The sequence below is a fragment of the Anopheles gambiae genome, chromosome 3, assembly GCF_943734735.2.
Source record: "Anopheles gambiae chromosome 3, idAnoGambNW_F1_1, whole genome shotgun sequence".
NCBI classification, from domain to species: Eukaryota; Metazoa; Arthropoda; class Insecta; order Diptera; family Culicidae; genus Anopheles; species Anopheles gambiae.
Genome location: NC_064602.1, coordinates 46,803,123 through 47,042,068, shown reverse-complemented (window position 1 = coordinate 47,042,068; position 238,946 = coordinate 46,803,123). Strand labels below are relative to the sequence as shown.

Genomic DNA, 238,946 nt, shown 5'->3' with positions numbered 1-238,946 from the left:
GTTCCCAACAAAATCAATGACTAAATAGAGTTACAAGAGATGTTAAGCCTAATCAGCTAAACTGCTGAAGACCGTTCTTAATGAATTTGAAGAAGTTTAAACTGCCATGCGTGAACTGATTAAATCATGAAAAAGCCAAAACAAGAGAATGTTCGTAAGCAGAAACATTAAAAGACTTACAGCTTATTACTTTGAACACTGCACTCACATAAAATGCAAAACACAGTTTTCCTGACCAACATGGAATCCCAACGTACAGCACAAAAAGCTAAACTTTGTTAGCCTTTCTAAATGTGTTTACCCCAGCAGCATGTGCTTCTTCGGTTGTGCAATTTTGCATTTTCTGAAAAGTTTGAACCAGTTCAACCGTGCTGTACAAATAAAAACGCACAAGCCTCATCTGTGTTGTTTGCTTTGAAATGCCGAGATAGCCGGGAAAGAAAGACTATTCGGCGTGCAATTCTACCGTAATCTTGTTTCGCTACTAATCCCAATCCATTCTCCAAAGTTGGTCTACGTTTCTTTTGTTTGCTCCTACCACAACCATTCGCAGTGCGAAATAGTAGCAAGAAAACAAAATAATGTTTCGCCTTTCTGTTTCGTATGCGGCCAGCATAGTTTCTGCAAATTATTCCATTCGTTGCCACGTTGCTTTTTATTGCATCTCCGCCAACCATAAGTGCAGAGTTTGTTACGAACAAAAGGCTTCATTTTTTATGTGTGTGTGTGGGTGTCATTCGTTGGTGCATTTGTTTTTCGTAAGTCTTCATCTTTTAGTGCAAATGATAAGAAGCGTACAGATAGCCTCAGGGAAGCTACAACCGGAAATGCAAAAGTTTAATTGAACGCTTATCCATACTCAAAGCGAAGCAACATCATACTGCCTTTTGAAAAGTTTTGCAAGCCTTTTTAACCAACGTTAGTTGCAGTTTAGTAACATACAGTTGAATTCGTATAAGACATAATCAAAAATAGTGTTTTGGTAATTACAGGTTTTGCCTTGGATAGGAAATAGGAAAAATGTCGTTAGGTCCAAATCTCAAATGTCACCTCAAAGCTTACAGAGGTTTCTATTGTTCACACGACTTATTGGGCGTTTTCCAATAATTTTTGGCTCATTTGTACTCATTTGCAATAATTAATAAATCGTGAGACGAACCCAACAAATTACGGGAACCAACCATTAAATTGTGGGAAACGCTATATTATTCACTGACCACGATTGGCCATCGCAGTGGTCTAAGCAACTTAAACCAACTATCTTAACACTATGTGCTACTTAACTATCTGACTTTAATTAACCGTATCGATCCAAATATTATAGTCAAAGTATGAATAGGACGAGTTAAAACTGCATGAAATATACAACAAAGGCTCGTTATAGCTATACAGGGTTTTCCAGGAGTACTCATAGCTGTTGGACTCTTCATTGACTCTTTCATACGTGAGATGAACTTAATGTAATGGGAACTGGACTCTATAGCACCCTTGTTGGACAAATCCAATAGGAATTTTCAAGAAGCTTATCCAAAAAGGGTGCCATAGTGTCCAATTTCCAGCTTATGAAGTTCACTTCCAATACGAAAGAGTCAAGGAAGTGTCCCACAACAATGAGAACCCCTGGAAAACCCTGCAAAGTCGCCTCTTACGGTCGATACTTAAGTGTTCATAGTGTCTAAGAATCCTAGCTGGAGTATTTATACTTAATCGTACCAACAAATCTGGAGCGTCGATGTTGTGTGTTAGCATTTTTGCAACACATACACTCTGAGCAACCATACGGCGATGTTTGAGAGATTGAATACCTAATATCAAGCACCGTAAGGAGCATGCTGTAAGGAGCATCGTGCCATGATGTGTTAACTCAAAGATTCGACGAGTTTTTTTTACGGATTTTAGTTTCTTAATCCAGATCGACGAGTAGGGTAGACACTATAACACAGAATACTCCAGTACTGACCGGACAAATGGCAAGTACAGTGACAGTCACAGTTTAGAAGGCAATGAATATTCTTTATAATTTTAGAATGGCGATTAACAAAGCCGAACATTTTGTGCGCTTTAATAATAGTCTGGTAATGGATGTGGAAATCAAATTTAGTTGCAAGCATAACTCCTAGATCACGGATGATTAATGATAGACAGACTATTGTTTTCAAACCATTCACAAAACCTATATATTAGCTTCTGGAGCCCAATGCAGTCAGATGGCAGACAAATTAAATGAAAAATCCTTATATCGTCTGCATACATTAAACAATTATGACTAGGCAGTATGGACGTAACATCATTACTATAGATTATAAATAGCAACAGTCCTAAATTGCTCCTCTGTGGAACTCCTGAAGAGCTACTGAATGGTTTTGAGGTGACATCATTGATCCGAACAGGGTATTTACGGTTTTGAAATAAGAATTCAACCAAGCCAATAATAATTGCAAAAGCCTCGTGACACATAGCGCAGAATTCCAGTAGATTTCTGTTAACAGATCGTTTAGAGACGAAGCCGTGCCGTCGAGGAGAGATGATAGGACGGCAGTAAACCATTAATGTATCATAAACTAACATCTCTAAAACCTTGGCAGTAGTACACAGTGAAGTGATGCTACGATAGTTGTTTGTAGAAGATTTGTCGCTTTTTTATGCACTTGGTTCATCCAAGACAATTTCCACTGAACAGAGAGTTTTCCAGAATGTAACGAAACATAGTAAAGGTTCTGTAATGGATTCACGAGATCGTTTAGAGACGAAGCCGTGCCGTCGAGGAGAGATGATAGGACGGCAGTAAACCATTAATGTATCATAAACTAACATCTCTAAAACCTTGGCAGTAGTACACAGTGAAGTGATGCTACGATAGTTGTTTGTAGAAGATTTGTCGCTTTTTTATGCACTTGGTTCATCCAAGACAATTTCCACTGAACAGAGAGTTTTCCAGAATGTAACGAAACATAGTAAAGGTTCTGTAATGGATTCACGAGTATGTTACTACATCTCTTCAAAACATTAGATGGAATATCGTCAAGTCAAGGGTTGAATGCTGGTTTTAGTTTTTTTAGAGTCGTTGATATCTTCACAAGTGATATATCCACGTTAGAGACACAAATGGTGGAAGCATCTCTAGGTACCGTTTGAAGCGCAGCAGGAGTTCCGGCTTTTGCAAGCGGTGGCGGAGATGTGGAGATTATCATGGAGAAAAACTGATCCGGACTCGGTCGGAATCGCTTGGACTCTTCCGGGCTCGTCGAATCCGGACGAGTCCAGTGAGTTTGGACAAGTCCGGTCAAGCTAGTATTGTTAAAAAAGAAATAAATTTAGCGGTGATGGGGGGGGGGGGGGTTGCCTCGAACCAGATCCAGACTCGATCCAGATGTTGGATCCAGGTTCAGACTCGATCAGACTCGATCAGACTCATTCGGACACGTTAGGACTCGCAGGACTCGTTCAGACTTGTTCGAAATTCCGGAAGAAATTCGAGTCCGGAATTGAGGAGTCAAATCTGATATTAATCGGTATCAGTTTTTGCAGGAGAAAACAAAATCGAGAACAGTTACAGGACCGGTATGGGTGCAATATCAGTTCCTGAATCGTTATTGGTTCATGATCAGCTCGTGGAATGGTATGAATTAATGATCAGTTCCAGAACGGGTTTGAGTTAAGTAATCTGTGCCAGGATGAGTATGGGTTAATTTTGGTGTACACTTCGGATTAAAGGGGATCTTTGAAATCTCGTTGCATAGTTCTTTTAACCGGGGTAAATTAACTACTTTTACACAAAAATACGCACAAATGTTCCGATTGTCATCATCACCATCGCATTCAATTTCATCATTCTTATGCTGTGATTTTAAAACGAATGTTCATTAGTTCGATTCATAGTATGAATTTTATTGCATTATTGCTTGATTCCGTGAAGATTACAATTATTTTTGTGTATTGCGTTCAAAATTTGACGAGATAAAATTGTTAATACTACGAATGCCTTCTATAAAATACACACTCAAATCTCGCATATCAGTTAACCCTGCAGACGGTTCAGTTTCATCACCACCTTTTCGAAGACGCGATTCCTTCCATGCACAAAAATGTCTATCCATTCTTTCTATTTAGAAAAAAAACTACGATTATTGATATACTGCTTAGGAAACCTGACACTCCGAAATACAAATCCGTCATATTCCAATTCAGACCTTGCAACGCTGCAATTATGCGCTACAACCACAATCAACGATAAAAAAAGAGATGATACTACATTAACCATTCACAGAATAGTTGTATTCCCGTATTCCTGATCAAATCCGTTACAAATCTGAGACCTTTACCTTAATTACGTGTGTTTCTTGGTTGCAAGAGTGCAACTTATGTTTACTTTCGTTACTTACTATCATGGCTTCTTTCATTATCAAATCACTAACTTCAGCAAATGTGAGATAAAGTTGTGCATTAAGGTAAACACACACACATTTTGCAGATTTGCTTATCCTTCCCAACCTGCTACTAATTCATCTGTTGCAATGTTTGGATAATGAGGTTTCAGATAATCTAAGGTGATATTGTATCCAGCTCTTTAAACCCCTTTTCAAGGATCGAATGAATAAATTAGTTTAGTTTTGATAAATATTGTCATTTAACTCAATTCAACACTATTCAACGGAAATCGAATTACGGATCCATGAAATAGAGAACCCGTTTAAAATGTCAAAACCTATATACAATGCAAATTACCAACATAGTACAACCTATATTTCGTGTTTTTCTTTGCTAAACTGAACAAACTCCAATATTGTGCACAATGTGTTGCAGCAGATAAAAAAAGACTTCCCTATTGCCGTATCTTCTCTCTATGCACTCGTGCAGTCTAGATTCTCCAAATCTCATCATCAACCGTAGATAACCTTCCACTTGCGATGGACATCAAAGGATTTCGCCTAGAAGGTGAATCGACGGGTGATGGTGGATTATTATTGTCCGAATCTCATATACCATTTCCACCTACTGGTGACGACAGGGACGATGTAGAAGGGCTTGACTTCTGTACGCTGGAACTACTGCTACTGCTACTGCCGCTACTGCCGCTGTTGCCACTGCTGTTGAGATTATTCGCTAAAGCATACATACTGCGAGTTGGTGAACGAACGTTTGATGCCGGGTTATGAAACTTCAGCAGCTCCACCACTGTTATTGCAACCTGTACAATGCCTCGACCTTCAAGGACATCGGCTGCGCAGCACAGAAGATTCTACAATGATAATAATACGAAAAGGAATAATACATCTCTTTCCCTCTTTTAAGCACATTGTTTTTTATATTATTTTTTCATGATGAACAAAACAACAAACGAAAATCAACAAAATCGTTGTCGAGAAACGCATACACGTAAGATGTATTTTTATTGATTTTGTATAAACTCAAGCACAAACGACAGTCAAAAGAATGTCGTTTTATGGAAACAGCAATGCATGTATAAGCGTGATGATGCTTTTCTTTTGTTGATAAATTAATAGTCATGCTATTAGCATGAGCGGGACATGGTATTAGGGAAAGCTACAACATTTCTTCAATAAAATTATTCTTTCCTAGCAGTCTTAAACGGCGTGTGTTTGTAGCATAAGGAAAAGTGTCCGACCAAGAAAGCTATTGTATCTGTGTTTTTAATTTTAATGCAGATCGTTCCTGTGTAATGCAAATTAATAAAGACCCTTGTTAAGTGCACATTTACTATTTTGGATCTTGTGTTGTTTATGGATGCAACTCTTTGCCGAATAATATTATTTTCTTATTTTGAATCTAAACAGCGTATACGGTGAATTAAACGAGACAGATATTTCAGGAAATTGTTCAAATTCCTTGGAATGATGCAATTGATATAACTATTACAAAAATAAAGGCATTTTTTGCAATGCAGAATGTTATACACTTCTATAAACTCTATTCCTGAATCTTTGTGTTCTATAATCACCTGAGCACTACTTTTGCAATGTTGTATAGCAATAGGTTTTATGTTATATCAAAACTAGGGTGAAATATTACTTCACTAGGGGTTTCAATGCTTCATCTACATCGGTTGTCATTCAACAACTGTGAAGAGAACATTTATCTGCTATTGTTTTTTGTTATAAGTAACCAATAAAATTCTGCTCTGTTAATGTTTGGATATTGTCACTATCATAAATTATGTTACTCGGTCAGGATTGAAGTTTGAACCCTTTCAGCGTAATTCGGAAACCCTTTGGTTTGCTGTTTGTAAATAAGTAGATGTTGCCTCAGTCCAGACATAATTTTAAACTAATGCACTTAAACTTAACTTAAGAAGATACAGTCGTGAGATGTTCTGCCTTAAAAGATAAAAAATATTCCAAAAAAAAAATCGCACGGATACGAGAACATCAAAACGATTTTAAACTAAATAGCATTCAAAATAACCTAAAAAAATATTACTTTTGTTTGAACTTTTGTTTAATATTTGGTAAAGAGATTTTTGCGTTTGGAAATCTTGGTAATATAAAACATTACATTACATGGAATGAGTGCAACTTTTACTGGAATTTAATACTTCGTTATTAAACTTAGTTAAATAAAGTACGAGTTCTATTTTGCTTTATTTTCGAATAACGCTAGTAGCCATTAACTTTCATGCAGGTTACCGGTACCGTAATAATGTTTACATGTATTAACCAAATACATGTACTTACATTGCATGATTTAACGAAATAAACCTAATTCAATGTTGTTTTAATGTTTATAAGATTGGTTGGCTTCATTGGAAAATAATATTTGCCTTTCACTGTGACACTGATACACTCTTAGCTAAAGGCTAGCGTGCTTAACATTTTATTTGTTATAAGGCATCTCTCATGATTTCATTACTCCTCTTTTTTATGTGTATAATTTCCTGCTCAAATTGTTTCTTATTTCCTGTTCTATGTCTCATCTCTAACCATGCACGTTAAACATGCGTTGTAGCCACACATTTGCTTAAGTAATAGTAACTCTCCAACTTTTGATTATTGATTGTATTATCCTGGCACTAAAAAGCTAAGATCAAATTAGCCAACTAGGAGAAAATTATCTAATCTAATAGATATAGAAGTTATACGTTCATGGAACTGATTTTGGAACTAAAATTGGTAAATACTTGAATAAGTACTATGCCTCCACTTGGATTTCAAAAGCATTTCAAATACAAAACTATAAAAGTTATTCAAAATAAATATAGAAAAATACAGAAAATAAATAAATAAGCCTCTTTTAAATTAATTCAAAGCAAAATGAATTGTGTCACTAGCCACTTTGAATGATTCTTGAAGTGATGTTTTGTTACCTCAAAGAAAATGAAGTGATGATTTCGAAGCATTGTTTTATCATGACACTAAACATAATGTTTTAAGCAAAAAAAAGTAAATATTTTCAATGGAATTTCGTAACTGGTCAAATGATGTACTTCACGATATCACTTATTTAAGCACTTACCCCCTTGAATAATACTAAACATTAGCTCCCAACAAACTATTTGTTGTTGGTGGACAAAGAAGCTATCTTGCAATATATGTAAATATAAATAATTGTTATTGAAGATATTTTAGGATTTTTTTCCATCCAGATCTTAATGACCAAAGATAATTATCTTTGTAAATATAGATAATGCATTTCATACTAATTTTCGATAAAAACAAAGACGGTTTCAGAAAAAAATTAACCAAAAGAGATTTTGTTTTGTTATAAGAACACTTTGCCCATTCCATTTTGAAAACACAAAAAAAACATAATATTAAAAATTAACAAACTACGACAAAGGATACAAATATAAATAAATGACCGTAAACAAAAATGTTCCTAAACATAGAATTGTTGAAATCACTGGGTGATCGGATTCACGTCGATGAGAATCGTTTTTAGCACTGTAGGGCTCGTTTGCTATGGACATTTGCGGGGTTTCGACAATTTCCCCCTCATATTTGATTACCGCAGTATTTAAGATGGCAGACGTTTCGCAGTTCAGTATCTTCATACTACTATTTGCAGCATTTTCAAAAAATTCGATTCTCTTCGTAACCACTTTATGCTCATCAGTTTTTATCGAGTCGACGTCATATTGAACGATGTTAAAATTTTCGGTTCCACTGGTTTCGGTCTTTGAACTCAGTATTGGGGTGTCCAGATCGTTTGACGGTATATTCCGACGAACAATTGAATCGGCCATGGTGGGTTGAGCATTAGTCGGAGTGAAAGCTTCACCACCCACATCATCATCACATCCTACATCAACGTCATTCAGATCATCGTCGCAAGAAGTAACGCTTGTTTCCGAATCTTCGTAATCGCGAAGACCGTAACCCATTTCATCAGCATCGTCGGTGCGACAACGAAACTTTCCAATATCACTGTCATATTCACATTCTTCGATTATTTCATTCAAATTTGATTGTATGTCGGTTGAACCATGATTTCGACGGTTGGTTCGCGTAGAAGGAAACTTTCGTTTTCTAGCAGGTTTAACACTACTCTTGGGAAGATCCAATGTCACTGGAACATTCCGATGATCCTCACTGCCACGGTACGACCTTTGAGTAGGTTGGTCCGAATACTCGAACATCTTCTCACCGGTGGTTGCTAGGTCACCGACTATTTGCGAACCCTGCTGATCTAATATGCCTACAGTCGAAAAACCATACGATTCCATTATTTCACAATTTAAATTTGTCTCTGGCTCTGTTGAGCTGTTGGTGTTGGTTGCAGCAGCTGTTATGGCTGATACGGATTGCGTTGTTGGCGGTGGCGGTGGTGGTGGTGATCGAGGACGACGAAGAAACCCAAGTGGTGATGGTGAAGGTGGTGATACGCTCTGAGCCACCGGCAAACTCAGCAATGCTGCGATCGTACGATACATCGCTAACGGATTAGGAGGTCTTGGCGTAGGACTTGTTTCCTGTGATCCATGTCCATCATCATATCCCGCCTTCCGATCATTATCCTCCAACGGTGTTGACGAGGATTCGGCCACGGTTGGTGGAACGATGTCCTGGCAGGAGCAAATCAACTCCTGCAACCAACACCAATAGCAACAGGATAGAGAGAGAAGAAAGTTAGTGCGCGTTGACGCCTGTTCCGCATTTTAGCGAATAGAACAAAAATCTAACACTAAATGTTTTGTTCATCGGCTAATTGTGCCATGTGCCATAAGCAGCGTTTCTATTACGTTCATCTTCTTGTCCTTTAGCACCTTTTCAATCATTCATTTTCTTCATTTGTTACCGCTATGTACACACAACATATTTACAAATGTAACTCATACAATTAGCACTTGTTGGAAATATAAATAGATTAGGGACTCAGATTTTGTTTTCACTTGCTTTGCTGGCGCAACTGAATTTTACTTAGGCGCTCTAATGTTACTACTTGTGCAATACAAAACCTAAGATCAATTCAATTTTTTAATAAATTTTACTACACTGCTTTTATTTTTAAAGTTTTTCTTTTTAAATTCATAACTACAGTGAATACATAAAAATGAAATTGTCATTGTTGTGACCTGTATCGCAATAACTTAGTACAAAGTTTTGAAAGGATAATTAATGTGCTTTTCTTAGCATTAGTTAATGATATCAATGGGCATCCGACAACTATCCGACAACTATCGAAAGGTAGCTTATGATTGACTTAAACACAAACAACACAAGTGTCTAATATACTTCATAACTCAATTCGACTGGCTGAACAATTCAATTTACTGTTCATCTATCTCTTATTTCATTCGTATTTCGAAACGCAATTATAGTTATCAACTAAACCTTAGTATTTTTCTACCAAAGCGATTCGGACTGTCGATGTGAATTTGTGCAATGTAGACGTCTATTTTGTTTTAAATAATAAATGCAACATAAAGGTGGCAAACAAAGCAAGAGTAGAAGAAACAAATCTGAACACACATATAAATAGTCTTTTGGAAGAAGAGAAGGAGAAATCAGAGCTTGAAAACCATTCCCATAGATTAAAACCACCAAAAGACAAAGACCCACTACTTTCGCTTAGCAAAAGATTCCACCAAAGATTAAAGAAACATTTAAAGAATCTCAAAACTCACCTCATCTACGCCTATTTTTCGACAAGCATCCAGAAAATAATCCACGTTTCTTCGACATCGAGCCATGGTTAATTTTGGCTAAAAATGACAATGATACCAGTTATTTTTATTCTAACTTTAGCTTAAATTTCAAACATTGCTTACCACAGCTGAAGAAGGGACGTGAATGCTGCCAACAGATCTTGGTCGAACAAGATTCGCAAGATGGCATAGTACGACACCATCCATTAACGCAGGTGCAATGTCTTGCGGAAGCGACATTTTCAAGCGGGTTTCAATAATTTGCCGCAGTTGCTCAATGAGTTCAGTTTCTTCCTTCTGCTTATCGAACTCCCGACGCATGGTAAAGCTCAACTTTTCGGTAGGCACGTCACGATTCCACGAGACAGTCCTGCAAACAAGAATTATTTTTACAATTATTCGTGGCGGAAGATAATTATGAGTGGCTGAAGATAGGCCACTCTTTCATATTAACCACGTTTAAAAATAACATTTTTCACTTTAATATACTCACTTATTTGCTTTCTGTCCCGGTTTAGCATTATTTACGTAACCTACTGTCGCTGTTAACGGTTTTTGAGTAGCTCCCGGTGAGCCTAGTCCTCCACTATTTGGAGCCGTTGGCTTTGGTATCGACGAAGGAGGAATATTATTGTGCGCCAATACCCCACTTGTCGACTTGCATGGGCTATTTGGTTTCACATAAGCGTATTCGTTGTTGACACTTCCATTTGCTGAAGACAATGATCCTTTTCCAGCACCGTTTGAAAGAGCATTTTTACCATGGGATCCATTAGAAACACTAGTGGAAGCTGCTCCTGACGCATGATGATTGCCATTTAAATGCGTAGGTGATTGATTATGATGTAATGAGCCAATGTTGCGAGATGGTATGACTTTCTGCACCGGTCGCTTATTAGGAGTACCTCCAGTACTATCATCAACTGTTGTGCCTTGACTACCGTTTCGATTTGGCGAAAGCAGAGGACTTGAATGGGTGCCAGTTGCCCCAGACATGTGGTAGCTGCTATTCGGGTTTGCATTAATTTGGTTCATTTTTTGCACGCCTATTGTATGATGTGGCGATACTGGAGAGCTTTGGCTGCTGCTGCTATAAACCGAGGATGACGAGATAGATTTTGTGTACGGCGAAACATTGCTAACCGGTGAGTCCGTCGCCGATCCAGCACTATCTGGTGTCAGCGGATGATCTTTGGATCGGTAGACTGAGTCAAGATTACGCTGCTGACGCAATGCTTCCTTGTACTCGCGATACGTCTGATAATTGGATAGTGTACGGCCTTTGTCATCCGTCTTAGTGCCATCGGGTGTTATGTCTCCTTCAGGCGATATATCATTGCTAAACGAATACGGGTTTACATTATTAAATAATTCAACTGAGCCTCGTATATTAAGTGCACCAAAAATTTACCTATTGTTGTTCGATAACTGCTTGCGATCCGGATGATGTTCCTGAAACGTCGCATTCTTCCGAAATTCTTCTTCCCAACACACATCATTGCTACCCCCCGTTGTTCCAGCAACGGCAGTATCTACTGTAGATTCATGTGGTCCACCGTGGTTCGGATGAGTTGCCAGAGCGACATGTTGTCCACCTGAGGAAGGATTAGAAGCAATCTTATGGTTACTACCATTGGCTGGCATAACCGTGCAACCCGGGTGCAGTGGAGTGGGGGACCATTTTGACGATGAAATGGTGAAATTATGCGCATCTTCCTCATACTTCCAACGCTTACCATCGAACCCACCATCACTAGTACAGTATCCAGAGTCGACGTTTGCTCTCCGATTCCGCTGTTGGCTGTCCAGCAAACAACTGCTGGAATTCTTTGCCGAAAGAGCCGTACGTCGTAATGTTGCATGGCCATCGATACCCGTTTTAGATTTTTCCTCCCGCGACGCTACCGTTTCCAAATACTTGAAGACATGCACCAATCCGCGTACACATAGCTGTTTGAGTGAGCGTATTGAAACAAAAGCAAAAAAAACATTAGCTTATTGGTTTTACATTAGCATTAGGCAATGTTGTCATCTACATAGAAAACAAGCCATCGACTACTCACGCTAGCAGGTGGAGAGGTGAGTGGATTGTTCGAAAGTTCCAAATCCACAAGCGAGGTCATGTGACGGAGTTCTACCGGCAAGGTAGCGATCTTGTTGCTGCTGATATCCAAAAATGCCAACTCCAAGCAGGTGAGATCACGAGGCAGGTAGACTAACTGATTGCTGCGCAAATTTAGCGAACGCATGTTGCGAAGATCACCCATTCGCGCTGGAAGATGTGTTATCTGATTGCAAGCCGCATCGAGCTCCGTCAACTTCTCCATTCGACCGAGCTCGTCGGGCAATGTAGCAAGGCGATTGTTCGAGACGAGTAAAACCTGAAGAGGTAGAGCACAGATTTCGCGCGGCAAAACCGATAGTTGATTGTTTCTGAAAGCATAGAAAAACAAACCGTGTCAAACATGTTGTTTCGTTTAATGTTGCTCACGGCAACAGACCAGTTGATTATGTGCTTCGATGCAATGTTTCTCACGATCAATTAGTCGCTGGGAAACACAATCGATCTTTTCATTCCCATACTACGGATGATCTGTTTCTTACCTTAAATCTAAATAAGTTAGAGAATGCAGTCCACGTATCGTTTCCGGCACAGACCGGATCGTGTTGTGGTAGACCAACAGGCGCTCTAAAAACGCGAGACATGTGATGTCTTCTGGTAGTTCACAGAATCGATTTCTCGACAGATCTGAAAGAGATGGAATAAAATGAAACGTTGAAGTGCAAGAATTTTATAAGATAAACATCAACAATTTAAAATTGCCTTCATCTGACTAACATTAATTTACATGTTATTTCAATAAAATCATTTGATTTATAACATTCAATATTTTTCATACTTTACTATTTTACTTCAACAAATATTACTTCCTTTTCTACAATTATGCCAAATACGTTTAGCAAGATTGTACAATAGCAGCTTCAATTGCCTTAACTGCCATTGGTCACTTAACCATATTATAAACTTCTGGAACGAATCAATAGAAATCGGTTAACAAAGAAATCTTCATTTAACCGAATTCATGCCAATCAAATTTCATAAAGATACAATCTTCAATACTACTAACACATTGACCAATTACAAGCTTCATAAAGCTACAAGGACAAACACCAAATCATAGCATAAGAATATTGATATGACATCATAGATTCAGCAAGAATTGGACATGTCGTACATTACATTCCCCAAATCTATTGAATCGGAGTGGTTTTCATATTTTTTCATTATCACTTTCATCTGACATCACGTCACTGAAACAGATCAAACGATCATGCTGCTGATTCATAGAAAGAGAATACACGAGCCTTTTTCTTCTCTTTCACACGAGTCTGTGTGTCTGAAATCATTCACCTTTTCAGAAGATAAAGACAACAAGACCAAACATTGATACTCACACACCTGCAATCTAGCTCCATTTTCTTCTTTCTCTCAAGAAATGCATTCCCTTCAATTTCAGAACTTGCTGCCTCTCACTCTCGCATTCGGTGCACCCTTATGCTGCTGCTGCAGCACACCACACCGAGCATAAGTTCTTCTCTTCTGCCACATTTATAGCACTTTATAGCATCTCGTGGTAGTGTGTGTGAGCAATGAATGTGTGCCTTGTGCGTGCCGACCCGCAAGCCAACCGGAGCATGGTATGAGTGCGTTCGCGACATCATCATCCATCTCGAGCGGCTAGCATGCGTGTTTTTCCGTCGTGTGCCGAGTTTTGTCTTAAATTCTATCTAAAAAAACATCTATTCGACGCATTGCATCGTGTGCTAAAGAATGTGAATACTGTGAGGAACAATATTTGCTACGAGTGAACATTAGCCAGCATCAAATTTGTGTAGTGAAACACATTTATAATTGAGCGTTAACGAAACGCCGGATCCAAGTGAACACCAGGAGGTGACCCTGCTGCTGTTGCTGCTGCTAGAGGTTGCCTTTGCGAGACATACGACCACGAGCCAAACTCATCAAGCGTGTTGATATTGCTTGCGAACGTCGTTGCGAACTAAGCTGCGTCGATGTGGTGATCATTCTCGAGTGTGTGTACATCAATTATTTTATTTACGAACGTTCTTTGCATGCAAATGCTTCCGATAAAAACGCAAGCTAGATAAACTGTGAAGGGGCTGCTTCCCGTACAATACACTCTGTTCGTCAACGTTCGTCCTAATAAGGTTCGCATTATAGTGCTACAAACTGGCCCTTCGTTTCCTTACTTAGCAAACCTACCCGGGACGTGTGTGCATTTGTGTGTTGGGCTTGCTCAAAAGCCTGAAAGATCAACGTACATTTTGATCAGTGAGGCACTCTCAAGGAGAAATGTGTTAATCCATCATACTGATAGAAACATTTTTTTCTTCAAGACTAACTAATCGATTGAAAGTGTTTTAAGGAAGTACTGCAACTAACGAATATAAAACAACCAGAATCGATAAAAATGAATCTGCACCAAGCTCAGCAATCCACTGTTCTACTCTGTGCAAGTAAGTATGCCTATTTCATAACGATTGTGGTGCGCATGAACATCAAGCATGGTACGGCGTTTATCGGCGTTTGTTAGATTGTTCTCTTTCCTGCCATGCTACCTGCCCATAAGGGATTGTTTGTCCACCTCAGGCAAAGAATACAGTCTCACCCTTGTGTTAGGATCCTCAAACGCAGTGCACATGTATTGGTGATCGTCTTCTGGATAGCGATCATAAATACACTGTACGTTACAGCACACCTTCTCAACCACCTCTGTAGGAGAGAAACTGACGATTATGATCCTTTGTTTAGGGAAAAATATATTCAGAGAAGAACGCGAGAAGGTTACCAGAGCGCGCTGGAGCATACAACCTTTTTTCTGTAGCTTTAACACAACAAAACCTGTTTTTTTCTGTTGTCTTCAGTGACCCTGCTTCTCTGCACGCTTGGTGGTATTAGCGCCGCCAGTGGAGGGCTTGTTGGAGGAGGCGGTGTCGGAGGCGGCAGTGGTGGAAGTGGTGGGGCTCGAGGATCGGGTATGTACAACTATGGCACCTACGGCGCTATGGGAGGAACGGGTAGCGTCAGCGGTCTCGGGATGCGTCGAGGAGCCGGCGTGTACGGCCCGGCTGGCCTTGGAAACCCACACGAGACGCCGCGATATCTTCATCCTGGCCAGGGCGGAACGTCTGCTACGAAGAGTCCCATTTCAGCTAAATCTAGCAACCATCGTCTATCGGCCTGGGGAATCATTACGATCGTTACGTTTGTCATTCTGATCGGAGCCGGCGCGTACTGGGGCTTTATCTGCTACCCATTCTTCTGCAAGAAGGAGCGCAACTACAACATGATGATGAACATGTCGTCGGCCACCACCGCCACACCGTCGACGCGATCGACAGAGTTTGAAAAGCTCGATCACTGCTGCTCCAAATCAACTACCTCTACCCGGAGCAACGACACGGGCATTAGCAACATCTAATGCTTCATCCAACACGATCGCCATCATTCCCGCACACAACAACTGCTATTGCGGAAGCTAAATTAAAGAAAACTCAGTATACTCTTATGTTTAGGCCATTACACAACGCAAAGACGGGATAGCTACATTTGATCGAATGGGAAAATCTTTGTATACTTCTTCTAACTGCCACTTCTTATCAATTAGGGCATGAAACAACATACGAGTGTATTAAAAAACGGAACATTTCTTACAACTTCCCAAACAAATATTTCCAAACTTCAAAAGCAATTCTTTTGAGTGACTGATTTATACGTCTCTAGAATTTTTACTTCCTCTTTTTGACAGATTAGTGATGCATTTATCTACTTAGCTATAACGATATCGAAACATACACTTTTTACTACTAGTGATAGCAGCTTGCGTGACGGTAAAGTAGTACATTGAAAATATTAGCCGAATAGATAGACAAGTATTGAATGTGACAACATTGTAATAAGAATATGCAATAAATGTTTAAACAAACTAGAATTTGTTTCTTTTTAAAATGGGACTACTTGTGAAAGAAAGAAAATATCGAATACAATTTAAGAATATCAAAGTGTCTACATTTTCATGCGTGTTAGTGGCACCAATTAACATTGTACTTCATATTCATTAGAAGCTTTTCATTATTTTTTAAAACATCTTCCATACTTTAGGTTTGTTCATCCCAGCAGATTACTTCATTTCTGACACCATTTCTTTCCCCTCGCAATGATTGCCATAGCTGAGAGACAGGCCTGGAGAATGCGTAGACACAGGAAGTTGGCAAAACCCACATCGTTTGTCATTGAATGTAAATTGAATAGGTCACAAGAGATGTGATATGCAAACTCTGTCCCACATGAAATTGTACAACAATGGGGAGCAATTCATCACTGACTGCAGAAAGAGAGTGTTATACACCAACACGCCAAACGATAAAAAAACTGTAACGATCCGAAATTACTGAATCATATCAACCGATGTTATGATAATAAGCTAACTTTCTTTTTTCTTTTTTTATTCTGTGATCCTTTTAAACCTAATTGTTGTGTACCATAAATCTAGAGAATAATACCTTTATTTAAACTACTGCAAACCCATTTATTTATTTTTTAACTCTGAAGTCAATTAGACCATATGCACATGTTGTTTTTTTAAAGAATATTCCAATTGAAGATCACTCATTTAAGCGCGAATAATATATCTTTTTAGTACACTTTTTTCATATTTTGATTTATCCCAGCAAATTATCTTGCTTTATCAGCTCTGGGCAGAACAAAAAAATACGATGATTTTGTTCCTTGGTATATTATAATTATGATTTCATTCTCGATCTAACACCACCACAGATAACAAAGCAGAGTATTTCTATTCATCGCCATCACAACCACACTAACAAGCACCAATCATTTCTCCCTGTTCAGCTACATCATTTTCTTTCGCGCTTATCCCTCGGGCACGGGGATTAGGGTACAACAAATACGAGACTGTACTGCCGTGGGGTGGGTCAAGTTCAAGAAAATAATTTCTATAGCGATGGCAGAACGTGAACGGAATATCCTTTCCCTCGTGTTTGCTTTTTGAAGCGAGTGCCCCCACCATCAAGTCAGACGGAAGAACGAACCCTTCGCTCAAAAGGCACGAGGACAATTTGTGCGATTCCCATCCAAATCTAAAGGAACAGAGTAGTGGCACAGGTTCGCAGCGTAATGGGCCACATGGCAAAATACACACGATATTTAGTTTAGCAACGATGGTGTTTCTGTTCGCTTCATCTCACCCTAGCATAATTCGACGGTCGCAAACGATCATTTGGACAACAGCGTACCACGTATAGCACCACTGTTGTTAACGACGTTAGGGGGAATACTGTATATCGCTACCGTTATTCATTCTGAAATAATCAAGTGCAATGTGGTGACGGTTGTATGCTCGAAAAGGCAAAGTAAAGTTGTCTGCAACTGGCAGTGCATTTGTAAGTGAATTTATAGCAAAATGTATTTTTTTTTAGAAGCAAAGTCGCAGAAACGAGTCAAATAGCTAGAAATGGTAATATAAAACGTTATATTAAATAACAGAATAATTCAGTGGCGAACGGGTGGTCTAAAGGTAAACGCTTCGGTTCCTGTTGGCAGATATAGTTCAATTCTTATCCAGATCACCGTCCACAAATAGCTAACAAATCGGATTCGTACTACAATTAACTCTGAGCGTCTGTATAAAGTCCACATGACCATTTATAGATAGATTGTTACGCCAAGAAGAATTAGAAGATATATTACTACACTTAAGTATAGTTACTTCTTTACTTATTCCCATTCAATAATTACTCAAAGATTATTTTTTTCCAAAATTGATTTAGTATTTCATCTCTTCGATAAAATATTTTTACATCTGCAGCATTGATATTAGTATAAGTCATTATGTTAACATTATTTTTGCCCAACCATTGTATTATTATAAATAAAGCGCATGCACCGTACGCTTCATGTGCGAAGCCATCTTGCATCATTATGAAATCTGGTTATTACCTCTCACATTCCTCATCAAATTTACAAATTAGCCTTTTGAATTGTTAATTATACTTGATTGCATTACTGAAGCTCTGCTATCATCCCATATCACAAGGTATGATAGGTGACGATGATATGATATGCAACAACGAAGAGGACGTCTTTCACACGCATTCCTTTTAATATTTATGTTTTGTACTTTCAAGACACTTATGTCAAAATACTGTAAAACTCTGAATTTCCAATTCTTCGTTTTATGCTTTTAACTATATTGCATTTATTTCATTTCTTATTTTTACTTCATTATTTAATTATTTCATAATTGCCACAGTACTATCACAAAGGTCTGAAGTTCATGCCTTTCCATCTGCTTTCTAGTATACCTTTTTCTATATCAAGCGAGTTCATTTTGCAGTGTTTCTATAATAGAACCCAGCCAGATTCCTGCACGTATCTGACACATTTGGAGTAGTTTTCTTATTATTTTCTTGTTTATTTGCAGCAAACTGCCTGCCCTCTTATATGCCCTGCACAGCATATGAACCATCCATCACTTTTTATAGTTAATAGTTGGCCAATCAAGAGCTTATGATGATTACAAAGATCTATTAGGTGATTTTAAAAAGTGTCAATGAAACGATTAAAAACAAAATACACATACGACAAGTTTAAACTTCTAGAAATGGACAACAAGGGTTCAATATAATCTACAGTCAAAAATTGAGAATTCCTGACGTCTTCCAGATTACTGAGAATTTCCAAAAGCTGTATGAAGTGATCACAGAAAGTGATATCATCATGCCTCGTTGTTGTTTTTACACATTGTGGCACCACTTGTTAAGAAGCCCAGAAAATAAATAATAATAAATAATAAATAATAATAAATAATAAAATGTGCTCACAACATTCAAATTTTTCAATGAGTTGGGTTTTCAATTTGATCAACATCTCAATTTGGCAATACAACATACATACATAATACAACTACAAGGCGATTTACTTACATCGATATTGTAGTGAAGTGCTAAAATAATGCTATAACATGTTGTATTCGTTTCAATTTTAATTTAAAACATTTATGTTTTGCCAAACAGCAATTATAGATTTATTCATTGCAGTATAGTCACTTTTGCGTATGTAGGAACGTTAAAATTTAAATTGAAACTATAGAGGGCGCGTAGTTAAGCCATACTACATTTAACAGTTGCCACGGGTCAGACTGTATGTCAATCGCTTTGTTGGTCACTTAATTTCTAAACGTATGTGTATCCTAAAATTCTTCAATTAATGTCTGTCATAAAAATGATGCCTTATGCGCCACATTGAGCGGTAACGACAGTAACAAAACATTCTTCCGCGTTAATTGATTTTAGTCATATTAAAGCATTACGTTGATCAATATTTCAATGCTACGATTTATACACAGTTTATACTAACGTGATAATGAATTAAACGCAATGTTGCTAGCCATTTGTAGTTGTAGTGTATGAATCGATTGTCCCGTTTCCATGCATGCATGAAGCATCTGTATAAAATCTCAAAACTAGTACATCTCGCAATCCAATTAAGCACGATTGTTTACGGTCTCTTCGCAGCTCATGCTTAGTTAGCATTTCATCGTGGGAAAAGAACGCACCACATTGCTCTTCTTACCGCGCAAGTAATTCCAGCATCAATCCAAATGTGATGATCATGAAATATTGAGATTTTGAACGTTTTGCAGTGTGGGGTGCTAGTATTTATAGTATATGTTGATTGTTTGTTTACGCCATCACTTCAAGTTGTAGTAGATATGACCAACCGCTCAATATTTGACTGAACAATCAAGTTTGTTTTATTATTTAGTTGTGTTTATTCAAGCACATGTGTGATATTGAGAAACATGCGTAAGACATGTGAAATGTTCTGTAAAACAATCGACTTATTATTGTTTCTATTTTATCGAATATTCGGCCACGCGAACAGCATATTATGAACAATCAGTTACCAACTATCTTCCTTAAAGAATAACTACATCAATGTCAAGAACCTTTTTTACGATGTGAAGCAACACCTACAAAGCGCTTGTAACCAATTTCGGTACCACACCTGAAAACTATTCCCTCGAAACTAATGCTTTCATCGCTATTTCCTTTTGCACCTCGGGCGCGATACGAAAGTAAATACAATCTAATCTTCCGCCAACGCGACTAGCCAACGCCTAGAAAGCATGCTCCAGACGCTACACACTGGGTAAGGCTACAAATTGTGTTTTGATTACGACAACAGCCCTACTACACCGTTCGACCGACCAGGTTCCCCCACACTTAGCAAACGAAAAACTGGAACGTGTGTGTTTGTGTGTATCAGACCATTCGTACGGTATTTGACTTGGCAGTTCCAGGCCAATGCACTTACGCCTACAGCTGCGCATTAAAACATGCGTTCGGCCATGCTGCTGCCCAAAACAACACTCGCCAAGATACTGAGAGACTACGGCTACACAAAGATGCATTCACCCAATGTGGTAAGAAACTAACGCTGAGTGCAACGCAATGATGCTAACCGATATATGGGACCGGAAAGCATTTTCCTGCACGAAACGAAACAAGAGCTTTACCAAGCGATACAATGCTATAAATAAACCTTTTTTCCTCACTTCACTACGCCACTTTCGAGTGAACGCGACCATGTGCCGATGCATAGCGCGTACAGTGAAACCGCGACCATCATGCGGAGCGCCGCGGAACAGTTTCGGGACAACCTGCCCCAGCCGAGACAAGTGTCAAGGATTGGCTCTAGCAATCCGATTTATTTCACCAGTGTCACATTGTCAAATTCTCTCCCTCATTCCTTCAGTAGAAATGGAGGATTTTCAGCGTTCAAACCAATCATTCGCTGGCAGCTGAAGGTCAATGCAGCTATTGCATTACACACCTATGAAGCGTGTATTTCTGTTTTTTTATGTCCTCAAATACATTTTTCTTTACTGGGTTAGGTTTCACAAAAAAAAAGCAACAAAGGCATATATAATTCACAAAAAAGTGATTCTATTTATGCGTTTTTGGAAGGGTTTTTAGTAATAGAGAAATATCTAACTATACTAAGTTGTATTGAATATAAATCAAACATCTTTACTGATAGTGCAAGCGTTCTGGCAGCGTTGGAACATGGACAAACAAAAGACCCACACATTATTGCAATAGATCATATATTCCAAGCTCATAGGATTCCAAGCCATATAGGAAATTCAGGAAACGAACGAGATGATAAACTTGCAAACCTCATTTTGCAAGATGGTAGAACCTCTAATGATAAAAAATGCACACATAATATCCAGACAAGATACAATAAAAAGTGCAAAAACGATATTGAACACTCTTGGCACAAAAAAACTTGGCAAAAAAGAATTATCTAACAAATTACGTTTTATCAAATTAACCATCAAGCCATGTCCAGATCTTCATAACAATAAATATCAACAAGTAATATCAAGACTGCGAATTGGTCATACTAAACTAACTCACAGTCACATAATTACAAAATAATCCCCTGCACTCTGCAAATACTGCACATCTCAGTCCGACATTTAACTAACAGAGTGCAACGGATACAAAAAGTTAAGGGAATGCTGTAATCTGAACATTAATATTGATGAAATCCAAAGAATTTCAAAAAAAACTAATTTTAGAAAAATCCCATTTATACAACCTTATTTAACAATTATAAGAAACTAAAGTATAAGATAATCATGTTGTAGATTCGACTATTTTATAATAGTCGGACACAACATGATAAAACTCACCGCACAACTCACCACAGGCAGATTTGACTAACCAGTATAGTCTGACGCACCTGTGGTAGAAAGGTTTAGATAACCCTAAACAACTTAACAGATACAAAAGAGACCCAAGAGGTCCAAAACCTCTTTAAATATTAAAACAACAAACAAACAACTATACTAAGTTTGTTACAGCAATATGTCTTAAGCTAATTTTTACAAACTCCACTGTGGATGTGTCCGTCGTCTATGGAAATGAAACATAAAAACAGGAAGGAACATTTTTTATAATCGATTCACGTTATACCTCAACAGCGATTGCGTGTCTTTATGGACAATCTAACACACGTGCTTTCGTTTGCATATATCCCACCACGTTTTGTATGTTCAGTTACTTTGTACGACGAATGGAACTAATTTGGTGCATGCGCAACATCAAAATGGTACGTAGAAATCATATATTACGGTTTTTTGGTGGAAATTTTTGATATTTTACACCAACTACCTATTTAATTGCCTTACTATACATAAAACACGTGATAGAGCCCGACAAGGACGCACCTAATACAACTATAAAATTGTACCGATTCTCCTCTACGAACAATTAATTGCTGGCGGTTTACAGTTTATCCTGTTATTGAGTTGTTTTATCATAATGAAACTCGTGAATAAAACGGAATATGATTCATTACATGCCACCAACATTACCGTTTACCGGCGCCCATACTTTGCCGGCACAATAAGGGAATGCGAGACGTCACACAATAGAGCTGTACGGAGACGGTTTCACAGTGCTGCTGCTGCAGTGCATTGACAGCCATAGCCAGACGATGTCGCGCCGGTGCAGCTCCACGTGGAGCCGCACCCTTTTTTGACTGCAGTACCTAGTGTTAAAGATTTTACCGGAAATATTCATATCATCCCTGCTGCCGGTTCTCGCCATGCCAATGAACCGTATGCCAATGGCAGCTACGTTCTAGTTGTTGGCGAGACTGCTTTACACGCCAACCTACACTTCTCCATTTCCACCCAAGCCTGCAGCATAACGTTACATCCTTTTACGTACTTTTTTGTATTTTGTTGTACGGTTGTGACAATAGCACACCGCAAGGAAGGCAGAACAGAGATCCTCTCTCGATGGAGCCTTTATCTATCTTTATTTTTTACTTGTTATTTATGTTTCTGTAACCAACAACAAATGCTCCATGCATCAAATCATTTTACTATTTTATGCATGCTGCAAATTGATATCATGCACCGTAAAAAACATATTTTGCTCTGATCTATCTGAGCAAAACTTTATCAATGTCTGTGCATTCCATATACCACCCAACCAATGCACATCAAACGAAAGGCGATTAAACTCTACACAGGAAATAGTAAGCCCAAACCCATTCGCACTGGCTCCATTCGTGCACGCTCTGTGGATTATTGACTTTTAATTATTTTCCTTTTCCTTTGCTATGTCTAATCCAGTTCAGCAAACCATATTGTTTTCGTCTGATTCGCCTGCTATGCTATTAAGCCGTACAATAGAAAGTAATTACCCCATCATCCGACATAGGCACGACGGTGTGCGTTATCTTTGCATATTGTTATCTCCATACGTACTTTTCTCCTTTAGTCTTACGCGTTGTTCCGTTCCGTTCATCTGCTTTCGGCACGCTTTCGGTGGGTAATCCCGTTTACTTCCGACTAGGCATAGGCAGCATACTTTTTCCCCTCCATGCCAGCCAAATATCGATTAATTCAACCAAACCCAATCAAGACTAATTTCCGTTATGGATTTTCTTACCATAGAAATTAAAAAAGAGCAATAACACGATAGGTAACAATACTATAGAAAATGTTCACCGTGGTTAAAAGGAATTGCTGTTTTCAGCTACAAAACATAACAAAATTGTACGGAAATGTTACAGATTCATTAATTCACACTTTTAGATGGATTATTGAAAGCATTTCATTTTAAACCTGAATTGCCATTCTACATTTTTTCGCTATACTGCAGTACGTGACGAATATTGTACACTTTTTGTTGTTGTTAGTTCTAATGCTCGTTCGGCGAAACCCGTATGCAAACACTCATTCGCCACTGTTTCTTTTTGTACGAAACGGAAACACACTTCAACATACAGCAAAAGCTAATGGATGTCCTCTACGCGCCCATTCTGAAGTCAGGAAACGAAATATTATACGGACAATAGTGTAGCAGCGTGTGTGAAAAGACGAGGAGCAGACAAATATTTTGTATTCCAATGTTTTGAAACGTGCCATTCCAACGGAATAAAGGTTTATTGTGCATTCCACAGCAGTAAGCGAGATTTCATCTACACGCTTAGTTTGCAGAAATATCGCTTTAACCTTTGCCGATTTATTTTTTACTTGAATATTTATATCGCAACGCTGTATACAAAACAGAAATAGAAGGTATAATTTTTTACCTAATGGTATACTTTTTTAACGTAATGCAACAAAAAGATAGTATGTTAAGCTTTTACTCTGAGCATTAGCAAATTTACGCAAAAGAAATATTAGTCAACGATGGGTATGAATGAATCAATGCAACACAAATATTCAAACTAGATTCCAAAATTCCAAACTAGAAACTTCTGTGCATGGTTTTACAAAAATGCCCTATTTCCATCTAGTTTTTGTTATCATGTTAGATAACGGTATTCAATGTGAAAAATAGCGATAAGAACGATCGATAACATGGTAAACTGCCAGTTTTCCCAACCAGAAGCGTAATAGAAAAAAGTATGTATCGTATATATCGAATATTATTTATCGCACCACACGTGTTGATCGTCCGCCCGTTGGCAAAATCAATCACACATTTAATAAAAAGAAGAAAAGTATAAACAATATTTCAGGATCGTAGGTTCTTGTTTTCGTGAAAAAGAAAAGAAGCAATTCAAGCTATACACAAATTTCCTTTAACCAAAACCGGCTACTATTGCCACGATCCCTTTCGCGTGCGCTACTAACCATATTTAGACATACGATGAGATCATATGAAAATGTAACCTTCCTCGCATACGATGCCATTCCAAGTCTGTCTGTCATGCGGTGGAACCGCTCCCTTCAGTATGATGACGACAGTAAAGGGTCCCTGCTTCACTCTCCATTTATTCGTTGCACGATCACAATCAATGTCAAGTACGAGAGTGTTTGTTGGTGAGAAAACGGCAGTTATTAGTACGACCGTGTCCCAGCGCCGTACCGAAAATTAAATGCTCACAACAACTTTGACTAATGATGAAGCGATTATGGATAGGATTAGTATAGCATTGGAAAATATTTCAATTTTATGTTTCGTAAACCCTTTTAAGGGTCTACGGTAGAATATGAAAATATGTAACAGGTAAACTATTATGGGTAAAAATACATTTTGTTGAAAAATATGTTCAATAAAAACAATATAAAAATAGGTAACATGTTCTTAAACGATCGCTTTTACGAAAACTCGCACGATGTAAATATTTGAACAACGACTGGCGCCTGTTTTCCTTCCTTTTTACCACCCCGTAGAACAGCAGTTCGATCGGTTTCTCGTTACTCAGTACAAGCGTAAGCATACACTTACCAGCCCCACCACCTACTTCGCAGCCCTTACGATCATTCGACCGTTTGTGAATGGAACACGAAACTCAAACAACATTCATCCCTCGTGCTAAACCCGCCACACACAACAGACTGATGGTGGTGGCGGTAGGAGGGGCATTCACAATACGACACTTTGAGGCTTTTCTAACACATCCAAATGGACAGAAACACGCTTGTCGTCGTCTGTAAATAAAGCATATGCGAAATGCTGCCAACGGCGAACGCGTGATTTGTGGCCATGAAAAAAAACCATGCAAGCGATCAGTAAACACGGCCGATACGAAACGATGAGTCATCGTCCGATGAACACACGGCTGGAAGACGAAACATATGTGGCAAACGGCAGTGCTTCGCACACAGTGGCATTATTGCCTCAGCGCATGATTTAGTTTAGATAGAAATATAAATATTGATCTTGCTAATCACTTCCACATAGGAAACACTCGAGTCAATAAGTCTGCAGCCAAGGAAAATTGCCTGTCGCATGGTTATTGAGTATCGAAGAGCATGGTTCCAGCATATTTTCAGAAAACTTGTTCGAGCGTTCAGTGTTTACGCTTTATAATCATTCACGTTGCCTCTCATGAAAGAGCATAAAAACGGTTCAATGATAGTTTCCCCCCTTACTATGGATTTCTTCATCAATTGAACAAAACTGAAAGTAAACTAGAGAAAGAAAAAAACATAACTACAGTCCACCACCTCGCCAGCATGCGCAATCATGCGCATAACAACCATCAACCCAAAGGCCTTTGCCTTCTCCAACCACTTTTAACTAGGGCCGCGCAGTACGATCAACTGAACTGTAGCTTACCCCACACGCAACCCCTTTTTCCAACGGGAAAGAGGAGATCTATTTCTGATTTTAGCCGCTACAAACTACTCACTACGGGTTACACACTACTGGCTCATCGCACTACCGGGGGCACGGTTCGATGCAACTGAATAGGTTTTTATTGCTCAATTAATCGTAACAAATTTTGTGGTTAGCGAAAGAGAGTGAAAATGTTCGATACCGTTGAGCCGGACGTTTAGTCGGAGGATACGAGGCCTGACAAACGTTTGGGTAAGGTCGTCTTTTTTTTTTTGGAAAGTATGTGCTGCAAAAACGCACGATCGGAGATCGTTTGTAATGTTAAACATTTCAACAGAATTCGGCTTGCCTTTGCAATCAATGTTACACAACGGATAGGGAACGATTGAACGACGTCTGCTGCGTGCTCGTATATAGACAAGTGTTTCGTGAATCATTGCCGATATACATTTCCGAGATATAAAACATAAGTACGCGCCACTTGCGTGAGTTCGTTTGCACGCCCGAATTACGCCTGGAAACGCTGAGAGCTATTAATCTGCCATTATGGGATATTAGCGGGTTATAATACTTTTCATAATTGACCCGATTGAATTGCCACAATCTCAAGATATTCAACCTTGGCGAAGCGCCACAACTTAATTGAGCAATTTTTAGCTTCCTTCCTATCTTTCCATATCATATTGCCGTTTTCCCTTCCCATCGTAGGCAGGGAAACGTACACCAATCTTCATCTCTTTTTTGCAATATATTTCAAACCAGACGCACCCGGAAAGCGAACATCTTTTCTATTAATCAGTTTCAAGTGATCAGTTTTGGCAAAGAGGAAGTGAATATTACAACACCACAAAAAAACCCTCAAACGCCTTTCAAGATCATGGCTTACACTCAACACACGCAGTTAAAGTAGCAACAGCAAAGCTCATTTCATAGAATTATCGCCAGCAAACATTTTATTTACAAACTGTAACGCGTCGACACATGCACGCATTTGGCTGTTGCAGCACAACACGAGTGTACACATGAAGTGAGTGTGCGTGTGGCTGGCGGCTTATCAGAACAGAAATGTTGATTTGCTCAATGTAACGCCGAGAGAGAGAGGTTATAAAGCTGCACGTGTAACACGGCACCAGTGTGTCAGAGTTTTACTACCCTATATGCTTTCTTCGCACTAAAATGGAAATCTGTCTCAGATAGATTGATCATTTACCAGCTTTCTTTGAACGGTTACGGAGTTTCACCAATCCGATTTGCTCGTTTGTCTGTTTTTGTCCACTTTCTATTACTTTTTAGGGGGTTTTCTTTCGTATGTTCTGGAGACAACATAACTGGAACTACTTTAACAGAGTTTTATTTTTACTGCTTGCCATTCTAATTGCTGAAGTGTACGTACACTGTACAGTTTAATGATTTAACAAATGCAAAATAAAAATCATATTACATTCAATCATTGAACAACACACTTTTTGCAGCACTGTGTTAAACGTTGTCGTAAAATAAACCAAAAATACAATTCAGTAGGCATAATCCTAATATTATTCAGATCAGCCAAGGAACACTGATGCTTCTTTGCGATTAATCATTAGCTAGTGAACTTTTAATGAGTGGCACTATTATCAAGCGCAACATGCTTCTCGCCTTACCCGAGAGCCTTCCTCCATCGGATTGATGTCATTTGTAAATTTAACAGTACTTCTGTGTGCCAGCCATCAAACAGCATTGAGGTTAAAAGGAAACAGTTATGCCTCGCTTTCTTAAACCTCTCTTCTGTATAGATAGTGCCGCTACAGATGTCTGTATTATGTCCATCTGACGGTTTCGACATCTGGAACCGTACCGGCATCGTACCGAACTCATAACCAGCAATCGGAATGAAACAGTTTTTACCAGCGCTTTGTCTAAATGTTGCTATAAAAACGATTATTTTATGTAATAACACAATTGTTTTTTTATTGTGTTGCAAAAAAGTAACCCTTATAAAGTTGTTTCCCTATGAGCGACTTGTTTAATTCTATTATAAAAAGAAATGGTACAACCGACATTGCAACTAGCACCCGTTGTGCGATAAGCACGAACACTGATAGTGGTAAGAATTTACATATGGCCAAAGTGCTGGTACTGTGTGGCAAATGTATGTGTGGCATGAAAGTTGAAAGGGTCGTACGAGTGACCTTATTGAAGCCGTTGTGCAAAATGCGTTCAATTTAGAACTGTAGCTCGATCAATTGCATTAGAGTAATTTCAAAATCAAATAGCCACTATTCAGCTGTTTGTGTTTTATTTTTCTCGTTACAGTTATTTGAGGCAGGTCTTCATTGCCGTAGGAATCATGTTCGAAAGCATTTACATCTGGCGGAATGGCATGGACTACATTCATGGATTTTCAATAATTTGTGTACGGTTTCATTTTTTAATGAGCCTCTCTACAAAAGCCTAAACTACATTACTTTGGGGCCACCAGCACTGTCCCCACACCTATGCCCACGGTTCAAGGCACATTATTCGGCTGGTAGATTGAGCTTCTAGGTCAGCTCGTTCAGTGTCCGAAAAAATCACCACCCAAACCCCCCCCACCCGTTAGCAGCCCCACATGGGCCAGATGGTGGCGACCCTTTGCCACTCCGCGAGATGTGTAGCATAATTTTCGAGCGGCCGATGTGCGAGCGGCAAAATTATTATCCTCGAGCAATTTTTGCCGGTGGCACTCACCGCAAGGTTTCAGTGCAAGCGACATGGGCAAAACAAAAAGCAAATCCATATTTTTTTTCCTTTTCTTGTTTCATCCACCCAATCTCATGCCCCCACCCCAGTGCAGACGAGAAGAAACAGACAAGCGTACCAATGAGCAGAAGGGGAACCACTCTGCGAGCTCCTTGGTCTTGGCCTGCGAGCTGTTTACGTAAGCCTAGACTACCTCATTTCGTATGTCCTCATTTTTTGCGAAAAACCTGCTACGATGTGTCCATCGAAGGAAGCCGAGGAAAAGTCAATTTTTCACGTATTGATTTTACCTCTTTCGAACTCCGTTCCTTTTGGGTTTGATGGGGGTATGTAGGTTTTACCCGTCGTGATTTTACCGAAAAAACGAACGCATTTATTGCTTGGGTTTTGCATGCTTAGGGTTACATTTTTTTCGAAACAATTATAGGAAAAATACTCCATAGCTTTACTTGACAAATTGTTTGTGAAGATCTGTTGAAATAAATCGAACAGCATGTAAATCGACTCAAACTCGATTCACACGCCTCTTCAAACAGACCCGTTCGCCGATGGTTACGCTTTTCAAGTGCGCAGCATTATTCGATTAAAGATGCTGTATAAATAGAGTGGAACAAGTACTAAGCATTTTGATCGTATCCCGCAGGCTATCTTTTTCTATCCGTCTGTCTACTCCGTCCGACTTCTTATGCGGTTCAAGACCTCTCGTCCGCCAGATCGGCGACGCCAGTTGTGCATTGCGGCTGGCCGGTTTGCGGGAATAATTTATTTTTAACGATATTGTCGTCGCTTCTAATTGCAAATATACTGCTGTTTGTTTTGCTCCCGGTCTATCGAATGTTTTCGCTCGTTTTATTCCTAGATTATTGGCCAATGTATACAACCAAAGCATATCTGGCAATGGTTCGGATATTTCATTTCACTTAGCTTGTGGTGCTACGAACTATATAGTGTTGGCCAATAAATTGCCCTTAAAAATGCTATTTCTTGCAAAGTGTATGTGCTTACCTGCAATAACCGTGTCGCTGAGGTTGTACTTCCCCGCTGCCTTCGGAAAGTCCTTCAGCTTGCGTCCGCTCAGCTTCAGCTCCCCGCTGAGATGCGCATCCTCCAGGATGCGCTCCAGCGAGCGCGTCAGCTGACTTTGCAAGTGACCACCGGCGATGCCGACGTTGCCGACGCCGTTCATTCCTACCAGATGCAATGGTTGGTGCTGACCAGAATAGACGACGGTTGACTGGGTTGCTTTCAGGCAGGCGGCAACGGCCATATTTTTGTGGCACTCCGGTTAACAACAGGAAACACTCAAGATGCGTCTGTGTCCATCAGCGATTGACGTTTCCTCTCTCTCACCGGAATCGCGTCGCAGAAACCGAACGCCTCGTCCTCCCCGCCCGTGCGCCGTCCGGATACGCCAACTAGGTGCTCACGGAAATAACACTTTTATACACTTTGCACCCTCTGTGCATACCAAATCATCTTGCTGACAGCAAACGACAACCATTGAGAAATCTTCCCCTGCGTATTTTTCACCTTCTTCTTCTTCACGATGCGTCTACACAACCAACCGTTTTGCCGTGCACCTGGTACACTGCCGCGCTACGATGAAAATGAGAAAAGCGAGAACCGTGAACCGATCAATTCGCCGTTACTACGGCAACGCAGACACCGACATTTCGACACCTTTCGGCACCAGCATCTAGGAAAACTCGTCAGCCAAACCCGACACGCTCTCCACAGTCCTTTTTCCCTACACAAACACACACTCACACACACACATGCCTGCGCGGACGCACACTGCTCTAAACCCACCCAACCAGAATCAAATTTTCTGGGCCTTTTCACGCACTCCGGAAAAACGATCACAAAAAAGAATACGGGTAGAACGGTAGCGTATACGCGTAGCGAAGTTGCCGTTGGAAGAAGCTAAGAAGTTGGGAAGCGCTCATGCGTATTTTTGCTGCCGGCGGTGAACCAACTTTTCCCACAGTCGATGCCGATTGTCATCGATTAATTGCACTTGTTCTTTGTGGCCATGCTTAGCAAGAATGAATGGTGTAGTTGCACAAACCTGCGACCGACAACACGAGCTCGGTCGCTTCGACGCGAGATGAGAAAATGAGGAACGTATACATGCAGCAGAAAAGATATACAGACACCGTGGGCGTACACTTGCGAGCAGCGCAAATGCGACTCGATCACTGAATGTAAACGCTTTCGGGCAGGGCGTTTGACACAGCGCAGGCGGTGCTATCTGTATGACTAAACACCAACAACAAACAGTTATAGCTTCACACAGCTTTTGCGTCTCATTATCAGCAATATTGTGTCGATACAAATTGATTGACTATCCATAAAACTATTTTTCAAAATTTATTCTATTAAATGGCTTCAGTATGAACCATTCAGCAAACCAAACATCAACAATGGTAAACAAACGTTGATGCGTTTAGTCCTAATATCATCGCCTAAAAATATAGAAAATTTGTAATTTATTGTGCAAAATAGTAACATCCACCAAAAACCTGGAATTGGCCCATCTAGTTTGATTATCTTTTAGAAAACCATGTAATCGAACATAACAAACTGCTCGTCGAACATATCACACAGTGTCCAGCTTTCTGACAGAAAGAATATAGGAAAGCAGGGCAAAATGGGCATGTGGGGCAAAATGGGTACCTTCTATTTAAGCATTATTTCACTATAAAAATACTTTCCAATGCTCAAAATGAATTCATTAGAGTGTTCTATGAACACCGTGTAAGCTTTATTACCCTTACATTATAAATAACCAAGAAAGATGCAAAATAAGATTTAGTAGCATATTCATGTAACGGGGAGCTACACTTGGGGCAAAATGGGCAGATGCTTTTGAATATGGCGCTTGGTGAGGTTATGGTGTTGTATTTGTCGCCTCAATAATGGTAACAAGCACAGCTTTAAAAGATTTGATTTTGTAGATCAAAACGTGTAAAAACTGTTTAATTGTGATAACATATTTTTGGAAGAATTTTAAGGACTTTCCTGAACAGAAAAACAAATGAACAAACAAAAGGACGAGAATACTTTTCACGAAACGTGGGCAAAATCATAGACCATTACCTAAGTGCAGTTGTTGTGGCCCATATTGTCGCAAAGTTTTGACGTTTCACGTTTTGTTTACATATGCCCACATATTTACAAAATAGCTTTTCGTAAAACATCAACTTTTATTTTATACTGTTTTCATGATTTTAAGTTATTTTCATTCTATACGGCAATTTTAATCCATAGATAAATGGTGGAGGCATGCAACGATATAATAATAATTGTGTTTAGTGCAATATTCAAAGGAAAATTTAGTAAACTGCTTAACATGCCCTTTTTGCCCCGCTTTCCTTTACGGGATCACCTGTTTCACGCACACTGCTACAAACCTTTGACAGCCCGTAGACCAAAAACAAACAATTTCTGCGTAAAATAATCACAGTTTTATGCTTTTTGCTGCTGTTTCTGTTTGCAATAATCCAAGTTTTTACAAATATTTCGGAATGTATAGAAAAATCTACTGCTAGCAGCTAGCAACACCTGCGCGCACAGTGCTGATTCGAAAACGGTACCAGCTCACACTGAATTTTGACTGCTCCTTCCCTGCCGCAGCCCTTCCGTCCTCTATCCCTTGAGTCTTGCTTTGTTCGACAAAGCAGGGTGAAAGATCATCGACAAATCGTCAAAAGTTTTACGGAAAAAATACTCCAAGCGCCCGAGTATTTGTGTGAAAAAGCGTGGAAAGCTTAAAATATCAACCTCAGATTGCTGCATTCGGTGATAAATTAGGTAGTTCCAACGTGCTTAACTCAGGTAAAACCAAACATTCGCCTATTAGGGAAGGAATGTTGAACTCCTCCCATGGCAGTGTCAAAATAGGTTAATTTTTAATGCATTGCCAAAAATTTGTTTTTTAGACCATAATTATAAGTTTTTGTTTTTCTGTAACATTCATTGTACAGTGTTGGAAGACAATCGTAATCGACAGCCAACCAAAGCCAGTGTGCGTGTGTGCCATTTGAAAAGTCACTTTCACTTTGTTTGACCGAGAAAGTGTGCTCCGGAACGTTTGTACGGGGTGTGACAACGAAAAGCAGCAGCTTCTTTAAAAAACCCTCCTTCAAAATGCCAAATTCGAATCGTTTGGCCACGCATGCTGGTAGCTGGTACACGGATTCAGGTGGGTTATTCTTAACCTTTCTACATTTCGCTTGATTCGCAGCGCAAAAGTATTGATTTTGTTCCGTCTACATTAACGCCACTTCTATTCGGCAGGAGCTGAATTGAACCGTCAGCTGAATGGCTGGTTGAACGATGCAGATCTCACCTTTGGTCCCGCTCGTGCCATTATCGCTCCGCACGCCGGATATCGCTATTGCGGTGCCTGTGGTGCTTGGGCTTATCGGCAAATTAGTCCCGCCGTGGTGTAAGTTGGCACCGTTTGCATCATTTTCATTGAAGTGGAAATAATGGCTGATGTATCTTTTTTCTTCTTTCGACAGAAAACGTGTGTTCATTTTGGGCCCTTCGCATCATGTGCGTCTGTCCCGTTGCGCCCTATCGGCTGTTCAGTACTGCAATACGCCCTTGTATAACCTGAAAGTGGATCAGCAAATCAACCAACAGCTGGAAAGTACCGGCCATTTCAAGTGGATGGACCAAAAGACGGACGAAGACGAGCATAGCATCGAAATGCATCTTCCCTACGTGGCCAAGGTGATGGAAGAGTAAGTTCATATGCACCTGAAACGCCTATTCGCTTTGGATGACCTATAGCCCCGCTTTTTGTCCCGCATTTTAGCTATAAAGATCAGTTTACCATCGTACCGGTGATGGTTGGCTCCATTACCAATGAATGGGAAGAGACCTATGGGAAAATCTTCGCACCGTACCTTGCTGACCCACAGAATTTGTTTGTAATTTCGTCCGATTTTTGCCACTGGGGCCAACGGTTTCGCTACACATACTACGAGGAAGGGTCCGGTCCGATCTACAAATGGATCGAAACGCTGGACAAGATGGGCATGGATTTAATAGAAACGCTGAAAGCGGACAGCTTCAGTGAGTACCTACGAAAGTACAACAACACCATTTGCGGGCGTCATCCGATCGGCGTACTGATGCAAGCCGTCGAAGAACTGAAACGCCGTGGTCATCGGATGAGCTTCAAATTCCTCAAGTACGACCAAAGCAATCAGTGCTGTGATAAGAAAGACTCCAGCGTGAGCTATGCCTCCGGTTCACTGATATTTGAGTGAGCTTCTCCATATTATTCTAATATGACTTCTAACGCGCTCAGCGTCGGATGCGAACGTGCTCATCGTCTTGCGTGTGTGTGTGAGTGAGTGTACTTCTTATTTGCCTCACGTCCAGCGTAGTGCAATTTTTAGTTCTCCTTCTGGTCGGCCACAAAAGCACGTTCCATTCGTATCATTTGTGTCTAAGTGTGTGTATGCGTGTTTCTTTTTCTTCATTTCTTTCCCCATCAAAATAAGCAGCACCGCCGCATAATATAATTTGTTTCTCATTTAAAAGCTAAAGATAAGCTCAACGACATTGTTGATGGAAAAAAGAACAAAATAGCATTCAGGAATGTAATGTGCAAGAATATTTTAACTGAAGCTAAGCATAATTTACGTTGCGCCCTTTTTCTCTCATATCGAATTCTCATTTGGACATTGGATTTAAACATCATATCTTATCAAACCGTTTCAAATGCATATTATAAAGGTTAAAAATGAAAGGAATAGTTTAAGTTTGAATAAATAAAAAGTTTTTTTTACATCGTTTATATCCTTCAACTGCTCTTGTAGTTTGTAATAAACATGTGTCTAATAACTGAAGTGGATGTAGTTTCGTCAGATTTTAATTTCAGATTTCTTCTCGTATTGAAATGGTACAATTGTTTATCTCTCTGATTTGTGAAACTCTTATTGGTTAATCGAAACACTCAACACCTGAAACAAAATGTAAACATGCACTGATTGTACATTTAAACGCAAAATGTTATAGAAATTTCACATTTTTTTTAACTCTTGACTTATCTATTTGGCTTTTCCATGGAACTCTGCGAACATTTTTGTAGCATTTGGCTCTTTCCGTCGCAAAGTTTGACGACCGCTGGGCTATCGTACAAGTGCACCGGTTCCTGCGAGGTTCAATAATTATCCGGTTCGGACTTTTTGTATTGAGGATTCCCTATTCAGTGATGTGATTATGCCCAATCCACATTTGTAAGGAACACGTCCTTATGTCCTTACGTTAAATGAGGTGATAAATAGATTAAAAAACTGATATACAGTGGAGCGTCGTTTATTCAGGCTCATCGAGACACGACACGAATTAGGCATTTTTTATTAACTCCATGTTTTTTCCAATGAGAATATTTGAAATTTGCCATGAATTTTAGTAATTTTGTTATGCCAATCTCCGTTTGTTATCAAATATCCTCCTCAGAGCGCAATGTTACCTTTGTATTGAACTGTCATTTCTCAACAACACGGATAAACGGACAGCCGAATAAAAGGAACCAGGATAAACGGCACTCCACTGTATTTTAAAATTTTACAATTTTTTCTCCTCGATTTAAAACTGTGAATTCAGCTGTGAAGCTAAACCATCCGAGAAATGGGAGTTGCCACGCTCTCGCGTAATGTAAACGCGGCTTTACCGCATCACGATGGCAGGCGAAACTTGACAGAATGCAATTTGTTTGGTACACGTCACAAGTGTCAATTGGTGCCGAAAAGCAACATCACAAGAAAGATCAATTCAAGTCGATTGCAGCTCTTCTCCGGTTCGGTTCGGTTCCGGTTGGCCAGGCTAGTCAGGATGAAGCTACTACTAAAAATTGCTGTACTTACGGCAATATCGCTGTGTCTGTTCCAGCTAGCCAACAGCCAATCTTCCAAAAATGCGCGAGGCGTAAGTACACTACCATCTAGACCGGCTTCGGATGCAACGAAGTGCGGAGCTGTGTATGCTGACGTTGATGTTTACATGTTCTTCCTATCTAATCGGTTCCCGTTCCGTTCCCTTGCAGCAGGGACAACAGTCTCTGTCCGAAAAGGTGCAGCAACTGCTGGACATGAACACGAAGCGTCCGGTGCTGCGTTTCAATGGCAACAAATTCCGGGATTTTGTCAAGTCAGCCCCACGGAACTACTCGATCATAGTGATGTTTACGGCCATGGCACCCGCGCGGCAGTGCGTGATTTGCCGACATGCTCACGACGAGTACACGATCGTGGCCAACTCGTACCGCTACTCGCAGACCTACTCCAACAAGCTGTTCTTCGCCATGGTCGACTTTGACGAAGGTTCGGACGTGTTCCAGATGCTGCGACTAAATACGGCACCCGTGTTCATCCACTTCCCCCCGAAGGGAAAACCGAAACCGGCCGACACGATGGACATCCAGCGGGTGGGAGTGTCGGCGGAAGTGATCGGCAAGTGGATTCAGGAGCGTACCGACATTCAGATCCGAATTTTCCGCCCACCCAACTATTCCGCTACCGTTGCGATTCTGATGCTGTCGCTGTTTGTCGGCGGTTTCCTGTACCTGCGCCGAAACAATCTCGACTTTCTGTACAACAAGCAGATGTGGGCGCTGATCGCGGTGGTGTTCTGCTTCGCGATGGTTTCGGGACAAATGTGGAACCACATCCGCAGCCCGCCGTTCGTGCACAAGAGCCAAAATGGTGGCATTGCGTACATACACGGATCCTCCCAGGGGCAGCTGGTGATTGAAACGTACATTGTCATGTTTTTGAGTAAGTATTGAGTAACCCACCGACAGTTGAAGTGGAGACCAACAATCGCATGATTCGTCTTATTACAGATGCCATGATTGTGCTGGGAATGGTATTGTTAACGGAGGCTGGCTGGCAGAATGATCATCGTAAGAGTAAGGTCACAGCAATTGTGGGCCTATTTTTGGTGGTTGTGTTCTTCTCGCTGATTCTTTCAATATTCCGATCCAAAGCGCAGGGATACCCTTACAGGTAAGCCGCTATTTCTAGCAGTGCCGCTGAAGTATTGTAACAGATAACTCCAATCTAAAATTACTATTTAACTATTTCAGCTTCCTATTTAAGTAAAAAAATAGTTTAAGTATAAAGGAGCGTCCGTCTAAAATTAACGCACCAGGTGTGAACGCGTGAATCACATGTATTGGATCGCTAGTTGTGCAATCGCGGGAACGTAAAAAACGTAAAAATTCCATATTTCAGTCTTTAGTTCAAGCAAAAATAAATAAAAAAAAAGTCAGAATCTTTCTCAACCCGAAGAAGATGTAAACATGCATCGGTAGAGTTAGCGGTTTGATTTAAAACATAGATAATGAACATATAAACTAAACCTCCTCACACGCAACCTTTCCTGTGGAACGTTGCTCAAAAGTTAAGAAAAAAATCCCACTAAGTTGTATCAAGCAATAGTGACTGAGCTAATAAACAATTCAATTCGACGATGAAGAGACAGACGAAACGAATGTTAATCGCTTCTCGACAATAATTAGCAAAATAGGAAAGAAACATTACAGAAATAAGTGACCAACTTGGTCGTCTATTATCATACATTTACGGTACAACGAATATAGAACTTTAGCATCACGATAAGCCCTTCTTAAAACAGAGGATTCTTAAAATGGGTTCTGCATCTCAACATGACCAGCTGTTGATAGTGTTGTCCTATACATACGGATTGAGTAAGGCAGTTTACAATAACCTATTGCTACACAATTACTATACTGTTATTATTTTTCTGTGTGATCGTCTTTCGTTTGAGAGACCTAGTCTTAGCATCGACAGGGGTCGAGGGTAGTTTACCCGCACCGCCGCCTCCCGCCAGCTCCACTGTCGAACTGCCCTCCTCATCTTCATCGACCTGTTTGGACGGGGTGCCGCCCCCTTTCCCCGGCCGGGAGTGTGTTTTCTGATGCCTGTTCAAATCGCCGTGGCAGCGGAACTTTTTATCACATAAGCTGCACTGGTGCGGTTTCTCGCCCGTGTGTATCATCCGGTGCGCCTGCAGGTACGTACTCGCCCGGAACGCTTTGTTGCAGTACTCGCAGACAAAGTTTTTCTCGTTCGTGTGAATGCGCCGGTGCAGCACGAGCGAGTAGCGGCGGGCAAACTCTTTGCCGCAGAACTCACACTTGTGGCTCTTCTCGTTGGAGTGTTTGGAGATTTTGTGATACTTTAGGTCGCCCCACTGCCGGAAGTGGTGCCCACACTCCTCACATTTGTACGGCTTTTCGCCCGAATGGAGCCGCTCGTGCACCTTCAGGGCGCTGCAGGTGAAGAAGCACTTCTGGCACGTCTGGCATTGGTACGGCCGTTCGCCCGTGTGCTGCAGATGGTGGTAGGAAAATGCAGTCTTGGATTTAAACCACCGTCCACACTCCTCGATCGGGCACAGGTATTTGTACACTTTTGCATTACTGCCAGCATCCGTCGCTGTCCGCCGTTCCTTATCATTTGAACACATTTCTTCTTCTTCCTCTTCTACTTCTTCGTCTTCGTTGCCCTGTACCTGGGATGCGACTCCCTCATCATCGCTACACTGATAATCGTCGTCGATTGGTGGTTCATTTCGTGCGCCCGTCGATTCATCGTTGAGCGGTTCAACGCCCGATGCGCCAAGGTCTATGATTTGCATTTCATTGTATTGGGACGTTTCCTCACCATTCTCCTCCTCCTCCTCCTCCTCCGGCTCCGGTTCGTAATCGTCATCTTCGTCGGATTTTTGTTCTCGTTTCAACAGTCTCGTCTCTCTTAGATCCGATATTTGGCCACAGTGGGATGGTGCAAATGAAGCCACCGACAGTTTGCTGATCGTATTGGAAGAGAGAAGAATGGAGGTAAGGGGGTTCAGGCTATCGGTGGATTGGAACGAAACGGCACGGGACTCGGCGAGTGCATCAACGGTAGAAAGCAACGGAAATGGTGTCGAATGTAACGGTTGCAGTTGTTGCAAATTTTGCGCTTCAGCCGACGGTAGGCCCGGCACGTATGTTTCATTCCTGGAAGACCCATTCAGTGAACTCGAGTTTGTAAGCTGCTCACAGGTGGCAGCATCCAGTGGCTTCAGCAATGTCGAATCTGCGGATTCCGTTTGTAAAAGCTCTAAAAAAGGAAAATAAAAAGGCGGTGTAACTGCATTTTCATCTACTTTAACGCACTTTAACGCGATATCATACCTGCATCGTTAAATTGAGCTTTACTAAGAAGCAGCAAAAAGTTGTCGCCTCCGCTTGGAATATGAATTTCATGTGAGTCGAGCGATCCTCGGGACAGTGCCATATGCTGGCCACTCTTTTCAGGTTGCTGCATGGCAGTGGTTGCGGTAGAACCGGCGGCAACAGCGCTGCCATTATTAGCATCATCAGCATGATTCGGAAACCAGTCTGCACTGTTCGCTACGCACAGCTCCTCGGTCGTATCCGTATCGACCGTTTCCTGCACCTTTTGTACCACATTCCGGATGCCTTCCAGCATGTCTTCAGTCTCGCTAAATTCTCCACCATTCTCGGAACATTCCAGCACTATCATGGCATCGTTTAGCGACTGATGTTGCAGCAAACTGTCCACCGTTTTTGCACAGCTCGCACTGGAGCTGGTCGATGTGGACAGTAACGCTTTTGCGTCACTGTTCTGTGCCGGGTTTTGTTCTTCAGCCGCCTGGCCCTGTTTCATGGTACGATCGTTCTTTAGCTTTTTCGTGTGCTTCACACGAGGCAGCTTGGGCTTCGCTTTTTTACCATCTAGCGCTACCTGCGTTGATAATGCAATAACTTTCATTGCAGTTGCGTTTCTGTTTGCATCCGTTGTATTATTCCCATTTACAGGTGTCAAGGAGGGCTCGTAATGTTCCTTCAGGTGGTTAAAGAACATTCGCTGATCTTGAACTACTTTGCCACAAAGTTGACAGGAAAAAGAATTCCCCGGATGCTGCGAGGCCGATGGCGATTGCTGTGCTTTGGGCGTGTTGCCTTTGCCATTATTTCCCGGATGTAGCGAAGATGAAGGACCGTAATTTGGATTGCTCGTTGACTCGAATGAACCAACCCCAGTTACTGTTGCGTCACGGTGCGAAAGCTGAATGTTTGCCAGCATTAACGATTGCTCCATTTCGGAAACATCGCCGCAAAACGCGTCCTTTGTATCGGTCATCTTCTTTGCCAAACGCTTCTTGTGAGGGAGATTGATGTTACCCAACTGTGCGCACGATACACTCTCGATCGATGCCACACACTCCGCCATATCGTCGTCGTGTGTGCGCGATTCACACTCCATAATGCTAGCGGCAACACTTTTCGATGCCGCTAAGCTATCAGCAGCAACGGTAAATATCGTACGCTGATTATGCGGTAGGAGCGAGGGAAGAGTTGCGCAGGAAAGAAACCGTTTCGAAGATTCGTTTAAACTCATCGTGTTGATGGCCATTGTTGAGCTCTAAAAATAAAAAGAGCGAACAAAAATGCGTCATTCTAGTTCTACAATATTATTGGTGGATTAAATGCTTACGCTGTGTACATCGGATGACAGTGGAGCCGAGGAGACGATGGGAAGCAAAGAACTATTGTGACTGTATGCTTTCAGCGTCACATCAACGGACGGTAGCAACGTACCAATGCTGCTGGATACAGGTGCGTCCGAATGTCCAAGTGACGATATTTGTTGGCCATTCGAGAGCTCCACAATACTCTGATGATGGAGCAAATGTCCCTGTGCTTGGTGTTGCAGGTGCAAGTGCGAACTAGTTGCATGAGGAAGACTATAATGATTATGATTATGATGATGATGATGCTGCTGCTGTTGCTGTCCCTGCTGTTGTTGGTGTGTGGTCACAGTCGCAAGAGCGTTTGCCATTACATCAAATCCATCGCCCCCTGAGCTGGTGGCATGCAGAGGGAAGTGTACGTAACTATCAATCGTGCCACCGATCTGACCTAATCCATTGCTAATGGGCGAAGAGGATTGACCAATGTGCATCATTTTGTCGTACGACGATAGCGTACTGAATCCGGGAATATCCTAAAATGGAAAAATGGAAACGCTAAAATCTAACCGGCTTTGCAATCTTCCATCAATCTTTGCATTACCTTGGTATCAGCAGCTTCCTTGCTCGTTTCACTGGTAAGCGAATGCAACTCTTCGGTGGAGGTGCCAAAGGGCCGATAGTGATGCTCCATGAGGGCGGATTGCATTCCAATCGAGCTGGTCGTGCTGGACGAAACCGAATTGATGTAATCATTAAGCAAATTGGTCGGCAGCTGACTGGATAACAGGTCCGTGCCCAATAAGGTCGATTCGATGTACTCCTGCTCCCTTCCAGCATGGGACATTCCCGTGCTGGTGATGAAGTGTAATGAACCACTGTCGGCGGACTGTAGGGTGGTGCGAAGGACTGCTTTCGACATGTCCTGATGCCCATCGATCGATCCCCCCAGATGTTCCAAATGGTCCATTTTGTGCAGATGTTTGTAGTGGGTTGGAAAATAATTGGACACATGCAGAGAAGAGTGTAATCTGTAACGATATGTACACAATTGTAAATGGTTTAAGTTATGGTTCAATATCAGTAAATAATAATTCTTCAATGCTTATGTTCGTACATACCTCCAACTATATAATTTGTTAATAATGGCCTTAAATAACTATCGTTCGCTTTTTCCGCCGTTTTGAAAGGATTTCCTATTTGTTTTATTTTTCCTGTCACTGCAACAATTTATGTTTTGACTTTAGTTTTAATTGCCACGACATTTTCGCGTGCTCGGAAGTTTAATTAATACATAAATCGCAGCGCCATACGAGACCCTGCAGTCCGCATTGCCAACAGGAACAAGAAACGATTGTTATTTTGGCTTCAATTATGATGAATACTGGCGTTCTCTGTACAGAAATTCATTTTGTTCTAGCAACAGCTCATGTTTGTGCACGCTGTACTCGCCTAGCCAGGCCCCAGCCAGTAGTCCTACGGATTATTCCATCCATATCTTTCGTCACAATGTGGGTTATTGCGAAAGGTGCTTCACTTGATCCAGCCAACTAGCTCGCTGACTACCTGATCAGTATCGTGTAGGTTTTTGGACACAGGGGCTTGATTTTTTACGAATATTTTACAAAAATATCAAGCTGTACGTATCTCATTGCTATACATAACTCTGTCCTGCTCTGGGTCGCACACGCATGGTTGTTACACGCCGAATTTATATAGATACACTAACTACTACTTTCGTAGATGGGTTGAGCCGGTTGTCAAATAATGTTAATTTAATAAAAAATAAGGAATTTATTGAAAAATTCAGTCTGTTGGATTCTTGCAAACACTAGCATTTGTAAACAAGACACCTTTTGTTGAAAAGCTTGTTTTGATTGACTGTCGGCTACTGTCAAACTGCCAATGATTGCCAGCATTGGCAGGTAACCACAAGAAACAAAATGTTTCATGAATGTGGTGTCTAGATCAATTTCCTCGTTCCTCGGACCACATACCTCGGATCATAAGCAGCAAATATACTCCAAAACGAGCAAACTTATGCCATGAACTAAAAATGTCTAACATGACATGACCTAAACGTTAAATTATTCAATACTCTAAACGGAATCCTATATGACTCCGTTTAGCAGTCGGTGAATGACTGCTTAGGACGGTGGCAACGCTTTTTCGCATGCGATTTTATCGGACGGCCTGTCAAATTTTTGTATGGGATTTGACAGATAACGTCGGACGACGAAATCGCACGTCCGACGTTATCTGTCAAATCCCATATAAATCTCATCCGATAAAATCGCATCTGATGAGCGTTGCCACCGCCCATAAGGGCCCTGTCTGTGTTTCGTCGCAAGCGATATTATCGCACGTGCTGTCAAACGCTTTTTCGATTCATATTGCGATTATTTGATGATTTTGATAGTTTAACAAAATAATTTGAAAAAATAGTTTGAGGTTGTTCCTTCAAAACACCACACAATTAGTTTGACAGATAACATCGAATGCGGCGTCCGACGAAATCGCACGTCCGACGTGATCTGTCAAATTCCATATAAAATTATGACAGACCTTCCGATAAAATCGCATCCGATGGCGCACAGCCACGGGCTTGATCGGATGCGATTTTATCGTACGAGATTCGCAGGTGAAAAAGCGTTGCCACGGCCCTTAGGCTTAATCTGACGCTGCCCAAGTAGCACAATCCTGTTAAGAAACCGTTAAAAGTATGCCTAAAAGTATTACTTTTAGCTTTCCATACAGCAGTAATTCCAGGGCTTAAAACACTGCGTAACGCTTTCCTGGCTTCGTCCATGTTTCGTTAAAATTTAAAATTTAGCCGGTATTTTCAACGAAAAAGATCAAAATTAACGAAAATATCGACAGAGATGGCTATATTGCTGTTTCTCTTTCTATACGAATTTTCTAGATCTTCGTTAAGTTACAACAATGGGTGTTATTATTTCATGGAATAAATGCGTAAATGCAACACAAATGCTTTTATTCGGTATTTTATCATTTTGCCACTGCATATTGTCACTGTATCACATATGTTTCTTTCATTCCATGGGTTTCTTCCATCAATTTAGCATGGAGGTTAGCTGCAGCCGTGGACGGAAAACATGATGTCCGAACGCTATCCGAATCGAAAATGCTGCGAAATATAAAACTTATGTAGCTCATGTGAAGAGATTGGTAACATCGATACACTGACCTGTTGTAAAAGCATGATGATACACAAATTAAACGATAGCTGATAGAATTTGTCGCAGACGCTTGGTTATGTTGCCATCTACACACAATACACACGAAGCTTGACGAACTTTTTGACATAAGAAATGGAGGCGCCATGTACGTGACCATGTACAGTATGTCTCAAAAATTATCATCATCAAGAGTATATTGTTTTATACAAAAAATGTTTTTTTATGAAGATTTATCTCATTAGCATATCCTTCATCAAACTCATTGCATATAATATTTACAAATATGAAATTTTATTTTTTTATCATCATTTTGTTATTAGCAGTAGATTCAAGTGAAGGAAAAAAAGAAAAAAAAATATTTTTTCGTACCGTTAAACAAACAAATATTTTGTTGTGATAGTAAATGCACATTATTACATAAATAAGAATGAAAAAAAATCCAAATATTGAAACAATGAAACTGGTGTATATAAAATTTGAAAAACACTGTGTGTTATATTGGCCCGAATGAAAAAAAAAACAGGGTAACGGAATACGTCGTTATGCTGTAACGCTGACAAATGTCACATTCTCTTAAGAAACTCTATTTGATTTTTAAAGGCTTTAAAATACTGTTAATAATCAAATAAAGTTTCTTAAGGCTACTTGGGTGTCTGAACCTACATAGATTTTTTTATGGATATTTAATTTTCCAATCGTATAACCTTAATCTCTGTTGATTGGGTTCAATTATTAATTTTTAATGATAAACATTCATTGACTGGAAAAATAACATATCCATCCTTTGGAGATACGCACCGTCGCACACTTTTTTGCTGCGTGTGGTCACATATTCCGACCTTCCGACAATCTGTCATGTGTCACAATAAACAAGCTTTTGAAAAATAGCATTTCGCGAAATCCTCGTCAATCCTAGCAAAGCTTGAGTCTTGCAACCGAGTCTTCTCAAACTGGACGTACTGATTGGAGGGACGGATACAAATCTGGCTAAAAATATCGGGTTTGTGTTTTCTTCACCCAAGTTGAAATGATTGCGTGCTCCTGTGCACAAAAAAAGCAAGTGATTTAACAAAAGTGGCTTAATTGTTCATTGTGTTTCATCGTGCAAATAAAGCAAATTGACGTGCAAATCAACCGTAGAACCTGTTATCTTTGTGCAAAAAGAAACAAAAAAAGGCTACCAGAAGATGTGTTGCACGGTGCCAGTAGTGTGAATCAAGCAAACGTATCCATTGTGCAGGATACGTGATGTACAGTTGCGAAAAGAAACGTGAACAGGGATTGCAAATCATCACCTTGACTACATCCATTATCTTCCATCTCCGGTGAAATCGCCTACCACTCCTGCCGACGACATATCCTTTCCGAGAGACAAGGAAAACCAGCGTAGTACGGCGTCGCGTGCAAACGGAACAAAAAGGTAAGTTGCTTTCAGCTTGCAAAAGCTTTGTTTACGAACGGATGTTTGCAATTCTCCATCCCTCGTATCGGGAGGCAATACTTTACGCGAGAAGGAAAAAAAAATATATTACCAATCTTCTGTGTATGTGAATTAGCAAATTGGTCAACTTCAGTTCAGGGACTGCCTTTGAAAAGTTGATTCCGGCTTTAATCTCCACAGCCTCCCCCCGAGGACATACATGTTGGAAAAACATCCTCGAGTGTGCTTAGCCTGGCGAAAGATCAAAGCATGCGGGCAAAGCGCGTGACTTGGGTGAAAGCATGTGCGAAGCAGAAAGGAAGGACACACGCACATTTTGCACAATTCGTCTACCATCCAAGTGACGTGTTTTATCTCGCAGCAAGGCTTTAGGATTGTTGAGGCGTGAGAAGGTTGTTCTTGCTTTCGTATTCTGTTATTTGTAAGCTGTTATTCTTTATGTGTTGTTCAGTTTCATCGTGTTATAATGCTTTATTACGCTTTGCTAAATGCATTTCGCTACACGCGGTGTTACGAGGAATTTGTTCAAGGATGCGGCCGGATTTACCAAGACGATTGAAATAACCGTGTTACATCCTTGCACCACATTCGGGGGCTGCATTAAATTGGAAACAACAATCAATGTGCCAAAACAAGGTTATCATTCAGCAGCGCAAGTACAACTGATGAGTACGCAACACAACCATGGGACGAAAAGAGCACATGCAGCAGCACGCGTATTCCTCGGTGCGTATTGATTGTACAACCGAATTCGTCCGCAGACACGACCCCGCACAACCGCACACAGTTGTGGCGACCAGAGGGGTTGCCCTGGGGCAGAGCAGAGTAATGCAGCAGCAAAAGGAACAAAGAAATGTTTGCAAAAAACGAAACACACGCCGCCAGCTTCGTAAAGCTTTCGTAATGATATAAAGCTGCAATAGCTCACCCCATTCCGGCAATAGCTCCTCAATTTAGCCACCGTGTACCGCGCGCAGTGTGACGGTTTTAGATATCGAGTTTATTTTCTTTTAGGTTTTTTTTTGTTTTGCACGGTAAAGCACACAGGGGGGGTGCGTTTGCTGGTTGGGCGCGGGAACACGCATTTGTGGCAGATGCGTTTCGTGTGCCGCCGACAACGTTAACCACATTTCACCAGTCGATAACATCGGAGTGCGGAGTGTACGCATCCGTGCGTCGGTCGTTAATTGTCGTTGGCAGGAAATTCAATTATCATCCACCGTGAATCCGTCGCAGGGCAGACAGAGAACTCGGTGGGTGCCGGTCGTTTGTGCAGGGCCAGGGGTGGGTGGGATTGTAGTCATCGTCCTTTCTTTACTAATTTGTTTTTCGTTTATTGACTTGAGTTTTTAATCATTTCTCGCCGCATCTTGTTTCGTGGTTTTAATTGATTTTGATTCTCTATATTTACTGTGAGAGAAGTGTGTGATAAAATTTATGTGCTAATGGAGAATACTTTTCTAGTAGATTTTTCTATATTCTTCGTTGTAGCTGGTGTCATTTTAGATAGCATTGATAGGCTTGTTGCTTTTAGTTTTTCATACATTTAACACGCGTAATTTTTATCACTTCAAGCTGCCGGTTTCATTTGATTAGCTCACCGTTGTGGATCAGGAAACTGTGCGTTTAATGGCGAAGTCCCATGCTGTGTCTTCCATGTTTCAGTAAATTGATTCCTTTTTTCAGTGGTGTTTCTTTGATAAGCATAAAACTGGCTGGGGCGAAGCGCATCCCTTCTACTGTGTGTAAAGATGTCCGTAGTACGAATTAGTAGGAAGTTAATTGTATCCTCAAAAAGCAAGAGGTCAACATGCATTGAGTGGTGAGAATTTTCAAAAAATCCCTTTGTGGATTTTCTAATTTCTGAATATTCCTATCTTTTTCTAAATTATTGAAATGTATGGTCATATAATTAACAGAGTAGGATTTAACATTATACTGTTCTTTGTTAACTACACATGTAATGATACATAATAGGACGAATTGTAGTATAGTGACAAGTTTTCCAACTAGAATTTAAACTTCTGAGCAGAGATGTCAAACTTGCGGGCCACGATCTCGACCCAAAATATATTTAGCATTTCTGTTTCTATGTGCTTTGATTAGTACAGGATTTTTAGGAGGTTCACATAATATTGGAACATTTTCATGACTCTTTCTTACTGTAACGATTGAGGATGTGACGGAAAATAGGCTCTACGGAAACCTTTTTTGAGATGCACTTTGGAAATGTAATCTAAAACGATTCCTGCTAGAAAAAAACGGCATCGTACTGTCCACTTCCCATCACAGAAAGATCATTTCCTGTAAAAAAGTATCAAGGTAGTGTCCTAAAACTATGAGAAGCCCTGAAAACCTCTGTAAAGCTATCAATAATCATATGATTAAGTATACGAAAATTGCGTGCATTACATGAACTGCGCTCTAAAGCTATGATTTTAAAAATGAAAATATCATTGGTGCGTTTGATTCCATTTAGTGATTTAAATCATGTTCATGTAAGACAAAGAATCATGGAAAATGCCGTTTCATAAAAATATATGCTTTAATTGATATCAGAAACAAACTTGTTTCTTATACATTTCTTATATTTACAGGGTTTCCCACGATTTATTGGTTGGTTCCCATATTTTTTTAGTGCGTTCCCACGATTTTTTGACCGTTTCCCAGATTTTTTTGGTCCAATTGTATTGATATCCATTCGGAAAATACCAATAAATTATGGGAACGAACTAAAAATCCATGGGATACGACCAAAAACTCGTGGGAATTCACCAAAAAATCATGGGAACTGACCAATAAATCGTGGAAAACCCTGTAAGCATGTGTTTGTAATTCCCAACTCGTCATTATCGAAAAAATTCAGTATCATTGAGCTAACTTCTTGTTCTACCTCGTCCTACGCGGAGATGTCGTTCTATCTGTACAGTAAATTACTACTCATAAATTATTTTTACTGTAGTAATGAAACTATTATCCTAGATTGAAATGATACGAACTGCGAAGGAACTATTTTTTGTAAACCCTATAGATGCTCGTTTGTGGCTCACTTTATTATTTTATGCAACACTTTGGCCCGCGTGGTCTAATGAGTTGGACATCGCTGCTTTAGAGTAATATGATAAACTCGTTTCTACCAAATAATTTTGTTTTAAAATATTTTTTTGTGATTATTATTATTTAATGTTATTGAGAAATGTATCCGTTAATGTTATTTGTGAAAAATCCTTCTAATGGGTTGAAACCCATCTCGCATTCTTACCATCGTACAGATTGTTTTAGTTTCTTTTAACATACATCACAACTTTATATTTTGAATTGTTTTCACCTTCCTTACAAATTGTTTATTGGAAAAATATTATTCGAACAAAATTTCTGCCACCGATATGTTTATTCGTTTGCATGTATACACCGTTATTATAAATACGAGATGGAAAGTTACATGCGCCGTGCGAAACACAAATAAAACAGCAGCAAACAACAAGCACCAAAGAATCCTTGTTTCTGTTCAACTCTGGGGTGCTTTTTTATCGATCATTTTGCAAACCTGATTGAAATCAATCATGCCGGGTAAACAATTCAGCGGAAGGTACCACCATTCAATTATGATTACATCTTTAACTATTCATCGATGCTGTTCAATCGAATCAAAATATTATGCTTATACCCTGATTGTTTTTGTTTATGGCGATTAAACCTTCTTAAGCATTCAAGAAACCATGAAACGGGATCTTTTTGGATCCGCCGGGACTCTTTTATTTTCTACCTCTAATCATTCAATTTTTATTTTTATCGAAATCTTAGGATCATGGAAATGTTTAGAAACTCCATTTTTAGAGCCGGTTTAAGTGACTTTAGTGCCATAAAAGGTATGGCGATGGCAACATTTCCATCCCTTCTAATGCTATTATTTCTTTCAGTCGAATTGTACTTATCCCGTTGCCACGTTGTAACGCCACAAACGTGCTCTCAAGACTGGTCCTAGTCCTGGAGTCCTCTAACCGCGAAGGAGCGAAGGAGGTGGCGCGCGCGCGCAGTGGTTTTGTTTTGCTTACGTCCCTTTGCTGGCTGGCTGACTGGCACAAGTTAATTAGAATATCCCATCTGTGCCATTTTAAAGTGCCGGCAGGAAATGAAGAGCGTAACGGATCCAATTTAGCTTCTTAATCGCTCCGTATCCGTCGCATTCGCGTCGTCCGTATCCGCACAATCCATCCGACCTTCGAAGGCTCCCGTCGAACATCGAAAGGGGCATTGTTTTTGAATGCTTTTTTCCAGCGAATTCGCGTATTTTTAGTACCGCAGTCGTGCCGATGATGGTAGGGAAAAGGATGGCGGGACACCGTGCTGCAGCGTTGGTCGGTGTACTTGTTGGGCCGTTGTGAAAACATGCGCGCCAGCCTAATTATAAGTTTTGCTGAACAAAATGCACGGATTGCTTGCTTGCCTTCCCGGGTGTGTTGGTGCCGACTTTCGATTTGAACTAAAAAACTGAAGGTACTGCTGATTTGCAACCATTGCTGCACATGTTCGGGAATTCGTACATGGTAGAACAATCTCCCATGCTTTCTCCTATATGTTTTTTCTGTTGATAATGTTGATAATACCGGGGACATGATGTGGATTTTTTTGTTCATAGAGAATAACGAGAAAAAATATATCCTGGTGCCGCAGCAGATATATGATGGGAATTGCGTGTTAATGTGGCAAGATTTGTTTGCACATTCTTGGTTTCTAGTGCATGTAAAAAGTTTCACTATTCTGTCAAACTCTTTTCTAATAATACCAATTCTGACCAAGACAAAAAACACATTATTGTGCTAATGTAAAAACTTTAGATAATGTACAAACGAATTCAATTAGGTAATATTTGGTTTTGTGCTGTAACTCCGCTAAAGGTCATGGAAATGGGCTCGGGGAGTACAGTTAACAAGAATGGTAAGACAATAAATTAAGTAACCCGACCATCATCTTCCATTACTCCGTTGAGCAGGATTACTCCCTGCAAAAGAAGACACTAATCCATTTTTAATGAGTGAATCCGTGAGCATGTTGTCAGTGAGGTAACAAATCTCAGCTTGTTATGGCCAATTCGGCGCACATTAGAGCGTGATGCATTACACCATAATAACTTGGTTTTGATAAGATACGCGCATACGATACCCTTGCGGTAATTCAAGTTGAGACTGATTTGAATAGGAACTGTGTGTACATTTAATTTATAAATAAAAATCGCTCTTTTCCAATATTGTATTTTATTTATTGAATAATTTTATTTTGCATTTTTTCTATTACAGGACTTACACACATCGTGCTTGTGTAATATTTTTTCTGTAAGCTTGAACGCTCCTGACAACACTTCGAAGCAATGATCGATTTTACGGATGATTTGGAAAACTGGATGGGCAGACTACCGGCCGAATTAAAGGCTCTGCCTTTAATACACTTGGCCATACCCGGATCGCATGACACGATGTCGTACGGTATTAAAAACAAGGCACCGGTCGCACCGGATGCTGATCCAATCGTAGGGACGCTCAACAAATTCATCCCCTGCGTCGTACGGCGGTGGGCCGTAACGCAACGTTACACCATCCTGGAGCAGCTAAAGTGTGGAGTAAGGTAGGTCATGGCGACACCCCGATGGGCACACGCTGCCCCATAAGCACACACCATCTCCTCACCATTCGTGTCTCTATTTATGCAGGTACTTTGATTTGCGCATTTGCATGAAGCGACCGGAGAACAAGTTTTACTTTGTGCACGGACTGTTCTGCGAAGAGATTACGGAACCGCTCGACCAGCTGAAAGAGTTTCTTCGCACGCACCCAAAAGAGTTCGTTGTGCTGGATTGTCAGCATTTCTATTCGTTCAATCCGACCGACCACTGCGTGCTGTCGGCAGAGCTGAACCGCATCTTTGACAGGAAGATATTTTCCCGCAACGTTAACGAGCTGAAGGATTGCACCCTGGAGTCGGCCACCGGGAATGGGAAGCAGGTGCTGATTGTGTACCGCAGCGATGCGTGCGTAAATGAGCGATTTTGGCTGAGCCAGGACTGGCCGACGCCCTGGCCGAATGAGATCAACGTGAAGAAGCTGCAGCAGTATCTGGACGAATCGCTCGCCCAGCGTCGCCCCGATACGGGATACGTGTCGCAGTGTGTCCTGACGCCTACGGTGCGCTACATAGTGCCTCGTTTCATGTCCTCGTTGCGTACCACCTGCGCCAAAGCGGTGGACCGACAGTTGATGGAGTGGATCAAGGGCCAGATACCGGGCACCTTCGCCGGCGAGGAGAAGCCTCGCACGAACGTGTTTTTGGCCGATTTCGTCGACATTGCAGACAATCAGTTCTGTAAGGTGGTGGTGGGATTGAACAAAAAGTTGCTGGAACAGGAAAACACCAGTACACACAGTTCCCCGTCGAAGAAAAGTACGTAAATGGTGCTGAAGTTTTAAAATGGAATGGATTTGTGTGGATTTTAACGATTCTCAGTGAACCTAGTCCAGCTCAGCTAAAGCTGTGTTTTCGTGTCGAAAGTTACGTTTTATGGTTTAAACATTCTCCGGGCAAAAAGGCAAGTTAACTTTATTCTTAATCTATTTACAAAGCTAAAGTTTTATTACTGTGATACTATCGTTTATTAGATTTCAATTTGTTTGGTGCTGAAAAATTATTCTTTTTTTTTCTAAAACAAGGGAAACATGACTAAAGGTGAAGGTTTGATCGACACGTAGTTTAGATTTTATGCAATTCTGACCTCTCCGTCGTAATTTATCAGTAAGCTGGACTGCTGATGTTTGCGAAAAAGAACCACTGCGTTCTTTAGGGTACGCACATTTTATGTTCATAAGTGAAAACATATTCTGACCAAAATCATTACATTTCTCATAAGTCATGTGTAAACAATTCTCTTAAAATAACGGCCAAATGCAGCAACATGAAACGGCACAATCTCAGTGGCAAAGTGACAATCGTCGGCAAATGATACAATACGATAGCGATAATCACATCGGTTCATCAATGAAACCACTTTTTCTTACACAGCAAAACAAACTGTTTCTCTCTTATCGCAGAACCTTATCTACGCGTTCCGCCAATATATATGTACAAATAGATGGTATCGATAAGTGTGAAGAAATATGTTGGCTATAGCCACTTTATTCAAATAAAAGGAAGAGAAAACACAGATGAAAGCGTACAGTGAGAACCAGTTAAGAGGGACAACCCCCAATGCAAGAGATCTAATGTAATCATACAGCCATATTATTATACTTACATGTTGTTACTTCCGTTCATGTTTGACCTTCACTAGCGAAGCAACAAGTTACAGCAGCAGTAAGCCAAACAGACAAACAAAACAAACTAGAACCGGAAAAACGGAATGGTTTCAAAGTTCTGATTCCGCATACCTCCGTACAGATGTGCATGTGAATGTAATTTATCGTGAAGGATGTGTAAGTAAGCAGTTGTTTAAATGTGGATGTGAGATAAAAGCAGTAAATAATCTCCTGCACAGCAGATACCGCAGTGCGAATAGTAGGTCGTCGTTATGCAAAAGTTATATAGCCTAAACCGGGGTGTGGGGGAACCGGGTTTGGATGTTGAAGCGGTTCTAGTAAATGGTTTTTAACCATAAAAAAGGGGAAGCGAACGCAATATTGATTGCCGCAATCACACTCAGGAGCATGTCCTCGTGTGGATTAAACAAAGTAAAATAACAAAATTAAAATAATTCAGAATGGCCTATACACACAGATATAAAGGTACGAGCGCGTACACAGCAAAGGAAACAATCAAATCTACAAAATAAACAAACAACTGGGGAGAACATTAAGAACTATTAAGCTCTATTTTCTTCATGCTTCTCTGAACTCTTCTATAACTTCAACAGTGATTAACAGTAGTAGCTGGCTGCAGTAGAATCTTAAAATTTAACAAACAAATTGTAACAATTCGACTTCTTGAACCATTCACTGCTTCCCGTCCAACTCTTTACTGTAGCGCGACCTTTTTTGGTCTCTTGGGGACAAAGATTAGACATAGAAGGGTAGAAAAGCACAACAACAAAAAACAGACCATTGTCGCCAACTGTTTGGCCCAGGCTCTGTCGTAGTATAAAGTATTCACAAAATTGTTGTACTGTGTGTACATTGTGTAGCTAGTTTTATGACTGATCGTTTTTTTGATAGAAGTTAAACTTAAACTCAATGAACAATCTTGCACCGTTTCATAGAGCATAGCAGCTACAGTAGCAGCAGCAGCAAACAAGTTAGAATTCAAGATACATTTGACTGAACAAAAAGCAAAAGAAAAAACCTGCTATAGAATGCATCTTTGGCTCAAACGGCACGGTTTGAGACTGTGAAAAAAGGGAGTGAGGATGCACAAATAGCATGATAATATTGGCCCACCTACATATATATATTATACGATACAGTATCTTGCACAGTTTGTTAACGGTTAACTTTAAAGCATCAAGCTCAAACTCAGTTCGAACGAAGGTAGTAGAGATTGCTGATACAAAATAGGAAGGAGATGGTTTTGGGGTTTTCCGCGTCTATGGGAGCACAATACAGGTAACAAACACATACACACAATATTACAAGTAAGGTAACGATATTTAATACAATGCAACGTGTACACGTGTAATAATTGTGATGTTCAAACTATTTGTGACCGTTGAAAACTGATGTACCCGGAATAGTTGTGAGTGAAGTTTAAAGAAAGATTGAAAATATACATTTTGCTGGAACAACCGGAATTTGGTGTATTTAGCAGTGTGTTTTCTCTTAACTCACATGCCAATCGATACCCAGTGTTGACAGTTTTTCATGTGTTTTCGTTTATTTATTTCTACGTGCTCTACCACCACAAGTCTCTACTTTTGGCCTGATTTCTGAAGACGATGTTGATGTCAACTGTCTTTCGTCTATACAGTTTATGGAATTTGATTTACCAACTGCATTTGTTCTACCGACTCTAGCAAAGAGTAACACACCAACAAAAAAAATGAAGCTTAAAACATCCACCCCCAAACGGCACTACTTCAACATCTCACTGGAGAAAGAAGGGCTTTACATTTAAAGTGCCTTAATCGAAAGCTGCTTCATCTTGGGGGCTTGCTTTTTGAGCTGACGTTTCTGCTCCTTTTTCTCCCAGCGTCGCTGCTTTTCCGGGTCCTCTTCGGCAAGGATTTTCTCCTTCTCGGCCTTACGCTTCTCTTCGCGGCGCAGTGCTGCCGCCTCGGCCCGAGCCTGATGGGTGCTCTTCATAAACTCTTCCTCCACCGCGGCACGGTTCTTATCAGACTTGGCCTTTGCCTATTGGAATGCAATGTGCGAAATGGGTTATCACACTATCAAGACGGTGTGCGGTCTCGATCGTTTACTTACCTCCTTGGACAGCTTGTAGCGGCGCACACGATCCATCAAGTAAAACACGAGTATTAGCAATGGCTTCATCTCTTCCAAATCTCCCTTCACGGGAACATTGAACCCGCAGTGCAAAATGCGCTTCACCTCCGGACGCTTCAACTGGTTCGGATCTTCTTGCTGTATCGGACCACTGTACTGGTCCGACAGGTGAATGTAGTCAATCAGGTGCGAGTACTTATTTAAAGCTGCTACTACCCTACCATCTAATATACTGGCCGACACCTCGGCAATCTCCGATAACAATGCAAACCCGGGAATACTGTACTTCTCATCGGCCTTGCTGACTAGACAACAGAATTTGTTCTGCGGGGAAAAAAAGAAATTGTTACAACCATCGAATGAGCGCGTACTCTCTCAAGCGGGATTCTACGGAGCCTACTTACCAAATCGTTGAGCTCTTTGAACATTTTGGTGGCTTGCTTCCGGCTGGCCACACATAACACAAAGTTGTCCATCGAGTCGGGCGACAGTTCGACCTTGATATGCAGTTGATCCTGTACTGGCTTCATGATGCCAGCGATCAGCGACACCAGATCCTGGCGCTTGATCATCTTCAGCTCGACCAGCATACCTTCGCAGCAGGTGCGGCCACTGCACCACAGCGTGTAGACACTTTCGCTTTCCTTGTTAAAGCTAAAGGTCGACCCTTCCGTTTCCTTCTTCCCATCGTCACCGACCAGCGCAAAGTTGTCTTCCAGCAGGCTGCGGTGTAGCGACAGCCACTGGTTGGCGATGGCCGAGTTTTTCTTGTTGCCGACCAAATAGTTAGCAAAGTAAGCCATCAGTCCGGCCAGCATCAGCATCTCCATCCAGTACGAGTCCCAGTGCGTGCGGAAATGTATCGGCACCTTCGGAATGGTCAGCTTCGGCTCCGCATGCTTGCCGACCGGTTCGCCCTGTCGCACCTCGTCTTGGTCACCGATCGTATTGGCGAAACCCTCGAACTCTTCCTCGTCCTGGAAATGCTCAAACTCGCTGTCCTCATCCTCCACGATACCGTCATCGTCTACCTGATCGTCATCAATCTCCATGAAGTCTTCACTGTCTTGTGCCGCACTCTTGGATTGGCCCTTGGCTGGCGGTTCGCTTCCTTGACGACTGTCAGCGGCTCCCGGAGCCGACCCGGCAGACTGCTGACCAGCCTGGTTTGTTTCTCCCATTACAAATTCATCATCGTCAAAGTCTTCGAATTCGGCAAAATCATTATCCTCCAGATTGTCCATGCCTTGTGCGGTTAGGTGCTGGGGCATTAGGCAGAGCATTGCCAACACCGCCAGTGGAAGCAGCAGACGCATGGTGGCGCGAGATGGTCCTGTGATGAAACAGAAGTGGTCCAAAAATATGTATCCCAAAATAAATCAGCTTCCCTCCACTCGACAGCGAGTAGGATGATAAAAAAGCCGGAATACTTACCACCAAGTCGTAGAAAAGCGATAGACCTGCGAGTGAAGTATTGATGATCGCTTAATAATGCATTTAAACCGTAGCAGCTACGCTCTAAACTTACTTTTCAGTCTTGTTTCTATAATTTAATGACTGCCTAATCGATTCCGGATTTCTGTGCCCCAATTGCTCTAATCAGGAAGATTTTACGGCAAGCGGACGGTGTACCATTCACAGCAAATCTTATTCAAAGGCTGCATAACTCGCTTTGAAGTGTGCTGCAAACAGACATAGCTTATTCACGTTATGACTCCTCAATCTACACGCTGTAAACGTAAAAAATCGATGATGTTTCACTTTCAACCAGTGTGGCCAGATTTTTTTGGCGGTTTTCGGTAGGAGCGTCAAAATTTTATCGGTAGTTTTCGGTATGTTTTGAAATCATTTATGAAAGAAAAATCGGTAGTTTTAGGGTGGTCACCTGTGAATCGGTAGGCATATCAAAAATTGGTAGGAATACAGATAAATCGGTATTTCTGGTCACTCTGCTTTCAGCACACGTAACTGCACTATGGTGGAAGGACATAGAAATACTGGTCAAAGTGCGTTTGTAATGATCGAGCGCCGTTAAAAATTTACAACATGCAGTTATTATAAATAGGGTAAATGTACCAGTATTGGGCAGGTTAGTGCAGCAGTTTCACTAAAACAGCTCGTACACTTACAATGTTTATTATTTTTCTTGAATGTGACATTATTATGGACGATAAACTATCGCATTATGTTGTGCTATTTTTTATTTTCCGTTTCAAATGCATTTTCTAGCGATATTCATGAAAATGCAAACACTGTTTTTGTTCCTATTTTCGGCAGTTTGATCCTATTTTCGGCAACGCGAATACAGGTCGGAAAATGTTTTAATTAATGCAAATAGATAGACAAAAATGTTTAAAACAATTTTACACTCTCACTTTCCTAAAATTAGTGTTTAAAAGTACTTAAATTGTTAATTTAAAGTTGCGCATTTTGGGCATTTTGCTCGCAATTTTTACAGTCACTTTGATGTGAGTTACAATCAAAGTAGGCATTGGAGGAATGAGACTGGCTGATGGATATAGAGTACGGCTCCGACCGGCTCACAAAATATTATTTTTTTCTCAAATTATTTGATTATTTATAGTGAAATTAGTGATATTTGATACAAGAAATGTCGTTTTATGTATCGACATACGCATTGTAGTGTTCTGATCAAGTTATAAATGAATATTCAGTAAAATCAAAAGTGTGTTATTGTTTCAAGTTTCGGCAGCAGCCAACAGCATTGATCTTTCAAAAATCAACATTTACCGTGTACCAATTTTCGGCAGCATTTAAAGTGAATAATTACTTGTTTTTAGTGATTTTAAAATTCTAATCGGGTTAGTATAAAATCTGCAACCATAGAATCTTTCATAAAAACCACACATTCATTGTTTAAGTGCTCTGGTTCTCTTAATAATGAAACCTGCCGAACTATTGGCTGACAGCAAATCTGCCGAAAAATGTTGAACACGGCTCATTTTGTTTGATATTTTTGAAAATATGCAAGGAAATGATGTGAAACTTCGTACATGAATAACAAATGAGCATATCTCTATTTAAAAAATAAGTATTGAGAAAATTTTCAACGCGTTTTTGCGTAATAACACGTTTTTAGTTACACTGCCGAAGACAGGTACACTGCCGAATACTGGTACAGTTACCCTATAACAATTTTTTAAGCATTTCGTTCGAAATGAAGTTATGCTTCCAGGAACAATCAATTTCATTAAAGACCGTATTACTTTTTTTCTTTAAATTTATTTTCATTTTATAGAAGTCAACTCTAATCGACCTTAATATCCACCTGTTACATTAGGATTACACTCTGTTGCCCTCTGCGGTTTCCCTTACTTTTACAACATATTCGGCCACAATAGTAAATGTACAGTCGCAGAAACGAGGGGGGCGGGGGTTTCATTAAAGCAAAATGTATTAAAAATGTTTTCACTGTAACAGCTATAAGTTTGATGTCTTAAAAAATAAAGATATAACGTTTAAACCTGAACAGATCGAATGCGTCACCCATCCGCTATTACACTACGCTAATAAATTGTTTGCTGTTTGCTTGCTTAACTAAACTCCAAAAGAAGCCGACTGTTTTCTGTGCAATTGTTGAACCATTCGTTCAACATTGTTAACGGGTTAGGGAGAAGGGGCCTGGGGGGGGGGGGGGGGGGGTATGCTTGCATATAAAATTAACTTTAAAATCCTTAATCCTACAATCGCTTATAGCTATCCTAAGTGTAGTAAGTTGTTGAACATCTTCTGATACGACTTCCATTGTGTTTACCTCGTCGTCAGAAAAATGTATACATTGTGTATGGATGGGTGCATCATACACATACAGGTATATTGTGGAGTTGCCTACAAGGGCAGTAATATCTTACGCGAAGGTTTAAAATTGAATGCACCACATGCTAACCATTTAAATTCAATTAACTAGCGTCCTTGCATCATGTGACATTATACAGTTTCAATCGTTGATGACCATATGTTTATATACAATCGTTGTACAGTCAACCGATTGAATTGAAGTTGGTTGCGCACAACGTGCACAAAACGATGTGCGGCGATGATTTTGAGAAAATATAAAACGATCGAAATAAATGAAAAATGTTTGAGGTATTAACAGTGCGGTACAAATGATAATGAAAGTTTTGCTAAATTTAAAGAATGTCCTGGCGAATTAACAGTATATTGGCGCTCTAGTTGCAACTTATAGCTATATCAATATCCAATTTTCCCGCCTGCAAAGAACTGCGTGTACTGCTGCGTATATGGTACATCAAAATGAAACAATTTCATTGTTTCCAGTGCCGGGTGTGGGTGCGGCACAAACAGAACCAAAAGAAAAAGGGTATAGAAAAATAGATCACTCCAAAATAAATAGCGTAACAACCTAATCAGACCACATGTGTGTTAGTCAATTGCAGCTTTGCTTCGAACTTCGTTTCCACTACATCTTGAGCCTGTAATGTAGATTAGTAATCCCAAAAAACTACTACTTGTACTTGCATGTCCCAGATCGGTTGTTATCTGTGTACGTATTGTGTGTGTGTGTGTGTGTGCTATTGCTGCCGCCAATGCTTGCGAGCTTATCATCTAGCTTAATCTTACTATTGGATGTGTTTGTTTAGCTGCTTTCGAGGCAGAATCCATCCGTTCGGCCAGTACCTGTTTGTAAGAGTATGGTCGTGCATGATATTTACCGTCCGGGCCCATCACAAGCAGATCACACACAATGTCATTCTCCACGGCAAACGCTTGCATATCGCCATTCCCGACCGGACCAAATCCACCCGTGTGTTGATCATAATCAATCTCGGGCGGTATCTCTTCCCGCACTACACCATTAGCAGAACGGTGCTGCTTCTCGATGATTTGCTGCGAAGAAGTACCGCTTTCTAGTTCGGCCACTAACTCGCCCGTTGTGCCTATGTGCAGAGAAAAAGGATCAATTGAACTGAATCCGTTGCCTGAAAATTCCGGGACACCTGACCCTGTATACTCACCATATCCAACGCTGATAAATTCCACTGGTCCATCATCTTCCACCTCCTCTACGAATTGTTCATCCTCGGGCACTTCCTCTATCAGATAATCGTAATTCACTTGCTCTTCTTCGATGATGTAAGCATCCGTGCCCATTTCCACCTCCACGTTGTGGTCCTCTTCGAAGTTATCCTCCTCGATGCTTTCCGTTTCTTCTATTTGACTCGGTTCATCATCCAGATCGTCCTCTGCATCGGCCGAATCCGTCGCGGAGGAGTCATCATCCTGTTCCGTAGCAACGATTTCATATTCACCCTGCGACGTATCCATGGCATCTTGTGTTGGTGATAAAGCGCTTGTGTCGCTAAACCTTGCTGCCAGTGTGTTGTCAGCACTGCTTGTACTGTCCTGCCTGTTGGAGCTGGTGCGTTGATTATCTTCCTTCGTGGGTACCTCGACCTTTGCTTCCTCAAAATGCTGTACCGTTGCTACCGTTTCCGTTTCGATGCGATCCGTCGGCGGTTTAGTAGTTTTCGGTTCGTTTGAATTGCTTGAACCTATTGCATCATTTGCCTTCGGGATTCCAGAATTCTCTGTAATAGTTGAACGATTTAACTCAGAAGCAAGCTCATCGTCTGTACCGATTTTAATTTTCTTCGCTCCAATCGTTATGCACCCTGTACCTTTTGCCATAGAGGAAGCATGCAACGTTCCTGTGAATGGAACTAGCTGGCTGGTAGAAATTTTTATCTTTCGACCAGATACACCATCGAAAGGAATAGTAAAGGAAGGTGTTTGTGATTGTTGCTTTAGTGGCGCATTTGTACAATCCTGCGTCACTGCCTGAAGTTTCCCCTCATTCCGGACATCGACGGTTGATTCACCGGTCCGCATGGTGGTGGCATTGGAGATGGTGTTGTTTGTTTTTTCATCTACACCCATCATCACCCGTGAAGATTGCGATACATTCTTACGTTCAGCGTCCGTCTCTAGCATTGGTGCTATTGCCGAGGTTGTGCTGCTGTACGGGCCGGGCATGGTTTGTACAATTACTTTCGGAGGACTTGCTACAGTTGATGCGGCCGAAGATGCATCTACCATGCTTTTGGGTATAGCGATCTTTTGCCCCAGATTGAGCACCCCCGTTACGCCAGCTGATTTCGGTAGGATGAAAACATTGTTTTTCTGTACGGTTGAGGTCAGTGTAGTACTTTGAGCAGCACCACTGGCTGGTATCAGTGGCATTGGCTGTACTAGCACCTTGCTACCACTTTTCGGTGCAGCGGATCCGGCAACATTCTCTTGCGTCGTCGGTAAGGAAGCATTTTTCGTGATGGGCGATTCTACCACGGCGGGGCTTGTAAATGTGACCGTTTTTGCATGAGAGCTTTGCTCTGCACTATGCTCAATACGTTCTGTGGAAACTTCCATCCGTTTACCCCCGTGCTTGATACCGGTGGCATTCGATCGTTCCGTTGCCGTTTCAGCTGTAGCTGTTGCCGTCATACTGGTGGTTGGATTGGTTTTCACATTCTTCACCGTTTTGTCGCGATTTTTCACACCCAACCAATTGCTTGAATGATCCATCAGCGGTGGATGGAACGGAGAAGGAAAGCCCAAACTGGCCAATGTGGCAGCGGCGGTGGATGTCGGTATAAGAATGTTTTTGCTCGGCGATTTCTTCTGATAGTTCAGCAGAGGATGGGGCAGTGATTTACCGTGCGCGTAGAACCCGGCTCCTTTTAAGGGAATGTTTACGTTCCCTTTAGCCGGTAGGTTGCTGGTTGGGTTTAACTTGGACAGATTGTACTGTATGTCCTTTTTAGATGATGGCAAAACTCCTTGCTGATGACTGTACGTCGTTGATTGCGCGGTGCCACCGGGAGCCGGTGTGGCAAATTGCTTTGATTTTACCGGCGGTCCCATCGTGGTACCGTGATTATTTTGCTGACCGGACTGTGGCACATTGTTGGACGTGAGGTGCTGTTGCAGCTGCGGCGGTTCACTAGCAGCGTTACCGTTCGTCGCGTTGCCCTGGTGAGCGTCGAAAGGTACAGCGTACGAATGGATCAGGTGTGGACTGTGCATGTTATTGACTCTGGTGGATTGTTTTACGTTCTTAGGCAGCGCTTGCTTGGACAGTTTGGCAGGAGGGTAGGCGATTTTCGCTTTCCAAGCACGCTTCTTGGCTTGCGGCTTCTTTCGGGGCGAACGGTCAGCGGATTTGTTGCATTTGTCCAGTGGTTTAGTTTCACTGTTTTCAGGCCGATGATTGCTCAGGTTCAACAGTATTTCGCACAAAGATGACTGCTCGGGATCTGGTTCAGCGGGGGCTGATGGTACCTCACCACCACCATTCGGTATCACTGCAACGTCAGGTTCAGCTTCCATTGGTGCATTTTCGACAGGTTTAGGTGCGGCTGGGCGGTTTTCTTCACGGTTAATATAACTCTTCGACATAATATCTTGCAGCTGCACCATGAGTGAACAAACAAAGAAATAATGTTAGTGGAAGTGAGTCAAATGCTAGGGTAGCATTTTATCGATTTACCGGATCCGAAGTAACTACGGCGGCATCTCGCACAAAGCCGTTTTCGTACAGTGACAACGATTTTTTAACCAGCTCAAATTTGAGCATTTCTTCCGCTTTCTTTAGCCGATCGCAGGAAGTGTCAGCGGGATGGGGTAGCTTGGTGTTGGCCCGTGTGAGCTGCTCGTACACGGTGTTTGCTATGTACGTCAGTGCCGTGTGGGGTACCGTTCGGGGCAGCACTGGAAAGGTACGGTGTCCTTCACGGCGCCAGTCTTGACCGCTATTGGGTCCCGAAATGCTGGTCACAGTGGAAGAATGCGAAGGAAAGCAAACAAGAAAACGAAACCGAAGTGTTAGATGGACCTACCGCTTCATCTGTATGTGTGTGTGTGCATTTTGCTTTTGCTTACATCTCCGCCACCGTTGCGAGGCGCTCGTCGTTTGCAACGCGTCTTGCTTCCGCTCTGTGCCGATCGGTGGTAATGTGGAACATTCGCCTTAAGTCCTCCAATATCCGTATCTTCTCCTTGCTCAAGCATCCTTGCGCCCGAAATGTGCTGATCACTGTGCCGTACGATTCAAGCTCTGGGGGGAGGAGGAAGAAACGAACGCCATGGAACCATGCTTTGCCCGCAACAATTTTGGCGCCCACATGCTTACCTAGCCGCCGGAGAACACCGCGACACTCTTCCCGGGTCATATCCAACTTTAGTGGCCACATCTTTGTTCACATTGAGCGCCGCGAGCGTCTTTTCTTTCACCTTCGCACACCGAAGCACTGCCAAAGCGGAACGTTTTGGCTTGGACCGCGTATAACCCAAAATCAAAACACTTCACTTCCGCTCCTTAAAACCAATGCGCTTGCTGCCTCGGATCAAATCCATGCTTGTATCCAGCGGAACAGGCTAGATGGTGTGTGCGTTATAAACAAATGCTACAACTGTTTCCTGGCTCGCTCGCTAGCAGTGATGCGATAAAGTCCAGGTGCAATCTTTCTTTCCGTGTGATATTCTAACTGAATTGGCATAATATGTCCTAGCACCCATTTATGTTTATAAATGTCAAAAGTTCTATTTTTATCTTGATGCTGGCAGCACTGGCAAAGCATTGTTGCCAAAAGTTTGACGTTTGACTAGGTTGGCAGAGGGTTGCCATTTGTTATGATTTTGGGCTCGATTTGAAAAGCACAATAATGTTGGGCTATATTCGCCTGGCTTTTTTTTTATTTGGTAGCAGAACTAATTCATCCTGGTGCATTACAAAGCCTTTACAACAGCTCACTTTTTTTTTGTTCTGTATTATTGCGCATAATATTGCAAATCGTTTGATTTTATATGCTAAATCAGTGTGCAGCTCTGTGCCGCGCATAACGCTAACACACAGCGCTACGTGAATACTTTTAATTTTGAAGACAATTTTAACTGGGAATCTTTTCGCGAGAAAAACTAAATATTTACAAAAAAAATGAACCTCTTAAGGTTTGCTGTAGCGGTATTTCATCTTGTCCGGCGGTTCACAGTACTCCTTCACGATGAGCTTGCAAAGAAATACGTGAAACACGATAATGATAACGCAAATCGAAACCCAAAACAGAGTCGGTAATCCACCCAGATGGTGGCCATGTCGATGCAGCGCAATCACGTGATGCTCGTGGGCTGGCGCTTCCACCACCTCCTTCACGTGGATCGCGTGCCGCAAATCTTCCATGTGCTTCTTGTCCGACGTTATGTACAGTATGGAGGTAACCGGCTCGGTAAGCTTCACGGGGAAAGTGCTTCTCGACTGGCGCAACTGCACCGGATCATCCAAGCAACCGGCATCACAGGCGTAGTAGTTTCGATCCGATCGATCTAGCGCTACGTACAGAACGGCCTTGTTATCATCCCTAACGGTAATCGAAATGTTTAGATGCGTCATGTTGCCGTAATTCAAGCGCCGGAAATCGTAATCACGGTGCAGATACTTCGGGTGAATGTTCAACTCCAGGTGCTGGTTGCTGAAGCGGAATCCGCCGAAGCTGAGCACCATCGCCTGCACGAGGCCGCTGGCACCCGCCTTGATGAGATTGTGGCATCCTTGCTTTTCCAGCGTTAACATCCACGAGCCGACCACTGTATTTAGCTGCTCGAACGAAGTCATTGGCCGCCATAGATTTTCCGCCTGCAGTGTATGGTAGCTGTCGTAGCACCCTTCCGCGTAGGTAAGTGAGCGAGCTATCTCCTCCTTTCTGCCATTGGTTACTGACTGTTCAAATTCGTACGCTCTGGCCTGCGAGATGACGGCATACATCGTCGCATTGATGTTGTTACCGTTCAGCGTGTTCTCCGCCTTGGAGGTGCTGATGTGAAATCCCGTTTCCCACAGATTGCTCCAAACGCGAATGTGATCACGCTTGAAGTTGTGGTACGCATTGTGCTCACCGTGTTCCGCTGCCAGCAGCGCTCGATTCATCGCTTCGATAGCGTGCTTTTCGATCGTCTCCTTCTGTGCCGTGTATTTGTCACGTGGTATCGGCTCCGAGTAGTTGACCGTAAGCAGTAGCTCCAGCTTTGTGGTGCCCCGTTTCTTGAGCGTAATTACACGGGGCAGCTTGCGTGCCACGATGGACACGACACGCACCTTTTTGTCGTCCGTGTTTCCCGCAATCGGTAGCATATCTACCATTCCCGTAATGACCTGATATTCCAGTATAGCGGAGCCATGCTGCAGCTTAACATTCTTCACAATTGCCGAGGGCCAGTCCGATATTCGCGGCACGATCAGCTCGATGTCCATCAGTTGGTTCTTGGTGTTTGTTAGCTGAATTTCCTGCACCAACACGGATGGCATAGTGCGATGCGCGTAGTATTGATAAGATACATGATAACCGTCGGGAAAGCACTGAAATCGGTGCACAATGCCGGTCAGATATTCGACGACGGTCGCTTCCCTTTCCTGCTGACCGGCGCTTGCTACACTAACAATGGGATGGAAATTAACGGGCTGCAACAGAGCACGGCCGAGAAAGATGTTTAAATGTGCATCGGTTTGCACTTCCAGCCCAAACCATCCATTGCCCACGTACGGAATTGCATCATGCTCGTGCGGATAAGCCGGCTGATGGCGAATGTTTACATTGTACTCGAGGTTCTGCAGATAGAACGGAGTCAACCGATCGTCCATGCAACGCATCGATTGATCTGAAAAAGTCGGAGGACGGTAATACATTATTGTTTAGCAAACATTTTGGATCGTTTTCCTATAGCGGGTACCTCGCGTTGGTTCCGTACTGCCAAACAACCATCGCAGAAACGATGGCCCTATGTACAGCAGAATAACGGCGAACACGAAGAGAAGCAAAAACAATTTACGGTAGGAAAGATTCCCATCGAACGTTCGCTTTAGACGCCGCGTCAAATCACTGGTATCGAATTTGTAGTTCATGTTAATAGCAGCATCTGTGGGGCGTGCTAAAGAACGGCAGCTGGCAAACCTACACTTCCGTAATATTTTTGTACATTGGAAAAGAGAAAAAAAAAGTGTTGTGACAACGTCAACGACGTTTTGTTTATGTTTGGCTTTCACTGACAGCTGCTGAATGCTGTCAGTTTTGTGGCACTTTCAGCCAGAACTGGTATAAGCTTGAAATAACCGTTGCATCGAGCATGCTTGTACAGCCCACTGCTGACTTTGGCTAATCAGCGCTAAATTTGGAACTATTTCAAGAAGTTATCTATTGCTAGTATTTACATTATCTTGGATAATTGTTAATTTATGATGAATACGTTAAAAAGTGCTGACCCCTGATGGGTTAACATTTGGAACGATAATGTTGATCCTCGGCGTTGCGATACGCCCCCCGGTTATTGTACGCATTCCATGGTTTGCTTTGCAAAAGCTTGAACGTCTTTCTACCAACGGCATGCAGTGCTCGCTCAGCTGTTGGTGGAAACAACATGAATCGTTTACTTATCGAAGAGGACAGCTCAAACCAGTTCAATCCATGGTCATATTTGAAAAAGCTCGTTTTAAAAGTTGTATTGAATGTTATTTATCCAATTTGCATTATTGTCCCTACTGCTTCAATTGCTATGATCTGCTGGAGCAATGGATCGGGCAGTTTGCTTACCTGGCATCTTTTTCTAACGGGAATAGGCGTAAGTTCAAGGCGACCATGCCCTGTGTGAAGCTGTGATTAATAATTATCGATATCAGTTTCATCTAATCATGCCCACAGGAATCTCATCGCTGCGGGTACTACAACCGTTGCTGCCGTTTGCTTCTTGCACCCGTAAAACCATTCACTGGCTGCTGCAGTCTGTTGCAAGTGCATGTGCCGTGACAGGTGTGGTGCTACAGTACATCAATCGAGAAATGAAACACAAACACAACCATTTCGCCACAGTGCATTCAATCGTGGGACTGTTATCGGTAGTGTTAGTCGTCGTCAGTCTGGTAAGCGGCGTGGTCGCTTTGTTGGGATGGCCAAAGCTGCGCCAATTTGTTAGACCCGCGTGGCTGTACCGCATCCATCGTGCGGTTGGAGCGGCTGGATTTTCGACGGGTATGGTCGCTCTTGCGCTTGCATATGAAAAGCGTATTTTTAGAGAGCACTTTTTCCCAGAAACGCGATTTGCGCTTACGATAGCGTTAGGTGTAACGGTGCTGGTAAGTTTGTTAGGACTGTTTAAAAAAATAGCAAGTGTTTGGTCCAATGCGGTACAAAGCGACGGTGTTTCTAATGATGTGTAATAAAGATGAGCAAAAAAATGCACAGTCATTTTTGAAACATAACTGATGTTCCATTTATTCGGAGTATATTGAGCTCATCGGGGTATGTTTTCTAGAAAAAAAGTGACTTATTTGTGGGCATATTGTAGGCTGTAATGGAATGTAAATGTTATGTGATCTCAGCGTTCAGAAACCATCAAATCTAAGTACTAGCTCGATAAATCGGGGCTGTGCATTTGCAAGATTTTGTCCTTTCGTATTAAATCAATCTTCAATGGGTTTGATAATCACTAAGCATGGAACAGAACAAAAATAAATAAAATGTTCGTCGTATATCACAGAAACATGTATAGGGTAAATGTACCTATAGTAGAGATAGTACGAATAGTGGTGGTATTGCATTAAATCTGCACCATACGATAATTTCAGAGTAATTCAGTTATTTATGTTATTGTGAAATGCTTTCTGATTATTTACAAAGATTTTTTAAGATAAATGGGAATATTCCGTTACACAGTGACAGAAAAAATATATTATTTTGTTAAATGTGTCACCATTTTTCCAAAATCCTTAGGATTTCATAACGAAACTCATATGTTTGTTAACGCTGTAGATGATCACATAACAATGCAATTTTTATTTTTTAAACATAAATTTGATGAAATGTTATTGATTTACTCAAATGCATTGACTTTGGACCATATTTTTGCGTATTTGAGTGTGTTTTATTATAGGCACACAAAACAGGCATGTTCCTAAAGTGGTTATAGATAAAAAAACAGTAAAAACATGACATTTTAGATTTTGGGAAGTATGGGTATTTTAACATCTCGTAAAGTTTATAAAAATAAGCAACAGAGATTAGTTTCCTGTAAGTAATTTGTCAAAAAAGGCCAGCATTCGCATTTCTAGCTGAGCGAAAAATCGACTTCGAATCAATTAGTTATAATTTTTATCACTCAAATTGATTAATTTTTTGCGATAAAATTATGTAAGAAATCAATATTATGGCAGTTATTTTAGCTTTTCATATGAAAACAGCTTAACAACTAAGTTCCATTTATACACAGTTTTTTTAGGTATCTTTTTATTGTTGTGTTGTGTTTTATTGTAAAAATAGTTGTGATTGCAAATATAAAACATATTTCAATTGCTATGCGTTAAAATTTTCTTAAATTTACCTTCGTGGCATCTATTAAATCTATTAAAGCACATCTGTGCCCCTACAAATTCCACCACTTTTGGTACATTTACCCTAGATGCATTTTTGTATTTTTTTTTCAAAAAAGTTTGTCAATTAAAATTTTGATGTTCAATGAAAAATTATTAATTTTTTAATGTGTATGAGAGTCATTTGTAATATACATATTATTAAAATCAACATTTCATATAATTTGAGTTTGTCCCTACTTCTCTATAATTCTTAGTTTGTCCCTAAGCGTCTATGTTATGAGTATTAAGCCCATAGGCGCACCAGTTTATATACCAAGGAATAGAGATCGATTTCCAACCAGTCCGAGTTTTCCAAAGAAAGGACAAAATATCGTACTGTGATAAAATATAAAAAGAACAAGAAGCTTTATTAGGAATTGGCCCTAATTATAGTGCTTAAAAACGAACGAGAATATCACAATGTGAGCCGAACATATAACTAAAACACGGTTCAGAATCTTACAAAAACATGGGGCATTTAAGCTTCCATTAAGAAAGATATGATAAAATCAAACGCATTTCTAGTCAAAAAAAGAAAACATTTAAAAAGTTCGCAAAATGAAGTATTTGGGTTACAATTAGATTAAGAACCACATCAGGAGATCGTTATACATTAGGAACATCTACCCATTAACCCATCTATTAACATTTAATCCCGATCAAGCAGCGAGCGATAATTGTCAGTATTAGCTTATATTTTCTCACAAAACATCCATATTTTCGTCTCAAAAAATATTTGTAGAGCTGTTTAAGGGCCGGTCTGGTGGTACAGTCGTCAACTAGTACGACTTTAACAACATGCCCGTCATGGGTTCAAGCCCCAAATAGACCGTGCTCCCATACGTAGGTCTGACTATCCTGCTATGGTAACAATAAGTCAAAGAAAGCCAAGCTCACTTCAGCAGTGGGGGTACAGGCGCAGGCCTTGACCGACAACGGTTGTTGTGCCAAAGAAGAAGAAGAAGAAGAAGAAGAAGAAGAAGAGCTGTTTAGTACCTAATATCTTGTTTAGATGTTTAGACTCATGAATCTTAGAAATTGCACCAATCTAAGATTACATGCAAAAATGTTCTCGCGGCCCGCATGAACACAGTCAGATCCAGACTTTGTCGATCTCTGCCCTACACTAATGTAGGCTCTAAAATGTATTCACTTTTCGTCAAAATAATCTCTATCGAGCTTCGGCACGAATGCTGAGATAAAGAGTTGGTTTTATGATATGGCCAAATTCCTATTGGTTCCAATTTCGCCCTATAGATACACACAAACACAAACCCGTCGTAACTCGTCGGCTGCAGACAGAATGACGCGAGGGCGTATCGGTTCGGAAACCGGAGGCTTTAGTCGCTCACGTAGCATCTAGCACACGTTCTACTGATAATAATCGTCCGTAACACCACTCGACCAACACAGTGTTATAAATGAGTTTAGCGTGTGTCGGTGTTGATGGAACAGAGGCAAAACAATCGGACACTTGCCTGTGCCCTTGTTATCATCGATCTATTGTCCGCGGTACAAAAGCACTGCCCGATGATCGTACCGGATTCATTTGAAAAGTGGTGCGCGAAATAGAAACTATGTGATACTTGTGCTTAGGTTGTGCATATCCGATTGATTGGGCTCATTGATCGTGTGTCGGAAGTGTTGTAGGTTGTTTAATGACAATATAGGCAAACAAGTGCTAAACATGTTTACCGCAAGCGATAAAGAACTTGTAGCGGACAAGAAGAAACCTGCAGAAAATGAGTGGATCTGCATGATGGAAGGCATTTTCAACACGCTCAACCACACCATGATCGGGGTGGTCTGCATCTATACCAGCTGGTTGTGTTGGATAAATGGATTCGAGAAGCTGTACACCTGGCACGTGTTTCTCACGCTGATCGGGGTAGGACGTTGATCGCGGGGATGAGTTTGAAAGGTGCATAAAGTTCACTAATGTGCAATGTTTTATATGTGTGTGTCATCCCCCTCTCAAACAAACAGTACCATCTACTAATGGCCGAAGGGATCGTGTTGCTGTACAGTGGCAACGGTTGGACGCAGAAGCTCACCCACTCACACAAGCGCACCGTCCACTGGCTGATCGAGGTGGTAGGTTGCAGTTGCTGTGTGGTAGGCATTGCGCTCGAGATTTACTTCCGCGAGTCGACTAACCGGCGACACTTTTCGTCGACGCACAGTATCGTTGGGCTTGTATCGCTCGCATTCCTCGCCCTTACACTGGTAAATGGGTTGATGGCATTGTTTGCGCCCGAGCTTCGACGACGCATTCGACCGATCTACTCCAAGCTGGGCCACTATCTAACCGGCACGGTGTGCTACGTGCTGGGCATGGTGGCGATCGTGCTGGCGTATGAGAAAAAAATCTACCGTCAGAACACCATCACCGAGGGCATAACGATGATGACCGTGTTCACGATAGCGGTTACAGTCCTCAGTATGGTGGGGGTGGTGAAAACGGTCTACAATCAAGTGAAAACACTTGCAAAATAAGCTGTCCTTAAGGTTTGGTTGGTATGGTGGGATAACTATGCAATAGTGTTTTAGAATTTACTATCGCGAAATTATTTTAATCAGATGTATAGTATGTCAGGCAATATAGAATAGATGCATTAAAAATATATTACATGATTAAAATGTAAAAAAAATGAAATTACTATAAATTATACTTTTTAATCAACAAGTATTTAGACATCATCCAAAACGTCAGGTTCCTGAAGCCCATCTACCGAAAGACGGTATTAATTCTTTAAAGTATCACATAGTTTATGTAATAGAAAATAAGAAAAATTGATTCATTTGGCCACAGCAATACGAAAACAAATAATAGTTAAAATAAAATATTAAAAACACAGTATTAAATAGAGTGAAAATTAATAATTAATAAAAATTAAGCCGGTCTCGTGGTACGGTCGTCAACTCGTACGACTTAACAACATGCCCGCCATGGGTTCAAGCCCCAAATAGACCATGCCGCCATACGTAGGACTGACTATCCTGCTAGGGGGGGGGGGGTATTCCTTAAGTCACTGAAAGCCAACCTCAAAAGTTGGTTGAGGCAGGCCTGAGCCAAAGAAGAAGAAGAAGAAGAAAAATTATGTAAAGAGTTGTGATAAAACCTAAATTTTGTAATTTTATGGTTACCATTGTGTGTGTGTATTATTACTTACTTATTAATTAATTAAAAACGTGTTTCTTAAATAATTTATTTTTAAATAAAATATTTAATTGTTTTTAAAGAACATTACCTTATTAGTTCAGGTAGCAGTCACTGTTATAAGCCGATATATTCAAGTTCCATAATTTCAATATTACCTCACTACAAAACACCATGAAATAATATTTTGCTAGCTTTTAAACATTTCTTCGATTTACTTAAAAAATTGTTGAGTATTAAAATTGAAGGCGAAGCATTTATAAGTTTAAATAAATTGTTCATGATTGTTAAAATATTTAACAGAAGCAACGAGATTAAAATAATATTTACCATAGTAAAAACAAGTAGTTTGGGAAAGCGGAGACAATTGAAAGAGCCAAAATAAATATGTGTAATTAAATAACGCAATCGAACTATCAATTCGGTAGACTGCACATTTGTTTTTGTAGCAAGTAGTGAAATCGCTAATGTTCTATTTGATAAAATAATTTGTTGTTTAGCTTTATTTCACTTTAAAAAATAATCGATTACGTGATGATATGATAACGATATAATGGCGTCATACAGAGGTTCACACTTTATCTCAAGACAGCCGAACCAGTTACCGAAACGTTAACCTTTTTGTTCTTATATGAACGATTCGAGAATGGGGGCAACGGTCTTCAGATAAAGTGAGAAACCCTGCAATGCTACTAAACAAATTTTTAAAAAGTATCATCTAAAAAGAAGATAGTCGCTATAAAATAAAGTAAAATGGCTTGTGATAATCGCGTAGTGCAACCTACAAATCGCACAACTTAACAACGTGTCCGTCGTGGGTTCAAGCCTTGTCGTGGTACTTATTCTTGTAAGTCCCAAAAGCCTGTATACGCGGACTGCATGATTGCGTAGGTCGTCGTTACTATGAAAAGGAAGATGGTTTGGAGTACTTTCTTTCATTTCATTGAAGACAGATAACAAACTCCAATGTTATCAAACCTTTATTGGAAAGAAGGGAGATCTATGTTATAGTTACAGTGAGTGAAAAGTTTTGCCCATCCGTCGCTTCTTTCTGTCGATCTGGTGTTGCGGCTGTACTGTGTATGTGTGTGTGTGTAGTTGTCGTTTTCCCCTGTTGTTTGATTAGTCGCAAATACTTACTAACAATAATGATGTTCTCTTTGATGTGTAACGATGTGAAGCTGTAGTTATTTCTCTTTGATAAATATCTAACTGCTACCGCATCATGCTTTTGCCATGAGCGAAATCAAACAGCCTCAACATGTTTCCTTCCTTCTTCCATTTTGCTTATGTTTAAAATCTAGACATGATTTTTAATAATTGATTCCTGGATAACTGTTTTAATTGGTGCATAACGGAAGAAAAATGAACACGTTCAAGATTTGGTTTGTGTACCAAGGCTGGTACATGCCGCCGGTCAGTTGTCTGTTTTATGATAACACAAATAATGATGCGTGTCGTTAGGTATGTGTTCATCACTGTATGCAAGTAATCTTTTGATTTTGAGTTAATACTAACAATGACTTTACTGTTCGATTCTGAGTACTATCGATCCTGCACCAATAACGTTTGGGGTTGTTCTTGTAAGACTGTTGAAATGAAAAATACTGTCCAACGGTTTTGTTTCGTTTGGAGGTAACAATTGATGGAATTGGTGGAAATCTAGGAAATACCTACTGAATTACCCTCAGACATGTAGCACCAACTAAACGAAAACGAATGATAACTCTGCTTTTCCCGTGGTACAACTTTTAATTAGTAATGAACGCAGTATGAGTGTGCGTGCAACGCCCCCAGAGTCTGCGCAGCCTCGTGTTTGTGTTGTGTGTTGTGTTGTTAATAATAGTGCTAGAAAAGTACTCAACCGGCCTCAACTCTGCCTCTCAATACAGTTCGTTCTGTCGCGTTCTGCACATCTGACAACACGCCTGGCTGTAGTATGCGTAGTTACATAGCTTCGCTTTTACCACTATCGTACAGTTGGGGAAGTCGTCGCGACAGTTTTCATCGTTTGACATCATGTCGGATCGTGCCTCGTAGTACGGATCGACCGATGAGGAGGAGGTGGGCAGGGTGGTCGTATAGGACGTTGTCGTTCTGGTTGTGGTTGAGGTGGCAGGAGGTGCAGTCGATACGGGGCAGGACTCTTCGTTGCACACCCGGTAGGATGTGGGTCGATCGGCGTAGCGACAACCACCAGATTCCTGCAGTAACTTGTCGCGCAGGTTGAACTCCAAACACTTAACCACGCGCCGTTGATTGCCTCCGCCGCATGGTTTAGTGCACTGTTGATAAAGCAGGCAGTTGGAAATGAATTTTACATTAGAATATAAACAAATTCTTCAAAATTGGATATTATAAAGCGATGTAAAGCAACAAAATATTTAATATAAGGATAAGAATGTTGAGATTGAAATAATAATAATAATAATCTGACTTAACTGCAAGCAACATGTATCTTGTGAGTTATGGATGATTTCATCCCACTAAAAAACATGTCAATAATAGTCCAATTCTTCATCTTGTCAAATTCAAATGATCAAAATAAGTCAAAAATGTTATCAAAACTTGTCATACAATCTCTCATGATAAACATATTCTTAACCAAATATTTCTAAAACTGCACAGATACGCGATATCCGATAGTTTCTTTGATGCGTCCAATCAACTGCAAATTTGAATTTGGAGTGAAAAAGGGACGAAACTCGTTAATTTGTAAACAATAATTAGTTACAAGTAACTGCTTGATGCAGTGAAATGAAATTAATGGTTAAGAGAATCTGGTTGAAATAAATAGTTTCCTGTAATTAGTAGCAAGCATCTGGTTGAAAAATGAAATAGAGTAAACAGTAACTAGCACTAATAACAAATAACCAGCAACTAGCAATGGTTTATGAGCTATTTCCACTAACGAAATATTTTCGAAATGCATTTTAACATGAAAAATAATGATAATTGTTACTGACAACATTAACCAGAATTCGTTGTAACTAGTTCGTGGGATTTCCACACTGTAACTTATTATTATTACCAGTTACTATAACAATGAAAACTGGCAGAAAACAACAATCATTTTCATCGACATACCTCGGACCATTCGGAAAAGTGCCACCTCGGTTTACATTCTTCAAATGATTCAGTGTCGCATGGTTCGATCGATGACGGTCGCAGGTCAGCATCGCATTCACTTTCTGGCGCAAAATGATCATTGCGAATGCAAAGAACTGTTCGGGAGCGCGTCAGGTTGAAACAATCTCCGGAGCACTGTAAAGCAGAAGGAAATTAGCATGCGTCAGTGCTTGCGATCGGCAACAAACTATCTAGAAGCAGGGATGCATTTACCAGTGTCCATGGTCCCGCAAACCATTCGCCAAACTCGCATGCCCGATTGCTGGTACATTCGCGCGAAGTTTCCGGCATCATGCGCAGATCGCAACGCTCCGAGTTGATCGATGAACTACGATCGCAGAAGATCGACCGTGTCTGCATCCCAATGCCGCAGGTTGTCGAACAGCGAGTGCTCCAGTTTGCCGTAAGCCAAACGCCAGTTTTCTTGGCCTCTGCTCGATAGTTGATGTGATTAATGTCGGTTCGCTGACGACTGTGCGGTACAGCGAAGCCTCCACCGTTCGCCAATGGGCCATTTTCTGCATCGTTCTGTGTGTGGCTGTGACCCGACTGCGCATTGTGGTGATCGTGATGCTGTTGATGCTGGTGTCCTCGATGGCCACGATGCTCGTGCTGATGCTGGCTCTCGGTTGGTCTGTACCGTGGCTTCTCCGTTCTCGGCGGTGTGGGTTTCACCACGCGGGAACACTCGCAGCGTTCGGTACTCGGGGGCAACTCATCCATGCACGCACCGTTGTTAACCTGAATGACTATACCGGACAACAGCTCCTGGACGCACTTGACTTCGCGTGTGCGGAACACTTCCTCGTCGTACTTTTCCTCGCAATTGCACTGATCCCAGTCACCGAGCTTCCAGTACGCGGGACACGGCTGAGTGTTGCATCGTAGCAAATTCTCATTCAACACTGGTTGCTGCAGATGGGCACAGCGTTTGGCCGAAAAAACGCGCGTAGGAGACTCTCGGACACACTTTATGATAGGCTGCTGGATACCTCCGCCACAGGACTTGCTGCACGCGCTGAACCCGATTACCTTCCAGAGATACTTGCGCTTACGCTGACCAACACGCCCCGTACCAGGGATGGTACCGGTGTTGTTGTTGTTGTTGGAAGAGCTCATCACTCGCTGCTTTGGCACTCGCAGATTGGATTTTTCCGAGATTTCATTTCCCGCTGCAAAAAAAGCAAAACGAAAAAAAATGATAAAAAGGAGACACTGTTCGTTGAAAACTTGCATTGCCTTGGGGTGTTACAGATGACAGGATTTTGGAGTTTTTCTCCCCCCTTTTTCTGTGAATGTATGCTGTTATTGAAGTTTAACGTACCTTCGGCGCTGGGAACTTCTTCGAGCGATGAAGGCTCCGTAGGGCTAACGCTGACGGGGAGGAGATACTCGTACTTGATGCCCGGGTTCGGTGACTGTGAAAGCAGAAACATCTGCACCGGTTCGTTCGTTGGTCCAAGTGCAGTCACCCATTCGGTAATACCTTCCACGTGCCGGAAGCTGCTGTTTGACCCGTTGTTCAGCCCATCGACTCGACGATAATCGAACACGGTCCCGGCGGCGATGTAATGTCCACTGAGCGAGATCGTGTAGTCACCATTGATGAAAAACCGTTGATCGGCCGTTTTCAGCGCTGTCGGAGCGGTGAGTTCGGAGAAACGAAAACGGAACAAAAGTTGGAAAATGTATTTTTTCTAAAGCTGGTGAACATGTTCAAAAAACATCAATTTCGGGTAAGGATATCTTGCTGCTTTTATTTTCAATGAAAATAAGTCGTGCATTGGTTGCCGAAAATAGGGAACAAGCACTTAAAGTCACGATGAGTTATTAACAAATTTAGTTGTTCAACAACGCTTTTGAACCGAGAAAATTATATCAGTTGAGTAAGGTATTTGAGTACCGATTTTACTATTTATTTGACACAAACTAGAGTATAAAAAAGACATACACACCAACTATCACAACCTATCTTTCCTTCTTTGGTAAATTAGGAGTTATCTAGCTCCTGCGAGATGGAACAGAACTCATACAATTCCTTTTAATAAACTGTGTGCGGTGTTAAATGCACCTAGACATACTTTTAACAATAAAGTATTATATATATAGGTAGCTGCTAATAAATGAGGAAACGTTACTTGTGTACACGTTAACATTTGTTTGGTACTAGGCTTAGTACTTATAGGGTACACGTTAACACTACAATAAGTACTAGGCGCCTCCGTTGTTGGGATGAATGGCTGATGGAGTGAACTCGATGATGGTGTTTAATAATTATTAGGAACAGTTTTTATCTATTTATCTATTTAATGTTATACTTTGATAGAAAAAGTTAGAAAAGCTTTGTATGGAAAAATAAAAAAAATTACTTTAATTTTTTATATATAACTAGTGAACGAGTGTTGTTCCTTTGAATTTCGAAAAAAAAATTCAAACATACAGGGTTTTCCAAGTCAGTTTCGAATGTAAACATTGTTATTTATCGCATGCAAAATATTGTTCCACATCGATCTGATATTTCATTTCCATCACAATAATTTTTAATTATTACAGCTTCAACACTACAAGATTTTCAACATGTCTCAAGTTTGACAGTTCTTTGTTATGTGTTAAAAATCATGTGTTGAAACTGAAATTTCATATTGAAACAAATAAACCATTTAACAGCTGGTGAAAAACATCTTGAATGCGATGAATAACAATACTTACATTCGAAACTGACTTGGAAAACCCTGTAAAACTGAGTAGTTTTTCAATTTATTGTGCGAATTCTCTTAAATTAAAATAATGTAGCATAAATAGTTAATGATGCTTAAACGAGCATGCTGTTAAGTTGTATGTCTTATACAGGGTTTTCCAAGTCAGTTTCGAATGTAAGCATTGTTATTCATCGCATCCAAGATGTTTTTCACCAGCTATCAAATGGTTTATTTGTTTCAACATAAAATTTCAGTTTCAACACATGATTTTTAACACATAACAAAGAACTGTCAAACTAGAGACATGTTGAAAATCATGCTGTAGTAATTAAAAATTATTGTGATGGAAATAAAATGTCAGATCGATGTGGAACAACATTCTACATACCATACCAATTTTTAAGGATAGCTGAGGACATTAAATGTTTTAAATCCATTCCCGAGGCAGCATAAACAACTGTAGCCCCGAAACATACGCGCTAGATAAACGTCACCCCATTTCAGGTCGGTCGGTGTGAAGGGAAATCACACAGCGCATCGCACGAATTAATGGATAATGGTTCAGTGCGACTTTTGAGATGAAAATGGAAGGTAAATTAAGGTGTGCAGTTCGGACAGATTTCCATCTCAATTTGGTTATGGTGCAGACATTTTTTGTGCCATAAGCCGCCGTATGGGAGTGACAGGCAGTGCGAGCAATGTTCTATTACCGTCGAACAGTGAGGTTTGGTGCAATGCGGCCACCACTGCATACTTCTTGGGTGCGGTGTCATTTTGTGCACTAGGGATCCATTTCGGTTTCAAACCAAGTATTAAAATCATTCCGAGCTATAGAGTATTTGAATATACACGCGTGGAACGATTTTACGAACGAAGAGAAAGAAGTGGTTCCGTTCATGCTTTTAGCATGGGATGAATGCATCCCCGTGTCTCGACAGCCATCATCAATCTCCGTTTATCTCAATTGCTATTTTCTGCATACGGCGCGCAGCGAACAAAGTGTTGCACCGATCCATTATTATTATTATTATTATTATAGCCGGTCGATTATTATTGGATTAATATGCGATTTATGTAAATTTTTGCTCGGGTGTAGTCTATAGTCGGTCAGCGAACCGATTGAAGGACAACAGTTTATGGATTATTGGGGTAGTCCATTGTTTGGTACTGGGAAGTTCTCATAATGTTTCAGCATAGCACTTGAGTATGGAGTAGCGACCGAAATGATCTGAGGTAAACTAAGCTTTTCATTTAATGGCATTCTCAATTTTATGATTTCTAGCTGGAATTATCCATTCACATGGTGCATGTTTTGCGGACGAATTTTATTGCCATTTCATGCAAAAATCATACTTCCTGTTGCTATAACTTTGACACTCCTGTTTGTTGGCAAAGTCAATATGATTTTTTTTTACATCCTTCAACAACTATAGTAAAGCCAGAGCAACAAATGTTGATCTTAATTTGGTCATCTTTCTTTGTTGACCAGTCGAAGGTCCTGAAGGGGCAGGAGTTAAAAGGCTACATGAGGTAGGTGAAATAGTTTTCTAAATGGGTCTATTAAAATCGATTGTGTCTGAGCACCATATCGTTTTGTTTAAAAAAAAATACATCGCCACGTCCCTTTTAGACACCATAATGGGATGTGGATAACATCGACTAGCAAGGAACCATGTATGTTATGACTTCAGGATTCCTCCAATTAATTTTATCGCCAGCCCAGCGTAACAAGTTATGGTGTCTCGCCGGAAAGGCTCATAATTCGTAGGATTGGAGAATTCTTTAAACAAAATGGTCTTATTCGTTATCCATTGCATTTTCAGCAAAGCTAGATAACAGAAATCTGATATGTATTCACTTAAATTCTTGTAATTTTTATTAGGGAATTCATAAGCTGTGGCGAGCTAATGCTGTGATATTTCGTTCACCATGGGACAGTTTAATTCCGAATGCATAGCGTACAACATGCTGAATGTGTGCTGAATTTACTTACAGTAAAACTAATTTACCTAACCTTATCTATTCAAACGTGCACAGAATGACACCATCGAGCTGGATCGTCCTTCAGCACGGTATGCGGTTACCATTTATGGAATGCATTCATCCGTCATAAGTAACACCGAAGAAGAATGAGGGAATGCTTGTATGGGAGCGGTGTGGGAGTGTGGACATTACCCAGGTAAAAACAAGATTCTTCAGAGCTGGTTTTATTTATTCACAAGCTTCCGCCCACCGAAAGACACCGACACACCGGTGACCGGGCAAGCACAGATGCATCGAACGTTGTTAAAATACATTCGAGACACAGCAAATGAAAAGCGCTGTTTGAAAACCTGTATGAACCGAACTTCAACATTTAAGTGACCTTCCCCTCGAAGGCTTGGCCAGGGAACGGGAAATGGACATGCATGGAGTAAAGGCACCGCATAATGTTGCAGAGAATGGTACTGTGAGTGGTGAAAAAAGTGTCGCATTAGTTACAAACGATGACAGCTCGAACGGGTGGGAACGGTAGCCCCTGTTAGCTTCAGTGCACATATGGAAATGGCAGCAAATCGGCACACCTGCAAATGGCTCCGACACCCGGTCAGGAGCGTGTTGTGATGTGCCCCGTTTGCCCCCCACACATGGGTCTCCTTCGCTGCTTTTCACGCTGTTTAATGGTTGAAATCAGACAGCTTGCAGCACAAGAAAGGAGGGCTTGTGAGAGGTGGGTGTGTGCGTGTGTTCATAGTGTCAGCATAGTGTCTAACGGCTCATAAATCTACCTCATGAAGGGTCATTTCGGCAACCTCGCGACGGGATGTACTTAGACGTGGTAGCAATAGTGAGGTTAGTGAGAAAGTTCTATTCATTTTCCTCCGAAGTGGGAATGAAAATCGAATGAGAAGAAAGAAAACAGTTAACAAAAACAATCTGCCACACACGCACGCAGCTCGAGGCAAACGTGTCACGTTTACGTTCTTGTGGCCATTAGGAAATGCTGCAACGCAAGTGGCGCGAACGGTGTCCATTAAGTGGAAGTCGGATGCTTTCATCGGTTTTTTTTCGTTTGTTTGTTTCGGAAACTCCTCACAACCCGCACTCGGCCGGTATTCGTATTGGCTGACCAAGGAATGTGATAAACTAAAAATAAACACATATTTAATACCCTCTTAAGTAAGCCAGACAGAGCAGAGCAGTGTGGATGAATAACGGGAGCCCTAAGTAGATGGGAATTTTCCTTGGGGTCACCCGGAAAAACGATGGTGTGAAAGGAACACGACGGGTAGGCCATTTCAAGGCCGATTAAAGTGCATTAGCATAGCTGGTGCTTCGTTTTTTGCCTTTATTTCTTCATTAGTAGAATGTGTTCTTCCAACCTGTGACCGCAGCGCTTTCCGCATTAGCATCGCTCTACAAATGCTGGCATTAATGTGTGTGTGAGTGTGTGAGCATTTTTACACTTCGAATGATGGTGTACTAATGATGGTGCACCAACACCAACCATGATGGTGGGCAGATAAGGGGAACACGACGGGGTTCAGTTCACTTACCGAGATAGTTTTGGCTGTTCTGTAGCTCCGTTATCGTGATATTGGATGCACCGGCCGGAATGGTGGCCACGTGAACGTACCCATTGTTCGGGTTGGTCTTCGTGTAGATACCGGAAATGGGACGGCAAACGGTCGTTCCGCACCGGACGGCGCCATTGTTCATGAACGTGCCCGAAATAACGCCACTGTTGTGAACGGCCTGCGGAAGAAATAAATCAAACACATGTCATTTGCAGTGAAAATAGTAGTGGAAGGTTGTGAAATTTCCCAATTCCGGTTGAGATTTTGCTAAATTGAACAGTGCCGCGGCTAGCGAGCGGGCGGAAGGTGCGCACACACAGTACATGCGACACCTATAGTCAGCAGGTGGCAAATTGAAAATCGTGTTTTAAAAAGCCAGTTCAAGCTTGCATGTCCGCTTTGTCTGCTTCGGGTATAGCTTTCGGATAGGTGTAAAACATGTTTTTTCTTTAGAATTCGTGGTGAAGGCTGGATCGGATTTTGGTTGTGTAAAACACGACATCCTTAAATGAACCATTTTTCTAGGTGGAGAGCATACGAAAGCGCAGCTTCATTTTAGCTAGTGTGAATGAGCGCCATACCGATGTGGCAGACCTTTTGTATCAGGTTCAGGTTATCAGCTCAGGTGGAGTCAGGTAAAAAAAGCAACATTTTATGAAAGGATGTGGCTTTCTTAAGAGGCTGTTCAGCTTCACTTTTTGTTAAGAAACTGAAGCATAGTTAAGATGTTCATTGCTTCAAGCACCCTGAGACACCTATGATTGAGCGCTGGAGAGTTCACGACAAAGTATATGGGTTTGCCTTCAGTTTTTCTGTCTTTCGTCGACCCACAAACCTACACTACAAATAACCGACACCTGATACACCTGAAATGCGACCATGGTACGAGGAAAAGGCACGTGGGAAAACGCGGAGGGTTAGAAACACTTTCTTTCATCCTTACAGAGCCTTAAGAAACGTTTGTTTGCTTTTAATTTTCTCCAACGATCCTATCACCGAAGCGCCGCGACTCGTGCCTTCTGCCGGACCCGTTTTCCACCCGGCAGTCGAGATAATTCAAGCAGGGATGCGGGCGTTTTCCCAACTCGTAGGTGTCAGTCAGTGATAGTTCCATTGCCCGGGATGACCTACCGGATTCATTAAGGTCTACAATAAGGGCCAGAGCCGGGGTGCCCTGAAGAACGAAAAGCCTGAAAGCATTTGCTTTACATTCGATTAATTTTCCTGCACAAATTGAACATTTACCAGTTACCGATTGGTATTGAAGATAGTGATCAATACGTGTTCCATATTAAATTTTACAGTTTATGTATTTTTGATTTGATGGATATTTTAACAGAATTCATTCTAATTTCAAAACTATTTAAATGTTTGTACAAGGGTATTATGTGTTGCACTGGATTTTAACCTAGTATGGCTAAATAAATTCACTACAAAGAGCTGTTAGAAAGTAATAGCATAGTATCTTTAACATAACCAACAGCAAGCGAGGATTCTCAATTGTTTTCTAAAGATAGTTCAAGTTGCTTTAAGAAAATCAAAAATACAATTATGAAACGATTCTTTGAAGGAGACTTAATATGCAAATTTAGTTGCACCCCAGTGGAAGTTAAGGTCAACAATAAGATTATCTTCAACTGCAACTTAGCTTAAACCAACAAAAACACTAAACAGAAAAGCAACAACAAATATTTGCACACTCTACGATATTTAATTACGCTCCAGAAAACATTTCACAAAGGGATTGGCAATTGGAAGAGGTTTGCCCTCTTGTCTCCCTTGGCCTCTTTCGAAATTATGACTGTCACACGGAAAACCAGGCAAGAAAATCACTTAATTATTCCGTTTTCACACCATGGTGTGCGGTAATCTAAGCGGAATAATTACGAATGAAATGCCTTATGATGAAATACACACAGCAGCACCACCGGCCAAATTCTATGGTCGGACAACAAAGAACAACCTGATTGCCTGTGTGCTCTTCCTGTGGTGCAAAAGCAGACCAGAGAGAAAGAGAGAGAGGGCCAGGCAATGGTTTGGTTTACCGCAGCTTAAAGTTTGGCGCGTTCCCTAGTATCATCATTCTCTCCCCTGGTAGCTTCCTACCCTTCCATTCGTGGCGGCCCTACTCGTAAGCATTTGGTCCCTGTTGCTGCCGGCGAGGGTATTTTTCGCCGTTGGTTGAGTGAACTGAATAAAGAGAAATAATACTCCCGAGCCTGATATATCAACCAGCGTGGCAGCAAGCTCGGGCAAGTTGATATCCGCCTGGCCATCCACAAGTCGCCCGAGCCGCCTGCCAAGGAATCCTACCAAGGCTTTGTTGTTGTCCGAATCCGAAACCAGAAATCTTCTCGAAAACCCATTCCCCCAACACCCAACCCCGTGGCCCAGCCCGGTGGCACCGGTCAGCAGTACTTACCACCAGTAGTGCAACGGCAACGATCCGAAATAATGAATTTTTAAAAAACATTTAAAACAGTTCCACTCGTTTTTCACTGAACGCTGAAAGAAATTTGCCACTGTGCCGTTCGTTCGTTCGTTGTGGTGGATGGAGCGCGTCTGCAGAAAGATGCGAGGATTTGTTGAGGGATTTTGCGTGCAAAGCCCCAGGATATTCCCAGAGTCGGCGAGGAAGAGTCACGCCAACACGGAAATGGATTGTGTGGAGAAGGTTAATAAAGTATTCACGAAACTTTTCTTCCACCGGCTGTACGCCGGGGCTACCACTTTCTTTGGACGTCAAACCCCGATGGTAGCGGCGAGGTACACGAGTAGTTCCGCTGTGCAGCGACCGGTTGGAATGAGTTCACTAAGCACACGGTGCGACGATTGTTTTAAGGCTAAGGAAAGGTTAATTAATCACGGTGGGAGCTCGGTGCAGGTTAGCTTTATAAAACGGCTCTTGGACACTTGCGAAAGCACTTGCGGGGTGGAGCAGCTGGGGTTTTACAAATAGTGTTGTTGAATTTCATCATCATAGTTTGGAAGCTGTGCTGCTTCACAATCCTCACCATGGACAAGCTACTGTTGTCATCACTGTTATACGTTTTTTAGTCGATGGGAGGGCCTTCCAAGACCAAATGTTAAATTAAAATCCAAGAACCACCACACTTGAGGGACCATTCCCTTTGCGAAATCTTGTGGATTTTACGTCATATTTTATTTAGAAGATCTCGCTTCGATTTTAAGAAACTAGTAAATAAAGCTTTCAGAAATCTTCAGTTTGCCATTCATACAATTCTTTACCATTCATACACAAAAAACGTGGACTTTCCATCTCTAATCAATCCAGCTCTAATCTATAAAGAATGGCTGAGGAGCTTAAATTTCGATTCACTTAATTGAAGGCAGTATATCGGCCTGACCATTTCAAGACCTCGACCTGCGGAGCTTCTATTAATCCCGAAAATAATCCGATTCCATACGGGCGACCGTACGCCGCCGTGTACTGTCAGGTGATATGAAAGGATTTCATTAGCGAAATGATTCTTTCTTGGCACCCTGAACCCGAAACTTTAAGGCAGCTGCTAAAAGGGCACACTAAGCGGGTGTGTGAGTCAAGTTAGTTCGTGGCTGGCAGAAACTGCTGTTATCCGAAACGAACCGTCAAACCCATAAGCTTCGTGGGATTGGCGACGTCGTCGGTCGTGCCGATTCAAAGGTACGGTATGGGCTTGCGTCCCGTGTCGATCTTCATTACGCTTTCATAATACATAAAGTGTTATAATTCAATTCCATCAGCCCAACATCTCACAGGTCGTTTAACTCGCGGATATCCCGCGCGCCTCCCGCAGAGTGGCCCGCTAAACGTTGCTCCAACTGATGGATGGGTGGTAGCAGCAGAAAGCTTGCGTTCATCGGACAGGGAGGGGGGGGGGGGGGGGTTTGAAGCGAATCTCAGAAACGATGCTTTCCACTTCATCACCCGCACCGAAGAAGCGAACCGAGCCAGCGCGGGTCGGGTTGATGATGATTGCTGACGTTTTGCCCCAAAACTTTGCCCCAAACCAGGGCCGATGCTCTTTTCGCAAGCGTGTGACCATCTTCGTCATCGCCATCATTATCATCGGGTACGCTAGCGAGGCGAAACTTAAGCTGAACATTGAATGAGTTTGGTCATACTCCAACGGACGTCCGTTCGTCTGGGTCTTTGCTTCGTGCCAAAGGAATCCTGTGGAAGGCAATAAACGTAGCTGCTTCTGCTTAGTATGACAAGAATGACCAATCCGGGCAGTTTTACTCTTTCGCAGCAGCAGCAGCAGCAGCAGCAGCATCAACCCGGTATCCAGCAAACGCGCAAGTTCAGACACAAAGTTGAACTCTGATCTCGGAGCGGAAAGTTTATTAGAATATCAAAAGCGACGTAGCGTGCAGGGCTAGCATGCCTCCGGGGGTCCCGGGGTGCCTCTGGCCCACTCGATGAATGCACCGGTTGGAATTGGTTTTTCTGGGCAGATTCTTGTTGAACTGCTGCGGCTTGTTACCGGCGTGACCGCAACGGCCAACGAGCAAGTTGAAATAAGGCTCAAAGATAGGAAAAGTTAAATAAGATGTAAGCCTACATTTCAACTGAAACCCTTTGCAAACCGGTCTTAACAGTGGTGTTGGTGGTTTTACGGTGGCTGCATTTTTCTGGCGCATTTTGTTTTCCATGCTTTGTAGCGCTCAAGCGTCTCAAGCGAATGCTTTCCGAACAGAACCAAACTAGCTCTCTTCGGTTAGTTTGGTTCTATATTGCTGAACGATAGCTTGTTGAGCAGGCCGTGAAATAATTTGACTGGATTTCATTCATACAGGTTATGCAGTCTAACATTGGACAGCAGCTCTTCGTTAGTTGAATGAGCCATCGCTGCAACATACATCATGTGCCGTTTGTTTAATGAGATGAAATTATGTTATTTAGATGTGTTAAAGGAATGAGTGCATTCCTATTCAATACCGGTATATAAAGGGCTTTACAAAACTTGTAGTCGCGTTAAAGGGAATGATTTCAATTATCTAATATTAAAATTATCCCTACTTGCAATGTTACAGTAAATTACAGATAAATTATTCGTTTCGGACAAGACCGTTATTTCCTTTATATTATTTTACAAACTTTCGTTCACAAACTGTATAATAAAAATACATTCGCGATTATGCTAGAAGCTTCTTTGTACCACTGTCCTCTGTTATTGCAAATCGCTAACATAAAAATGAAACACCTCTTTTGGTTCTTTCCTAAAGTGCTAATCCAACTGCCATAGCCTTTCACTCCCCTTTTAAGCATTCCGTAGCAGCACGACACGGTTGAATGTACTCAAGCAAATACCTTGCACCTTTGCACTATTACTATAGGCCTGCTGCCACTTGCCACCATCATACTTCACCCTGCTTCACCTCTTCGTCGGTTGGTTGAAGAGCACCGTTTTTCTTTGCAAGTTCTACCTTCGAAAGTACTTCTATTGGAGAAAGTATGCCTTTTTTTATTCCACACTGTACTCGTCCATCCAGATTGAATCAGGGAGTTTTCCGTATCGTAAAAGGGGACCGTCACAGAGTTGAGGTATACAAAAAAAAAAAATCAATTCAAGTGTGCATCTCAAGCAAGGTGAACCTCTCGATACTCTCTCGACGGTCACAAATTCAAAACCCAATCAACCTTTATGCTAACAGGCCGGGATATAAAGTAGCTCCGACCATACATCATATGCAACCACTCTTTCGTGTAGTTACTATGCTGAGCTTTCTTCTTGCTGTTACTGGAAGTAAATTCACACAGCGGGCAATGTGCATGGGTGTGTGCAGTGTGTGCACGTGGGTAAGTTACGCGAGCGTTTGACAACAGTGACAGAATATGATGCTTATCACGGTCCCATCACTATGCTGAAGCAGGTAAGGTTATTCAAATTTCATTTAAAACGGACTGTTATCGAAAAGGAAATAGACTGATTCTAAAGAAGAAGAAAAAACACTGCACACTGCACAATTTATTTGATAAACTGATTCCTCCATAAACTTGCTTCACAAGCGGTAGTTTAGCTTACAATTTATTTGATAAACCAATTCGGCCATAAGATTGCTTCTTAAGTGGTAAATTAGATTGTTGTATTCCCTTTGGAAGAATGCACTTTTCAAAGCGAATACGGGAACCAGTAAAACATGAAAAATGGTTTCGCTTATGCTCATTTGAGGCAAAAACGTTTAAGCCATGAAATGCCTCCGGGTGTAAAATTTAAAAAGAAGCTTGATCAAAGAATGTACAGATGCACAGGGAAAGCAATATGCTGTATTCTAAGGTGTGCATCGGCAAGAAACGGAACAAAAAAAAAAACTTTTAGTGCATCGTGGCCATTTTTTTTTTATTTAGAAGTAGCCAGGAAGTATAGAAGATAGAATCGCAGAGTAAAATCATGCCAGCACTCGGAGAAGATAGCAACACTCAAGGCAAATAGTGGCCTAAATTAAAAGAATAATACTGCATTTTATTGTCTACTTCCAATCAAAGCTTTTTTATCTTGCACTGCAATATGGCGAACTTTCATATGAATAAATTGCTCAGTTTGTGATCAGATGTCTAGAAAACATATTTTTTGAAGTGGTTAGGAACATTAAACAAATGAATTTTCAGTACAAACGGACGCTATACAAGTATGGATATATGAGTACTATTTTTTTTCGATTAGGAAACAACGGTTCTGCAATGAATATATTCTATTTTTAATACCATGCTACCTAATAATTAATGCTCATTGCATGTACCAGGAAAAAGCAGATTAATTTATAAATAGACTCGGAACAATTTCAAGAATTTGGCAGCAGCTTTTAACTAATATTTTTCCATAGCGCTGAGGGAAATGCTGTCAAAGCTACTCTTTTGAACGATATATGACAGCGTTAGTCATGGGTGCTCGCGCTCTAGAAGCCGCGATCTGAAAAATACTAAGCTAAGCTATTTTCATTCGTTTAATTACGTTTTTCAGATATCTTATGTTGAGTCTTAAACCACTTTTTGGTCCCATTTCTGTTATTTTATTGCATTTAATCTCATTAAGAGGGAAATTTGTTATACGTTCACTATTAAAGTCATAGTCAGTGATATGAAACCGGCACTTCTACCATTTAATGATCGAGCTGGTCGAGGTGAGTGTGAATGTTTCGAATTTTTCCCACGATTTCTTCTTTAACAACCTCTAATATCCGTTCACGACATGAGTGCCCATCGTTTAGATAACATATCAGCGATAGTAAATAATTGTTCAAAAATCAATTTCGAACTAAAACAAAATGTCTGCACTAAATAGCACTTCAATCAGTCATTCCCACACTCAATAAAACAGGATAAAGATCAAAACAGAATAATGTACAAATGAGTGTTCGACCCTTCCGCCCAGTAGACAATCAATGGACTAGCAACGGCGCGTAATCAATAGCGCCATCTGCATTGTTGACAGGTCATAACCAGTCGGACCATCAACTGTATCCGATCCGAGATATCCACCAGTAAATCATTGATGTGACAGATTACAAACAATATGATTAATCAAAAAGTGATCCAAACAGACCCGGATGTGTGTGTGTGTAGGTGCAATTTATCGATGGAAGTTTATTTGCCAACGGCTTGAGCCGTGCGGTGACCACAATGAGATAATTAATTTTTTAATTTATCCTATCACAATTGCAGCCATTTTTCTGTGCACAGCCAACAAACAAACACCTGTGCGTCGTTGGGAGTTATGCTTTAAATTCCAACGGGTCCCAACGAGCGTCCCGTCCGGTTGTTGTTGATAAATGTTTGATTTCGGCACAAGTAATTAATAGTCCACACCACACCGGGCCGGCCTTCCGGCTAAATGCGTTCGGCAAGCGTGAGGTTAATCCCATTGCGGTACCGGTACCGATTATGGGCTGCAAATGAATGCACCACACCTTCGAAGTGCTGTTACCGGCCGAAGCATATTACCCCTTTTGCGATAATTAAGAGTTGCAACCGACGTTCGATGTTTCAATTCCAGCCGAACGTTTCAATTCACAGCAAAATCGATTATCCGAGCTCGATGATGCGCATTCGTTTATCTATCGCTTTGTAAATCATCCGAGTACCATTATCACAAGCACATGTCCATGTGTGTGCGCATGGAGGTGGAAACACACAAAGCTAGTGGGATTGGTTGCATTGGATGCAATTGCAGGATAGTGGGGGGGGGGGGGGGCTTTTGAACAATTTGGTGCTGACCGTGGGCTTTGCATTTCCATATGGTTCAAGTGCTAAGTCCCCGTGGAACGAAACGAGAATAGGTTCAGTGAGCCAATCCTCATTACAACTAAATGGAAATGGTAAGCTGATTGGAAATGTTGTTGAAAGGCCAAAACAGCGGTTCTATGTGGCAAAATTGGCAAAGCTGGTTAAGATCGTACATAGCAAAAAATACATACATTTCACGAACGCGTATCTTAGGTATCTAATGATTTGATGAATTTGATTTACTAGCGTCATAGTAGAAAACAACTATAATAATTTCTTATATTCACTACATTACAAGTATACCACACGTTACAGTCTAGGATAATCGAGGTCGACTTATTGGAAAAGTGTTACGAAAGCCTTCTTCCAATGAAGTTTTCTGATGGAAAATACTTATTATGCTTGATATATTGCGCAAACATAAGGAGCATAGTCTAGAAGGGGATCGATAATCCATATCGAAATGAATTTCGCAATGAATTGCCAAACAAATAAAGAAAATTTAAATAAAATTACACCATTTTTGCAGAATAGTGTTCAGAGAAAACAAACAAATACACAATACCAGCTCTCCCCAAAAGACTTGTTTTAGCAAGAGCACGAGCAGTGCATGATTGCTGCATTAATGTTTTCCCAACAGTGGTGTGATTTTTAAGGTTCCACAAAAAAAAAATACTCACAACAGTACAGAAGAATCTATAATGTTCGTTGTTCGAATGTCACTCAGTAGGACATTAAACCTTCTTCTATCAAAAAGTACTTTCATCGTACACTATGTTTCACGGAAACGGAAGCAACCACAACGCAAAACGATCTCACCAAAGAGAAACAGCATCTTCTCCAGCATACCGTCTGTGCCCTGTTTGTTGCCTCGCCTGTTCTGTTGAGTAAAAGGAACGCTGAGCAGTAAAAGTGCATCAAAAGAATTCCATGCATAGGGATGAGGTTACACGCACTATGCACTCGTGTGCATACTGTGCTGCCTGTCGTTTGTCATGTGAAGAAGCACTGTCGGTGCTGCCGGTAGGTTATTGTTGTGTTTAAAAGCTGGAAAATGTCAGCTTGCGTATCTCTGGTGCTGGTGGGAATACGTTTTGCTTGAGCAGGTGAAGGTATAGTGGAGGAGAGAAGGAAGAAAAGGTAACCATCCTACCATTGTATCGAGTCGACAAGGAAATATCTTCCCTCATCATCATAGATTCCGGTAGTTTACTTTGACGGACTTAGAAGAATTTATTGTAGAAGTTTTCAAGTTAATTGTTGTATTTAATGCAGAAAAACTAAGATAAAAGTGATTTCATTATAATGAGCTTGCAATAGAATTTATTAGAATTGAATGTAATGTTTTCTGTTAGGTTACTGTACATCCTTTGTCAATTGCATGTTGAACTCGAGCAAATGGTTCAATACACTTTATGGGTTTAAGCTTCTCTTCGTACGATATTGAATAGATGAGAGAACCCCTGTATGTTGAACATTTGTGTTGATTACATGCGAATATCAGTTCAGCTTATTTGACACCAAACAACGCATAATCAAACCAGTGTTATGCATCATTGAAAGGGATTCACTTACAGCCTAATACATACATCCCTTTCAAATGTGAATTGCATGCTTTCGCTTTGCTCCCAAACAAATGAGACCAGTCAGATTTCATTCAGTCAGCGCAAATGTTACTCCTGTCCTGTTTAATGTTGCTGTCTTACATAATGCCCGAAGTGCACAAAGGCTTAACACTTGACAGTTTCAGTGCTTCAGTCAGTCTCTCAGCTCGTGCATCAACAGGCGAAACACTCGTTCGCCTCGTCAGCCGAAAAGCGTTATAGTGAGTAGGCAATTTTTCACGCCAGCATCAACCGACAGGACCCGCCCGATTTCTCGGGCCTCAACGCGGAAGCTAAAAGATGCCATCCTTTGCTAGCTTTTGCGTAGTGACGCTGTAGATGCTTCACCATACTGGCTGCCGGTAACGGTAAAGCGCGAGTCGCATTCTGCCCGTTGCAACTATGCAAAGTAATTAAAAATCCCAGAACCATAGTATGCATGTCGACGTTGAGGACTGTTCGTATCGCTTAGCCCTGGAGAGGATCGGGAAAATTCACCATCAGAGCTTTGGCAGAGGGGGTAGCAAAGGGCAACGCGTTAGCCCTCACACTCGCTCAATGTCATTTAACTGACATGGAATACCTTCTTTGAAAGCAGTCTCTTTGTGTGTGAGAGGTTGTGTTTTTTTAGCTTTGCATGAGAATCCAAGCTTCAGCATATGTACTGCGTGACGATGGAGTTTATTAAAATGCGCGAAGGTAAAGGTTGAGGATGGCACTCACGGCGGACCGGATGCTTACCGGAAAGGTCCGCACTTCTACGAAGCCTGTTTGGAAATGCTATTTCAAGCTATAGAGTCACCTTGCGAAAGATTTGCTGCTAGGCTTGGTGTAGATTAGAGCAACACAAAAACGTAATGGAGCTTTTGCGAAAGCGTGCATTAGCCGGAAATTACCCTCGGGATCAGCTAAAAGCAAAGGGATGGTGTTTACAAAAGTAATCATCTCCAGCTTTGCCATGCGGCCATCGTTATCAGCGTACTTGTGTACACTAGCGGACACGTGTGGAGCGCACAGCTGGTGACGAAACAATTAATTTATGGATCATGGGCCGGTCTCATCCGGTGGATTGTGTTTGTTTCATGAATAAAATTGTATTCCTCAAAAAAATGTAAACAAAACCAAGCAATGTAAAGCAATTGAAATCAAAACATGTAAAGCAAACATTTGTTTAATTTAGTCTGGAAAATTTGCCACCAGGCATGATTTGTCTCAAATACACATCGATATCTGAGATAAAGCTATTATGATGCATTCTTTGATCGATGGTAAGACACCTTTAATTTGCAACAATTTGTTTATTTGTTTATTTGTTTATTTGTAAATGTTAAGTGATTGGCCGTCATTGGCCTTATCACTGATCTTATAAACTAAACTTATAATAACATAAAGCATCACGGTAAAATGTAACATCAGCACAAAATAAATAACACAGAGTATCACAGCAAGAAAAACAGGTTAACTTAGGGAATTCCAGTCAAAAGAGTCATAACGTGCATTAAATCTAATAGCCATCGCAGTCAAAGGTTCATTATCGCTATATGCACGTCTAGTTTGGTCAACTCTTAGTAGCCTAAAGTTTCTTAAAATACGAGCAGGTACGTGGAAATTAACTCTAGCTAAAAGGTCCGGTGAATCTATCTCTCCTAGGATGATTTTTTTCATAAACAAGATTTGCGCCGTTTCGCGACGAGTAGCGAGAGACTCGCGTCCAAAAATTTAACACCGGGCATGATAACTAGGTCTCGCTGCTACGTTACGCCAGGGTGTGAACCGTAAGACCAAACGGGTGAATTTTCGACTCTCGACTGCCTGCGTATAAAACCTAGCATTCTGTTCGCTCTATCAATAATTTCGTTATGGTGCACATGAAAGTCAAGTTTACGGTCAAGGGTAACTTATGAATTGTTGTTCGATTGAATGACGCTGGTTGTTGAAAACTGTTTAAACTACTAGATGGAAATTTAGGGATTTTCATAGGTTCTCATAGTTTTGGGACACTTTCTTGACTTTTTATCTTTCGGAAATGAACTTTATGTGTTGGGAATTGGAATCTATAGCACATTTTTTTAGACAATCACATTCAAAATTGCTATTGTATTTATCCAAAAAGGTTGCTATAGAGCAGCGGTCGGCAAAGCCTAGCCCGCCGCAACATTCAATCCGACCCGCGAAAGTATTTGACCGATTTCAAAAGATTGGAAGAAACTATTCGTATACAAATTACTGCAGATCTTTTAGAATGAAATGTTATACCGTTGTATCTTTCAACTTTAATTATCGTAATGTGTATGACGGATCAGTATGGTCGAACTAGAGTTCAATATGTAATAAAAACATTGCTCCAACGTGACAATAAGTCTTTAAGAATGATGGAAGTGGCATACGAGATTTTGTATAGAGGAGATATACTAACGTCTGGCAGCAGTAAGTTTATTTAATGTTTTGCATGCGACTTTACGACGAAAGATATTTGATTTTCGCCAACGCAATACACGCAAGGCAAAGTTTTAGTAATAGTGGAAAAGATCCATGCATTTTTCTCGTGATAATAATTTCTTCTTCCATTAGTTCTTCTAAATTCCACTCAAATATGTTGGTTTCATATTTATCTATTTCCAGACTATTTTCGATCGTATTTGAAAACTAAACCTAACATTAAAACAGCCACTCTTGTTTTTACGAGCTCGGCGATTCAACACTGTTGCTTTTCACGTGGGCAACGATTAACAAAGTGCATTTTTTAAGGAATCAGTTATCAATTTGCCTGAAATGGCAAATGGCTTGTTCGAAAAGCATTTTGATAGTTACTAAATGAAATGTAGTTTTGTCTCGATAATTTTTCGGCATATCCTTAACTTATGAATCTTTGCATTACAATTTAATAATAGGAACTGCCGATTTCGAAGTTTATTTGGTCGATATCAAGGCCGATGAAAAATAACTCTATCAACAATTGCAGTGTCCGATAGCATCAATGAATTATTTTGTTTCTACAATTTTATAACGTCATAATTTAAACTCAAAGAAAAATCTTTCTTCTGGCCCGCGGTTCTCGATCATTTAGCAAATTTGACCCTTCACCTCAAAAGTTTGCCGACCGCCGAGTTCAATTCCCAACACCTAAAGTTCAAGAAATTGTCAAGAAAGTGTCTCACAACTACTATAACCCCTGAATAATCCTGCAATTTCTATGCAATCATTATTTACGAGTCTCCAATGGCACAACAAACATTATTGATCCATATCATAACCCAATAGACTGTCTCTTTATGATGTGTATGATGTGTATGATGACGCCGAATAAGTTTGTCCACGTAAGGAAGAATGACTTAAATTGAAATCGAACCACAAACGGTCTATTCTAGGTAGCCACTATTAAATTGGGAAGATTCCACTGTTCGTGTATGCTTAAACAAAGGGCAACATCAACGAACACAAGTGTCCGTTTGAAAAAGAAAATCCGTTATGAAAAATGATAACGAAAACCATGGACAGTGGAGCAACCGAACAACTCCTCAAGAAAATAGATAATATAGATGTTAAATGATACTGTTTATAACGATAGCGCTAACGCATTCAACTTAGGCATCAGACTGGCAGGACACCTTCTGAAAGCCTCGCACCAGCTAAATGGCATATAAAAACGATGCGTAAAAACATTGCCCGCAATTTGTCATGAGCCGAAGTCGTTTGGACCGTTTTTGGGCCGTTTTCCTTGACCGAATCGAAACACATTTAACATTTTGGTACAGCACCCACCCAGGTAGATAATGGCACTAGGCATCGTTCTAATATCGTGCACGGTCCACCAGTGTGCGTACCGTACCGCCGGGCAACGCAATCAAGCGTAGTGTAATTAGAATTTGCATCTAAATTCAACATCCCGCGAGCATAGCCCTTGGCGCACCGAACACAGCGCCAGTTTTGGGGCGAAATGGAGCTGTTCGCTTATACAATGGTGGAATCGTTTTAGGAAGTGTGAACAAAATTAGGCTTATTCCCACAATGCTTCTTGCCAAATGTCTTTAGGTTGGCCTGCGTGCCTGTGTTTCACGGGACATTCCATGAATGGCGGCAGCTGCTCGATGCGTTCGCCTCAATGTCTAGACATCGATTTGCTTGGTTCGGTGTGTGTGTGTGTGTATTTTTATAATTTATTTTGTTGTTGTTTTTGTTGTTGTCTAAACCATTCTTAATAGGCGACCTTCCGTGGGCCAAATGATGCCATTTGAGCTGGTTTATTTCGGCGCGTTTTGTGGCAATCATTCGTAAATTCATTAACCGGCAAACTATTTGCACACCTGCCCTGATGGCGCCGACAACCAAATAATAACGTCATTTACACATCTTGATACATCGCTTGTTGGGGTGGCTGGAGGGGAGTGGGGAAAGGAACACGCCGGGGGACCACAATGAAACGTAATGTAAAACGTGCTATCACTCGCGTTGGTCAGTGTGAACCGGAATGACCTGGCGAAATGTGTGCGATGCTCTGTCATCGTGATCCCGGTCGGCTGACAAATGTCAAACACAACGCAAACAAACCTGCCCCTTTCAGGTGTGGAGGGCTGACACCCTTTACTACCCAGGCGGCGCACGATCGTAGTGTACAGTGTGGTGTGCGAGCTTTTTTTTCTTTTGGGAGCTTCGAAATGTCAGCAAACACAGGAACACAATGTACAGATGGAACGGGTACATCGGAGGGAGGCCTCAGTTTAATAGATTGGTGTTTGTGCGTGTTTGTTTGAGTAGTGTGTTATTTTTACCCGTATGAATCACTTGGCGTTTATGTGTGCGGTTAAAAAATGAGCAAAATATTGATGAAGCGTGGAGTTCATAACTGTGTGTTTACCAACCAAACATGCTGAGTTTGCATTCTAGAGGATACACTTTTTGTGAGGATTTGTATCTATTGAGTTCTGTAATGCTACAACATTTCTTGTGAATGCTCTAAACCCGTGCATAGCAGCACACTTTGAAGTTGAGCAAATGAAGTGGGTTAGTTTTGCACGTTCCCAAGGCTAAGTGAATTATCTGCAAATTTGTACAAGTTTCTCGCTCCTAGGGGAACGTGCAAACTAATTATAAAACTCTACCAACTAATGCATACATCCAGCAGGAGCAGGACTGTCCAGCTATTTGCTGCAGCTGAACTATTTTAAACTTTTTCGACTTTTTATGTGCCCTTTCCATTTGCACCCCTCCCCCCTCCTTCTTTGCCTGCACCAACGGATACGTCTAAAGTTTACATTTGCTTTGCGCAATGTCAACTGGCAATGTCCAGCGCGGTTCACTCTTTTGGATGCAGACATTTCCTCTGAAATAGCTTCCCGTACGAATCTTACGCAACACACTCTCAACCACATCTCCTCCGTTACATGGACGAGTCGAGTGGAAAGGCTGGAAACATAAATTACACACTGCTGACTCGCAACTAAGCCACATGCAACAATATACTTATACTTTAAATATTTCAATAGCACGAGCGCACAACGCACAAGTGCCCCAAAAGGCGTACTGACGGCCCCCTTCGGCCCGGCTAGTGTAGTTTTAGTAGTAGTACCGGAATGGTTCCACCGAAAAACGGACGACGGGTGCGCGCGGAAACGACGGTTGCCACCGGACGTAAACGCGTCCTTAATTACTTTGTATTTTATCTTGTTTACCTTCCAAAATCGCAGTCTGTCGAGCGAAAGCGTGAACAGTTGTACTTGAAGGATGATGACTCGTCGCTCCGGTCGTTTCTCCGCCCCTCTCTCCCATGTCCTCCTACCCCCTTGTTCGCGTTTTTGCTGGCCCCCGGTGTATAGTTGTGCCCGCGCTGGGGCGACCTTGCCTGGGCAGAACGAACGATTGCAACTCGGTGCTCGGTTGGCAGGCAACTAACTAACCGCTCAACCATTACACTTCCGATAGTGAACTGCAAACACACGACCAACCGACCGACCGACCGACCAACCGTGTATGTATGTATGTGTGTGGATCACGATGTAACAAAGGTGGAAATCGCTTTGAGTGTTACCGGATCGCAATGGACGGGAACCTCCATCCCTCCCCCGTCCCCTTGGCCAACCTTATTGGCGAGCTCGAAACCTCACTGACGAATCGTGTACTTGAGGAAATGTAGCACTATGCGAGAAAACCTCCATTAGCAAAGGATGTGACGGGTTGGGTAACCTTTCTTTTTTTTCTGTTTCGTTGTTCCTGGAATGGAAATAACTTTTTCATTCGTTTTTGTATTTGCCCTCCCACCCCACCCTAAGCTTCCCCCCCCCCCCCTACTGTCACGGAGCTTTTGCTAGCCTTGTTTTTGCTACCCTTTTGGATGCTGCAGCACCAACTGACCCCCGGTGAGCGGCAAATTGTAGGTGAACCGTAAACAGCTCACCGAAGCGCACGCTTTTTCTGTTTATTCATCGCAAAAGTTCTCATCAATAGCATTCAGAAGCATGTAGCGAAATCTACGCAGGGCATACAGCTCTCTATCAAATCACCCATCCACCAACACAGAGCGGTTGTTGTTCCGCAAAAGGGTAACGTTGGAAAGTTTGGAAAAGCGTGTAGGAAAATTGTATAAAATTTATAATAACAGTTGGACAAATGGGGTGTGTGCTAGAACGTAGATGAGTTTGGCGAGCCTTTGCAACTCGAACGGATGCTAAAGGCCAGCTATGCTACTGGTGGGCGGCATCCTATGAGCCTGCCTTTGCCGAATAAATGTACGGGCGATAACGGGCACAAGCATAGCCAGTTTGGAAAACTTTTTTGCAATTGAGTTTGAAGAAAAACTTCCCGATGGTAAATAAATCAGTCAGTGAAGTGAACCGTGTAGCACCCAGCTAAACACCAACACAACGCCGGAGGGTGGGTTAATGACAGAAGAAAAAAAAACGTGTCCCTTTGGTTACACATTAAAAAAGCAGGCTGAGAAATAATAGCTTTTGCATATCAGTATACCGTTGAGCATACCAGTGCTCGCTCGTTCAGCAACGGCAGAACAGCCGAAATCCCAAAAGCGTGCGCGAGTTCTTTCCGGCCAATCCCACTTGGCTAGGGGGGGGGGGGGGGGGGGGGGGGGGGATGCCGTTGAAACTAAATAGAGATTATTGTGAGCGATTGGCTCGCAAGCGTACACGGCATAAAACCCATTCAATTTTCATCAAACCCCTACGTTCTAGCCCCTGTGTGGTATTCCCGGTGTGGAAATTCAATTCGGAACACATCACGTTGCGTGGCGTATCAGTTCCCATCATTTGCAATCGAACAACGGCGCCAGGGTACGGTTCCGCATCCAGTTTTGGCGAAGAAAGCTCCCTGTCGTGACGGTTTGCTTCGCCTGTGCAGGAGCTCTCCTCGTTTGAGTGGCAGACAGTTTGCATAGAAAATAAGCATCCATTCGCGTGTTCTTTCCCTCTCTCTCTCTATCTCTCTCGCTCTCTGTGTATAATCTTTACGTTGAATTTGAATATCCGCGGTACGACCGGGGGTTTGTTCCGTTGTGCAGGAACCCGTGTTTTGTAGGCATTAAGGTGTTACGCTACACCACTGCACACTGAGCAAGGAGGTGACTGGAGAGTGAAACGGAGCAACGAGAGTTTGTGAAATGCAACGCGGCATTTCCGCTGTACAGGAAATGATAGTGATGTTCTGTATGTTTTCCAGCTTTGCGGTTCGAGGAACAACATTGTTCGATTGGTTCATAACGGTTCATTGTTGTTGTGGCAAACGAGCTGATATTGAATTGTTTGGTATTGCAGTACCACAATGAATATCACTCACATTTCGTGGTAAATATGCTTCGAACAAGAACACATTTATTGTTCTCATTTAGAGAACGAACAAATTATGCAAACAAACCACATCCTTCTTTCACCTTCGAAAGACAATTTCGAATCAATTTATCATTTTCTAAACGACAGCATTTATGCATTTGCGTTGTTCGTTCTTTCGCAAGCTTGTCCAAACCTTGATGTGTAGTGTGTCTGTACGTGTCGATGTGCAGAAGTACATAAAACTGCTAAGTATTCCCGACACAAAGTCAAATCGAGCTGCCGCTTGATTTACTGAGCAATAGAATCGAAATGGCATATGGTGCACGGTGAATGGTGCCCGGGCCTACGCTGTCACACGCGGGGCGAGTCAGTTTATAAGACGAAAAAAGTCACTTTTAATGGAATTTTTCCTTCCCCGGACGGCCATAAAACATGGGCCGTAAAAAAGTGTACACACAGCACAAAATTTCCAAACATTTATGCATTTGCTTGGCACAGCATACAACAGTAAGCTCTCGGTGCTCTCAGCCCAAGTAGGTACTCCGATGGGATCCCACTCGCCCGCCGTCTGGCCCTCGTGACCCTTAGCGAACCCCATCCGGCCATCAGTCGAAATAAAAGTTCTTGAGTCAAAAGTCGATATCAGCACACTCACAAATTTCCACCCCACTTTGCATGATTCGCACCACACACACCCACACACCCACACACACACTCATACCATTCAGCATCCAGTGTGGCTGCATGCAGTCTTCCTTTCGGAGTTAATCGGAGGGCTTATGCATTGTAGCGTAATTTCCTAATTTCTGCACAAAATGAGCTATCGTGCTGGATGTGGGGCAAACCTAGGCAAACGCGCTAGCGAAGCGCGTTGGTAATCGTTTTTATGTTTGCTTCGTATTAACATTGTTCACCATAGCACGCTCTCACATGCATATGACCCCCGGCATCAAGCACTAAGAGGGACACAAAAAGGGGAACGCGGCGACGAATTATGCTGCAAAAGTGCGCTCAAGTGTTTATTATGCGCCTTTGTCATCGCTCAAATCTCCGCTGAGAGTCGGGCAATTTATGCGCCCTATGCACAACTACAGCTTCACTGCTCCCTCTCTATTGTCCTCGGGGAAGGCGTGTGACGCTCATCGTAACAACAACCAGCCAGGCGACTCCATATGCTGGGCGCACATAGGGACAGCCCCTGGGTGGGGTGGGTGGAACTGTTTTGATGGAAAGATGACCTTTTTCATAGTGGCAATTTTTGGTTTCTTTCTTATGGTCCTGCCTTTTGTTGTTGTTGGTGTTGTTGCTGGCGAATGAGTATAAAAATGTGGAAGTATTTGTGCCATTTTTAATGGCTGCCACGTTCTACACAGGCAGAACGTTGGCTTCGCACATTGCCTTCTTTGGATGGGTACTCCCACTCAGTTGCCCCCTCCATTCTCCCTCCCTCCCCTCCTCCCATAAAACAAGCATATGCTAGTACGGATGGAGAAAAAAAACGGAATTTCATAATTTGATTCCTTCCTGCACGTTTGGTCTCGAAGTTTGTTAGAGAAAAGTTGACTTTTCTTTAAACTTTTCCTCCTCCTCCTCTCCTGGGAGGATGCGTGCTGGCAGCAGAAAAACGTATCGTCAAGGATCAGGACGTTTCAGTTGTTTGGGAAGCTGCGGCAGTGTCGAGGGGCAGAGGGAAGGGTTTTATTTTGTGAAATGCGAAAATTGAGTCAACTGCTGACAGCCGTCACAACGGTGACTTTTGTACGTTTCTTGAGACACAGTTGTTTCGTGCAATAAGTGTGCATTTGCAGATTCGAAATAATTTTACCTTTTGCTATCAATCAGAAGCAACATTTATTAACAAACTTCATTCTAAACGGACCGGTGGTGTTACCATCATGTGCGAGAGGAGTGAAATTAGGGTAAAACAAAAGGATCACAAATACTACACACTTCCAACAAGCTTTCAAAATTAACAACCGCTCTGTTTAAACATAGCATGGGGTAAGCTATGTTAAGAAAACTTTATATGAAAAATTGAAAAACTTTGAAATAAACCAAGCCTTCGTAGGCACAACGTTTCCACTGACTAGTGCATCTTAGCACAGTAGCTTTCAAAAATATGGAGCAAAATCGACCTGCACCGTCAGATGTTGTTGATCTTCCTACGCTTAACCAAACAACTTCCAGCAAAAAGCTTTATCCATCCAACAGATCGATAGATCAAAACGTTTCCAACCCGCAAGCAAAATAAGGCTCGGCGTTGTGACTTGCTTTGATTGGGAATTGGGCAGCTCCATAAACAACCTGCTCAGTGAGCGTAGCCATGTTTTTTTTGTTTTGGCAATCGAAGCAAGCGGTCATTTGTTTTGACAATTTCCATCACAACTTTTCCCCTTCTACTTTCTCTTACTCTTTCTCTCTCTCCCCTTTTTTTCTCATGGAATAGTTCACTCAAACGATGTCAGCGATTTGGTGGTTATTTTGCGCGTGTTTCGGAACCGGAATATGAGCATGCACGCAACCGACGTAGGATCCTGAATGTACAGAAATCGGAAACATTGCACCGAACGCCTCCCATCGTACATCATGTTCAACGTTCTGTGAAGCTCCATACTACAGCGAGCATGGTACAGCCGGCACTTCCCAGACCAATCTCGTCCTCACTACCATCCAAACATATCATGCACGAAACTCTGCGCAACTCCAATTTATCACGCTCTAGCGGCCGATTATAATGGTGGAAAATTCTACCGATTAAACCGCGTAGAACACCAAACCAAACCGAACCGAAGTCTGTCGCAATACAATGTCCGGTGTCCGGAGGAGAGTGGTTTTCCCGCAGCGATCCCCATACACACCAAATGGATGTCAATAACAGAAGGATTGGCTTGGGAAGGGAGCATATCGATTTGAGAGTTGGACCATCTCCAACGATCACGTGCGATCTTTGCGCACAGTTCGCGCACTGTTTCGCGGGGACACGAAATGCGCATAGGGGGCAAAAAAAGAACCATTCCCACGAAGGCGCGCTGTTGCTGGGGATGCTAAGGGAAGTTTTTTTGTGCTTTATGGGCAGACTAAAACTTTTCTTATCGCTCGAATTGCTGGGCGAATTGTTTTCCGAGCTTCTGTGGCAGCTGTGTGTGTGTATGTGTGTGTGTGTGTGTGTGCGCATTGCTCATCGTTCGCGTGTTGCTTCCGATGCATCGCTCACCATGGCGTTCTACAAGTGTTGTGCGAGGGTAATGGACGAGTGGGAAATAAAAGTATGAAACGTTAAGCTGCGTTTCCGTGCTTCAACACACACAACCACACATGCGATGAAGGGAAGGGAGGGGGGGAGTGATTTGGGATGTTGTCGGTGGCACGGTACCAGTGGGTAGGTGATTGTTTTATGCATATGTGTGTCTGTAATGCGTTGTTTCTGCGGTTCGGTACCATGCGGCCCTGCCCTTCGAATGTGCCTTGCTATGTGTGGATGTTTTTTTTCTGCCCAACGAAGCACTGAAGTGAAAGTTCAGAATTTATGAGCTGTAGTTTCGGCGAGGATTAATGTATATCCATGTTGCAGGCGTTTGCAGGCTTTTTTGTATAATGAAGCATCCTTTACGTGGGCGTTTCAAATTTGGGGACCTATTTGGGGTACGGTTCGGTGAGATAGAGATTTACTCACCGAGGACACCTAGTTGGTGCTGTTGTGCCATACATTAAGGTGTAGTTTTAAACGCTCTCTAGCGTACGTGTTGGGCTTAGCAATTTAATTAATACAATCACGCTAGGCATGACACACCACCAGATAGGGGAACATGTCTCATAAATGGATGGTTTGCGTTTCGTAGCTTAAAGTTATAACGTCATACTTTATCGCTTCTTTTGCTCTATAATGTGTTTAAACTTTAGTTGCATTTTATAGAAAGTAACATTTTATTATTATTCCTAATTAGAACGACCTAAATAGTTAGCTGTATCACTTTAGATATAAATTATATAAAAATGTTTTGAAATATAATGTTTAAAGGTGTCTTTACTCAACCAGGAACATTGCAATTGCGAAAGCTTGTGCATTAGTGTTATATTATATTTATTAATGCTGGTAATGCTTCAAGACTTAAGTTTTAGTTATGTTTTATTGAGGAATCGTTGTTGGTCTAGAATTGTTCAGCTGTTTGAAACGAGCAGACTGACTGTGGGAAGACGGTTCAGATGAGAATTGAAATCGGTGTTGGAGAAGCTTGCGGATCTACATGGTAAGCGTGCGTATAATGCTCTTAATAAGTGTTTTATTAATTCAGTTACAATAACATTGACAGTTTGATTTGTAAATAGAATCTGATGTTGAAATATAGGAGTTGGTTTTTAAATAGAGTAACGCAATAATTGTAAAGCAATTATTGAAATAAATCATAAATGGGAGTTTCCATAAATGGGAATTATTGAAATAAACAGTGAAAGTGAACGAAAATGAGAAAATGAAAACACATGTTATGCCCGTTAAAATGAATTGAAACTATCGATTAACCTTGAACACACCTACCGGCACCTGTACCGGCAAAGAATTAACCATCGTATGTGGCCAGCGGCATGGCAAAAGAGAAGAAAAAACATAAGCATAAATGATACGCTTGTTTAAGCTAATAAATTAGTATTTGTCATGGCTAGCTTATCGAGCCACTATGCGCAAAAGGAGCGAAAACAAGAAAGCCATAAAAGCGCCTTGTCCACGACGGCGCTCGCTCACAGCGAAAGTCAGCCCGCTGATAACGCACCGGGAGATTCGTTCATTCGTTCAATCGTTACGTGCATCTAGCCGCAAAGTCAAACAGGTGGCGTTGCACAGCGTTTAGACCGACCGACAAAGTGGCTTCTCGAAGTGGCTTCAAATCGTTCGTTCGTCGGTCTAGCCTGCGGAGTTCATATTTTAAAAGCAACCGACAGCGTCACGCGTCACGGGGACAGATCTCGCCCGCCCAACCGGATGGAGAGCAGTCATCAAGCGGCAAAGGACAAACGAGCACTCAAAGTATAAATCCCCGGATCGCAATTTCCTCCCCATGGGGAGATCTCGGGCAGCGGGATTAGGCGGCAATGTTTGACTGGTGTACTGCGATTCGGACCAGCACCACCATCATATCGACACGTCCCAGAGCGCGAGCGAGGATTGAGCGAGGCTGCCGTACCGCTTCGCATTCAGGGAATGATCGTGCTATCTCGGACTAGTTGTACAAGGTCCCGCCCGGGTGCTATCTAACAATCGCGGCAGCAATTCACTCCAAGAGTCTCCAACGTATCGAGTGGCGTGGACAGTAGGGCACCCATACTGTCCCAATCCCGTTGAAGCGGTTGCGTTTCATGAATACGCGAATGGCACGTTTTTCGCATACGCTTTTCGCGCACGTACGCAATTGAGAGTTGTGTAAAATCCCTACGGGAAGACACAAACGAAAGGAAAGGCGGTGCAGGTAAGAGAACAGGGCAGAAGAACAGGATTGAGCTGAGACTTATAGTTGAACTAGATTCGGTCCTGTCACATACATCATCCATCATTGATATGGGCATATTTTTCCATACGCATTTTTGACGAGATGGTTTGTTTGTTCATTTTTTGCTGCCTTTAAATTATAAATTTTGGACAACGCCGTCAGGGACAGCCATTTCTATGCGAGTATGATCAGCAATATCAGTAAATCAGGCTAAATATATGAACTATAGATTCCCCGAATGAACCATATGAATAGGATCGAACCAGGAGCACAAATAAATGTCATCACAGCTGGCCAACATATAACGACCAACTAAGCTCACCTTAATCGTACAGTACACATTATGACGACATTCCTTAATTCTCGTTTGTGGCACTGGGAATGTGAATCCTAGCCGAATAGGAATGGGCAATCCATCCACCCGCTAAGTAGGGGCAAAGTTGATGAATTTATTGAAATTCCATCTCGCAAAAAATGTGTCCATCCCAAAGCAAAACTGATACTTTCCCTTTTTCTCCTGCTGCAACCTCATGCCAACCAACTCCAGTTCGGCCCGCTTTTATAACCTCCCACTAAAAGGACCAATATAAATTTCTATAAAAGCGACTAGCAAAAAAAGAGCGTCATCGAACGATATGGCGACCGGCGCAAAGCCCCTCATCGAGCACTGGGGGATTGGAATGTCGTCCGGTCTGGTGTACATGTTTTGCTGCTCCCGAACAGACTTCCGGTCACCTCTAGAACAGTGTGCCAACACCAAGCCCTCCAACACAGGCACACGCCCCCCTATCCGTGCAAACCGGGATGGATGGATGTCGGTAGACGTGATTGAAGTTTATTGGCAATTGATTTGAGCTGGAATGGAATTTTCACTTGAATTTCCTTCTGCACGGACTTTCCGGTGGATGCATTACGGTCCACCGTTTGCCCTGTCACTTACCTCACGCGACCAACGCAAAAAGGGTTCGGCAGCGTTTGTCAATGTTTGGTTTGGGATGTTTTTTTATGTGTGTGTTTTGTTGCTATATTCTACATTAAAGCTTGTATCCACTGAATAAAAAACCCCCCCATGTCAAGCGAATGGCAAAAAATCGATCCATTCAAACGGTGCAAATGAAGATAGAAAACACGCACCCAGCGTTTCAGAGTACGGTCAACAAGCGCACCCCGGGATTAAACGAGGTAGCTTGCGCTAGAAAGCGTGACCAAAAACGGCGACATCGAACATGAAGCCAAAGCTTAGCGTGACAAGTGATCATGATTGTAATCGGTAAGACAACATAGACGAGGACGAGACAGAGAGTGTGAGAGAGAGAGACAAAAACCCCCTTTCCCATTAAAATATGTCACCCACAATGGCTGGGCCCGTGTTTTAAAGGGTGCACCTACGCCATGAAACTGCGCCAGTGGAAAGACTCGGCTCTGCAATAATGGGCAGGAAAGGATCTCGTTTTTATGCTTCGCCGGGCACATTTGGGAGATTTACAAATGTATGCGTGTAATTATAAATTTAATTTAATATTCGCAGCACCATCCATCCCCCTCCCCGCGCCACTCCCCCAAGAGACTGGGCTTCCGTAACGACTTCACCTGTGCGACAGCTGGTAAAGGTGGGATCGCACCCTGGAAGTAGCGCGTGATACGTGACGCACCTTGGGACAATGCCTCGGGAAATGGCATTATATTTAGCATAATTGATACATCCCCTAGCAGCTTAGATGGGCTTTAACACTGGCCGTATTTTCTTTGCCAGTCTCTGCGGTTCGTTAACGAATCATAACATTATTCACCACTTTTCCCGCTCGTCGAGTGTTTTCGCGCTGTTTTCGGAGTTCGGTCGGAGCTTGTTTGGTTGCTTGCCCGGCAAGAAAAGCTACCTTTCGTCCATTAATGCGCCTCGAAAAATATGTGTACTTCAAATTAATTATCCAATAAACTTTTCCCGTGTCTGGAACGTTGCTTTTCATCGCCACCCATTCCCGCAGCGTGCGTGGTTCGGGCGTTCAGTTGCAAAAACTTTGACAATGACAGTCGCAAAAACAAAATCCATAAAAAAACCCACCCAGAACGGCGGAGTCCCAAAAGCGTGGCGGATGATAGGAAAGTGGATTAAAATCAGATTCTTAAGCACATGGCTGCATTTATCAAGCGTGTGATGTAACGGCGTACCCAGCAGCTTCCGCATTGCCAGCTAAGAGTCCGTTTTATCTGTTGCCTTAACGTACGAATTCAAATAAAACATCCCACCCATATCACACCGGGGGATCGCGCAATGGGAGCGCGTACCTGCCTGCCCATCTTGGCAAGCAGGCGTTGGGTAAGAGGTAGAATAAAAGTAGAAGAAAGATAAACTTTTCTCCAGTTGTGTGGGTTTTGTTTTTTAGTGTCTCTTTTCTCAGCTAAATCATGATAACACGACTCCGCGGCCAACGAGAATGTCGTAAAGGCTTTTACTTAGTTCTTGCAACAGCGAGCAAGCATATCCCCATGTTTGTGGGGGTTACTTCAACGCTTTCCTTGCCGTACGAAACCAGCGGCTAGGAACCGTCCTGTGCCTTTATGACACGGTGCTGGCCAAAGCTGTCTACTGGCTACACGGTACGACCAACGACATACGCGCGTCCGGAACGTGTTTTGATGAAGGGTTATACCGATGTGGGGAGCGCGGACTGTTGATTGCTCTTATCGGGTGGGAGGGAATGCGTATTTACGCACTGTGATGTGCGCGGCCTTTAAGATAAAAATTGTGTCGTTGGTATCCAAGACGTTGTTAGTTACTTGAACGTTTGTACGATGCTGGCGATGATAATAACAATAGTAGTTAGATAAACGATAATGGTAATTGACGCAACTGCAGATGTATGGGTTCGGAATTTTCACTGAACTTAAAATAAGGATTTTGGTTTTGCTATTCCTTCCGGTGCGCGCTGGTGAGTGTGAGTATGAAAAACTCTAAAATATCACAATATCTGCTCCACCACACAACAATGCCTCTTCACGTGTTGCATAAAGCTTTTGTTTTCGGGGTTTTTGCGCTAGCAGCGCACATGCACTTTCCACACGACGCGCTCAATGCGTTCCGCACCGTCCACGGAGCGCACGGTGTCAGGTGAGCGAATGCACTGTTATTCATTTTCCCGGGCTTTCATTCCATCCGGTCGGCATGCTGCAACGGAACTACTACGCCAACATTCGCCTGGTCGCACTTGCACAAAAGCCACCCAAGGATTTGCACTACCTTGCGTATAGTTTCCCCGCGCTTGTGCCTCTGTCTGTTTTGGAACACAAACACACAGCTAACGAGAAAACTGCACCAAAAACACTCGACACGTAAGCCGCCGTGTGTTGGGAAAAGCTGAAAACACTACGCGCGCGCGAACGGTACTACGGTATACCGGGCTCTGTGCGTCCCCGAACAAGTCGCTGAGCGTACTGACTGGCATGCCTGGCGGAGACTATGGCGTGTAGTCCGCTCTGGATTCCCGTCTGGTGGGGCAGGCCGAACCCGAGCTCCAATGCTTCAATTGGAGAGAACGCACTCGAGAGAATAACGAGTGAGCAAAACACGATCGTCGCTGTGGTAGCGAGAGCGCCACACATCAGTTTCGGGAAAACGAACTCCAGCCACGAGTAAAACCGGCCAAATGGGAGTAGGAAAGAAAAATAAAACAAGGATAAGGAGACTTTTTCCGGTTATCCTTTCTGACAGCTGCTAGTACATACCTGTAAAGAAGGTACTGCTTTCTTTCTGCTTTTTGTAGTTGCGAGCTTGGAAAATGCTGTTCGTCGTTTGCTCTTATGGCCGTTGCGTGTATAGACGAACGTACAACATTCAATGCGATGGAAGCGCATGGTGATTAGGTGAAGAACTTGCCCATTTACAATCCTTTTCTCCGTTAACGGCTGTATTGTGTAGTTCCCACGCGTAGTGCGGGGTTGAGAAAAGGGAGATATGGAACATACGAACTATTTGCCTTTGTGCCCAGAGGTGAGCACATGTTCCTATATATCGATGTAGATTTGCTCTCCAAAAACAATTCCAAAGCTGTTAAATAATTTCAAATAATGCGGAAACATCCATCGGATCGAAAGAGTACACAAACAGTCCCTTTTTACGAAATTTTCTTTTCAGCTTTTCGTCAAAAACTGATTGATATGCTTCAACTGTTTTGCTGCAAGCAAGCAAACCCTTACCTCGCCTAACAGCATCAGCAAACATAACCCACAAAAGATTGAGAAAGTGCAGAAGTTATGAATATTTTTTGAAGATCTGTCGCTTAAAAAATGGCCCATATTTGCCACATCCATCATCACCACCACCACCAAACCGTGCGTGCACGTGATGGAGGCCAGACAACTTTTCCGACATGATTGAGCGGGAAATGCTTTACTTAGCTGGACTATTTATTTTTTGTGTTTTCATTTTAGCGCGACTGTCGCTCCGTTCTTTGCTTTTTTGTGAAGAATTTGTGCGTGAATGAAGCTGATGCCGCATGGAGTTGAGAATCTGAAGGCTCAGTGCCGATATGGCTGTTTTTAAGCAACTTCAGACATGGATAGTGTTTTGATAAAACTGGACCAGAAGTAGAAGTAGTAAAAATGCACCAAAATTATTTTGAATAGAACACAAGAATTTACACTCTTTTCCTTTCCTTTTAATTGACCTAACAAATACGCTGCCTCCGTACGAGAGTTAAAGTTGTAACCTGCTACACGCATGAGTCCTTTTGCTCAAATAGCACATCGCATTCGACAAATTGATCTATGTATGGGCAATAAATGAATTAATCAACCATGATAGCAAATACTTCTGATCCCTCCTTTTCTTTCATCATGCGGGATGTTAACTGAGCGTCGTTTACCTTTACCGGAAATTACAAAATATAAAGGATGAACCGTAGAGCACGTGGATTAGGACGATATCAATAACATGAAAGGAATGAATATCGTAATCGCGAATCGTATACTCTTCTTCTGATTTACATTTTACTATGCAACTGAGAAACGTCTGGATATCAAAAATCAAATAACATAACAGATGTAGCAGTTGCTGATATATTATAAGGCCATTGATATATTATATATTGTAAGGCCAAATATCTCAAATTTGTTAACTGCAACTAGTTTAAATTTTAAAACTCCTTTGTCAAGAAAAAGAACACTGTGTGAATGAAAATTGGCCAATAGATGTTGGTTAATTTTTAATTTCATCAAGCTTATACGTTATTCATGATTGTACTGGAACAAATTTAAGCATTGATTTATGGCGCCCAAGAAAGAAAATTGAATTCTTCCAAGAAACAAGAGTCAAAGGGCAATTCCCAGTACGCTTGATAACCGTTTTGTGCTCTCATATAAACGCCATTCAGTGGTGCACATTAAATGTACTACATCTTAGCGCACATGCACTTTCCACACGACGCGCTCAATGCGTTCCGCACCGTCCACGGAGCGCACGGTGTCAGGTGAGCGAATGCACTGTTATTCATTTTCCCGGGCTTTCATTCCATCCGGTCGGCATGCTGCAACGGAACTACTACGCCAACATTCGCCTGGTCGCACTTGCACAAAAGCCACCCAAGGATTTGCACTACCTTGCGTATAGTTTCCCCGCGCTTGTGCCTCTGTCTGTTTTGGAACACAAACACACAGCTAACGAGAAAACTGCACCAAAAACACTCGACACGTAAGCCGCCGTGTGTTGGGAAAAGCTGAAAACACTACGCGCGCGCGAACGGTACTACGGTATACCGGGCTCTGTGCGTCCCCGAACAAGTCGCTGAGCGTACTGACTGGCATGCCTGGCGGAGACTATGGCGTGTAGTCCGCTCTGGATTCCCGTCTGGTGGGGCAGGCCGAACCCGAGCTCCAATGCTTCAATTGGAGAGAACGCACTCGAGAGAATAACGAGTGAGCAAAACACGATCGTCGCTGTGGTAGCGAGAGCGCCACACATCAGTTTCGGGAAAACGAACTCCAGCCACGAGTAAAACCGGCCAAATGGGAGTAGGAAAGAAAAATAAAACAAGGATAAGGAGACTTTTTCCGGTTATCCTTTCTGACAGCTGCTAGTACATACCTGTAAAGAAGGTACTGCTTTCTTTCTGCTTTTTGTAGTTGCGAGCTTGGAAAATGCTGTTCGTCGTTTGCTCTTATGGCCGTTGCGTGTATAGACGAACGTACAACATTCAATGCGATGGAAGCGCATGGTGATTAGGTGAAGAACTTGCCCATTTACAATCCTTTTCTCCGTTAACGGCTGTATTGTGTAGTTCCCACGCGTAGTGCGGGGTTGAGAAAAGGGAGATATGGAACATACGAACTATTTGCCTTTGTGCCCAGAGGTGAGCACATGTTCCTATATATCGATGTAGATTTGCTCTCCAAAAACAATTCCAAAGCTGTTAAATAATTTCAAATAATGCGGAAACATCCATCGGATCGAAAGAGTACACAAACAGTCCCTTTTTACGAAATTTTCTTTTCAGCTTTTCGTCAAAAACTGATTGATATGCTTCAACTGTTTTGCTGCAAGCAAGCAAACCCTTACCTCGCCTAACAGCATCAGCAAACATAACCCACAAAAGATTGAGAAAGTGCAGAAGTTATGAATATTTTTTGAAGATCTGTCGCTTAAAAAATGGCCCATATTTGCCACATCCATCATCACCACCACCACCAAACCGTGCGTGCACGTGATGGAGGCCAGACAACTTTTCCGACATGATTGAGCGGGAAATGCTTTACTTAGCTGGACTATTTATTTTTTGTGTTTTCATTTTAGCGCGACTGTCGCTCCGTTCTTTGCTTTTTTGTGAAGAATTTGTGCGTGAATGAAGCTGATGCCGCATGGAGTTGAGAATCTGAAGGCTCAGTGCCGATATGGCTGTTTTTAAGCAACTTCAGACATGGATAGTGTTTTGATAAAACTGGACCAGAAGTAGAAGTAGTAAAAATGCACCAAAATTATTTTGAATAGAACACAAGAATTTACACTCTTTTCCTTTCCTTTTAATTGACCTAACAAATACGCTGCCTCCGTACGAGAGTTAAAGTTGTAACCTGCTACACGCATGAGTCCTTTTGCTCAAATAGCACATCGCATTCGACAAATTGATCTATGTATGGGCAATAAATGAATTAATCAACCATGATAGCAAATACTTCTGATCCCTCCTTTTCTTTCATCATGCGGGATGTTAACTGAGCGTCGTTTACCTTTACCGGAAATTACAAAATATAAAGGATGAACCGTAGAGCACGTGGATTAGGACGATATCAATAACATGAAAGGAATGAATATCGTAATCGCGAATCGTATACTCTTCTTCTGATTTACATTTTACTATGCAACTGAGAAACGTCTGGATATCAAAAATCAAATAACATAACAGATGTAGCAGTTGCTGATATATTATAAGGCCATTGATATATTATATATTGTAAGGCCAAATATCTCAAATTTGTTAACTGCAACTAGTTTAAATTTTAAAACTCCTTTGTCAAGAAAAAGAACACTGTGTGAATGAAAATTGGCCAATAGATGTTGGTTAATTTTTAATTTCATCAAGCTTATACGTTATTCATGATTGTACTGGAACAAATTTAAGCATTGATTTATGGCGCCCAAGAAAGAAAATTGAATTCTTCCAAGAAACAAGAGTCAAAGGGCAATTCCCAGTACGCTTGATAACCGTTTTGTGCTCTCATATAAACGCCATTCAGTGGTGCACATTAAATGTACTACATCTTGGGTTTTCGCTTTTAATCAATAATCGATCATTCAACTGCGTCTCCGTTTCATTTCACTTTTCGTGGCGCAGGATGACGAGAACGGGGAAAAGCTGGATAAACGAGTGAGTGCGCTCACGCTTCGTCTTTCTTTAAGGGCACGCAAATTCGTTGGCATACGCTGGGGACGTATATAGTCGGGGACGGTCGGGGGTTGGAATGCGATTAATTTCCCGCCGTTCCACCGGCGGCATTCAATTCAATCGAAGCAATATCGCACAAAATAGCTTATTAAACTGAAGCCACATGCTCCGCGGTTCCACATGCTCGCGATCCGTGTATCCAGCGGTACAGCGCGACAATGATCTCGCGCCTGATGGATTCAAATTATGATTGCTTTTGCCTTTTCACCGCTCTCGATGGAGCGATGGAGCCGATACAGCAGGGAGATGCTGCACTATTCTTCCTTCGTTTGCACTATAACGTCATCGGTGAAGGTGATCTATTTTTCACCGTATATCTCCACCCCGCACTGGCGCACTGAAGTTCAAGCGTGATCAGATGTGTGAAGGGCATCCGAACCGCCCAACCCGAGGCCATTATCGGGTGGGTGCTATTGAGTCGAGCATCTCCCGGAACATTGGGGTTCGTATCGCGTTCTACGCGACGATTGTTTATGGCTTGTACGTACTAGCCCGCTTCAATCTGACCTTCCGCAACAACCAGACAAAATAGCTGCTCAGGAGTGGAGGAGTCTAAATAAAATGCTCTGCTCATAATCATAATTCCTAAATCGTGGCCATCTGGTCTAGGTATTGAAGAACCCGAAGATACAGTTTTGCCGGCCACCAGCCGGCCTAATTGTTGCACAAACATCCAACCATTAAACCTGGAACCTGGAGTTGTGAAGCGTTTGGGTTCCGTTTGCTCTTTGGTGTAGGTTCAAGAACAAACACATTCACACATTTCGCTCCGTGGCAAGCGATGGAGGAGGCAAATGATAGCATCAACAATACATACGTCACACTCAATACCATATCATCAGGTTGGCAACACAGGAACGCGTAAAACGAAGCGTTCCACAGGAAGAGAGTAAACGTGAGATAATTTCCAACGCAATCCTACCACGAATTCTCCAAACATTTCACCACGCAACCGAAGTGTCACCGGTCGGTCGGTCGGTCGGGCACAAATCGTACCACAATGTGTCCCTGAGGGGAAGGGGGGAGGGGGGGGGGGGGTTAGGGATTATTTATTTATGTGCTAAATTACAAATCTCCATGACGATGAGTTTTTCCTCTTTGATCTCATGTCAGGCCTCCGATGCGATTGGTGAACCTTTTTGGTGGTTTTTTTGTTTTTGTTTTCGTCCAGCACTGTTTGTTTAGCATTATTATTCATTATGGTCTGCCACGGTTACGGAATTATCGAGCGATTTGATGAAATAACTGCATTGGCATTAAATTTAATTTCAACGTATATGTAAATACCGCCTGCAAAAAGCACACCAACAGTATTGTTCGATAAACAAAGAAAAGGACATGTTTACAATATGATTCGTTTTGACATTCAGCCACTTTCTCAAGCTCGATCGAAGTGGTTGTAAAAAAAATAACATAAAATAAAATAACAATTTCCTTAGATATTTTTAGATCATTTTGCTAAATCATACGCATTATATAGCAGCAACCTCTTGATATCAATTAGTTGTTTCTAGCATCTGCACCGTCCCTCTGCAAACGAGTTTTGGGATATTAGCAGATTATAGCACATGTCTAAGTTCATGCAGTAAACTTATAATAAAAATAATAGTACTGTTCTTCTTCTTTGGCACAACAACCGTTGTCGGTCAAGGCCTGCCTTGTACTCACTCTAGTGAAGTGAGCTTTAGCTTTCAGTGACTTATTGTTACCATAGCAGGATAGTTAGTCCTACGTATGGGGACGCGGTCTATGCAGGGCTTGTACCCATGACGTACATGTTATTAAGTCGTTCGAGTTCACGACTGTATCACCAGACCGGCCCAAAGTTAAACAGTAGTGAATAGTAAATAGTAATGTAGCCAAAATTAAAAGCAAAAAAGCGTAACTTACTTAATACGTGAGCACCTTTTCGCCCTTATTTAAGACATTTATGTGAAATGTTACACAATAATCAATATCTCCAAATCAAAAATAGCTCTTCTTTATAGTTATCTTCTAAATAATAGGTACGTTCCAAAAAAATCCAACGAAACCTATTCATTAGTCAATAAGGTAAAAATCTTTCCCGTGATACAGTATAAGACGAGCATCTCCGTCCGTTTTGGTAGGTTGTGTAGGGGTATGTGGGGCTGGTACGATTGCACACAGGCACATGCGTTGGAAGCAAATTGAAAGAAAAATTCCCCATGCAAAGTGGGCCCGAGTGCTAAAAACTAAAGTAAAAGTCAAGCACCCGTGATACGAAACGTGTTATGCGTGGTGCTGCTTGCCGGCGTTTAGACGTGTTTTCTGTTTTAAATCATTCGCTAATCATTTCAACCCTCCCCCAATCTGCCGCCGCCCCCCCCCCTTCCACCGTCCCATTAGTTGATGGCCGTTCTTCCATCACGAATTTGGATAGAAAAATTGATACAACGGCAGCATAGACTGCGACGTGAGTGAAGCTAAAGCCCGCGATTGGACGTTTTGCTGGATTGGACGGGTTTGCTAGAAATTCCTACGCCTAAGCGCCGATTAATTCCGTGTTCTGTTGTGCGCGCGCGTGTGTGTGTGTGGGTGCGTACCAATAAATGTTTGTGTGCTTTTTTTCAGCTGTTATTTCAATCAGATTTATTTCTCGGATCAAGAGATTTTACGCATTTATTTTACAGTAATGCTTATTCCACTTGACACAGTATGGCGAATAGCAAACCATAGCATCGAGGTTGTTTTTGTTTTTTTAAATCAGACACATCAATTTTACCAATTAAGTCTCAATTAATTTATAAATAATTAAACGTCATACTTTGGACTGTTTCAACGTGCTGCTATTTATGAATTTTAACTCGACGCATTGTCAATAGGAAAGATAAACGTGAATGATATTACCGGTCATGAATATGGAATGAACAACATAACTCATAGCTAAGCCGTGCAAAATCAAATATTGAAATGAGACCCTAATACAGTCCGATAAACAATGTCACAGTGAAGTGTGAAGTAGTGGGATTTGCATAACAATATTCTTCTCTTAAAATAGTCTCCTGTTTCGTTGAGTACCGTGGGTTTTTGGGACTTTTGGCTTGAGTTTGTCAAAATTGTGCAAGTTATTCAACACTTTTAAATCTAATAAATTTCAGCCCGTAATGGATTTGTTTTGACAATTTTTTTAAATATATTTTAGAAAAACTAAGCAATAACTCCTGGCCGTTTCTTTCTACGTACAACATAATTTAAAATGGGTTTTATAAACGAAAAAATATACACCAACAGATTGATTAGGCCATAATTAGGCTACAGACAGAGTGAGAATATCATTCGCAGCGCAAATACATCGATTGATGTTAGCATAAACATTCGCTGCTAGTTTCAGCGCTAAATTCTTTCGATTGCTCCCTCCCTCACGCCGAACTGACAATTACAGCCCCAACGCCAGCATGCGCGGTGCGTAAATCACGCGCAAGCAGTATCCTTCCCCTTGAATTGATAAATTAGTCACACTCCACCGCCGACTCGAGATTGATTCATCGGCAACATTGGGCCGAGGTCGGACGAGTAAATAATTCAATCGTCAACGAACCAATCCGATCGCTGCTGGTAGCCCCTACTTTGCCAGCTCTTCTATTCTGGGTTTCCTGCGCAAATAAAGCTATCAACAGCAGACACAGGTTCAGCATGTGTCGCATGGGCTAGTCGGCTGGACGAAGGCAAATTATCGATCGGGAATAATCTTCGACTTTACGGCGTGGTTCGTAGTTCGGGACGATCAGAAGAATTGATGGGACAGGTTTGGAGGCGCCATTCATAAAAATACGAGCGTTTTCAATCAAATACCGTTGCGATGAGTTTTATGATCGAAATCTCGTAAAACAGCACAAAGAAGGAAATTTTCGTTCGTTCGAAGCGTATTTCGAAATCTGAGCCGCTTGGATCAAGCAAACCTCTTAAGCGGTATTTATGCAAATTGAATACACCTACGCATAGTTTACGGCTTAGCATTCGCCTTTTTTTTGGAATAGACATATTGTGCTTAGGTACCAGTTTCCAGTTTCACAGAATAGACATAGAAGCGTGAAGCTAGCGAACGAAAGTGTTATTTCTTCCGTTCGAATTGCTTTCTTCAAGAAAAATACGAGCCAATGCTCGATTTCGTCATAACAATCTCAATTACATAAACCTTACACGCATATTAGCAGCACCAAATATGGTATCAATTTTTGCAGTTCAACAGACATTGCCCGATTCTTCACGGTAAACTTATCGGTGGGATATTATGAAGCATATGCTCATGAAGTACTTAAACTCATGCCCGGGGATATATTATGAGCGAGGGAGTAAAATGGATCATCGAATTGAGCTGGTTTTCGATGGGAGCATCCTTTCCTCATAACATATACGCACGCATACACCGTTTCCGGCATCGGATGTCGATCGCACGCAACTGATAATGGCAGAAGGGCCACGCTATGGGCTCGAGGATGATTCTCATTTGCAACAAATTACTCATAATGATGAGCATCATCAATCACGGCACGCGATAAGATCGGATAAGGAGCGTGAACTCGTGTACTCTGGGTTGGAAAAGACGTGAGTAGCAAATAAATAGAATAATGCTGTTGACCAAGCAACAACATTAGAATTACTTATACTTTTAGTGAAATGCCCAAACAAGACACCTTCTAGCGTTGTGAAAGGCGATAGAAAATCGTGCGTTAGATATTTTTCAGCTTGTCCAATTTGTGCGAATGAATCGCTACTGGTTCAGAGTAAACATAGTTATATGCATTTTATTTTATTAATCTAGTTCGTTAATAAACGTCATATTGTTTGCTGAGAGAACTTAATTGTTGTATATTGCAAAGCTATATATGCCATTATGTAAATTGCTGTACTGAAAATCGATAAAATCGATCTATACTAAAAATATTTTGAAAAACTATTAAATAAACAATCACTCTAAAATGTTATGTAACACACTTTAACTGCATCACAAAGAAAAAAAAATAGTTTATGTCAACTCTACTCCGCGCATTAAATTGGATAATGATTGCGCATGTTCCTTTGCGCAACATTGTGCGCTACCAATGAAAAAGCTTGACGCTTAGCTTAAGCTAGTGTAATATAGAGGTCGCTGGTTTTGGATTCGAGACCGGCCTCATGGTACAGTCGTCAACTCGTACGACTTAACAACATGCCCGTCATGGGTTCAAGCCCCAAATAGACCACAGATACGTAGGACTGATTATCTTGCTATGGGGGGTTATAAAAAAAGTCACTGAGAGCCAACCCCATAAGTGGTACAGGCATAGGCAGACAGACCGACAACGGTTGTTTTGAGCCAAATATTATGTAAATAAGTAAAATGTCATAAATATTAACTGGGATGCATCTTCATTGTTTTGCTTTTACTGCTTTATTCATGCATAAGTCTTAATCGTGCAAAATCGTCGAGGTGTTGTGTATGATATACGAAGAATAATAGGATACATGTAATAAGAAAAAGTGAATATAAAAAAATGAATCGTTTCCTTGATCATCAATCTAAGGTTCAATGTTTGCTTGCTTAGCTGTCTTGTACGCAACGACTTCCGTTACAATTTTCTCCAAATCGGCAAATGAATCGATGTAGTAATCGGGAAGCTCGTCCGGTTTCTCAGCAAGCCTCTTCAAATCTTCTTCTTTGTAGCGCCCTGTACCAACCAGAAGCGTTTGATAGTTTGAAATATGTCCAAACTTTATGTTTATTTCGGGCCGGTCTCCTACAAACAGTACCTGGCGCGGGGTTTCAATTGAAAACATCTTTTTGAGTGCATCGTTCAATGGAAGCCCTGGCTTGGCCAGTACAATAGGGTTCCGGCCTGTCACACGCTGAAGTATCTCAACATAACAGCCTGGGCCAAAATAACGCATCTCAGATCCTACTGATAACAATTCATCCGTAACCCCAGCGATGAACAGGGCACCTTTTTGCAAATACATCTGCGCACGCAGCAGCTTAATATTGTTCACATTGTAATCGAAGTCCATTATTACCGCTTTAACTGGTTGTCCATCGTTAATAACAGCAATGACATCCTTTGCCGATTCGGTTATCGGTTCATTCGGCCACCTCCGCGATACATAAAAACAGGCGTCATTCATGCAAAAAAAAAAACAAACGAACGAACGAAAAGGTTAGCATGCCCACTGTTTGCAGAAAGAAAGCTACGTGACTTACACCATCCAGTATTTGGAAGCCGGCTTGGCGTAGACAGTCCTTGAAATTGGCGCTACCAATATTGTAGCAAAGCGCATCAAACTTTATCTCGCGCAAGTACCAAACGATAGTTTTTGCCGGGTAAGTGATGTCGTCATCAGTCACCCCGTGGTTCGCTAATCCCTCCAGCTTGGCACGATAGTCTTTCATCGTGCGGACGCTGTTGTTTGAAACATATGATACCCTTTTGCCACTATTTCTCAATGCACGGAGGGCAAACTGCACTTCAATAATTTCTCTATGAAGTGTCCATAGTACGCCTGCAATGACGAAATTTATATCAAACACAAAATAACATGCTTTCACATATTACTCACCATCACAGTCCGTCTGGACAGTGTCGAATGAATCAAATAATTTTTCCTTTTCTTCAATCAAAAGATAAAAAAATCGTAGTCATATCCTGTTTGTTCTCCATTGCAATGCGATTATGCGATTCATTTCATTTCATTTCATTTCATTTCATTTCATTTCATTTATTTCATACAATACAATTACAATTCAATTCTACAAACATACATACAATTCAATTCTACAAACACAAGAACTGCACTGAAAACAGCTCTGCACAGACTGAAAACGTGTTGCCGGGTTCTGTGGGATGTTTTACACACTTGGGTACTGAAAACCGAGTTCAGATTATACCTGAACACCTAATTCAGGGCAACGCCACAGTGCCTGACAAATGTATGGTCACAAATTTAATCAAGGAGGGAATGTTGTTGCATAAGGAAATTATTTTACAAATGTTTTTATAAACTTTTTTTTACAAAATTTTACTTGACAAAAATCTAAATATCTGACTTTTTTATGTGTCAATGTATAAGGACAAGACATTGCTATTTATGTGCTTTTTGTTTCAAGTAACACTTTGAATTTCAGTGATTTAAATAAAATAAAATAAAAAAAATAAAAAAAAATAAATAACTAAATAAATAAATAAATAAATAAATAAATAAATAAATAAATAAATAAATAAATAAATAAATAAATAAATAAATAAATAAATAAATAAATAAATAAATAAATAAATAAATAAATAAATAAATAAATAAATAAATAAATAAATAAATAAATAAATAAATAAATAAATAAATAAATAAATAAATAAATAAATAAATAAATAAATAAATAAATAAATAAATAAATAAATAAATAAATAAATAAATAAATAAATAAATAAATAAATAAATAAATAAATAAATAAATAAATAGATAAATAAATCAATAAATATTTTCTCTTTTTTATTCTATGAATTGAATTACTGGTGTGAGTAGTTGCGGTTTTGGTCGCATATATTGGCTGCAAGATGCATGGAGTTGACAGTTTATGCAACATTGTTGCTGGCCAAATTCCACATTATTTATTCTTTCCCATAATGTCTGCAACAACAATTCGGTGAAATTCAATATGTTTGTTTGTTTTTTATCTGTTTGGTGGCAATCAAATTAAATGGACTGATAACTTCGAGAACATTCTACTAGAAACGGGACAAAAATTTGGCCATAAACTCGTATGTATGCTTGCATGTACCCATTATGTGTGCGCTACAGTGCGCTGCAAACTTCTGCAACATATTTCGCTTACTTAATATCAAACACTTAGGATAATTATAAATAATTGTTATCATTTCACACACCGTGTTTATTGTTTTACAATATCCAAAGTTTCCAAAAGGAATATTAGCTCATATAATTCTTCTAACCGTGTTGATGTTAGACTATGATCGTTCAATAGGACTCAATTTTGTTTCATAGCAGGATTATTGTTAGGAATGATTGATAATCCGTGTTTAGTCACTGATATACGTTTTACTGTCCAGAAGCTCACATCAACACTCTGTGTTCGTAGATATAACCGCCGGTCTGACGTCACAGTTTTTCGAGTGAGCGCGTAGCGAATGGCAAGTGCGATTGTTGTCACTCTTTTGTTTCATTGCGATGAGCGGTGTAGCACATGTCGTTCTCGTTCTCTCTTTCATGTTTCATTCGATCTGAAGAGAATCACTGAGCGTCAGATAGGCTGATAAGCTGAACGGTGAGCAAAGCCGTCATACTAATTCCGATCAGTTTGACTATACTATGTTCATGCCCAGGTTCAAAAAATCTCTGCGAATAACGCATTTTAAAATGTCTCTCGTATACTGCATCACTTTAATCGTTTGTAAATGTGAAACGTGTTTGTATCTAGACTTTTACTTAAACTTAAGACAATTCTTCACCCGTTTACGGTGTACGGAATAATAGTAAACAATAACGTCATTCGACGTAAAGAAAAAAAGCCTTTACGGTTGATAAATCGAGGCTAACGTACATTCGGTAACTATTATAATGATTTACGAACAAGTAATGCCATGTGAGACAAATTGATAGCTGATTCTTTTTTAAACAAGCTCTTTTAAATGGAGATGACCGATGTTCGTTGGGGCCGGTCGCGATATTAATGATTTCGTCAATCCATGTTACGATAACTAAATTTGCAAGAGTTCGACTGTATGGAATGGTCATACTAAAAGTACTAAACATCTTTGTACAGGTATTATTACGCTATTCGTATAGGTTTTTTCTTTCTATCAAAATCGGGCAAATCTTTTCGCGAACCAGATTGAATTTTGCCTCATACGGAACTTTGCCGACCGCTGTTTTATAACACCAGCCGGTATCGCGAATAAATGAACTCTTTTTAACAGTCGTTTAAAGTTCATTTTGGTTTAACCGAGTTCATTTGTTGTCCATTCCTGTTAAAATGAACGATCGTCAAAATAGTTAACCACTGCTCGATATCGCACATAGGCAATCACAAGGAAAAAATCGAGCATTGTAATTAAACGACTGTTCATTTGTATCGCATACGCTCTTTACGATCGTTTGTTTAACGACGGCATAGGACCAGTCGTTAAAATTAGTAAATGAACTCAGTGCGTTCGCGATGCCAAATTCGAGCAATTTTTAACGACTGTTAATTTTCAACCATTTATTTCGCGATACCGGCTAAAGTAAAAAGGATTGATGCGTTTTCCATCATCGGTTAGTAAACAGTCAGTTTATTCAAATTAATTAGGGAAAGTTAAAGCGCTTCATACGTTTGGTTGTTAAACACACCCAAAGCGGTACGTTCTGAATTATGCTTACAGAAACCAAATTTAATTTATTCTAGTAAAATAAAGTATCACAAGTTTCCGAGCAAACCGCTATAGCAAGTCGGTAAGCAATCAGCTTTTTTTCGCGCAATCGTGTCCTCGCCAATGTGTTCGATTCAATCTTTTGACCAGTAATAGGTAAATTATTCTAAGCTCTATTTTGATTGAGACAACTATTGACAAATTGGCTGGAGGGCACGACTGAGCAGGTTGTTTACTGCAAGAACAATCATGCCAAGATTGGCGGTTCCTAGTGATCAGTGATAGTGATGAAAATGATCAACATTTTAAGGCGTTAACAATAAAAATAATTAAAACTTAGTTAACCAAGTTAACTAAGTTCAGCTGTTAGGAGAGATTAATTAAATTAATCACGTGTCGTAGATAGTATGTAGTAACTCCATGGGGACAGTTGCTATTCCTACTTCCAACCTTGCAGAAACCACCGCATGTAACACATTAAACTTTCGAGCAACAAAAATTCAAAGCACTGCTTCCGAAGCACGAGACATTGTCCTACGTTCACATAGCTAAAAACTAAGAATCAGAATCATTGAAAACAAGCCATCAACCTTAGATACGCACCCGTTAAAACATTTTGTAAACCCTCACACGAGGAGGAAACTAAGTGAAGCGTATGTTTACATAACATCAATTGATAGAGTAAATTCAGTAATCAAACATCAAGAATATCAACTATGGCACGATATTTAAACACTAGCCTCAGAAAAGCATTAAACAGAATGTGAATGTAATTATATGTTTAACTAAGCCCTTTTCACAACAATATTGCACCACCTCCATCATCATTGCTTTTGTTTCTAACACTCTCTTTTTTCACTGCTCTAATCCAACGAATACGAACCCAAAGCGTCGCATTGTCGATTAAGACAGGGCAAACGGATTACAAATGAACTGCACAACCATAAAAGGTGTCACGCTCGTAAATTTGAAGAATGCGACCAAACCATAACTTAAATCGGTTTTACGACCTTTCCCATCCGATAACAGCTCCTCTTAATGTACACCACAACAAAGTAAACAGATCCTTGTCATTTCAAGCGTGCAGCGCAATGGCACTTTGTTGTGGGAAAACTGATTTTTTACATCGTACCACAAATTTGCAACAAAAAAAACCAAACATCTGATAAGGACAAACCATTCGCCAACGAAAATGACTCACAATGGTATGGAGACCACACATACTTGCATTCACTTTTGAAACATTTTTGCATTCACGGTTTGTCTTCAGGTTGTATGATAAAAAACAATGTAAAGCGAAAAATTAAAGTATCAAACGTGCAACACATACCTTGCACAGCCCTTCGACACATATGCCACGGCCACTGTTATTACGGCGAAAGTATTCGGTGGGTTTCGAGCAAGGCGTTCCATCGATGACCGTTTTATTGAGCGTAGCAAAGTAACGCATGCCGATTGGTTTGCAGTTTAACTCACACTCGGCATCCTCTGGAAAGAGTAAGTATTGTGTTAATAACATCGAACGCTATTTGTCGTGCAGATTATAAATACCTTTGACGAAAGCTTCCCAAATGTAGCGCTTGTCCTGAAACGTTTGACTGTTGAAGCTCGCACACTGTTGCTCACGGAAATCTCCATCGGTTGTGGGACAGTCCTAGAATAATTGATTAATGTATGTGTCTTGTTCAATGTTTGTACGAAGCTGCAAGTAGCATACCTGTTCATTGCATAAATGATACCTCTTAATTATCCCAATACACTCAAAGCTTTCAACGGCTGGCTTTGAGCTTTTTTTGCCATTGATGTATCTAAGAAAGAGGAATAAAAAAATGACAGAAAAAAATAATTCACTATTATTGTAAGGTAAGGTATTTCAATATTTTAAGTGGTATTGTGTCTTAAAATGTTCAGTATCAATACTTCATAACATGTAATCAAAACAATGTAAACTAATGTAACAGTTTTAGGTTCAACTCGAGAAGCAGGTAGAATGAAAATACAAGCACAAAACGTACATTCCTGCTGCAAATAAATGCAGTCACGGAGTTATGGTAATCGCATTGTACCGGTGTTGCATTATAATTGTAAATGGCTTTGTTTTGTAATCTTGTTTCAGTAGTTGGAATTGTTTTCCGCGTCTGCTTTCCCTAGTAGTCGATTATTTCCCCTAGTGACTCAACGTGAACACGCGTTCAATCAATACATGATGCACCAATACCAGTTGATCAGTCAACAAACATGAGAGTAATATATTCAATGCATTTATATTGCTACGATACCCTTCAATTGATGGCTGGTGATTGCTTTTCCACGAAACATGCTCAATGATTATCCAACATTTGGGAGTTTAATTGAACCCATCAGTTCCGCAGTAGAGCAAAGTTCTCCGAATGGTGTGCGAGTGTAATGGCAGGACGAATTGGACGAATCAACCATGTAAATGACCAGTAACATTCTAATGCTGCTGCTGTGCTGGCCAGCGCATCAATCAATGTCTTGTCGGATTGGTTCGTGCTTGCCTTCGCGATGCTGTAAATTGGTGAGGAAAAGTGCGCTCCAAATGAACACTACCCTATCACAAAACGCGCAGCAAAAGGCGGAAAATCACCTCACACTTGCTTGCCTGGCAGTGGCAGCGATGTGACTAAATTGAATTATTTAATCTTTTACATGCAGCCACCATCTCGCACCGTTGCGATGGATCGGCCCTATCCGTAACAGTCCGTTGCTCGTTAATTCAGATGTCGTCTTCCATCGCGCTACGCCGCTGTGAGGATGAAAGAAGTCGAATGAAAACTGACAGCACCAACAAATCCGTCCGAACACAGAAGGAAGCTGGAAAGGGATAGCTCACACAGCTGAAGGCATGACCTCCGTGGATTGTGTTATGTTAATCAGCCACTGGTACCCACTGGTGGATCTTCTTCCAGTTCCAAATTTGAGGACCAAACTTCCCCGGTACCCTGTACCGTGAATTGCTGAATGTTACGAGATAAATGTGGTGTATCTTCTACTCGATACCGGGAAACCGTCCGAAAACTCGCGAACGCTCATAGTGGCTTTAGTTCACTGATGCAAAGATAGCAACGCCACAATGCGCTTCTCCTGGGCAATCAGCATCAACGATGAATGAGGGATACGTACCAGCACATTTCTTCCAATTCAATCTTTTAGAAGGCAATGGGTGGTTGAGGTAGAGTTTTAGGACCCATTATGAATGCTGCCGGTGGGAGGTACGTTTTTTGGGCATATCGCACGGATTTTCGCACCTTTGTCCGTAATGCCAGTGAACTGCATAATCAACGCCTCACGATTACACACCAAACCGGGCTGGTGCTGGCGGTCGGTACGTTACGACGGACAACTGCTGCGCGTCAGTTACAATTGTGCTTGACAAGATTGCCCCTGGCACCGGCTTGTCAAGGTAGTCAGTGCTGGGAATATGGTGAGAATTTTTATGCGGTATTCCGAAGACTCTATCATGAATGGATAAAGACTTTGGCGAAACTGTTCTCAGAGGTGCGCTAGTTTAACAAATTTTGGTTATTGTAAACATATTATGAAAAATATGGAGACACTCAGAATAATCTATTTAAATTAACAAGAAAATGCCCAATTTAGATACCAACAAATAGTCCGTTTTTACTTACTATCATAAATAATTCATTTCATATCTTCAAATATTTCAAAGAGTATTATTTTTTTTTCTTTTGGCTCAACGACCGTTGTCGGTCAAGGCATGCCTGTACCACTTGTGGGCTTGGCTTTCAGTAACTAATTGATTTCCCCCCATAGCAGGATAGTCAATCCTACGTATGGCGGCACGGTCTATTTGGGGATTGAACCCATGACGGGCATGTTGTTAAGTCGTACGAGTTGACGACTCTACTACAAGACCGGCTCGACTTCAAAGAGTATATTACCTAAAAATTATCTAAAAGAAGCAAATCATTTTTAATAGATTTAAGACAAATCATTAATTTTCTGAAAATGCTGAATAAGTTCTCATATACTGTACATCTCGCTTGCTCAAAAGTACGATCTACAATGCTAATTGCTTAATCAGTAAAAAATCTATGTTTTAAAACTGATAGCAGATCATTTCGATCAAACCACATCATAATACGAAGTTTGCATTAAAACTTTGGCAGTTGACTACTTTATGCTTGATCGTGTTAATCTTGTACGAGATTGCATCCAGTGCTTATCGGATCAGATTATTGAACGAAAAGTGTACAGGTATACACATTCTTTGGACGAATCAACCGCAGGAGACAAGCTACTTCCAGCGTAACTTCACTTAAAGCTGACCTTTCACAGCTAGAACGAGTGCTTCCCCTGCACATCATCACAAGATATACACCTTTACGGTAAACTGCTCCGGCTTAGGATGAATGCCGAAAGAAAACTCGCTCGAAGAAAAAGCGAATGCAATCTGGTCGTATACATTCATCTGTTGCCCGCTCCGAACCGTATCCTAACCGATTGCATTCCGCCATACTTACCAGAAGAGTAAGAGTGAAGAGGATCTGCTTTCGTGCTGAGATTTTGATAATCCGATTAAACACTGAACCAATTTTACTTGATCTCTCTGTCTCGCTTGCTTTCGTTTTTTTATAGGTTCAATGTTTGGATCCAAAATGTGTGTGTGTGTTCTTGAAAAGACATCTCAGTTCAAACATTTGAAACCAGCTATGAATACCGAAATGGAAAAGGCGAAATAAAAACAAGTATCAAGCCAGTGCCGGGAGTGGACGGTAAAACTCAATCGCCTTTGATAGTTTGGTGCAATTGTCAAGTAAGATTCCGTTTCGGCTCTGGTGCAATCGTTGACTGCACCAGAGAGATGACATTTTTAATGAATCCAATAAATTGTCGACCGTTGAAGCTGTAGTAGAAAAGGAAAACAGCTCTTGCAGATTCCATTTTCCTTCAAAACATTGCAAAGAGGGAACCACCGAGAAAAGACCCCAGCAGATTTGTTTCGTGTACGGGGCTCTTCCTTGCAGCAAAGAACATCGACTAGCGCTGCTGCACCGAAATATTGCCGAAGCGATAAAACCGTACGAAAAGATACAAGCGGCGCGCGCTCCAGTAGCAAGCGAGAAAAGGCAACGGAGTGGCATAATTAGATAAAAGTGGATTACAGTTTTCTCATCGTTATATTTCCATCGTCACTTGCCCGGAGCACGGGCGAACGGGTTGCACAAGTGCAGCCCATCGTCGCTTCGTGCGGATGAAAGACCTCGCGAACCAGCCAGACCCCGGCCGCCGTCGTCGCGAGTCGGAAAGGAGATCAAGTGCCTGTTTTTCGAAGCGAATTACAAACGTATTTTATCTACTTGTGACGGTGATGAATCAAAGCTTCTATCTACTCCATCGTCTCCCCATCGGTGCCGGTAACCATCATCGTTGAGCTAACACGCTGCACTGATACTTCCCGGTATGGGGAATGGAACCTCTTCAAGGGAGCTATTGTAATAGGCAGGGTGGCGAAGGAAAGTGTCTATTTAAGTTCGCCGTCAACGGAACAAATTTTCGGTTCTAGTGACCGAAGTCTAGAGAAACGAGCGCTGTAACAAGCACGACACAAGTACATACACTCTTGTAATGTCTTTTTGGGTGCGTGAAGTAGTCGTAGAAGTTGGCTTAGGTTTATTTCACTCATAACTTTTCCGTTCGAAATGCTGGGAAACTTCTTTCGTCCCTGTACAGTGCGTGGCTAGTGTAAGCATAAAACCCAAAGAACAGATAAAGAACGCGTGATAAAGAAAATACGAGCGACGGCATTATGCTTCTACGCGCTTTGAATAGCACGTCTTTATGCGCGTGAATTGCGAAGCTCTGAAAACTGGGAAAGAACTCAACTTTCTTAAATACGGTGTGTGGTCCGGTCCAGCAGCCTCGACTTGTGTCAGGATGCCGGTGACGGTACCTGGGGAGTGAGTACCTTTCCCGCGGCCCTCCATCACCATCATCTCGACGCAACACTCTGCCCCGGTGCTTCTCATTGTGTTAGCAGAACCGGAAGCCTGACGAATTCAGTGCGGAAGCGGAATCCATTTACGGGTTCCGCACTTATTCGCTCGGATAGAATTAAATGTTTTCTGTTGCACAAGGACTGTCGCTTCTCGGATGTGCGACACGAGAACTTTGCTAAATGGCACACTACACTACGTCACTGTCACCCCAGCCCCGTTGAAATGGGCGTAAATGTAAAAGTTGTGACACAAAGTTGTGGCAAATTTATGCAATGAAAAAGAAATAAAACCCCCTATCCAGCAAAAAAGAACCAGAGAGCATGCAATTGAGCTGGGGCTTAATTACAAGAATTCCGCAAGCACACTGGATGGACAATAGCAATTCCTGCTGGTAGCTTCCTACCTTAAGTGTGAGGGTAAAGTTTTAATTTCATAGAATACACAATTGTGAGGGATGTAATAGAAGCGAGATAGCGAACAAACAGAAATCATTTTATCCTTTTTGTTTCTACCGAATCATTGCTTGCCGATCCTTTTTGAACGGGGTGGCTTATTAGTTTATTCATTATAACAGCCTCTGTTGCAGGTAGGGTAAATGTACCAATAGTGGTGCAATTTGTGGTGGTACAGATGTATTTTAAAGGATTTAAAGTGTCAGAAACGACAATTTCTGAATATGTCAACACATAACAGTTGGAATGTGTTTTATCTTCGCAATCACAACCATTTTTACCATAAAACATCGAATTTACGAAAAAATACATATTTTTGTGATTGCTTCCTTGTACTTATAATGATGGTATGGTTCCTATAGTCGTCGTATTGTGTTCCTATAGTGGTGGCAAACAAAGATGCATCAAAAACGGTGTATAATATCAATGAAACTTAGTTTAGAAGCTGTTTTCGTATGAATAGCATGGATTATTGCCATAATAATGATATCTTTCGTAATTTGATCGTAAAAAATGTGTGAATTTGGTTGATGAAAATATTGACTGAAGTACTGAATAACACCTGTCGTCAATCCATACTCAGAAGAGTTTGCTTGATTTGAAGTCGATTTTTCACTCAGCCAGATAAGCGAATTTTGGCCTTTGTTTCATAAATTACTTACAGAAAACTAATTTTTGTTGCTTATTTTAATGAAAACAGTACGACATGTCAAAAATGTCGTCGAAAAAAATCTAAAATTAGCTGTTTTAATTGATTTTAGAACTAGGACCACTATAGGAACATGCCTGTTTGGTGTACCTATAATGGCACTATCGTAAATAACACCTAAAAATACGTAAATATGGTCAAAAGCCAATGAATTTGAATAAAACATTATAATTTGATAACAATTATGTTAAAAAACTAATAATTGCATTGTTATGTGGTCATTTAGAACGTTAACAAGAATATGAGTATCGTTATGAAATCCTAAGGATTTTGGAAAAATGTTGATACCTTTCACAAAATAATGGATTTTTCGGTCACTAAGAAACGGAATGGCCCAATTTCATTTTTAAATCCTTTGTAAAAGGCTAGAGAACATTTCACACTATCATAAAAAACTTAACTACTGTTAATTTATCGTATGAGACGCATTTTAGTGCAATACCACCACTATTGGTACTAGCACCACTATAGGTACGTTTACCCTATATGTATACAGGGAGTTTCAGGGGTTGTCATAATTTTGGGGCACTTTCTTGACTCTTTTTTACGGCAAGTTCACACTATGAGACGAGTAATGGACAATACGACACTCTTTTTTGACAAGCTTCCAATCCAATAGCAATTGCCAATGTGTTAATTGGAAAATTGCAGCTGCAATAGATGCAACTAAATTGGGGTTTGTACCTAGTTTTATATATCTTAGATTTCTATCAATATATTTCTTCTTCTAATTTGTGTAACGTTTATAGACGGGCATTTCGGTTGTTTTAAGTAAACGTGAGTGAAGCGTGTGAACGTGATTTCGGTTATTTCGTTCTTTTGCAAATAGGAATACCTGTAAATTCTGTGAATCGGTACAGTATTAGAAACTATAGATAGAACTACAGATTAATTCATTGGTCTGATCGCATGAAAAGCAAACCAATATTGACAATCTATCATTTCTATCTATCTATCAATCAATCTAAGCCAGTCTGGTGGTACAGCCGTGAACTCGTACGACTTAACAACAAATACCCGTCATAAGTTCAAGCCCCGAATAGACCGTGCCCCCATTCGTAGGACTGACAATCCTGCTATGTTTAACAATAAGTCACCGCGCGGCTACATGAGGTGAAATATACAGCGAAATGAACTATTTGACAGGCGAAATATCTGACTGGTACAGCAAAAGGGTAGGGGGAGACACAACATCCGCTTTCGAAATTCACTTAAAAATAATCGGGGCGAGTACCGGCTTCGAACGACGAAATCCGTTCGACGCTCATGAGAGAATGAGAATCATGAGATACAACTGTCAAGCATTTAAAGACGTTTATATCTACGATTTAAGGATAGTTATGTTTTGAATTTTGAATTTTTTTGCCGTTGGTATTGGATTTCATTCGATACATCATTATTGGATGGTTTGTTATCAATTATAAGGCAGCTTTATTCACTTTCTTGAAAAAAAAATATCTCTCTCTCTCTCTCTCTCTCTCTCTATATATATATATATATATATATATATATATATATATATATATATATATATATATATATATATATATATATATAATCTATTTTTTTATATAGATATATAGATATATATATATATATATATATATATATATATATATATATATATATATATATATATATATATATATATATATATATATATATATATATATATATATATATATATATATATATATATATATATATATATATAGATATTGTATTTAAAGAACTATATTATTATAGATATTTGTATGTATAGTTATATTCCGATAAATTTTATGTTTTTTATATACATTTTCAAAACTGATGAAAATTTATTTCATTGGAAATTGATCACAAAACATTTTTAAATGTTACATACCTCTAAGTTCAATTCACTTCAATCATTTAAAGCAAAATTTAAAGCAAAACGTTACATTGAAAACAACATTCGTTCCAAATCCGCAGCGCAAAACCTCGCGGATTTCTCCCCATACAAACGGGAACGTTCGACCCCGGCAGGTAGAACTCATTCTTTCGCGCGCTTCTTACAGTCTCTCAATGGTACGTTATTTTAAAACTGAGCGCCAAGTGAGCGCCTTCTGACAACCGCGGCGAACGGATCTCGTCGTTCGAAGCCCATAGTCGCCCCGAATATCTTCTTAAGCAGAACATTCCCTAATTGGAAGAAATTGTGAACTGTTGGCTAAAAATTGACGAAGTACTGGATATTGAAGTCATTCAATGGATTTAGTTACGATTTTTTGCACGTTATTTGTTTACACTGCACATCAGCTGGTTGCTGTGATGCTTTATCCGTCAGATATTTCGCCTGTCAAATAGTTCATTTCGCTGTATATTTCACCTCATGTAGCCGCGCGGTCACTGAAAAGCCAAGCTCACTTTCACTAGTGGGTACAGGCAGGCCTTGACCGACAACGGTTGTTGTGCCAAAGAAGAAGAAGAAGATCAATCTATCTATCACCCGGCAAAGCGATTCACACCAACAGTTTAACATCGGCTATTTCTTGATTTGTTTCGAAATTTTGTAAGTGTTGGAAGGGTTTTCTGTTTGATTATTTCAAAATAATCATGAATGTTTGCATTCATTTTTATGATTTCTTTTTTTCATTTTGGTGTATCGCAAGAACCATATAGTTCTTTTATTGTAAACCAGTTCATTCATTTTACGTGAACTAAATGAATCGTACGGTTCTGGATTTAGCACAGCTCTAGTAATGACCTACGCAGTCATGTCGGCTCATATAAGCTTTCGAGACAGCCGGATAGTCAGTCCATACTCCGAAGGGACGATCCAGATGAGGCTTGAACCCACGACGGAGATGCCGTTAAGTAGTTATTGCCGTCTCCTAGAATGGCTATCAAGGCATATAACGCATACCGTATATTCAAGGAGACGCTTATTACAGTCATTGTCACCTAATTATGGCTCTAAGGTATCAATTTTTAACAGTGCGCGTTTATTTTTGACTCTAACGCCAGGACTCCACAGAGCATAACACGGAGCGCAACATAACAACTGACAGCTGCCAAACGCTTGGGAAAGGAGGTTAAGCGTTTCATTAACTATCGGTCATCGCAGTAGGTTGGTAGCTTTTCAACGAAAAATTAGCGGCCTACTAAGGATATTCAAAACATGGTACCGGCAATAAAGCGTTTTATAAAGCGTTTAGCAGCTGTCAGTTGTTATGTTGCGCTCCGTGTTATGCTGTGTGGAGTCCTGGCGTAACGCACCTATTTTTGTCTGTAAGTCATCCATTTTTGACTCTTGTAGAAATTATGATACTTTTACAAGATATTTGAGCAGATTTTTGACAATTGTAGTGTTAAATCACATAAACACTACAAAAACCGTATACTTGTTTTTTGAGAAAAAATAATAAACTTTAGAAATTCTAAAATCATTGTTTACACCTGAAAATACATGCCAAGTTACGTGAGTTTTGCACCGCATACGAGAAAAAGTAGTACTGATGATTTTTATTTGTGAATGTTTTACTTCGTTGATAAATTAAAAACTCTCGTTGTGTACATTTTCGATTTTTTGTCTTAGATTTTACCAATTTTGCATAAAAAAAAATGTTTTGTTTATACAGTAATGAATATGAAAATGAAATGTTTATACAAGTAATGAATGAAATTAATGAAATCGAATAAAATTATTTATTGTTGTTAGAGTTGTCAACTTTTCATAAACCATATTTTTAAGTTTCGTGTAGAACACATGGAAATGAATAGCCGCGTTTCGACAAAACAAGCCCAATTTCAAGCCCAACCCTGTCAAAATCACCATTTCCCATGGCAACGTAAAATCGAGCAGAGTTCGGCGAAACTTTTTCGTGTAGTTTTTGCCATCCGCCATAGGCTGGAAGGCACGAATCTTTACTTGTTATATTTTAACTGGTACAAAGAAAACGAAGTATTTTGGTATTCATTATTTTTGGGATTCATGCGCACGGGAGAACATTCGTTTAAAGGTTTTTTTGGATTTCACATTCCATACGGTAAGTCCATACAAGTAAAAAAAAGTGTTAATGTGTCGTCATTTTCAAATCCACAGAAAAAGTGCTGTCAAAATAAAAAAAGGCATAACTTGAGGAAAGACTGTATTGCATTCGTTTAAGACAAGCTACCATCACCATGTGATTATAATTCCACTTTCCATGTCCTGTATAAGTCCATTAATCATCATCATAAGCTGCAGTTCATTAACACCAACTGCTTGTTGAAGCGTTATTAATATTACGAGGGGCTTTCTAATTGCAAACCAATGATAACAATAATAATAATAGATTGGTATAGGAAATTGTCCATAGTAGGTGTAGGAAGCTCTATGTTTCGAGCTAATTTCATTCTCTCGTGTAAAGATAAACACTTCATCTAGCCTTCCATTCCTACTCATTGAATAATCTCCTCAAATTCACATGCCCACTAAACCAAATACTGCGAATGGAAAGACGAGGGGATATTTTCGTGCCTTTCGTCCTCTATATGTGCTCCTTTCTACAACCTACTAAACCGAGCGGGAAATAATAAGGGTCTCCTATTAGCAAAACTTGCACATAGAGCAGCATAAGACTCTCTACACCATTGCCTTTTGTGGGAGTGGAAAGTTGGTGCATAATCAGAGTATGATTTGAATTCTATTACCGACAATAACCAATTTACCGACCACTACGGCACAACGACACCACATCGTTGGTGTCTCCAACGCGCAAAAGCGCTACAAACAAATTGCAGTCCTTGTTGAAAGTGCACAGCTAACATTGTGTTCCGCTGAACTTATGCCTGTACGGAGCAGAAGTGCTCTTTGCAAACTAGATACACTTAGCACGTGGATAGGAGAATGGAACATCACCCCGTGCAACAAAACCTGAAGTTATGTTGTATCCTGAACAACTCATTCAATTCAATCAATTCAATCGAAACCATTTTCAATTTTGATTGGTGTATTTATATCCCTCTATTACAACATAGTTTTGTGCGCATGATTGATACGATCGCTTATAATGATAAAGAGTGATTTGAGAGATGGAAAACAATAGAAAAGAATGATTTATCAAACCATTGAAAAGTTTAAAATGTTCCAATGAATGCTGCTACATTATAGGCAAAAAAAGCTGATATAAAAAAGGCATAACGCATGAAATGATGAATGTCTTGCGAATCATTTCCTTTTTCTTCACTTTACCAAACATCTTGTCCGGTGGCGATGTTTGGCTCGATTTGCATTGTTATTCAATCGAATTGTTCTAGGTTTACGGACGAGAGGTCCCATCGGAAATATGCACTCACGGTAAATGATTTACTATTTCACTGACTACCGATAACGACTTTGGGTTCGGCCCATTTTGACATTCAAAACTGTTGCACTAAAGAAAATTGAATGAAGTTCACGGTGCAAAGATGTTCATGATCGAGGTCACGACGATACGATCGGGTGGTTGACCCAGCAATGCATGGCAATATTTATAATAAATTGCGCTAGACGTAGAAGAGCCCCAGATGAAAGCTAATCCTCTTTAGTAAAATTCAGACGATGGCACTATGCTGACAAGCCCCTTGCCTAGGGTGGTTTATCTGCCGGCGAAAGAAAAACAATGAGTCAGTAACGTGCCTGGCGGGTTGATTTCACTACGGGAATGAAAATTCCCTGCGCGTCTCTATGCTTCGCGCTTTCTTCGTACGCTCTCTTCTCGACTCCCCTGAATTGTTCTTCTCCCGCAGCGGGCACAAGTTTGCGGCATTCATATCCTATTTGTAGCGGCGTCGCGCAGACGAAGGATTATTTATATTTTGCGATTTAATTTAATCAGTTGCCAAAAACTTGTTGCGCTCAACGTTCAACTGTGCGAGCTAGGACATTCACTACCGCTGGTCAAGGGGTGCGTTGCGGTAGGTGAGGATGATGATGAAGATTATGATGAAAATTGTATCGAGTTAGGGTACGAAGTGGGAGTGGAAAGGCCTATCCGGGCGAATTTGATGCAGAAAGTTTTCACACTTGTGTTTGCTTTTACGTTTTGGATTGTTATACTTTAGTTTTATTGTCTTTAATGGATGGGCAATGATTGAGAAATCTTTCGTTTGAGTTAGTTATTTTGATAAGCTGCGCAACGAGTCTCGAACAATCAGATTCCTTGAGGCAGATTCCTTAAAACTTAAAAGTTTTGTAGAGATGTATATATTTTTGAAATAATCCCTTTACACCATTTCTCGAATGTACTGCTCTATGCTTCTAGACAGCGCCGTACTATTCAAAGAATTTGAAACAATTTACCATCGAATGAAATCATCCGCACCAAATGTTGTCAGATGCTGAGACGTGCCACACTCAGTTCCACTCGCGTTCCATAATCTCGCCTTTGTTCCAGTACTTCTCATTCGCACTTTAATTAAATTCGCATTGCTCAGTCCCTCAAACTGGCAGCAATAAATGAGATAAACTTTCCGTTTTTATTACCTAATCCATGATTACGATGGATCGTTTCAGTGCTCATTTTCGGCGCAGTTCCGAAGCGAGGGAATTCCGCAGTCACGCAGTTTAGCGGTCGAGTTAAAGTGGTTTTATAATGCGCATCTGAACGGACTCGGATTCATGCCGAGCAATGGTCTCAATCGAGAGTATGCAGCACAGAACGCAAGCAAACTTTTCGTTGTATTAAATTTAATTAAAACTCCGATATCGAATCGATACCACTGAGAAACTACCGTGGGTCTGACGGTTTAGCGACTCATGGCAATTTAAGATGCAACAATACAGAATTGGTTCGGATGAGTTTATCGTAGCTTTTAATTAAAGGAATGTGAAAAAATATGCATATAAATAGAGAGAGATGATAAATATATAAGACAAGTTTGATTTCTTTCGCAAGAAAAGAGATGATTTATCATATTTTTGTCTAGAGAATATTAGTCAAAAAAATATCTGAGATAAGAAAATTTGAGTCGAAAAATTTGTCTCGATTAATCCTTGAAAGTTGTTTTTTTGTGTTTAAAGTCTAGACACGAGCAGTCTAAATCGTAGCAGTCGTCTAAACTTCAGATCAAAATTCGAGGACGAATTTAAAATACCCGTCATGGGTTCAAGCCCTGAATGGACCGTGCCCCCATAGGCAGGACTTACTATGCACACTAGTGGAATAGGCAGGCCTTAACCGACAGTGGTTGTTGTGCCAAAGAAGAAAAAAAAAATTAGTAGATCGTAGAAGAATGTAAACGATCTTTTATTTATATATTTTTTTTATGTTCGTCATTTACACTTGGTCTTGGCGGTTCTTTTTATTGTATTTAAATAATTCTAAACGTATTGCTCAAAACTGAAACATTTTCCTTTGAAACTGGCAAAATATCGTACTTGATCCGTTTCCCGCTATCGAACCAATTTTCGACATAGTAAAACGACAGTACACATAAACTAAAATTCATGTTTCATCAGTAACTAATACGGGCACACTATATTAAAGATTTGCATGCTTTAGAAAACACTTTCTTATTTGCAAAGCGGAAAAGGGAATCTATCTAAAAAATGGCCAACGATATACGGTACCATGATGGACAGAGAGTAAAACAGTACTTACTCTCGTTTCCAGCAGCTGCGAAACTGAGTCTTTACGCCTCCTCCACAGGATCTAGAACAAGCCGTCCAGTTGCTCCATGGGCCGAACAGATTTCGCACACTAACATTTGCCGAGGGAGGTCCCGATTCGAGCTGTAACGTGAGATTCTGCTCGTGATCAGCATTTCCGGTTAGATTTTCTTCTGTCGTTACTGTTGTTGTTGTTATCATAACGCCATTTTCCACTCCACCGGAAGATGCCTCACTCGAACGGACCACACCGTTTGGTTCGGCAGTTCCGCTCAAAAGTGCTCCTTCAGCAGCGTCCCTTGTCAATGGAATTCGATCTGATTTACGGTCAGTGGTTGCTACGTTTGTGGCTGCAACAACCAAACCGCTCGACAAATCATTATTTAGGGGATTTTCAGCGGTAGTATTGTGGCCATCGCCCACACTCAGGCTCTGCGCCAGAGTCCGGTTGCTCGATCCAACCGCGACATTAATTTTCTGAGCTTGCTCCTCCACTATGCTGGCGACTGTTGTAGCAGGAAACTCTCCAGCCCTCAGCCCAGTAACAGGCACTCGAACGTCCTGTGGTTCCTCTGGTGAGCTAACGGATGGAGCCATAATGTACACCAGAGGTTTCGGATCGCGTCTATGCGGGTGAGGCAGTTGTGCCGCCGATAAACTGTCCATTCTTCCACTGGCTTCGATTTCCTGTCGGTTGACATCTTGCGTAGAAACGACATCGTACCGGTAGCGTTCGGCGTCGTCTGTTAAAATTTCTTTTTCGTTGTGGGACGCTGCGTGCACGCGGTGAGGATGAAAATTCCAACGCTGCTGGTCATGCTGATGATGTTGATGATGCAGCCGATCCTGTTGCTTGCCGCTGGTGGGCGGGGCGGTATCGGTGCCGGAACCATTATTGACACCTTCGTGCCCATTACTGCCACCGTCAACTTCCGCTCCGTTACCAAAATGGGGAACGAACAAAATGTCATTCTCTGACAGCGGTTCGTTTTCGTTCTTGAATTTGATTAACTTTCGCATGTAGGTTGTCCGCTGAGTCGTTGCTACCAACGAGTCGGGAGGTGAATTCGGTGCGCTGACATTCGATCGCTTTGCGGCCCTTCTTTCGAGCCATTCTCGGTGTATCTGCAGTAGAAATAATAATGAAAAAACGAACAGAAAAAGGTTAGTGTGTTGCCACAACAGGAACGTGCGGCCAGAAAGATGCTTTCCAGGTGCACATCTTGGAGGATGAATCATAAGCAATAAGATCCACAGGATGGTTTGTTGACAGGATGAATGATTTGCACGACAGCATGCATTGTGCTCTCATTGATGTATGCATTAACAGATGTTGACGTACATGCTGCATTACGAATACATGTTTTTATATACCACCAAACATCCTCCAAGGGATTACAAAAAAGGAAGTAAACCACAAAAATTATAGACACATTTAAGGGAGGAAATAATTATAGCAATGCAGTGACTAAAAATGTCAACACCAAATCAAAACACAAAATAACAATGTGGAATTATACCGAAGAATCAAAAGGAGTAGAATTACAATGGCACATTAAAGAGCACATGATTTGATTTACGGACCCCTCATCGGTTTGAATTGAATTCAAAAGGATGTAAAAAGGCAACGGGCATGGTATGTTATTATACATCAAATCAATCCCATAAGGCACGATAAAAAGGTGATTCTCTTCGTATTTCGACAAACCAGCTGTGATCGATCGAACGCTTCCATTACTCTCAAAGATCATGCATTTTAACCCATAGCCAGCGCTGTCCCTATAAAATTCTTATAGGAAACGTGTCATTTATTCTACATCTTTTGAATTGTTTAAATACTCATAATCGAAACAGTAATAACAATGGGTTACAAAACGGGTTAAGTAATACAATAATCATAACCCTTTTCTGCACATTCCAACGTAAAATGTCAATTTGAAATATTTTTAAAACCAACCTAACTGAAATATGTTTTATGATCCTTTGAAATACCTCATTTTCAAATTGATTGCACCATGCCAACGCTTGTGCCTTAGTTTCTTGCACATCCAATTAAAATATTCGTGTAAAATCCAGCTCAACCATCACTAACAAACGGCACTCACATTATTTCCCGCTTCACCACGGCTCTAATTAGTCACCAAAAACCGCAAAACTAGAGTTGCGATTACGTCTGCACTGCTGCCTCTAGCCCTCTGGTAAAGAATGAAACTTCAATTAAGCTTGGCTCAACACCATAAAACCAGTCTAGACGGAAAATACAATCGTTTTTCAGGGTCTATGATTTCTCCCCATCCTGCTACCCACTCTGAGTCACGTCCAAAACAATTCAGATCTAACGACCAGATCTGACCGCTAGCCATGGACAGAAAAAAAGGGAAACAGAACCCAAACCAAAGCAGCCGAAGCAACCGAAATTTTGCCATCCACTTCTACTACTCTTTCCGCTGCTCGATACGAACTCGCACTGTGCCCATCCAGCATTTGAATGCTATTTGCAGCAAATTACTATACAGATTATGTTAAATTTAGTACTGGCGAATCCGAACTTCCGAAAGTTGTCCACTGTCGGAACAATGAGCGTAAAATTGCCGCCCGTTTGCTGCTGCTGCTCCTGTTGTGTTGATCAAGCTAAAAGGTGCGAAGGCTGATGATAAGGCAGGCACGGAGGTGGCAAGTGGTTCAAAATTGGTATTTTATTCCGCAGGAAAGCTGTTGCAATACGAAACAACTCTATGACAAAAAACACACACACATACAGTGCACTGATATGGCTGAGCTTCATCATGTACTGTCAAATGCAGCTAGTGTGTAGCACAAAGAACTATCGCCGTGCCTGAGCTAGGGCCGAAAAACTACCACCAAACGGAACATGGCAGAACAAATGGAAGCGAAAATGCATCACAGAAAAGGATCCTCACCTTCAACACAAATTCGATGCAAGTTGGATGTATATTTTTTTCCCTTTCTACTCGGATAATAACCAACCAAAAAGCACAGGACACAAGTTTTCTGCCAACAATTGGTATTCGGTAGAATTTCGGTAGTTTTTCATTCCGGCTTTCGCTATACTGGTTGGGCTAGCAGACGGCAGAATAACTTGACTGCCGATGAGAAGCTGAGAAGATTTCGTTGATTCGGTGAGTGGCGGCAAACAACTTTTCTTCAAAATGGCAATCAAATTGCGAGCAACGGAATAACTTTGGGAAAGCAAAAAATCGCAGCAAAGAAACAGTGCCAGTAGATTATATGCAAAATGATGAACAAAATACATCGATCGAAGACCATAAGAAGATGGCTAAATGATCAAATGATAGGGTGAAATATTTGGAGGCAATGATTTCATTATATTTAAGCATATTGCAAACATTCATTGTAGATGAAGAGGGTAGCTTGCAGGTGTTTGTTTTTAATTAAACTGATTTTCATTTAATGTTTAATTAAGTAACTCCCTGATTAATTCAATTAAAATGTTTCTTGCCTGCGTCCTTCTAATTCTTCTAATGAGCTATTATTAATGATAGTTCTGAAGTGGAACCACATTTTCACAAATTCTCAATCATCCACACCATTAATCGGTAGCGTGAATCTTTGACCATTAACCAATTTTCTTCACTTAGCTCACTTATCTGTCAATCCTTCCTTAAAAAATGCAAAGCATCAGCTAGCTGTGCCCACCAGCAAAGGGAAAATGGAAAGCATTTCTACACACGAAATGACATCACCCACGAACTACCGTTTGCTTCCACCACTACACACACCCACACCGGCATAATGGGCCCATAATCGATAGCATATGTTCGTAAATCAAAGCCCGCGTCATTTTATGGTGCGGTCTGGCGCGGCTGAAACTGAAACAAAAACGATAATGGGCGAACAACCCATAAAAATTGGTGCTGCCCTTGATGGTGTAAAATTCCGCGCCCTTAGCACTTTTCCCCCAATCTCAGGGACATGCGAAAGGGTGGGGAGGGGTAATAATTTTTGGATATATTGGAATAAAAATGCTGCCTGTCACAGGGCGCCGTTACGGAGGGACGAAAGGAAACAATTTGTAACATAGGCTGTGGCAAAATGTAGCAGCAAAACAATGAATGATGATCAACGCAGCGTAGAGAGTGTGTACGCATGATACACCAATGGGTGGTGGTTGGCCGTTGTTGAATTTGTTAATGTAATTCAACGTCACCATTTGTCGTTCGGTGCCATGGAATGCGTAGGACGTCCGCAATCATATCGAGCGTCTCTACACATACGACATAAATGTTATTTCCCCCACACTGCAGCACACCGCTAGAATTTTACGGCTCTCTTTTTTGCCTCTGCTATTTGTACACGAGACAGTAAGAGGCGTGTTTCTTATGCTACCAAGGTCGTACCCGCTTCCCCGCTTTCTTCTGTAGCTACTGAAAGCGAAACAGAAGTTGAACTGTTCCGCATACGAAATGGGTGTTTCGCTCAAATGACACACATAATCGCGAATGTCATGTTTGTCGAGTAATGGCTCTCATCTGCCAAGAATCGTATTGTAAAATATGTTCTTTTAAGGCTTCGTTGATGATTTGTAAGCGTCCTTGCGGTGGTCCGTGCGATAAGTACATTCATAGGTGAGGAAAGAAATACATTTATTACATTCAGTGATACGCAACCAAATCGCTATGTGTGTGTGTTGTAGATTTTTTTTAATTTTGATTTTTCAGAACGTTTCACTAAATTTCGTAGAAGGAAAACAGTACATTAAATTGTTTTTTTTTAATACTTGGCAATGATTTGCCCAGCACGATGCTGGAGAAACATCAAATCGAGACGAGAAATCATCTTCCCTCAAACTAATATCAATTATTATAAATCGGTTTATATTCTAATCATGTAAAAATGATATAACAAATAAATATAGTGTTTTTCCAAATTTCTAACCGACAACCTTGGGAGAGGGGTTCATCATATTGTTTTAGTAATACAAAACTAGCATCTTTAATCCTGCCCCAACATGGTGAGCGCCAATATCGAATTACAAAACGACTGTAAACTATTGCCCTTCATGTCGCCTCTAGCCGTGCGTCAGCGAAGTTACTCGTCAAAAGGGTCATGTTCGTAACATAAAAAGAAAACAACACAAGCGCAGGCATTTGGAGCAGCAGCAGCAGCAGGATTATTGAACCCCATCATGAACGCAGCCCAACGGTTTTGTTTATACAAATTTTTAGTTTCGCATACCGTTCGCACACAAACCACTCTCTCAACTTAGCACACAAACACACTTATTTCCTCCCTCAAAAGAACACCAAAGAACATACACAGTAAGTTGGCCGCGTCCATAAATCATATTTCGAGCAAACGGTTGCTGCATGAGACAGAGTTTGAAAGAAGATTCCGGACACGCGAGAGAGCACGAGAGCTCAAAATTACCGAGCACCGTTTGTCTGGAATTTAGAATCTTTTCGCCCTCATCTTCCACGCTCGATCAATGGCGTTATAGACATGATCGCGTGTTTTGCGATGTTATTTTTTGGGTGGAAATTTTCTGCCATAGTGGCAATGGCTCAGGTCAAGTGAAGATAGAGAGGAGGTTAATATGCTTACCAAGCATTTGACCGTAATGTTGTCAGCCAAATGGAAGCAGTGGCCGTACATTGCGCAACGAAACCGACCACGGAAGTCAACACAGCATGTCAATAGGATTCAGTGAAACGCACACGCTCTGCCTCGGTTAGACGAACGGCGAAGGCTAGTGGGTTATATTAACATCATTACCCATGCTCAGCTACATCCAAGCATTCCCACCTCGGATTGTTGGCATTTTTCAACATTTCATTCCACCCGAAACCGATATAATTCACGATGATGAGTGGTTTTCGTTGCATTTCATCATATTTCACACATGCCACAGTATGACGCTCACTTCCTTTCTATCGCTTACAGAACATTGGACCCAAAATGCTTCCCCCCCAAACGGTAGGGAAAAGGGAGAAATATTTGCCTTCAACCGCGCGGCACACAGTGAAATACTTTTTCGCCCCCCTGATTGTAAGGGCCCCCGATTTTGGTTTGCCTTGGCTGGGGAGAGCCATGAGTATGGTGTTCGTCTCCGGTGCTGTTTGACCGTTGACCTAGAAACTGACCAACCATCAGCGAGAGTTCAAATTTACTGGCTGCCTTCCTTTGTTTGCATTGATCCCTCCACTCCAAAACCGAAAACACGGACTCGGTAAAGGGTCCAACGGGCGTACGTTGAGACGTGGGAAATCGTTGCCCCTTGCAGCAAGGTCACGCAAAAATCTCTCCCATATTTGTTTTTCCTCTTTTCTCCTCCAACCTGGCTGGGGTTGCTCCAATGAGCAGTTTTTCTGCTTTGATTTATCGCCCAGCCGAGAAGCTGTGATTGAATTCTCTGAGCGGAGGACAAGTGGAAATGGATCAATATTCAAAAACGATTGAAACGAGTTTGTTTATTTTTACTCCACGTTTGCCAACGTTGGATTGTGCGCGCGTTTGGGAGTGCATACTAAACGTTCGTGCGGATATATTTTCCAGAACAGGAAATTACATAACGTGTGTCCTTCCGTTTAGTGGTGCAGTGTACCAATAGTCTCTACGTTGATGTTGTTTGTTTGACATTGTGCAGTTACCTGTTACGGAGGCGGAAGGTAATAAACAAATAGATTGCAATTTAATTAAAGTTTTTTTTTAACAAAAAACCACAAGCTGTACGTGTGCAAAAACCCAACATCCATTGCATAAAATTGAAAACTGCTGACGATTGACGGTACTTTTTTAGTAAGCGCACTAGAAGAGAGTCGGTTACTATATCCAAAAGGCAAGAACCACTAAGCGACATAAAATATTCAACACTCAACGGCTGTAAAACTATCAGCACAATCGCACAACAACCATCATAAAAAAGCATCATCATAAGCTCTGCCACTGGCAGACCAATTTTGGGAAAAACTGCCCCGCACCTTCTCGCCTTCACCGTCCTTGCCCGCTGCTTCTGGTGCAACATGCTAGCCTGTGCCGTGCAGAACAGGCGAGATGCGGTTATGCTCTTCGCTGCTGCTGCTGCTGCTGCTGCTTGCGGAAGCTAACCCCTTTTTTTTTAAACATGTTCCCATTCGGCACTCGTCGAAAAAGCCAGACCCAAATCTGATCTAGCGCTACTGCTATCGTCACACCAACGAGGATCCGAGCTCCGCTTCCGTTCCAGCAAACGGGGAGACGATGGTGCTATCGCTCGCCCGGGCAGAACCATTGTCTGCAGTAAATGAACCGGAAAATCTGAAAGCAATGCTGCGCAACATTTACCACCCCCAGCCTGCACACGAAACGCTCACGCTTAAGAGAACGCCATCGAAACAGCAGTGCTGGCGGATGGATGAATCGTGGGGTTTCGCTTGAGAGCATGCTTCCACTGTGCCACGATAAAGTAGGTGAAAAATTTGAATTTTAACCGAACACCAACCCCACATGATTCGAATTCTGTGCCGTAAGGTTGTGCTATAGGTCAAACCGCACGAAACCAAGCTTGGAAACATCATCACTTTTGTCCGCACTTCCTAGGCTCAATTTCGACCTCCCCGGCCCACACGACAAAAGGTGGAAAACTCTTCGTGCCTTTGCTTCCTGGCACGCTAGCACGGAACATTGTGCCTGGCACAAGACTCCTTTGGTCAGTTTGTGCGCTCGGATGTGTACATGTATGGGTCTCTGTGCGTGGGGCAATAAATTTCGAACATAATCGAAAACCTACCGGATCTTTTGCCGGACACCGCATACAACAAGGCGATTAGGTTTCCTGATTTAACTTACGGTTTCGCTTGATCCGCAATATTGCCGGGGATTGGTTGTCTGGGCCTGTCGTCATCGTCCGGGATGCGAGAAACGGTCCTGTGCACGCTCGGGCGCTGGCGTTTTGCTCTACCTTCGGTCCGATAAAGTTGCCCTTGCGGTGCAAATTTTATGGCAACACACGGATAAGGAAGTGAAAATTAGGGTACGACACAGTAATGCTGTTCAACGCTTTCTCGGAGCTGAAGAGATTGCTTTCAGCCGAGAACTACTTTTTGCGAGAACCACTTAGAGGTTTCTGATCGAGGAAATTAATCTCGGACGATATTAAGAAACTGCACACAAATTTCAAATTCAAACACTTTACCAAAAGTCGTTCTATGCTGACTAAGCCACATCCAATGGGTAGGGTTATATCTAACTACGTTCCTATAGTTTTGTACTATTATACATAACTTAGTATAACAAATGAAAAAATGATTTAGTGAACAGAAAATCATAGCATCGAATTAAACAAAACAACATTTAGTAAGTATAGATTTTAATAATTTAATTTGACATTTTCATTCAAAAATTAAGAAAAGTATAAAATAAAAAAAAGTTAAAATAGGAATTTCGCTTATATGTGTTCAAACTTGTATATTCCTTGTTTATGCTTTTATGTTTTTCATTTGTTTACTGAGTAAAAAATGTAGTACATCACAGTCTTCCCACAGATGAGTAAGTTACAACAAAGATCAACAATCGCAAGGAGTAAAAAATACTTAGAAATTCTAACATTTCATCACCTTTCATCCCCATATCCAGGGCAAGTCGGTGTTTGAGCATGGATTCTATCGTTACCCTTTTCCTACCGTACAGGTATGCCCTTTGCTACGCAAACCCTCCCCACACGTAATGAGCCCTCTCCCGTATCGTACATTAACACACTTCCGGTACACCAGGGCCACAGCCACGGCAAGGCGCGCTCGCAGCCCAATTTACCTAAGTGTGAATTGGGAACAATTGTTTGCGCTTACGCATCCGGACACAGGCTGAGGCAACCGATCCGTGCGTGCGTACAGACGACCCATGGTCCCCATTCATGCTCCGCCACATTTCCTTCCAGCGCAGTGCACTCGAGCAACAGCACGGCACTTACCGCGAAGCGTGTGCAAACAATCGCGAGAGAAGTTCCATCCGTCCACAAACACACAACAAACTACCAACTCAAACACACATTGCAGTCCACCTCTTTTGGGCAGAGCCTGCCAGAGTCGAAGGCGTCAGGTCGAAGCCGGCCAGCCCTCTGGAGTGTGCCAGCGCCACAGCCGCCGCATCGAGCATTAATATGTCTTACAACCACCCGTGAAAACGACACCAAACGCGGCATCATGCCACCAAAGGGATCTGCTGCGGCGGTTGGGCAATGATGAGAACCGTACACAAAAGGGAAGGGTATCGCTGTTTATGTTACATTCTTACTTCCATGCCTTGCTTTTCACCGTTTCACGTTGATAAGATATAACTTAATCTGCTGCCGTTTCGTACTTGTTTTGCTGTCGTGTTTTACTTTTTGTTGTTCTTGTTGTGTGTTGCTTCTTGTTCCTCCGACACAGACGAAACGGTTCCGAAACGGTAACAGGTGGTGGAGGATACACAAAGAGAAAAAAGGAGAATGGTTGGAGTTTTCCACGGTGATGCAGCGTGGTCAAATTATAATTAATCAATTAAATTAGTATGCAAAGTTTGTAAAAGTTCAAAGAATTTGATGTGGAGCAAGTAATTATCGTTGAATTAATTTCATAGTGTATAGGTAATGCACACTTTTTCAAACAAATATAACGATATATTATCAAAAACTGTTTAAAACATATTTTACCTCCAACGCTTCTCACGTGATACATTTGAAATTGTAAATATTAAAATTAAATTTACACCTTAAAAATTTAAAAAAAATCTCTGCGGTATTATGATGACACGAAATATTCCCAGTGTACAGCAGAGCGGCACGACGTTGACCCACGATCGGTAGGACCACCGGACGACACCAAACAGATGCTATTAGGAGAACATGCTTTTCCATTTTGCTAATTAGCCACATGGTCTGCTGACTAGTCCAAGTGGTAAGGTGTCGTTTTTTCCTGTTATCTCAACCACTTTGCTACACACTCGCTACACTTGCTCCGGGAGGGGTTTCCAACCCTCGTTCACTTTTTATCCTCGGTGGTAGTGCACCGAGATACCTGTACCGGTCGACACAAAGTGCAACATAATTCCGAAGGGCTATGCTTTTATGTCTGCCCCATGTATGGTTGCATTTTCTTCCCTGCGATTGCCTTCGTACTTACCCGTATGCGATCCCTTGTAGAGAGGTCGGCTGCGATCGTATCGATTGAAATGATAGCGACGATAGTCATACAACACACCAGCCTGTAATGGGAGCAACAGCACGAAAAAAGGAACAATATTATTTAGAGCACATGGAAAAATAACCAAAAAACAACAAGCTTACACACACAGACAGGCACGCACATATCTTGTGTTTAAGAACCTTTCTGTCATCACACGACTTTGTTCTGCATGACCTACTTTTCAACAAGCATCAAACCCCACGCAGTGATGCATCCGGAATGTAACGTCCGTGACACATTGCAGACATTGTTACATAGGTCACAAACGCTTTGCCGGGTTCACCCGTTGATCGGACGCACACCCGATGATGCACAACTGCTCGGCACAATCAATCGTCAACATTTTCTTTGCACTAGCCGCATCTGCAATTAATGGCTTTTCAATTTTCGTCACACGAGCCAACGACTGATTTGCTTTGGCTATAATCGTCAAGCAACTTTTTCAAATCATCCAATCTAGCGCCCCAAGAATTATCTGCTTAAGCCTTTGCTGTCATCAACACGCCGACACAATGATGATGGATTTTTTCTGCCTTCATCACGTTAGACTAGAAAATTGGTCTACCTCAACAAACGCTCCTTGGCAGCTTGGCTCTCATATCGAGTTGAAAAAGCAACGACTATCTGTTAATGCGTTGATGAATCCATTTAATATTGCGGAACATCACTGAACACTTAATTAAAAAATGATCGTAGCACAAGCCGGAACGGTAACGACACACCACAACTCACAGCGCTGCCCAGTGCTTCTTTGTTTTGTCAAAGGGCTTGTGTACCATGTTTGGAAATCTGTACCATGGTTGTATTTAATTTGCTTTCGAAACTATCGAAATGCGTGTCGCCTAAAAGGCTGGTAAATAATGGCATCGTGTGTTGTTCGTTTTAGCACACAACAGCTATAATCTAGTCTGTTAGTCACAGCTCTAGTGAGAAAACATTTACTTTTCAATAAGCATTTGTAAGCATGTATCGAATTGGACAAACTTTCAAAAAAAAGCGCTCAGCTTAAGCATAAGATGTGGAAGGCATAATACTGTTGTTGGGATTTTTTACGCTTCCACCTCGTAATATATCAACGATTATTCCTTACCTTTGGGATCAGTTCATTAAGGGTTTCTAACGGTAGAATAGTATCGGAAACATCCGCTCATACTTGAAACCTTTTCTTTTTTCTTTATATGCAATTTTTACAATTAGCTTCACATTTTTATTGCAACGTACACTCTACAACCAAATGGCGTGGTTCATCTCTCTTGCAATTATTTAGAAAGCATCATAAATGGACAGGACAAAGAACAGAAACGATTAGGTACAGATTTTAACAGCATAAAAGTGTCATAAAAACGGAAATTAAACAAAAGATTTTGGCTTGCTTTTAAAAGCTTGAAACATGCAATGCATTAGCACACAATCCTTCTAAATGTGCAAACCCCCACCCGGGGTCAGTGAACAAAAAAAATCGATTACATATTTTAACCCACCAGCAGATTACTTTCGCCTGTTCGTTGCAGATTTCGGAGCGCGACCCATTTCAACAACAGTTAGCCAGCATGGAATAAAAGGACCGTACCAGCTGATGCACGTCCAACACTCTCACTCCATCAAACTCATGAAGCCCCAAAGATCGTCCTTGCCAGAGGATAAGTGTTCGCTCGGGTTCTGCCCAGTGTGGGGTTCTGAAATGAAACCATGCGACGAACAGCCCGTTGCGTCTAATTTATTTTCCCTCGTACACCTCGAACGTTCCCCGAATGTCCTACAGCTTCACATATCGGTCCCTGTTTTGGATGACGGGCAAGGCGACCCTGCTTCACACACTGCTGGCACCACGTGTCGAATTGACGTGGTCGAGATGAAACGTCAGTCGACCCCGACACGCCTGTGCGCTTAAGTGTGCTCGATTGTTGTTTTTTTTAAGCTGTCACTTCATGCTGAGTGTGAGCATGAGCTTTAGGCGCCGTATTACGAGACACGAAGCTTTTAACGAAGGTTATGAGTTGGTCTTAGCCTTGTTAACTTCTAGTCTAGTATTTCAGCAATATATTAACGGTTTTTTGTTAAATCATTCTAGATGTGTTTGGATTGGATGGATTTTGTATTTCGTAGCGATTAGTTAAATGCTCGAAATCGCATTATAACGCGCAATGTAACTTCTAGTATCTGATAGTAAAATGAAGCAGACCTGCAAAAACAATAGTAACACACATCCATATGATCTAATGCATGTTTCATCTTTTCGTTTCGATATTTTGGTTCCGATCTCTGTCCACCAACACTATGGTGCAGTATCACTTGCTTCATGTCGAACATTGTTCGTTCGATGTGTGCTTCCTGTACATGGCCTGTACATATTAGGCAACCACATCAGCACACTTGCTGTACCATGTTCCGCGCAGTGTGGAACGAGGCTCGGTAAGAAAGATTATCGAGACCATTACAGAGCAATGGGAGCGCCGGGAGCGGGAGTGCAAATGTTAGAGCAAGACGATTTCTGCACTTCTTGCTCGCCCCAGTGTGCTCGGTTATCTTTATTACCCCAACGAATTCAATAAAATATGCTTATGAATTTATGTGTGTACAGCCACAATTCACTTGCCCGAGTTCGTTCCGGACACTCGAACGTAACCACGCACACACTCCCTCTACTACTCGACCGTCACTACTAGCTCAGTCCGCTTTTTCCATCCCACAATCATAGGAGCATTTCCCCCAAAAACCCCCAACGACAGTTCCGTCTCTCTATGGGTGGATGGTGAGGTTGGTTTTTGGGGAACAGCATCTGTAATTGGTTCCAGTGCACGAAAACATCGGTATCGAGCAAGACTGCAGTTGCTGCTGGATGTGCACGCCATTCAATTGGTGTGCCAGTGCTTCACCATTCGGGTGAATGGTTTCCCCCCAAACTGTGACCCTTAAAACCAACAGGCCAGTCTTAACGATGGGATACGATTGATGTAGGTTACACAATGCTCAATACCAGGCAATCTCGCATTGAGAATTGCCCATTGCATTTGCACCATACTTTCGGATGCCGGATACTGGCTAGTGACTTTGGAGTGAAGCACATAAATTAGGCCACACTATACATACATCCCTTACGCAGCACAGTGTGCTTGCAAAGCCACAGATATCAAATTCACAAATTAGAACAAATATTGCGTAAGTTTGTACCATATAGGAATTATTCCGGGAAATCCAAGCATGGCTTAGACGTTATGAGGAAGTCTGCTCCGAAATATGACTCTCTAATTGAATGCCCTGCAGTATTGGAAAGCCGCATGTGATGAATGTTTTATGTCACAATGTTTACAGAATAAGAACAGCATGAGTGTTTTCAATAAAAAAACACACACACACACAACCCCGATATAAAATCGAAGAATATTCACCGTTACCTAACGACTCTACAGCAAAGCATGATTGTTTATCGATTAAACCGAATGCCTGATCGTTGTGTGCGTGTGTGGTGCTAAGTACGAAAGCTTTGCTCCCAAACACCGGATGTCGACTGTGTGCTTCATCTGATTAATTCTGGAAATGGTCCGGAAATGTCTCCGCATCCTTCGCGTACCGTGTTGTGCCTGTTGTCATCGTTGTGCGTTGCGGGACTGCGTCGTTCCCGCGACTGCCGCGTGTTGCTAATTATATACAATTATCTGGCATGGAAATCAATTCCATCAAATCAACCCAACCGCTCGGCGAAACCGATTGTGCGCGCCCTCCTAATTACTTCATTTTCAAGAGTATCTCTCTAACGCTGCTCGCTGCAGCCACTCGGAAAGTGCAAAACCACTCGAAACCGTCACTTTCCGCTCCATTCTGGCGCGAAAGAACCATCGAATGCCTAGCGAGAGTGGATGCGTGATCGAAATGTTAAGAGGTCACTTTTCTTGAACTCCCTTTTCCCTGTCCCGGTACCGTTTCGTCACCACATGCACCACCACAACCGCTGCGTTCGCTGCGTTGTGGAGCGATCTTATCGCGGGTGCATTATTGCACTTTTCAGCAAACAATGGACTCCAGATTGATGTTTGATTGTCTGCCGAAGCGGAAACTGCACGATACGTAGTGTGCGGGTTCGGAGATGGGCGATGGGAGTCTTCGTTGACGTCGTTATTCACGTAGCGACCCACTTGAGCTCGCACACTCTCTTCTGTCAGGTAACCATACGGCAAGGTAAGATGATACTAGCGGCCGGGTCGGGTGTAGTAGAGAGCGCAGTGCAGCCACCAAAACCAGGTATGGCTCGTTTTACGACGTCGGGTACAACAGTGCACCCGCAAATCATGTGATGATGGGTTTGGTGCGCTTCGATTTTGATGGATTCGGTTATTGATTGCTAAACGATCAACCCGGGTTCAAGTGGTTGCTCTATCGATGCTGCCGACACAAATCATCAACCAGTCATGCAACTGGTAATTACAAATTTGTTCCTCTCAGTGCTGCACCGGTTGAGCACAATTGAAAGCTCCTTGTGGGAGCGCAGGTGTTGCAATGCGTGCAGGGTGTTAATTAATTGCATCACTGCAATGCATCTGCCACCCCACAGCAGCTCTTCCGAGCACGTGTTTTAGAGCAGTGAAAAACGTCCTTCAATGGTTTTGTGTGTATATTTTAAAACATTTTTTTAAAGTGGCATCAAACATTATTCATTATGAATGTTCCTTCATTTTACAGGCGTCTGTTACGGATGAAAATGTAGTCTAATTTATTAAGCTTAAACATTACAGTTACTTCAGCTGCCGTGTCCCAAGCCACAGCTGCGGAAAGCACGTTTGCGAAGCAGAGGCGTGCGTTTTATTCATAAACACGGGCAGTGCGCAAATGTTCGCTTCCTTCGCTTTAGCAATCCCGCCCGCCTTATCTTATACCTTTCTTCACAAGCCGTCGGGTGTGCAAATCAGTAAAATAAGTGCATGCCCTATGATACATTCTACTCAAGTACCGCAGGAAGCAAACGCGCAGAAAGCAAAGTTGCGGCAACCGATAGGAAAACCCATTGAACTAGCGAAAGCTAGGATTCACCGCACCGGTGAAACGGAAAGTACGTGATCAGAAAGCGTCAACTCGTTAGCACCGGCCTGCCAAAGGTTCCGATGCGAAGCTTACTACGCCAAGCCGAGATTATCGGGAAATATCTTGCTGGATGTATTCCTTCAACATCCGGCCACACTACTGTGTCACACAAACTGTAACGATCGATACACAAAGAATACAATGTAACACAACGGTGCAATGCATCGAGCATAACGATGTACTTTTAATGTAAAATGAAACTCTAGGTGTCGTGTTAAAGTGGTCCCAAATTAAAAACCATCCGTTTGCAACGTACGCGACGCGTGCCATTGAAAAGGTCAACAAATTGCAGCAACGTCATTGACAGGTAGCAGCATTAAACCGTTGTTGCTGAAGTGCAATTACACGCTTGGTACAAACTTATTGAGCCATTAATCATTCGACGTTTAGTAGCTCGTTCGACTAAGTACAAACTTAAATATTTATCACGGTGTATCTGACATCGCGATCAGATGTTGCACTGTTAAGTTTATCACAGCACTCGGAAGCCTTGTTTCGGAGGCTGCATCGTACTACGGTGCCATATGCGTGAGCAGTCGGCTGACGGACCACACGGTTTGTTATTAATATGCGAGCCGGAAAGATAAACATCTGAACCTAGCGACCCGGTTACCCAATGCAAAACGGTCATACACAGGACCCCATGCCTGTCGGCTAAAGCCCTTTAACAGAGATTTGATGCGAATGAAGTGGCCGCTGCTAGCACTACACTGATGGAGGTGTGGGTTCGTACTTTAGCATTCACTTTCTGTGGATGAATACCGTTGCTCTGCATTCGTTTGATATAGCGTACTGCAACAAAGTGTATCAAAACATTTCGCATCAATGCCGACACACTAGCTCGTTTGAGCGATGCTTTGTGTACGGTTCTATTTAACAGGAGTAGCCTAAGGATATGTATGGCTATGTGGTATGTAGATAAAATGTTGTGACATTGTGTAGACTGCTGAACTACACTCATGAGATGGTTCCGGAATACAGTCGTCAAATCGTACGTTGCCAAATCATGGCCGTTATGAGTCATGGTTTCAAATCTCGAAAAGATAAAGCCACCCATACGCAGAACAAACCTATGCGTAAATCAACCGTATCACAGATATGCAAGTCCATGTATAAAAGTATTAACCAAGTAGAAAGAAGAAGCACCGGACACCTACAAGTACTGGACGGATTCTATTCCCATGTGGGACCATCTCCGTCTCCAAGATTGACAGTCCAGTTGTGAGATAATGATAAGAATATTAGATAGGATGTCTTTATAATCTGACATGAGCATGTAGGTCGATATTAATTTCGCTGAACAATCTACCTAATCATTCACATTTCTCAAATCAAATAGATCTTGAAATGTAAATGTATTACAATTACATGACACAGAGAGAAACAATCATGCCACAAGGTAGTGATATTTCCATACATTATTTTTCTCTCAGCGCAAAGAAAACGAAACGTTAATATCCTGCCAGGTTTGCGAATTGTGCCAAAAGTGTACGATTCGCATCATAGACCATTGATGCGGATGTGTGGTAATTATTCAGTTCATACCCAATTACACTGCCCATCGCACACCCGAACATCGACGTAAGTAATCTCATCCACACAAGAGGCAACCGCAATTACGCTCAACCGACCGGACGCTCGTTGGAATATGTGGGATCCGGAACAAAGACAACGAGCCTTGAAACCATATCGGGCGGCCGCTTCACCGTGCCATACCCTTCTTTTCAGGTTCACTCACCCGAAGAGCGCCACATCATCAATCCCGGCTCCATTATGTCCCAGCGGAAACCTGTGTCCGGGTTTCCGAGGCTTTCCAGGCATCGGTGGCATCGGAAAATTGTGAGCTCCGGTACGTATAATAAATCCCTTTCGCCGGGCGTAGACTGGACCGGCCCCGAAGGACACAAATAACGCAGGTTGCTCTCGGGACGGTCGAGAAGATATCCGTCCGTACCCAGGCGAATCCTGACACCAACCGCACCGCTTTGTACCCGTGCCAGGATCAAATCAGTCCGCAACAATGCAGGACGTATCGGGTACGTTCCACCCGAGCATAAGCTACATGCCGCGTTGTTTAGCAACACGGCCAGTACTGGCGGGCACGCACACACACACACACACTCTCTCTTTCTCTCTCCTTTCTAGATCGATTCACTTGTCACGGCAATAATAATAGCAGTAATCATCATCATCAAATTCACCGTCGTCATCGTACCTCATCCAGCCATCCATTGTTAATGCTCGCCAGAGTCACAACATGAGCTCCGGCAACGCCGACGAGGAGGTGTGTTCTGGCTAACTCCTTCACCCACTTTCTTTGGAGCGTTCCTTTCCGCTTTTCCATGTTTGTGGACTAAGTAGGGAAAGAGAGAGAGAGAGAGAGAGAGGGAGAGAGAAAGTACCGTGGTGCAGTCGGCGCAACTGAACATAAGAAGGTAAACATCTTAGAATGGCACCGTTCGTTTGAGCGGTTTGTCGATACTTGGCTCCAGTCTACGGACCACACGGCGGGCGTACGCGGAGCGCATCCGTCCGGCAAGTAAATAGTTAGTCAATCAATTGGGCTTTTCATTCTGGATCCCGCTGGCACGTGGCTGACGATGCTTTTCTTTGCGACACCATGCGTTCCGGGTGTTTGTTCGATACTCGGCACTTGGGCTTTCTTACATTATTCTCCTCCGCATCGCAGTGTGGGTGCGGGAGTCTCATTCCGTTCAATTTCATTCCCTTTCATTCGCCATTCCCGTGCGAAGAGCAGGAGACCGCTTGCTTTCGTGCAACCGTATATATGCTGCTAACTTTACGCTATCATAACCACAACAGAAGAGGACGACGGGTAGCTGAGCAAAGCAAAGCAAAGCACAAACACAAATGCCCAAGCAATCGCCAATTTCCTGTCGGCTGTTTCGCAAACAAACAGGAAATATATCCTCAACTTAACAGCTATCGTTATCGTACACGTGGAATGGCGCGTCACGGGGAAAACAATCGGCATTAGCTGGATTGAAAGCAAGGATAAAGGGAATATATGTCATGTGAGCAATGCAATTTATTGTTATTATTTTTCCGATTGGAAAATGTTTTAAAATATTTTACTGCAAAAGGTGTACCATACAATTGTTTCGATTTACTTCGCTTTAGCATGGTTTAAAATGATTAAATACATGATCTTTCTGTCATGTTATCTTCTATCTAAGAATTTTAGAATGAGTAAGTGATAAATATTTAGACATGAATCGATGAAATTCTACAAATATGATGGTCAATTTTTAATTAGGGTCGCGATGAAGCCCTTCCTAGCTTGTTAGAAATTAACCGTAACGAAACTGGTTCAAAAATCAGCTGCGGTTTTGAAACTGGACCAACAACAAATATCCAACAGCTTTAAAGCATATTGCTTTGCCATGTTTACCATCCTTTTTTTGTTTCTGATGAGAATTATAATTAAATAGAAGCACCGACCCACATGCACACATGCTGACGGAGAAAAGATACAGTAGTTTGATCATGTGTTAACGACAACAGAAAAAATACCTAATGATTTTAAATCAGCATGTTTATCAAGAGCTTCTCAACCGTTAACGACGAGTGAAAGGTGTATGCAAGCAGAAATGGGTTGGTTCTGCATCGAAGCGCCCGCCTTGTGAACGGTGGGAAACGTTTTTGGGGAAGGAAGCCCGTTAAAGTGGGAAGCAAAAATACTGCTGACCATGTGACATTAGTGTCAGCCCATCGGTCGGTTTGTTTGATTTGATTTTGATTCCAGCAGAACCCGCAAATTTTGGCTCACTCAAAGATATTTTCTTTGGATGTGGAAGGTAAACAAACGTCTGTGGAGAGCATGGTCGGTGGAGCGCAACACGATTTTATTTTTTTTGCACTTGAAATTTACCGCATGCAAACGCAGCTGATCGAGAAGAAACAAAAATACTTTAAATATATAAAAAAATAATAATAACATTATATTCGTATTTCTGAACATAAGTTTAATTGAGCAAGATTGCACATAAAATCATTTTATCCTTTACGACAAGTATTAAATGCCTGTCTCTGAAATAATTAATAAATTACAGTTAAATCTCTGATAAAATTTGTAAATCTCACAAAAGTAAAACAACATTTTTCGAAAAAAAATGTGTTGCGTACTTTAAATCACGAGTTCAAAACTTCGATCAAAACTTAAGCGACTCTGCATCTTCTTCATCACCTAGCTCAGTAGGTTAAATGTCCTGCTTTAGAGGTTGTGCAAAAAAGAAGAAGAGTCAAACAACTCATACGGCGAATGCTGCCAGAATAAAACATACAGAGCGGGCGAGCCAGAATGCTTCGAAAGAAAAATGATTTATTTGTTTGTTTATCGGTACAAGTGCAGACTACCACTTTGTTAGTGCGAGAAGCGATTTAGGAACCGATTATGAAGCATGGCGCGTTGCCGGAAGGCAACATAAGCCCGTTCTAAACCACCCTCGTCGACTGCTCCAATGACTAGCCCCAGGCAACAAGCACTATTTTCCTCCTTTTTGTTTGGTGACCGATGTCCAAAAGAACGGTCGACAGTCAACCGAATCCAGCAAACTGTTAGAATGCACTCACACACACACAAGCCAAGTGCAGTGAGGAGTTTGGAGAGTAAAATGTCACATCGAAAGTGACGTAACAACAAAGAGCGGCCGCTTAACGACCACCAAAAACAACACAGTTTGATCGAGTCTGGAGGTCTAGCAAGGCACTTCAGTGTGCTTTGCCCATTGAAGATTGCTCTGTGGAGGGCTTGAAGCCTTCTTAATTCTCTTCCTAAGACAAGGGGGATTTTTATAAGACTGGAGCACACTTGAAAAATGTGTTGCCGTGCCCACCACGGATCGGAAGGAATCATTTTGTTCGATTGTTCTGATGTAGAGAAAGTATACTTTCCCATTGAAGCCTTCTATTCGACTCTTAAAAATGAGCATATAAATGTTTTATCTGTGCATCGTATTGAATCGAATTGAATTACAATCTCCTACATTGGTATTGTCTTAATATAATTTTTTTCATATTTTTGTACAGCTCAACATTCAATACTATTCAATTAAATTATACCATCATAACTGGTGGTCTTGTCAACGGGGCCATCGACTCAACGTCTCTATTGCCCCGCATCAACATGTTTGCACCATCTCGCCTGCTTAGGACTAGAAATATTCTGCAGATACCTCAGCTTCAATCCAGTGCTGGTCGTTCAGACCCTATGATTCGTATGTCTGCAGAGTTCAATGCTAGCTCCGATGCATTTGAGTATGGAATATCTTCAAGAGGAACAGTTTAAAGATATACTCCGACTTCTGTTATGGCCTTGGCGCATTACTATTACCATCACGTTTGTAATAATGAAATCAATAATAATAATAATAATAATAATAATAATAATAATAATAATAATAATAATAATAATAATAATAATTATTATTATTATTATTATTATTATTATTATTATTATTATTATTATTATTATTATTATTATTATTATTATTATTTTTATTATTATTATTATTATTATTTTTATTATTATTATTATTATTATTATTATTATTATTATTATTGTTATTATTATTATTATTATTATTATTATTACAATAATTAAAATAATTATAATAATACTCAAAATAATGAAAATATGATTATTATTGTTCAAGTCTTACGAATTAACCACTTAGCCGTCAGTGGTTCAATTTTCGTATGAACCAAGCACCCCATATTCAGGACTGATCCTGCATAGTCCTGCATAGCCAAACGTATTACTGCTTGTTGGTGCATTAAATAAGGAGAAGAGAGCTTTTAATATTTTATGAAATACTTATGCGATACAGCTTTCTACTTTTAATATGAAATGAACTTAAACCGATAAAAGGTTCTCCTAAAACGACAAAGTGTATTGATATAAAATGAGAAGCACTTGAGCATACCAAGAAATGGATCAGTTTCTTCTACATTCAAAACATCCATTCTTCAAATAAGGATCACAATCGCTGGTCACAAAATCAACACAACCCTAAGCCATTATTGTACGAGTTCTAGCAGCATAAATAATAACACCTGATCGTCAAAGCCAATACAAAAAAGGCGGACGCAGGCATATGGTATCTTCCCACAAATGCCATCCATTTCGAAAGCGCTCCCCTGATCTTTATACAAATTCACAAAAGAAATCAATAACATTCCATCCGCTTGTGATAAATTGCTAGCCCCTCCAAAAACTGCCGTTCGCGTTAACTTTCTTCCGCGAATAACAGATTTGCTTAAAAGCATTCCTAAAGGCACGATTCGACAATAGCGAGCATACCAATAGGAGGCCCTGCCGGTATCATACCCGGCACACATTCACGCACGCACGCACACACATCACAAGGTGACCTCCCAGATCGTAAATCATCTATGCCGCTATGCCACGAAGGAAATGATACATATTTTGCTCAGACATCCCGTTTCCGCTCCGTGCTTCCGGTGGGGGATGATGCTTTATGCTTGTTATTTTTTCGCCGGGATCAACTCCACGATTGCTCTTACGATGGGGCGAATGCCGTTGCAAGTAATGACAATTGAGGATCCCAGCCCCCTCCTTCTTGCCCGTTCCCCATCATGCATTCTTTATTCTTTTCTAACAACTGAATCCTTTTTTTTATATGAGAAATTTTCGAATGACGGTGAATTTTGTCTTAGTGAAATATAACCTTTGACGATGTGATTTCCCAATCAATGTTTTGCCTTTTTTGTTTGTTTGTTTCAGAGCAGTAATAAGATTCCACCAGTTAGCAACGTAAAGTATCCGTAAAATGTAAAGTTCAAGTGTTACATCGAACTTTTGACACCAACGTTCATCCGTTACTGACACGACGTAACGACGACGATCGACGAATTTCCCTCCCGACTGTGTAATCCGAACCAAAGTCTATCGTGTGCTCAAATCGCTTCTCAACTATCCAAAACACAGCAAGACCATCTCAAATCGGCTTCTAGCGTTAGCAGCACATCCTGGAGAATCTTTCGACCAGCCAAGCCATCCCTCAGCCACCCCCTGCCCCTGATCGAGGATTATACAGTGCAACCGAAAGTTCTGCCGGAACAACAATTAAACATCCGTCAAACTGTCGGATTTGAGATGGATGCTCGACTTGCCGAAGGCTTTGCTCCACCCTGTTCGGCAGCTCCGAGCTTACCGCGTCCGTCCGGCCGTTGATGGTACGGCAGCACGTTCATCCACCCGGCGAACGAACAATTCGATGGGATTTCATTTCGGCTCACGTTTTAGCAATCAACTTGATGTTTTGTGTAATGTTTCGCATGCATGTGCGCCCGCCCTGCCGAGCCGGTACGACTGCTGTGGCAACACCATGACAAACGAGATTTTCTTCCGGGCAGGGCTACACAACTGGACTAGGATCTACTGCTCGTGCTAGCCAGCGCACTCTATCCCCCAGATCTGTCCCGTTAAAGGAAGATATCCAGATGTTGCAGTTGCTGTGGCTTTGAAATTAAGGATTTGCTGCAACAAAGCTGTTGCATAATAAATTTTATGCATGTAAATGAATACACACATTGTACCATGGGCCATGGTGATAATTCTATCTAGGAGATTAATTTCTGGCACACTACTACTAGCTCATATATCAATTCTGACTTCTGAGGACGAACGGTGTGCCTTGTGGCTGTGGATTATACTATCTTGAAAAACAATTACCTCAACGCACTGTGTATTACTGCTGAGGAAAGCCAATCTCGCCTTTGTAAGTTACTAAATTTGATTTCATTTGCAAACATTAGCACCCAACGTGTGAATGTTGTATCAGTGGAGCGTCTCAAGTTCACCCCAGCACACCCGGCCAATGGTACGCCAATGCGTCCACCAACCCGTCCAAAAATGGACGGTTTTGAAGCGTGCTCCTTGAATAATATTCCGAGCCTCGCTGACCCGGCTAATCTCACTCTGCCCGGGGAGGGTTTACAAATTACTGTTTATTATCAATTCCAATCAACCCGCGCCGCGGCTGTTTTTGCGTATTCTCCCATGGGCGATTCAGAGTGCGCCTTTGTCAAAAACTTCCTTGCCGCCGCGTGGAAGAGAGAAAGAGAAAGAGTACTCGATGTTGCGTACACATCGCCGATGCGCGCTTGCAGTTCGACCTGGATGAGGTTATTAAATTTTACTTCAACCAAGCGTAAAACATCAAACGCACACTCCCGGCCGTTAACCGGCAGGTCGTAAACATTTTAAAACCACCAAAACGAACCAACACCGACGGATGGCTAAAGGGTGGAAAAATGGACAAATTTATGGCAGGTATTGTACCCGATGGTTCCAACTTTAAGCTGAAAATCAATGGTGGAACTTGCACCAACTTGCTTGACAACAGCCTTTAAGGGTGAAATTTGCGCGAGTTGCGTTGTAGTTCTACTGCAAACGGCGAACAGCGAACGGACATTAAATTTGGTTCATGTTCTATACCCGCTTTCAAGCGGTTCTGGAACGGGCATCCTTTTTTAATTATAAACGGTTTATGCAACACGGCACATATTTTTTTCAACCGTCGAAAGGGTTCCAAAAAAGCAAAATTAAAACTCATACTAGGTTATATGCCATTAAGCTCTATCCATGTTGTTCAATTTACTCCAACAATGGATAACACGAACAGGGAATAAGAAATCATTTCACACCCGCACCCCTGCTTTGCCCAAACCATTGAGAAATTGTATTTAATAATAATGGGCCATTAAAATCACGTAAAGAAAACACGTACTCTAAGGCGGCAGTTAGACGTCGATGGATGAGGATGATGATGATGATGGGACGCGAAAGAGCAGTCTAGTATACACAATTGCTATCCGTTCAGAAACGAGGCCATAAAATAATCTAGTCTACAGAAACCACCCCACTTCGGTACCTACCCCAAAGTCTACACACTAGGTGCCCACTTCAACGCGTACAACAATGAAGAAAGAACCAACAATCCCCGCTCGTGCGGAGTACACATCCATGAGCAGAAAAGTGAGTGTAAAGACAGTTATTAAGGTAATTAAAATCACCCCTTTCTTATCACCCGCGACTGTGACCTCCACACACATCATCATTGTCACCCTCCTACAGTGTCGGCGCTAGACGAGCCTCCGAGATGAACATTTATTTACCGTCTAAGTGCACACATTATCAACAACTCCTGGGCCGCTTCGAACTCGATGCCGCTGACATCACCCGTAAACATCGGTTGCCAGCGCTCGAAGAAAGTCGCTCCGAACGGATTCCATTTCCTGTGTTGCCTAGGTCTTTCAGGGCATCAAGGGCATACCGGGAAGGGGCTGCTTTCCGCCGGTGATTTATGCGCGCTGTTTTATTGTTTATGATTATTATTACTTTTTAATTGATTTTGTGCCTCACCCCATAGGACCGTCCGGCAAACTTCTCACCTCGGTTCGAACCCTCTCGACCCCCGAAAAGTCAGCGAACGGGGTTTTTTTCTCAATCCAATGAACGGTGGGAGTATTTTCACGTTAGAAGAAGCTTCAGAGATCCAAGTGTACGAAATGGTTCTCCGCAGTGCCATTCCGCAGCTGCAAACATCAATTTCGACCACCAACACCAGCAATCGATCGCTATTGTATTGTCGGCTATTATTCTCGGGCAACTCACAAACGCAATAGCGATGATCATGATGATTTGAATCTTTTTTTTATGGCTGTCACCAAAATCATTTATAATTTATTTTCTTTCACCTTGCACCTGACAAGAAGTTGTACTCCTGGAGCAAAAAGGCACTTCGTTTCGTTCAGCAGACATTCGGTAACGTTCCACAATACCCTTTCTGCGTGAGTAAAAGAACGAAGAACCAAAAGGGTACGCCAAGAAACCACTTTTCCACTGCCAAGTATATTGGCCGGATGTTGATCTTTGGGAACGGGGAGCTGACTTTTGGGGAGTTTTCATCAACCCATCGACCTTGCGGATGATTGAAGGCGAAGAAGCAGCAAATCAATAAAGAGCCCTGATTTTATCACGACATCCAGAGTTCATCACATTTAATAGGATAGTATGTTTGGGTTTTGCACGAGTACGTTCGACTCTAGCCTTCTTTTTGGTAGCACTTCTCCCTTTTCTTGACCAGACCTGCCAGTAATAGGATAGTTAAAGCATAGCATCAAAAGGCTTGCAGACCGTACGCACCCATTAAACCTACAACGTGAACGGCGTGTCTAAGGAAGGGTGTAAAGTGAGCCCCATTTTCACCCAGTAGAGCGACAAAATCCTTTTCCTTTTTTTGTATTCGATCTTATCCGCTAGTATGTCGACAACACGAAGGTTCTTTTTTAGACTTAACAACAGTTTTGATGAATCTTGCAAAAGGACCCACTTGGGATATGTCTTTTCCTTTTCATTTCCGTTCTAACCTAACTCGCTCGGTGAAGGGTTTGAAGCGAAACATAAAAAAAAAACACATAAAACAGAATTGGATGAGAACATGAACATGTGGAGAGTAGATTAATTTGAAACCAATTCAATGCAGCAAAAAAAAACACTCGCACACGCACACAATGATAAGAAAATATTAAAAGTTAGGCATCGGTTTGTCGTATACTTTTCGTATTTCCGGTTCAAGAAGCTGAAGCTAGCTATAAAATGATCTCCACAAGATAGCGTTTTACATGACGTAAAGATAAAATTTGTGTTAGTTCTATCTTGCTAACAAGATAAGATCTTCAAACGAACAAAATATGGAGCATCATAGATAATTATGTTGCACAATTTTATTCTTAAACATCAACTGTTAAGTAGGTAAAGACAAAATATCAATTTTTGAAAGACATGAAGTGTTAGCATTAAACAAGAAAAGTTGTATTTGTTTGAATTAAAAAATATATTGTTGAGCTATGTTTTATATTAAACGAAAACATATATTTCATTACCAATATCAATTTCCACTCATCATCATCAACCAGCAACAATAATGTCGCAGGTACGATATTTGCGATCAGGAAAAGCTAACGTATGTTTCAATTACCAGCAGCTTCAATGCATCTGTTCAAGCACGGATTTGGCACGCAAACAAACAAAAAAAGTCCGACAAAAAAGGCATCCCAACCCGCAGAGCGTTGCACCCAGTGTGCGTTCTGATTAAACATGTTCCAGCGAGAATGTGGCTCTTCATAATTAAACATGCAACACAAGATCAGCCGGGTCGGTCGACCGGCATCCTCCATGCCTCCCACCCTGTGACGCACCGTACAGTCCGTTATTTAATCTGCACACCAAAGACCTATAATCCGGCAGCATCGGTAGCAATTGCAGTAGCAGCCACGGCAGCAGCAGCGGCAGCAGCAGGACCAGGAGCTGTGGCAGAAAGGCTTCAATCGGCTTTACCAGGCTCGAATGGGACAGGCTTTAGCGTGGCGGGTGCGAACTGGTGGCCACGAAGCGATAATTTAATTGAAAGCAGATTTCATTCCGTAAGCGATTTACGAAATGACCGCTCCATCCGCACGGGTCCATGCAGGCGGGGGGAAATGAGGGAAAATGAAATATCACACCCATATTAGCAACCGCAAATAATTGAAATCGAATCACAGCTGGACGGAAAATCCTTAGCACTTGCACGGTGCACAAAAACAAACAGTAGAAACGATTCAAGTAATGGTAGATGATGATGATGATGATGATGCTAATGATGATGGTTTGTTTAATGTTCGTTTTGCTCTTATGAATTGTTAAAGTTAACAAATTACATCGCCATACATTCATTGCAACATTACCGGCTTAAAGAGCGCTTATCTTGCCATAATTCCTTTGAGTGGACAGACATTTTAGCAAATAAAATGCATTTAAAGCTTACCTGAGTATCATCCTTTGTTTTGTTACGCCAACAAGAGGTCCCTCGCTATGTAGAATCGAAACGTACTTTTGGGTAATAATTTTCAATTCAAACGTATTGCACCCACCACGTTTGATAGCAGCTTTAGTACCGGTCGAAATAAAAACACTTTTCGCTTCAAATTAATTTTCGACGCTGTCACCCAATCAAGCGCAATGCAATGGCTAAGTGCTGCGATGGCACTGCGATGGGCGGGCGGGGAAGAGCACGTTTTAATGCTGAAAAGTTTTCCACAATGGCACGATTCACTTTTTTGTTGGCACTTATACTATATACTACACTTTCGTCCATGGAGGGACGTTTGCCGTTGGGCACATATCGGACGGACCACCACACTTCGGAATATATTAAATTTCCCCGATCACTTCACTTGTTGTTTGGTTCCTTTGCTCTGTGACGGTAAATAAAACGGCAAGTTGATTATTTGTCGAATGCACGATACTTGCGCGAATAAATTGAAATGAAATTAAATTCGGTTAGGAAAAACTTTTTTCATTTCGCTCGCTAAAAAGTGCTTTTGTCACAGGCGGTATTTCGTTTCTCACGCTTTTTCGCTCAGTGGTAAATGTAGATTTTATTCCACCACCACCACCACCACCACCACCGCTTTATCGAAGGATTTTACAGTTTTATAATCCTAGTTTTACGTCGTATGATTTTGCTAACGTGATTAAATTTGCAAAATATAACATGAAAGCATGTGACTGCTGCATTCCTTCCTACCAGGAACTAACCAGGTTTAAAACCCGAGCACACCTTTTTTATGCGTGGTTGGTTTAACTATCGATTCTTACCCAGATGGCCTAGATTCTTCTCACTACCCATTTTTACTACTAACACAAACCACCCATACCTGTCGCTACTGACTGACTGACTGGCTATGCTGCGACTGGCGGGATAATGCAGCGGCGACACTGCTGCATATCCAACCGTCGTACCAACGGGGTACGATCGACATGTTTAGTCGAGATTCATGGGTGATTATGATAGCTCTAACTAGCATAATATGCTCTATTTTGGTAAAGCTCAATGATGCGTTACCAATAAACCTAACTAAACACCCCACCCGGTGGGTCTGCACAGTACAACCCACCAGAACAACAATGGTTTACGATGCTGCCGCCATCGGAGGAGCTGCAAAAAATTAAAACACCATCCCTTGGCCCCGACCGCCGATCGACAGCATACGGACGCAGCGTGTAGTGTGTGCTACACACAACAGCAGCAAGTAAGTAGCATAAAAAAATAACAAACAGTAGCACACGATTGACAATCGATCCAATCCAAAGGGGGCGTTGGCGAACGGCGATGGGCACCACGCTCTAGCAGCAACCCACCGTTTACAATATATTCACCGAATTAATTGACTGTGATTAATTGTGGCCACGCGGAGAGCTATTTAGTTATGGGAAATGAACACCAGCCAGCCAGTCCAAACTTTCGGCCAGCTGGGACCCCCCTCTCGCTCTACCACGAAACCACATGCTCTACCGAAAATAACGAAGAATAACGAATTTGCCATTCAGTCACGCACGTTTCTTCGCATACACAACATTGGCATATTCTTTTGCCCGCGCGCTTATCGAACCACCAAAACAAAAAAACGACTCTTTTGTTGACGGCTTGAAGTATTCTATTCGTTCAATGAAATCACTAGAATCCCATCCGCACAGATGTACCGGAAAAATATGCACAGCACATAGACAAGCCGTAAGATTGCTTATCTTTACGTGGTTATTATTGTAACCCTAACATTTTACGACGCTTCACATGTAAATTAATGATATAGCATCCATACACCACCGACACTTGGCTCCGCTTGGTTCTCTTCAGTCAGTCGCACTTGATACGCTATACGCTTGCACGCCCCATACGAGATACGAGTGAGGTAGAATTGCGTCCGAAAACCAGGACACACTAGGTCCCGAAAAATTCCCGTACAATGTATTCAAACTAAGCCTGTCAATAGATGACATCATACGCTACCACACCACGATCAACACTCACTTGAACACAACTGCGAAGAAAGTGACGATCGATCGAACAACTACCACGCTGCCATCGCACGACGAAAAACACACTGCACGCGGCGAGATTTCAAACATAACTAAACGCCATCGGCCGCACCACGGTCTTAGGGAGCGGAAATCTTCCCGCCCGCTTTGAACTTATGCTGAGCACCATATTTTTGTGCGGCAGAAGAGCCGGCCGGAACCAGCTGATGTCTCGTTGTCGGCGCTGGAGTGTGGCGTAAACGCACGGGTTATCGCGAGTGACGAAGCAACAAAACATCAACATAATTCACGCCGTCGAATTTTGGTTCATGAAAAATGGTATTTTTGTACTAAGCTTTCTTATTCGTGTTTAACACGTTCACCGTCGAAAGCATTTAACAAGATTCAATTTCTACTTATTTTCTTACTGCTAAAAAATACAACATTTCCTTGCCACACCGTTTCTGAAAAACTGTGAACTGCATGAGTTTTTAATATAGTTTTTAAATATTTCTAGAATTTCAAAGGAGTTTCTCTACTTTTTCTTCTTTCTTTAGCATTACAGCTAACGTGATTCAGACGCTTATCTAAATACATATATTACTGGCTGCTAGCTGATTTACTAGGCTTATTAAGTACCATCCAACCGTATATAAAGAGTCCTTGCTACGGGAAAACTGTATTGAATGAGAATTGATCCCGTCCGGCCTTGTAGAAACCGGCGCCCTAACAAATTGACCATAGGGTCGGTTTCTGTATGAAAGTATTTTTGAATATTTTATTGTATTTTGTGCATCCATACCACGTAATAAATGTAATATGGAAATGAGGTAAATTCTTTAATCCTTTTTTATATTTTTGTCTGGCTTACAAATTAATGACAATGTATGGCTAATTGGATAAAAAGAAAATAATAATTACTCTGATATAACGAGAGTAGAATTGAATAGACACCATAGATTTGAGATAGATTGGCAGGCAGTGTATTCTATTTATTTTTAATTGTATTTGGCACAACAATCGAAGATATTAGAGGACTGTTCATCTATGACTGATTGTGTTGTACAGTCCCCATTCTAGGATGGTCAGTCCTGCATATGAAAAGCTTGGTCCATACAGGACTTGAATCCATGGGTATGTATATTATTGAAGTCGTACGCTCTACAACTTTACCACAAGACCGCCATGCACTTAGCTCATTTTTCGCAAAAAAGTAAAAAAAATAAGATTTTTGATATAACTCGTGATCTCCCTCTTAGTTAAAAAAAAATTTAAACTAAAAATCACCAACTACTTCTTAAAATAAAAAAATATTATGGAACAAATAGGAAATTATGATTTTATATAAATTATGATAATATTCATTTACAATTATGCTCATTTAAACAACAAATAAGAGGCATGAGATATGATTTCACACCCGCCAGGTGTTTTTATAATTGACTAATTTTCCGGTTCGCACTGCACCTCCAGTCCAAAAACCAGTTGCCCCAACGCATGCATCCTCAATTATGCTTTTGCAACGATTGCATTTGCTTCGTGTACACAAACTGGTTCAATTTCGATGCTCATGCCTAAAAGGTGTCAAAAACATTATCGATTTTACACATCAAGTGTGGCTACACCCGAAGCAAAATTAAGCACTGGAAATACACTGAGCATTGGCAACCAACCGAGCTGGAGCTTTCTTCCAAACGATACCGGAGCAAGCCTGACCACTCTGCTCGTTCTGGAATCATATCCCAATCTTGATCTCATTTTGACTCATTCCCATCTTTAGCAGATAGTTTTTGTGCTGTTCTTCGAACACTAGCGTTATCTGCATGCGTTTATTGGCCATCTCCTGCAGGCGTTGGTATACAACATGATCGGCGGGAAACAAATTCTTGAACGCCATTCGGTCGATAACGTACACTTGTGTGAACTCTACCGCCACAACACTGACAAGGCGCTTCAGGATGAAAGTAATGAGTGAACCCCTCCGGGGGCAGTTATTCACAAAGATACATACCTTCCAAAACTACGTTGTTTATAGTACCTTACTTACGTACCTTTTTACGTGTAAACATCGACACTTCGCCAAAGTTATCCCCATCCGACAGGTGACAAATTTCCTTACGACTGTGGGTATAGACTGCCACCATGCCAACAATGATGAAGTACATTTTGTCTCCAAATGATCCTGCCTTAATGATCTGCAAAACAAAGCACAAATATAAGAGAAAAGCGAAGTAAAAGAGAAACACGCGTCAGATTACTTACGAGATCATCTTGTAAGTAGATTTCTTTGGTCATCCTTTCCACCAACGGAAGTAGCAGATCATTTGGAATGCCATCAAATATTTTTACCGTTTTCAAAAAGTTTGTCGCACTGTAATCTGTGATTCGTTTTTTAAGGGATTCTGTTAAAGCGAGGTTAAAATTATTGTATATAGCATATATTCCACCCACAAAAAAAAAGTTTGCCTGAGCAATTACCGGATAGGCTTTCCATTATGATGTCTTCCTGGAAAAAGCAGTGTTCGTACCGTTTGGCGTAGTAATACAGCAGTCGTTGCTTCATGTCGGCCGTGTGAAGTTGCTTCGTACGAACGTACGTTTGCAGCTGATTCGTGACTTCCGCATATTTGCGATCCATTGAGCTCATTATTTCAACCAGATTAATAATTTGCACTGCATTGTGCGTTTCAAAATTAACATTTGAGCAAAACTAATACAGAAGAACACTCTAGGAGTACTTACAAAATATGAAAAGCTTGAACATATATCCAATCACAATACACGCCGTACTAAATGCCTTCGCCCGAGGATCGCTGGGAATTTCCCGATCTATAAAGCTGTAGGCAAACATAAACCAGGACACCGAATAAAGACACACGCCATACTGGTAAAGGGCCTCCATGTACGATATGGCTACTCCTGTACGCTCAGCTTCCCATTCGAATATGGTAATTTTGTACAAGCAAATGCACCAGTGCACGATCAGCACGGAGGTCATTACGATCCGCACAATGTAGTATTTGAGCGACTCAATTTTGTAACGCTGGAAATTACCTTGTGGGGTGTGTAATGTTTACAATGCAAAGCCCGTACACTATTTACCTCAAACACATTTTCCAAATATCCCCAAACGTGCCTCAATGAAATGATCTTCAGCATCATCATACCGTGAACTATATCCATTACCACTGTTTGGGATATGGCGTGCGTAGCGTTGTCGTAGTACACTCCCACAGATAGGGTTAAAGGTGCCATGACCAGCAGGTCGACGATCATGTCGCTCTTCAAATATTTTCTGCAATTAATCGATCGAACAACATCTAGCCAGCAATGAATGAAGCAGCTCTTCTACTCACAGCAGAATTTTTCCGTGGTGCAAAACGACATTTCTGTTCAATTGATCTTCCAGATAGCCTGTACACGCATGGATCACAAAGTCCAAAGTAGCAATAAAATTAAGAACCATGGATATCATGTAAGCTCTACCACTGGCTCGGACCAAATTCGTGAAGGAAAACAGGAATGGACATAGCATGGAAACTGCGTAAAAGTAGAAGATCAGCCAAACATCCCAGTAGAACCGAAACTGGCTGAATGGGTGAATGATGTACCAAAAGTCGCTGCGCACTTGGCGCGCCAGCTCACGTCGGTACAGACAGTGCGATCGGAAGTGCAGCGCGGAACTTGGATGTTGTCTATCGATAAGGAACAGGCGGCGCAAACGATAGACAAAGCTCTTTCGACTGCCAATACGTGCTGTTAGTACGTGATCATCATCTGCAACACAGCCATGGGAGTGAGAAGTTTGTGTTGAAAGAACCTTAAAGAACCTTAAGTAGTTGTACAATAATTCTATATTCATATTACCTTCCAATTGGTCCGACACTTCGAATCCAGTAGAATCGTCGCGCTGGGAAATCCGATGTTCCATAGAAATGTTTTGCGGAAAAATGTATGCCGATACCCGGCTATAGCGGTTGGTATTTCCTTCGAACATGTTTGCACCAGAACAAAGTCTACGGTTTTCTGTTGGTCCATCGTCTTTCTATGCCAGGATAACGTGATGGATATCACGTAACTTGTGCAACGCAGTCATATCCTTTTCTTGGTGACCATGGTTACTTGCGAAAACAGAATTGACATATTGATTGACGTGCGTAGGTTTGGCAGCTGATAGTATGGTTCTTCTAAAATCTGATCCATGTTCCGAATGTTACATCACGCGAAACCGCAAGTAAAGGGACTGTTTAATAACTGAAAGAACCATAAACTTCCTCAGGCAGTGCTAATAATGCCCGTTCCATAGAGGCAACAATCTAAATTGCACTGACATCAAGTACCACAGGCGGTCATCATTTAGAGCGCCACATTGCGCATTGCCTTTAACAAAGACGAACTCGAGCCAGCCAAGAGTCGCCTCCTTCCATGATGCATTATGTATCGAAAGTAAACAGAAAAACATCGATCGTAATAATATTTTAATTACAGTTCCGGCGCTACCATCAACTACTATAAAAACGTCGATGTCGCATCGCCGTCGTCGTTTATTGTTTCTGGCCGTTCATTAGAAAACCTTCTGCTTGCCGGAGCCCGCTGCTCCGTCGGGTCAGTCAACACCGCAGCACTGGGTCATTTAGGTCAGCCGCAGCTATTTTCCCGACCGCGTACATTTCTCTCCCTCAAGAGTGAAAACATTAATCTGTGAAGCTGAAGAACAGCAAACGAAACCGGGCAAGAAATCGACCTCAAAATCTTATCTTAAAACTGTTGCGTCCGGAGTGAGGAAATTCTAAGCTCGTTCAAGCAAGTGTCCGCGAGAGGGCCACAGAAGCGTCAATACACACACACACACACACTCGCTAAACGCACATAGTTTGAGATAAATTTGTGAGATAAAAGTGAAAACTACGCATACAACCGGTGGGGAAATTTCATAATCTCTCGGTAGAAGTGGCTGTACGAACGACGGCTCTCCACCATGATTCACTCACAGATGGAAGATGCTCAGTACGAGATTCGCCATCAGGTGCTGAATCCGAATCAACGTCAGCAGCTGGAGGACAGGCGCCGCATCAAGGAGCAACTGCATCAGCTCGAACAGGATAACGAGTCTCCGACGCACATGTACAGGCGTAAGCTGAAGATTGCTAGCGATGTAAACCTGCTCGACCAGCACGATTCGTTCTACCACACCACCAAGAGTCTGCTGGTGCTGTTCCAAATTATGGGCGTGATGCCGATAATGCGCAGCCCGAAAGGTGTCGACATGCCCCGTACCACGTTTACCTGGTGCTCCAAGGCGTTTCTCTGGGCGTACTTTATCTACGCCTGCGAAACGGTCATTGTGCTGGTGGTGGCCCGGGAGCGCATTAACAAATTCATCTCAACCAGCGACAAGCGGTTCGATGAGGTGATCTACAATATCATCTTTATGTCGATAATGGTGCCCCATTTTCTGCTTCCCGTAGCAAGCTGGCGTAACGGTTCGGAGGTGGCAAAATTCAAAAACATGTGGACAGATTTTCAGTACAAGTATCTCATCGTCACCGGAAAGCCCATCGTTTTTCCGAAGCTGTATCCGATCACGTGGACCTTGTGCATCGTATCGTGGTCTTTGAGTTTGGTGATCATCCTGTCGCAATATTACCTGCAGCCAGACTTTCAGTTCTGTCACACCTTTGCCTACTACCACATCATTGCAATGTTGAACGGGTTCTGTAGCCTTTGGTAAGCATATCGCTCTGCTATGAAAATCCATTCCATTTCTGTCCAGGTTCACAATACAAAAGCGTATGTCACGACCTCAATTCTTCATTCGGATTCCCAACAGGTTCGTCAACTGCACCGCATTTGGGACGGCTAGTAAGGCCTTTGCCAAAGAACTAACAGACGTACTGGCGACCGAACGGCCAGCCGCGAAACTGACCGAATATCGTCACCTGTGGGTGGATTTAAGCCATATGATGCAACAACTGGGTACGTCCGTTTTGGCGGTTGTGGATGCGTACAATTTCCCCTTTACATTGCACTGACCCATGCATGTTGGTTCCTTTCGTCACCCGCTTGCTTTCCCCAGGTAAAGCATATTCCAACATGTACGGCATCTACTGTTTGGTGATATTCTTCACCACTATTATCGCCACCTACGGCTCGCTGAGCGAAATTATCGAGCACGGTGCCACGTATAAGGAAGTGGGTTTATTTGTCATTGTTTTCTATTGTATGAGCTTGCTGTTCATCATTTGCAACGAAGCTCATCACGCATCCAAAAGGGTAGGTATGCGTACGCATGCGGAGTGTTTTTAAGGGCTTTTTGCCCGCTTACGGAATTCACGACCGAATTGGGCCTGTGAACAGAAAACACGCGGTGAGGTGCCCACCCCCCCAAGGCGAACAAGGTTAATTTGCGGTGCTACGGTACAATTGTCCGTTACAGTGATTGTAAAGAACGGTCGTAATTACTGTGGCATAATTTAGTTTTACCATCTTTTCACCACCCTTGGATTTCGAAACGGCACAATTGCAGGTCGGATTGAACTTTCAGGAACGTTTGTTGAATGTAAATTTAACGGCGGTGGACAAGGCTACACAAAAGGAGGTAGAAATGTTTCTGGTTGCCATTGACAAAAATCCCCCTACGATGAATCTTGACGGGTACGCCAACATCAATCGCGGACTCATCACATCGGTAAGGCGCGGATCCTTACGCACAGCTTTTGAAGTGGAAGTACTAACATACATTTGTTCCCTCTCTTTACAGAACATATCCTTCATGGCGACGTATTTGGTCGTTTTGATGCAGTTCAAATTGACCTTACTACGACAAAGTGCTAAAAATGCTTTCATTTCTGCACTCAAAGCTAACTTGTCTAGAATTCGATCGCTTGACGCAGACAAAGTGAACACCTAAATAAGGAAGGAACGCACGTTGAAAACATCCATTGATCCATTCTCACATGTCCAGAATCTACTTGGAGTAAGTAATATAACAAGCCATACAACAGTTTGTAGTTGGTTATCATTCTTTATTCCTTCCGTCCAACTCATACATCCTTCTTTGCTGATAGGCGAATACCACACGCCAAGCAAACCAGCGCTTAGAACTTGCTGAACTTCTTCTTCGATCCGGCCATTTTGCTGACCTTCAGAACGTTGAAGCGTACGGTCTTGGAAAGCGGCCGACACTCGCCAACGGTCACGATATCTCCAGCTTCGACATCACTGTAGGTGTAGAGAAGGAAATAAAAAAACACAATAGAGCATCAGTACATATCGCAACAGAAACTAGGTGAAAACAAGGTTTTCATACAAGGCAGTAGTAGAGTAATAATGTACATATAACTTTTAAAATACATTAATTGTTGAATGTAATGTTGTAACTGGTATGTATACACGTTTAAATATTAATTTTTAATTAATACCATGAAATCATGTTTTTTTCTACCTAAATTTTACCATAAAGCTCCGAACAAATGAAAAAATAGCAAGAATTTGACGAGATTTTCCGAAATTCGATATACATCTTAATTTGTTGTATTGTTTTGAATGAAAAGAGAGAAAAATAGCGGAATGAGTCGATTTAACTGTGACGATTCTAGCCGAACTCGAAGCGATTGTGTTAAGTATTTGATGTGTGTAATTTCAAATCGGCTTAATCCGAACATCCCCAAAATGAGTTACTAACTTTTCCACCAAAATATCAAATTATCATGATCAACAAGGTAGATATGAAATAAAGATTAGCTTAAATAGCCTTGTTGAGGCGGTCACGTCTCGTCAACTATTTCGTATAAATGTACAGCCATACCCCGCTCAAAGCGGATTCTATCAAACAACGTGGCAAACAACAAATGTTACTTTAGAGGGTTTTTACACAATAAGAGGTGTAAATTCGTTGCTACAACATAATGCATGGAGAAAATAATACAAAATCTGTACCAACAAGCATATTGAAACTTCGAAAACATACAACTTTGAATTCCTATTACCCTTATTGGCTAAATACAACCTATTAATCTGAATCGGTTGAACGAAATAAATTCAGGTCCAATCTAACAAATTTCGCCCAAAATGAACTGATTCCGAAATCACATAGCTTTTAGATTATAGGTCGTTTATGGGCGCTAGTGTCTTGGATTCTTAAGAGACAGTTAAAAAGGCTATCATTAAACAAACTATGGCCCATTAAGCAAAGAAACTATAATTCATCTAGGCAATGAATAACAAACATTACAAAGAGTTCAATAGATGCAAACCGATTGCTGGAAGCCTTGAACAAAACATTGCATTGTTGCGACCATTTGCATCGGTGCCATCACTGGATGGCATCGGGAATATGAAATCACATAACATTCACTATTGCAAGCTTTAAATGGCATCAATATATTCTAACCAGATACGAAAGATGCTAAGTGCACTTGCTTACTATCAAATACTGTACGCTGATAACCGGAAATGTGTACTGTTGCGACCGACCATATGCATCGGTGCCATTACATGATGGCATCGGGTACATGCAATCGCATAATATTCACTGTTGCAAGTCGTATATGGCATCAATCTATGTTAAAAAATTACGAAAGATGCCAAGTTTACTTGCTTCCTTAATGTCAAATACTGCACATTGATATCCGGGGCACGTTGTACTGTTGGGACCATTTGCATCGGTGCCATCACATGATGGCACCGGGAATATGAAATCACATAATATTCACTATTGCAAGCTATAAATGGCATCGATCTATTCTAACAAGATACGAAAGATGCTAAGTGCACTTGCTTCCTGCCTAATACTGCACACATTGAAAACCGATACCAGTCTTAGGTGGTAACAATCGAACACGAAACTTACCGGAAGCAGGGCGACAGATGCACGCTCATGTTTCTGTGCCGCTTCTCGAAACGGTCGTATTTACGGATGAAGTGCAGATAATCACGACGGATGACAATTGTACGATGCATCTTCATTTTACGCACAACACCAGTCAGGATACGACCACGGATGGAAATGTGTCCCGTGAATGGGCATTTCTTGTCGATGTAAGTTCCGGTGATGGCCTAAAACGAACAAAACCACCAATTAGTTGCATCGTACCGGTGCTCCACATCCGCAAATAACGATACACGCTACTTTGAATCAGATAGAATTATAGGGTTTAGAAAAAAGGCTTCCTCATTTTTGTATCGGAAGACCATCGTGAAAGGGTATCATCATGGGTTATTTGCTGTAGTCGCTAATTCGGCATCCCGATATGCGATACGTACCTCTTTCGGAGTCTTGAATCCGAGACCAATGCTATGGTGCATACGCAGCCCCTTCTTCCTGGACACATTCTTGCGGTTTAGGTTGATACCCAACTGCTTTTGGAACGCGCGGATATTTTGCTGTGGACAAGAAACGGAAAACGATAAGTTAGGTTAACCTTAATGCTGTCGCCACCGGAGGTAAACAAGGTTGAGCTGCCGCATAGGGTATTGTATCATTTGCGCTTTGCAATGCACGATCAGCAATGATTTTTAACTTTGGGTTACAATCTGACATTCTTCACGTTTGTGTCAGCAGACCGTCATGATTTTTTCATCATATTAGTGCATACAAATTGATCACATCTTAAGCTCGTTTCACAGGGACTCACCGCAATCCGATGGCTGCGGCACACAGCACATCGGCTTGCCCATCAGACACTCCTAACACATGGATGCCTAAACTGGGTTCAAACACCATTATAACTCTATTCTATTCGATTTCCTTTACAACCCCAGGCACTACAGTAGTCCCGGTAACACATTCGATTAGAAAATCGAAGCTCCAAAGTCTTGTTCTTCACAAAATTCACATTTTGTTGCTCGCTGCCACAGAAACCTACCTGATCAGCCATCTTTACGGTGCGAAAAAGAGAGAACGAACACAGGAAGCGTGTCAACGAGAGCCATTTGACGTTTGGCGGCTGTCATATTTACGGAAATCGAAAATGCTCCGGGATCGGATGCAATCCAATCCGAATTGCAAAATCATCTAATTTCATTTACGGTACGTATTTTTTTTTAATGCTAGATAGGGTGTCTAAATTTTGTCCAAAAAGTGCAAAAATCATAAAAAGATATTTTTATTTGAAATGAAACATTACATAAAAAAACAATATCGTTTTTTTAAATATCAACATTAGAGCATGCTAAGAATCCTGAATGTGCCCATCTCTACAAGATGGTCTGATTGCTTTTAGATCGTATTAGATGGATAATACAAAATTGGGATTTTTTAATATAAACTAAAACGCTCCAAAAATATATTGTATTCTAAATAAAAACCGTATGAAATTGTTCATTAAAATATTGATCGAGCTGGATTTAGTTAATGCGCATTTTTTTTATTGTTATTCATGAGCTGTTATTGCTTTCCGCCTTAAACTCATTGAGAAATGATATTTCTAACTTAATTTAGATACCAAAATAGAAAACAGCGAAAACCGTATCAACGGATCGAAAACGAGATTTGTCGTCAGTGTAAAGAAATTCTGCCTTCAAAATGGAAACAAAATCAAAATATGAAAATGAAATATAAATAAACATTAGTACACAGTAATTGTAACTACAACTTTTGGTTTTATTTGACTATTCGCGTGGTACAAGTATGCTTATGAAAACTACAACACTTAAACAAATTAAAATCGTGTATTCGTGGATGTGCGCTTGGTATAAATTAAAGATTGAAGACAGCTTCTCCACCTGCCATGTCTTGTTTTTAGCATAGTTGCTTTGCACAAATTTAACCTAATAGACGGATAAATAATTCCTACAGTAGCGATCAACACGTGCTTGTGTTCACTTTGAGTTTAATTAGCTGTCTGCGTTCAAACGATGACCATGCCGATAAGATAATCCCTATCAGACCACGACACTCTTTACTAAAATGCCACCAAATGTATCTTGCAGTATGAATGTGACCGTCTTCTGCTTTGACCCGTACTAGTCCTTCTTCTTTTCTGCTACCGATTTGATTGCCTTGATCGGATTATCTTTACATTCCTTGTACAGATTGTTTAAATCAAATGCAGCTTTAACGTTGTCGGCAGAGAAGAAGAACTTCACCAGCTTGCCTTTACTATCTGCATAGGGCCGGCGAGCCACCTCCTTGCCTTGGCGAAACAGGATCACGGTGGGTAGCTGACGACTGAAGGAACTGTCCGAAACGTGGTATTTTTCCCCAATCTTCGGGAATCGTCCGATGTCCAGCTTCCCAAATTTCAGGTTCGAAAGCGCGTACTCGTTCGACAGTTCCGAAAAGATGGGAGCAAAATTCACACACGCCGGATTCCATACCGTGTAAAACGTTACCAGCCAGGTTACGCGCTTGTCTTTCTCCAGCTCCTCCTCCAATCCGTTCTCGGTGCGGAAGTACAACACATTCTCCGGCCCGGTGTAGGTTGGCTCTGGCAGGAGAAGAGCCACCAGAATGAAAAACACGAAGTAGATCATGCCCAGCCGGATATCGTTGTAGAACCACAGGCCCAAGTTCGCTATCTTGGTGTACATGAAGCTGGACGTAAGATAGTTAATCATCGTCACGCTGCCCGTTTTTCTCGTCCGGATCATGACCACGATCAGTAGGAAGAACAGGATCTCCGTTTCGCGCCCATCGAGTTCGCATTGGTCCTCTTGTTGAAACAGATAAGTCCATAAATAGTTGCAAATGAACGGTGCTCGTTTTGCGGCGATGTACGAAATGCTCATCAGAATGTTAACCCAGTAATAGGGTTTTAGTAGCAGCACTAGATCCTTCTTAAACGACATTTTTCACTTTCAAGCATCTACGTTGGATGCGTCTGATTACGTTAACTCGGCCCGCGATTATTGGTAAGTGTATGTTAATTAATGTTTCCTCCCTTGGCGGCCTTCTATTTTTCTTGGCTATGGCTATTATCGACTTGTCAAAAACTGGGCCACGAAAACGACAGCCCTAGCGAAACTGATCTAATAATCTAAATGCGTCAAGCAAGTGTCATCGTCCTTCTGCGTTCAAAACGCAAAACAAAACACAACGGATCCCCTCATTTGAAATGTGGCAAGCAGCGTTGCTTTCATTGTGTTTCGATGCTCTACGTTAATCATACTTTTTTGATACAGTTTTATGCAATGATACTGTCGGCCAGTTCGTCAGCTATTGCGTCTTTCAGCTCAAGTTCAACCAATGCTTTAGCTTCCTGGACGATGTATGCGTTCCTCTCCATCAGGAAGGATTTGCGGGTAACGTAAGCAGTAATAGCTTTATCAAATGTCTCAGTTTCCGCAATAAAGTTTTCCACCGTAGGACCGTCAGCTAGATATCTTCGCTGTTCGTCTGTTAGGATGGACTGATCAACTTTGCAGGACGCCGTACGTAATTGTTGTAACTTAACATACTTTGACCGAATCAAATTGGTCCACTCTTTTATTTCCTGTCTTAGCTGCTTCTCGTATCTAAAACAAGAGATGCATCATTATAATCGGATAATCTCATACCGATCAACAATACAGTCTTACCTAATGGCTTCATTAGAGACCGAACCAGAATCACTGACTGCAACAGAAAAGCAGAGATGAGTGAAAGTTTTACCAATTTACAGCCTTTTACACGCCTGTACCTTGATTTGTCGAAAATAATGAAGACCGTCGTCGAATGGATGGAATGTGCTCCATGGCTAACACTAATTAAACTGGCAATTTTACGGACTGATGATGCCGAACCGTTCCCAAAACAAGCGCAGAATGTTTTGTTTGGTTTGTTTGACAGATGGTGGTTTGCTCAATGTGATCTAAAACATCACCATTTTTTTAGGTGCGAATTTATGAAAACATTTCATGTTCTAGCTATTTAACTAACGAACAAAGCATTGCAATTTTAATAGCATTACAAATTTATTTAATACATTTTTAATCTACCCGGCCAGTGGGTTCGCATGTATCGTAACACTGTTAATTTTCTTTTCTACCACAGGGCGGTAGGTTTTGGGATTCACAGTGAGTTTCTCCAGCTCATCCAAGGCTTCGAATCCATCTATTACTCTGTAATGGTATTAATTTTTACGTTAATCGAAGGTTCTTTAAACGGATCACCCAACGAATCACTTACTGGCCAAACAACGTATACTTGAGGTCCAAGGCAGTCTGTGCGGCATAGGTAAAAAAGAATTGACTTCCATTTGTGTTTGGTCCACTGTTCGCCATCGACACCATCCCCCGTTCGTTATGTTTCAGGTTTTCTTTAAACTCATCCTCGAACTTTCGTTTCCAAATTGACTGGCCACCCTTGCCTGTCCCCGTGGGGTCACCCGTTTGAACGATGAATCCTTTGATATTTCTGTGAAACAAATTGCCATTGTAGTAATCGCTAGCGCACAAGGCTAGGAAGTTTTCGCAAGTTTTGGGGCAGTCGTCGCAAAACAGCTCGATCTTGATGTCTCCAACGTCTGTGTGGAGTGTTACGCTCTAGGAATTAAATCGAAAAAGAAGGTTATTAACATTTTTTCTCAACAAAATAACCAAAAACTAACCATTTTTCTTATTTTCCTGGCGCTCTGTTTACGATACGTGCACAACCGATTTGTTTATGTTGCATTTCTAATCAGTGTGGCCAGATTATTTTGGCGGTTTTCGGTAGGCGCATCCAAATTTTATTGGTAGTTTGCGGTAGGTTAAAACTCGAAATTTAACTCGAGTTAAAAGAAGTGAAAGCGAAAGATGTTTTAAGCGGGATGGGGGGGGGGGGGGGGTACTAATGCACAAAATAAAAGTTCCATTCCACGAGAATATGCATCCTTTATCTAGGATATGGATTAGATTTGGTTCAGCGGATATACAAAAGAAGGTCTTTCTTAAGTGTCGATCTGAAAATTGTACTTGGAATTCTAAGCCAAAGAAGGACAAAGATGCACATTTTCTTCTCAATGATGGCAAGTTCTTTTTCCCGGGACTCCACGCGACCACTTAGGGCCGCAGCAACCCAAATAGCCAGAATTGATTAAGCAGCTCATTTTGGCACGCTAAAGATCGCTGCTCTAATTCGCCTTTTGCAGTAGATAAACAGCATCAAAGTTCTATGTGGCTCTTTCAAACAGCGCCTAAGCAGCTTCCTTATGCCACGATGCCAGGGATTATTTTTCTTTGTGTTTTATTTTCAAGCAAGCGTCATCGATGAAATAAACAACAAGATTTGTTTCGTTTAAACACATATGTATATTTTGAAATCCTTTGTATTGATGATTACACAAAATTTTACACAATTTAATGATAATTCACAATCACTTCACTCAATATTCATTCTTCAATTAACGAATCTAACTTGTGCAGCAGCAATGAGATTATTGCCGGCGTCCGTCTTTGACACTTTGACAAGAGCCACCTTGTACCGATGTCATGCATTAAAAAGCTATAAAGTTCCACCAAGTTCAGTACCCTTCCTTTTCACAAGCCTTCAAGTTCCATCATGAACCCTACGCATAGTGCTAATCAGCCGCAAAGTTCCAAAGAGTACCATGTGCCTGTTAAAAAGCTCCATAGTTCCGTAAAGTACCGTCTATCTCTTAATCAGCCACAAAGTACGACATAGGAACGATTTTTCGTTAAACAGCCCTAAATCAGCTATAAAGTACGAGCTGGCTATTTGGGAATTCTCCATTGGATACGATTTTATCGTACGTGCTGTCATTTGATTTTCGCTGGATTATTTAGACTGATTTGATTGTTTGGCTGAGTTTTATAGTTCAATGTTAAAAAAAAATCAGATTTTTTCCTTCAAACCCTAGGTATATACAGTGGAGCGCCGTTTATCCGCCCAAATAGCCAGAATTGCTTAAGCAGCTCATTTTGGCACGCTAAAGATCGCTGCTCTAATTCGCCTTTTGCAGTAGATAAACAGCATCAAAGTTCTATGTGGGTCTTTCAAACAGCGCCTAAGCAGCTTCCTTATGCCACGATGCCAGGGATTATTTTTCTTTGTGTTTTATTTTCAAGCAAGCGTCATCGATGAAATAAACAACAAAATTTGTTTGGTTTAAACACATATGTATATTTTTAAATCCTTTGTATTGATGAATTACACAAAATTTTACACAATTTACTGATAATTCACAATCGCTTCACTCAATATTCATTCTTCAATTAACGAATCTAACTTGTGCAGCAGCAATGAGATTATTGCCGGCGTCCGTCTTTGACACTTTGACAAGAGCCACCTTGAACCGATGTCATGCATTAAAAAGCTATAAAGTTCCACCAAGTTCAGTACCCTTTCTTAACAAGCCTTCAAGTTCCATCATGAACCCTACGCATAGTGCTAATCAGCCGCAAAGTTCCAAAGAGTACCATGTGCCTGTTAAAAAGCTCCATAGTTCCGCAAAGTACCGTCTATCTCTTAATCAGCCACAAAGTACGACATCGGAACGATTTTTCGTTAAACAGCCCTAAATCAGCTATTAAGTACGAGCTGGCTATTTGGGCGGGTACCTTTTACCCAAATAGCCAAAATTGCTTAAGCAGCTCATTTTGGCACGCTAAAGATCGCTGCTCTAATTCGCCTTTTGCAGTAGATAAACAGCAACAAAGTTCTATGCGGGTCTTTCAAACAGCGCCTAAGCAGCTTCCTTATGCCACGATGCCAGGGATTATTTTTCTTTGTGTTTTATTTTCAAGCAAGCGTCATCGATGAAATAAACAACAAGATTTGTTTCATTTTAACACATATGTATATTTTTAAATCCTTTGTATTGATGATTACACAAAATTTTACACAATTTACTGATAATTCACAATCACTTCACTCAATATTCATTCTTCAATTAACGAATCTAACTTGTGCAGCAGCAATGAGATTATTGCCGGCGTCCGTCTTTGACACTTTGACAAGAGCCACCTTGTACCGATGTCATGCATTAAAAAGCTATAAAGTTCCACCAAGTTCAGTACCCTATCTTAACAAGCCTTCAAGTTCCATCATGAACCCTACGCATAGTGCTAATCAGCCGCAAAGTTCCAAAGAGTACCATGTGCCTGTTAAAAAGCTCCATAGTTCCGTAAAGTACCGTCTATCTCTTAATCAGCCACAAAGTACGACATAGGAACGATCTTTCGTTAAACAGCCCTAAATCAGCTATAAAGTACGAGCTGGCTATTTGGGTATCCGGCTTTCCGTTTATCCGTGCTGTTGAGAAATGACAGTTCAATACAAAAGTGACATTGGGTTATGAGAAGGATATTTGAAAAAGCGGTTATAAGAGCACATTGTCATAACAAAAAACACTATAATTCATGGGAAATTTTAAAAATTCTCTTTCGAAAAACATGAAGTTAATAAAAACTTGGTTATTCCCAAGTGCCACAAATCCACTTAACGACCACTAAACGGCTTCTAAACGACTCAAGTTCTCTACCTAAACGGAATATAGAAAGACTTCGTTTAGCAGACGGCAAACGACTCATGCATTCTAAAAATAGCAAAAAAGGTGGTGGCGCTATCTGGTGGGATACCCCAACCAGTTGAGCTTCATCGCTTGGAGGAGAGCTTTCTCATTACCCCAAGCGCCACAGATTAAGCTTAAACGACTGGAAAATTGAATATCCATAGAAAAAAAATGAAAGCTCCACAGCTTCATTGGTTTGATCAATAGATGGCGTATTGCAACTCATCATTATATTGCTATCCTTTTCTTGCAATGTGTTTCGACAAGTTTCATCTTATCATGACCTGTATAGTCTTCTAACTTTCTGAGCAAAAATCTATATGAATGGTCGTGTGGTCAGATACGTGGGTATCAATACCAACGACCATTACACAAATCTCACTTGCTTCAGTACTGGTGGTTTCATAAAATAGACGCGTTTACAAGACACGCACTGTACGAGATAAAACGGAACGAGCACGCGCTACGTCCGTCCGGGTCGGCGGATATATCCATGGCCATGGCGACAGGGTTGAGTAGCGGTGCTGCGCTCAGTTTTCCCAACATAGGCTGTAGTCGATTCCGACCCGTGGGTGCAATTAGTTCGGCATGCTCAGTAGGTTCAGCAAAGCATATGCAATTCCGAACCGTAGGTACAACGAGTTTAATAGGTTCATACCCATTAAGGCTACTAAACTCGTACGAACCCACTGAACCTACTAAACTTACAGGGTTTTCCAAATCTCATTCGAATTTAAATGTTATTTTCCAAAGCGTGCAAGATGTTAATCCAAATCAAACTGATATGTCGTTTCCATCGTCATACTATTTAATTTCTTCAGCATGATTTTCCACACGTCTCCGGCTGGATTGAGTTTGACAGTTCTTTTTGATGTGTTGAAAATCATACTGAAGAAATTAAACATTATTATGATTGAACTGAAATGCCAAATCGATGTGGAATAACATTTTGCACGCGGTGAATAACAATGATTACATTCAAAACTAACTTGGAACCCTGTATTGAACTCGTATGCATCCACCGAACCTACTGAACCTATTGAACTCGTATGAACTTACCGAACTCTTATGCACCTACGGAATTCGTATGAACTTACCAAACTTGTACGAACCTATCGAACTCGTTGCACCCACGGGTCGGAGTCTGGACCTACTGGACCTACTGGTACCAAAATCATTCCGCAAAGGGCGCTCCGAGTCGCGTTTGGAAAGCTCCAATACGGTAGGTTCGGGTCCACCCGCCCATTGCTAGCTTACAGAGGGGTCGGCACTAGTGATGTGCTCTCTGGATCGCACCCATGACTCCGATCCGACATCAACTATTGTTAGTCCGATTCCGACTCCAGCAAAATGGAACCACTAGATCTGCCCGGAGTCGGAGTCGCTCCGTAGTCATTCGTAGTTGACCCGAATCGGACTGGGACGGAATCAACAGGAGCCTTTGTGCTTGTCACCAGACATTTCCTTTCGTTGTGTTTTTTCACTCTGCACGTGCACTTCTTATACAGGCCTTTGTTTCGAAGGCCGACCTCGGCCGACACCAGGCACCTCCGGATGACTGTGTCTGTAGCCGATTCCGGATAAATCCAAATGACTTCGAACGACTCCGAACGACTCCGAACGACTCTGGATGACTACGAACGATTCCGAACGACTCCGGATGACTACGAACGATTCCGGACGACTTCGACTCCGAATGACTCCGCACGGCTCGGAACGACTCCGGGCGATTCTGGACGATTCTGAACGACTCCGGACGATGGAACATGGAAGGTGGAACTACCTTCCGGAGTCGATTCCGAATTAAACGCAGTCGGATCGAAGTCGACTCCGGATTTTTGCCAACTTTACCCAGAAACTGATGAGAAACTGATTAGGAACAGCGAGTGGGGCTCTAGTTCTAGCCCCCTGAATCTACAACATGACTCCACGGGTCTGTTTCTATTTGAATACAGTCTGTTCCCGAGTTATGCGGTTGGAGCGTTCCCGAGAAATCCGCGTAAGTCTAATTTCTCGGTTTTCGACCAAAATACAATTGGTTACTCGTTTTTTTTTTATTGAATTTAGTACTTTTATACACTTTATCATCTATTTGATACGATTCGTGCAGAACATTCTGATATTTTCAGATATTCTACATACTGTAATGTACTGCATTGTACATTTCTTGAGGCAAATTGTACTGATTGGACATTTGATCTGTCAAATTTAGAAAACCGCGTATCTCCGAATCCGCGTAAGTCGAGAACCCCGTAACTCGGGAACAGACTGTACACCAATCCTGAAACATGGTTATCCTCCGAGCCCGCTTTCCCACGAAAAGACCACTCACTCCGCTTACAGTAACAGCCTTTCCCATTGTTGTTTTTTTATTCCAGTTTTTTTTATCCATTTGACATATTTTGGATTTGTCCCATGATTTATTTGGCGTTTATCAGAGTTTTTTGGAACATTTGTATTGACTTTCAATGCAAAGATTCCAATAAATCGTGGGAACGATCTAAAGATGTATGGGAATTCGTGAGACAAACTCGTAAAGTAACGGGAAATAACCAAAAAATTAGTTAACACTTTGTAAACCTTTTGTTGTATATTCATAATTATAATCCTATTTAGAATAAATGTCAAGTTTTTGTAACAAGCTGTACCCCGGTTCTCCCTGGTAGCTAAACGTAATTAATGCATATCCTTTCAGCTTGTCAAGAAGGCAGTGACTGTTTAGGTCATAACGCCAAGAAAATAACAACTTTATTAATGTAATGCGTATCATATAAATAATATTTGTATGTAAAAGCATTTCCCTTTGCCATTTGCATTACGGTAACTACTTACGCTCCGTTGAACCATTAACTTATTTGCGAGTACCTTTTGCGATTGGAATAAGAAATATGTTTCTACCTTTTTTTTCTTCTTCTACTGCCTAAAATCCCTGCACATTCGCTTGCGGAAGGGAAGACGCTAGCAGTGTGGCAATTTAAACTTTTCGATAGTTTCGCGCATATCTTTACCAAGTCCGCCGACAAATGTACACGCGAACTGCCACGTTCGAACAGATGCAGCCCGTATTAAATATTCCTATCACGCACCACCCAAATCACGCCAATATCTCGCCACCAGACAATCTCAGCAGCAGTGTGTGTTTGGCTGACTTTGCTCACAGGAACTTTCACTTCCGCTTTCTTGGTCGTAAAGGAGCGAGGGGGGAGGGGGAATCCGAGTCGCTCGTTGCACGGATGAAAATATAAGCGCACAGAAGCATGACGGATGGGAAAGGATTTGAAAGGAATGGATATGGAGGAGACATATACACACTAATACGACCCCATACGTATGTGTGGCTCGGTCGCTTTGTTGGTGGGCTTGTTGATGATGATAGGATGACTTTTTTTTTGCAAATTGTATGCAACGAACGAGGACAACGAATGCACACACGGATCACCGGATGTGAAGCGTCTATAGCACTCGCCTAGCCCCTTCCCTGGACCTAGATGCACATTTACTCTTAACCCTTTCATCGCCGCTCCCCGTCTGCCGGCTTCAGTCGAATGATTTATGTCGGAGAAAAATTGTGCATAAAGCAAAAATGTTTAAACGGGAAGAGTGCAAACGTGAGTGAAACTTTGCTTCCTCGATGCATGCCGTCGCATGACGACAGGTGAATAATGCAGTTCGTCCAGGATCCAGGAGTTTGTATGCAGTTCTAGCTGGGCTGTCCTAGTCGGTTGCCCCATCCATCGAGCCAATGATGGAGTGATGGAGATTAAGATGGACCATCTGCAACGGGTGGACGGCTGAAATTTTTCACTCTTTGCTGTCCCGAAACACGCTGCAGCCTCCGGTGTGTTAGGTGTAACTTTTGCTGGAAAAACATTTAATCCAGCGCGGTGCTCGCCGTGTGGCTGTTCAACGCAACGCGCACGGTAGTAGGGAACCAACGCGAGGCAACAATAAAATATGGTATCCATTCATTTTGCCCCCCCCCCCCCCCCCCCCCACACTGCGCCCTGGCACACTCTGCGAAAACACCTTACGAAAAAGGCACCAATTTAAAACGTTGTTTAAGCAGTGCATAGTTTTATCAGTTTGGGCTACACTTTCTTACATCGATTTACTTCAGCACTCGGGCACGGGTCTGTATACCTAACCGTCGTTCTTGTAAAGCGGGTCGGGCGATGGGCATCGGTGCATCCATTCTGTCGGAGCATCCCGCAAAGCAGCAGAGAGCTGGCTGGCAAATTACAAACCACCCGGAACAGCACCGAACCGCAACCCAAGAGGCAACTTTTGAACTTTTCCCATTGCAACAAAGCTCGCTCATTCATCAAATTGCTGGCCACCAAAACAACGTACTTTGCCTTCAAAATTGAGAAGACAAAAAAACATAAAAAACGCTCACAGGAAGAAAACACTTCAAAATGTAAACCAACGCACATAAAAAACAATTAAAGGTTAGTGTGAGTGTGCTTGGGCGGAAAGCCAATGTGGGAAAACTGCATGCGACGGAAGGAAGGAGCAACAAATTGAGCGTCGTTTTCAGCGGGGCAAGCGTGCCGTGCATTGCGATGAATCGGATATTCAATATTGAACATAATAATATCCGTTCTATGGTAGGTAAGGAAAGGCAGTGAGGCAGTGCAGAATGGGTTTCACTGTGAAAATGTGTTTTCAATATGTTGGCCCCACCGAGAGCAATTAAACGTTAGTTAGATGATCGGACAACCTCCAACCCAGCGTGCTTCAGCATCGAACACATTGCACTTACAATGCACTATCACCGTGCCCTGGATTGGTAGTGCCAAGAAGCATATCGGATGCACTTTTTAGTAAAGTGCACCGGAATTCAATATCCTTCATTTGGAGAGAGAGAGAGCGAGAGAGAGAGAGAGAGAGAGAGAGAGAGAGAGAGAGAAATTTCGGATGAAAGGGAGTGCTGAAGATCTGGGGCAGAAGATGGATTCGGGAAAAACGGTGCTATTTGGGTTTTGTGCAAATGGTGTGCATAAATTGCACCCTCTCTTACCCTTCCTTACGAACCGTAGCCTGGTGGCAATGAATAGTCTGTGCAAAAGTGCACTCACTGCGCATGGGGCACGAGAAGGGCGGGGGGTATATGGTGAACGGGTAAGTAACAAAAATCGCAACAAAAAGCGCAAGTAACGACAGGGCGAAAAATGGATACATAATACCTGAACTCTGCCAGCTCAACAGAAGCATCGGGAGGAAGTGTCTCTTGAATGGACGGTGAAATGGACCACCCACCCGCAGTGTGTGGAGATGAAGAAGCAAAGTAACAAAACAGAACAACAAAAAATCCTTCAGTAGTCCATTGAAAAGGATAAGCGAAAAGGGTGGAAATCTGTGTGGCTACAGTGGTGCATTTATTGGGCCAGTTTATGGGCGTTGCTGGTTTTGTTGCCGGTTGCACTCTATCACCTGCGCTGGTATTCATTTAATGCCGGCCAGGTGATGGTTGCTGTGGTGTACTGCTACTAGTGTTCAACCCCACACAATGGTTGATGAAGTGTGAGCTTTTGAAAGTTGTAAGCTTTAGCATTTCTGTTCGGGTTTCCCTAGTGTTTGCAATGAAAATCATCGTGGGTTGTAGTTGCCTTTTTTTAATTTAATTAAAAAAAAAACAAAAACACACAGAAATAATTTTAAATCATGCCATATGAAATGGTTATGTTTTAAAGGAGGATCACACATTTGAAGAATAATACAGACAGTTTTGCCATAATATTTTCAAACAGGTTTAATTTATTTTTTGGTATAATGTAATGAAGTATAACATTATTTTATTTCATTGAATGTTTCAATTTCTACCAATGTACAAACTTTTTGTACAGCTTCATAAACGAACCATAATAAAACAATAAATATCATCAATAAGTGGTTCATACAATGAGTTTTACCTCTGGCAATCAACCTTTATTATGGACATGAATACAATAACATCCCTGTTGACGAAAGCCCTAAATTGAGGTCGACTTCTGTCCTATATAAACGGATAGAAGTCGAGTCAGTATAACTATAAGCGAGAAATAAATATATTGTATAAAAATAAGTGTGTAAACAAATAAAACCTGGCAAGCCAGCGGTAGGGTATAAATTATCATTTTAACCTTCCTCATACAATCCCTATCCAACAATCCTATCCCTATGAGGTTAAACAAAAAAGAAAATCTGTATAGGATTCGTAGTATACTAAGTTAGATTAAATCTTACGTCCTAGATAGCATTTTTTGCTTTGAGATGTGTTTTTGCTTAATCAAGTTTTCCAACTCAATTTTTCCAAATGCCACTGAGCTAAATGAAACGTTTAAATCGACCAGCTTACATACATATTAAGTATAATGAGCAAAGACGAGATCGAACCCATTACAAATACTCACTTTGTACTGCGTTAAAAGTAAATTTCATGTTCAAGTGAAAATTCTACTACTACTACTACTACTACTACTACTACAATGAGTTTTACACAACATATCACTTTTTGCCGTGGATTAAGTTGATGCAAATTCAAAAAGTAAGCTAACTCGATCAAACAATGTATAATACCCTGCTATAGTGCACCACACATGCACACACATGCATGGGTAAACTAATTCAATTTTTATGTATCCACACATGAACATTGAGATCCAGGCGAACAAATGAGTTCGTATGTACGACAATTGAAAAAAAAATATCGCCCGATCGCTACGCTTTACCTTCCATTGAAAAGTTGTAACGTTAGGAATGGTTCGACTAATGGAGGCGTATATACCTCGAACCTGTTGTGAGCAAAACTCGATCTTTGTTCCTTTTATAGCTTTATTACCTACCACACTCGATAGAAAGCGAGCAATACAATAGAGCAAATCCGTAAGGTAAACGTCCATCTATTGATTGCCAGCATCACCGTGTTACACTTGGCCCAGCATCAAATGCGTTCACGCGAGCACGCGAGGGCCATTTCTCGTGTGCAGCGTGCTTTTCACGGTCTCTCGGACCAGCGCGAAAGCAAGCAATGGTCCAATTATAGTCGTGGCGATCTAACGCTGAAAATACTAAAATGGATTAAATTAATCCCTCTGCATTTCGTTCGAGCTAGCGGCCGCAAATACGAAGAACGGGACGTGTGAAGTTTGTAGGCAGTATGTGTCTTAGTTAGGTGAAGGTAGTTAACCACATTAAAGCACCGACAGCAAGGGAATGCAACGTTCTAATAACATTCCTTTAGTGGCAAACACATACACAGCAAGCAGAGCGTGAATCCTTGAAAGCAAATAGTTAATGCGATGTTTTTGGATGGGTAGGTTGAGACAAATGGAATGGTTTTGTTTTTTGTGTTGCAAGTGAACGTAACACCTTCGATAAACTGCAGTAGTAATTTAACCTGTCTAGGCCTGTCAAATGGTACAAGGCCGTTATGGACCGAGGTTCCCATATGTATGGACTGACTATCTTTCTATGGCAAATCCCATTTAGTGGCTAAAGCTGACCACTGCTGCAGAAATTGCAGATTGTAAGAAAACAGTATAGTTTTACCATCAGGCAAACAAATGAATTAAAATGAAACATTCAAGTGTTTTATAACAGATGTTTATATAATAGTTGTTCATTATAATAGGTTGATTCCCAATCTGGAACGTTACTCTTCCTAGCAAGTAGGGGAAAGCGGGGCAAAATGGGCATTATAAGTAGTTTAGGCAGCAGCCTAAAGCGTAAATGCCCATTTTGCCCCACGTGAAGCATTTTTGTATTTTCTGTTATATTACTAAAAATACGCATTCAATCGCCTTGCTTTTTTCAAACAAATTGTATAGAAATATCATATCTTTAAAAATATATCATGTAAAACTTTAACGCATCATGTGACACTGGTTTAAGCTTATTTTAAAAGTGGCTAAAATTACATCAATATGCTACTAAACCTTATTTTGCATTTTTCATGATGGTTTTATACATTCAAAAATATACATTCGAAGTGTTTTGTAAATGTAAAGTGTAAATAATTTAATACATTATTTAATTTGTAGTAATTAACAAAAAAGATTGTAGTAAATAAAGCGTTTCTGTATGTAGCATAACTTTAAGCGTTGATTAAGACATGTTTGTGCCCATCCAAAGACCCATCCGAAGACGTTAAAGTACCCTTTGATGCTGGTTTGATTGGGGACCACCCCATTGTTTAGTTTTGTTGGTTTTCAGGAAAGAGCCGCCGCTATAACTATTGAAGTAGCGTTACAACTATTAACGATGATGGTTTTGCTAAGACGGTTGATGGTGGGTCAAGTTTAGACTATGTTATATTACAATATGAACGTCAGCTTTATTTAAATGGCAATGTTTTTTTAAGATTCTAGTTTCATTATTCGTTTTATTTCACAACAATGTACACTTGCTCAGCATTCTGCTATGACTCAGGTCATATAATCCGCTCTGTGAATATGATCGTTGATTTTCATTACATGGACTTGGTACATGGTATGGACGCACTATTCTCGTCATTGACCTCCACTCTTCAGTGCAAAAATTTGCAGCACCGAAAGTTTATGGAGCTGTGATCGACCAGTCGATACAAAGCTTCCTAACCCTCTACTCATTAAGCTTGGCCGGACAGTATGTTTTTGGGGCGGTACAGTGAATTCCCAACGGTCTTTAGGAATCGAACCAGGTGTTATGTGGTACCTTTGGGGAATCAGGAGCTCAGCTCGTACGCCAGTAGGCTACCATTGTAATGCTTCCCAAGCATTCCCGGGAACTGTCCACCCAGGGTAATACATCAACTTGTGTGACTGTGTTTCGAAATGAAGCGCCCGGCGTCATCGGGGAGTGTGCCCCCTGCGAGGTACACAGAATGCTCATTTTCACAGTTTGAAGTTGGTCATTCGACACGGTAGCATCCTGCGGGATTGGAAATGTTGAAGCAGGTCAGCAAAGCTGCAAACAAGCTCATTTTGTTGCGCGGTACATTGTAGCCTGTGGATTCATAGGCGCGTGATGTGATCGATTTGAGTTTGGTCGGAATTTTGACAGCTGAGGGGAGGAACTTGTAGGTCCGGTGTTGAGGTGTTATAGAGCGATAGAGTGCTATCCAGTATGTTGTTTGCAAACATGATTATCTCTTTCAGCTCCAACACTTAAGCCTAGGAATTATTCTTGGAAAACATCAAAAGATTAGTGCAGTTATAAACGCCTTGTGCTCGTTATTTTTTTGTTATTGTGTATAAAATCTATGGAAACTCCCTGGAGATAAACAAACTACAGCACATATTTTACACTCTAGTTCATACTATCAATAGCACCTGCAGCTTAACGGCAAATGCTTATTATTTACCACAACACATCGCTTTACAACATCTGAATTGTCGGTTGGTGCTGACGGAACGACTGTTTTAACCGTTGCTTACACGAAAATACCGCTTACCGTTCCCGGGACGCATTGCTACACCGGTGGGAATGGCTGTAAAGTGGACTGTCGCATTTATTGGGTGCACTTGAACCCATAAAGCTTGACTTTCTGACATTCTGCTTTCAGCCAGCCTCGATGCGGAAGTGTATCAACATCGACGACAGTAAAGCCATTTTATCACACTTCGTCTGCCGGTCCACCGCGGTACAGCAATGTCGGCTGCCAAGTGGTCAGTATGAAAGAACTACCAACGAGCTACACATAAGTGTACATACGGAAAGGGAAGGGAAGGTAAGGGAAAGGGCGGAAAGGAAAACAAAAACAAAGAGGAATTGTTGATGAAAGCATACTACACTTACAGTATGTACGTTCTTGTTACTCCTTTCAGCACACTAACCAGAGTGGCCCAACAGCTGGCCGTTGGTTTTGCTCGCCTATTTGGCACCATTCCATTGTTTTATGGGACTGTTTTCGTTCTTAAAGCTTCACTGCACTTAAGAGGGAAAGAATGTACCGTTGTCTTATGCTTCCTTTGCTCTAAGATTCACTTGAAAATTCAGTCTGAAGCCATTTGTGCTGTGGTTCATAGTTTTGTATGCGTTTGAAAATAATGCACTTTAATTCTATCCACCAGAGGATAGTGTTTTAACAAATCCTTTAAAGCACAATAGCAGTAAAAAGGTGCAAAGATAAATATTTACCGAATTAATTCTTATCTTTGGTAGCCCACATAATATCGTCCATTGGTGCCATTGTTATAGTTGTCAATGTTGGTTTTCAACCGAGCTTTTTAACCATTCGGTTCGTCTGCCTGCGTTCAATCGAAAATTGTGTGGTATGCACCGACAACCACCACTACGCTTTAACCAATTAATTGTTAATAACGTTTATCGCCTGCGGTTTAATTATTTATCCACTGCTCAAGGGGAAACTATGTGGGGTGAAATTAAACAAACAACAAGAACCAGCCCCCCAAAAAACCAGCGCCAGAGAGGGCGAAAAACAGTATTACGGATTTCCACACCACATGGCCAGCGACGGTGGTGAAAAGAGGGGCGTTATTGTGTACACGGCGCTTAATTTCTTTCGCGACAAATGCAGTGCGCTCGCTCCGGTGGGGTAAAAAGATAATGTAAAAATAAAAAAAGCTCTCTCTTGATTGATTTTATATCGCTGCGTCATGTACTCATTATGTAGTTTTATTCGATCGTAAAATTCCATGCTCGATCGCACGATTTCATTCCACGTGGGCATAGCTGGAAGCGTTGCAAAGCGCTGCATGTCAAAATCAAATAGGAAGTCTGTGGGGACCTGCGGCTTTCATTTTGGCCGAATAATTCTTATGGCTGCAGCACGTCTCCTAACCCTGCCACCCGGTGCAACTCAACGCCCATTTTCACGACGATGCCCATCAGTACCCTATTGTATGCATAATGTAAAAGCCAACAGGTAAAGCACGGCGGGTTATTATGATTTGAGATGGCAAACATTGTGCACTGGTGCTTTTTGCTTCACTTAAATTATGATCGTACCGAGGACAAAGGAATTGCCATAACCAAATAAAGAAGCGATGTGTAATGTGTGCATATCCCATGGCCGGGCAGGGTACCTTCCTTAACGCATAATTTAAAACGCGCATTCCTGTTCGTGCTGAGGTTGAATGTTTCACACCGGAATGGCGCTTTTATTGTAAACGTTCCAAGAGTTGTCGAGTTCATAACAAGATTCCATTGCTGCAGTTTACTGATGTGTATGTGGATTCATATTTTGCATAGTAGCAAAAAGCAGAAGCTTTTTTGAAAAATGCTGCTAACTACAAGTATAAGAACAGAGCAAATGAAATATTGTGTTGACATATGCGAGGTAATGGTTTCCATGAGTGTAGCGTCTAAAGATAAAAAAATATTATTATTACACATGTCAAAAAGATCATTTGCGGCCTGAAAGACACATAATGATTATGATGATGAAAGACACATAATGATCTCTATGAAAAAAATGATCTTGAATTGTCTTTATATTTTAAGACTTATCTCTTTTAAGACTTATTTCTTTTAAAAAGGTGAAATTTTGGTTATGCATGACTCCAACATGACTACTTGTTTTATAGTTTTCTCATAACTTAACCCCATCAATGAACCAATTGTATCCATTCATTACGAAAATCCTCACATTGCTTTCTTTCAGAGTGAATTATGAGTGAAATATTGTTACCCAGAAGCAATATTTGGCCACTTCCATCGAAGCGTGAGCTTGTTACAAATCTCGCAAATGAAAGCTTTCCACCATCCAGTGAACCAACCTCACTAAAATAAACTGATGAGTATTTTCCCCGCTGACAAATGAGTGATTGTGAATAAAATCATGAACCAAAAACAGTGAACTGGTAAACTTCTCAATGAACGAATGAATGATACCCGTGAAATGGTGAGTGAAACTCACAGGAGATGATTTTGCTTCACGCCTGATTCATCAAGTTTTCTCACATGCTTCATTCAATGTAAATGAACAATTTCACCAGGATTATTCCGACAAGAACGAATAATGAAGGTGATTCATTTTTAGTTCTCATTGAATGAGTGTTAATTCATCAGGAGGCATATATTTCATTCATGAAGTCTTCATGTATGACTTTTCTCCTACAATGAAACGCATGCGTGTTTTTCCCCATTCACTGGAATTCAAAATGAACTAATGAAGACGCTTGGTATGAATTCGTATTTTGTAGGATCAGTATCAGTATAAAGAGTGTTTGATTTTTTTAAACATCTAGATTGAAAAAAATCCTTTTAACTTTACACTTTGAAATCGACAACACTCAAAAAAGAATTAATGGTTATTGATAGTATGTAATCAAATTTAACAAAACAAATCAACAACCATAAATCGTGCACTAATGTGCACATTATGCACGTTAAGCAATTTGTTTCTATTAATAACAACAAATTGTGCACTCATATTGACCAAGCAAAGTTTGTCTATTAATACATTGCTCAATTTAATTATAAAAGTCAACATATTAAACATATCATCTCATTATTTAGCACTTATGGCGATACCACTGTGATGATATAACGGCAACAGCGAAACAATCCTTTCTGAACGAGTCGCAGCATTGAACCTTCCGACAGTCATTTGTCTCACAACCGAAAGATAAACTCTCAGATAATTTCCACCAACCAATGAGGTGAGGTGTAAATCCACAAACCCCGCAAATGCTAAGAAACGAGCACTGCCAGACACACTACTGCCTACCTACCGTCTTCCAAACAAGATCCACCATCTCGTACCGGTCCCGGGGTGTCAGTCATTGTCGGCTCAAATACGACCTCCGCACCACCGTGGGGTTCGCATGATTCATTCGACGATGCTAAACAAATAAGCCTCCAAGCACGTGATGCTTGCCTTGGTCAAAAGTAACACAGCAGGGCAGCCGGCGAGTGGCTTCTGTGATCCGGCGAGAGGTTGCGCTGATTCTTGATTATAAGAGTGGCAGCGGCGAAGCCTCACGGCGTACAGACAGGAGACTGATAATTACTCTCCCATTAACTAACGCTGCCACTGTCGACCCTCTGGTGAATCGCATAATGCTGCACGCTTGGGATCGGCGCATTAGCATCGTAGCGGAGTGTCCCGGCCGGTGCCCATGATACGGTGGCATAATTTGCTTTTATCTAAACTGGAAACCCTTCGCTGCCTTCAATTTTTCAACCACGATCGTGCGACCGCAGCACGTTTCATCCTTTCATCGCTCGTAATGATGCGAGTGGTGAGGAATAGTGATGTAAATTCATTTCATTTCCTTGTTGACTTGTTTTTTCCTTCTTTTCCTTTTCTATCACCCAACCGCCATCATTAAATTGGCACATTTCCGCGATATTACACTTTCTGGATGTGAGCTTTTTTTCTGAGTTTTCTGCTTATTCAAACCTTGTAGCTCCAGGCACGTATCACAGTAAGGAAAACAGCATTACAAATCTCGCAGGTTTGGTTTGCAAATAATGTTCCTTCCTTTCCAATCTCATTTGCAATTCCCAAGATGGAGACGCCAGGTAGTTTGTAAAATTGGGGTTTGCAAACGGAAGTGCACGTGTAAAATCGCAGTTTTGTAGGTATAAGAGCAACAAGCTAGATGGTTTTCGTCAGATAGTGTGCATTGCAGTATAATTGCTTTTAAGAAAATTAAATTCATAAAATAATACACACAATATATCTGTAGCTTTTCAATTTAAGTAATTTAATTTTTACTGTATTTTTTTTTTCAAAAAGTGTTTGTTATAAAAGTATAACATTTTTTTTGTTACTTTTATATCATGTAAAAATACAATTATGCATGTCTTAATTTGAATTTATTTCAATATCCTATTTCAATATAATATTTCAATAATATAGTCTTATCGCGTCCTTACATCTTAAATCATAACTATAGAATGTTTACTTTTTGTTTCGCAGGATTAATATTTGTGATATTGAAAGTTATCATACATTCACAGCATTAAGATCCATGATATTGTCGTGAAATGCTTAACACCAAATTCTGAAGCCCAATAACATGATACCCAACACTTGTATTGTTTAGCTACAAGTTACACATTACCTTGTAAAAAGTGCGTAGGACGGATATTCAAAGCAATCTCATACCGGGGCTTTACAGAAGAACTGTTTTATTGAATATTTAAGAATCAATATCTAATCCATATTTTATTTAATCTTCTTCTTCTTCTTTTTGGCTCACCAACCGTTGTCGGTCAAGGCCTGCCTGTACCACTTGTGGGCTTGCGGCTTTCAGTGACTTATTGATTTCCCCCCATAGCAGGATAGTCAGTCCTACGTATGGCGCCACGGTCCATTGGGGGCTTAAACACATGTCGGGCATGTTCTTAAGCCACACGAGTTGACGACTCGATCTCGTAGTACGATCGGCTGAATTTAATAGAATTATAACATTCTTAAATAAATTACATAAATGTGGTGTTTCGTTTGGTATCGTTAACCTAATTATCATATTCAACTTGTAAGCCTATCAAAAGATAGCGGAAATCAAAATGTTTCTAGCTCCTAGTGGTTTAAAGAGAGATTGTTTTATTTAAATTATATGCATATAGATCGGCTTGCACATCACACTGATTCTCTTTTCCCCTGAAACCCCTTCATTCATAGCCCCTGCCCGATCAGAATGATTTATTTTTTCATCCATCTATCTATCAAACTCAGCGAATGCATGTGTGAAGGGAAAACCGTATTTGCATTCATTCCGAACAAAACCGCATTGCAAACCACTATCATCCGACCATCCGCATTTGTTGTTATGCTGGCTAATAATGCAATGCAATAATCTACACAACGCAAATAGAACGATTGAATTCTATTGACTCATTATTATTCGATCAGCAAATTTAGCACCGTTGGACGGGCTAGCCCGAAAGCGCAAAGCAAAGAGTAAATGATTGTGTCTGTTTGTGCCTATGCATGCGTGTGTATGAAACGGAACCAATTAGTGGATGAAATGTTGGTAGAAAATACAACGGAGGCAAGAATTTGCCCTCAACCCAGGGCACGGTACAGTCAATATTTAACTTCTCCTACTCTATTATTAGATATGCTCCTATCCCGTTATGGGGTGGTTGGAATGGCTGGTAACTGGTACAAAATAGACTCGCTCAATTAGAAACTACAAATTCCCCTCAAAGTTGACAATAATTGATAATAGATTGAAATTGTTTCTGCACACACTTTTCACCCTTATCCCGACGCATCTACCTTCTTTTGCTGCACATATGGTGCAAGGAATTTTCCCAAAACCTGCTGACAGCAGTATAGCGGACCCACCGATTGGAGCAGACAGAGTGGAAAATTTCATTAATTATTAAATTATCTAACATGATACGAAACGCCAGAAGGCCGCACAAACTATGCACGTCAGTGCAGTGCTGCCAACTGTGACCGGATGTAGCGGATATAGTTTACACGGTACAAACGGCAACAAACTGTTGCAACACACAGCTCAGCTCACACTCACGCACCGCCGGTACGCAGTAGGACGTGCTGCGGCAATGCATTATAATACTGTCGGAAGTATACAATTGGTGCGCACGGTACCGTTCCCGTTCCGCTGACACATTCTACATCGGACTTTGGATACGCATCGGGAATTTAATAAAAAATCGTTGAATGTAGCCTTTATGCAACAGACCTATCGGGCTCACAACAGTTTAACAGTATGGAAGGATGCATCAAGCAAAGAGAACCAATTCTCTTTCAACGAATGATTCATGTCCTTCGCTTCCACCGCATTTTGGGTGAGATTATTAGAAACTTGGCTCGATTTCCATCACCACTCCCACAGTTCCCAGCCTCGTGCAACTCAGCGGTAGCGCTCGTGCAACTCAGCGATAGCGATGGTTACATGCAGTTTTCTTGTTGACACACAAACACACACACACACGCACACACACACATTCGTACACTGTGCTAAGGCAATGCATCATTTCAGAGCAACAGCTGCCATGGTCAGATGGGAACCGGATACAATGGAAAGGGAATAGTTGCGTTTACGGAACAAGCAATAATAATGATGGTGGACTGAATTATTCTTGCAAATCACCACCACTATTTCATAGCAAATACTATTAAAACCAATCGCTGTTGTAATGAGAAATGCAGTTTATGTAAATCTCCGACTTCAAAAATTATATTTATGATACCAAGGGTTATGCAAGCACTGCGTATGTTGGCTATTATGGAATCAAATGTAATTCGGAAAATGTTATTCAGACCTACCGGCATGACCATGAAGCATCGAATCGCAATCGCGCATATGAGTGATCAGTTCAGTGTACATGAGCACTAGTAAAGTATCTGAATAATCAAATATAAAGATAAAAATATATTGATGATACGATTTGAGCTTGTTGAGCGCCTGAAGGTATGCAAAACGTTTACAATACTTGTTATGAGAAAACATAACAAACAAAATAAGAATAATCTTTTACATTACATTATCTAGTTATAGATTTATTAGTTATAACTTAACGTTTCTGTTTCACGGAGTGTTTTAATAATATAATAATTTAGTGTAAAACCAGGTGGAGTGTATTATTAATCTATTTTTGCATCATTTCCTTCGGCGGCTCCTCTTAACACTTTAAGCGCCGCGTCATATGAAATCGCACGACGGCTTTGTTCACCGCTCAGCTCTGTATCTGACGCTCACCAATTCTCTTGATAACGAATGAGGTAGGAAAGAGAGAACGAGAACGACATGTGCTACGCCGCTTATCGAAATGAAACAAAAGACTGATAATAGTCGCACGAACAAAGGTCGCTCTCATCGCTCTCTTGTCATGCGCTACGTGCTCACTCGCAAACTGTGACGTCAGGCCGGCGGTCAAAGTGTTAAAGTTACTGTAGGGTTTTAAGATAAAGAGTGATTCTCATTAAAATCTTTAAAATTTTGAAAATATGTTTCTTTTACACATTTATTGATGGTATATAATATTTGATTGAATTAAAAAAAAATAACCACGCATATACTCGAAGGCATGTTTTTGTACACTACCGGAGTGTTATGTCTATGCTTTAGACCAGGAAACCAGGCCCTCGGGAGCTTAGTATGCGGTCCACGATGACTTTATAAAGGTTAAAATAAATAGTTATGGGGGCGATCCCATGGTACAGTCGTCAACTCGAACGACTCAATAACATGTCCGTGATGGGTTCAAGCCTAGAATGGACCGTCCTATCGTAGCAAGGATTTGACTATCCGGCTGCGAGGTAATGCATTAAGTCTTGAAAGCCTGTATAGACCGGCAGTCCGCATAGGACGTTACGCCAAATAGAAGAAGAAATAGTTAGTTATACTATTTATATAATATGTAATTGTTACTTTTTCGAGACGTAGACCAAGCTTCAATTATAGAAAGCGATTGATGTGTTGTATTTTCTGTTAGTATTTTCTTATAATAATCATATTGAAACGTTCGCTTTAACTAAAGACAACGATAAAATTGCCCTTAACAGAGATAGTTTATAAAATCAGTGATAAGGCCAATGATGGCCAATCACTCAACCAATACAAATAAGAAAATAAACACCGTTATATGCGAAGCAATACGGCCTGCAAACTGAAAAGTTTGGAGATTCCTGCTTTAGACTCTTGTACACTTAGTTTATTTTATTTAAAAAAATCACCACAAAACATCATAGATTTTTGTTAAAATAAAAAAAAATCTAAAAAAAAGTTGTATCTTTTGAGATGAACTGTTGATGAAGACATGAATTCATAAGCGAATTTATTATTTGTAAACACTTATAAAAATAATTGAATTATTCCTCAAAGGGACTTTTGATCCTATTCCCTTGCAAAGCAAATAATGGGGGCCTTCACGATTCTAGTTAGTTTTTTGTATGGAGTTTGACAGTTGTAGGCTGAAATCATGTAAACAATCCATACAAAACCACACAAAAAACTAGCCTGCGATTTTCAGTCTAGAAAATTTTAGCCTAAAAGCTAGAATTAGATTTGAGTACCTGCTCAAAAACACAGGTTTGTTTACATTTATCCCTAGGTGCATTAACACTTTAAGCGCCGCGTCATATGAAATCGCACGACGGCTTTGTTCACCGCTCAGCTCTGTATCTGACGCTCACCAATTCTCTTGATAACGAATGAGGTAGGAAAGAGAGAACGAGAACGACATGTGCTACGCCGCTTATCGAAATGAAACAAAAGAGTGATAATAGTCGCACGAACAATTGTCGCTCTCATCGCTCTCTTGTCATGCGCTACGTGCTCACTCGCAAACTGTGACGTCAGGCCTGCGGTCAAAGTGTTAAAGAGATCAGGTGGTGGAATCTGGAATCAAAGTGTATGTAGTCCAGGTGGTCTCATAGCATTTTTTCATAACCAATTTTGAAGATCACTTTTTGACAGAACGAGTGAAAACTTTTGCTCCAACGAGCTTTCTGGAGGCTTGACGAATACTCAAAACACTCTTACAATCTTCATTCAGAAGCAGAAGCGATAAAAATCAGCCTTCTAAATTCATACACCATAGGATAAGCCCACCTGTATATTATACTCACTTAGATAGCTGCTCGAAAACTGCTATACAATGCAAACAGCTGACAGGCTAAAATTTCAGCCTACGAGCTTCAAACGGAAAGGGCCCCAATGTTTAGCTTAACCGGTCTTTCTTCTTCATTGGCACAACAACCGTTGTCGGTCAAGGCCTGCCTGTACCCAATAGTGAAGTGAGCTTGGCCTTCAGTGACTTCTTGTTACCATAGCAGGATAGTCAGTCCTACGTATTTGGGCACGGTCTATTCGGGGCTTGAAACCATGACGGGCATGATGTTAAATCGTATGAGTTGACGACTGTACCACCAGACTGTAACCGGTCTTTATGAAATGCATTTCGAACTTTCGTAGCATCATTACTATATACTTCATATCGTAATCAACAATCTATAAACGATATCAAAGCTCCTTTCGTTGATTTGACACAGACCAATCTACAACAACACATGGAACTAAATGCATAGCAAGTAAAATACTGTACAGATGGACCACCCGAATGAGCAGTATCTGTTGCTGACCTAGAATCTGACACTACCATCCAATTTCAGCAACGTCGGATAGTGAGACGCGACATAGAAAATTGATTAGAATCGATTAACCTAATGTGCCCCAAACCCAATGGTTCATACTACCGACATACATCATGCACCAGGGTCAACGGGTGTGTTTTTGTTTGGAACTATTTGCAGGGTTGCGGTCTTTTCGAAGCTTTGCCGTTTTTACTAACGACCCGGGCATCCGATGCCATCTGATCGTGTGTGTATGTGTGTGTGTGTGTGTGTGTGTGTGTATGTATGTGTGTACCGTGGTAAATGATGCAGATGGTTGGCACGACCGTACACGGCCTTAGACGGGCATGGCTAACCCCGAATGGATAACGTACTGGTCTGTTGGTCAGTCAATGATCCCATTTGCATCGTAACCGTAGCAAATATTCGCAATACCCTCTGCGGAATGGAAAACAATTAGCCTTGGTCGGGAAGTTTTCCGCGTTCAACTGCAACTCAGCTGCAGAATAACACAGATACAAGAGGGAAAAAGAGAAAAGAAAAAAGAGAAAGAGCAAGCATAATATTCGAGGAGATTCCGTAGACATGAAAGAGATACGTGCCACGTTGATGTAAAGGATGATCACGGAATGGGTGTGGATATTGTTACTAGCAAATGGGTAAAACTGCATCATTCGGCACATTGCAAAGCGGTGGACGGTCGTACTGCTGTACCATTCAGTAGCAAAAGATAAACCCACTATCATCACGTATTATCACGGATGTGGTAGTTTTGTGACCCGCTGCCGTTTGACAAACTACGGTTGGATCACACGAGCATGCCTAAAAGGATTGTTCCCTTCGGTGCATTTTGAAGAGGAACATAGCGGATTAGAAATAATTATAGTTCATCTGAAGCATGGTACGTTATGATGATTCGTGTGATTGTGGCAAAGTTGGTTGCAGCAACAGATGAGAGCAGAGACCGTGTACATGTATCAACTAGCGGGTTTTATGATCAATTTGCAATGTAGATGAAATAACTACACTAGCTCTATCTGAATTAGTTCCTGAAGGACAGGAAAGAGGTTGAATTTTTCAAGTTTTTAATTCATCATTTTCATTCGTTCAAAAACAATGTTTTTAAAACGTTATATTTAGCTGCCACTTTAAACATTATTGCAATGAAGATTTTTTCGGTCGACTACATTAAAATCTCTTTCAAAACATTACAATTACGCCTCTTTAAAACATCATCACTATATTGTTTGTATAAAAAGTAGTGTGAAGTTTACCTTTTCGAACCTAATGGCATAGGCACATTTTTCGTAACTTCTTCTTCTTCTTTGGCACAACAACCGTCGTCGGTCAAGGCCTGCATATACCACTAGTGGGTTTGGCGTTCAGTGACTTTCTGATTACACATAGTAAGATAGTCAGTCCTACGTATGGGTGCACGGTCCATTCGGGTCCTAAACCCATGATGGGCTTATTGTTAAGTCATACGAGTTGACGGTTGTATCAGACCGGCCCCATTTTTCGTACCATTCTTTTTAAAAGTCGCGTAAGTATGGGAACCCGCCTAAAAAGGGCTAACTAATATATTTTATAATTATTTAACTACTATAATTATTCTTATTTTGTATACACATAATGGGTGATAGTGTACCTGAATCGTTTTAAATTTGCTTGTTTTGGTTAAATTAGGTATGATACTAGTTAATGATATATAATGCTTTGTGCGCATGCGAGGAAAACTTTTCAACATAAGCGTTTACCTCTAACAACAGCAAGAGCATGAGGAAAAGGACTTGTTTTACTACCGTGCCCCAGTAATTATTCTGTTGCACTTCAATCCAAAAGTCGATAGGAAGCGCATGTACCGCCAATATAATGAACGAGACAATCTGCATGAGAATACAGGGTTTCCCACGATTTATTGGTCAGTTCCCATGATTTTTCGGTGCGTTCCCACGATTTTTTGGTCGTATCCCATAGATTTTTGGTTCGTTCCCATAATTTATTGGTATTTTCCGATTGGATATCAATACAATTGGACCAAAAAATTCTGGGAAACGACCAAAAAATCGTGAGAACGCACCAAAAAAATATGGGAACTAACCAAAAATTGATGGGAACCAACCAATAAATCGTGGGAAACCCTGTAATAACAATCTGGTTGTGGCGAGTCTCTAATTTGCGAACAGAGACATGCACAAAATGAAGGGAGTGTCTCTGGATCGAACGGTTTTTGGCAACAAGCCGATGATAGGCATGTCTATTCAATGTCAGAAGAGATCATGGATCCAACACGATCACAATTTCGTTGCTATGACACTCGCCAATGTACTAATGAGGATGATGAAAACACACACGCTGATATCATTGAATTCGTTTGTAGCGGGAACGTACGACGCTCACTCAGAATTCTAGGGAAGGCAACACATTTCATGTGCCCGGTCGTACAATCAAGCGGTAAAAAACTATAGCTACCATTTAGTAACGTCAGAAAATGAAAATGAGTCATCTTGGCACCATCTATCCCAGTAGCACCTTGGCAGAAAAATAAACTAGATCTTGGAGAAGACGGGAGAAATACGTCCCCATAGATTTATAAAGTAAAGTTTTATGATGCATAGAGCTCTTAATATACCTAGTCCGCCCAAACTACCAGTCGAAGATGTATGGAAAACTCTCAGAACTACTTGCTATCACGAAAGGGGATGAGCTTGCCTGCCTATTTCAACATCCCGACAAATCCAGTTCTACGTAGCAGTGACGTACTGGTAGGTTGATGTAGTTTTCGAATCAAAGGTTAGTATCAACAACATCACAGAAGTAGAGCAGTGCGCAACCGGTCATTCAATAGTCATTCAAAGAAAGTAGTTCAGCTCAAGGAACCCTTCGTGATGAAATTGCTGGTTGCATATTGTTAATTTATTGCATGTTTGTTCGTATATTTAGTTGATTTTAGAGACTTTAAGTCTTTTTGTCTGGATTCGTCTCACAAACAAATATTTTGCGTGTCAAGCTTGCCATGTTTCGGTATGGAACTGTGGCAGACTGAAGGTGAGGTGGCAAGATAGTGTGGAAGCGATTATTATTCAGGTCCGAATGGTGGATTAGCAGAGAATAGCTGTATTGAACAGTGAGCGGCTTAAACACTTTTCATGTAACATCTCTTTTTCTTCTGATTGTTGTACTAAAGCAGTGAAAAGTATTCATAACGCAATGATCAAATAAGTAATTATGAAAAAAATGGAGACGCCTATCCTTTCATTGTTGAAAATACTTTAACGTTAAGCTAAAAACAAAAGCTTGTCATGAAAAGGAAAGCTTGCCATGTCCTTTCAATGTTGAAAATACTTTAACGTTAAGTTAAAAAAACTTGTCATGAAAAGGAAAGCTTGCCATGTCCTTTCATTGTTGAAAATACTTTAACGTTAAGCTAAAAAAAGCTTGTCATGAAAAGGAAAGCTTGCCATGTCCTTTCATTGTTGAAAATACTTTAACGTTAAGTTAAAAAAAAGCTTCTCATAAAAAGGAATTCTGATCATAATTGTCCATGTAACTTACTGTGCTGGAGCTTCACAATCTAAGTTCTACTAAAGCTTATAATTTTCTCCTTTGAATTCTATATGCAACTCATTTATCCTGTATACAACATACCAAACAGTACAATGATTCTTCTCGAAACTTCTAAACGCTTTCAATAACCAGTGTGCAAGCAACTAAAAGTTCTAGTAGGAGTGAAAGCTCCTTTGCAAGAGACACTGCATCGTTGGGAATGTTTCATTTCATTCAAAGCTTTAACCACACTTGATGTTAAACTACAATTCGATACTGTTATATAACTTGTTATACTTGTTATATGTGGAACAGTTGTAGATATTTTTTTCTAAATATACGAAACAATGCAAGCAATGGCTGAAAAACTCAACTTAATCCATTATATTGAATCTATTTTACAATATTGCCTTTTACTTTGTTTGTATGATAAACCGTGTAAGCAATCATCTATTAAGATTTTTAATCTTTATCCAAACTCGTCTTCATATGTTAAAAAATGAATTTAAATGAATATAAAACGGTCTCTTTTAGCAAATACATAAAAGAAAACTTCACCTCATCACCCAGTTCAACATAATATCCAATAGCAAATGAGCCAAATAACCACCAGTCAATGAGTGTTAAATGTTCGCGGCAAAACCTTTAACACCAACATTCCAAAGCGACCCGTCCAAATCTAAACAGATATCACAGACAAAGTTTTGTTGTTATCGCAATCTTCTTCCTTCCACGGTTTCCCTTTTACTCTGCTGACATTGCACACATCGTGCAACTCGTATGAGTGTTTGTGTTGAACTGTACTAAGATGTTTACAGAACGCTCGTTGGCTAGAGAGACGGATGGATGGAAATGCGCTACGTGGGGCTGGGTTGCATCCTTTTCGTGTGGGCGCGTGAGTGTGCGATTGTTGACAAGCGAACGTCATCCAAAAGGCATTGGAAGGTTTTGCCGGCTTTCCGACGACTGCGCAGAAGCGACGTGCCGTTCGCTACACAAATACTATCAACTCCCCATCAGGATGGTTTCGTAAGGATCTGTTTGACTCGGTTCCATCATTCGTAGTTCAGCATTGTTTCGGAACAGTCACGCAGCTCCTCCGATCACCGGTACAGGGAGAGAACATAAAGTGAGGAGAAGGAGGTGGTACACAAGCAGTAGAAAAAAACACACACACGAAAGGACACAGTGAGTATACACACACACATACAACGGCACAATGCTGCCTGTAGTGCATCCAAGATTGAAAGTGCGACATAGGATAACACCCTTTGAAGGAGTTCAGGAGCGAAGCCAACGAAAGCCGTGATGAACGTAGTGAAAAGTGTGCGTATCATTTGCTAACCTCAAACGAGCTTGAAAGTGTTGCCGTTAAGGAAATGAAACGTTACATAAACGGGCTGTAAAAAGTGTTCTATGTCTTCTATGAGTTCTTCTGTCAACGGCGAATAGATAAGCATCTTTACACTTGATGTAGAGCGTTCGAAGCCCGTGCCAGTTTGATTATTGTTTCTAAAAATAAACCTTCGAAATCAATCTTTTCGAGGCAAGTAAATATTAGCTGAAAAGATTAGTAAAGAGTGTAACTTTCTCCAACGTCATTTACGGTGTTGGTGCTAGCAACTGCGGCATGAAATTTGCTGCATGGTGAAATTACGTCTTTCTTATTTCCTGTACCCTTATGTCACTCCCTATGTAAGACGAAAGGTCATGAGGTAAACGCATTGGCGAATTTATCACTAGCAGATTGAGAAATAAACTACTAGGGCCAGGCAACGGGGAGGACGCCGTGTCTCCCGCTCATAGCGATACCCGCGCTGGTGGCATTGTATTCGTTGCCGTCGTATTGGCTACCAAACATGCGTGAGAGTGTATACGTGCCTTTGTTTGTCTGGTGCTCTACTGGCGGGCCAATATTTTGCTATCGTAGTGAGCTGTGGTTCAGAACGACCGTGTGGTGAGTGTGCATGTATGTGTGTGAGTGTGTAGTGACATGGATTGCGTGTACGGAAAATTTACCTTTCCGCGGAGGAAAAGCTACAGCAGCTCCGTGCTCGGAGCTATTATCAACATCAACATCAAAAAGTTACGGCTGCATGACCGCCCGCCTCTCCTCATCCGCACAGGAAGTGCCGTGAAAAACAGTTCCCTTCTTTCGGAACGGCATTCACCGAGAAAAGTGTTGCTGTTGGGGCTTCAGCAGTTAAGGTGCAGACCAAAATAACAGCGGGTGTGAAAAAGGAGTTCGAAACAAAAAACAAAACAAAATCTACACATTCCGCCGTGGTACGACATGCACGGAAGTAGGAATGCCTTATCGAAGGTGTTTTAGCCCCATGGAGGAAGTGCTGTGTAGTGTGTAATTGAGCTCCTTCTGTTAAAAAATAGTCTGTTTTCTTCGATTTTTTCATTATCTCATTATCATTATCTAGGCAACTACGTATTTGTTGTGTTACCGTGCAGTGGTGAAACATACAGTGCACAAGAAAATGGTTCAAGCGTGGCGAGGGCAATTGGTTTAAAGCCTAACGCCTACTGCGAGTGCTGTGTTTAGTGTATCCCCTGGCAGGAAGATTATTTAAAGCGTCTTACCCATACCCGCACCCGCCATGGATCAGCAGCATCCGCTACTGATCGCTAGCGAAAACATTCACGACAGTGGCATCATTGAGGATGTACACCAGGAATCGGAGGACACCGGAAACGAGGATTACGGTGATGAAAGCAACCTCGAGTCGAACCTGCGCCGGCGGAAGGGAAAAATTATTTCCTGTGTCGAAAATGGTAAGCATTACGCGACTGTAGCACGCTAGTTTGGTAGAAGTTTGGCGGCTAATTCTGTCCCCTTGCCAACGTACGATCAAAAAATCGTCTATCGTGACGTCAGATCACAGAGAAAAGGCTACGTCCTACTACACTGAGACCCGCTAGGAACAATTTACTCTACGCTTTATTACATCCCAAGTCTATCTACCGATGGCGTCAAGATCGAAACCTTGTGACACCGGAAAGATATTACGGGTAGAGAAGAAGGAAAAAAACCGCTGACCAAAGCATGTCAAATTTACATAATCGATTCCAAAGTCATTATCCTTTCGCAGCATGCACATGGATGCTGCCGTCTTTTGCACTTTTTGTAGACGACACGCAAGACGCTGTCGCAGGATGGGGCGTCCTCGAGTAAATCCCGAGTGCGTGGTGCCTAGTCCCTCGCGGGCCACTGGTGGTGGTACCCTTATCGCAGCACCGCACAAAGTTATCGATTTTTCCCAAATCGGTACCGACGCTCTGGCCTGGTATTACGTTCGTTCGCTGGTTTGTTGTTATGTAATGCTCGGTGCTCTAGTGCGGACGGTACGGTGCGACGATACGCCGATGATTTGCTTCGCTGGTACGCCACCACACAAACTGCGCCTCACCATACAAAGCTGGTACGGAGCGTCGGCGAGGAGAAGGGTTACGCTCGTCCGGTTACTACTGTTGCACAATTGCATTATTGCATTGCAACCGCCCGGTGCTTGGACAGAGTAGTACGATACCGTAACCGTCAGATATGAACCACTGAAATGCACTGTGTAGTACTCTACAATGTTTATTCATTCTTCAGGTTTCTGAATTCCCGCTTGATACTTTTTATTTTACCACCCATCCTTATGCCGGGCATTGTATAATAATGCTCATATTTTACGATACCGTGTGGTGTTTGCTTCTGTTTTAGCACGGGAAAAAGTTGGCCACAGACAACCCAATTTGAAACTAAATCTGGTACAGCAACAAGCTTTTTTTTCAACCACTGTCGGTAAAGATTGAATTCGCACCGATACTCTCCACTTCCTACCGCACACAGAGACGCGAGCAAATAATGAGCAACAAAAAACATGGAAACAGACGGACACTGTGGCAACTTCCAGCTCAATGTTTATGGTAGGATGAAGAACTCCGAGCAGATTGCCGTATTGTTTCGCTTGCTCGTTTCCAATTTTGCCGTTTTTTATCCTTTTTTCATGTGAACACTTCTTCTGGGCTGTTCATTTCGACCCTTCCGCTTCATTATGTCAATTGTGTCTTCTACTTTACAACATAAAAGATACACACTTACCCACAAACACTCACAAACCATGGTCCTTTTCCGTTCATTCGTGTTTGACCCATCTTTTACTGGTAACCGCAAGCATAAGGTTACCAGAGGTGGTAAATTAATTCCTAAGAAAGCACAACATCGCCGCCCGGGCGAGCCATTCAAGCGTGGCTGAGTTCAATTGATTTTCGTCGAAATTGTGTTTGCTCACCAAACAGAGCGTTGTGATTAGATTTGTTTGGTGATGTAAGATTCCTTTGGACGCTCCATCGATTCACCGAAAAAGAAAGTTCTTTTTTTTATTTGATGGAAACGTAGGGTAAACAAATATGGAGCATTTTTCAATTTTAATTTTTCGTTTTTCTCGATTTTATGGCTGAATGAATGCCTGTAAGCACAACTAAAACATGTGTTTCATTCGTAGAAACCCCCATCAGGGGAGTAAAGCTGTTCATCAAAGCTAGGATGGGGATATAAAATGAATATAAAATGAAAAACAAAAGAAGGTAGCTCAATCAAAATTACATTGCTTTCAGTTTATTGTTTTTTATTGCTTTGCGCAATATTTTGCGACTGTGCATTTGAATGTTTTTAGTTTAAGCGCTCAAAAAAGTTAAAAATAAATCAGCTCAACCCGCTATTCCAGGAACAAGCAACGCATTTTAATGAGAAACGGAATTTGTAACGGGCTGCTAACCATGCCTCTGCATTGCTAAAATATCCAAAGGCAGACATCAAAAATTCACCACAATCTTCCACCAGTGACCGTGCAGATCGAACGGAAAAGGATATGTTTTATGTAGCCGTGTGGATAGCCATATGCACAGGGCGTAAAGTGGAAACGTGCGTAAAATTGATGAAGAAATGGTGTTTCGCATTTTACGCTGTATTAACAATTTCAATCTCTGACAAATAGCTCCTACCATTTGTGTATTTTGTTGCTCGTTGGAATAATCAATGTCACTTCAACTGTTGAAACAAATTCACCCAGAACGTGCAATTTGAATCTGTTTCTGAACGGATTCCGAAGAATGTTAATGAGCTTCACCTTCCCAACGACAATGGCAACAAAGGCAATGAATTCCTGCTCGGTGGCTCAACGGCACAGATGGACCAATTCTTTTGAAGGGCGCATAATAAGGATTCGTGTATGAAGCATTTCAATATCTTGTAACGTTCATTTCAATGGTGGTCCATATAGCAACGCTGACATTGATTGAACGATTGAGAAAACTTTTACCAATCCAGAGTCGGAAAAGTTTCCCGTCCGTGTGCATCATTTTCCTGCTCCCTCAATACTGTTCGACACAGAAACTATGGCAACCGCTCGGCACTGTATGTAACCGCTTAACGGAGCACTTTATTTTCCTTGCAGCAGAAATTCTCAATCCTTCGTTACATTGATCAAACGAGAGTGAAGAAAAAGTTTTACATATTTTGGCACACACGTTGATTATGACACTCTAAGAAGGAATATTGATGGTGCGCTATTGTACTATATTTTTCTACAAAATGTAGTTTACAAAATGTAATTGATTATTGATTATTCAAATTAAATAGATGAGATCAATTCCCTTACAAATTAAAGTAAAATACGTGTTTTTAGTTCAATAAAACTAACGTTAACGTTAACTTAACACTAACACTACTGGTGTTTACAGGCTTCTCTTGTATACCTATCGGGACGGACACCCATCAATTTGACGGGTGGATAAAAATGCGTATGTAGAGTGGTTGAAATCATTAAACAAATGATTTTATTAAAATTATGAATCGTTTAACATATTTTGGTTTTGATTAACAAAATCTGCCCAATGCTAATGTATTGTAATAGTCGTTATTGTGGTATCTTTTCGATGCCACATTTTGCCCAATGTCTGCGGTAGTTTCGAAAAAAGCGAGGAATAAGTTGATCAGCAATTCCATTTGAGGCCACTTTATTTAAATCATATACTAATATGTACTGTGTGATAATAAGTGGTTTATCGTTCTCTTTCATTTCTACATTAACTTTTATTGAAAAATGTTACAAATTGTCAAATTGACGGGTTCCGTAGACCTAGTGTTAATCTGTAATTTAAAAGCTTATGCTATTTTCCGTAACGACTTACGCGATCATCCACGGACCTATACAGGCTTTAGAGATTTAGTTAGTACCACGCAGCTGGATAGTCAGCCCTAGCTAAGGTCCATACGAGGCTTGAACCCATGACGGGCATACTATTAAGTACGAGTTGATGACTGTTCCACGGGACCACTCCCTGAGCTTCCGCATAAAGAGCTTCCGAATTTAAAAGCTTAAGAAGGATCAAATGGATTTGAGATAGAAATTATCTGTATCAGTATCCATATCGAGTAGTAATAAATTAGTTTCAATTTCAATTAGAATTAATATCCTACAGATTTTAATTTTTTATTATATTTTAATATCACATTTCACTCAGTCAACCTGCTTGATTTGTGCTAAAAAACATAAAAAATAAGTGAAAATGTGTTTAAATTTATTTTTTGAGTTTTGCATTAGTATGGCTCGGAAACTATCTGGATAATTCTACTGTTTCGGATGAAGTAGGGATATAGCGCGAGACAACTAGCTCTGTTTGCAAAATTGAGCTATATTTTGTCGCGCGAGACGTTGTCGCTTTATGCCTATTTGAACGGTAAAATTTATAGCATAGGAATTACCGTACATAGCACCCTTTGTGAATAAATCCAATAGGAGTTTCCTTGAACTCATTACTGTACAAATGCTACATATGTGTCAATGTACACAAAAAGTTGGTTAAACATTTTAGCAAGATGATAGTTTACAATATTTGTGCCTCAACCATTCATACCAAGACCAATCGCAAAGTTGTCGGCCGCATATTAAATAGCATGGGATCTACTAGACTTTTCGTACCTCACAACCAGATAACAAGATCAGCTAGTTGCACTATTGCAGCGGTTTTCATCCTTTTTGTAGCTTTTTCCCCCATGTAGCAGCCCCATGTTATTTAGCAAAATTTGGATCAAACTCTTACAATTTCTACCAATCTTATCCTTAACAAACCTTCGAATAGAACTTACTCGGGATATATTTGTATATTTATTCATAAATCGACGGATCTGATAAGCCTTCAGGTATCTCTAATCTCTATAGATTTGACTCAATAATATCTCGGATGATTCTAGCACACTTCGGGACACTTATAAACACATCAATTGCGTTTGTGTACATATTTATGTTCTTGAAAGCGTTGGATTAACACGAGTGGAGGCCCTAAACGTTCACGCGAATATAGGCCCTTCTAAAGATTGGAGCCAGATGTTTTCTGAGAATTAAATGCGAGAGAAATTTGATTTCTCTCGCATTTACACAATTACATGCGAAAAAATAGTATGTATTGAATTTTATTTACAAATTACTTGCGGGTAAAACAATACCAGAATATTTATTGTTCAAGAATCGTAACATACAATGTAAAATCAATATAGTAGGTGGAACCTTATAACATCAATGTAGGATGGTTCTGGCTACGGATTTAAATTTTACAAGCTTATTTTTCTTATATAAATGAAAACTTAATGTTATTTAACATAAATACTTACTTATCATTTGAATGCAAAGTTATGCAAATGTTTAATTTAAGCTTCAAACTGTATCACACTGAGTGAACTTTCAATGTTTTTTACGTAACCTACAATACATTGATGGAATTAATATTATTAGGTCACAGCTAGATTTACCATTTCTCTGAAACTTCCACAATCTCCATGGATTACATCTCGAGCATGCAGTTTTTATCTACCCGGTCCACATGCCAAAGTGTTAATGTAATCAAGTCCCTTAAAACAATTAGCATGCACTTGATACCTTGTTCTTATTATCTCTCCCACTTGAACGTTTGGTTGGTCAACGTTGAAAAGCGGTTATGGGAATATTTCCAGGCGAAACTGTTGCATGAGCATCTTTTTTTGCCAGCGCATGGCCAGTGAAATAAACTTGCCAACCGTTTGGATTGCTGGCAATGTGATTATCTAATTAGCTGTCGATCATTCTCACATGGGCGTACGATACTCAGACGCTTATTGAATGGTAGATTTCTTTACGTGTCGTTTTTATTGATTTATATGAAATAATAATCATATGAAAATGTATGCTGTTTCCGTTGGGCATTGATTGACGTGTCGGTTTACCGTGCCGTTACCATTGCTGAACAATGGCAATGAGCAATCCCTAGTGCCCGACTGGAGGTGCCAATTCCGCAGCATGAACAAAACACATAGCGTGAATGGAAAGCGGAAATAATGCACGAAATGCGTTATACACAGCTACTAGAACCTCATGATGAACGGAAAGGATGCGTGGTAGAAAGACGGTTGCGATTTGATTGCATCAACATTCGTAGTTTATGATTTGTGACACTATGTGGCTTGGATTTATACAACTCATTTGATTCAATTTACAATATCGTCTGTATAGTTGTAATAATTTTTAGCATCACAGAGCATTTTTTACTACACTCTTAACAATAATCGCGCTTGCGAAAGTCTCATGTGAAAATCAGACTGCACAAACGGACTGCCTCCTAATGTGCCCCTTGATGAACAGATCGTAATTATTTTTTTTTATGAATAGAGTTTTCCTATTTTGTGGTTTGATAGTATTTTGATGATAGCAAAAGCAAATCGTAAATCGAAGCAAATAGCAAGAGATTCTACTGTAATGCTAGAAACAGGTAGGGTAAGTGTACCAATTGTGGTTATAGCATCAATTATGGCTATAACGAACACTATTTTTGCTCTAAAACAGTCTATTTGCATTCTTAAACCACGGATGGATTTTTTATTTAAAATACGATTATTTTAAAATATGTGTGCTTCATTAGTTCCGTGCTGGTCACTTCCGTTTGTTAAATATCACCCTTTTAAAATGTGTTGCCAAGATGTTTGTTATCTCTTACCATTTTGCTAAGAGCAGCACTGTTGAATATTAGCGATTTTCAACCACGTAACTATTATTTTATCTCAAAATCATCATTTTGATGCAAAATATTAGTTATTTATCCCCTTCACATCAAAATTTACCATCATTTCATCGAAAATATTCATTTTTCCGTAAGGACATAATTGGTACAACTATCCTTTGGTGCATCAAATATCGCATCAAAATAACGCAGTCTTGAATGACTTTCATACGAAAATAAGGAGTAATCTGAACGCCACTCGTGTCGTACTATAGCCAAGTACGCTCTTGTGCGATTAATTGAGCGTGGATATTAATATAAATAGTGATACAAAACGGAGATTTGAAACTGTTAATTTTACTAATTTAATCATGTTCATTTACTAATTTACCAGCAGTGAACTTATTACTACTTGATTTGAGTTCAAACAATGTCACAATGTAATTTTAGGTGTAAATATTCACGAGTTTAGGCTTACAACCACAATTAGTAAAGTTATGGCGAATTGCTAGGAACACTAGAGCCATAATTGGTGACTTGAGATGCAATGTTTCATCGAAATTTTCTTTTATTTCGATAAACATTGAGTCAAAATAATCAATACTCTCGTGTTCTACACATTATAGATTTCTAGAAAACAAAGTTAAAAGTTTTACCCAATACGTTTTTTTACAGTTATAAAATCATTATCTTGATGACATAATGTAGCCATAATTGGTACACTTACCCTAATACCAATCCAATTCCTTTCAAACCCAAATTGTTTCAAACAAACTGAAGATGACGTTAATGCAGTTAGTCCTTTTTTCGCCAGAGATGATCATTGATTAAAATTTTATGGATACACAAATCGAAAATGCAGCCAAAACTCCTGCTAACAGTACCGATTTTGTTCGTAATTTGTAAAACATGCGTAACATATTGAACATCACATGTTATATGATAGAGAATAATCAATTTGATGATGGTACAATATTTAAAGGTAAATAAACATTTCTGGAAAGATGAACATAGTTATGGAGGACCAGGAAGATAGCTGGATAAAATACGCTTCTAATGATGGTAACGCAAGAACATTGTAAACAGCACTTTTTAAATTTGATTGCCGTATAGGACAACTTTTCTATATGTTCAATATTTCATCTTGTTTCATTTAAAAAATTGTACATGTACCACAATAAAGTAAATAAAAAAAACAAAAATCTGTTTTTGTTCAATAAAATAAGCTATTAGGAAGGGGGTCAATCTGTATTTTTTTTTTCAATCTGTAACGTATTTTTTTTACATTTTTCCAACGTTATAGTTTGTTACACTAGGGGAGTAGGAGGTCAAAAATTTGCAATTTTTGTGTTACGTAATTGATGGATGACGCCTAATTCTTCTTCACACGCGTGTTGAAATACCCTTGAAGCTATATTTAATAGCTGCAACGAGTTGCCTGAAAGTGTAACCAAAACTCAATCTACGAGCTCTAAAAATAACTTATTTCTACGTCTTTTTTCTTGCTCACCCAAAGTACACAAATCCATCGCACAAAAACTTGATTCGCCTTGAATGGCATGGCTGTTCCTTCATTGGGCTGGAGGCTTTTTAAGCTAAGCTTTTTTCGGCCATTTGATTTTGTGAAATGGATACCGATGTACCTGATAAGCCTTCTATGCAAAGTTTGTATCGCGTTAACTGCTTGATTCTTGAAAAGCTATTTTATTTCCTTTCGCCATAACGCGCTCACTGTAGTAGACATTCGTTGCTCTGGTAGTAGCCAGAAATGTTGCTTCGTCAACGATATTTACCAGCGAAGCACATCGAACGCACAATGAACACTGAAACAGGTAGGGAAGGGGATCATCGTTTGACGTCAGCAAAATAGTGGATCCAAAATCGATGCCAGCGCAAAAGGTAACAGCTGGCATGTCTATATTTTAGCTGTTCAGACCTCTAGAGGCCAGAAGAGAGGTCCCTTGATTATAATGTGTTGGCATGTGATTCATGGCACCATTTCCCCCCTTAGGTTGTTCCAGTTTTACGAGCCGAACGAATCAAACCGATAGGCGCTAATGAGAATGATGTTTATTAATTTCATTTGCTCACGGTGTTTGCTACGTAAGATTTGTGGCGTGCTAAATGAGACATCTTGACATTTGAAAATATCAATTATATGTTCGTAAAGACTATACATTACTGGTTACTGTATGAACAAAAAAGTAGATCGATATCAAAGTCAATTACTTCAAACATTTTACGGTATATCGTTACTTTTTTGCTTATCTTACGTTAAGATAGCATTGAACGGTACAGTTCAATTATTAAAATGTAATCCAAAGAATACCGATAACCTAAGTAAAACATTACGGCCCACTGTACAGTGCAAGTAACCTAGTTGAATGGTTGCGTCATGTTGGCGAATGCTCTACATTACACAATCACTGTAGGGGAGAAAAGTTTGCGGGAAGATTAAGCTACATGATATCCTTTTGCTGACACTTTAAATTAATGCTTTCTGAAGATTAAGACGATTGCTTACTACTTTGCTGAATCAGAGCCAAAGCGATGGAAGCAAGAGATTCTTTTATTAGCGCACCCAAGCATGTTTCATTAATAAAGATTAGGTTTGTTGTTTTATTTTTTTTATTTTTTTTAATTTGATCGATATAAAGTTAACCCGGGGAATAGATATCAACTAAATTAAACTGCACTGAGCTCCACGAGGTGATTTCGAAAATATACGTATTTGTATTTGTAAAAGCTCTTAAACGTATTGAACGAAATAAAACAATTGCCATAAGACCTGGTAATCGAAACGATAACGACCGGTGGTGTAAAAGCACTCTATGATATCAAGTTATAGATACTAATTTTAGTATATTTACTCAACCTAACCTGAAAATAATGATCATGCTGGATACGTACCGACCCGGTCGTGCTAATAAAACTGATATCAGATTTTGCTCATTATTGCCGTTCCATTTGTTTCTCGCATTTTATTTCTCCTCGCCAGCATCAAGATTAATACGGAGACGTGTGCCTTGTGCCGGCCATTTGATGACACCCCGTCGGCTATGGCTGAACAAAATTCCAACCCAGTGTGACGTAGTGATTGAATTTCCAGGTAAATACAATTACGAACCGAAGCATTCAACCTCTGCTGCACTTGTCGTCCTTCCTGTGGGTAACGGATGAATTCCCTTTCTCACCTTCACCACAGAAGACGCCCCAGACGATGCGCTACGATGGCTACTAAACAGGATCAAGGCAAACCCTCCCGAAGGACTGGGACTGTCAGCGATGGTACGAGCGCACGAAAGCACAAAACGAACCGCATTCTATATTACCGCTCCAATGAATGTGTAAGTAATCGGTTTCCCCGTCCCCCAACACTCTTGAAGAAAGTTATCATCAAACACCAGAGCAAACGATGGCAAAAATGCATCTGAATCAGCACCAAAAGCCAGCTAAGGCAAGAAGTGGCTCGAGACAGAACTTGAAAACAAAAACTTCCTTTGCTGTGAAATGTCATCTAATCTTTGTGAAATGCGTTCCGTTTGAAATTGCTCTCGCACAAAGGTCCCCAATCGTAACCACCCCTGAACGATCGCTTCACTTCTGTTGCTTTGACCTCATGCCGTAAAACTGCTTGCGTGCCTTGCGTGTCGGTGTGATAGACCCGTTTCCTTTCGTTCCCTTCATAGATTATTCAAGGCGGCCGAAGATGCTCGCCTGCCAAAGCGACTGCGAACCGACCTAGGTGGCGCATTGAAGGAGTTCACCAAACGGGAAAGTCATTGCTTCGCCCAATCGAAGGACAACGAGGGTGCCAACAGTCTCTTCACGTCCCAGGAACGGCAATGGCTCGTGCTACAGGTAAGCAACTCATCAATATGAAATGCACACCTTCCATGGCAGAATCTTTGATGGATACGAATCCCAGCATTTCGGTCGCGTATCAGCTGATTGTTGCCGTTTCTGTCACGCTCTGGTGCTGGGATGGCGTCAGTGATCGATATTTTACTAATACACGCTCCATCACTTCCATCCATCATGTTGCTCTCACGTTCGCAACGCTACAGGTACTGCAGGGTTTGCGAGCGGGAACGCTCGATCTAAAAGCACTGCAGGGCAGGGCACAGGTCGAGGAGGGACAAAGCATCGGTAAGTGGCATACGCACAGTAGAGATATTTTGGGGACTGTTACCGAAACGTTACCATCATTAAAAGCACTCATCGTCAACTGCCATGTCAAATCATCATCACCATCATCATCAACACCATCGTTCCTAATCTTTTACCGTATTAGTCTGGTGAAACTAATACTGACTGTAGCTGAGATTGCAAGGACGAATACGCGGGTGCCAGGCGCGTTTGGTGTCCCAGAAAGTAGCTGTTTCTTTTTTTTTTTGCATGGCATTTTATCCTTTCTGCTATATTTGAACCGACACCACGGAGCTTTAGCCATCCATCCAGAAAAAGGCTACGATTGACGATGGAAACTGAAAAGTTGTGCCAACCAGCTCTTTACCCTTTACGCCACTCTTTACGTTTCTCGGTGTCCATTGCATGGTGTGGCTGGTGCTATGATAACCTTTCACAAACCACACACACACACAGCCAGTCACACTACCTCGAGATATCCGAGCGTTGGTCTCCAGTGAATCAAACTTCAGCCAGCAACATCCCTTGTGTGTTTGTGGATCATACCTTGCAATAACGCCGCATCCTTGCTTTAGAAGTGTTTTGGAAGGATTTTGTTTGCTCAACTTACATGCGGTTCGTGTGTGCATGGCATGGGCTTTGCTCAACATGTGTTCAACGCCTCGGGACGCTCGGGACGCATCCATTGGCTGGAGCGTTTGGCCATCCCACTAATCTGCTTTCCAACGAGATCAAGTCCGGTCGGGTAAAGTCGACCACTCAGCAAAACTTGTTAAAAGTTTATTGTTGGATAGCAAGTCATGAGTCGTCTTTTTCGATGGAAAAAGCAGAAGGTGGACATGAGGCGATAAGGAGTACAACAATGAAAATACACAATCCACACAAGGATGCGCTTGAAACGCTGAAAAAGCTATTTGTTACAATTTTGGGCTCGTTGTGCAAAGAGATATATTTGTATTTATTTTGAAAGTATAATGGTCCTAGGTAAAGATAAAAATTGTTCAAGAGTAGTTATGATTTTGTTGGGATTTCGTTTAGGATGATGTGCTATTATACTTCCCTTGCTTTTGGAAGAATATTGGGCCCTTAAGTGTTTATTACTATGTCGTTGGAATTAATTTTTAACTGTTAACAGCTTTACATCCTCATTGTAACAGTCGCGGTAAACTCCAGGAAGTGTAAAACAGATCGTATATTTTCACCCTTGATATACCCCGATGCATTTTTTCCTACTTAGTCAACCAATCGATACATCCAAAACAAAAGAACGAAAAGAGGATATGCAAAAACAACACAACTTGTTGAACCGCCGGCGATGTATGTACGTCACATCGATGAAGTATAGCGATGCTAACAAACTGTTCATTAATGTAAGCGAAAGAACAATCAACCAATTAGCACAAATCGATAAAACATTATGGGAATCGTGGTGCTGCTTTTGTCGTTTCCTTTTCGTCTAGAAAAAGGCACGTTAAGAGCTCATTCAGTTTTTCATATAAGTGATTGTGACACTCTTTGCCAGTGCCTGTACTTGATTGGCAAACTGTTTACCACACATTTCAAGAGGATACTTCTCTGAGATAGATATACTGGTAGATGTTCAATTAACATATTTTCTGGGTACATTTTGATGTGCTCTATATGGCAAAGGAAACTAAAGTGAAGATAAAAAATGCTTATTTTTTATGAACAAGTTTGGTATCATCAATATAAAATCAGTGCGAATGCTTCAGCTTTATTCGAACGTCGTTTTTAAACTTGATTTACTCCCTTTTAATATCCTTAACGACATGTGGGGCATGGCTAACATTATGAGCTTTTAATGACCAATCGCATCAGGATCACGGACACATGCTCTGCAATCTCAGCTGTGAGACAAACACATTTTTCAGGACATAATTCCATGGGAAGTATCTCGGGTTTCGCAGGTGAGACCGTCGGGCTACGGTGAATGTTAATTAATCTAAAGACTCGTGATACTATCTCACCGGTCGGCTGTACCGAGACCGAGCCCTACTTTTCAGAACCGGTACTCAATTTAATTTTCTTTCTAATAAACTAACGACGAACACCACCGTTTGCATGGTTTCCAGTGGCCGCCTGGCAGGAGCTAGGCCTAATAACGCAGGTTTTTCCGCTCCACGAGACTACCGCCTTGCAGCAGCTACAATCCAGCTGGGTACGGAAATTCTTCGCACCGCAGCCCCTAGGTAATAATTAATGTAGCTTGTTCCGGTGTTTTTACTAACCACTTATTTGCTACGCCTAGCAGTAAAAGAAGAAACATGTTATCCTTTCATTTGTCTACTATTTTTTTGTTGGTATTATTACGTGTTTTTTTATTCATTCTTTTTTCGTCTATGCTCGCGGTGGTATCATTCACTCTGTATTTAAACTATTCGTTTCCAGACGACATAGCGGCATACTTTGGAGTTAAAGTGGCGCTCTACTTTGCCTGGCTGGGACACTACACCTGTGCACTGTGCGTACCAGCCGTCCTGGGAACGATTCTGTACGCAGGGCTTTGGGGTCGAGGACAGGTAATGCAAATGGTGCTAGCATGCAACGGTCGGTAGTATGATAAATAATAAGCACAAAAGATACCGACCAAGACGTACGAACCGATCGATGGAAACGGATCTACCACAATAACGTTTACGACGGCACTACTAACCTCCACGTCGGTGTCCATGTACGTTGGACACGTTTCCTTGACCGCTTATGTCTCGTTTCAGACGGCTCAAGACATTGGACACGTCATTTTCTCGCTTTTCAACGTTGCCTGGGCGTCACTCTACCTGGAAGCGTGGAGGCGGTACTCGGTCGAGCTGGCTTTCCGCTGGGGCACATTGTCAACGCCGCCCGAGCTGCTAGAACCGCCGCGGCCACTGTACAAGGTCTTTACATCCCTACGGCGTCTGTCAAGGACTTGCGTTCCGACTCCTACCCACAATACTACCATTTCACACACAATCCTTTATCTATGTGGTGTTCTTTTTTTCTTCTTTTTTCGCACTCTCTTTCTCTTCTGCTCACTCGACAGGGGCCACTTGAGGAAAGTTCCGTGACTGGACGGTTGGAGCCGAAGGAAGCACCGGCCTGGCAGCGGCGAGCCTTCCGTTATCTAGTTAGCTTTCCAATTATAGGCCTCTGCCTGGTGTTGGTGTTTGTTGTGATGTTCCTGATGTTGAGGCTGCAGGTATTTAGACATAATCTCGACGTCATACGACACCCGCCCCGTTTACGGTCCTTCTATGTGGAACGCACGCTTCGCAAATCACCCGAACCGAAAGTAAAAAAAAATCGGTCGCGGTGAATGTTGGTGCTTTTTATTAGATTTTTTTTATGCTTTGCTTTTTGTTTTGGTTACGCTTCTTTCGAAACATTTCTATACCCTCGTCATATGCTGTTTGTGTGGCACTTTACCAAACATAATCGTATCCTCTCATGAATATTCATACAAGTTGACTGTAATATTCCGTTTATTCCCTATCCCACTCCGATGTTGTATCTCTATACGAAACATTAATCGCCTTGTTTTTCACTTCATAGCACTTCACACAGATACACGCAAACAGACACGCGCATTACATTACGTTACTACTAATTTACAGGATTGGCTCGATCAACACTTACCCTATAGCAGTGCTGGCCTGTGGGAGTGCATGTGCATAGTGTCTCAGGTCTGAAATTTATGTTCTTTACGTTCTTCCCCAAATCCCTGACTGTATGACTATAGTTTTCCCTTCACTGCCCTTTCACGTTCGAATTCACACACTATCCTGTTGTCATTGGCCATAAGCCCAATCTATCTAGCTGTACGTGTTTTGTACGATACGTTGCGCTTAAGCTCCATTAATATAGCACCAAAATCCAATAAATGTTCGTCGATAGGACGGTAGCGCTTATAGCTCGAAATCGAATGAAGTGTTGCCTGGTGGATGACATCCTCGTCATCAATAATAATCAGCAACACCAGCAGCAGCAGCAGTATTAGCAACGAGCTTTCGGCAAGAGGCCACATATCACGGGCATTGATTTAGTGCCTGCCATGCAAACCAAGCATCATGCTTCGTATAATCGTAGTGCGTTACCGTATCGTATGTCGCTTAAGGGGTTAAAAGGACCGTCGGCGATTGGCTTTCTGTTAGTTATTGATTTGTGAATGACAGATTCTACTTAAATTATTCAATACTAGGCCGTTCGCAATGCACTTGATTTAGGCGAGACCTTTTTGTCTTTATACACATTTTAATTTACACAGGTTCATAAAGAAATTGTATAGCTATTTCATAATTTCACAATAATTTCATAATTATGTCACATATGCTTCAAAGATGTTTATGATTTGTTAAAACTTTTACAATGTCGTATTGGATTGGTCGAAACTAAACCAATCTATTTAAAAGGCTACCATTATGTAAGTGCGTAAAAACGTTTTATTATTTTTCCATCATCATAAAATTTTGATCCGTAATCATAGTTTTGGGTCCATCTACGATACGGTGAATTTTAACGCGCAATTTGCTGCATTGCTCAAAAGGAAGGATGAAAAAACCCTACCAATGTGTCCTGTCGGCATAGAGCTTCAGTCACAATTACAATCGCACAGAAACAAAATCGATTTAAAATTGAAGTTACACGACTGCAATCATATTATCATTCCATGTTTCAACCATCTCTATAGCTGTATGTCTTTTCTCTCTTTCTCCCTCTCTTTCTTTCTGTCCTTTCTCGCTCCCTCTCTTCGTTTTATTCTGTCTGTTTGTGGTTCATCCCTTTATCCCATACCACTCGACTCGTTCGACCTTTATCCTGTGCTCCGATCCATCGATGCGGCTGGCGTCACTGCGACACCACCATCACTGCAGGACTGGTGGGATGCAAAGCTGCCGGAGCAGGGCGTTTTCAGCTGTTTGAGCGTTATACCAAAGGTCCTGCTAGCAGGCGCCATTACACTAATGGACGAAGCGTACTACAAGCTCGCCGTCTGGCTGAACGATAAAGGTAATTCAATGGTGGGGACTGATGCGGACGGATGGGACAGCTTAAGGCAAGCCAATTTATACAATTTATTGCACAACTATCGACAGAGAACTATCGGCTGCAGTCGAAGTACGAAAATCATCTCATCGCCAAGGTGGCCCTTTTCCAGTTTGTCAACAGCTTTCTTTCGCTCTTTTACATCGCCTTTTACCTGCGCGATCAGGACAAACTCAAGGAGGTAAGCGTGTGGCAAGCGGATCGAAATTTTAAACCTAATTTTTGTACGAGCAAAAACAAGCTTCCTTTCCCTTTCTGGCCTAAACTTATTTTGCTGGTTTGATTTTTTTTTTTCTCTCGTGCTTTGGGAAAATTAAATTGCTAATATTCATCCATCGACTCATATCGTGTTTCTTCTCGGGTGACAGCAACTGGCTGGGTTGCTGATATCGCGGCAAATTATCGGTAATCTACGCGAGTCAGCCTGGCCGTACTTGGTGGAGCAATGGCGCCTGGCGAAACTAAGCTTCAAAATGTGGGGTGCCCTCAGCCCAACGCAGGAGCATCCTCCTAATGTTGCGTCCTCCGCTTCCACCAGCACCAGCACTTTGACGGTGGGCTCCGGTGATGGGAAGCAGCTCGATGAAGGCAAAAGCCCGTCCGAGTTCTCCGCTTCCTCTACTCCGCCGAAACGATCAATCGGGCAGGCAGAAGTTGAAAGCTCGCTGTACAAGGTAAGCAAAAGCCCAACAACCATCTTGGTGTGTCCCACATCTGCACGGTTCCTGAGCTGTTGGATCGATTTAAGCGCGAAGACGGGATGTAATTGATTTTCGATAATGCTCTTCATCATCGATCCATAAGAATCTATTAACTAACTATCCACATAATGCGGCATTTATTTTTCGACAGTACGATGGAACATTTTCCGATCATCTGGAAATGTTAGTTCAAATGGGTTACGTAGTGCTGTTTTCTGCCGCATTCCCTCTCGCTGGACTGTGCGCATTGGCTAACAATCTGCTCGAAATCCGTTCCGATGCATTCAAACTGGCGCATGTACACCAGGTAACACGATTCAGAACCATCAGCACACATTAAACGAGTTTAATTCGCCCAATTGTCCCTAAATCCTCCAGCGTCCATTTGGTCAACGTGTAGCAAATATCGGCACCTGGCAGAACGCGCTTGGTATGCTCGGTCTGGCTGCGGTTATCGTTAACTGTGCCCTGATTGGACTCTCGGGCCAAGTGTCTCGTCTATGGCCTGGCCTTACCTCAACCCAGACGGTCATTTTGATCGTGGCGCTCGAGCACATCATGCTTGGATTGCGGTCCGCGTTGACGTGGCTACTGCCCGAGCTACCTTCCTGGCTGGCGGCCGAAATCGCCCGTGCCGAACACTGTCGACGGGAAATGCAATGCAAAGGACCCTCACCGCGACAAACGCCTCCCTCACCACCATCCTCTACTTCCATCTCGCACCATGATCAGGACTTCAACAGCAATCAGGACATTTTCGACAAAACTGAACAGTCCGTTGGCAGGTAAATGTTGTAAAGGGGTGAAATTATATCTTAATGTCCGTGTTTTCAAGTGTCTTGTATCACGCACAAACGGTATCTGGATCTCATGCATCATCCTCTTTGTCATTCTTCCAAGATTTCACATATCTCCTAGTCATGACAATAACCCAGACAGTGGTGAACTAGAGCGAGCAGCCAAGCTGGATAACCTCGGTATTCACCCGGCTTCTCCCGCCGCTCAACAAATGCGCCAAGAGCAGCAGCTACAGCAGCAGCAGCAACACCACCAGCATCACCATCAACAACAGCACAAAAACTCCCAGAGCAGTTGCGATAATATGGACATTTTTGCCATGGACACGCGCGATGTTTCGCCCGATTCGCCGATCTCTCAGGTAGTAGATATATTTTTGTGGGCGAAAACTATAAGCCGTCTTCTTTTTTCGCTCCAATTCCACTTTATCTGGCTCACCAATTTAATAACAACTTTAGCTGCTCGACACATTCTTCCATGGCAGATAACTGTCTACATTCCGTTGTTTCCAATATGTCTCCTTGCAAATCATGACGGTTTTTTTGTACTGAATGCTTTCCGAATCACAGCAAAGGAACTTATTATGATAGGCACTATCTTTTGGCAAACAATTCTTCACTGTATCATTTCACACCTTAAGGTTTGTTTAGTTGTCGAGTACAATGTAATAAAGAATATCGTGTTTTTTATGATATTTTTAAACGAAATAGGAAAAATGTTAATGAATTATGTAATTCCGTCATTCTCGAATGTATGATGTGAAATGTCTGCGAAATATATTGTAAATAGTAAATGTGTAAGTGTGTAATAGTGAAAATGGCTATGGAAGTTAATATATCAATTTTGTGCAATGTACTACAAATTTAATGTCTCCTTTCGCTCAAACACTAAACGAACCTTTTTCTTATAGCATAAAGATGAAAATGTCAACTTACAGGGTTTCCCACGATTTATTGATTGGATCCCATCAATTTTTGGTTGGTTCCCATATTTTTTTAGTGCGTTCCCACGAGTTTTTGACCGATTCCCAGAATTGTTTGGTCCAATTGTATTGATATCCAATCGAAAAATACCAATAAATTATGGAAACAAACCAAAAATCTATGGGATACGATGAATAAATCGTAAGACGAGCCTAAAAAATTATGAGAACTGACCAATAAATCGTGGGAAACCTTGTATTCATTTTCAATCATTTTTTCAAACATTTTTTGGTATTGTGTAAAAGAGATGCATTTTTTATTCAAATTGAATATTATCACGTAAAAAAACTTCAAATGTTTGAAAAATGCCGTACATTTGATGTATTAAACATGTAGTTCGTTTTCACTATATTTATTAATTTTAACATTTTCTCTACAATTACTTATACAGATTTTAAAAAATGATACAATATTGTGTGCTTCATTTCTTACCCTATCTTCAAATGTTCCTTTGCTGCAGTTCACTTTATCAGAGGAACGCTTCGAAACGGTCAAAGTCTGTACATAGAAAATGTGTCACAGAACTGTTTGTGAAAGTGTTCCTCCACCTAGCATTTTATCTTCACTCAGTTTTGCTTCACTCTTTTTTGCTGGAATAAAAAAAAGAAAGAATTGTATCGTACTCAACTCAACCCTTTCCCTAAATACCTTCTTCATACGTTTACTTATACCATTTTGTATTGTGTTTTTTTATCTTCATATTTTCTCCAACCCTTAAATTGTTTCCTAATTAACTGTATACATACTAAATCACGACTCCTGCGAATGTTTTCTCATCAAACACTCCAAAAACCAACAAAACCATCACGATAAAAATGTCAATTCTAATAACGAAACGAAACCCTGCCCTCTCTAGACAAGCACAGTATTATTACGACCTCTTCAAGATTCTCCCCTTAGTGGTCAATCTGCACAAACCGTTGCATTAGAATCGACACAAACGAATTCAGGGTATGATATCGAATCTTTCTACTTACTCTATGTCATTTAACAACTGTCGTCTGTTTGTGCGTTGCTCTTGTTCATGTGTTCCATTTGTTCCGTTTGAGTTTTCCATGTTTTGTTCTGTTGGTGTGTGTGTGTTTTAAGTTGTTCAAAAACATATACGGTGTAGGGGCGTATATTTTCCTTAAATTTATCACATTACTCACCCACCAAGATCAATTCAAATGTGTACTGTGATACTCTATTCATACCGTTGGTTGTGTGCCGTACCTGCATGTATTTGTGTCTTTTTTTTCTTTTACGAAACCCTTCTCAAGTGTGAAATATAAAAAAAAACATTGTTCTATTCGTTTTTTTTATTTCTTTGTACCGCACGTTCCGTTTTAGTTCAAATGTTATTTTCTGTATCCAAAGAAGAAGATTGGTTTGATCCACCAGCTCGTTATCCCGCCTTCATGCAGGGAACACACAAAACGGAGAGTGATTTGGAGCGATTGGACCAACGATTGGTGGATGGTAGCAAAAACCGAACCAAACAGAGCATGAGAAGCATGTACGGCCCAAATCACTCGCGTCCGTCAAGGTTTGTCGCTTGTTCCTCTGTTGCCTCTGTTCATGCGTAAACTTAATGCAAAATAGGGACTCAAAACTGCACGGCAAGCAAACTCTACAGCCAGGAATGATCTTAATTGTTTTTATTTTAAATATTTTCACTAACCGTTTAAAGTCACACTGTTTACACTGTGCTGTTTCTATATTGCTTGTTCATTGGTGATGTTTTTCTTTAAGTTAACGATTTTTTTCATGTTTTAATGCATTCATTTGTTGTATGCTTGCACTAGTTGGCGCAAATGTTAACCATCTATACTTTCGCCATTATGTACGCTTCATTGCATTGCTTCTTTGTCTCTTGTATGCTTGTAATCCACAATAAACTTCTCTGATGAGCTGGGAAAGCCAATCTTCGCCAATCTTGTTTCTTGTTACTGCAAGACACACCCGTCGAACATGACCGAACAAGCTGAAACACACGTGTTTTTTCTCGATCTCTATTTCATTTTTTTCTACCTTTTAACCGTTTAACTGTTTTGGTACGCCAAAAATCGGCTCCCCACAATTCTTCCCACTTACTACCGTACAATAGTGCATGTCTTAAGCAGCCAAGCATTAAGCTCGCCGACATACCACCCTTCCGAGGACAAACGATGAAGCACAGCTGTAGTATTTACGATAAGCGAAGCATCAACCTTGGGTACGGTTTGTTTAACATACAGATTTTCTCTTGTCGTAGTAATGCGTGTTTTAATCGTCCTAATTATGATTTTTTTCTACTCCAGCTTTTCGTGTGGTTCGATTTTATTCCCACTACTTTTGTCACTGATGTGATCGTTTTTAATACTTAACATTAATTCCTTTATATTTATGCTTTTCCAAAAAAATCCTTCAATATTACTTATTTATACTAATCTTACCGCTATAGCTTGCAACGCTCTTTTCCTTCAAACTTAGCTTTTCAATCTGGCTCTTGATCTGTTAACTTGATATCCTTTATTCCCCTGCCTAGGTTCTAGCAATCCTATTAGAGTAACTCACAAACACTTTAATAAAGCAATGCATACAACAAAACTCTAATCCTGCATACCCTACCCAGTAGTGGTGTTCGGTTGCTGGTAAATATCATTCAATGCTAATCGCCTTTTTAAACACTTTCCTCTATTTCCACCGGCAGTGAAATATCGCAAAGCCCACGGATTGCCTCGAAGCCGATCCAGATTCCAGAAATTCCTCCGTTCCGCAAACAGGCACACTCCACGATGCACTCGCCCGTCAACCAGAGCCCACAGAACCCCGCACACATGTCGTCCGCGAACCCGTCGCCGCCGCGGATCGCCGAAATTCCACCGTTCCGGCCGCGCAACCGTTCCAAGGAATGGATGCCCAACATCGAGGTGGGTCGACTGAAGGTCAGTGCTTATGCGTTCCAAGGCCAGTTGTTTGCTAACTGTGTGAATTTTTGTTCTTTTTGATCGTTTCTTCTTCTCCATCGTCTTATCAACAATCCCTTTCTCTCCTATCCACTCAACCTGCGTGAATATATTGCTCCGTTTCGCCCCAAATATTGCGTCGTCCTTTATGCTGGTGCAACAATTGATGCAAAATTATTCACGAAATGATTTTTCAAAATCCATTTGACACACTGGATCCGCAAATTTGTCTAATAATTGCTTGAACGACGAATTATCATTTATTTTCATCCAATTCATTACTTTCATTATATTTTTTCTTTTTTTTCTTTTGTTTCATTTAATTTTCCAACACTTCTCACGATCTTGAACATCAATCATCTCGATCGATGCTTACCACGTGGCCCTCTCCTTTGTCGCGCTTCAATCCCCCTTACAATCGTTTCCCTGCCACCATCCTGCCGGGCAATGGAATTGGAAAAATGTTCTGTGCCCTTCATTTCCCTTTCTGCCCGTATTATTACGTTCATTCCCACATCCGCGTGTTCTCATTCTTCTTGCGTACACATACATTGTGTATGTGTGTTTACGTGTGTATGTCTGTCACTCACGTCGGCAATCGTAGCACACCGAGCACCATCTCACGATTGGCCCGAGCGGAGGGGCCGAATGGGCAAAACGCTTGAAGGCAGCCGATCCTTCCATCATTCACAGAAGTACCGACTGTATTGTAGCGAAGGTTGGTAGAGTACTACTTGCGCCACTCACAGGGTAGCCACCACCCGCCCTGCCACTTCACCACACGACCTACCCACTCTAATATCCACTCCCCTCGCCCTGTTCTCACCCACTCAACTCGCCCAATATGCTAGTAAAACCACAAATCCGTGCAGCGAAACTGCTGCTGTCGCGTTTAAAACAATGCATGAAACGTGTTTTAAGGAAGGCACAACTTTAACTATCACGCCCCGATCGTACACCCTATGGCCCTATGAAGCTTGACATAAAGGTGGTCAAAATAAGAAAAATAAAAAAAAAAACCCGAGCCTGATCCGCGTTCGGTAGTGGAAAGTTTTGCTTTCTGATGGTTTGCGCTCGAGGCTGTTTCGCTGTTTAGCTGTTTGTTTGCTGTTTCTTCCCTTAATGAACAATTTGGTCATCTTTTGATCTACCGAGAGCCGATGAAAACTGTTTCAAAATGTGTACCCCTAAGTATTGGCTTGCAGCGTTCCAAGAACGATTAAGAGGGTTTTATAGCATCAAAGGATAACCAGCATCACATTTTGAAACAGTCGAAACAGCATCAATCGAAATTTATGTTCCTTAAGGATAAGGCTCTTGCGAGCCTTAGCCGTGCTGTTATGTTTAGAAGGAGCAAGCTATTGCTGTTGCCGTTCGTAACCTCACTATATCACATATTTTCTTTAGCCTACCAACATACTCACCTATATTCACCTGTTGTGTCTTTACGAATGCATGAATAAACGTCTTTCCCACATGTTGTATTTGTTGTCTGTCTACGTACGCTATGGTGTATGCACAACATTCAAGTATAATATCAAACATTGCTCGGAAAAAATAAAATAATTGTTTATTCAACACGATTTCAAATCCTTTTGAATGGTTTAAATAAAAAAAATACGACATTATTTAATTGTTGAATCACACAGTGGTACGTAGAGACTATCACATGTGAGTCATAATTTGGAGTATTAAGTCTTATAATTTTATCATGTTGCAAGCATTTAACCAAGTTCCCATATTCAACATGATCGTTTCCCCATTTAACATCATTTCTCATCATAATTACAAATGTAACTTTTATGCATTAACTGATTTTAATTTTTCATATTTTTATCAATCGACAATCACATAATCAATATATGTTTGTTTTTTCGTCATTTTCACCACTTAGATGTGGTTGAATGAGCTGAATGAGTAATAGCAATATTCATTTCGAATGTATGCTTCCTCCTCTGTATCTACTTGTTTTTCATCACTTGGGAAATCACATTTGTTTTTGTGAAAGACAGCGTCCTCCATTAGACTATTTTGTATATTCACAAAAGGTATTCATTACATTACAAACGATTTAATAATATTAAGAATTAACGCAAAATAAACCCTTTACCTCTCAGCGTCATTACTTCTGACGCAGTAAGTTCAGCATCCGCGACAAAAGCTTCTACGCAACATTAATCTACGCATATTTCTTCTGCTGTTGGTATTTCGTACCACATTACACACACGCTGTTTATATTTATTGCGTTAATTTTTCAAATTTATTTTTGGTTCTTAAAAACATTTATATTCCAACAAAGTTGATCTCCTCTTGATGTATTTATAATATTGAATTTTGTACACTCCCATATTGGTGTTTTGTTGGTATTGTAAAAAACAAAAAAAAACGAATGTTCAATGTTTTATATTCGCTAACGCTGCCACTAATGTTGATAGATTGATTCTGCATTTCATTGTTCGTTTATGATCGCTGTCTGCCATTGCCAAGCCTATCCCAACCACCTTTGAACCTGGTGTGAGATGCGTATTGCTTACCCTCAGTCATTTACCATTGCAGCAACAAGAGCTCGCTACCGGTTCCGACTCGGAGCTGCTGAAACCAGCACCATCCTGGACGAACGTGGCGAGCAAAGCCGGCGATCAGCAACCGGGAACGAGCAACAGTGCTCCATCGGTAAAAGCCCCTACGGAAGAAGAAGCCAAAGGTAAGCTTCACAACTCGTTCAGTTTAATACGAACAGATTGAAATGTGTGATAATCATTTTACCCCATATTTTTCACTTAGCGGCCGAGCTCGCCGCCAAAAAGTCGCGCCTGAAGCAAAGCCTCGTGAAGCGGGCCCGCTCGGTAGCTATTTTCTCATTAAAGCTGAAGGAACAGCGAGCAAAACGCGCTGAAAAGATGGCCCTTGAGGCGCTGGTGAGTATTGTATGGGGTTTGCTAAGGAAACATGTTGAAATTACTACCCATTCCACACCGTAGGAAGCATTGCCTGCTCCACCACCCGGAGGTGAACTGTCGCTGATACCGATCGAGCAGCTGATTCAGGTGGATGATGTTTTGAGTCAACGAAACCATGGAAACACCTCCAGCCACAACAATGGACACTCGTAAGCTTCACCGGATCATGACTACGTCTGTACAAACCTGCTTCGAAGATATCCTTGTATCCTCAACGCTGAATCACAACCTACTACTATTATACCAGAGTGACAGTCTCCTTTCTCTTCTAATAGCATAATACAGATTAGTGCAGTTAGTGCAATATCTTAGTATGAAGCACCCTGTTCGGTGCGGTGCAAACAACTTCGATTTGTTTCAACGTCTAAACGCATAAAACACAACACTTCACATCATCGTTACTTATTTCCCTTACCCGAAGCAAGAGAGAAGATGCCGCGAGAGTACATGCTATGACGAAATCCTAGGACACTGTGGCAATGCATCTTCCAATTGTAGCGTACATCTAATTCCTCTTACCATTGTTGCAAAAGTTTGAAAGCAACAGGAATTAAATTTACAAAATATTATTTAGCTACAGCATTATACCTGCACATCAACTGGTCAGCATTTACGTTTCAAAATCATACGCTTCTGAAAAAGTACAACTGATTGAGACACCGAAATAGTTGTGACTTAGAGTTATTTGCAGTGAAAATTGAAGGATAGCAGTCTGATGCAGTGTGCATAGCGTATTGTTTGCTGCTTACAATGTGTACTAGCCACATACTTACTGCCTTTGGTTTTGCTACAACATATTATATTTATGGAAGGTTGTACTTGAGCTTTATTTACAGTGCTAAGTAGTTACGTACGCTTAGAGAAAGAGGGGAGTGCTACCGCGGTGAACAATAATCAACCAATCAATGTTGCGTATCAGCTACATGTATGCTTCAATCACGGAAAAAGCTTTAGTCTTAACCTAGGTTCAATTAGATCTCGGACCGGTCAGGCCCGCGTGTGCAAAAAAAAAACATCCCACAAACAGTACGATCAGGTTGATCGTTCGTTGCCGAGCTGATCGGATCGCTTTTCAGTACAAATCGTTACACAATCTCAATACTCCATGGAAACAGCAATCCGTCTTGTCAATTAAGAAATTATGCACTCCCGTCCAGGGCGGGATCGGTTTTACGGATAACACAATAACCAGGTGGGAAGGTTTTTACAAGCCCAACCCAACAGTAATCCACCCACAGGCAAACAAATCATACAAAAATGTTGACATTGGTTACAAACCTACACTATGCGTACCGTTACAGCACTAAACTGAACACTGATTATCGAACACTAGAATCAAAATAAAAATGGCATCGAATCAAAACACTACACAGTTACAGCGTTATTGCGTGATCCTTACACTATGAAGGTAAAGCCAGCATTGCGCATTTAAATTTCACACTCCCTACCACTTACTTTATGCTGCTCTTGCCTATTGCTCATCAACGCTAGCTTGCACCATGTTTGCTCCCTTTCGACGTGAGCGCTATTCACACTATCAATATGTAAACTAAGAAATACATGGAAAACTGCAAACTCATTGAAACAAGCTATAAAAGCTATCAAATCTGACAAAATTCTAAAGTTTTCAAACTTAGCTGTAAATCGTAATCGTAGCATTAATGATGCCGTTTGTACAGTTACACGCTACATATGCGCTGTTTTGTTGCTGTCATACGCAACGCGTAGGGATTGTTGAGCGTGTTTTCTTTTATCATACGAAATTAAAATCAACTCGAAATGTGAGACGGTTTTGCATAGATCGGTGAGGCAGGTTGGTTTTTGGACTGAATGTATGATTTGCTGCAATGTGCAATGGAACTGGAAGTGGATATAAAGGTCATACACATGCGAGAAACGATGGAATGAACCACAATGAGACCCGTGATGACGATGGTTCGTCATCTACTGAGAGTCAGATAAATCATTAGCAGGTTTTGCATTTAGCTTTCGCTAAAGTATGATGTACGTGTTTTCATTGGATTGGAGAAATGGTTAGAAGAATGGTATTATTAGGAGTTCCGAGAAGCTACCAACATATGTCACCTATTAGCTTTGAGTGGGTTTTGGGTTTGAGCTTGTTAAAATATAGGACCTTGCAGTTCGAGGATGGTAGAGCTTCAGAAACAGACAAAGGTGATCGCGTAGCAGGTTGATCAAGCTGTACAAAAAAGAAAATGGATAACAATTACCAATTGACAGCAGTAAATCGTTGACTACGTTGTTTTACGAACAGTTACGAAACGATTCAAACACAAAACGGCAAATGAGTTGGAAGGAGCGATCGTGCTCCAGAACACAACTGGAATCAATAAAATAATACAAAACAGTGATCTTAAACCATGTTAATGTTTCATGAAACAGTATTAAACCTGTGTTGGCGTTTTATTTACAACAGCCTGTGTGATTTTAACATTTCTACGCAAGCAACCATTCGTCACGGCATTAAGTAGCACACCATAAATTCACACGTTTCCCACTCGGACGTATCTGTTCGCAGCGCTGGCTTATGACTTAACCTCGCCTTGGGTAGATTGAATTTTTCCCATCTCCTTTGCGCCCGGCCCTCTGCTGCTAGTCATAGCAAAACCTTGTCTTACTTGTTCGGACGCATTTTTACGTTGAAATCAAAACGATGCGCAAAATACGCGCTCTGCTAATGTTAAGGTGAAGCTGTAATAAAATAGTTCCCTGCTGCCGACTGAAATGTGTGGTTTAAAACGGTTTCTATTTAACCGTGGCACTGATAGGAGCAGAGTATACCAGGGTGTCTCCAGTGCTCGCTCCGCGGTTAGCTCGGAATGAACAATGTGTAGCGGATTCGTATACGACTTCTTCGAAGTTGTACGTGCAATTAACAAACAATTAAAGGGACACAGAGTAAGCACGACAAAAAAAGCACACAAACACGGGGACACACATAGCACCCCAGAGTGGGCAAGCGACAAGAGAAACATAAAATGTCAGCTAGCTAAACCACCGCTCAGCGCCTCATCACCCAAGCCTTCTGGTCAGGCACATTAAGCACCTGGACAGACGTCAAATACAATCCATGTAATCGTCAGGCGTACAGCACACACGGATCAACGGATCTCCTCACTGTCCATCATATTTAATGTAGAGCATAAGCAACAGATTTTCACAGCTTCAATCCGACGGCCAGCGAACCACGGCCAACGCAGTGGCCAACCGGGCCAACATCTCATATAAATCAAAAACATAATTAATTTAATCGCCATAACATTTTAAGACGATAACAACACAAGGATTTTAATTACTCTTCAACCCGGCGCTCCGTTGGGTGCCCCCTGTTCACGGGGTCGGGGCATCATTACCGTGTGTTCTTTGCGGTGTGTTATTCCGTAATGTTGCAGCCGCACGCAGCGCACTGCTGGAGCAGTAAAACAACAGGCAAACAGCGAAAGAAACCAGACCAGGCGGTGGAACTGGTGGACGATTGGTACACATCTTCTAGCTCTCCGCCACGACCGTCATGCTCGCGCGACACATAATTTGTGGTAATCATAAAGTCATGCCATGCGCTTCATGTTTGTGGTCCCATCGTTACGGAGCGTCCAACCGCGTCCTGCCGGACACTTACATCCTCATTCACAACGGCGACAAGTGTCTGCCACCCAGCAAGCGTACCAACCACCATCCGCCTTCCCTGCGGAAAGCAGCATGAAAGGCGTTTCCTTCTCACGGAACTGCGAGCGACACTGGCCACAGGATGTCATTCGAATAGCTCGGAAAATGTGTATCGTGCCAGTAGCGTCTTTCGTTCCGGGTTGCATTTGCAGATCGAAGTAGGCTATGATGAGTGGGAACCTGTTTGCTTCACACTTGAACTGAGCTTAGAAGCGTGTGGAAGTGATTTCGTTAGTGCGTTGAATACATTCGATTCCGATTCCGAAATTTGATGCAGTACCTGTCAGCCAATTGTAGAGTCTTATGATTTTGTATACATTTCAAAATAAAACGTGAGTTGTTGATTGATAAAATCATTCTTGTTTTGTATAAATCGTATAAATTGTAAAAATTCTTGTTTTGTATAAAGTATAAAAAAGTTAGAAATATCTTTGAGAAAATTTTGAAATTAACTAACATACCGCTCTATTCAGTCGGTCTAGTCACAGTATGGACAGTCGTCAAATCCTATGACCTTAGTGTCTCATATGACACGTCTCCCCGTAGCAAGGACTGACTATCCGGTTGCGTGGTACTGAATAAGTTTCGAAGTTTCTGTATAGCCCAGCATGACTGCGTAGGTCGTTTCGCCTAATAGAAGAAGAGTCTATGTCCCTTTCTTTGAAACTTTAAGCGTATTGATAGAGGGAATGAAAAAAACATACCTTATGTTTTCAAGTCAAATGTCAAAAATTAGTTTTTAGTACATTTAAAACATGTTTTAGAATGTGTTTTACTCTAACCGATACTATCAGCCACTACACCAAACTCGATCGAAGAGGAACGGTAGCTGCAGATCGCACGTTGCCTAGATACAACGGTTGCTTTAACTTATTTCATGAGTGTCCTTCTCCGTAATTCGTACAAAATGGCATAATTTAAAGTCAAGTCTGACATCTGCTCCGTTCGTTCCCACTTCGATCGAGATTGCAAAACTGGCTTCATAATTTGGTATAGTGCGTGTAAAAATACGATCAAAAGTTTTATCTTATAAACGTCTCCATATTCTCTGGTGCTTAAACCACGCTAATTCCACTAACGACGTCTCTCCAATCTGAAGTGATCTGAATTTCTAATCAACCCCATCAAAGCTCTCACCAATGACAAATTGTTTTAAACTTTTTGTTTTTGGTTTCTCTTGTCACCTAAGACCGATCCGCTGCAAAGGATAACCACATCAACCTATCAACGCGTGCGTAATCATTTGATTGGTCTTATGTGTTTCCCGCGATCTGGGAGATTGTGATCGCGGGCTAGGTTAAATTTGAATTTTGGCACGTTTAGCTGGATCTGAATAAATCCCCCCACGTTCACAGGGCACTTTCTGCCCCGTCCCACATGTTCTGCCCTGCGAGCCTTGTACCGTCAACGTTGTAGCGCTGTGTGGCAGTGATCCAATCCATCTGTCACGTCACGGTGAATCATCGGTTCCGTTCCCGAAGCGTCACAACGGTACGGCACATCGTACGACGATGGTAAATTTATAGTAGCGATTAACCCTTCTTCTTTTTTTACTGCCGGATGACACAAATGACACTGGTCATCGGGAGGATACGAGGGATGAGGTACGCAGGTAGATCGTCCAAAAAGCTAAGCAGTGCTGTGTGTTCATCGCTAACGAATCAAAAACATGCCATATCCACAAACAACTAATTTATGTCTCTAGGCCCATCTTCGGCATTTGGAATGGGGTGGAGTGATCGCAAAAAAAATGCCACAAACTCCTCGAAAGCTTATATCAACCGATGCACCCATTTCTATGGTTCAGCTTGAAAAGCAAATCTCATTTATTTACACCGTGTACCGCGCCACAAAATTCCACCCTTCGGCTTCAAGCGCACGCTGAACGCGTCAGCAAATCTGCCAACGACCAAAGTGAGAGAAGAAACACGCAAAGAAGCACGCAGAACCTATCCCAGTGTTGAAATTTACATAAAATTCCACTTCTCCTCTTCAGATTCAGCCTTTGCCCGCCGTTCAATAGTGGAAAGGAAAGTTCTGTCTTACAGCTGCTTGGTGGCTTCTGCACAACCAAACCAAGTTTATTCAGGAATGACATTTGACGGTACTGAAAGATTGATCAAACAATCGTATTTCTGAAGCGGGCTGGTAAGTGGATTCAGCCCAAATGGCCCCACTAACAATTCTGCTCGTGATTAGTTAAAAAGAGCACAGTATTATTTATCACCTTTCGTTAAATATATGTAATTTATTCAAATTCAATTTGACTCCTCTTATATGGAACGATTTCTGTTCCAAACAATCCAACTTCCCGTCCATTCGCAAGACCAGCACACAGCCACTCCGCACACACACACACAAACACACCGAACATCTCAAACATTGTATAGAGATCACACGAGATCACCGATAAGTACGGTCGAAATGGCTAATATTTTAATTTGAAAATAGTTTCGTTAATATTTATCTATTATTTATGGCTGCCGTGCTCGTGGGCGACCCAAACCCCTAAGCACGTCCGAAAGCAGAACGGATCGATGGGTTGGGGGAAACGAAATAAAAAAAAAAGAAAAATAAACTGGGCACGGCAGATCGACGTGAGCCATCGAAAGGTCCAAATTTGAATGGAAATGGTCCACAGGAACATGACACAACGATCGAGCGCGCACCACACATCTACCGCACAGATCGAACTCGTTAAAGTCGTTCGGTTTGCGGGGTGAGGGCAAACGGGGCATACCGTGCTATGTTGGCAGTGCTTCAGCGATCCCTCCGCGATCACATATTACACATTACTGGCCCGTGCTGGGCGGTATTGCGGCGTGCGTTATTGTAGCACGATATTTCGGGTTTCGTTACGAGCATAAATCTCTCAATTTATGATTCTCGCTGTCGTTGCCGAGGAGATCGCATCGGAAAGGTGCGATGTGCGACTGTCGTAAAACTGACATTGGTGCGGTCAATCGACGATCGCCGGCGTTGATCGGGTTGCGGAGTTCGCATTCGTCTACCTACCACAGCCAGCCAGGGCCAATGGGTTAGGGGTTGACGCTTCCGGATCGGGAGGAAAATCTCTCCAGCTCGACGAAGAAAATCTTTTCAATGGCTAACGTTTGGCATAGATTAGGATTTGCCACACTGCCTCATAGTACAGGGTGGCGAAGTCCTTCTCTAAAATAATAAGATATTTGAAATGCTTCCTACTGCGTTACCTATGTGATAGGATAAAGGTGAGTAAATTCAACCCAAAAATCTAGATATTTTACAACGTTAGTAATTTTAGACTATTTCTGTAGACACCCTGTTATGGCTCGGGCTCATCATTTTGATCCTATCAAAACTTTCGTAGACTATATACAAGATATGCGGGCAACAGCCATTGATAAGCATACGATATTTCCATAATTTGATGTTTATTTTTTGTGGGTACACCCCTTGTGGAATGTGATCAATTCACCGCCCAATCGTCATTCGGGCTATCAATGTCGATGAGCGAAATGAAGTGATATTATAAACTAGCATTAAACAAGCCTTTTGACACGGTTCCCTCCCAAAGGTGGTCGACCATTCTACGCGGCTGCGGAAACTATATGGATCTGTTTCATTGGGTACAGACATCTGTTCGGAGGAGTTCAACGTTGAAACACGTTTGTGTTCTGCGCTCAATGCGGGGACCGTTGCTTCATTTGAAACATTGTTTCCCATAGCAATATTTTGGGTGCTGCTCTTTATCTCCCATAAACCATGTGACATTTGAACTACGGCTGCTGATTGCGTACATGAAATATCATGTCTTCCAGTTCTCTCTTTACCAGGAAGTGTGGCTAATCCGAGCTCAGACATTAACGGTAAGGTTCTATGCTGCTTAAATGCGCTGTTGAAAGGTGTTGAAAGATGGCTAAAGTCGTAAACGGCTAGGCAAGCATCCAGGCTCATACGGTCGGTATCCCAGTCTAGATGTCGAAGATAAGCTGGAGCTTCTCATTCACCTGACCACCGAGCAGCAGCTCGCAGCGCAGAAGCAGAAGCAATTAATCGCCTTTCCTCGTTCATCCTTGTGGATCCCAAGCATAATCTTACAGCACCCTATCTCTCTTCCGACGAACGAACACTAAACGTATGCGATCGTAAGCTACCCTTCCGCAGCAGAATGCACTTGTCGGAATGGAACCCTGCGCGGGCTTGTGACCACACGAAGAGAAGATCGTTATCTCACATCACCTAACTGGGGCGTACCGAGAATTTTTTACCTGTTTCAAAATTAGACCTAATTGCTACAAGTTGTACCAAACTGGACTAATTGAAACATGATCTATCCTTCTATGCTCAATGAGGCTCAAAACATGTGCTTGTTATAGTTCCTAATTTGAAGAACCGGTGGACCGGTGGGATATTTCCACCTCAACCTCGGCACAGAGTGACAAGCATTTGGGAGTTTTACATCACTTTTACTAGCACCAGATGCTGCTGATATAACCCTGATATAAAATGGGGCTTCTGCATTGGATGCATACATAAAATGCACCAAAAGGAAACAGTTAACGAGGATAATAATGAGATGTGAACAATAGTGATGAATTCGTGGTGGTCTTTATGTTCTAGATCTGTGCATTTCTAGAACCAAAAAGAGCATCCACCTGTCAAGGGAATTATTTTCCCGCTTTTTTTCTTGAAGCTGAATTAATCCCATTAAAATCAGGAAGTTTACAAAGAAAGGTGAAAACTTTATGGGTCATAAAATTAAGGGAAATGTTTACTGTTCTAGTACATTGCATTTTCTGAGGATTGACAGAAATAAAGATCTTGAGAGGAAGATTCCTCATCATAAGGTTACATTCATCATAAGGTAGCTAACGGTTTTG

The 238,946-nt window shown here is 41.3% G+C and overlaps 19 protein-coding genes across 38 annotated transcripts; 7 read left to right on the top strand and 12 right to left on the bottom strand.

Annotated features, from left to right (window-relative positions):
• Positions 1-3,867: 3,867 nt before the first annotated feature.
• Positions 3,868-31,238, bottom strand: LOC1279439 (leucine-rich repeat and calponin homology domain-containing protein). Of its 9 annotated transcripts, none has more exons than XM_061660208.1 (10): positions 31,095-31,234; positions 30,032-30,622; positions 12,707-12,851; positions 12,166-12,535; positions 11,839-12,052; positions 11,514-11,697; positions 10,596-11,441; positions 10,226-10,472; positions 10,082-10,159; positions 3,868-5,239 (listed from the first exon to the last, which is right to left on the bottom strand). In XM_061660208.1, the coding sequence occupies exons 2-10, from the start codon at positions 30,291-30,293 to the stop codon at positions 4,976-4,978; spliced, it is 2,610 nt and encodes an 869-aa protein (XP_061516192.1). In that variant the 5' UTR covers positions 30,294-30,622; positions 31,095-31,234; the 3' UTR covers positions 3,868-4,975. The 9 variants fall into 9 exon arrangements, with proteins under 9 accessions (XP_061516192.1, XP_061516191.1, XP_061516193.1 ...); XM_061660207.1 differs by having other exon boundaries at positions 30,836-31,217; XM_061660205.1 differs by lacking the exon at positions 3,868-5,239 and adding an exon at positions 5,357-9,040 and having other exon boundaries at positions 31,095-31,237.
• LOC4578093 (WAG22 antigen) lies at positions 13,769-16,110 on the top strand. The gene is made up of 2 exons (XM_061660210.1): positions 13,769-14,641; positions 15,050-16,110. The coding sequence occupies exons 1-2, from the start codon at positions 14,596-14,598 to the stop codon at positions 15,604-15,606; spliced, it is 603 nt and encodes a 200-aa protein (XP_061516194.1). The 5' UTR covers positions 13,769-14,595; the 3' UTR covers positions 15,607-16,110.
• A 1,161-nt stretch (positions 31,239-32,399) lies between the features above and the next one.
• On the top strand, positions 32,400-34,851 carry LOC1279438 (protein MEMO1). Its single transcript, XM_061660200.1, has 5 exons — positions 32,400-32,863; positions 33,013-33,230; positions 33,326-33,476; positions 33,553-33,777; positions 33,852-34,851. Exons 2-5 carry the CDS (start codon positions 33,176-33,178, stop codon positions 34,306-34,308), a joined length of 888 nt encoding a protein of 295 aa, XP_061516184.1. The 5' UTR covers positions 32,400-32,863; positions 33,013-33,175; the 3' UTR covers positions 34,309-34,851.
• Positions 34,852-35,750: 899 nt separating this feature from the next.
• Positions 35,751-37,541, top strand: LOC1279437 (tumor suppressor candidate 3). The gene is made up of 4 exons (XM_319154.5): positions 35,751-35,974; positions 36,093-36,822; positions 36,891-37,053; positions 37,134-37,541. Exons 1-4 carry the CDS (start codon positions 35,882-35,884, stop codon positions 37,147-37,149), a joined length of 1,002 nt encoding a protein of 333 aa, XP_319154.5. The 5' UTR covers positions 35,751-35,881; the 3' UTR covers positions 37,150-37,541.
• A 45-nt stretch (positions 37,542-37,586) lies between these two features.
• LOC1279436 (uncharacterized) lies at positions 37,587-42,435 on the bottom strand. Its single transcript, XM_061660198.1, has 5 exons — positions 41,674-42,435; positions 41,157-41,583; positions 40,579-41,088; positions 39,252-40,506; positions 37,587-39,177 (listed from the first exon to the last, which is right to left on the bottom strand). The coding sequence occupies exons 2-5, from the start codon at positions 41,520-41,522 to the stop codon at positions 37,784-37,786; spliced, it is 3,525 nt and encodes a 1,174-aa protein (XP_061516182.1). The 5' UTR covers positions 41,523-41,583; positions 41,674-42,435; the 3' UTR covers positions 37,587-37,783.
• A 2,181-nt stretch (positions 42,436-44,616) lies between these two features.
• On the top strand, positions 44,617-52,385 carry LOC1279435 (PI-PLC X domain-containing protein 3). The gene is made up of 3 exons (XM_061660199.1): positions 44,617-45,172; positions 50,491-50,815; positions 50,901-52,385. Exons 2-3 carry the CDS (start codon positions 50,562-50,564, stop codon positions 51,634-51,636), a joined length of 990 nt encoding a protein of 329 aa, XP_061516183.1. The 5' UTR covers positions 44,617-45,172; positions 50,491-50,561; the 3' UTR covers positions 51,637-52,385.
• Positions 52,386-54,017: 1,632 nt separating this feature from the next.
• LOC1279434 (PAT complex subunit CCDC47) lies at positions 54,018-56,308 on the bottom strand. The gene is made up of 5 exons (XM_319151.5): positions 56,141-56,308; positions 56,047-56,072; positions 55,017-55,945; positions 54,592-54,936; positions 54,018-54,519 (listed from the first exon to the last, which is right to left on the bottom strand). The coding sequence occupies exons 3-5, from the start codon at positions 55,926-55,928 to the stop codon at positions 54,280-54,282; spliced, it is 1,497 nt and encodes a 498-aa protein (XP_319151.5). The 5' UTR covers positions 55,929-55,945; positions 56,047-56,072; positions 56,141-56,308; the 3' UTR covers positions 54,018-54,279.
• Positions 56,309-57,835: 1,527 nt separating this feature from the next.
• LOC4578219 (BRCA2-interacting transcriptional repressor EMSY) lies at positions 57,836-63,206 on the bottom strand. The gene is made up of 5 exons (XM_061655999.1): positions 62,783-63,206; positions 62,533-62,707; positions 62,141-62,420; positions 59,610-62,061; positions 57,836-59,531 (listed from the first exon to the last, which is right to left on the bottom strand). Exons 1-5 carry the CDS (start codon positions 62,841-62,843, stop codon positions 59,200-59,202), a joined length of 3,300 nt encoding a protein of 1,099 aa, XP_061511983.1. The 5' UTR covers positions 62,844-63,206; the 3' UTR covers positions 57,836-59,199.
• Positions 63,207-63,317: 111 nt separating this feature from the next.
• Positions 63,318-65,668, bottom strand: LOC1279432 (uncharacterized protein KIAA2013 homolog). Its single transcript, XM_319149.4, has 2 exons — positions 65,374-65,668; positions 63,318-65,301 (listed from the first exon to the last, which is right to left on the bottom strand). The coding sequence occupies exons 1-2, from the start codon at positions 65,543-65,545 to the stop codon at positions 63,596-63,598; spliced, it is 1,878 nt and encodes a 625-aa protein (XP_319149.3). The 5' UTR covers positions 65,546-65,668; the 3' UTR covers positions 63,318-63,595.
• A 3,819-nt stretch (positions 65,669-69,487) lies between these two features.
• On the top strand, positions 69,488-70,909 carry LOC4578218 (transmembrane reductase CYB561D2). The gene is made up of 2 exons (XM_001238088.3): positions 69,488-69,932; positions 70,031-70,909. The coding sequence occupies exons 1-2, from the start codon at positions 69,732-69,734 to the stop codon at positions 70,538-70,540; spliced, it is 711 nt and encodes a 236-aa protein (XP_001238089.3). The 5' UTR covers positions 69,488-69,731; the 3' UTR covers positions 70,541-70,909.
• A 1,257-nt stretch (positions 70,910-72,166) lies between these two features.
• Positions 72,167-164,931, bottom strand: LOC1279430 (thrombospondin type-1 domain-containing protein 4). 2 transcript variants are annotated; one of them, XM_061655368.1, is made up of 12 exons: positions 164,855-164,931; positions 162,809-163,236; positions 145,815-145,896; positions 135,692-136,824; positions 122,684-122,774; positions 122,518-122,620; positions 122,297-122,454; positions 80,569-80,767; positions 75,658-75,969; positions 74,547-75,505; positions 74,292-74,468; positions 72,167-73,489 (listed from the first exon to the last, which is right to left on the bottom strand). In XM_061655368.1, exons 2-12 carry the CDS (start codon positions 162,817-162,819, stop codon positions 73,088-73,090), a joined length of 3,627 nt encoding a protein of 1,208 aa, XP_061511352.1. In that variant the 5' UTR covers positions 162,820-163,236; positions 164,855-164,931; the 3' UTR covers positions 72,167-73,087. The 2 variants fall into 2 exon arrangements, with proteins under 2 accessions (XP_061511352.1, XP_061511351.1); XM_061655367.1 differs by lacking the exon at positions 164,855-164,931 and having other exon boundaries at positions 162,809-163,600.
• LOC1279429 (uncharacterized) lies at positions 117,041-117,856 on the bottom strand. The gene has a single exon (XM_061655369.1). It carries the CDS (start codon positions 117,727-117,729, stop codon positions 117,130-117,132), a length of 600 nt encoding a protein of 199 aa, XP_061511353.1. The 5' UTR covers positions 117,730-117,856; the 3' UTR covers positions 117,041-117,129.
• Positions 164,932-166,165: 1,234 nt separating the features above from the next.
• Positions 166,166-168,838, bottom strand: LOC1279427 (potassium/sodium hyperpolarization-activated cyclic nucleotide-gated channel 2). 3 transcript variants are annotated; one of them, XR_009765959.1, is made up of 9 exons: positions 168,709-168,838; positions 168,198-168,618; positions 167,944-168,136; positions 167,584-167,884; positions 167,320-167,514; positions 167,104-167,243; positions 166,893-167,036; positions 166,515-166,792; positions 166,169-166,415 (listed from the first exon to the last, which is right to left on the bottom strand). XR_009765959.1 is itself a non-coding variant. In XM_061655881.1 (8 exons), the coding sequence occupies exons 1-8, from the start codon at positions 168,836-168,838 to the stop codon at positions 166,671-166,673; spliced, it is 1,674 nt and encodes a 557-aa protein (XP_061511865.1). In that variant the 3' UTR covers positions 166,166-166,670. The 3 variants fall into 3 exon arrangements, 2 of the variants coding, with proteins under 2 accessions (XP_061511865.1, XP_061511864.1); XM_061655881.1 differs by having other exon boundaries at positions 166,166-166,820; XM_061655880.1 differs by having other exon boundaries at positions 166,170-166,792.
• A 979-nt stretch (positions 168,839-169,817) lies between these two features.
• Positions 169,818-171,986, top strand: LOC1279425 (gustatory and odorant receptor 22). Its single transcript, XM_319142.4, has 5 exons — positions 169,818-170,568; positions 170,672-170,817; positions 170,918-171,114; positions 171,368-171,529; positions 171,602-171,986. The coding sequence occupies exons 1-5, from the start codon at positions 169,820-169,822 to the stop codon at positions 171,749-171,751; spliced, it is 1,404 nt and encodes a 467-aa protein (XP_319142.2). The 5' UTR covers positions 169,818-169,819; the 3' UTR covers positions 171,752-171,986.
• Positions 171,846-174,807, bottom strand: LOC1279424 (small ribosomal subunit protein uS17). The gene is made up of 4 exons (XM_319141.5): positions 174,708-174,807; positions 174,106-174,225; positions 173,693-173,898; positions 171,846-172,062 (listed from the first exon to the last, which is right to left on the bottom strand). Exons 1-4 carry the CDS (start codon positions 174,717-174,719, stop codon positions 171,939-171,941), a joined length of 462 nt encoding a protein of 153 aa, XP_319141.3. The 5' UTR covers positions 174,720-174,807; the 3' UTR covers positions 171,846-171,938.
• Positions 174,808-175,423: 616 nt separating this feature from the next.
• Positions 175,424-176,631, bottom strand: LOC1279423 (thioredoxin-related transmembrane protein 2 homolog). Its single transcript, XM_319140.4, has one exon. The coding sequence runs from the start codon at positions 176,629-176,631 to the stop codon at positions 175,807-175,809; it is 825 nt and encodes a 274-aa protein (XP_319140.3). The 3' UTR covers positions 175,424-175,806.
• On the bottom strand, positions 175,494-177,621 carry LOC133393209 (uncharacterized). Its single transcript, XM_061656931.1, has 3 exons — positions 177,462-177,621; positions 177,361-177,397; positions 175,494-177,297 (listed from the first exon to the last, which is right to left on the bottom strand). Exons 1-3 carry the CDS (start codon positions 177,514-177,516, stop codon positions 176,967-176,969), a joined length of 423 nt encoding a protein of 140 aa, XP_061512915.1. The 5' UTR covers positions 177,517-177,621; the 3' UTR covers positions 175,494-176,966.
• Positions 177,622-177,716: 95 nt separating this feature from the next.
• Positions 177,717-178,472, bottom strand: LOC1279422 (peptidyl-prolyl cis-trans isomerase-like 3). The gene is made up of 3 exons (XM_319139.3): positions 178,371-178,472; positions 177,950-178,305; positions 177,717-177,882 (listed from the first exon to the last, which is right to left on the bottom strand). Exons 1-3 carry the CDS (start codon positions 178,371-178,373, stop codon positions 177,756-177,758), a joined length of 486 nt encoding a protein of 161 aa, XP_319139.3. The 5' UTR covers positions 178,374-178,472; the 3' UTR covers positions 177,717-177,755.
• A 26,381-nt stretch (positions 178,473-204,853) lies between these two features.
• LOC1279420 (anoctamin-8) lies at positions 204,854-232,807 on the top strand. 9 transcript variants are annotated; one of them, XM_061656709.1, is made up of 24 exons: positions 204,854-204,993; positions 206,238-206,589; positions 215,831-215,941; positions 216,038-216,179; positions 216,522-216,693; positions 216,900-216,981; positions 219,075-219,191; positions 219,391-219,521; positions 219,717-219,878; positions 220,025-220,180; positions 220,596-220,664; positions 221,853-221,988; positions 222,075-222,205; positions 222,393-222,698; positions 222,877-223,032; positions 223,104-223,510; positions 223,626-223,884; positions 225,363-225,457; positions 226,596-226,703; positions 227,181-227,400; positions 228,041-228,154; positions 229,994-230,141; positions 230,222-230,355; positions 230,419-232,807. In XM_061656709.1, the coding sequence occupies exons 2-24, from the start codon at positions 206,415-206,417 to the stop codon at positions 230,548-230,550; spliced, it is 3,663 nt and encodes a 1,220-aa protein (XP_061512693.1). In that variant the 5' UTR covers positions 204,854-204,993; positions 206,238-206,414; the 3' UTR covers positions 230,551-232,807. The 9 variants fall into 9 exon arrangements, with proteins under 9 accessions (XP_061512693.1, XP_061512698.1, XP_061512701.1 ...); XM_061656710.1 differs by having other exon boundaries at positions 204,859-204,934; XM_061656711.1 differs by having other exon boundaries at positions 204,863-204,914.
• The last annotated feature ends 6,139 nt before the right edge of the window (positions 232,808-238,946 follow it).

Coding starts and splice junctions, on each gene's coding strand:
- LOC4578093 (XM_061660210.1), top strand. CDS start 14,596: ATGAATCTGCACCAAGCTCAGCAATCCACTGTTCTACTCTGTGCAA. Junction 14,642..15,049: donor CACTGTTCTACTCTGTGCAA/GTAAGTATGCCT, acceptor TGTTGTCTTCAG/TGACCCTGCTTCTCTGCACG.
- LOC1279439 (XM_061660201.1), bottom strand. CDS start 30,293: ATGGCCGTTGCCGCCTGCCTGAAAGCAACCCAGTCAACCGTCGTCTAT. Junction 12,536..12,706: donor CTAACTTATTTAGATTTAAG/GTAAGAAACAGA, acceptor CTATGCTTTCAG/AAACAATCAACTATCGGTTT. Junction 10,473..10,595: donor CCGGGACAGAAAGCAAATAA/GTGAGTATATTA, acceptor TCTTGTTTGCAG/GACTGTCTCGTGGAATCGTG.
- LOC1279438 (XM_061660200.1), top strand. CDS start 33,176: ATGCCAAATTCGAATCGTTTGGCCACGCATGCTGGTAGCTGGTACACG. Junction 33,231..33,325: donor TAGCTGGTACACGGATTCAG/GTGGGTTATTCT, acceptor TCTATTCGGCAG/GAGCTGAATTGAACCGTCAG. Junction 33,477..33,552: donor CAAATTAGTCCCGCCGTGGT/GTAAGTTGGCAC, acceptor TTCTTTCGACAG/AAAACGTGTGTTCATTTTGG.
- LOC1279437 (XM_319154.5), top strand. CDS start 35,882: ATGAAGCTACTACTAAAAATTGCTGTACTTACGGCAATATCGCTGTGT. Junction 35,975..36,092: donor CTTCCAAAAATGCGCGAGGC/GTAAGTACACTA, acceptor GTTCCCTTGCAG/CAGGGACAACAGTCTCTGTC. Junction 36,823..36,890: donor GTACATTGTCATGTTTTTGA/GTAAGTATTGAG, acceptor GTCTTATTACAG/ATGCCATGATTGTGCTGGGA.
- LOC1279436 (XM_061660198.1), bottom strand. CDS start 41,522: ATGGACCATTTGGAACATCTGGGGGGATCGATCGATGGGCATCAGGAC. Junction 41,089..41,156: donor AGGAAGCTGCTGATACCAAG/GTAATGCAAAGA, acceptor TTTCCATTTTAG/GATATTCCCGGATTCAGTAC. Junction 40,507..40,578: donor TGTCATCCGATGTACACAGC/GTAAGCATTTAA, acceptor TTTTATTTTTAG/AGCTCAACAATGGCCATCAA.
- LOC1279435 (XM_061660199.1), top strand. CDS start 50,562: ATGATCGATTTTACGGATGATTTGGAAAACTGGATGGGCAGACTACCG. Junction 50,816..50,900: donor CAGCTAAAGTGTGGAGTAAG/GTAGGTCATGGC, acceptor CTATTTATGCAG/GTACTTTGATTTGCGCATTT.
- LOC1279434 (XM_319151.5), bottom strand. CDS start 55,928: ATGCGTCTGCTGCTTCCACTGGCGGTGTTGGCAATGCTCTGCCTAATG. Junction 54,937..55,016: donor TCAAAGAGCTCAACGATTTG/GTAAGTAGGCTC, acceptor TTTTCCCCGCAG/AACAAATTCTGTTGTCTAGT. Junction 54,520..54,591: donor GCTACAAGCTGTCCAAGGAG/GTAAGTAAACGA, acceptor GCATTCCAATAG/GCAAAGGCCAAGTCTGATAA.
- LOC4578219 (XM_061655999.1), bottom strand. CDS start 62,843: ATGTGGCCACTAAAGTTGGATATGACCCGGGAAGAGTGTCGCGGTGTT. Junction 62,062..62,140: donor CCGTAGTTACTTCGGATCCG/GTAAATCGATAA, acceptor CTCATGGTGCAG/CTGCAAGATATTATGTCGAA. Junction 59,532..59,609: donor ATTTATCAGCGTTGGATATG/GTGAGTATACAG, acceptor CTCTGCACATAG/GCACAACGGGCGAGTTAGTG.
- LOC1279432 (XM_319149.4), bottom strand. CDS start 65,545: ATGAACTACAAATTCGATACCAGTGATTTGACGCGGCGTCTAAAGCGA. Junction 65,302..65,373: donor CAGTACGGAACCAACGCGAG/GTACCCGCTATA, acceptor CGACTTTTTCAG/ATCAATCGATGCGTTGCATG.
- LOC4578218 (XM_001238088.3), top strand. CDS start 69,732: ATGTTTACCGCAAGCGATAAAGAACTTGTAGCGGACAAGAAGAAACCT. Junction 69,933..70,030: donor TGTTTCTCACGCTGATCGGG/GTAGGACGTTGA, acceptor TCAAACAAACAG/TACCATCTACTAATGGCCGA.
- LOC1279429 (XM_061655369.1), bottom strand. CDS start 117,729: ATGAATGACGCCTGTTTTTATGTATCGCGGAGGTGGCCGAATGAACCG.
- LOC1279430 (XM_061655368.1), bottom strand. Junction 122,775..135,691: donor CGCAGCTGCTGGAAACGAGA/GTAAGTACTGTT, acceptor CCTCTTTCTTAG/ATACATCAATGGCAAAAAAA. Junction 74,469..74,546: donor TTGCGGGACCATGGACACTG/GTAAATGCATCC, acceptor TCTGCTTTACAG/TGCTCCGGAGATTGTTTCAA.
- LOC1279427 (XM_061655880.1), bottom strand. CDS start 168,838: ATGTTCGAAGGAAATACCAACCGCTATAGCCGGGTATCGGCATACATT. Junction 167,515..167,583: donor GTTCAAGCTTTTCATATTTT/GTAAGTACTCCT, acceptor CGCACAATGCAG/TGCAAATTATTAATCTGGTT. Junction 167,037..167,103: donor TCTACTTACAAGATGATCTC/GTAAGTAATCTG, acceptor TTTGTTTTGCAG/ATCATTAAGGCAGGATCATT.
- LOC1279425 (XM_319142.4), top strand. CDS start 169,820: ATGATTCACTCACAGATGGAAGATGCTCAGTACGAGATTCGCCATCAG. Junction 171,115..171,367: donor CTCATCACGCATCCAAAAGG/GTAGGTATGCGT, acceptor GCACAATTGCAG/GTCGGATTGAACTTTCAGGA. Junction 171,530..171,601: donor ATCGCGGACTCATCACATCG/GTAAGGCGCGGA, acceptor CTCTCTTTACAG/AACATATCCTTCATGGCGAC.
- LOC1279424 (XM_319141.5), bottom strand. Junction 173,899..174,105: donor GATTCAAGACTCCGAAAGAG/GTACGTATCGCA, acceptor TGTTCGTTTTAG/GCCATCACCGGAACTTACAT. Junction 172,063..173,692: donor CATCTGTCGCCCTGCTTCCG/GTAAGTTTCGTG, acceptor CTACACCTACAG/TGATGTCGAAGCTGGAGATA.
- LOC1279423 (XM_319140.4), bottom strand. CDS start 176,631: ATGTCGTTTAAGAAGGATCTAGTGCTGCTACTAAAACCCTATTACTGG.
- LOC133393209 (XM_061656931.1), bottom strand. CDS start 177,516: ATGGAGCACATTCCATCCATTCGACGACGGTCTTCATTATTTTCGACA. Junction 177,398..177,461: donor ATTATTTTCGACAAATCAAG/GTACAGGCGTGT, acceptor TTTCTGTTGCAG/TCAGTGATTCTGGTTCGGTC. Junction 177,298..177,360: donor GTCTCTAATGAAGCCATTAG/GTAAGACTGTAT, acceptor CTCTTGTTTTAG/ATACGAGAAGCAGCTAAGAC.
- LOC1279422 (XM_319139.3), bottom strand. Junction 177,883..177,949: donor AAGTATACGTTGTTTGGCCA/GTAAGTGATTCG, acceptor ATACCATTACAG/AGTAATAGATGGATTCGAAG.
- LOC1279420 (XM_061656709.1), top strand. CDS start 206,415: ATGGATCAGCAGCATCCGCTACTGATCGCTAGCGAAAACATTCACGAC. Junction 220,181..220,595: donor TCCTGATGTTGAGGCTGCAG/GTATTTAGACAT, acceptor ACTAATTTACAG/GATTGGCTCGATCAACACTT. Junction 230,142..230,221: donor TACGGAAGAAGAAGCCAAAG/GTAAGCTTCACA, acceptor TTTTTCACTTAG/CGGCCGAGCTCGCCGCCAAA.